Here is a 237,206-nt window from a genome sequence, read left to right on the forward strand (position 1 = left end):
TCCAGGTCGGCTTCATGTGCGCTCCACGGCAGGGGTCACGTGGTGTAGTGACGTCATCGGGTCTCTACTGCGCAGGCGTAGAACTACTGCGCTTGCGCAGTAGAGACCAGATGACGTCACTTACACCACGTGACCCGCGCCGGAAACCGACCTGGCGAGATCGGCTTCTTCATCGCTGGACGCCGGGAGAGAGAGGAGCTGCGGCGAGGGCACCGGTCGACTACCAGGAGCTGGAAGAAGCCCCAGGTAAGTGCAGTTTGTTTTTTATAGTCTGCGCGGATAATCCCTTTAACTCTGGAGGGGATAAGGCCCCTTGCTTGCTAAACCTCTCTCTTTAGGTGGGGAAAGGTTATCTTATCATCCTGGAGGAGTCTACATATCATGTCTTAAAACAGAACCAAAAGTAAAATATTTCACTGAAGTTGACACATAGCTTGCTATACGAGCAGCCAGTCTTGAACAGAATGTACAGTGCAGGAAAGTCCTGTCCTGCTAGTCATTTCACCCCCAGTCTGCTTCCCTAGTAAAATGATGATGATGATCAAAGATCCGAATCTTTTCAATGATCCGATTCGAATGATCCGAATCCTTGAAAAGATCCGGACTTACCATCTCTACTGTACAGCGCTCCGTATTATGTCGGCGCTATATATAAATAAACACGCACGTCCCTTAACTACTTAAGGACGATGGTAATTGAAAACTATACTGTTTTGATGCTGATGTGGATAAACTAAGGCGTCGGAGTTGGATGATTTTTGTACCGACTCCACAGCCCTGTACGTAGCACTGACATCAACTGCAGCACTTTACAGAGTACATAGTCATGTTACTCAGTCCTCAGAGGAGCTCATCTATTCCTGTCATAGTCTAATGTCCTCAATGAAGAGACGGCACCATCCAAGTAGTTTATAGCTCTTTTAACGTGTGGGCTGCAATAAAAATAATAATAAAAATTGCAGCCCACACATTAAGGAGCTATCAACTACTTGGGTGGTGCCGACTCTTCATTGAAGATATCGAGTGTACTCCTGAGGACACAGGTGTAGGAGTCATGGCACGCCAACTGAGTTCGTCTAGAGGGTGCTCCTTCAACCTATTCTGTATATAGTCTAATGTCTTACCATATTATCTCCTGCAGCACCTAATGCTAGGTACACACGATACAATTTTCTGTTAGATTTACCTGCCAGACTGATTTTTTTCCGATCTTAATTGCGATCGATTTTCTGTTTGATTTCCATTCACTTATATGGAAATCGATCGAAGATTGGACATATTGGAAAAAATTGATCTGGCAGGTAAATCTAACAGAAAATTGTATCATGTGTACCTAGCATAACACAGTACATAGTCATGTCACTGACTGTACTCCGAGGAGCTCTAATCCCGACCATAGTCAGTCCAATGTCCTACCATATAATTATTATGTATTTTATAGCACTGACATCTTGTGCAGCACTTTACAGAGTACATAGTCATGTCACTGACTGTCCTCAGAGGAGATCCCAATCTAATCTTACCACAGACATACTGTAATGCCCTACCATAGTATGTATTTATATAGCAGTGGCATCTTCTGCTACAGAGTACATAGATAGTCATGTCACCAAGTGTCTTCAGAGGAGCTCACACTCTAATCCCTGACCCTGCTGAACTACCTTTGTGCCAAATTGTAGATCCCCCAGCCCCGCTGGTACACAAGACAGGTTTCTGTAATCTATCATCTCGGGAACCAGCAGAGCTGTAATTTGGCTGTAAGCGAACCTTCATACAAACTACATCGAAGTTGGTCAAACACAATTGAATGTGTCTGTACCAGGCTTTAGTACACAGCAGAGGTATGACAGGTGTGTCAGTGTTGGTTGGCCGTGTACTATTTACACGTGATAAAGGAAATCTGAGCGGCCATGTGTCGTTCCCTGGTACGGCTGATCAGCCGCAAAGCATCTTCTCTACCAGCGCTGCAGGGAATGCTACTAGTACTTGGAAGCACCGCCTTAGCGTATAAGACGGGATATCATTTGCTCCCTGCGACGCATCACGTGAGCGACGCGATGACGTCATGGTTGGCAGGAAGTGGGGGGCTGTACGGTGGTCGTGCTTAGGTGATCGGTGCCATGTCTGGCTGTGGGGTGTCCAGCTTGTTTTCGGGGCCGGAAGTGCTGGAGGACCCGGCTCACGCCTCCTCTCTGCTGGCGCAGCTGAAGTCCTTCTACGACTCGCAGCTGCTGTGTGATGTGACCCTGCGTGTGTTTGGCGAGTCTGGCTTTGAGGAGCCTGAGAGCAGCCGGAGTTTTAGCTGTAACCGCAATGTGCTGTCTGCATCCTGCCCGTACTTCAGGAGCATGTTCACTGGAGGGCTGTATGAGAGCAAACAGCAGGAGGTCACCCTGCACGATGTCAGCCCAGAGTCCATGGCCCTCATTCTGGAATATTGCTACACAGGCAAAGTGACAGTGACAGAGGCCAATGTGCAGGGCCTCTATGCTGCTGCTGATATGCTACAGCTGGAGTATGTACGACAAGCGTGTGCAAACTACCTCGCCCGCCACCTGGATCTGCACAACTGCGCTAGCATTCTACGCTTTGCCGATGCCTTTGATCACCCTGAACTTAGGTTGAGCTCTCTGGCCTTTATGGCCCGCCATTTTGAGCAGCTGGCTCTTGTTGATGAACTTTGTGAACTCAGTGTTGCGCAGCTGAAAGCTGTGTTGTCCATGGACACCTTGGACGTTGTCAGTGAGCGAGTGGTGTGCAATGTGGCTTTGCGCTGGTTAGAAGACAATCCAAAGGAGATAGCAGATGCATGTCATGAGGTTTTGAGTTGTGTCCGCTGGCAACACTTTACAAATAAAGATCAAGTGTATCTTGAAGGCCTTAGATCCAAGCCATTTGTCCACAAATACTGTATGCACTTTTTAGACTCAGTACTACCGGGCAAAGATGACAAACATGCAGCATGTGCAATGCCTTGTCAAGAGACTAGTCCAGTCCGTAGAATTGGTATGCTGGCCAAAGAAATGGTCTTATTCTTTGGTCACCGTAAGGAACCTTTCTTGTGCTATGATCCTTATTCTGGTGACATTTATACAATACCTTCTCCACTTGCTAACTTGGCACAGGGCAAAGCAGTAACCTCATGCGCTGTATGTGTCTCATCAGAGAATGAGATATACTTGGCAACTCAATCTACAAAGCATCTGTGGGTTTATAGCCCAGTCCAGAACAGCTGGAAGCTCTTAGCTGAAAGACTGTTAAGCAGAGAAGGCATGGATGTGGCTTATCTTAATGGTTATGTTTATATTGTAGGTGGGCATGTCCCATCCACAAGTGCCAAGATCAAAGAGGTAGAGTGCTATAGTGTGCAGAGGAATGAGTGGTTGCTGGTTGCTCCAGTGCCTCATTCTTTTTATGCCTTTGAATTAGTGACATGTAAGGATCACCTATATGCTATCAGTAACAAAAGGATGCTGTGCTATGATCCTGCCTGCAACCAGTGGCTGAACTGTGCCTCCTTAAAGCGGCGTGATTTCCAGGAAGCCTGTGTCTTCAATGATGAAATCTACTGCATTTGTGATATTCCTATGATAAAGGCCTACAATCCAGCCAGAGGGGAATGGCGGCGAATCTGTCCAATACCTGCTGAAGGAAATACAAGCAATTACCAGATTGTAAGACATGATTCCAGACTCCTGCTTATTACCTCCACCATTGTTCAATGGAAGAAGAACCGCGTGACCGTACATGAGTATGATGTAACTAATGACCGTTGGATAAACATTGGTACCATGTTAGGTCTTCTACATTATGACACAGACTTTATCTCCCTTTCTGGCCGTGTCTATCCATCATGCTTGGAACCAGGGCAAAGCTTCATCACCGAGGAAGAGGACATACGTAGTGAATCCAGTACTGACTGGATGGATGGCTTCAGTGATCTGGATTCTGAATCGGACAGCCTAAGCTCTTTTTCAGAGGATGAGTGGTGATGAGTGGCAATAGCAAGCGCACAACAGATTTCTATTGATGACTGTTTCTAATCCTCAGGCTCTACAAATAGAAGAAGCAGTATTTCTTCTCGATCCTTATCAGAGGATCCTGCAAGTTGATAGGTTGTTTGAAAGATTGAAGAAAAAGCAGTGTCTCCGGGCTCAACCACAAACTTAGTATACCAGGGAGTCGACCAGTAGCACCCCGATCCACCAAGGGTGAGGGAAGCCAACACACGAAAAAAGGAAGTAACTGGGTCTCGACCTGGATTTTGCAATTATAGCTTTGGCTTTATTAGCACCATAGTAGCAGACAGCTACTATGCTACTATGGTGCTAATAAAGCCAAAGCTATAATTGCAAAATCCAGGTCGAGACCCAGTTACTTCCTTTTTTTGTGTGTTTGAAAGATTGACCCAGGAAGCACTACTTGAAATGTACCAGTTACTAGCAATGCTCACTATGCGTACCTACATCCTTGTGGCTACTTGTAATGGAAATTTAAATGCATTCAGGCTGCCCACAGCCAAGGGGAGGTTAACCAGGCACCGATGTGCTCCATTCACGTTCCACATCACTCCCATTGTTCCATCTTCCAGGTTGAAGAATGAAGCATGGGGAGATGTGGAATGCGAATCTAGCGCATCGGCACCTGAGTAACTTATCCTCCCCAGCAATGGGTAGCCTGAACTCATTTAAATTTCGATTACGAGGACATAGATACTCATAATGAGCAACGCTACCAGTTACCTTTGATATTCCCTATAAAGCCTTTTCAATGACTGACTTTTAATATGATTGATGTTGTACATCAGCCTCTGAGTGCCCTGTTTTTGTGTATATGTTTGTGTATCATTGAAAAAATATGACTCCTGATAGTGTCCCCCCCCCCCCCCCCCCCCCAAGAATAGGAAGATCTGAAAAAAAAAGAAAACCTTTTTTGTAGTATTGTTGAAATTCTGGTACAGTAATGTCTTTTAGGGGTCCCAAAATTTTGGATGTGATTACAATTTTTGCCTTTATTATTTGGATATTAATCGTGTTAAGTTTTATGTTCCAAGAAAACTTTGTTCCCAGGCCTGAAAATGTATAGCAATAAATATGAAGATCACGCTGATGCACATTTTATTAATCTGGCCATTTACAGCTGCCAACGCTAGACCCTATTTTTGTAACCTATACAATGTTTATGTAGTTAGATCATACAAACGTAAAATCATTTAAATAACAAAGTTGTCTGATTTTGGTTTATCGGTAATGGAGGGTATGGCCTAGTTATACTTTTATACATAGGTTGATCTGATTCGATATAGGAGTACATGGGTGCTGAGAGAATGCCTTTGCTCCTGTTATTACAAGCAGGAGGTGTGCAAAGCACTAACATGCTGCTAGTAGGCTCATTTAACTTGATAAATTGCTTAGTCATGTTTCAGTTGCACAAGGGAAGCCGTATTAGAAAATGTCCAATACTGCTTTCAACTATATGGAGTAAAGACTGCACCAAAATAAAAAAAGCTTTTCCTTAGCAACTCGTATCCCCTCTTAGCTTCTGCTCAAGTTGCCTTCACTGCATTTGTTAGCCGAAGAGGCATGAGTCCGCAACCCTGTGCTGTGTCCGCAACCCTGTAACCATGCTGCAACGGGTAATTGCTTGCATACTTGCAGTAAGAAGGAGAGCTGAGCAATGCACCACTCTGCATGATAGAGCCTAATCAGGTTTCAATAGTCAGACTATTGGTACATGAGCAGATCCTTGATTTAGAATTAAAGCAAACCTGAGCATGAATCGTATGTGTGGTACAAATATTGAATAGAACATAAGTAGCAAAGAAAAGTCTCTATTTTCAGTTATATAGCTTTTTTTTTTTTTTTCTTTAACATGTCGTCATTCTCATATATATGCAGTTTACAAACCACGCTCTCTATTTTAAATGATAAAATTGAGCAGAGCTAATGACTCTTTGAACTTTCCTGCAGTAAAACATTGTCTCAAGCTGTCTCTCATTGTTTCTTAGCTGTTTAAGTACTTCAAGAAACAGGACGATTGTCCTGTCCGAAGAGCTCAGAGAATCTCTTTTGAATAGATAACTGATAACTTTTTTTTTTTTGTTTAAGGCTTCCTGTACTGGAAAACAATACGAGACTCTTTTCTTTGCTACTAAAGTTCTATTTCTTAGCTGTACTACACATACAATTCATTATCTCATAAGTTTATTTTCGCTTCAGGTTTGGGTTAAATGATTAGAAAATGTATATATCGACATGGCCTCAGTTGAAAACCACGGTGACAAATCAGTGTTTTATTTGTCTGCTGCTCACAATTGATTGAGAATGACTGACTCACCCTGCTTTTTGATGAGAAAATTGTACAACCTTTTTGCAAATTGTGACATTGATAACACTTTGTGATACAGGATGAAATCTCAGCATATGATACAAATAAATACAACAGTATTGGACAGTAGTGTGCGTTACCTTATTAGACAGGTGTTTGGCCAGGGTATTTTGCAGGCGTTTTCTGACCTTGCTAGCCTGCCTTGTTCTCTGGTTGAGTGCTGGGTTTGCTAAGTGAGCTCTAACCTGGCTTTACATTGGTTACTGATGGCAGCCAGTGTTGTCCTTGCATTCCCATCAGAGATGGGAGGGAAGCAGGCAGCCAAGACACTAACTAATCACAACGCTTCATTGTTGCAGAAGGCCGATTTTTATTTTCAGGCCTATTCAATCTAATAAAATCGGTCCCTTTATTAAACCATCCATAGCCACCTTAACCACTTGCCGACCGCCCACTGCACATTGGCGGCGGCAAAGTGGCAGCCCCAGGACCACGTAACGCAGATTGGCGTCGGGTCCTGGGACACTGTGTTGCCGGGGATCGCGCGCTGGGATGCGCGCACATCCTCCGGCAATAGACTCCGCCCACCTGCGTCGTCAACCCGCCGGCTAATCGGAAGCGCCGGCGGGTTGTTAACCCGACGATCGCCGCATAGAAAGCGTATAATACGCTTTGTAATGTTTACAAAGTGTATTATACAGGCTGCCTCCTGCCCTGGTGGTCCCAGTGTCCGAGGGACCACCAGGGCAGGCTGCAGCCACCCTAGTCTGCACCCAAACACACTGATCTGCCCCCTGATTGCCCACCCCCCAGACCACTGTTTTCACCCAATCACCCCTCTAATCACCCATCAATCACTCCCTGTCACTATCTGTCAACACTGTTGTTTTTTTTTTTTGTCCCTAAACTGCCCCCTGGGGACTCCTGATCACCCCCACCCCTCAGATTCTCCCCAGACACCCCCCCCTGTGTACTGTATGCATTTATCCCCCCTGATCACCTGTCAATCACCCATCAATCAGCCCCTAACCCGCCCCTTGCGGGCAATCTGATCACACACCCACACCATCAGATTGCCTGCAGACCCGACATCAGATCACCTCCCAAGTGCACTGTTTACATCTGTTCTCTCCTCTAAACATCCACTAATTACCCATCAATCACCCCCTATCACCACCTGTCACTGTTACCCATCAGATTAGACCCTAATCTGCCCCTTGCGGGCACCCAATCACCCGTCCACATGCTCAGATTGCCCTTAGACCCCCCCTTATCAATTCGCCAGTGCATTATTTACATCTGTTCTTCCTTGAATAACCCACTGATCACCTGTCAATCATGTCCTGTCACTGCCACCCATCAATCAGCCCCTAACCTGCCCCTTGCGGGCAATCTGATCACCCACCCACACCATCAGATCGCCTGCAGACCCGACGTCAGATCACCTCCCAAGTGCATTGTTTACATCTGTTCTCTCCTCTACACACCCACTAATTACCCATCAATCACCACCTGTCACTGCGACCCATCAGATTAGACCCTTATCTGCCCCTAGGGCACTCAATCACCCGCCCACACCCTCAGAACGCCCTCAGACCCGAGCCCTGATCACCTCGCCAGTGCATTGCTTGCATCTATTCCCCCCACTAATCACACCTTGAGACACCCATCAATCACCTCCTGTCACCCCCTAGCACACCTACCCATCAGATCAGGCCCTAATTTGCCCCGTGTGGGCTCCTGATCACTCGGCCAAACCCTCAGACCCCCTTCCGATCACCTCCCCAGTGCATTGATTGCATCTATTTTCCCCTCTAACCACCCCCTGAGACACCCATCAATCACCTCCTGTCACCCCCCCCCTAGCACTCCTATCCATCAGATCAGGCCCAGTACAACCTGTCATCTAAAAGGTCACCCTGCATATGACCGGTTCCACAAAATTCGCCCCCTCATAGACCACCTGTCATCAAAATTTGCAGATGCTTATACCCCTGAACAGTCATTTTGAGACATTTGGTTTCCAGACTACTTACGGTTTTGGGCCCGTAAAATGCCAGGGCGGTATAGGAACCCCACAAGTGACCCCATTTTAGAAAAGACACCCCAAGGTAGGTGTATGAAGAGTTCATAGAAGATTTTATTTTATTGTTTTTTTTTTTTCACAAACTTTCGTTTTTCACTAACTTGTGACAAAAAATAAAATCTTCTATGAACTCCCCATACTACTAACGGAATACCTTGGGGTGTCTTCTTTCTAATATGGGGTCACTTGTGGGGTTCCTATACTGCCCTGGCATTTTAGGGGCCCTAAACCGTGATGAGTAGTCTAGAATCCAAATGCCTCAAAATGACCTGTGAATAGGACGTTAGGCCCCTTAGCGCACCTAGGTTGCAAAAAAGTGTCACACGTGGTTTCGCCGTACTCAGGAGAAGTAGTATAATGTGTTTTGGGGTGTATTTTTACACATACCCATGCTGGGTGGGAGAAATCTCTCTGTAAATGGACAATTGTGTGTAAATAAAATCTAAAATGTGTCATTTACAGAGATATTTCTCCCACCCAGCATGGGTATGTGTAAAAATACACCCCAAAACACATTATACTTTTTCTCCTGAGTACAGCGGTACCACATGTGTGGCACTTTTTTGCACACTACCTGCGCTAAGGGGCCCAAAGTCCAATGAGTACCTTTTAGGATTTCACAGGTCATTTTGCGACATTTGGTTTCAAGACTACTCCTCACGGTTTAGGGCCCCTAAAATGCCAGGGCAGTATAGGAACCCCACAAATGACCTCATTCTAGAAAGAAGACACCCCAAGGTATTCCGTTAGGAGTATGATGAGTTCATAGATTTTTTTTTGTCACAAGTTAGCGGAAAATGACACTTTGTGAAAAAAAAAAACAATTAAAATCAATTTCCGCTTAAAGAGAGTCTGAAGCGAGAATAAATCTCGCTTCAGACCTCATAAATAGCAGGGGCATGTGTGCCCCTGCTAAAACGCCGCTATAGCGCGGCTTAACGGGGGTCCCTTCACCCCCAAATCCCCCTCGATACACCGGGGGAGCGCTTCCTGGTTGGGGCAGGGCTAACCGCCGCAGCCCTGCCCCACGCGCGTCTGTCAGCGCGTATCTCCGCCTCTCCCCCGCCCCTCTCAGTCTTCCTTCACTGAGAGGGGCGGGGGAGAGGCGGCGATGCGCCGCTGACAGACGCGACTGGAGGCAGGGCTGCAGCCGTTAGCCCTGCCTCCAGGAAGAGACAGCCAGCGACCTTTTCACGACACACTTTTGCGGGGGGTGGGTTGGGGGTGAAGGGACCCCCGTTTAGCCGCGGGATAGCGGCGTTTTAGCAGGGGCACACGTGCCCCTGCTATTTATGAGCTCTGAAGCGAGATTTATTCTCGCTTCAGAGTCTCTTTAATTGTGACAAAAAAAAAATCTTCTATGAACTCCCCATACTACTACTAACGGAATACCTTGGGGTGTCTTCTTTCTAAAATGGGGTCATTTGTAGGGTTCCTATACTGCCCTGGCATTTTAGGGGCCCTAAACCGTGAGGAGTAGTCTTGAAACCAAATGTCGCAAAATGACCTGTGAAATCCTAAAAGGTACTCATTGGACTTTGGGCCCCTTAGCGCAGTTAGGGTGCAAAAAAGTGGCACACATGTGGTACCGCTTTACTCAGGAGAAGTAGTATGTGTTTTGGGGTGTATTTTTACACATACCGATGCTGGGTGGGAGAAATATCTCTGTAAATGGACAATTGTGTGTAAAAAAAAATCTAAAATGTGTCATTTACAGAGATATTTCTCCCACCCAGCATGGGTATGTGTAAAAATACACCCCAAAACACATTATACTACTTCTCCTGAGTACGGCAATACCACGTGTGGCACTTTTTTGCAGCCTAACTGCGCTAAGGGGCCCAAAGTCCAATGAGCACCTTTAGGCTTTACAGGGGTGCTTACAAATTAGCACCCCCCAAAATGCCAGCACAGTAAACACACCCCACAAATGACCCCATTTTGGAAAGTAGACCCTTCAAGGTATTCAGAGAGGAGCATAGTGAGTCCGTGGCAGATCTCATTTTTTTTTTGTCGCAAGCTAGAAGAAATGGAAACTTTTTTTTTTTTTTTGGTCACAGTGTCATTTTCCGCTAACTTGTGACAAAAAATAAAATCTTCTATGAACTCACCATGCCTCTCAGTGAATACTTTGGGATGTCTTCTTTCCAAAATGGGGTCATTTGGGGGGTATTTATAACATCCTGGAATTTTAGCACCTCATGAAACATGACAGATGGTCAGAAAAGTCAGAGATGCTTCAAAATGGGAAAATTCACTTTTGGCACCATAGTTTGTAAACGCTATAACTTTTACCCAAACCAATAAATATAGGCTGAATGGGGTTTTTTTTTATCAAAAACATGTTTGTCCGCATTTTTTTGTGCTGCATGTATACCGAAATTTTACTTTATTTGAAAAATGTCAGCACAGAAAGTAAAAAAACATATTTTTTTGACAAAATTCATTTCTTTTTTTGATGAATATATAATAAAAAGTAAAAATCGCAGCAGCAATCAAATAGCACCAAAAGAAAGCTGTATTACTGACAAGAAAAGGAGGTAAAATTCATTTAGATGGTAGGTTGTATGACCGAGCAATAAACCGTTAAAGCTGCAGTGGTCTGAATGGGAAAAAAAGGCTCTGGTCCTTAAGGGGTTTTATGACTGCAGTCCTTAAGTGGTAAACCACTTAAAGACAAGCAGGCGTATTAAAACGTCCTGCTGGAGTCTCTTAACGGCTCTAGGATGTTTTTATAAGTCAAGCAGCACTGTTACCGATGTGCACGCTCCCGCGCCTCCCGTGCACGTGAGATCAGTAAAAAAAAAAAACACACAATGGAAAAAATACACCTTTATTTCCAAATAATATATTGTCATCATATTTTTGTACTAGGGACATAATTCAAATCTTGTAATAACCAGGATAAATAGGCAGTTAAATGTGTGGGTTGTATGTACAGTAGCAGTGTTAATATTAAAGCTATAGGGGATGAAATTGGAGAAATAGTGCATTTTTTCCTTGTTTTTCCCTTTAAAATGCATAGAAAATAAAGTAATTACTGAAAATATCAACCCCAAAAAGACTAATTGGTAGTGAGAAAAACAAGATGTAGATCATTTAATTGTGATTAGTAGTGATTAAGCTATTGGCAAATGAAAGGGATGAGCATTGAGCACTGAAAGGTGAAAATTGCTCTTGTCCGTTAGGGTAAAAACGCCTTTGGGGGGAAGTGGTTAAAGAACTTCTAAGCCGTAATACTAAGGTGTTCCAGCAATCCCAAAATGGATTTTATGTATAATTGCCCATTATGTATTACTTTAAAGCTCCAATATCATAATACCTTGTACACACCCTTCAATTTCCCATCAGATTGAGGGGTTGAATCAATAATTTGATCCGAAAAATGATCGGAAATCAGATTGTATGTGTCCGAAAAAATTATCGATTCGACCCGTTGATCTGATGGGAAATTCCATGGTGTTTACCAGGCATAAAGAGAGCCTCCAATAGAGCACCTGTTCACATCTATACAAACACACTGCCAGGACCATTTCTGGCCATTATAATTACTCTAGATAGGAAAACACAGTATTTAGAGTCTCAAAATAAAAAAAACAAACTTCTACTGTAAAATGGAGTAAAACTAAATATTAACCTAGCACTCTCTTTGTCTTAGGAAGAGGGTGCTAGGTTAAGCAAGGCTCAATTCACAGCAGGGTGTAGCGGTGTGACGTAATGCACACACTGTTAAGCAGAATACCACTTTTCAATAGGATACCTATGTGGTGTTCACAGTGCGACCTCTGCAATCTAATGGTGTTTGGCATTGCCACTAACTGAATGCAGCGCATTACCACAAAACACATGCGTTGACAGTGCAACACACTTTTCATTGACTGCATGCTACACATAATGGGCTTGATTCACTAAACCGTGATAACTATCAGAGTAGCATAGCGAGCGCTACGAACTTATGCCTGCTAATTGGTAATGGCACTCGTCTTGCCCTAAGCCCCTGCGGGTTTGTAGTGCTCGCTATGCTACTCCTGATAAGGTGTGATATTTGAGTTTTCACGGTTTAGTCAATCAAGCCCAATGTGCGGTACGCCTTTTCCATTTATAGGGAACACAACACAAAACCCACTGTAAACGGAGCCTTAAAGGAATACTTAAGTCAAAAAAAAAAAATGACATTTACTCACCTGGGGCATCCCTCAGCACCCCGAAGCTGGATGGTGCCCTCGCAGCCCCGCTCCGATCGTCCTGTCCCCGCCGGCGGCTACTTCCGGTTCGGCGACAGCCGCCGACAGGCTGGGAACGCGGCTGATTTTCCGCGTTCCCAGCCGCTGCTATCACTCTCTATGCTGCTATAGCGTATATATATACGCTATAGCAGCATAGAGAGTGATAGCAGCGGCTATAGCAGCATAGAGAGTGATAGCAGCGGCTGGGAACGCGGAAAATCAGCCGCGTTCCCAGCCTGTCGGCGGCTGTCGCCGAACCGGAAGTAGCCGCCGGCGGGGACAGGACGATCGGAGCGGGGCTGCGAGGGCACCATCCAGCTTCGGGGTGCTGAGGGATGCCCCAGGTGAGTAAATGTCATTTTTTTTTTTTTGACTTAAGTATTCCTTTAAGGTGTGTACACACGTGTAATTATCGCCTGCAGGGATCGGGAGGGTAAAGTAAAGACGACACATCAGCTTTTGGCGGGCGAGGTGAGTGGGAAAACCGCACATTCTAGATTCTCGGCCAAGGTGGATAATATTGGCCACCACGGCCAAATTTAATCTAGCATGTTTAGGTAGCTTTAGACTGCCCTAGTCACGTCAGTCTGCGCAGTAGCCCAGACTGACATGACTGAGCCAATTACCGGGGCTGAACGGCAGACCACGGGAGGGGACGGCAAGGGACTCACATGTGCTTATGGAGCTGGAGGAAGCTCCGGCAGAGTATAAAATCTTTAGGATCCATCAGCTCTTTTTTCCTTTAACTTGGCTTGCCATATTATGTACCATTTATATCTGCCTAGACCTTTACGATAGTATTTGAGACATATCTGGCAATCCATACCTGCAAGGAATTTCGGCAAACTAATCTCATGACCTCCACATTTATAAAAAAAAAATATAGATTTTTTGAAGGCTCATCAAGAAGGAAAATGTAGTAGGAAAATATAAAAAATGTGGTGGAGAAATACCTCAGCTTTTAAAAAGAATGAACAGATGGTGTTGAAATACTTTATTTTAAAATCCACATTCATTTCGCACCAGCAACTTTCAGTGGCTCACTCTGTCCACCAATACAGTAATAATAATGCCATGTTTGCTCTGCACTTTTCCTTCCTTCCATATCCTGTGAGGTGCTTGAGCTCATTTTGCTAGTACAGTACAAAGAGTTTCTGTCACAAGTGTTCTATATGTACAGAGTATCATCTGTCATTTAATAACCTGTAAGGTTAATTTGTTAGAACAGGCATAGAAAGCGAGAGTAGTAGTGAAGAGTCTGAACTGGCTTGTCTCTTATCAATTGGCACTCTAGCGCTGTAGAATAGCGAGCAGGAAAGCCTCTTGTTGGCTGTCTCCAGCATATGTTCAGCGGTATGGTGTGCTGGAATTTAATCCGCAGTGATAGACAAAACTCAACATTTATCTTGACAGTCCGTATGGAAGTACTTGGCACATCACTATGGAGCAGATCTGCTCACCCAATTTATATGCCGCTTGTGCCTCCAGTAAGCAGCCCCCACCCCATATCCAGATGTGCTCAAAGTAAGCAGCCCCTACTCCACATCTGCTCAAAGTAAGCAGCCCCTACCGCATATCCAGCTGTGCTCCCAGTAAGCAGCCCCCACTCCACATCCGGAAATACTCCCAGTAAGCAACCCCCACCCCACATCCAGATGTGTTCCCAGTAAGCAGCCCTTACTCCAAATCCGGAAATACTCCCAGGAAGCAGCCCCCACCCCACATCCAGATGTGCTCCCAGGAAGCCACCCCACATCCAGATGTGCTCCCACTAAGCAGCCCCCACTCCACATCCAGATATGCTCCCAGTAAACAGCCCCTGCTCCACATCCAGGTGTGCTCCCACTAAGCAGCCCCCACCCCACATCCAGATGTTCTCCCAGTAAACAGCCCCCACTCGACATCCATATGCGCTCCCAGTAAGCAGCCCCTCCCTCCATAGCCAAATATGCGCCAAGTATGCAGCTTCCCTCCCCATAGCCAAATGTGCTCCCAGTAAGAAGCGTGGTAAACGGAACTTACTCAAAATGGGAAACTGTTAGCAGTGGGGTACCGCAGGGGTCAGTACTTGGTCCTTTTCTTTTCAATGTATTTATTAATGATCTAGTAGACAGACCACAGAGTACTGTAGCCATCTTTGCAGATGATACAAAATTATGCAGAATAATTATCAACACTAAGACTGATAGGACCATGACAACATGGCCATATGAGCAGGCACGTGGCAGATTAAATTTAATGTTGATAAATGTAAAATCATGCACCTTGGATGTACGAATGGTATGTCATCCTATAAAATAAATGGCATACATTTGGAAACATCATACTTGGAGAAGGACTTAGGAATACTGGTTGATAACAAGTTAGGTAATTGTATACAATGGCAATCAGCCATTAAAGCTAAAACAAATACAATTCTGGGATGCATAAAAAGGGAAATATCTTGGGATGCCAGTATACTTCTCCCTCTGTAAAAATCACTTGAAGCCACATCTGGAGTATGGAATACAGTTTTGGGCACCACACTATAGAAAGTACATTGACCTTCTGGAACAGGTACAAAGATGGGCAACTGAATTATTCAGAGGGATGAAAGATCTCACTTACCAAGAAAGGTTGGACAAACAGCTTATTTAGCTTGGAAAAAAAAGTGACTGAGAGGTGACCTGATTAACATGTATAAATACATCAGAGGGCAATACAAAAGCTTGGCAGATGACCTTTTTGTCCCTAGGGTTGTACGACGGACAAGGGGACATGATTTGTGGGTGGAGGAAAAAAGTTTTTGCTATCTATTTTGAAAGGGATCCTTCTCCGTGAGAGTGGTGAAAATCCGGAACACCTTACCTCAGAAAGTAGTTATGGCAAACTCTATGGGCTTGATTCACAAAGCCGTGCTAACTGATAGCACGCTGGTGAAAAGCCCATTATCCCGCCTAAACTCAGTTTAGGCGTGATAAAAAAAAAATTACGCGCGCAATGTCATTAAACCATATGCGACGTTTCGCGCGCACCAGTCTTTGCGCGCGAGTTTTTCCCTCAAAGAGGTGCTAACCTACTTAGTGCAATGCTTATAACGCCCAAAAGTCTTTAGGCGTGCTAACTAGGTTAGCACCGCTTTGTGAATCAAGCCCAATATCTGCATTTAAAGTGGGCTTGGATGCTTTCCTTGCATTAAAGGGCGTCCACGGCTATAATTATTAGGTGCTTTACGTCAAAAATCATGTGCGAACTAGGGCTTTAATGCAAATTAAAAGAATATCATACAGTACTCAGCTTTATTATGCTATAATTGAACTAACATGGTTTGAAGGTACATATGCCAAGGCTGCAGTTCAGGACTCTTTTACAAACCAACTGAAAGACCCATGCTTTCTGGTCTCTGGATGAGCAAGGACTGTGTGGAAGACGAGAAAAGCGATGGATGGGTGGCAAGTGGCAATGCAAACGCAGCAGTCAGTGTGAATGGCCCCAGCACATCAGCTCAGGTCCTGAGTGGATGTTTTTACCGCACCATTTACACATACGGTCTATTGTGAACCAAGCCTTGTGCAGAAGGCTGCCTGAACAGACATAAGGCTGTTGGCCTGGACTATCATGAAGGGGTTTTTTGGGCCATCAAAAGTTAATGCCAGTGCGCTCTTTTAGGCCTGTTTCACACGGACAGCTGGAGGTGGTGAATTCAATGCCTGTCAGCAGCTTTGGGCACTTACTAACACTTGGCATGGGCAGTGGACGGGCGTTGTATGGAGACACATCCAAGTGTGGCCACACTCGGGCATGATTTGATTTGGTTTCTTGCTGTTGAGTAACCACATTGCATGTCAAACGCTGCCAGTTGGCTGCTTTCACTAGCATCCAGAAGGGTCTTGATGGCCAGCAGATGGGAGGCTGAACTGCCCGACAAACGCACAGTTCAGCCTCCTGTGTGAAAGAGGCCTAAGCTTTGGGCTTCAGCCTCAAAATTAAATCTCTTGCGATCAATCTCCTTGTTTGCATTAATATGGAATGATGTGGGGAATTTCGGGCTAAATATATTTGCGGCTGAGCTGGTTGATTTTCTTTAGGCCTTCTTTGTTATTAATTGTTTTATGCACTGTGATTAGGAAGGGGAAAGCTGAGGGAAGCTCCACCCTTCTGCTGAGCTTCTGATGTCCCCAATGCAGGCAGCGTAGCTTGTCGGCCAGATCCTTCCTGCCAGCACGTTCCAGGGCATTTTGGAGAATCTTTGTCTTGTTCAGATCGTTCCAAGCTTTCTCATACCTGTAGTCATGAAAACAAGGGGTCAGTAAGTAAATAACAAATGTAACAATTAGACGTATGAATTCAGTGACAGAAATGGAACAGTGCAGCTTTCAATATGACTAAGATGAAATCCAACAACCTGTAACATGGAATTGCTTGTGGTAGACACTGCAGCTTTTAAATAGTACTTGTCCTGAACTGTTAATAAAATTGCAATATTAAAGTGGACCTGAACTCAGAACTTTCTCTCTGCTCTAAAAGATAAGCAACAGCATGATAACCCTTTTTTTTTTTAAACATGTTTATTAGAAACATGGGACAAAGTAGCAAGTCATCAGTCAGTCAATAAAATTAACAAAATACAAATCTGAATCTAGGTACAATCAAATATTACAATGAATTTCTGGGGAGTGATATCAATTACAGTACAGTGCAACCTTGGTTTGCAAGCATAATTCGTTCTGGAAACATGCTTGCAATCCAAAGCACTCTTATATCAAAGAAAATTTCTCTATAAGAATGAATGGAAACCCAGTTGATTCCTTCCACAATCTAAAAACAGTTATAGTAAAATAGTATAAAATAAACATGTAAACAAGACTTTCACTGTAACAGAATCATTGCCATCTGTTGGCTCGCCCCCTTTTTTGTGTGTGTGGCTTTAACAAGGAAGTTATCCAATGACCGTTACTTTTGAGGATTTCATGGAAATGTGACTTTGCACAGTCTCTACACTCAGATCAAGTACAATTAAACACAACCCTGCAGCGGCAAAGGGAGACAAGCTATTGGCTCAGTTGTGATGACGTGATGCATGTATACTTTTTTTTTTTTTTGCTTGTATATCAAGACATTTCTTGTATATCAAGTCAAAATTTCACAAAACATTTTGCTTGTATTGCAAAGTGCTCTTAAAATGTACCCGAGGTGTCATGTGACATGATGAGATAAACAGGTGTATATACAGTGCAAAACATAATAATGACCAGGCTGTTTTACTTTTTATTTTGCTGCCTGAAAGAGTTTATCTTCAGGCAAGCGACAGCTTTTGTCTTGTCAGTACCTTGTCAGGAATACTGTAAACCTCACCGATAAGCAAATTACAATTTATAAAAATTTCCTGCCAGAATATGACTTTTGAGGGCAGGGGAGAGAGAGAAAAAGGTCAATAGTTCATGTATTTAACTCTGGGACACTTTATAGCCTGCCACTGAGCAGAGACAATAAAACATTCAATCTACTTTGTAAATGTTAAAAATGTAAAATTTAAACCATGGGATATCGAAAAAAAAGACATTTTTATGAGTAGGAGGATAAATACAATTGATTATCTCGTCAATTTATTTTCACCTTGGGTTCACTTTAAACCAAGTTATTCTCAGTCCATGGTTTTACTGTATTTACATAGAGGTACAAAGTACCTAGCAAGCTCATAGTGAACCAGAACTCCTAGGCGTGCATCTCGGAGCTCACTCCAACCTGAATTATCGCAAATACTTTCTGTTTTAAGAAAGCAAACGTTTGTTTTCCACTGTATTTACATATGACCCATACAGTTGACCACAACAGGAGTGATATAATGTCTGGATATTACAATAAAGTAGCAATTCCAGTTGACTTGACTTGTCAATCCGATAACAGGAAGATTGGTATATGGATAAATAACAACACTGAAACCAAATGATACAAGGCTGATGTCCCCCACATATCAGTTCCACAAATGTCATTCCTCTACTCTCCAATACCTCATTAGACTACCGGTACAGATGTCTGAAGGGAATCCAGCCAGTTAGCCCATACCGCGAAGTATTTTGCAGCACATCCTCTCTGCATATACACCAGCTTATGAAAAGGTAGGACATTGTTAATCCGCTGTAGCCATTGCGTGATACAAGGAATAGTGGGAGCCATCCAGTAAAGGGCAATCAACTTTCCAGCCATAAACAAAGTCTCTTCAGTAATATTTTTTGAAATTTAGTTCCCAGTCCCTCTTCCAGGATGCCCAGGACACAAAGCTTAGCGTCTCTAGGCACCTGAATATCTATTAATTGTGATAGAAACCTGGCCACCTGAGTCCAGGAGGACAGTATTGGTATACACTCCCACATCACGTACCAAAAGGGGACATTCCAGAGACCACACTTGAAATAATTTGATAAATAGCGTCTATTAAATTTAGATAGGATCTGAGGGTAGAGGTAAGCTTGCTGTAGAATGTAACATTTAATAAGCTTATTTGCTGCAGGTGAAACCTGGGCAGGTGTTGCCATGGCATCCTCCCACTCTTCTTCATCTATATCAGCTATATGCACATTCCTCTTCTCTTTAATAAAGGGAAGCCGAGGTGAGAGGTATATGGAGGCTGCCATATTTATTTCCTTTTAAATAATACCAGTTGCCTGCCTGGCAGTCCTGATCCTGTGGCTCTGAAACTTTAAGCCATAGACCCTGAACAAGCATGCAGCAGATCGGATACTCTGGTTTTACTGGATTAGTCATATGCTTGTTCCTGGGTTTTGACTTAGACACTAGTTATGTCAAAAGATCATCAAGGCTGCCAGGCAATTGGCATTGTTTACAAGGAAATAAATATGGCAGCCTTCATATACCTCTTCAAGTTTGTCAGATAAAGGTGTCGATACACCACCTGCCCAACCTACATCTCTGATCTGGTCTACAGGCACATACCAGCCCGCCCCCTCCGATCCTCCAATGACCTGCGCCTAGTCGCACCACGCATAACTCAGTCACACGCACGATTGCAGGACTTCACCAGGGCCGCCCCTACTCTCTGGAACTCTCTCCCACCAGCCGTCAGACTCGCCCCCACCTTTAATTCCTTCAAACAAGCTCTCAAGACTCACCTCTTCACGCTCGCATACCCCCCTACACCAGCACCATAATATGTTCTGTTAGACCCCCTCTCAAAAGACGCACCTATTGTCTCCACCCCACCCTTTAGATTGTAAGCCTCCGGCAGGGCCCTCCTCCCTAACGTATCCAGCTTGATTATGCAATCTTACTCGCAACCACCCCTCTTGTAGACTCGAACAGTCTCTATTTTGACCTATGATACTGTATTGTTATCAAATCATTTGCATGATCTTGTTTTGTTGTGAGTTTCCGTATGTTCTACCTGTATGTTAACCCATTTATCTATTGTGCAGCGCTGCGTAAGATGTTGGCGCTTTATAAATACAATAAATAATAATAATACACCATGGATGAGAGAGGTATAAAGGGATGAGATAAGCCACTGCATGCCTTGAGCTCTAAGAACTCCAATAAAGGGGTGCTCAGAAAATTGTAACATAAGGTCGGGAAACTGAGCTCGGACACAGTGTCTTAATTGTAAATATCTATAAAAGAAGTGCTGGAGTACATCAAATTCCCTGAAGCGACCCTGAAAAACATGACCAAGTGTAATTACTCCTTTGTCCTTCCAAACATACACATCTGGGAATCAGTTGAGATGATCAAATAATTTATTGTGCCAGTCTACTGGACTGCAACAACCTTTCACATAATAAGCTTTAATGAAAAACATTTCTTTGTTACAGCTGATACAAATCTTGCAATAAATCTGCAGTTTGTCTACTTCCTGCATTCATGGATGCAGACATATTGTTAACATTCTGTGTTTACCTTTTCACTCAGCTGACGAAGCTCAGGGATCAAATTACAACTTGTGCTTTGTCACAGATGAGGGGGAATTAGATAGGCTAAACTCTCGCAATACATGCAGGATGCATTTCTTCATGCTTTCCTTCTGTCCTGTGCAAGAGTTCTGGTCCACTTTAAAGCAGAACTGAAGAATAAAAACAAACAAACAGTGTTTCACTTACCTGGGGCTTCGGCCAGCCCCTTGCAGCCTTCCTGTCCCGCGCCGGTCCTCCACAATCCTCCATTCTCCCGCCGCCAGCTAGTTTAGTTCCTGATGACTTGTAAGTTGCCGGCGACTGCGCCTGCGCAGCCCTGGCCACGCGTAGCTTTCTTCACGTTCCCATCTGCAAAAGCGTCCTGCGCTAAAAGTGAGACACTATTGCGGACGGGAATGCGAAGAAAGCTACGCTTGGCCAGGGCCGCACTGGCGCAGTTGCCGTCGACTTACAAGTCGGAGGTAACAAAATTAGCTGGCGGCAGAAGAACGGAGGATTGTAGAGGACCGGTGCAGGACAGGAAGGCTGCAAGAGGCTGGCAAAAGCCCCAGGTAAGTGAAACACTTTTTTTTTGTGCTTCAGTTCTGCTTTAAGTGTGTCCCTTTTTTAATTGGCTATACCTGAATATCCCAGAGTAGTTTTGAGCTCATCTGTACCAGGATCATTTATTGCACTCACTGAAAACCAGCACATTTCTGGTGCTGCGAACACGTGTATTTGAACTGGGCATGTATGAGTTCACAACCGTAAAATGAAGCGTTAGTGCATGGAGGAAAAAAGACATGCAGGAGCATTAAAGTGAACCCGAGGTGAAAATAAACTGATGAGATAAACAACTGTATTTATCTTCCTGCTCCCAAAAATGACCTTTTTTTAACTATCCCATGGTTTTCTTTTAAACGCTTACAAAGTCGGTTGAATGTTTTACTTTCTCCAATCAGTTACCGCCTATTACATGTCTCAGAGTTAGACAAAGGTAAATAGTTAATGTATTTTATCTCTCCCTGGGTCTCAGAAGTTGTATTCTGTTTACTATATTCCCAACAAGGCAGAAACTGTCACTTCCATGCCTAGAAATTAACTCTTTCAGGCAGCAAAATAAAACAAGTAAAATAGCCTAGTTATTAATATTTTGCACTGTGAATACACATTTATCTTATGTCTCATATCGCCTCGGGTACACTTTAAACAAAAACTGCTGTACACAAGTAGTGTGATATGCTGCATGACTCTAAATACAGCTTTCAAATACAGATCAGAGTAGCACCCTCAATTGTGTTCTCTTCTGTCCATGTTCCCAATCAAACATGGCTTCCATACTGAACAGCAGAAGGCGGGTCTACAACTGAACAAGCAGATGTACAGTAGACAGCTGATTCACTAGTTACCCACAGGGCCAGTTCTAGGCTTTTTGCTGCCTGAGGCAAACTTGTAAGAATGCCCCCCCCCATTTGGAATGATTGCACAGTGTGACAAACAACCTGCTCACCCTCAGCCACTCCATTCCTCCTCAGTCAGGACAGCAGTGCCACCTCCTCCCATCTGCTGTACAGATCAAATGAAACACTGCTGCTCTCCTGCCTCCCCCCTCCTCACTCACTGTCAGACTCCTCACACAGCATAACAAGCAGCCTTTCCCCTATAATGACCTCTTCACCTCGCTCTCCTCTCACTCTGACTGCATGCTGTTAGTGTAACCACAGTACAAACATGCTGCCCCTGTAATCTTTGCCACCTGATGCTAATGTTTCACCTTGCTTCATTAAGAACCGGCCCTGGTTACCCTTATGAATTATCTCTAACCTTTACCTCTCCTGACCACATTAAAGGGGCCCATACACTGAGCCGATTAGCGGCAAATCGATCGATCGCAAATCGATTGACCGATCGATTTGCAGCCGATTTCGATCGATTTCAATCGATCTGACATACTGGAAAATCTAGGTCGATCAATTGAGATTGCTTATCATTTTGCATTGGAGCTAATGGAAATCTGATGGCAAAAAAATGCCATCAGACCGATTTATCATACTGAAATCTATTGGAAATCTGTTCCTAGTAAAAAAATTTCCTAAACACGTCAGATAGATAAGAAATCTATCTGATGATCTATCTGCTGCTAATCTAACGAGTGCATGGCCACTTTAACGCTCAAAATTGTGATTAGTTGTTACATGTTGAAACTGAAAAAAGCCACTGAATACATCAAAGCCCCTGTGTCCAAGCTACCAGGTGCCATAGAAAACTGCTTCATGCAGTTACAGTGTGTTACCACAGGGAGCATTCTCCACCCATGGTTTGCATCTCATTTGGAAAGCTGGACATGTGGCCCTTATTTTGACAGACAAGAAAATATAATTTCTGCTTTATTAGATTTGACAGGGTGACCTGTGCAATGGTGTACTTGATGAAATCTACTGATGTTCTGTTCATGCATGGTATATGGACTTGTCACAGGAAAGCATGCCTGCATTGGAGAAGAGAGCACTGTATTACTGGGCAGTAATCAGTCACTTGGGTGCGCTAAGTGTGAAATGCCCATTAAGTTACAGGTAACCACTGATTAAAGCCGTTAGTACACACAACAAATAGTGTTTTTTGCTGGCTTGTTTAAAGACATCACATCTGTCTGGCTATTTCTCTTGTTGAATGTGTGAATGCTTTGCATCAACACTTTCTTCTCAAAAAAAGCTTGCTTGTAACATTGGCAGTAAGCATTCTTATCTATAAATGCAAGCTGCTCCTAGAGTAAGCTGCAACACACAGATAAACACAGAGAGGCTGTAATTACCAACACTCCAGCATCTTCTGTGCCTGGACCTTCTTTTCCATTGATGCTGTATGGAACTGACGAATCTCAGGCCTGCTGAAGCCAAGTTCTTGTGCCACTATTGTCCATTCAAACCCCAGCTGGTTCCCAAGATCCTTGATGGTCTTTAGGTTAATCACTGCATCCTGAAACATGAATTGAAAATTTCCAGAATACACAAAATATTTTTCTTCCTTTTTTTAAGTGATAATTATGTCTAGGAGAACTTATGGAGAAGCATGTGACCAGTTTGATCAGGTGATAGAGGCATTTTTCGGACTGTAAGATGCTCCAGACTATAAGACACACCTAGGTTTATAGGGCAAAGAGAAAATACTAAACTGGGTGCATCTATGGTGCTTGGGCTTCTTATGGACCTTTTTCTCCCCAAACTGTATCCTAGCTAGACATTACATTCCCAGCTACACTGACTACTCTCCCTGCTACCCTCACTAGACTCCCAGCTACACTCCCAGCTACACTGACTACACTACCATCTACACTGACTACACTCAGAGCTAACTACATGCTCTTACCAATCCAGCGACGTGCTCACAGTCCTCCGTCCATCTCCTTCATCCGTCTCAGCCGCTGTATACAGAAGATGCTGCCACTGTATACACTCGTCCTTCTTGACCACTTTAATACTTTCGGGTTCACTGGTGTCCTCTAGCTGCGCATGTCATGCGTATCCTGATGGCACAAGTGCTGGAGGACACCAGTGAGCCATGGAGGACGAGTCTATAAGCTGTGTCATCTTCTATGTACATCAGAGGCATCTTTATATAGCTAAGGAGAATGCCAGAAGAGATGGAGCTTGTGGGGGAGACACCTGGCCACAGCTACGGAATATAAGACGCACTGACTTTTTCCGAAAACTATGGTAATTCTCCTATTTGCTAGTTGTGATCATGTGCTAAAGCAGGATGTGATCACAGCTAATCAGAGCTTTGCAAATCTGTCAGTTGATCAAACAAATCATATGCTTCTCTGTAAGTTCTCCTACACATGACCATCACTACTCTTTATGTGAACTGCTGAGAAAATGAAGCCGGCTATACACTGTCCGATGCAGCCTACCGATAGATCCCTCTCAGATCATTATCTGAGCAGAGAGGGATCTACAGTATGTGATCAAACCCCTCCACACACTGCATAGATTTTCAATAGTTTTCAGCTTGGAAACTATTGAAAATCTGTGTGCACTGCCTGCTGAGGAGTGGTGAGAGGCAGCTCATCCATCCCTCTCATCATCACTCCTGGGTTTGTCAACTCATGGCTTTCTCTCAAGATAAAATACTAAAGCAGGTTTTTAATCATTTAAAGAGGAACTGTCGCAAAAATTTAAAACACATGCAAATAAGAAGTACATTACTTCCAGAGTAAAATGAGCCATACATTACTTCTCTCCTATGTTGCTGTCACTTACAGTGGGTAATAGAAATCTGACATTACCGACAGGGTTTGGGTTAGTCCAACTCTTCATGGGGGATTCTCAGCATGGCCTTTATTCTTTATAAAAACATTCCCTGAAAAAGATCTATATACTGTAAAGATGCTGGCCAGCCTCCCTGCTCGCTGCACACTTTTTGGGCAGTTGGACGGAGCAACTGCCATTCACTAAGTGCTTTTAAAAATAAAGAAAACTGAGAACCCACCATGAGAAGATGGGCTAGTCCAAAATCTGTGGGTAATGTCAGATTTCTACTACTTACTGTAAGTGACAGCAACATAGGAGAGAAGTAATTTATGGCTCATTTTACTCTGCTGAAATGTACTTCTTATTTATATATGTTTTACATATATTTTAAATTTTAAGATTTTTGTGACAGAGGCAGTGGCGTAGCTAAGGAGCTATGGGCCCCGGTGCAAGTTTTACATGGGGCCACCCCAGCACTCTATACATAACAATTGATATGGCGCACCAAAACCTGTCAAGGACAACCACAGTGACAGAGGTACAAAAAGGGGATGGGGAACAGTTTGTGATTATCATTATTCAAAGCATCTATAGAAGTGATTATTACCAGCACAGGACCAATAGAGAGCTTATTCTGTATAGAGGGTGGACCCTTTGGTGCTCTTTTGATTTTAAAATGGCTATACATTATAGGGGAGGTTATAACTATACATTACAGGAGGTTGTCTCTAGCAGCTCTGCTCTCTGGACATTCTGAATGCGTCTGATTGGCCGGGTGCTGGGAACAATCAGTAGGGGTTTCCTGTGGAACTCCTGCTTCTGGAAGTCCAGGGACAGCATCCGATGAGAACAGTGTTTGTTTTCTGGCTGAACCTTCACTTCTCCATGCTTCTGTAGCACAGTGCTGCCAGGCCTGAGTTAGCAGCCAGAGACCTGTACTGAGGACATTTTCTGATCTGTAACCACTTATTTTGTGAACCGTCTATCTGCTCCCAACCCATCTAGGGCAGGGTTGTAGCAATCAGTACAGCAACCATAGCGGTTGCTATGGGGCCCGCGGCAGCCCTACGTCACAGGGGGCCCGTGGCTCAGCATAGGACTTTTTTTTTAAATTATTATGATGCCGGTACGGTCCGGGCGCCCCTCTCCCCCGATAATTATAAAAGAGCCCCCCCCCCGACCCCCTCAGTCCCCCTCTTCTCTTAAAGTGGCTGCCTGGCTGGTGTGAGGAGGGGGACTACTTTTGGCCGGCGCGCATTGATACTCCCTGGCAGCCGGCCGACAATTACTCTAAAGTTCCGGCTTCCAGCCAGCCAGGGAGGAAGAAGGAGGAGTGACGTGGCGACGGCCTCACGGAGAGGGAGCGGACCACGGACTGGCTTGGCTGCCTCTGCCTCAGAGGCTCAGAGTGTGCTGCAGCGAGCGACTGGAGCCGGAGCATGCCCTGGACCCGAGGAGGAGTGGAGCAACCCGACCCATCACCCGACCCCACGCCAGGCAAGCTGCAGCAGGAATGTGTAAGTATGGCTGCTGTGGTCTGTGGACGGAGGTGCGAGGGGGCCGATGGGGGGGGGGGGGAATCTGCAGCCAATAAGATTGCATTTGTGAGGAAATCTGCTGCCAATAAGATTGCATTTGGGGGGAAATCTGCTGCCAATAAGATTGCATTTGTGGGGAAATCTGCTGCCAATAAGATTGCATTTGTGGGGAAATCTGCTGCCAATAAGATTGCATTTGGGGGGAAATCTGCTGCCAATAAGATTGCATTTGGGGGGAAATCTGCTGCCAATAAGATTGCATTTGTGGGGAAATCTGCTGCCAATAAGATTGCATTTGTGGGGAAATCTGCTGCCAATAAGATTGCATTTGTGGGGAAAGCTGCTGCCAATAAGATTGCATTTGGGGGGAAATCTGCTGCCAATAAGATTGCATTTGTGGGGAAATCTGCTGCCAATAAGATTGCATTTTGTGGGGAAATCTGCTGCCAATAAGATTGCATTTTGTGGGGAAATCTGCTGCCAATAAGATTGCATTTTGTGGTCGGCCGACCCTCCACCATGTGGTCTGGAAAAAAAAAACGGCCCTCCATGCCCGAGAAGTTGGACAGCACACTGCTAAGGTCTTGTATATTTGGCCCCACCCATGACCACGCTCACATGCTGTTGTGATCGTCTTCTTTTTTGGAAATCAAAATATGGTCATCCTAGGCTAACCCATATGCTGGGGGGCAGTGGCACCCATGTCTGGCTAACCTATATGCTGGGGGGGGGCAGTGGCACCCATGTCTGGCTAACCTATATGCTGGGGGGGGGGGCAGTGGCACCCATGTCTGGCTAACCTATATGCTGGGGGGAAGTGGCACCCATGTCTGGCTAATCTATATGCTGGGGGGGGGGGGGCTGTGGCACCCATGTCTGGCTAACCTATATGCTTCGTGTGGGGGGGGGGGGGGGGCATAAAAATGTTTTGCTATGGGGCCCAGTCATTTCTAGCTATGCCCCTGATCTAGGGTTTAACCTGGTGCATTTTTCACACTTTATTTCCAATTGCTGTAGCCCTTATGACTGCAGAGCATGCATAGTAAGCATGCCTCTCATGTAAAAGTAGAATTATGAATTCCCTCCAGTGCAGAGCTACCTTATCCAACCTATAGCATAGCTCCCAACTGTCCCTATTTTGGAGGGACTGTCCCTCTTTGGGAGCTCTGTCCCTCTTTCCTCCTCATTTGTCCCTCTTTCAGGACTTTGTCCCTCTTCCTATGTAAATATACATATTTCTCTACTAAAAATGTGTTTGACTCTAAACTATTTTCCCATCCTTTAAATTGATATATTACTAATTATAAAATGTTAATATGAAGGAAACTGAACCAGGATAGAAAGGACCAGTGTGGTTTGAATTATAAAACAACATATTTTTCTTATGAAACCTTTATGGTATGCGTGATTAGGGGTGTGGCAGTGGCATGACTTAAGTGTTCCTCTTTCTCATCTCAAAAAGTTGGGAGGTGTGCTATAGTACTATTTAACACTCTCATCCACCCTTCCACTAATGCATGTCATGTGACCCCTGTACATATCATGACTCTCAGTAGTGGGAGAGCAGATGGGAGAGTGACAATGCAGGAAATACTCTGCTATACAAACTGTACATGGTAGGGAGAGGTATGGCATGCTCCAGTATGCACTCTTCAATAGAGTGCTGCAGTCATAAACAGAATCTGTAGCTGTTTTAAAACAAACAAAAAATACTCACCTAAGGAGAGGGACGGCTCTGGGTCCTATAGAGACTTCCCGTTCCCCCTATGGTGCCCACATTCCAGCGCTGGACCCTCATAGGTCGGAGACTAATAACAGGGATCCAACACTAGAATTCAGATTCTCTTTGAAGAGACTCCGAAATCTCACAAAATACAGTTTTTTCTTTTAAAAACCTCTTTAACATCAATGCCCTAACTGAAACGCAGCATCCCTGCGGCTGAACACTAAATCACCCCAAACTTCCGGGGCGAAAATCCCCGACTTTCCTGGTCGTGTATTTTGCTGCCTGGGGAGACAGAGCTTTGGGCAGTAGCTCTGCCTCCATGCGCGTCAATCTGCGCTGATCGCCGCGCCGCCTCTCCCCCGCCCTTCTCAGTGAAAGAAAACCGAGAGGGGCGGGTGGAGGCGGCGATCCGCGCTGATGGACGCGTGTAGAGGCAGGGCTACTGCCCAAAGCTCTGCCTCTACACGAAAGCGCTCCCCGCAATGTGCCCCGGGGAGTTTGGGGTGATTTATTGAGTGTTCAGCTGCGGGGATGCAGCATTTCAGTTAGGGCATTGATGTTGAAGAGTTTTTTAAAGAAAAATGTGTATTTTGCGAGACTTCAGTCTCTCTTTATTTAACACTGCAAGGTGTGAAAGGCCACAAAGTTTTAATCTATATTTCAATTAAAGTTGATTGACAAACGCTAGTTTTTAATAGATTTTGATTATTTTTTTTCTAATCTAACAGTGTTTGCTACACTGTTCCGGTCAAAGGGCCCCTTTTTGGTTTTACCTAAGGCCCCAGTCGGTCTGAAACCTGCCCTATTCATGCTACATGTTACTTCAGGCATGCTTTAGGCCAGAAACCCACTAGGAGCGATTTCTAATCGCTAGTGATTTGAAAAAGCTCTTGCTAATGCAATGCTATGGGGATTTTTATGGGCCCCCGATTTCTTGGCAAACTACGACCTGAGGAGGGGAAGGCAAATAGAAATGTGTAATTCTTTAATGCCTGGTACACACCATGCAATTTCCTGTCAGACAGGTCAAATTGATTTTTCCAAAAAGTCCCATCTGTTTTCCAATAGTTTTACTGATCGATTTGGTATGGAAGTTATCGGAACATCAATCATAAATTATTGGAAATCAGATCAGACCTGTCGGAAATAATCAATTTGACCCATCTGTCTGACAGGAAATTCTATGGTGTGTACCAGGCATAAGAACTGCTTGAAAATTGAACATGACTGTTTGCTGTGGGAAGCATGTTTACTTGCTTGTTTTGGCTGAGCACATTGTTCCCCTACTCAACTCGCCCACTCAGTGCTGCACAACACATTGCTAGCCTGTACAGCACTTAGCCCCAAACTGTTGTCCGAGGGAATTAAGTGAATCTGAACTGATGTTAATTTTTTTTCTGAACTTACCTGGGGCTTCCTCCAGCCTCCCATAGTCCATGAGGTACATTTTTAACATCAGTTCGAGTTCACTTTAAGTTCTTAAAGCCTGCAGGCATGTGTGCATGTGTATGCAGTGGCTTAAAGTGTACCAGAGCTGTTCTAACTAAAACATTTATACATACCTGGGGCTTTCTCCAGCCCCATACGCATGGATCGCTCCCACACCGCCATCCTCAGTCTTCTCGCAGCTCCGATATGGGGTCCCCGCACCTCCGTCATGATGACAGCTGGCAATCTCACTATAGGTTACTGCGCCACCTGGAGGACGGAGGGAAAACTGCAGTGCTGGATCCCAGGGAGGAGTGAGTGCTGGGCTGCTGAACTCCCTAGCAGGGTGATTTTTTCCCAGGTTTTAGGATCTTAAACATGCAAAAAAATTGCACTGCTATTAGACCCTAAAATCTGTAAAGAATTATAACGCCAAGGGGGTTAACGTGGACCTGAACTCTTGCACCCTGTATGTATTTAAAGAGTTTAGCCTCTGTAATTCCCCCTCATTTGTGTCTAATCACTAGTTGTAATTTGACCTCCCCCTTGTGTCACATGACTGCCAATGGCAGATACGCCCATTTGAAAGTACAGGCTGTAAACAATATGTCTGCTTCCATGAATGAGGAAATAGAAACTATACAGATTTATTTTAGGATTTGTATCAGCTGTAACAAAGAAATGTTTTTTTGTTTAAGGCTGCTTTCACAGTGGGACGCTACAGGCGCACGTTAGTACAGCCTGTAACGCAGCCCACCGCACAGCAATAAAAAATGAATGGGCTGTTCACAGTGCCCACGTTGTGTTACAGTGTGTAACGCAGCAGGTAAAAACAAAGTGCTGCATGCTGTGCGTTATAAGCGGCTAAGCCGCGTTAGACTGTTTGCACATGCTCAGTGATGTTGGAGGAGGAGGTCTCCCCTCCTCCTCCTCGGCCAGGCAGGGGCGCCGCGAGGCATAAAGCGAACCAAGCGGTCGCTTGGGGCCTCAAGATCTTAGGGGCCTCGGCGGCTCCGTGACGTTGGCGTGACGTCACTTTTTCCCCGCAGCCCCGCGGGGCTGGCAGAGCAGAGCAGGGCTACGGAAAGATGGCCGCCGCCGAAGCCCTGCTCTGGAGACTATGTCTCCAGTACAGGGCTTTGGGTGGCCATCTTCCCGTAGCCCTGCATGAATCAGCGCGGGAGATTGGAGGAGGGAGCCAGGGAGGGAGCTCCGTGGGAACTGCGCGCCTGAGGAGCCGGCCGGGAGAGGAGACGGGGAGAGAAGACTTCTGCCAGTGCCAGCCTGCCAGGTGAGTAAATTATTTTCTTTTTGCAGCCCTAATTGCGATTGATTTCTGCTGAACTGTGCCCTAATTGCGTTTGATATCTGCTTAAAAATGTGGCCCTAATTGCGATTGATTTCTGCTGAACTGTGCCCTAATTGCGTTTGATATCTGCTGAAAATGTGGCCCTAATTGCGATTGATTTCTGCTGAACTGTGCCCTAATTGCGTTTGATATCTGCTGAAAATGTGGCCCTAATTGCGATTGATTTCTGCTGAACTGTGCCCTAATTGCGTTTGATATCTGCTGAAAATGTGGCCCTAATTGCGATTGATTTCTGCTGAACTGTGCCTTAATTGCGTTTGATATCTGCTGAAAATGTGGCCCTAATTGCGATTGATTTCTGCTGAACTGTGCCCTAATTGCGTTTGATATCTGCTGAAAATGTGGCCCTAATTGCGATTGATTTCTGCTGAACTGTGCCCTAATTGCGTTTGATATCTGCTGAAAATGTGGCCCTAATTGCGATTGATTTCTGCTGAACTGTGCCCTAATTGCGTTTGATATCTGCTGAAAATGTGGCCCTAATTGCGTTTGATTTCTGCTGAACTGTGCCCTAATTGCGTTTGATTTCTGCTGAAAATGTGGCCCTAATTGCGTTTGATTTCTGCTGAACTGTGCCCTAATTGCGATTGATTTCTGCTGAACTGTGCCCTAATTGCGTTTGATTTCTGCTGAAAATGTGCCCTAATTGCGTTTGATTTCGGCTGAAAATGTGCCCTAATTGCGTTTGATTTCTGCTGAAAATGTGCCCTAATTGCGTTTGATTTCTGCTGAAATGTGGCCCAAATTGCGTTTTTATTTTCTGGTGTCTAGGGTAACTGTTGCTGCATTTATTATTTAATGGTCATAGTTGGCTATATTTGCTGTGCTACGGTTAAGCTTCGCCCATACAATGTCATGGCCACGCCCATCTTTCGGCGCGCTACGCGCGCCTCAATCACCCCCACATCCATTTTTTCCCCGCAAACAGCCTCGCCCCAATCCGCCCTCCTGCTCCACCCACATGTCATGGCCACGCCCACTTATGCGGGATAACCACACCCATTTTTCGCCACGGCGCAGGATAGGGCCTCTTGCTACAGTCTGCTTGGGGCCACAAAAACCTTAGCTGCACCCCTGCGGCCAGGCACATGGCTAATTAATGTTCACAGCACGGTGTGACGTGCAGTGTTTACTTCCTGGAGCGCTGCTCTGTGCGGCGATTGGCTGGCAGGAACACTTGATGCCGCATGCGTCCAAGAGTACGCATCACGGCATCACAGGACGCATGAAGAGCCGCTTAACGCGGCTCAATGTAACGTTCAGCTTCAACCCCACTATGCGCTGCGTTAGGGGCATGTTATGCGACCTTAACGTGGCATCTAACGCAACGTCTTAGTGGGAAAGAAGCCTAAAGGTTATTATGCTGTTGTGTATATTTTAGAGCAGAGAGGAGTTCTGAGTTTAGGTCCACTTTAACAGACTACAGACAGCTGCTTTGCATTGGCAGCCCATTCCCTCTCTGCAGTCCTGAACTCTATAGCTGGCTTTCAGGCTGAAGCTGCCATGCAAAGAATTGCTTCATTTTGTGGATACTCCACTGGGGAACAGAAACAAGATTAAACATAAAGCTGATACATCTGGATGAAACGTAGAACACTCACCTCTTGGGCTTTGTTGGGCATGTTTATATTTCTAACACAGGGATACACACCAACTGTCTTCTTCAAACTTAAGCAGAAAAAAAATCAATAATATAACATTAATGATGACATTTTATACAGTTAAAACCTAAGTTTGAAGCTGAATTACAGATAAATATAAAGAACCATATTTAAGCCAAGTATGTGTGTTCACGGTATTCTGCAGTGCAAGCGTTCTCCTACTTACAAACAGGTTCTGTTCCAGGAGATTGTTTGTAAGCTGAATTTGTTTGTACGTGGAATCCTGTTTTAAACATGGTAAAACGTGGATAAACTATTTACTTTCGGACAACTATGGAATTTGACAGAACGTATAAACTGTTTTTTGGTTGTTTTCAATGTGCTTAAAAGTGTTCTAAACTACTTAAAACAGTTATATAATACTATAATAAATAATAATAATAATAATAAAATAACATAACAATAACCTCCTTGGCGGTAACCCCTAAAGTCGGGGCTGAAAACCGCACCTCATAGCGGTAATCCCGACCTACACGCTCGGGGTCGCCGTCAGAGGTTCTATGCAGAACAATGCTTACAGAGGGCATTTCAACTCACCTCCCGGGTATCCCGACGTCGGCCGCCATTTTTCTTCCTCTTCTCCGAGGCTCTGCATCCCCCTGGTAAGATCGCCGGCTGTCATCATGACGACAGTGGGCAATCTCACTATAGGGTTACAGCACCAACCGGAGGACGGAGGGAAAACTGCAGCACTGGAGCCCAGGGTGGTGAGTAAGTGCTGGGGCTGCTGCAGACTCTCTTCTGGTATGATTTTTTTGCTTGCTTTTAGGGTCTAATAGCACATGAAAAAATGGTACCACTTTTAGATACTAAAATCAAAAGGAATCATACCGCCAGGGAGGTTAAACAACATTTAACAAAAAAAAGTATTGTATATTTTATACATGAAGACAACTTTGTTAGTATCTCTGAAATGTTGCTCAGGTCATTTTTAAGTAGGGGGACTGTGTGTACAGTATGAAATAAACATGTCAGCCTTCATATCCCTCTCATTTCAGGTGTCCTTTAAGGCTAAAGGCCTGTACCCACCTCACGATTCTTCTGATGATTTTCCCAACGACCAGGGATTTTTTTGAGCGTTGAGTGGTGCGACTTTGCGCAAAGTACAGAAATCACTTGAAGTATGCCTGTCGTGTAACATCACGCATACCCGCTGGCCGGATGAATTGGGGAGCGATCGTCGTCAGGGAGACGTCGCTGGATCCACCCCCTGCATCACGAGGTGAGTACTTGGCTTTATAGCTGAAAAGTGAATTGGTGCGCTCCCCTAAAAACCTCCTCTAGAACCAGTGTTTTAGTTCGACCTGCTGCCTTCAGTTAGTGTCACATCAACCACCCTTACGGCATTAAAACAATAAAAATTGAATGCACTTCCGACCCGACACTATGCATAAATTACTGGTAGTTGAACAAAGAGTCTACTAAACATCACACATATTAAAATAAATTAAACCAATAAACAAAGTTCCTACTGAAAATTTCAGTAAGGAGTCTGCTGCTTTCCTCAAAGTTTCCACCAATCACAGGCCTCAAAAAGAAAAGGAGAAAGAAGTTCATAGCGTAGTCTGTATGCTACTCATGGGGGGGAGAAACCCTCCACCACAGCAGCTATTCACCATGATTCTTCGTTTGGGCACCTTGCGTAAGTGTGATCCTACCACCAGCAGGAATACCGCTCACCTGGTGTAGTTGCTGTCCTGCACACAGACAGTACCACAAACTTCAATTTGACCCCCTGGCAATACTGCTACGCTCTCATCTCACCGAACCTCACACATATGAAAGGGAAACCAAGGAGAAGATCCTCATTGCGCTAATATCTAGTGCAGCAACATACCACCACCACCACTTAGTTCACACCAGGGTTGCAACCTTCCTTTGTGTTATGGTTATAGGATCACCCCCTGTCCATCCCCACCACCTGTAGGGGTCACACTCACCTGATCATGTGCAAATTTGGACAGAGGCGCCAGGCAGGTTAAAATGATCTAAAAACAACTAAAAAGGAGGAGTACAGGTGGACTTACCTCCTGAAATGATGGACAATCAAGATTGTTCAAATCGCAAATAACAATTTATTTTGGCACTCCGCAACGCGTTTCGCAGGTATAACCCGCTTCATCAGGCAAGGAGTGCAAGCTCAAAAAGGTCCAATAGTGGCAATGCGCCTCTGTCCCTGTCCACCTGTACTCCTCCTTTTTAGTTGTTTTTAGATCATTTTAACCTGCCTGGCGCCTCTGTCCAAATTTGCACAGTATATAGTCCACCTTGGGTGGAGGGGACTGTCCCCTTCTTTCTATCTACAGAGAGCGACTTCTTAAACCTGAGTGGGGTCAGGTTCTAATACTCCCCACCTGCAGTTCAAGTGGTTGCCTATGTGGTAACCCGTGTTTGTGAGTATATCCACATCTGTTAATTATTTCGCCAACAATTGTTAGACTTACTGCACTATATTGGGCTCTCGGTTTTTCTTTTTGTTTCAAGTGCATCACCTGATCATGTGGCTGCCCCAAACATCTAGACAGTAACACAGCATGTAAGTGGTGACCAAGCCGGATTCCTATTCCTTATTGCATACACGTCTGGCTTTTCTGTAGACTAGAGGAAGCTTGCATGTGTAAAATCAACGATTTACTGAAAATATAAAAGCAAAGCAAAAGTGATCGTTTGGATGCAGAGGAGACCTCCTCTTTTACTTGATCGCTTTTAGCTCTGTTTGTGAGTCGATTTGCTTTTATATTTTCAATAAATGATTTTACACATGCTAGCTTCCTTTTACAGATTTGTTTTTTTAAAGCTCTGAAAAAATGTGTTGGGTCTCTACAATACGAAATTGTCAATCTACCACACACACACCATACAATCTTGCACAAAATTAATCAGAAATTTCCACCACTCCCAATCGAGAAAAATCGAACAAAACAAGAATACCAATCGGAATTTTCACTTGAATTTTTTTTAAAAAAAGCTTTAAATTTTTCTGTAGAAACGCTAATTTTTAGTGAATTGCTGTAAAATTGGATCTTTTTTTGTATCGTGTGTGGCCACCTTAAGAAACAGAATCGCGATCTGTTTCCACTACTACAATTTCTCCGCAATCAGAGAGTTGTACAGCATGATTGTTGTGCGGGAGAGAAATTATTTTTTGAATTGGCAAATTAGGGGAAAAAGCTGCATAGTGGCGCAATTGCTATGTGATTTTCCTGCGCTTCTATACTCAAGCGCACAAACAAAAATGCAACAGGCATGTACGATCAGGAAAAATCGCAAACGCAGCGCACTAATGGAAAAATTCCTGTGTGGTTTCTATCAGCTAAGTGACTACCTAGCATTTTGTGATCCAATAGCATTTGAAATTGCATCACAAAAATGCACTTAGTGGAAAATAGCCCTACCTATTTGCCATCCAAGATGCGATTACTATTCTGGCTTACCTCTTTGTTTGCCATTCAGGAAAAGCTGAGCAAATCTTGAACTGTTCTCGAACCGACAGGAACAGAAAAATGAGCCTGTTTAACATGAAGTTGCTAAGGTGTAACTACAACAAGAGCTGAGATTTATCCTGTTAAAAATTAAAGAAATGTAATTATCTATGGGTGTTCCTCATGACTGGAGATTACAGCCCACAAGACCTTTATTCACAATAACTGCAACCTTCAATGGTATTGGTCTAGTTCCTCAATGTCAAGATAACAAATTTAGTTTTACTGTAGAAGTGTATTGTGTTTTCCCTTTGTACAACATAATTATTCTGTAAATGTGAAATCCACTCAAATAATGAAAGTGGTGAAATACAAAGAGGTTTTCTGTTGGGACATTAAAATACGACAAGGTGTGGAGGAGCGGGTTCAATGCTGGAGAAACATGGTTAAAGCTTTAATTAGCAAAGAAGAGATGCGGATTCCGGGAACTCAGAAACAGGATTCATTCAAGCATGGTAATAAGGTTACAAAGAGTAAAAAGAGTCTGTGTCAACAGCTGTTTCGCGAGATCCCACGCCTCGTCAGGAAACTCAGACCTGCCCAATCCTTGCCCCCACCCACCTATATACCTAGTCTTAGGGGCGAGCCTATAGCCCTCAGGAAATGGTGAAACCATTAACCCATGTAAGGAAAGGCAGTACACACATACAATTGTATTCAGATAAAACCATACTATCTACAAAAAGCTGAAATTTCATTATGATAATTGAACCCCAGATTGCCCAAGGCATTAGTTTTAGATATCAGTAGTGCTTCCTTCTGGAACACTATTTCATCAATCGAACCTCCTCTGGCTAGACTTGAAATTTTAAGTAAACCTGCTACCTGCAGACAGTTTCCATCACCATTATGTGAAGAATTCACATGATCTATCATGCGGCGTGCTCCCATGCCATTTCCTATAGATCTTTTGTGCTGTAGAAATCGATCCCTGGGTGGCTGAGTGGTCTTCCCTATGTAGAATTTCCCACAGGGGCACCAAACGCAATACACCACACTCTTAGATCGACAATTCACTAGGGATGGCCCAGCCTTGGAGAACTCATGGAGAAGCACATGATCAGTTTGATCAGCTGGTAGATTTGTAAGGCTCTGATTTGCTGGTCATGATCATGTGTTAAACCAGGTCATCACAGCAAATCAGAGGCTTACAAATCTATCAGCTGATCAAGTGCTTCTCCATGAGATCTCCAAGGCTGGGCCATCTCTACAATTCAAACAGTCCCTAATCTGAATCTAATCTGCCCTAATCTGGTTAAAGCTGTAATTGCTTTTTACATCAGAGAAGTTTTTTGAACAATGTATATATATATATATATATATATATATATATATATATATATATATATATATATATATATATATATATATATATATATATATATATATATATATAGATTCAAGTCCAAGCTGGACTGGTGTTTCAGGCCTTTTTCATACTTACCGCATCAGGTTGCATGGTGGTACTTTCCCCTGCCACAGTGTAATGATCCACTCAGCTGGCTGCACAGGCAGACAGCTGTTTGACCATTCCTCAAGCCTGTGGGATGCAGGTCTCTGGATAATAGACCTGTCTTTGCTTTGCAAGCTTCAGACCTGCTCTGCTGCTGAGGAATTTGCATATACTGATTATGCAAATTGCCTGGTCGCCTCCCTTGGAGGCTTGCAGCATAAATACCATGTGATCCCACAATCCTTTGCTGGTCATCATGGTTTGTTACTGTTGAAACACTCCTGGAGTGTCAGCCTTGCTATTGTTTGCTAAAGATTATCTAAGAGTATTCCTGGGGACTGCATTAGGCATTCCTCTAGTACAGTCAGGTTGTATTATTTGTACTGCCTGTTCTGTATTCTGTTTGTCCTTGCGATTGCACTGTCGCCAGCGGTGGGCGATGGTGAATCGTTTGTTCCAGAACTTGGATCACACTTGCTCTGGCGGAAAGAGCAGTGGATCCTGCTAACTATGCTTCCCTACTTGGTTCACACTCGCTCTGACGGAAAGAGCAGTGGATCCTTCCTGTCCTGTCTCTGAACCTAGATCCCACTCGCTCTGGCGGAAGAGCGGTGGATCTTATTTGACCTATTCCTGTTTCTGTTCGTTTGTCTGTCTGGATCGCACTCGCTCTAGCGGTAGCAGCGGTGGTTCCTTTTGTACTCTGTCTGGGAGTGTAGGCCAGAGTTGCGGTTGCTGCTGGCTGCTCCTTCTCTCTGTCTTGTCTGATACGAACGCTTGCTGTAGGCTCGGTGAGGTAACCGTTAAGCAAGCGTTCGCCTTCTCTGTTTCGTGTTTGTGTGACCTTGGTTAGTTAGGGTGGCGTGCTTGTCTCTGTTGCGCTTATCTTGTGGAGCCTGCGCCGTAAACGCGTTCGCTGTTGCGAATCAGTGCGGTGTTCGCGTTTAGCTAGCGTTTGTTATTTTCCGGATCTTCTCATTGTTGTTTGCTGTGCCTTTGGTACTCTCGTGCTCTGTCTTGCTCAGTCTTGTGTCACTTCTGGCAATCGCTTCTCTCGCGATTGCGTTCCTACTTTGCTTCTGCTGTTGTGTGTTCACCGTCGCGGGTTGGCGACTGGATTGGTGCACACACATACTGTACATTCTGTCCCTGTGCTCATTCTCATTGGCAATTGCAGCTCTTGCGATTGCGTTCTCATTTGGTTTCCCTCGTACAATTCCTATCTGGCATCTGTGGCTGTGCAGAGGATCTGTTCCTCTGCACTCCACGACTCCATCTGCCGGCAGGAATTCCTCTCTACAGGTGCATTGCACTTTTTGCTGGGTTCTCTCAGATTATACGCTTGTGGAGAATTTCCACAGTTTCAGCGCGCATCCTGTGCGCTGGCCACGGAGAGAATTCCACAATCGTTACACACAGCTTGTCGCAGTGGCCATTAATGTCTATGAGACATGCCACAGTACCTGTGGTGGGATGCAAAGCAACAAAAGTGGTCTGAATGACACACAGGCTGCAGTGCATTACCGTACGGTGCATTACTCAATTAGAGTAAATGGCAATGTAAACAATCTTTATACTGTAGATGTTGGCAGTAGCGGTGTGCATATGCAGATCTGGGGAATTCTGGCATGTCACTGAGCGATTCCCCTGTTGGGGCAGTCTGATGCAGTGAACAAAAAGCATGTAATGGTAAGGCGCAATGTGCTTCGGTAAGCTGTTAATGCCATGTGCAAATCGCACCGCACAATATGTAAAAGGAGCCTCAAAGTTTCTTATGCAGATAGCATTTATAACAAATAGATGGAGTACAGATTATGCCACAGGCAGCTACCTCTCTTATAAAATCTCTATCTCACAAGATCAGGGTCACCCACTTCAGGCATCTATCCCATATCTTATTCTTACTGAACATACTTGTGTGCCCCCCATGTGCATACACTAATTTTTCCAGCTTAGATCTATGGAACTTGGGGCATTCCATAGCGTATGCTGCAGGTCTCCATGATAAAGCGGTTAACTTGGGTGCTGGCTTTGCCAAAGGCAGTGAGTTGAGCATAGGATAGTAGCTAATTGGCTATTAGTAGCTGCCACATTTCTTACATTAAGTACTAGTTGATTTGCTATTAGCAGCCAAACGGCTAGTAGTTGGTGATGGGGCGAGGAGGGAGGGTAATATTAGATTTCAGGAGGGGTTTAGGGTTAGGCACCAGGAAGGGTGGGATAGTATTAGGCATTAGGAGAGAGGGTTAGTGTGAAAATTGGTGATGGGTAAGTTAATAGGAAAATATCGGTAAGAACAGATTACTAATATTTTCATTATTGGCATAATTTAATGCCCAAAATTATTGTGACACATTTACTGAAACAAAAAGTACTTACCTTTTATAAACACCACCGATTCCCCTCTCCAAACCACACATTTTAATTGGAAACATTTTAAGCAAGGAAACCTGGGTTAGTCATTTAAATATTGTAGATTGATTACAGTTAGATTTCAGGAGGGGGTTAGCATTAAGCCATTAGGAGGACTAGTGTGAAAATGGGTGTCGGGTAAGACAATCTTATTATAAATGTGAAAGTTTGGATGTTTGTTATTCAATCACGCAACAATGGCTGAACGGATTTGAATGAAATTTGGCACACACACAGTACATTACCTGGAATAACATATAGGATTGTAAGGAGTCGTCAGGCCGTCACCGACAGCCCTGCCGCTGACTCACAACTGTTGCGGTCCCTGCCGCTGACTCACATGTGTGCAGGGTGGCAGGCAGAGGAAGCCTCTCAGTGCACGCTCCGCCTACGTAAACAGCTGATCAGCTGACACGCTAAGCTCCAATTGGTCAGGCCTTGTATTCGAACATGGTGAGCGATCCTGTCATGGCCCATGATAGCCTATGCTGGGCTTGTTGCTGAGATTGCGCTCAGACCAAGTGCTTGTCTTGCTGCAGCTTGTGTCTATCTCTTGACTAAGCTTCTTCCAGATTGCCTTACTGTTACCGACCCGGCTTGAAGGTGACCACGCTTCTCTATTGGATTATCTGTTACCGACCCCGGCTTGTTAAAGTATTGCATAAACGCTGCCTTGACTGACTCGACTGGCTTGATTGACCACACATCTGTCTAGCGATTATACTTCAGCCATTACCTGCTACCTTGCCATCATCTGGATTGCCTCAGCCTGTAGGCCTCAGGTGACTATTCAGTATACTGTGTTGCATTGCTCATTGCTGTTTGGTGATTGCTGTCTGCCAGGTTGTATGCTACATCTGCCTGTAAGGATATTGTAGTTTGTATTAGGCAGGAGCTTTCGCAGGCGTTAGGGCTGGGTTATAGGTCAGTCATATGGGCATACAGCCTGACTGATAGCAGGTGACCAGGCAAGCCTGACGAGGATACTTTTTATCCCCATAATCAAAAAGTGGGCAGAGACAAACACAAATTTCAGTGGGAAAATGTAAACTGCAGCCATTCTTACACTGTTTATGGTAGGGTTCTCAAACTTTGCACAGTTGGTCACTGGGTGGCTGAGATTAATATTCAGAAAAGTGGGTGGAACCTACAAAAGCCAATTACAATTCACCTATTGATTTTCAAGGGGAATATTTCATTGCTGCCATTCTTTTACTGTTAATGGCACAAGCCTCAAACCTGGTATAGTTGGTCATTTGGTGACTGGGGTTCAAATTCAGAAAAGGGGATGGAGCCACAAACAGCCAATAAGATTTGTTTCATTTCAATGCAAATTATTGATGTCAAAGACCACAAAGTCAACAAACTTGGTCATTGAGTAATTGTGGGATAGGGTTAAGATGCCCATACATTAGAACGACTATGGGCAGATTCAACCAAGATCTGATTAGAGATAAATGTGTCTCTAGTCGAATCTGCCCATACACTACAGGCCGATTCCCATCCAATTTCAGCATGAAATCATCAGGGAATCGGCTGAGCCGCCGCATCTGCCCCCTAAATGTATATATGTATGTAGTGTAGTGCAGTGCATTTATACATTAACTGTCCTGTAGCAGCTCGCCGGGTCCATCCATCCAGCCGGTAAGCCGCATACACGCTAGCGGCGTGACGTCAGACGCTATGTGCCTTCGTGACGTCAGACATAGCGCCACCGGCGTGTATGCGGAACCCAGCGAGATGGATGGAAACCACGTGGAGGCTGACACCGGACAGGTAATGTATAAATGGACTACACTACATACAATTTTACATTGCAGCGGCAGTGGCAGGGGTTTCGTCATCTCGTCGCTCGTTCGCAATTCGGCCGCCGTACCGCCGTGCATCCGACCAACCAACTTCGGCTTGAAATTTTCCGGCATGCGCGATCGACCGTACGGCCAATTTCTGCCCCGAAATTGGTCACTTTGTCGATCGGGCATGCACTTGGCAGCACCAATTTTCATCCAACTCGATTATAATAATCAAATTGGATAGTCGATTGGTTGGTTGGTCGGCTAGTGTATGGCCCCTTTTAGAAAAAGTGGGAGCAGCCAACACCAACCAAATACATCCTTGGGCAACGCCGGTCATCAGTGGGCAGAGACAAATACAAATTTCACTAGGAAAATGTAAACTGTTACTTTTCTTGCCCGTCGTAGGTAGCTTCAGCTGCCCCGTAGTACTAGGTATCCAGAAGTATCTTCAATATTAAGTAGCTTGAGATGGCCCTGACTGGAGGGAGATCTTGTCAGTGGAATGCAGTAAGCAGGGTAAGTAACTTCTCATTTACACTCTGCTGGGGGAGGGGGGTGCTTGGGGAGGGGAGTGAGCCACCTTTCCATCATCAGGCGCCTGTAGGCACGTGCCTACAGTGCCTTATGGTAAATCTGGCCCTGCTTATCACCATTCATTTGTAGTGCGGGCGTAACATGTCCGTTGTTAGGTAGCGCACAGCTTGCAATTCAAACAAGCGTAGTCCCTGCCTCATACATATTTTTGCATTGCAAATAGCTGAATAAAATGCAATTACATGTGTAAAAGCACCCAGTGTCCACAAAAAAGTTTAATTTTTTTTATGTAAATGTGGAAACATAATGAGCTCATTGATTGCCACGGGGGGTCAGGGCTAATGCTTTGCTACATTGCAGGGGAGGGGAAATAAACACATAGGGCCTGACCAAATTCACTTTTTCTGCTAGATAATATTTTTACATCTTATTAATAAAATGCCTTTTAAGCCACCAGCAAACAAGACAGCACTATTTCACCTACCTTTTGGTACTTTGTTGGTGCTAAAAAGTTATTTTAAACAAAAGATGAAAAATGATCTCCTAGGAGAAAACTTAGGAGAAAAGGTGAATTGGATCAGGCCCACAGAGCAAATGAGGCCTACGACAATAAAGCTTGCAAATACATTAAAATAGTTTCATTTTTTTTGATGACATAATTCTAGGTTCGTCACTCTGTCCTAGCAGCAGTGCTGTTGGGAGGGGATGATGCTGACTCCTTGCCAAACTGTCTGTTGGAACCAGGACTGCCTTTCCCATGATCCCTAGCATTGACCGTTACAAACTGACGGCTAATCAAACTGACAGCTAACGTATGTGGTGTTGCTAACCATCTGATAACAACAGAGAGGAAGGAAATACAGGAGTTAACGCGTGCTATCATCCCAACCCAGGTGGTATGGCCTTATATATAGTTTCAGCAAATTCTGCAAGAAAATACAATGGACAAGTCCACATACATCTTCATTTAGCTTTACAGTAGCTAGGTGACCCAGCAGGAAACGTCAGACAAGCTCCAAGCTCCTCTCCCTGCAATAAAGTGTGGCAAAATTGCCACTGATACAATCAAAACGCTCAACTAGTACATACATAGACCACTAATTTGCCCTCTGAAATATGTCATATTATCCACTCCACCAACCAAATAGGTTTAGTAAAGTTAAAGGACAACTGTAGTGCGAATAATATGAAAGCTGCCATATTTATTTCCTTTTAAACAATACCAGTTGCCTCGCTGTCCTGATCTATTTGGCTGCAGTAGTGTCTGAACAACACCAGAAATAAGTAGGCAGCTAATTTTGTCAGATCTGACAAGATTATCAGAAACACCTGATCTGCTGCATGCTTGTTCAGGGGCTATGGCTAAAGGTATCAGAGGCAGAGGATCAGCAGGATAGTCAGGCAACTGGCAATAAACATGGCAACCTCTATATACCTCTCCTTACAGTTGCCTTTTAACCTCCCTGACGTTATGATTATTTCCAGATTTAACGTCTAAAAGCCATACAATTTTTTCACAAGCTTTTAGACCCTAAAAACAAGAAAAGAAATATACCTCAGAGAGGTCTGCAGCAGCTCCTGCATGAAGCAAAGGCCTGGTGCACACCAGAGGAGTTTTTCTGAGCGTTTTAAATCTGCTGCTAATGTTATCCTATGTGTCTGTGCACACTGGAGCAATGAGGTTTTGTAAAAAAAAACCATAGCATTACATTGGGATGAGCTTTCAAAAGCTCTTCCCAATGTAAGGCTATGTTGTTTTTTTTACAAAACTTCATTGCTCCAGTGTGCACAGACACATAGGATAACATTAGCAGCAGATTTAAAAACTCAAAACGCTCAGAAAAACTCCTTTGGTGTGCACCAGGCCTCACTCAGGCACGGGATTACCACCCTGATCTGCGGCTTCCCCTCCCGAGCCTGACTCAGGATTACCGCTAAGGAGGGCCGCAGACAAGGGTCCTGACGTGCAATTTTTGAAATTACCAATTTCGTGGTAGATGTACGCATGTACTTGTTGGGCACTTTGATTTTAGCAGTGGCGAGTTTGCTGTGATTTATTGCAGCGTTCGGCAGTTGGAATAGCAGTTGTCTATAAGGTTTCCCAGTGGATCACCTTAACTAGACTAGCTCCATAATTAAAATTATATAATTACTGGGAAGTTCTAAAATTGCACCCCAGGACTTTCAGTTATTGGGCTTTGGGCACGGTGCTTGATTGGGCTACCGCCTCCGCTTGTGCAACTTTGCTAAACCTATTTAATGGGGATGTGGATACTAACGACTTATTTCGGAGGACAAATTCGTGGTCTGTGTATGTGTATACTATTGTGCACTTTGCTTTTAGCAGCAAGGAGTTTGCTATAATTTATTACAGGGACCAGCAGTTGTCTATGAGGTTTCTCAGTGGTTCACCACAACTAGACTGCTTTACACATATATGAGTACAACATGTCTTCTTTTATTTGCCTACAAACCCATTTTCCAGTACCATTTGCATTGATGTCCAGATACTTTATTGCTGTGACCTATGGGTGATATGGTGCAATGTAGGGTGTAAGAATGTGTTTCTCTCTTTTTTTCCAGCGGTGTCCTTTTGCTTACAGCGGAGGTGGTCAGACGTCTGTGGACCAGTAATTGAGAATGCCAATGCCAATCACCCTAGCTAGAGCACTTACTCTACTTAACACAAGAGTTTGCTTCGGATCAGGTAAGATACTACATACTGCAGAGGTGATGTAGGACTTGAGGGAGTAACCACAGTGATATCCAAGGCCATGAAGCTGAGTGAGGGCAGTCTATGGAATTGTTAACTCCATCTCCAGAGCTGATTGTGCCACTAATATCTCTATAGTATGTAAAGCCTGCTTATACATTTCTAAGCATCTATCATTTTACTACTTTTAAAAAATCAAAAGGCATTTCAAAGCACTGTGGAGAGAAAGGTTATGTGGTGCTGGTTTGGAGTTTTTGAGGAACCCACTAACCTGAAAACTATATGGAAGATTGTTCCTGTTAAAGGTCAAATACTTCTAGATATTGAGGCTACATTCACAGTGCTGCATTGCAGTGTAACTGCTGCATTGTAACACGGCTTACCACACTGCAATGCACTATCTCTGCGAAGTTCCCTGTGTGGTGGGTGCAATATACTGCCATGCAGCATCCCAACACACGGTATGCAGTGCGTTACTTCAAAAACGTGCGTATTAACGGTAGCAGTGCAGCATACTATTGACTTTATGCCACACAATGTGCAGATAACGTGCAGTGACACTTTCCCATTCCCACTGTTACAGGGAACACAATGCCCACTGTCAACCTAATATTAGTGTGAATGTTACACAAATGAGTTATCCCTAGAATTCATGTTTCTTTAGAGACTCAGTTTGTGGAATAGATATTTTGTAAATTGATGTAATGTCAAAAAAACTGTCATCCTCACGAAAGGCGTTTCCAAACTTAAAAAATATATATAGAATTGCAACAATAATCACTCTGTGCTATAATCAGTAACTTGTCATTTCCAATGTCTCTCTGTGGTTAGCCAATTTATCTTATTCCCCCCTCTCCTCCTCTAGTTGCACTACCATTTAGAGCGGACCTGTCTCTGGGTGTTCAAGGACAAAAGGTAAGTGTTGTAAATATCTGTGAGACCTGTATATAGGAACTACACACAATAGGGGACAATATACTAGTATGATCTGACATGCCTATTACCAGACTCTGGGCCATATGCAATTAACTTTTTCACCTGTGTTATCTCCTAGGAGATAATTTTCATTTTCTCTTTAAACTAACTTTTCAGCATTTTACAATTGAAAAAGTACCCAAATGTAGGTGAAATAGTACTATCAAATTCATATTGAGTATTTTCTTGCTTGCTGGTAGCTTAAAAGGCATTTTATGAAAAATTGTGAAAATATCACCCTGGAGAAAACTCAGGTGATAAAGGGAATTGCATATGGGCCTCTGTGTGGAGGCAGGGTTTACACTTGAGCAAATCCGCAGGGTTTTACTGCACAAAAACACATGTGGAATAGCATTTGCATAGCGTGAGCAGTAGATATTCTTATTCTGTACACCAGTTCCAAGAAAATGTACCACTGCCAGAACATTCATGAAGTCTAGGAGTCACAGATAATGGCTGCTTCTACAGATGATAAATCCCAGTGCTGGGATGCAGTCTGAAAGTACCTTTAAGGTGCCAGATCAACCAAGAGACAGATCTCTCTCTGATTGGAGAGAAATGTGTTGCCTGTCCATACACTGCAGGCCGATTCCTGGTCAATTTGATATTGAAATCAATCCGGCCTAGTGACGCCGCATCTGCCACGTGGTTGTCAGCGTATACGTGAGCACGTGTTATGTCACACTCGCATGTAAGAAGTTTTGGTTGAACAATTCTGGGCCTGCAGAATCACAGACCAAGTGTTGCCTAAATAATAAATGACTAACAACCAAAATGTTTTAAAAACAGTGCCATTTAGCATTCCTAAGTGACAATTATAAAAAGCAAAAACTGTCCAGGTTAAAATAATTCACATATAAGTCTATGAAATGCAGCACCAGGGCCCATGCCTCCTGACGTTGCGCCACTTGGCGTCATGGGTCAACCACCCTGGCCTGTCGAAGGTGCTCACACGCTCACAAGCAGAAGCGTGCCATATCATCAGATATGGAGACAAATACACTATCCATTAATTGTTCATGGCAAGAACACCCACTGCAGTATTGCAACAGACAAATCCCATATTTAGTAAAAACTGACTTTTTGAACAGGCCCATGGGAAAGCATGGTTCTGTTCTACATCTCCGTTCGTCTGCTGCTGCCCGTTCCAGAGAACAGTTTGACAGCAGACCCCCAATGAACCAACCCTGATGAGATTTTATCTGTGCAGATATGATTTATTACTGTATACTGCTACTTTCCAGGCCACTATCATAACTCAAGTTGGAAGTCTAATGGGAAGTAAGAAAATAGACCAAACCAAGAGTAAAGATAATAAGGAGAAATCTCAGAAGAAACCAGGTAGGTACACATTGACATCACATGCACTGCTGATGACTAGCATTAATTTATTTACTCCAGAGCCGTTTGTTTTTTCTCCTTAACATTTTGAATGAGCTGAATCCTTGCTTTGTGAAAAGGAGTTTTTCTATTATAGCCCTTCAGCCCTAAAAGGTGCTGCTGCATATTGTGGAAGTAACAGGTAAGGGCATGGCAGAAACCCTGTGTTAAAGTCAAGTATGAAGCCATTATGACTTATAGGAGCAGCCATGGTTGATGGTCCCATGAATTAATTCAGGGGCACTGTATGGTCATGATACTAACATTCTCTCTGAATCTACAGTGGTACTGCTATGAATTCACCCATATACCGTAGATCCCTGCACATAAACCAACCCAGGCATAAGTCCACCTCGCCACTTTTGCCATAAAATTATTACCGATTACCCAAACCCCCGCAGATGGAAGTAGAACTACCTCTCCTCACTCCACCTCTGGTCTCTGCGTCTCCCTGAACTGACCACAACAGCTTCAAGCTCAGTCATGTGGCGGCAGTGGCCAGTTCAGAAGTTGCCGAGCAGACGCTTGGATGCAAGCTGGAGCAGGACAGGTGGATATGCATTCATCAGCTCTTTGTATTTCACCCGTGGATAAGCCCACAAAAAGTCAGCACTAATATACAGTTATTTACTCTAGAAGACCATACAGTATATGTGAGAATGCAATGCATTGGGTGTTCTGTTATGGTTTGCTGCAACTCACAATTGCATCATGGCAGCTGCTTTCTGGTTCTTACTACTAGACATCTCCCATGTACAACAGCTCAGGACTTCTGATCACATAGTAGACGTGTAGCTGAGTTGCAGCAATGCTTTAAGCACAACTACAGTAAAGAAAAAAAAAAAATCCCCTCTACTCCAACAGATCAGTAAAACAAAAAAAAAATTGAGCTTGAAAAGATTAATAGTTCTACTTTCACTTTCCTCTGCAGGCATATATGTAGAAGCTTTCCAGAGGCGCCAATAGAATAAAAGTCACAAGCTTAAAACCGATGGGGCAGTGGTGAGCCTATCCCATCCATGCAGACAAAGCAAACAAAGGAAGGACTGTGGCATCAACAGTCAAACAACAATTTATTTATACTCCACAGTAAAAATAGGCAACGCGTTTCACGGGCTCAATCCCGCTTCATCAGGCCAATCAAAAAGGAGCATACAGCTTAACAGCATCAAAACCACACAGAGGCGCTCAGTGTGGTTTTGATGCTGTTAAGCTGTATGCTCCTTTTTGATTGGCCTGATGAAGCGGGATTGAGCCCGTGAAACGCGTTGCCTATTTTTACTGTGGAGTATAAATAAATTGTTGTTTGACTGTTGATGCCACAGTCCTTCCTTTGTTTGCTTTGTCTGCATGGATGCGATAGGCCCACCACTGCCCCATCGGTTTTAAGCTCGTTTAAGTGACTTTTATTCTATTGGCGCCTCTGGAAAGCTTCCACATATTGCTAAGTCCACCCTTGGTGGAGGGTTGTACCCATCTTCTTCCCATCTACAGAGAGTGATTTTTAATCCTGAGTGGGGTCAGGTTAATCTCCCCACCTGCCTTCACAGTGGTTGCCTAATGGTAACCCTGGTTTGTGAGTATTAAATTGTTATATTACTCATTATTAATTATCATCTATACAATATCACACTATTGGGCTCTTGGTGTCCCCCCTCCCTCTGCAGGCATATTAATCACTGGGCCAAATGCAATTCATTTTTTTCCTGAGTTTTCTTCTAGGTGATATTTTTAAACCATATCAATAAGATGCCTTTTAAACCACTAGCAAGTCATAAAATACTGGCCGCCCATAATAATTGGTGACCTCTTCCGTCCACGCCATCTGCCGCATACTGCTCATGCGCACAACTACCGATCATTACAGGCAGCCAGCGGGACACAGAGGAGGAGCGGGGCTGCGGCGAGGGACTGAAATGGCTGTTAGGGGCTGGAAGAAGCCCCAGGTGAGTAAACATAGATTTTATTCGTCGCCTCAGAAGTCCTTTAAATTAGGGCTTCTGAGTCTAAGAATAACCCTGTGGTTTTACAGCCGGAACTGAAAATTGTACTATGGTACGCGAGATGGCTTCTTCCAGTACTAGATACATGTATGTGTTTTTTTTGGGGGGGGGGGGGAAGAGATTAATTTTTACACAGATGTCATTACTTTGGACCAGAAGCTGGTAGGCCAACTATATAGTCAATAAGTAAGTAGTTTGTAGAGTGTAATGCAAGACTATAGTTATGAGTTTAAGCTAATCTTTTGGCATATTCTCTTTCCTTCAGCCTAAATGGGCTCAAAGCATGACATCATGGTCATCTGATCATGTGCATGTATAAAATTGAGTTGATAAATGTAGCAATATGCAACATGGCAAAACAAACATTTGGGGGAGGGGTCAAACCAGTATAGGTAGCTGAGGTGTCTCCCCAGTATTAAGTAGCCCCTTACTCCAGCATAGGTAGACATGAGTGCCCCCAGTATTAAGTACCCCCCGTATAGGTAGCCAATGTGCCTCCCAGTATTAAGTAGCCCTCATCCCCAGTATATTTAGCCAGGTGTGCCCAGCAGAGTCACAAGCAGAGCATAAATCAGGTTACTCACCGGCTCTCAGCGCCACTCTCCCTGCAGCTGCAAAACCAGAGTCCTCTCTATGGCCACAGCACTGGTGGTGGGTCACATGACACTGCTGTAGTCATGGAGATGGGATGCTGGATGCGCGGCTGAGAGTCGGTGGGTAACCTGCATTTATGCTCTGGTTATAATTCTGCATAGGGAGTGAGGAAGAATGGAGGCACTGAATTTGGCTCTGCATTGGTGGGCTGGGTGTGGTGGTGTGGTGTGCCTTGCTTAGCTCATGACTGTATTGGTGACTGGGATGGTCAAAATTCAGCTGCCGAGGCAGAGTTATTGCATTTGTAGGAGTGTGGGTACAGTAAACATATATACCATAACTAGTGCAGAAAAGAAAAAAATAATATCTGGCTATTACTATATTCTGCAGTGACAAGAAACAAACAAGGCCCTGCATCAAAAGGTGGCATAACTCCAAAACCAGGAGCTGCACCAAAAGGAGGTGGAACTCAAGGAAAGAAACACGGTGTTAAACCACAACAAAAAGATCCTGCATCTGTAAAGAAGGGCAAGAAATGACAAGCTGGTGATAACATAAGCTAAGATAGTGCAACCATAATAAACAGTGTGCATCTGAATACATTCAAGAGATCTTATTTCTTACCCATCTGTGGCATGTAGTGGATTCCCTACAATCAGTGACAATTCATTATCATATCAGAGTTCTAACACTGTATGACGATAGCCCTAAAAGGAGCACCACTGAAAGAGAATTAGGGCCTATTTCCACTACACACGGATTCTGGATGCAAATTTTTGTTCTGGATGCGAGTTTCCATTCAACACAAAGTTTTGGACATGATGCAGGGAAAATCTGGATGCTATGCTGCATTTTTTCGCATCCGTGGCAATCTAGACGTGATCTGGATGCCAATTGTGGCTAATATAATGTCAATGGAGCGGCATATATTCTCGTTATAAAACTCGGAAATTTGCATTTTTAAATGTGTATTTAACCAGCATGCACAGCGTCATTTCCTCTTGCCAATCTTCCTGCTTCACATGCGATGTTGCTAGGTAGTTTTCAAATCGCAATGTGAATTTTCGCATGAGAAAGGCGCATAAAAATGCATGCATGCGTGTTTCCGGATCCGATTTTCAATGCGTGTTAGTGGAAATAGGCCCTTAATGGATAAGTATGAATGGCTTGTTCTTCTCTGACTGGCTTTCTGTGGGCATCCTTCCGGGCTACAGTTCAATATGATTGTCCTCCTAATTAATTAGTCACACTGTAAAAAGGTGTATGATGGCTTTCATCTTTGAGTCATCTTTTGATCTCTACAAATTCCTATGGATATAGATTCCCGCATTTACTTCCGATCAATGGAATTCATTGATCGGTAGTAAATAATCTCCTGTGTGTATAAGCCATGCACAAGAAACAAGTAGCAAGATATGGTCATATGACTGTGACTAGCTAAATGGACACACAAATCAAGTCACCTGCCTCTCCATTGATTTTTTTTTTTTCCAGCAGAATTTCTCCTAGGAAAAGTGTTAATCTCTGAATGTAGAGAAGACAAAACATTCATTTTGTTGATGGGCGCTAAGACAGTTTTGTTCCTTAGTCAGCCTTGGTAGAGCTTTTTCCAGCAGTGCATTACACGATCTTCCACAACAATATGAAAACATCCACAGTATTGACTTATAGTTTCTGCAAGGGTCATAGCAGTGGAAATGACACCAGGACATGATTTCTGATGGAGCTGAATAGTGGCACAAGGCCAGTAAAGCCAGATGTTCAAAGTCATGCATTATGTTGCTTTGGTAGCAGAAATGTATAGGTGATAAAAAAAAAGCTATAGAAAAGCATTTATTCACATCAAGCTCACACATACACTCATTCAATCTAAAAATGGAAGTCCTTCAATAATCATTCAGTCTCTGGCGTATGTTGCGGGATTTCACATTTTCAAGTTTCCTCTTCTTAAATACAGAAACCCCTTGTACTGCGTCCCCAAGGGAGGTGATGGTCTTTTCCTTAAACTTCACCTTTGGCTCTTCTGGGAGATTTGCCGACGGGACTGGTGGATCGTCATACTCAACATTGGGGAGCTCCAAATCCACATTCTCACTGCAGGAAGACAATGTATGTCAGCAGAGCTCACAGATACGTAATCACCCAAGTGGTTTCTTGTATGTGAACTAATGCAAATGTCTATCCTGTGTGCTACAAGAAACAGAGTGCATGACACATTGGACCTTTTTACTAACACTTTCCGGAGCTAAAGATTACTGGAGAACATAAGTGGCAATGCAGGCCTGGCCTGGGCACTAGAACATGTCTCACATCAGATGAGTGCAAATTGTACAAATGCCAATTTTCTAATCTTACAGCAATGCACACTAAAAGGTCTGTGTGATGTGACCCAAGTGGGGTTGTTTTATCTCTTCCTACCTAATAGGCAATGTTTAATATACTCCGGCTTGCAGGATGATATCACTTATGTTTTCCCAAGCTGTGGAAAAAGCTCAATAAATCATTATCTATGTATGTATGTATGTATGTTCATTAACTGGTAATACTGTGCAAGCATCAAAGAGAAAGCATGTGAAATTTCAGTAACTGCATGTAGACCAAGTACACATTGCAGCCGGCATGCAAAACTTTAGTCAGTTCCTGAAAAACTACAAGGGTATCTCTGTAAAGCTGAGCATACCCTATAGGCACTATATATAGGTGGGGTGGGCCATGGCAACACAGTGGGGGTGGCCACAAAGCTCTGAACTTCAATAGAGAGGCTACAGATTTGTGACGCCAATTTCCCGGTGGACGGGTGATTTATATTTCCGTTCATTTGCCTAACCTACGTCATTGTTCTAAATGGGGAGGATTTATTGCCTTTATTTGTATGAGAAATTACACTTAAGGTACTCTTTAAGATTGTATATACACAGTGAAAATAGAACCATATAGTATTGCTGTTTCAAGTGTAAATAAATAATCCCCAATTGATCTTAATATACTAGTTCCGATACTATGTGGTGTTGTATTGCACAGTGCAATGGTATTTGTGGTTAAAGACATGAACATTTAAAATTGTACAAACACAGTGAAAATAGCAGGGCTGTGGAGTCGGCACAAAAATCCACCGACTCTGACTCCTCAGTTTAAGATTCCACCGACTCAGACTCCTCTAATTTGCATATTACAATCTTGTTGATTGAAAGTATGTAACATGAAATTCGTCTCTTAACTGCCAATGCTTAGGAATTTTAAAAGACAACTGAAGTGAGAAGGATATGGAGACTGCCATATTTATTCCCTTTACTCATAGACTAAAACTAGTCCTTGGTAAGAGTACTTGTACAAGGTACAGGCCGGAACAAAGAACATCTATCAGGCCCTAGGCCATGTAACTGTGGGTACATGTAAGAATGATGTGCAGGTACTCTGCAGGGGAATAAGGAGATTCTTCCTCTATTACACATTCTTCATGCACAATCTGAACCAGGTTTATGGGTGATAGACAACACCTCTGTGTTCAATGTGCACAACATTCTCAGTGGATTCCCTGCAGCTCTGTGGGGAGTGCACATGTAGAGTATAGTACTACTGTGTAACAAAGTAAACCGGAAACAGATAAAATGCAAATTTTATACATACATGGGGCTTTCTCCAGCCCCCTTCAGGCTAATCAGTCCCTCGCTGTCCTCCTCCGCCACCTGGATCTTCTGCTATGAGTCCAGGTACTTGAGCCAGTCTGGCGTAGTGCGCATGCACACACTCCGCCGCCGGGAGCGTACTACACCTGCACAGCACTATTGCGCAGGTGCAGAACACTCCTGGCTGTGGAAGCGGCATGCAGCCGGACTGCACTGACTGGCTGAATTACCAGGACTCATAGCAGAAGATCCAGGTGGTGGAGGTGGACAGCGAGGGACTGATTAGCCTGAAGGGGGCTGAAAGAAGCCCCAGGTATGTATAAAAAAAAAACTTTTCTTTCCAACTTCTCAGGTACCATTTAATTCGTAGTCACCAAACCAAATTTTAACAACATATCAAATTATTTGATTTCATGAGCAAATGTACATTTGCATAAATCAGAATCAACGCAGAATTATTTCCATCTCATTGACCATCTCTATTAGTGACACGGCTACACATCAGGCTTTATTCTTACAGCATAGACGTTATTTAGTATATATAAGAGATTCCTGTGTACACATCATATATACAGTTACAATCAGATATGTATATCTGACTTTAAAAATACGGGGACTGCTTTATTGAAGCAGCACAAGTAATTAATTTTGATTGGTTTATTTCATTTTTGTGGACTGAACACAGCTATTACTGTATGTATAAATTATTTATGATGACTATTATCTGAGAAATAGAACATTTTATCATATTTTCTATTTTAATTACACTTTAAATTCATTAGGAGTCGGAGCATTTTTTTCCCGACTCCAACTCCAGGCACCCAAATTTGCCCCGACTCCGACTCCACAGCCCTGGAAAATAGGATCGGATTTACAAATACATTTATAATGCCACCTTCCATTTATATTGGCCAGGCCATACTCAAGTCATACGTGACCAAGAAATCACCAGTAGTCTATGCCCAACTTGGAAAACAATGATAATTCCCTGCTCAAAAATACTGCTCAGGAAATATCAATAGTTTTACCACCTTACACCTCTTGCTATCAAATCAGCTCTTCATAAAATATTCGATCAAAAATCAATTCAAGAGGGTCCTAAATAGATTCAATGTTTTTATTGAATCCAATACTATTAAAAACATCTAATGTATGCCTAGCTTTCAGACCTCAAACTAAAACTCTAGGAAGTAAATGCATACAAAAAGCAAACAGCTGCTAATGAAAAGCTTAGTGGTGCCAGACTAAATCCAGACTTGGTGGTTTATTGCCACTTACTATGGATCTTTTTCTGGTTTTATTTCTTCCCATGCACTGTATGGAGTTGTGGTTCTTTGCCTCGGTTTGGAAGGCACTGGGGAAGGATCCTTTTTTTCAGTGTCCTGTTTTTTTTCAGTGTCTTCTTTAGTATCAGATTTTTCTTCATCATTTTCTTCCTTTTCATCCTTTTTACTCTAAAAGAAAAACCGGATGTAGTTATTGGCTGATATTGTACTAGTTATACCTGTAAACAACATATTTGTATTTAAGTAAACCTATGAGAAAATAAATAAGGGGGTGTATGTAATAAGCTGCATTCAAACAGGATTATGTGCGTAAAATAACATTTTATTTTCTTTCATGTTCTGGGAAGAAGTTTTTAAATGCCACGATTCTCTTTAGCTAAGAACTAATGGTGAATGTAGTCAGCCCAGTTACAATTTGAACTCGGAATTTAGGATATCTCCCCATCACCAGGGTCTGCTTTATGTTATGTTGAGGAAACTGTTGATCTTATTAATTTAGTCAGGATGCCTGGGAAAGCCTCCTGAAGTAACAGTGAGGCCCCATTCACACTTGAAGTGATTGAGTGATTTTTCAGCTGAAAAAAAAAAAATCACTGAACACTGCGGCGATTTTTCCGCGATCGCATTTAGAGCTTCTATAGCACTGAAACGCGATCGCCGGGAAATCGCCTGAAAATGGTGCAGGATTTTGGCCGATTTGCGACAATTAGCACAAATCGCCCAAGTGAGAATGGGCCTATAGGGTTTAATTACACTAGCTCTTTCAAAAGCAGTAGCGATTGGCCAAAATCGCAGGCAAAACGCTCAAGTGTGAATGGGGCCTTAAGGCATCTAATTACATGTATTTATGATTGCTAAGGAATGTTTCTCCTCTGTAAGGGCTGGTGCACACCAGAGCGTTTTTTTTAAAAACGCTAGCGATTTGAAAACTGCTTGGGTAATGTATTTCAATGGGATGGTGCACACCAGAGCGGTTCGTTTTTTCCACAAACACAAACTCGGGGGCTGCAGCATTTTTTTTAGATTTCTGAGGCTTTTATGCCTCAATGTCAAAGTATAGGAAAGTGGAAAACCGCTCTGAAAAACATTTGATCAGAGAAGTTTCCCAGGCGTTTTTGTTACAGTAGCTGTTCGGTAAAAACTTTAGTGTAACAATATATGAAATCTGCTACACAAAACGCTCCAAAAAATGCTAGGCATGTTTAGAAAACCTCTCTAAACATGCCTAGAAACGCTCTGAAATCTGCTTCAAAAACCTGTAGCATTTTGCGGATCTGCTAAGGTTTTTGGTGTGCACTGGCCCTATGTCAGTATATATAAGCTGTGTTTTTCACATTTTGTCAGGAACAAAGTCTGACGAAGGCTTATTATAAGCCGAAACCGCATTGTTTAATAATCTCTAAGTTAGCCAATAAATGGTATCATCCTGATTCAAAACTCCTTACTTTAAAGAGGAGATTTGCTAAATGATGAATCATGAGCAAAAGGGCCAATAGTAACCTTCCTTTGAGGATGATGGAATTAGTTTGGAAAGCATACATTGTAGCCCTCATTACCTCCCAATGATCCGAAAGCCTATAATTCAGGTACTATCCAACCAGTAAATAAACAGAAGCTCCTTCATATTGCGCTCCATCACTCCCATTAAAGCAAGTATCAGAATTCTAACTTTGAGCAGCTTTTCCTGTAGCACCACACTACATTGAGAAGCACCAAGCTAGTGGTGGCAGCAGTCAGATAGTCATTCCATCAGAACGGCTGAAATATTAGGTGATGCACGGCGCTAACCAAGTAAAAGATGGGTATCTGTCAGCTGATTGTTTACCTGCTCTAATGCCCATGAGATCGTGTAAGGTTGGCTAAACAGATCTGTGAGGCAGGAACTCAGAATCTAACAATCACCGTCATTTCCTCATAAGACAACTGTGTTGTAATAATTTTACCCGGAAGTGGATTTTAGGCCGTTTTGACGCTTTAGGTACTGTTGTTGCGCTCTCTGATTCAGACTCATCAGACTCTGCCTCAGCGGGCAACTCTTTCTCCGCATCTTCTTTATCAGATTCACTTTCTGAGTCTGGGGATTCTTTCTTATCATCACTAGGTGGCAGACTAGAAACAAAGTCTTCTGGCTTCTCCCACCTTGATTCTTTGTGAAGAAAATTCCTGTTAATAACTGCTTTACCAGTAATGGATATGATTAGATAGATAAAGCAGGCCTTACCTCCTGTTTCACTATTGTAGTAATAGGTGTAGCCCTCCTCAGAGACACCTTCCACCCACAAAGATTTTCCTGCTGGCTAAGAAACAACATATAATAGTTACAAATAGCACATATTAAGAACAAGTATTTACCGTTTTTCTGATATCTCCGTAGTATAATTTTCATACATTATAGTTTCTGATCGTTAAAGAAAATGGAATATTAGACAAAGGGACCTGGAGCAGATACAACACAGATCTTCATATGAAAAGTTCTACTGCATTTACATAACTAATCTAACTTTATCTGTCTGGTGTTTATGTTGTGAATGTTGTGACTGGTTTATGCTACCACTGCTCAGATATTTCTAGGCATGGCATTTGCATTTCTTTGGCAAGATATTTTGTGATTATTTTCTCTTCTCTGAAATTAAACTCCTGTCTCTTTAAAGCAAACCTGATCAGAAAAAAATATATATCAAAATAAACACACACATCATATTGCCTCCCAGAAATTCTACTTATAAACCTCTACTCTCCCGTGGTTCGGTTACTTCACTGTGTTCAATGGAATTCTCTGTACTCCTTTTTAAAATGGCAATCACCCTGTAACAACTTCTGGCTCAGCACTCCATTAACCAGTAAGATCGCCCACTTGGAAAACATGGACATTACCCTGCACATCAGTTTCCCTTTCAGTTATAAGTACCAGCAACTGCTATAGTGGAAAAGGGCCCTAAGGCTTTCAGTTCTGACTAAATCTAGTCATAACTACAAGGAATTGTTAAAAGAAAATGGTGAGCATCTGAGAGGAACTGATGGCTAGATACATCATGTGTTGGCTCACCCAAACTTGTGTGTGTGGCTTTAACAAGGAACTTGTCGGTTACTATTGCCTCCTTTCGAGGATTTCACAGAATTGTGTAGACCCTTCGCTCCGATTAAGTACAATCCTGCAGCGTCAAAGGGAGAAGACCCATCGGCTCCGTTATGATATGGCATCTGTTTGTGCCCGGCCTAGCCTCCGTGCTGCCGGTGTAGCCCCCGTTAATCCTAGTGAGAGTTCAAGGGTTCATACCCAGGACATTCCACGCACCCAGTTTGTGTGCTACTGCATGGCTGTGTGTAGCAACCACCAGGTATTTTAAACAGATTTACTGAAAAAAGTACAGCTGTGCAATGTAGAAAACGTTTTACACTGCTAAAAAAATGCATAATAGATGGCGAAACTAGGGTGTTAAAGTGTAAAAACAGCCAAAGTGTATGAATGGCCTCACACAGTTTGCAAATTTATCCACCCCAACCTCCTAAATGAATAGAAAAAAAGCATATCGGGGAAGGGGGTGTACCTCTGGTGTAAATAAAAATATGGCGTACGCCTATAATGTAGTCATAATGCTCCGGGACATTGTGTTACTAATAAAAGCCCTGCTTGAGCTGAGCTCTGGCGTGTAGCTCAGCCATGTAGCAGAAAAATCCCTCAGCCTTTTCTCCATCTCCAATTCTGGATAGAGAGAGAAAGCCGCAACCATTTTTTGCTCATTAGTATGTAACACAAAGTACTGGGGTATCATAACTGTACAGTATTAGCGTACCCCTTCATTTTGTATTTACACTGAAGGGGTGCTTTAACTTTGTAGTAAGAAAGATTTAGAGGCCACTATATTTCCTTTTAAAGTGAACCTGTACTGAGTAAAATTATTTCAAATGAATACACGATGCACCTGCAAATGAATATTACATACATATCTCGCCGTTGATTCCTCTCAGAAGCTCACCCTTTTCTTCTTATAATGATTCCTTCCAGTTCTGACAAGATTTTGTCAGAACTGAAATATTTCAGTTGCTGTCAGTTATACATCACTTACTGGCAATTATAACTGAAAGGACAACTGATAAGCAAGGTAATGTCCAGGTTTCTTTATGGCTCAAGTGAGTTGAGCAATGTGCAGTTTACAGTTTAGCAATGTGCTGACCAGGAAGCTGTTATGGTAATGGCAATTTTCAAAATGGAGGACAGAGAATACCATTGATCACAGTGGACATACAGGACGCAGGAGAGGAGAAAAAGATTCATAAGAAGAGTACATGGGAGGCAAGTATGATGTGTGCATGTTTATTTTGACTTTTATTTTTCAGTTCAGGTTTGCTTTAAACAAAGACAGTTGTATGTTTGTCCTGCTGATCTATTTCTATAGTACACTTCAAAGGGGGACAGGCTCACACAGGTGCCCACAGAACAGCCTGCCAAAGTGCCTGGGGGCCTCAGACATCAGGGTAGCTAGAAAAAAGTTTGAAAGCAGCACAAGGAAGGTGAGGAAGGTAGGAATGTATCACCATTCAGCTTTAAATGAGCAAGTGTGGTTTCCCATGATGCACCAATCCCTAATATGCAATTCCTCTCTCTCTGTTCCTGAAGCCAGGCACACATCCAGAACCGCTGGTGTACACTGAACCTATAGCGTATGCATTTTACAGAGCCACATCAACCCAACATGCAGACAGCTGTTTTAGGCTTTCTGGTCCTCTTCACTGCATGGCATGATAAGGCTCTATGAGATAGGGCTTGGACCAGTACTAGGGAATACCTAGACAGCTCATGGTGATCCAGAACCACTAGGAGAATATGAGAGAGTAAATAAAAATATACTTTAAAGAGGAGCTGTCAGCCATGCTATCTCAGGAAAAAACAAACACATATATAAGTAGATAAATACTTGCTCTACTTACATAACATATGTATTGCACTGTCCACGTTTTGATTTTAGTGATTTTTCTACAGAAAAAAAAAAAAAAATATATATATATATCCTTCTTAGCATTTCCCATTTTAAAGTGTGGCTATTTTGAAGCCAATCCTGATGTAATTTCCTCCCTTGCTCTGTCTGATTGTGCATGCATTGCCCGACCTCCACTATAACTATAGAAAGTGCATTGTCTCAGCATGATATATATTGGCCAGAGAGGAACAAAGGGAAGGGAAAACAGAAGGGAAAAAGGCTTCAGCCAATCAGGCTGCATTAATTAAGTCTGAGGGGAAGTAGAGAAGCAAAAAAGGACAACCCAGCATGCCCTGCAACATCCTTTTTGTGTACCAGATTTTCTGAGTAACAATTAAAGAGAACCAGAAATGTTGGAAAAAAACTTTTATACATACCTGGGGCTTCCTTCAGCTCCATAAGCCTGGATCACTCTCACACCGCTGTCCTCCACTGCCTCCATCCGCCGCTACCGGATCCCGTGCTTTCGGCCAGTCGATGCAAGCGCAGTGTGTCACTTCCGGCGGACGCGACCAATTGTACGCAAGAGCAGGGACTCCCTCCATATCCTTATGCATGCGCCTCCATACTACGCAGGCGCATGCGTAAGGATATGGAGGGAGACCCTATTCTTGCGTACAATTGGCCACGTCCACTGGAAGTGACGGGACCCGGTAGCGGCGATAGAGGCAGCGGAGGATGGCGGCGTGGGAGCGATCCAGGCTTATGGGGCTGGAGGAAGCCCCAGGTATGTATAAAAGCTTTTTCATTTTTTCAATACTGTTCGTCTCTGGTTCCCTTTAAGGGTCAGGTAAACTGGGGAATGATCATTTATCAACAAGAAAAGTAATAGTAATTTTAACTTTTGGATTGCCTGGTTAGCATCCTTATTACTGATTTACCAGATAAAAAAGAATTGATTTTTTTATTTTATGCCTGACAGTTCCACTTTAAAAGGGAAGTTATTTTTACACCTTCAGCAGTGTAAACAATAAGTAGCTTCTCTCCGGGGGGAACCCACCACTTACCTCTTCAGACTTGTCTGTATTGTCCTGGAATTCCTCTGGCTCCTCCCACTTGGATTCTAGCATACAAAAGATAGCGTTAAAGAAAAGCCTATTCAATTAGAAACTGATAAGCCCATACAGCATAATCATTCAGTACCTCCAGTCAGTAAATTGTAGTAGTACGGATATCCTTCTGGGGAAAATGATTTTGTCCACTGTTTCTTAGCATGGTGCTCTTCAAGGGCTTGTATTTCCTTCCTCTTCTGCTCATCACGGGCTCTTCTCTCTTCAATTGTTGGACCTACTGGGGCTACAGGAGCTAAAATAAAAAAGCGTGTGTTATGCATAGTATCATTTCACAGTTATATATTTTTTTTTTGGGTGGGGGACCTCTTAGTTCTGCTTAGAAGTAAATTACACAGGCAACAGAGCTCCAACAGTGACCCAGCTGGTGTAATATACTGTGCTACCCCTCTGGTAATGCTACTGCACAATGTGCAGTCCATGCTACCAACCAAATGTTATTTCACTCAATAGAGGCTCTACTCTTCTGACATTATCTCTCCTTGCTGAGGTGAGGAGCTGGATTATTACAAGATCACTTTGCCTCCTACACTTCATTATGGGTGTAGACTGAGAGCAGGCTGTAACTCTCCCCCTCTACATGAAGAGGACGTGGCTTAGACTCAGTTACTTCCTGTCTACACAAATCCAATTTAGATAGATAGATATAATATATCTATATATCTATATCTATCTATCTATCTATCTATCTATCTATCTATCTATCTATCTATCTATCTATCTATCTATCTATATATATATATATATATATATATATATCTATATCTCTATATATCTATCTATATATATATACATTATTCCAAACATTTTTTACAAATAAATAACTGCAAAGTGGGGTGTGCGTAATTATTCGGCCCCCTGAGTCAATACTTTGTAGAACCACCTTTTGCTGCAATTACAGCTGCCAGTCTTTTAGGGTATGTCTCTACCAGCTTTGCACATCTAGAGACTGAAATCCTTGCCCATTCTTCTTTGCAAAACAGCTCCAGCTCAGTCAGATTAGATGGACGGCGTTTGTGAACAGCAGTTTTCAGATCTTGCCACAGATTCTCGATTGGATTTAGATCTGGACTTTGACTGGGCCATTCTAACACATAGATATGTTTCGTTTTAAACCATTCCATTGTTGCCCTGGCTTTATGTTTAGGGTCATTGTCCTGCTGGAAGGTGAACCTCCGCCCCAGTCTCAAGTCTTTTGCAGTCTCCAAGAGGTTTTCTTCCAGGTTTGCCCTGTATTTGGCTCCATCCATCTTCCCATCAACTGACCATCTTCCCTGTCCCTGCTGAAGAGATGCACCCCCTGAGCATGATCCTGCCACCACCATATTTGACAGTGGGGGTGGTGTGTTCAGAGTAATGTGCAGTGTTATTTTACCATCACACATAGCGTTTTGCATTTTGGCCAAAAAGTTCAATTTTGGTCTCATCTGACCAGAGCACCTTCTTCCACATGGTTGCTGTGTCCCCCACATGGCTTGTGGCAAACTGCAAACGGGACTTCTTATGCTTTCTGTTAACAATGCCTTTCTTCTTGCCACTCTTCCATAAAGGCCAAATTTGTACAGTGCATGACTAATAGTTGTCCTATGGACAGAGTCTCCCACCTGAGCTGTAGATCTCTGCAGCTCATCCAGAGTCACCATGGGCCTCTTGACTGCATTTCTGATCAGCGCTCTCCTTGTTCGGCCTGTAAGTTTAGGTGGATGGCCTTGTCTTGGTAGGTTTACAGTTGTGCCATACTCCTTCCATTTCTGAATGATAGCTTGAACAGTGCTCCGTGGGATGTTCAAGGCTTTGGAAATCTTTTTATAGCCTAAGCCTGCTTTAAATTTCTCAATAACTTGATCCCTGACCTGTCTTGTGTGTTCTTTGAACTTCACGGTGTTGTTGCTCCCAATATTCTCTTAGACAACCTCTGAGGCCCTCACAGAGCAGCTGTATTTATACTGACATTAGATTACACACAGGTGCACTCTATTTAGTCATTAGCACTCATCAGGCAATGTCTATAGGCAACTGACTGCACTCAGATCAAAGGGGCCGAATAATTATGCACACACCACTTTGCAGTTATTTATTTGTAAAAAATGTTTGGAATCATGTATGATTTTCGGTCCACTTCTCATGTGTACACCACTTTGTGTTGATCTTTCATGTGGAATTCCAATAAAATTGATTCATGTTTGTGGCAGTAATATGACAAAATGTGGAAAACTTCAAGGGGGCTGAATACTTTTGCAACCCACTGTATACACACACACTATAATATATATATATATATATATATATATATATATATATATATATATATATATATATATATATATATATATATATATATATATATACATATATATATATATATATATATATACATACATATATACATACATATATATACATACACACATATATATACATACACACACATGCACATGTACATACATACACACACATTTATATATATATATATATATATATATATATATACACACACACACACACACACACACACACTTTAACTACCTAACGACCGCGTCACGCCAACGGGCGTGAACGCAGCAGCAGCCCCAGGACCGCTTAACACCGATTGGCATCAAGTCCTGGAGCTGCAGTTTAGCAGGGAACGCGCGCATGCATGTGCGATCGTTCTCTGCCGATTCTGCTAGCTGCGATGGCGGCTAGAAGGCCATTACTAAATGAAAGGGGAAAGAAATCCCCTTTGTTTACACCTGTACAGTGCTGCTATCTAGTGCAGCGCTGTACAAGGGACACTCGGCTGTCCCTCAGAGCGGCAGAGAATTGAAGCCCTCTCATAGGCTGATGCCTATGAGAGGCGGAGAAGAGGACGGATCGCTGTCCTAATCAAATCAGGACGAGGCGAGGGGGGTGAGAAGGAGAGGGAGGGAGGGAAAAATCAGGCACTGATAGTCTGCAAAAAACCTCAAAGGATCGCAGGAGCGATCAGACACCTCCAAAAGAATGTCATAAAAGGAGATATGATTAATTTGTGCGCTTCGTTCTAGGGCTGTGCAGCATGCTGACAAAGCTGCACAGCCCTGTGCTGTGAAAAATGGCCTGGTCATTAGGGGTGTGTTAGCCGATGGTCCTGAAGTGGTTAAGATAGTCAAATAGCACTCATTCAAATATTACCATTTTTTCACCTAACTGGATTCACAGTGAACTAGCCTAATCTTAGGTGAATGGATGATTCATGTGAATCTACAGCCTGTAACCTAGACAACTGATCTACACAGCTACGGGCAAATGGACTATTAGAATATATTACTAGCTGTTAAAATATAGTGACGGGCTGTTTCGGATGTCACTTGCTGTTGTAAATGGTCTCAATAAGCCTTTTGGTGAATCTGCTGGTCTGTGTGCTGTCGTGCCCCTGTTTGATTCACTTCCTCTTTGGTGTGTTCATTGAAACGCTTCCTATCGTGTCACACATGGCTGGATGGTACTCATGCCACGTGTTGTGTGGCATCGGGTCATGCAGCTCCAGGACACTGTCTCACCTGAAACTGGATGTCATGTGACCCAATTCATAAGAAATCCTGATCATTTGCACACGATACTCTCTTCTACCGGTACTGGGATTTGCATATAGATACATGAATTTGTTCATAGCATTGCAATTTCACTGGTGATGAGTGTATATCAGTGGTACCTGGTTGTGTGCCTTCAAGCCTCTTCAGATCTTCTTCATAGGCCTTTAGTGCAGCTTCTTCCATTGCGGCAAATTCCTTTGACATCTTTGCTTCTTCCTTGGCCTTTGCCATACTCTTCTGTTTGATCTGGAATAGAACAGCAAGAAAGCCACATAACTGCAGAAAAATTCACCAAGCTGCAATTCAAGTAGAAGGTATATCACAACTTTAACATTACTGGTATTTTCAAACTCATCAGTTACTGAAAACAGTGTATTACATGTGTATTAAGAAAACAGGGAGGAAATGTGACTAGCCATTGTACACATAGATATGACAGCAATTTGTAAATCTTCTCACCATTTTTTTCTCCAGAAGTGTCACAACAATGACCATAGGTGGCTGGAAGACTCTTGAAAAGTTTGCATCGTTATCAGGGGGGGAAACCGAGATTGCAGCTCTTACCTGGGTTATATACATCTATAAAAAGGGTTACTGAAAAGCTAGTGAAATGGTGCTTGTGTGATAGTGGTCACCTGCACAAATCCTCAGCAAGTACACTTTTAATAAATCCAGATCTGTCTACATCCAGGCAAAAAAATAACTGGGAATCTTAAAAATACATATCTTAACAGAAATCACTGAACAACTCACATTATAAAGACAGAAGAATAAATACAATATCACGCCTTAAGCACTTTACCTCACTGATTTTCTTGATGACATTTTCTTTGTGGTTTTTTCCCCTTTCATGAAACTCAATACTCTAAAAATGGAAAGAAATTCAGTGGTAATGAAAAAGTAAATAACATACAGAATACTTTGATAAAGTGGAAGCCGCCATATTTATTCCTTTTAAACAACACCAATTGCCTGCCAATCCTGCCGATCTTTTATGCTTCAGTAGTGTTTGAATCACACACCTGAAACAAGCATGCAGAAAATGCAGGAAAAATTAAAGGGAACACGAAGTGAGAGGGATATGGAGGCAGACATATTTATTTTACTTTAAACAATACCCGTTGCCTGGTTATCCTGCTGATCCTCTGCCTCTAATACTTTTAGCCATAGAACTGAAACAAGCATGCAGGTCCGATGTTTCTCAAAAAAAAAAAAAAAAAAATAAAGATTTTCTGCATGCTCGTTTCAGGTGTGTGATTTGCACAATTAAAAGGTCTTGTATAATGTATTGTGTACAATGCTACCAAGTAATATTAAAGACACCAGCAACACATACCGGTTTATTGTCTGCAATCCAACACTTGCAATAATTGCAGAATTTCTTAGGCTGAGATTTCCAATAGTCAGCCCTGAAAGTATATGAAACATTGGAACATGAAAAAAAAAATGCACAATCAGTCTTAAAATAAAGGTGAACTTAACCCAAAATTGAACAATAACTACAATAGCAAGCTCCTTCAGCATTTCACAACTTCCTTGAATTAAATTCAACTTTAACTTCAGTACCTCCTAAGCGGTATAATAACACTAGTTTTGAAAGTATTTTTTCTGATACTTAATCTAGCTCAATCACACACTGCTTAGAATTCCCAGCACTCTAACAAGCAAAAAAAAAAAAAAGTCACCTGGAAAAAAAAGGGTGTCTAATATAGCCTACTCTCACACAGAACCCACCCTCTTCTGATGCCAAACCCCAAGACCCTCCCCCACAGTGGTGCCTAGTCTTAACCCTTCAAGATTAGATTTCAGCAGAGACACTGATGTGTACTGCTACAAAATGTTGTGGTCAGAGACTGCATACTGCTACTGCTGCGGCATCCATACACTCCCCCAGGATCATTAAACCAAACAACATTTTTGATCAATGCTTGATAAATATTTTGATCATTTGGGAATGCTAAAAACACCTTCAGTCTAGTTAAGTATATATAGTACATACAGAGAGGATTTGCATTTTTTCCACACGTAAGTTGCATATACATACATATACACACACGCCGGGACTCGATCCCTCAGGTAACAATTTGGGGCTGAGAGTTGTACAGATGTGTTCTTAGCCTATTGCCTGGTGATACATTCTATAGTTATGGACACACACACACACACACACACACACACACACACACACACACACACACACACACACACACACACACCTTTGACACAACGATCTAGCACTCTGGATCTCTCAACAATGCATCGGGACCACCGTCCACATGCTAGATTCTCGGCAGTGATAGTCTTGACCAGCCTCCTTAGCCCACAACCCCATAGCATGTGTATGACATATAGATTGCTGCCTTTGTCAATAAGTGTTATTCACAACGTGATCCTGAACTTAAGCCTCGTACATACATTATTATAATTATTTATTGTATTTATAAAGCGCCAACATATTACACATATTACATGTACAACTTCTGTCGCTCGCCATGACCCGATCCCTCAGGTGACACGCAAGGCCGAGGCTGTACAGCTGTACGTGAGGGGGGGGGGGGGGTGATGGGCCGATGGAGCAGCATGAGAGTGACATCATGCGGTGGCCAGGGTGAGTGGGCAGAACAATGCTCTTGGCAGTTGTTCGTCCAAAGCGATCCACCAGGCTGCTCACTGGCTGAAAGAAGGTTGGGCGGATGCTGGACACAAACTGCATTATTGAAGAGGCGGACGTTAACAGCTACTCGAGCCAAATTTTACCTAGTGTGTGAAATTTCAGCTCCACATTAAAAATGATATGCACAGACTTCCGGTTCCAGCGCCTGTGAGGAAGACAGCTCAGTGAGGAGCTCCGCTCGCGGATCACTGTTCACCCGCTAAGCAGCGACCAAATGTGCCCGATTTTGCAGCTGGGAAGTGCAGAGATAGCACTCGACTTACTGGGGCCAGACTCCGAGGCATGGACCGTTACCTTTTCCGGTCGGAAGGGTAAAAATCAGAACCCTGAGAAATCCAAGATGGTGCCTAAGGCAAAAGAGCAGAGACAGATGTAGAGAAGAAAGGTATCTTTGGTCGCTTGAGCAAGTTGATCTGCCTGGCGCATCGCTTGTGTTGAGGACCAATGTTCACGTGCCAGCTTACCAGCTGAGGAAGTCGTTATCGATTGCCTCAGCCAACTGAAATCTAGTGTGTGTATGGGGCTTTAATACAAATATTGTAAGAACATCTTTGTATATAATTGATATTTCCAGCATGGTAAAAGCACACTGTTGTCCTCTTACCATGTCTGCTGGAAGCTAATGCATCGTACCCCTTGCTGTTGTAGCCCTTCCCTCATAACAGTATGCATCTGTACAGCACTCATTCCTGGCAGTGCTGCACACAGGATCACGCTCAATACTGATAGGTGACAGTACTGGTGTGAGTGTACATTGTCCAAAATGATTCTTTGTGTTCATACAAACTGCTTGGGCTTTCTGCTAAGCAGAAGGTTCTGCTTTATGGAGAGGGGAGGGGTGAGTCTTTAGAAAAAAAAATACTATTTTAATTTAAATTATATGGATTACCTTGAATGTAGAAAAATAAGGCATAAAAGTAAGCAAACTTACATGCTGGTGTCCTTGTTGTGAGTTTTCTAGGTAAGAAAAGAAAAGTCTTCAGAATACAAGTCATAGGAGGCTGAAAACACACATATATATATAATACCTGAGGCATTTGATATGGCAGAACACTTGTAGTTCATGTAAAATAGGTTAGCTACCGTATCTCCGTATCTCTGCTTCGCATAAACTTATCAATGCAAGTAAATATTTGAACTCTTTTATTCTGTGTAGAAGTTGTAATTATATATATTTACACAGGCGCAATAGTTGTATTTGTATAGTTTTGCCTAATACTAGGAACACACCATATGATTTTGTGTTATGCTGGGCATACGCGACTCGTTTTTCCCGCTCAATCGTTTTTCCGCTCGATTCCACAGTCAATTCTCTTATCTTCCGCTCGTTTTTCTTATCTTTTTCCATTCACTGCTATCTGGAATCGAGCGGCGAAGCGATCGGGCGGGAGATTGGACATGTTGGAAATTATCTTAATGGCTCAAAAACGAGCCGTGTATCCCCAGCATTAGATAGATGGTTGGATAGATAATTTCCATCATGTCCAATAGTTTATCTGACTAGAAGCAGTGATCTGCGAACTTGGCACTCCAGCTGTTAAAGAACTACAAGTCCCACAATGCATTTGCCTTTATGAATCATGACTGTGGCTGTCAGACTCCTGCAATGCATTGTGGGACTTGTAGTTCCTTAACAGTTGGAGAGCCAAGTTTGCAGATCACTGGACTAGAGCATATACTAGTGCACCGTGCTCCTTTGAAGGTCGGTTTCAACAGCTGCTGCACTAGAAATCATAATATGTTATACAGCACTGTGGGCAGCATGGTGGCATGGTAGTTAGCTCTCTCGCCTTGCAGCGCTACTATCTGCAAGACGTTTGTATGATCTCCCCATGTCTGTGTGGGTTTCCTCCGGGCACTCTGGTTTCCTCCCATATCCCCAAAAATACAGATACTTGGCAACCCCCTAAATAGTCCCTAGACTACAATTCATCCACTACACGATAGATACATACATAAATAAATACACATATAACTATGGTAGGGATTAGAATGTGAGCTCCTCCGAGGTACAATACTATATACTCGGTGCAGTTCTGCCAAAGAGGTCAGCGCTATATAAATACTAAATAATAATAATGTTGCCATTAATTGGACCAATAGCAATGCATACACTGTCTGGGTCAGTTTAGTGAATACACTCCCTATTATGAATCAAGCTTTAGAAAGAGAAAAAAGGTCCGTACACAAGCCTGATTGCAGGCAACGACGGGTCCGTCGTGTGGAGCAGTGCTTTTCAGCGTTCTAGCTTTGGGCGCAGCCAGCGCCGCCATAGACTGTAAGGGCCCTTTTCCACTAGCAATCGCTAGCGTTCACGATGAACGCTAGCGATTGCTGAATCGCAATTAGCGGCGATTCCCCGACGTTCGCGGCCGCGATTTTGCTATGCTATGCACTGCATAGCAAAATCGCGGCAAAAGTCGCTCCGCGGCGCGATCAAGTAAAAAACGAATCGCGGTAGTGGAAATTACCTACCGCGATTCCTATGTTAAAAAGCAAACCGTAGCGATTGTAAAATCGCTAGCGGTTTGCGTTTTTGCGATTCAGCCAGCGCAAACGCGCTGGTGGAAAAGGGCCCTAATGGGAATCAGTCTATAGCGGCGCTCAGTGAGGAAGGTCGGCTCCGTCAGAAGACGGAACCGAAGTTGCTTAAAAAACACAATAATTCGGCCTCCAGCAATCGCTGGAAGCCGAATTATTTCATTCCCCCACTATCCATGTCGGCCTAGAGGGGGAATAGTAATTAAAACGCCCCGGACTTGTGCAGAAGCAGGACCAGCCATTTAACAGCTGGATCCTGCGCCCAAGTCTACCAGCGCCGTATTTAAATGTACGCCTGTCGTCACCTCCCGCCGACAGTCTGTACACACACCGGACTGTCTGCTGAAAACTAGCCCTGCGGGAGGGGACGACGGACCCGTCGTTGCCTGCAGTCAGGCGTGTGTACGGACCTAAAGAAACAGCACCAGTACTTTTAGAAAAAGCTCCTCTTTCAGGATACAGAAGTGAATTCATATACTTGGTTCCACTACAGTTACCTCAGTGCTTCAGGACACTACTACTTCAGGATACAAGATCATGAAAACTCAGACAGTGCTGGTTCAATGAAAAATATTGCAACCTGTAATATTTTGCAACTTGACTGGACAGTGCCTAACTGCGCATGCGTGCCTTCTTTCACATTTTCCCAGCTCTCATTATTTGCAACTGCAGGTGTTTAGTTCCCTCCGGGGGGGGGGGGGGCAATTATTAGTTTCCCAAGGGGGAAGTGGGTTATTACTTCCCTCCGGGGAAGGGGGGTTATTAGTTGCCCACCAGGGGGGTTTTTAGTTGCCCACTAGAGGAGGGTTCTGTGTACAAATAGGGTTAGGTTGGGTTGCATTTTCTGATACAAATACATTGAAATCAATGGTTAGGTTGCACTTTCTATAAGTATAAGCTATAGGTATAAATTATTGCAACCAGTTGCAAAATATTATAAAGTTGAAAGAATTTCAGCCCTCAAGAGGCTGAAGAGGTAATAATGGGCTACGGTAGAGATGGTCAATGAAATGCATGCTAATAATTCCATCTTATATGCAACTTGTGTCCAGGGCTGGATTTCAGCCAAGGCCACATAGGCCATGGCCTAGGGCACCATAGGATCAAGGGCAGGTGGGCAGCAAGCTATACCAAGGGGAAGGGTCACCTAGCTATCTATACTCGAGGGAGTGGGGTCATCAGGCTATCTTTATGGAAGGGGAGGGGGGAGTCCTCTGGCTTCTTATACTAGAGGTAAGGGGGGTCATCAGGATACATATATCTGGCTACCTTTACTGGAGGGAAGAGTCAACAGGCTACCTATACTGGAGGGAGGGGGAAGTGTCATTTGGCTATCTATACTGAAGGGGACAGCTACTGACAGTGGCCTTGGGTGGTAAAGTGTACAAATCCGGCCCTGCTTGTGTCTAGCTTGGAATTGGAGCAATCAAAATCAGTATATGGTGCATACGATTGGCCAAGTTCCAGCTGCATACAATTTGCATGCAAGTTAGAATTATTAGCAATTCCCCTTCCCCAACAGCTCTGGACTAGATTATGAACAATTGTGATAATATAAGAACACAGTAAAGTGCTGAAATGTTACTGAATTGGCAGTAATGTGATGGCAGCAGTGGAAATACCTTATTGGTGTAGGTGTGTAGTATGAGCCGTGTATCACTGATCTTACAGCAACTCTTCCGGTATCCAATAAGCTCAGTTATCCAGACTACCTTCTAGTGACTGCACTGCACACTGCATGGAGAGCACTGATACTATACCACTCACACAGAAGACCTATTCCTCGCATTCTCTACTCACTCACCAGCGACCCTGATCACCGACACATTCCTACTTCACATCAACAAACATCCTGATCAACTACTCAGCAGAAGTACGGAAGCCGAGACGAGCATAGGAGGCAGTGATACGGCGGCTCACAAGCCTCAAACCGCGTTGGCTTTACGGCGCCTCCGCCTCCCGCCGCTTCTCCCCAGCCTGTGGGCGGGGAAAAGAAACTTGGCTGTAGAGTTGTCCAAACAAGTCTGCGGACTCGGAGACCCAAGCAGCTCTCACAGCGAGCGCTGTCACTCGATCCCGGGCAGTGAGGCAAGGCGGCGGCCCGGGACTGGTGCTGAGGTAAGTGGAATGCTGAGGGTGATCCGTGCTGTGCGGCATGGAGCTGTCACTGACCTCTCTGCGGACCGCTGTAGCCTCACTCTCCCCATAGGACTGTCTGTTCCCCTGCGTTATCTCTCCTCATCTTCAGCTCTCCACACTGGACCCTCAGCCTTTGCTGGATCCACACCATACAATTTTTTTGGCTGATTTACCCGCCCAATCGATTACTTCCAGCATGTCATGTGCGATCTAAGGATTGATCGATTTTCTGAGTGAATTCCATAGAAATTAACGGAAATTGCTCATAAAATCGATCGATCCTCAGATCGTACATGCTGGAAATAATCGATCGGGCAGGTAAATCAGCCAAAGAATTGAATGGTGTGGGTCCAGCAGTCCCCCTTAACTTCAGAGATTGGTAGCATGGGCAGCATTACAGGCAATACGTTCAGCAGCTTGTTTCCATAGCCCTCCCCCCCACCCCACTACATGAAAAGGAGCTGACCAGGAACCCCTTATTGCCTCCTTCTTATCTCACCTTTCTGTTATGGTGCCTATACATGGCACAATTTTTTTCATTTTTTTCGATTAGATAATTTTGTTTGATTACTCCGTTAGATTAAATATAAAGATTTTTCCAACATGTCCGATCGGATTGTTATTGAATACGGGATAATAGATTCTTTTTTTTTCTTGATCGAAAAAAATATCATTTTAAACTTTCATTTGATTTGGTCGAATAAAATGGAAAATTGAACGTTTTTATTGTAAAGTGTATGGGCACCTTTAGATCTCCCCCTCCAGCTCTTGTCCTCAGGGACACCCTCCCACTGCACCCCTACACCTTTCCCCATGGGACCCTTCAACGTTCTGTACTCCTTCACCTGTCTCCACATTTTTGTTGGTTGAATTGGTTATTTGTGGGGCATACATACCTGTTGCAAGGAAAACCTGATAGTAGAACATCAGTAATAATGCCAATATTCATATGCCTATCTGCAACCCTATTCTCATACTAACCCTCCTCTATCTTTACCTAACCCAAAACTTCCCCCACCTACTCCTGAACACACGTACAACTATTCCACCCAACTATCGTCCAAACTTGCTTTGTTGGACGATAGTTGGGCGTGCGAAACAACTATACGAGCGACTGATAAAAATTGCCCGACCCTACCGTTGGATCAACTCACATGAATGTCAGGCTGATATTATGCAGTTGGGCACGTGTGTTCAAGTAGCTTGAACAACTTGTACTTGTTTTGAATGGGGCCAGATCGTGCAGTCAGTCATTCCGCTTGCGTGCACAGTATGCAAATTAGTTGGTTGGTGCGCTGAAAATCGCTTGGTTGGTCATGTCGTGGAGTTGGTCGTGCACTTTGTTGGACTTGTGTACTAGCAACGACATTAATGAGGATCTATAAGAAAAATAGTTTGACTGCACACTAGAGCGAACCTGATCAGGCTAAAAAAGTGTCATGTAATTGATCATTAGACTTTTCAGATCTGATAAGCCCCTTGCTAAGCTCCAGATCAACCCCTGCTAATTCTGGTAATTGTAAAGCGAAAAAGATTGCTGTGGTAATGTGCTCATTTACACACAGGTTATCCAGATACACACTGAAGAAAGTATGTTTGGATAACCTAGACCATTACAATGTAAAATATGTACATATACAGTTGTATGGGTTATGCATTCACATTCGGCAACACAGTGCATGGAAAGGCACATAGTCAACGCACCCTCTGAGCTTGTGCACACACAATGTGTCCTGCTGTACCAGTACCAGTAAAAGTTGTCCTAGATTGTTTAATAAGCGTTGTTCCCTCAGTACAGATCTGCATTCTCTGTGAGGTTTCACATGACACGCTTGCTTGAGGTTCTTTCTTCGCAGTCTGGGATTTCCCTGGAAAATGTGTCCAGCTTTCCAGACTGTTGCTGGGAATAGCAGTCATGTTCACTAGTAGAGAGCATCATGTGACTGTGGGAGAGGTCCCAGTGTGGGCTGTGTTCTAATGGTAAATAGACATGTCAGGCGGAGATTGGCTGTCTTCATTGTGACCTGCCAGTTCCCAGCTATTACTCCACCACTGCTAAGCTTAGCTGCTTGAAGGGAGACCTTTATAACCAGTCCAGGAGGAATCGGAGAACATAAATGTGATCTTTCTAGTGTGTAAATACATATTTTCCTGCTGCTTACATTCTTGGCTTTAACTTCGACTTGCTGTGAAAATTTCAGCCTGGTATGTCTATCAGAACACTGTTGTAATTTCCTGAATTAGGGGTGTTTTTATGAAGTTGCCTTGCAGTGTGATAGCCATATAGTGGTTGCAGCTCATTACTGAGAGAGCTGAAGCTCTTTACTTTCACTCTAATACCTACGAGCCCTGACATTTTTATTTCCAGGTGCACTGCTATAAGTGTATTTATCTTAGTGACAGGAGTACAGGTATTGGGACTGGCAATGTAGACAGGAGGAGAGCAGGGTTGGAATTACAACTAAAGGGAGAAAAGGGCCAAGTGTACGTTTATGTATGCCGCCGGGAAGCTGGCCGTAGGGTGAGATGAATGACTGTTCACCCTGCTACCCGTCAAATCCCCGGCAGCATAAAATTCTATCCTACCCTCCGAGTCGTCACAACTCGGAGAGAGATGTAATTCTTGGTCTGGCCATCACCGGAGCCCCGAATTACCCTTACGTGCCCGGCACAGTATAATATTACTGCTATTGGGCACCTAGCTTCTACACTCAGTGCTGTGTGCCAAAACCATCTGCTTTGAGCAACAAGACTAGGACTGATACTCCTGGAAGGGTGACGGTAGGGACTGGTGCAGAGCAGAGGATGACAGTGGGAGCAGTACTGTGAGTAAGGAGGAAGGGGGGGGGGGCAGTTTGTGCTGTGGGAAGGGGACAGAATTGGGATTAGTGCTGCTGAATCCCCTCATTTCCTTGCTGAGTAACTGCACATCGCTCTTACAGTGGCCTCACACACAATACTATTTAACGTACAGTATTCTTTTCTTATTCAAGAATTATGATCTGTCTTTGATTGGTTTTAACTTTTAAAAAATCTCACCAATGTATCACACACGAGTTTGATTGCTCACCAGTTATGAAGAAAAAAAACAAAAAATGATTGTTGGCTAAAAATTGTGCGGTGATTGGCACTGTAGGGAGTAGGAAGACCTGTTTTGGGATTGACACTGAGGGAGTAAGAGGATCAGTTTGGGATTGGCACTGTAGGGAATAAAGGTGCGTACACACGCACTACTACATGCAACGAGGGGTCCACCAGACCCTCCCGCTGGGCGGTCTTTAGCCGACAGTATGCGCATGTGTACACGCTGTCGGCGGACTGATAAGGCTGTTTCTGAACGTTCAGAAACAGCCTTATCAGTCCGCCGACAGCGTGTACACATGCGCATACTGTCGGCTAAAGACCGCCCAGCGGGAGGGTCTGGCGGACCCCTCGTTGCATGTGGTAGTGCGTGTGTACGCACCTTTAGGAACCGTTTGGGATTGGCACTGTAGGGAGTAAGAGGATCAGTTTAGTATTGGCACTGTAGGGAGTAATGCTGGGAATACACGGTTCGTTTTTGAGGCAGATAGATAGTTAGATAGATAATTTCTGACATGTCCGATCGTTTTGCTGCTCGATTTCTGATAGAAGTAAATGGAAAAAGATAAGAAAAACTAGCGGAAGATAAGAGAATCGACTGCAGAATCTAGTGGCAAAAACGATAGAGTGGAGAATCGAGTAGCAGAAACGAACCGTGTATGCCCAGCATATGAGTATCAGTTTGGGATTGGCGCTGTAGGGAGTAAGAGGACCAGTTTGGGATTGGCAGTGTAGAGAGTTGGGGGGCCAGTTTGGGATTGGTAGTGTTGAGAGTAGGAGGGCCAGTTTGGGATTGGCACTGTAGAGAGTAGGAGGGCCAGTTTGGGATTGGCACTGTAGGGAGTAGGATGGCCAGTTTGGGATTGGCACTGTAGGGAGTAGGATGGCCAGTTTTGGATTGGCACTGTAGAGAGTAGGAGGGCCAGTTTGGGATTGGCACTGTAGGGAGTAGGATGGCCAGTTTGGGATTGGCACTGTAGGGAGTAGGATGGCCAGTTTTGGATTGGCACTGTAGGGAGTAGGAGAGCCAGTTTGGGATTGGCACTGTAGGGAGTAGGAGAGCCAGTTTGGGATTGGCACTGTAGAGGGTAGGAGGGCCAGTTTGGGATTGGCACTGTAGGGAGTAGGAGAGCCAGTTTGGGATTGGCACTGTAGGGAGTAGGAGAGCCAGTTTTGGATTGACACTGTAGGGAGTAGGAGGGCCAGTTTGGGGTTGGCACTGTAGGGAGTAGGAGAGCCAGTTTGGGATTGGCACTGTAGGGAGTAGGAGAGCCAGTTTGGGATTGGCACTGTAGGGAGTAGGAGAGCCAGTTTGGGATTGGCACTGTAGGGAGTAGGAGGGCCAGTTTGGGGTTGGCACTGTAGGGAGTAGGAGAGCCAGTTTGGGATTGGCACTGTAGAGGGTAGGAGGGCCAGTTTGGGATTGGCACTGTAGGGAGTAGGAGAGCCAGTTTGGGATTGGCACTGTAGGGAGTAGGAGGGCCAGTTTGGGATTGGCACTGTAGGGAGTAGGAGGGCCAGTTTGGGATTGGCACTGTAGGGAGTAGGAGGGCCAGTTTGGGATTGGCACTGTAGGGAGTAGGAGGGCCAGTTTGGGATTGGCACTGTAGGGAGTAGGAGGGCCAGTTTGGGATTGGCACTGTAGGGAGTAGGAGGGCCAGTTTGGGATTGGCACTGTAGAGAGTAGGATGGCCAGTTTGGGGTTGGCACTGTAGGGAGTAGGAGGGCAAGTTTGGGGTTGGCACTGTAGGGAGTAGGAGGGCAAGTTTGGGATTGGCACTGTAGGGAGTAGGATGGCCAGTTTGGGATTGGCACTGTAGGGAGTAGGATGGCCAGTTTGGGATTGGCACTGTAGAGAGTAGGAGGATAGGACAGCAACATAACTGCACCTGACACTGCCCGTTACATACTGCTTGTGTCCTCTGTATAGGTATATTAAATTAGCACAGTTTTGGTGTTTTGGAGTACACAGCTATGCTTCCTCTCTCAATGCTGCGTCATAATGTATGGTATTGGCGATCCATTTGCAATAAATACCATCTGTCATAATGATGTAGACATTTTTGTGTGTTCTAGCTGTTGATAAAATTATGAAAACCACAGAGCTTCAACAAAAATATAATGAAAAAATATAAAAAGATTTTTGAGTAGCAGATATACATTTTTTGATCGATTTCTCATAGAAGTGAATGTGTATTCCCAGCATTAAAGGTCAATAGATATAAATATTCCATCTGGCCAGAGATGGGTAGTAGAACAGTTACAAAATCTAAACCAGTTATTCGCCTTCTAATTATTTCATCCTAGTACACATTTTCTTGCTCTACCATTCTTATACTTCATGGTATTCGAGTACAAAAGAAAATATGAACTGACCATTCTTAACACTGCAGTTTAGTTTTGCACACATTTAATCATGTTATTGGATCAATTTGTTTCTCATACAGTCTCATACTGCCTGACAATAATTGGTTTATAAAAACAGAGGATTGCCCTTTTTGCATTCATAGATAATTTGTGGACTAACCAAAACAGTGCTGCTGTTTGCAACTATGGGAAAGCTGTATTTTTTTTTTTTTCAAGTAGTTTTTTAAATTTTATTTTATTTATCAGTATTTTAAAAGCATCCGGCTGGGCTGGGTAGATCACTAAGTATTGGTGTTTAGGCATACAATAAGAAATAGTCAGTGCAGTGTTTGTAGGCTCCACTACGCAGCTGTATGTTTAAAGTCCATAGGTCATCAGGGTGAATGGGGGTGGAGCAGAGTCACTCTGTACCACGCTGAACTGACTGCGATACTCAGATCTGCATTTAATATCATCACATTCTGTAAATCAGGTAATTGCAGTCCTTTCTGATTATTCTAATGATGTGTAATTATATGAGTGTTGAGCACAGCTCAGGGCAGGGTGTATGTGCTTGTGTGTAGGGGAAGATGAACAAGCCATTGCAGGTCTCTGCAGAGCTGTGTGACAGTATTGTAAATCAGGTGTCTCGGACATGAACTTATAAAAGTCAGTGGGATGACCTCCTATTATATGGGGGGGGGGGGGGGGGGGGTTACATTGTTGTAAATAGAGGTTAAGATGTCAACATACTTGTATGTAATTCAACTAGAAATTCTTTATTTGTTTTAATTCAGGGTTATGCCATCTTATTTTATATATCCCTTTCAAGGTTAAGTATTCTATAGAACAGCCATTGAAAAAGTAATCTGTGTTCTCTTTCTGAGGCATGTTTGCTTATATAGGCAAGCCAATTTTATTAGTGGACTCATAGACCTCAACATCAGAGCTGCCTATCTGTTTCCATAAAACTTGGATCAGTTAACTTTGTGCGCAAGAGATGACAATCGTAATTGGATAACACCATAGACCACAATGTTCATTTGTGGCTAAGGGGCATCAGGGGGTTACTTTAGGCGCAGGTCCTTGGCTTTGGTAAAGATAAGGAATTTGGCTACGCTGTAGCAGAGCTTGCACAGCGGCGGGGACAGTGTAACAAATGGTATTGAGTTTGGCATCGATGTAGCTGAATTTGCATAACACTGGGGGTAGTAGTGGGAGGGGGAAGTAACGGGTTCAGCGTAAGGGTTAGTGTTGGATAATATATTGCAAAGGAAAAATTAGCACCTGGCACTCAGGGCTGTGAAGTTGGTACAAAAATCATCCGACTCCGACTCTGACTCCTCAGTTTATGAAACCACTGACTCCAACTCAGACTCCAGGTACACAAAATGGCTCCGACTCCCTGACTTCGACTCCAACTCCACAGCCTTGCTGACACTACTTGGATGCAAAATCTATTATTGTAGACACATGATGTATACAGTGAAGTGTGGCATCAAATTCTACAAGTGAGCCCGACGGCTGTTTTATGCCACCAGGCGCTTCTTCCTAGGCTGTGTCCCTTTTTTAGTGTTGGGTAATAAGGTATCGGAAAGGAGGTTAGTGTTAAGTAGAGAAGAGGTTAGTGTGAAATGTGTAGAGGAGGGAGATTACGTTAGGTGTCCACAGGGGGGAGGTTAGTGTAAGGAGGGAATGGAGAGTGCAGAGATATTACCAATATTATATCTATTGGTATTCTCTCACGCCCAAATTAAGCAACAATGGTAACAAAAGTACAGTGCCAGTTCAGTCTGACGGGAGAAAAAGACTCAGAAAGTGACAGGACTCAGGGCCGCTTCACCACTGTCTCCTGGCACTTTGATGGACCAGACAGTGAACAAGAAATGCAAAGATGGGAAAGGTAGGAAGATATTCACCAATTCCAAAGTTCAATTGTACTGCTGCGCTCTCCACTCCTGTAAATAAAAAAACAGACTCCACGTAGGGCAATATTGTTCAGTCTTTTTGTTTACACTATTCCAACCCCTAGAAGTCACTCGTGTCTTGTGCTCCCCAGGTGATAAATCACATCTATCTCCCTCGTCCCTTCTCACTAGATGCTCACCAGATTATATCCACCTCAATTATCAGGTGGGTCTTAGGCATAGCATTATAACCATACTTTGTTATTCAAAAACTGGACTTTCTGCAGCGAACCCATTGACTGTTGATTGTACTAAGTGGTAACCAGTGTGTGAACTTTGGCGCAGTGTTTTATGATTTGATTCACCAATTCCAGTATACATTGTATCCTGTCATATCATTTGGTCTCCCCTAAGCTTCATAAATACGTATGAGGACTGTCGCCTATCGGAGATCAGTACTCAATCTCTCAGGATAAACCATCCCTTAGCCTAGAGAAGCCTTTCTCAAACTTTGTACTGTGGAGGAATCCTTCAATTGATTTTTGGATCTCAAAGAACCCCGACATTAGCAGAGGAATTTATTTTATAGTAGGTGTGGTCTTTAATTCTGTGTTTCTCCTTTACAGGGCACCCATTTTATGCCCTCCATTATTGTGCTCCCTACTGTAATTTCCTGTAACTCAGCTCAACTGTATTCACATTCTCAGTTAGGGTATCCCATGTGTATGTTCATAACTCAGCGTGGTGGTCACGTGTCGTGCACGTCACATGATAATACCAGTGATGAACAAAGTTGAGAATCATTCAGGATGGGCAGACATTGAGTAAAGAGGACACCGATGAGCCAGGGAGGTAGTTTTGAAAATTTTGCACCCTGCCAGCTGAGGCTGCAGTCACCAGAGGGGAAAAAGCCAGGGAACCCCTGCAAAGTCCTCAAGGAACCCGAAGTTCCAAGGGACCCTGGTTGAAAATGCTTGGCCTAGAGGACAAAGACGTGTGCAGTTGCTATTGAGGGAGGAGGAGGTACAAAGGGCAACACGCGATGCAGCAGTTTCTGGTGAGTTGGAAAACAATGCGCTCTGGTCATTTGGACATCGCTCATGATCCGCTTTGCTGGATATTTAGATGAAGTACACATGCTCGATTATCACTCAAGGTAGTTGGTCTTTATTCGCCTTCCCGGCTGAGTTTAACCCAGTGTATGTACCAGGGCTGTGGAGTCGATACAAAAATCATCCGACTCCAACTCCTGACTCCCGACTCCTCAGTTTATAAAACCTCCGACTCCAGGTACCCAAATTTGGTCCGACTCCTCGACTCCAACTCCGACTCCACAGCCCTAGTATGTACGTAGCTTTAGAATGGTTGGTTGATGTTCATTAACATAAGAAGGTTGGCAGATTCTGCCAAAAATGTGTGAGGCAGGTGATCATCTGTTTATGTACTGACTAAATTGTTGTAAATCACAGTGCATAGACCAGTTTTACGCTGTTAGTACAATTGCTAAAGTTATATACGACCATATTTCTGTCCCATCCAAACCAGCTGGAGAGATCATGTCCTATACACTTGCTTTGAAGTGTCCAAAAGCCAGCCTACACCACGTTAAAGTTTTTAATATATCTAGATTGTAAGCTCACGAGGCTTGCGACCTCCCCCAGTGTTTGTTTCTGCTGTACTTTATCATATGTACATCTATATTGGTGATGTCTCAAACCACACATCAACTATGTATGTACAGTATTTGTATTGCTGGATGTCCTGATTGTACAGCGTTTTAAACTTCTCATGTATCTATGTTCCCCCTTATTTGTTTGTACTATGTATAGCACTATAGAAAATGTCGGTGTTGTATAAATATAAAATAATAATGTACTGTATTTCATTGATATCTCTATAAGGAGTTAGTGGGGGAGCTGCCTCATCTCCTGCGCAAGCTGTTGTGATCAGAGTTACAAAGGTGACAAATTGCTGTCATGGTTTTGGCTTGTTGAGGGAGTAATGGGAATAAGCTGTGATAGGTTTGAGTGTTGTCTTCAGCAGTATTTCACTATGAAAACATTTTAGAGGATTCATGTTGCTCCTGAAAAGTACCATTACTGTGTGTATTTGTCAGTGTTTGTATGTGTTTAAGTAGTAAATACTGTATACTTCTGGTGAGTTAAGGTGGCCATACATCTGGCGATGATGGGCAGATTCGACCAAGAGTCAAAGCTCTCTCTGATTGAATCTGAGAGATCTGTCTGCTGCGCATACACCGCAGGCCAATTCCCAATCAATTTCCGCATGCAATGTTGTGGGAATCATCCTAATGTCGTGTCCCCCAAGTGTAAAATGTGCCCCTGTCGTACCAGTGCAGGAATACTTTACTTGTCAGTGTCCGCCACTCGCTCCGTCCTCTTCCGCACACACCCCACCTGGTTGCCGGTGTAATGTGGTCAAGTGTGATGTCACACATGTGCCCATGTTATGCCAGCAACCATATGGGGGCGTGTATGTGAGGAGGAGTGCGGAAACGGAGCCAGCTGCGGGCACAGACAGGTAAAGTATGCATGCAGGGGGGAGGCACATTTTACAATAGAGAGGGACCGCGCTGGGGGTTCCGTCGCATTTGTCGCCTGTCCCAACATCCAGGGCTGTGGAGTTGGTACAAAAATCATTCAACTCCAAGTCCTCAGTTTAAGAAACCACCGACTCGGAGTCCAGGTACCCGAATTTGTTCTGACTACTCGACTCCACAGCCCTGCCGACATCGCACGCCATTACCGTCACACACCCAATTCAGCACGTCGGTCTGACATTGTGCAGAATGTCCGATTTCATACATGCGACCAATTTCGGGCTGAAATTGGTCGCATCATCGATAGGGCATGCGCTTAGCGGCACTGATTTTCCTCTATTCGATTATAATAAGATTCGGATGGTCAATCAGTCTCCAGGTCACCTGACGTATGGCCATCTTTAGTGTATTTTTGGTAAGAATTGCTTACAGTAGAGCTGTGCAGGGGAGTCGCCCATCCCTCACCACTGTCAGTGCTGAATAGCGGTGCAGTGGGCATCCAGCACACATTTGTTTGCTCTCTGTCTTGTGATTCTCTGAGGTGTAGTCACTGCTTGCATCACAACGTTCCCAAGTCAAGGTCAGGAGATTGCAAAATAGTTTCACAAGAAGGCCTCCCATCTCAGGCTGAGATGTTGTTTGTGGGAGTTAGCCGAGATACAGCTGCTAATGAATGAGGCATTTCCAAGCGAAGTACAGATATTAGATCATTTTAGCCTGATATAAGAGCTCCCTTGTGAAGCCTGTTTGGGGGAGTAGTGATCTGCTGAGGTAGGATATTGATTGTTTGTTTTTTTCCTCAGCTGAGACTTCCTTGCTCTCCCCTCCCCTACATATAGAAGTGAAGCTGTAAATTCATGTTGATCGATAATAATGGTTGCATCATGTTTTGCACATCTGACAACTATTTGATGTGTGTATCAGGCATTCGTGAGTGTTTACATTGTTCCTTCTGAGCTGAAAAGAGCTGCCCTGAAAAAATGACACTAATTATATCAGCTAATAAATGGATTTATCTCTTAAACACTGCATTGAATAGTGAAACTGTGGTGAATAGCAGATGTTCTGGAAAGCATTCTTCTCCAGGAGAACCATGTCTAGTTGCTGCAATCCCCCACACATTGAATAACAAACCCATTCACTAGTGAAGATAATGCAGTTTGTCATTCATGCCACATGTACCTGCTTGATGCAGCTCATTACACTTGTGACTGTTTGCCTGATGCTTGTGCATTGTGGAGTCCTTCTCCCTGCACTCCTCACCTCCACTTGTTCTGAGTCAGCAGCAGGACATGCCTGCACAGCAAAAAGGGAAGACTGGTGCTCAGTATGTGTGTATTTAGTTACATATGTCATTATGAGGCGGTTCACACTGGCACTTTCTAGAAAACTGATGGCCATCGATCTGCTGCTGTTCCCGACCTATCCGGATTGATTGTTTTTGGACAAATAGGGATTCAGTAACTGATCGGACTGGCATGATTAATGTTTATGGCCAGCTTTTAATGTGACTACAAGTTATAGAGCTGTCCATACACATACACTAGTCAATGTGGCCAACAGATAGATCCCTCTCAGATCATAATCTGATAAGGGAGGTATCTACCTGATTGAATCCCTCCACACTGGATTTCAACAGATCCCCTCCTGGGCCATGCAGAGTTTAAAGTAAACCTGAGATAAGTTAAAGTAAGAAATTTGCACATCCCTGGGGCTTCCTCCAGCCCCCTTCTGGCTGATCGCCACCCTCCCTCGTCGCCTAGATCCTCTGCTATTGGTCCTGGTGATTCATGCCGGAGCAGTCTGGCACACGCATTCCCGTTGTGTTCCCGTGGCCAAGAGGCTGGGCCACACATGCGCAGCCGACTGCCTGAATTATTGGGACCTAAAGTGGAGGATCCAGGTGGCGGAGGAGGACGGCAGCAAAGGACTGATCAGCCTGAAGGGGGCTGGAGAAAGCCCCAGGGATGTATACAGTTCTTCCTTTAACTTGGGTTTACTTTAAGCAGCGGACCTTACACTCAACTGTGCGCTGGCATGTGTCTTCTCTACATTGCTGCTGGAGGCTTTTCTCTGTGTGTCCTCTACACGCGTAGCTGTGTCATGTGACAAGCGCAAGAGGCTGAACACAAGAGGCACCCTGGCACGTACCTTATGTGACCACTAGAGGCCTCTAGGAATTTGTCATGCAACACAGGCGCCCATGGAGAGACGACGCAGGGTGGTGCTCCCGACAGCTATAAAGAGAAGATATGGGAAGTGTACCGGCGGACAGATAGGTTTAAGTTCTGGTGCCTACACTGCACGTTGCTCATCTCGAATGTGCTACGGATGTGGTCCCAACCTACCATCTTTTCAGCAATATGTACCACGCAACGTGATCAAATTTTGACTGAAAATCGATAGGGCATTGTTTGCGGCACAGATATATAGCAGATGGAATCTTAGATATTGACAGAAATAATCAACCAGTGTATGGCCACTTTACGTCTGGAGAAGTTGATTCTGTTGCCAATTATGCAGGAGAACCGCCTGTATTCACTACAACAATGTTCTCTCTGTTGCTACTGCACATCTGTAGTTGGCTAACCGCTAATTTAGTAACCTTGCTGCAGTCCTTGATGGATTCTGATGTGACCCAAACTTTAGTAGACAAATACTTTCTTTTTTTCATGCATTATGAGTTTGCTGTACTGTTCTTTTTCTCCAGTGTACAAGTGAGGTCCGGTCACACTGTCTGCTGCCCTGCATTTTAACATTGTATACAGCAGCTCAAAATGTGCATGCAGAGAGTGCCCATGCCTTGTAATAGGCCCTTGCACACATGGCTGGTGCACTGTCCTTTGCTATGGTCATTTATACATAATTATTGTAAAAATAAGGGGTTTCACTACAATATCAGCCATACAGACCCCCCTGATCTGTTTGAGAAAAGGAATAGATTTCTCATGGGAAAGGGGGTATTACCTACTGATTGGGATGAAGTTAAATTCTTGGTTAAGGTTTCTCTTTAACATCTATTTCCTCAAAAACTAGAACGTCTTTTTGAAAAAAAAAATTCCTCGTTCCCAGTGTTTGCCCATTGTAAAATATTTTAAACCCCTGATTTGTATTCTGACATTTATCACATGGTGACATTTTTACTGCTGGCAAGTGATGTAGCTGCTGCTTGCTGTTTTGGCAGTTGGAAACAATTGTAAACAGCTATTTTCCACAATGCAACAGGGTTCACAGACAGGAAACTGCCAAGAGTAGGTACTCTAACTTTAAAGACGAACTCCCACAAAGAAATTTTGAGGAAAAAAGTAGCAAAGTTACTGCAGTAAAATGACAGATGATGTATTAACATGTATATAAGTGTATTTATTTTTATTTTATATATGTTCAGAGTGTGGGAAATATAAAAAAATATATGTGGCATCCCCCTTTCCCGAGAGACGAAGCTACTAAAAAAAAAAATAGGAAAAGAATTTTATACATACCTGGGGCTTCCTTCAGCCCCATAAGCCTGGATCGCTCCCACGCCGCCATCCTTCGCTGCCTCTATCGCCGGTACCGGATCCCGTCGCTTCCGCCGGACGCGACCAGTCTTCTGCATGCGCAGGGGCTCCCTCAGGCCCTTTCGACCGGCCGAAATGACAGGACCTGGTACCGGTGGACACAGGCAGCGGAGGACGGCGGCGTTGGAGCTATCCAGGCTGATGGGGCTGGAGGAAGCCCCAGGTATGTATAAAACTGATAGTTAGTTTGTCTCTGGGTCTTTTTAAATGGAGGGTCCACGGAGTTGGTTAAAAAAAAAAAATATTAATCCACTTACCTGGGGCTTCCTCCAGCCCGTGGCAGGCAGGACCCGCTCCGGAGGCTCCAGGTCTTCTCCGGTAGATCATCCGACCAGGCCGGCTTCCAGGTCGGGCTCTTGTGCGCTCCAACATGCACCTCACGCGGTCGCGCCGACGTCATCGGACATCCTCCAGGCTGTACTGCGCAGACGCAGTAGTTCTGCGCCTGCTCAGTACAGTCCGTAGGACGTCCGATGACGTCAGTGCGACCGCGTGAGACGCACGTTGGAGTGCAAGGAGAAGCCTGACCAGGAAGCCAGCCTGGCCAGGTCGGGTGAGCCACCGGAGAAGACCGGGAGCCTCCAGAGCGGCGTCGAGGGCACATCCTGCCTGCCACGGGCTGGGGGAAGCCCCAGGTAAGTGGATTAGTATTTTTTTTTTTTTTAACCAACTCCGTGGACCCTCCCTTTAACTCCTTGTCCCCCATAACCAGAATGTGGAGCCCTGGCTGCATGGGGCTTTGCACCCTGACTATACCAGCCCCCAGGAAAAGGTGGGGGTGACGACACCCGGGGGGGGGGGGGGGGGGCGTTTAGTTCATGGTAGCATCTGGGCGTCCCCGTTAAGAAGGGGACCCCCAGATACTGCCCTCCCCAGGAGAAATGAGTATAGAGGTACAGAGTAACCCTTACCCATTTCCAGAAAGAGATAAACGAAATAAAAATACAACAACAAAAAGTATTTTATTATTCTTAACCATAAATACTTACTACTTACCTGTAAAAAAAAAAAAAAAAAAAAAAAGGTTCCCATGCCAATATCCTCTCGTCACATCTTGATTGAAGATCTCCACCACACACCGCTGCTCCCCGCCACAGCTAGCTATACTTAATACAGCTAGAGGCTCCCTCCTGCAGCTTTCCGCTCTCCTCCCCGCCCACCGCACCTACTGCGCCCACTCACGCCGGCACCCAGGAGCACCCATAGGTGCTCCAGGGTGCCAGTGTGGGTGGGGAGGAGAGCGGGAGCCGTGCAGGAAGGAACCTCTAGTTGTACTAAGTATAGCTAGAGCCGATGGCATCTTTAAATTTTGGCTCCAAGGCTCCTCATTGGTCTATTAAGAGACCGTTAGGGATTAGGAGCCAAAACTTAAAGGGAACCTAAACTGAGAAGGGTATGGATTTTTCCTTCATACCAGTTGCCTGGCTCTCCTGCTGATCCTGTGTCTATAATACCTTTAGCCACCACCCCTCAACAAGCATGCAGATCAGGTGCTCTGACTGAAGTCAGACTGGATTAGCTGCATCCTTGTTTCAGGTGTGTGATTCAGCCTCTACTGCAGCCAAAGAGATCAGCAGGACTGATAAACAACTGATATTGTTTAACAGGAAACATCCATATCACTTTCAGTTAAGGTTCCATTTAAGGATGCTTTTTACTCTAGTTATACTTAGAATAGCTAGAGTTGCATGGGGAGCAGCGTATGTGGTGGCGGAGATCAAGATGTAACCAGAGGATATAGGCGTGGGAACTTTTTTTTTTTAATGTACAGGTAAGTATTTCTGGTTAATTAAGAATTTTTTTTTTTTGTGGCTATGCTTGTAATCTGGAAATGGGTAAGGACTACTCTGTACCTCTATACTAATTTCTCCTGAGGGGAGGGGCATCTGGGGGTCCTCCTCTTAAAGGGGACTCCCAGATGATACCATGAATTCCCCCCCCCCCCCCTCCTGAGGCATCGGAGGTGGGGAAGAGCCCCTTGTCCATGGATTGGACAGGGGAGAGGGGGAGAGGGGGAGGCTTGGCCACCCATCTCCCCCGGAGCACCCCCATACCATGGACCATGTGGGCTGGTATAGCTCAGGCTGCGAAGCCCTACGTGGCCGAGTCTCCACATTCTGGCTATCCCAGCCTGCATGGGGGGGACAAGGGGTTAAAGAGGCTCGGGCGGGAGGACCACACCATTTTATTTTTATTTCCTACACTCTCTCTGAACACTGAAACGGCAAAGGAGGACGCCGGGCGTACACAGGGGAAAGGAGTACACAGGAACAGAGCAAAGGAGGACAATTTCAGAAGAGGCAGGAACTTTTTCTCCCCACTTTTGCGGGAGAAAACGTGCATCTTATGGTCTGAAAAATACGGTAGGTTCATATAGTAGTAGTTTTTATTTAGAAATGGTCTGAAGTTCCTGAAAATACACTGAGCAAAAATATAAATGCAACACTTGGTTTTGCTCCCATTTTGCATGAGCTGAACTCAAAGATCTGAAACATTTTCTACATACACAAAAGACCCATTACTGTGAAATATTGTTCACAAATTTGTCTAAATCTGTTAGTGAGCACTTTTCCTTTGCCGAGATAATCCATCCCACCTCACGAGTGTGGCATATCAAGGTGCTGATTAGACAGCATGAATATTGCACAGGTGTCATGAAAAGTAAATAGAAGGCCTGACTTTGCTTGACCCCCTTTCAGTGTTTCTTTATCACCCTGTATAACATTTAAAGGAAACCAGAGCTGTTCTGAAGAACATTTTTATACATACCTTGGGTTTCCTCCAGCCCCATACGCACGCCTCACTTCAGCCAGTTGGAGCCAGTCTACGCAGGAGAAGTGCGCCCTCTACATATCTCCAGCAGCTGCTGGAGAGATGCGCAAACAGCACACTTCACTTACGTCAGACTGGCTCCGACTGACGGAAGTGCAGGGACCAGGTACCAAAGCTGTGGGAAGACTGAGGATGGCGGCGTGGGAGCGATCCGTGCGCATGGGGCTGGAGGAAGCTCAAGGTATGTATAAAAAGTTTTCTTTAGATCAGCTCTGGTACACTTTAAGTTCATAGTTAGTGGAGTTCAGGCCTTACTGAAGTGTTTGTTTGCTTGTGAGGTAAGAGGTTAGAACCTTATGGATTTTTTTGCTGTCCTGTCACCATCTGTTAAAATGTCCTCTGTATTCCACTCTCTGTATAAGTAAGTGTATGTATGTATGTTCATTCATTCATAGGATTTGGACAGGGCAAGGGGGACACCTGTAGGCAGGGAAGGACACAGGGTGATAGAAGGGAAAAGACTTGGAGACGGCACACCAATGGCTTGCAATATCAAATTGTATTGGAGTATACAGCAGTACTGCACGACATGTTTCTGGCGTTGCCCTTCCTCCTCGGACACCTAAGGAAGGGCAACGGCCGAAACATGTCGTGCTGTACTGCTGTATAATCCAATACAATTTGATATTGCAAGCCATTGGTGTGCCGTCTTCAAGTCTTTTCTGTTTCAAGTCGTTACAGGAGTGGTGTTCCTGTGGGAGCCTGGCACCAGCGGACCGGTAAAGCATCGGTTATAAAGAGAGAAGTGTGTGGTTCTTTGTTTGAAGGGTGATAGAAGGGACATGGATAGACACGGAAAGGGCAAAGGAGGACGCCTGGGGCATAGTCAGGGGAAAGGAGTACACAGGGACGGGGAAAAGTATGCTGCTTTGCAACTTTTCTTGTGCTATGCAAATTCAGATTATATTCCTTCCGGGTTTTTCTTTTTCTCCAGTCAGAAAACACAAACTGACCTTACACACAACAGATCGTAGCGGATTTGCAGCAGAATCGCGGTAATAGAAAATAGTAAGAAAAGAGCCCTAATAAGGGACACGGAAAGCAACAGAAAACCACAAAAGGTTCTAATCCCTTTACACGCACCGTTAAAAAATACAATCTCTTCTTTTTTTTTTTTGGCTTTTACCCTGTACCTAAATCCTCTATAATAAAACCCCTGTGTCCCTGCGTCACGCTGTCCCTGTGTAGCTGGGTCTGTGCCTTTCACTACTGCGCATGTGCGCAGCACGGACCCAGCCTCACAGACAGGACGGGGCCAGGGAGCCAGGTGGGCGTGTGAGCGGGCAGCCGGGTGTGCGGCGGGTGCGTGCGCATGCGCAGTAACAGAAGGCAGCGAGAAAACACAGACCTAGAGCCTGTTTTTAAGCAAGCTTGGGTCTGCTAGCAGTGTTTCTCAACATTTTATTGGTATGTACCCCTTTTAACACCCTGTACTGACGAAGTACCCCCTAGCATAGGAAACATTATCACAAGTACCCCTTGACAAATATATATTTAATCATAGTACATGATAATTGGTTCTAAACAATTTCCAAGCATTTAATATTGCTTTTAATTAGCTAAAGTACTAATTTGAAGTTGTTTATATCAGATTTGTAATTTTCTAAAACTTTAAATCTGTTATTCTTGGCTAAGTATATGAAGCACAAGTACCCCCTGGAACCATCAGAAGTACCCCCTGGGGTACGCGTACCACACGTTGAGAACCTAGGTGCTAGTGCATTATATTTACGTACTATAACATATTTTATTGTAAGGGGCTAATTCCAAGGTTTTTTTCTTCAGTTTGGTTCCATTTATATTGCAGGGGTTTTTGGCAAATGTTTCAGCGTTATTCATTACACCGAGCTTTTATCCAATAAGGAAGATAATCGTGTCAAAGTTTGCTTTCGGTTAGGGGCCTGGGTGTTTTCAAATGTGTAACTAAAGGCGCCCATACATGCACCAATTTTCCTCTTCATGCGGCAAAATGATTGTTCCCTGTCAGATCACAATCTAGTCAGAAAGGGATCAATTCCTTTCACACACAGCACATTGATTCAAAAATTGATCAGATTAAATTTTCCGTCCTATCCAATGGAGAGTTCTGTTTATTAGGCCAAAATTGAGTTTTATTGATTGGACATGATGAAGCTATAGTTTTCTGTCAGATTCAATCAGTGATTAAATCTATCTGGAATCAAACAGGATAATTGCTGCATGTATGGCCTGCTCAACCGTCCTGGCCCTGTGCAGCTTATTAACACAACACAGTGGGAGAAACTAGTCGTGCTTATAGTAACTATACTCCTAACAGAGAATGGAGTACTCTTGGTAAAGGTGTAAGCATTTGAGCTTACTGTGCTTTTTGAAAATTCTAAGATGGCTTTAAATTGAAGTGAAAACATTTTAATTTCAAAAAGGCCTGTGCAACACAGATCTATGTTTATGGCAGATTTTGTTTATGAAAATGGAATTTCCCTTTAAGTATTTGTCTCTTTAACACATCCTCCTCTTGGCTTGTGAGTTTTTTTTTCTTTAGCTTTATCTACCACAAGAAGGGAAGTGTCTGTTTCAACATCACTAAATGTCTGAAAATACCACTGTACCAAGGTAGAATTCTGCTGCATGCTTTTTTGCTCTAGGCTGGCTGCAAAGTGAATACCAGTGCAATGTCAGAATTTTTTTTTTTTTTTTTACATCCTATACTTTTTGGCATCCATGAGAGGGACAGGAAAATCTTTTTTTGCAGTAGAACCACAGATAGTAATGAAACCCTGACAGGTTCTAATCTTTTCATCTCTTGAGGAAATTTATTTTATGCCGTCTTTTACCATACCATGGTCATTTCCTGTGCTTTGTGATACCTGTGAGGGTTACAGGAGCTGTATGGAATTCACCCCAATGTGGACCCAGAGAATAGTTCAAACCTGGCTGAGATTTTGTCTTGCCATCCAAGTAAAAAAACTATGTAGTAACTAAAGGCACCCATACATGCACCAGATATATATATCGTTGAGATTGTGGCAACTAACCTCAGTAGTATTCATGTGTATAGGCGCTAGCAGTAGAGTATATCATTGGTTTGCAGTTACAAACTATTGAGCTCTTTGTGGAGAAATGCTTATGACTTTTTTGTTTGAGACAAATTTAGATTGGTAATCTATTGGTAATAATATTCAATTTGCTTTGTTCTTGATGAAATTACTTGCCAAGCCACACAAGAATTCTTGAAGGACAATCTTTTATTAGATTGTATCTGATGGAAATTTCCAACTTAAAGTGACACTTAAGTCAAAAAAAAAATGAGTTTTACTCACCTGGGGCTTCCAATAGCCCCCTGCAGCTGTCCGGTGCCCTCGCCGTCTCCCTCCGATCCTCCTGGCCCCGCCAGCAGCCACTTCCTGTTTCGGTGACAGGAGCTGACAGGCTGGGGACGCGAGTGATTCTTCGCGTTCCTGGCCACAATAGCGCCATCTATGCTACTATAGCATATATCATACACCATATAGCAGCATAGAGGGTGCTAATGTGTCTGGGAACGTGAAGAATCACTCGCGTCCCCAGCCTGTCAGCTCCTGTCACCGAAACAGGAAGTAGCTGCCGGCGGGGCCAGGAGGATCGGAGGGAGACGGCGAGGGCACCGGACAGCTGCAGGGGGCTATTGGAAGCCCTAGGTGAGTAAAACTCATTTTTTTTGTTTGACTCAAGTGTCCCTTTAATGGATCTTTTAAATTATCTATCTAAAGCTGGTCATACATTATTTTATTTTTTTCATTTTTGTTTAGTAAAGGACAACTGTTGGCTATAAAAAAAGGTTTAACTTACCTGGGGTTTCTACCAGCCTCTTGTGCCTGCGCCGGGTTAAAAAATGATCCCCCGGTCTCCCGCTGCAGCACACTTCCGTTTATTGCGACTTTAATGTTGCAGGCTCCTGCTCACATCGCTCCCGGCAAGGTGAGTGGGAGCAAGGAGGTGCGCGACCAGTGCCATTCAGGCGCAGTAGGCCGCAACATTAAAGTTGCAAAATATGGAAGTGAGCTGTAGCGGGGCACCGGAGGATAATTTTGTCCCCTCGCGTGCACAGGATGGCTGCGGTTAGCCAGTAGAAGCCCCCAGGTAAGTTAAAGTGACGACCAGAGGTTTATACCCCCCTAGTGACCAGGCAATTTTTACAATTCCGCACTTCACAACTTTAATGGTTTAGTGCTCTGTCATACAATGTAGCACCCAAATGAATTTTACCCCCTTTTTCTTCTCACAAATAGAGCACTCTTTTGGTGGTATTTGATTGCTAGCATTAGGCCCCTTCTGTATGGGAGGCTGAAGGGAGGGATTCACACCTGTCAGCTACTCCCTATAACAGTAGTGTGCTTGGTAGCGCCTGGCATGAGTGGTGGAAAGGTGGCCTCCCTTTGAGTCGCATCTAAGCATTCAAAGACAGTTCTGTATTTTTGCCACTGGGTAACGCCACCGTGGGGATTACAAATGCTTTTATTGCCGGCCACAGGCCCTCAAGGACAGCAGTCGGGAGGCTGAGCTGCCTGACAAGAGCGCAGTGCATCCGCCCATGGAAAAGAGCCCTTAAAAGGTAAACGGACTGTCGGTAATATGGCCTAAAAGTTTTAAAAATCGTCTCTTAGACAGGGCTCACACTTTTGCATGAGTTCTGCAAATGTGCGAAAACCCGTTCGCTGCAAGTCAATGGAGAATTGCACTTCTAAAATTCTCGTTTTCACATGCGTGAAAAAAAAACGCACATCGCATGCAAATTCTTATTGACTTTCATTAACTGTCCTGAGAAAACGCATACAAATGCGAATTTCAGCGTGAAAAAAACACATGCGAGAGGTTCAGTTGTCCGCAATAAGCGAGAACCCTGCCTGATTGAAATGTAAGAAAATAATAATTTTTGATATCTGCTTTTTATTATTGTAAAATGTGTTTACTTGTTCAGAAAATAGCAATAGTTTTGTTTTTCTTTTGTTTTGAACTTGTCAGATGTGTGTGATGCTGCCTGCCTGTGTGTGTGTGTGTGTGTGTGTGTGTGTTTTGCCACTGCGCACAGGTACCTGGCTTCCTCATGCACTTTGCTCTGTAAGTGGTTAAGGTGGGGCAGGGCGTTTCTCTTCCCATCCTGCATTGTGTGTGTGTGTGTGTGTGTTGTCCTACCTGCACATTTGCATGTTTGACCTGGCAGGATAATTGGGCCCCAAGCAACATGGGCGTTCCCTTCTTCACAAACACTCGGTTTCATGTATGACTCATAAGGCTGAGGCAGAGATACCACTTCCCTAATCGATCGTAGCCATTTTAACACTGCTGTCTTTTAATTCTATTTTCTCCTGAGTGAGTTGTGGAAAGTTTGTGTATTCAGGATACAAGGAATCCCAGGGGAATGGTAAGGCTGCGTCTCATGTTTGTTTTGTAAATGTAATAGCGCTGCACTGTCTATGGCTGCAGTGTTTCTGCTTGCTACATGCCTCTGTTGCAGTGTGATAAGTGCACGGCTGCTGTGATCTAGGCAAAGTGTTCTTCAATGTTATAGCTCCTAGTACCTCTGGTAAGGTAATCTCATGTACCCCATAACTGGGTGTAAATGCTTTTCAGCATTCACTGATGCTGCTAATGAACTAGAATTATTATTGAAGTTTTGTTTATAGGTGTGTGCAGCTATTGATGGGCATTTCATGCGCTCACACCTATGTTTTCTCTGGCCACCAGTGCTTATTATCATAGTAGAATAGATTGGAATAGCTGTTCATTTCCAGTAACACTTGTTTGCTTTATAAATGCTCAATCTGCCATGATGAAAAATACATAATATGTACTGAAGTGTAACAGCTATTGTAAGAAAAAAACACAGTATGATTTTTTTTTTTTTTGGTATATTATGGTTACTGTTCCTCAGTATCTGTCTTTTATATAATGAACATTTTAGAAATTTGCAGTGTCCGTCTGTCTTCCGAATCCCCACTCTTCCATTAGCACCATACACGCCAGCGTGTGATGTCCTATGCCATGCCAGCGGTGTGTATGCGGCTATGGAAGAGCGGCGGATTCAGAAGACAGACGGGCATCGCGACACTAGACAGGTAATGTATAAATGCACACATTACATACACATTTATACACACTCGGCTGATTCCTGAGAGATTTCATGCTGAAATTGATTGGGAATGGGCTGGGAAACTGCCTGCGGTGCATGGGTAGCCGACAGATCTCTTTCTAATCCTATTCGGTTAGAAAGAGATTTGGCTCTCGGTCCAATCTGCCCATCATTGCTAGATGCATGGCCACTTTTGGTGATGTAATTTATTAGATAATCGGCTTCAGTGTGGTTAATCGAAAGCGATCGACTAGTGGCCCACACACTACAGGCGAGATCTTGTTAGTGAGGGAGGAGCTTCCAACATCACATAGACTGCCACTGCTCAGCTCCCTGCCAAGATCCACTCTTTTTTTTCTTTTTTTGGCTGATGGGAGATTTTAAAAGCTTGAGAACATTTCTCTGAATGTGTCCATATACTGGTGAGTGCATGATTTCTCATGCACAACTTGCTACATGAACAGGAACTGAGCACGAACAGTTGGTAAAATCAAGCCTCAGTACAGTTCATGCAAGCTTGTATCTTATGGTCACATTCACTGTCTGACACGCTCTCCAGATAAGCCGAAGCACTAGAGATGAGTCTTTGTTGTGTCCATACTCAGCTGGGCTGAAGAGCAAGTGATTGAAAAACATCTCACTGTAGCTTCCACCTGTCTAATTAACCTTAACCAAAAGCAATAAGGCCACTTTCTCAAAGGAGGCTGAAGGCAGTGAATTCGCCGCCTGTCAGCGGCTCTTGTGTAGCTTGTTCCACTCAGGTGGCAGACAGACAGCCTCCTTATTATTGAATCGCATCTGAGCACAGTTGCAGCCTTACTTTTTGCAAAAGTATTCGGCCCCTTGAAGTTTCCCATATTTTGTCGTATTACTGCCACAAACATGAATCAATTTTATTGGAATTCCGCGTGATAGACCAATACAAAGTGGTGTACATATGAGAAGTGGAACGAAAATCATACATGATTCCAAACATTTAAAAAAAATTAAATAACTGCAAAGTGGGGGTGTGCATAATTATTCGGCCCCCTGAGTCAATACTTTGTAAATTACAGCTGCCAGTCTTTTAGGGTATGTCTCTACCAGCTTTGCACATCTAGAGACTGAAATCCTTGCCCATTCTTTTTTGCAAAACTGCTCCAGCTCAGTCAGATTAGATGGACAGCATTTGTGAACAGCAGTTTTCAGATTTTGCCACAGATTCTCGGTTGGATTTAGATCTGGACTTTGACTTGGCCATTCTAACAAATGGATATGTTTTGTTTTAAACCATTCCATTGTTTCCATGGCTTTATGTTCAGGGTTTTTGTCCTGCTGGAAGGTGAACCTCCGCCCCAGTCTCAAGTCTTTTGCAGACTCCAAGAGGTTTTCTTCCAAGATTGCCCTGTATTTGGCTCCATCCATCTTCCCATCAACTCTGACCAGCTTCCCTGTTTCTGCTGAAGAGAAGCACCCCCAGAGCATGATGCTGCCACCACCATATTTGACAGTGGGGATGGTGTATTCAGAGTGATGTGCAGTGTTAGTTCTCCTCCACATATAGCGTTTTGCATTTTGGCCAGAAAGTTCCATTTTGGTCTCATCTGACCGGAGCACCTTCTTCCACATGTTTGCTGTGTCCCCCGTATGGCTTGTGGCAAACTGCAAATGGGACTTATGCTCTTCTGTTAACAATGGCTTTCTTATTGCCACTCTTCCATAAAGTCCAACTTTGTACAGTGCACGACTAATAGTTATCCTATGGACAGATTCCCCCACCTTAACTGTAGATCTCTGCAGCTCGTCCAGAGTCACCATGGGCCTCTTGACTGCATTTCTGATCAGCACTCTCCTTGTTCGGCCTGTGAGTTTAGGTGAACGGCCTTGTCTTGGTAGGTTTACAGTTGTGCCATACTCCTTCCATTTCTGAATGATCGCTTGAACAGTGCACCGTGGGATGTTCAAGACTTTGGAAATCTTTTTGTAGCCTAAGGCCCCGTTCACATTACTAACGCTCAACGCATATGAACGTACGCCATCTGCGTTTGTATGCATTGCGTGGCTGATCCCATTCACTAAAAGTGAATGGGACAGCCGCGCGTTTTTGGAAAAATTGCGTAAAGCATGCGTTCCCAGACCACACTGGTCTGGAACGCATGCAGTGTGAACATCAGACAGTGCACTCTATGCATTGTCTGATGTCGTGCGTGTTGGCCTCCTGCACGCGTTAAAGAAACACGGATGGGAACACGTGCATTGTGAACGGGGCCTAAGCCTGCTTTAAATTTCTCAATAACTTTATCCCTGTCTGGTGTGTACCTTGGACTTCATGGTGTTGTTGCTCCCAATATTCTCTTAGGGCTGGAACCCACAAGGGCGATTTTGAGAGCGTTTTAGGAGCGTTACAGAACGCTAGCGTTTTGCCAAAACGCTCAGCTAATGTAATTGGATGGGGCAACTTCCACTGGAGCGTTTGTGATTCCTCAAATTGCAAACGCAGGACATGCAGCATTTTGCGAGCGTTAGTGCTTCAATGTAAAGTATATAAACGCTGGTGTAATCGCTCATCAAAACCTGCAGGGAGCGATTTTGCTAGCGTTTTAAAGTTAACACACACTGTAACAAAATTAAAATTAATTGAAAGGACCAATCAGACTTTAAAACGCTAACCGCTAATCGCTACACAATCGCTGACAAATTGATACACTTTGTAAAATCACTTCCTAAAACGCTCATGAAACCGCTGACAAACTGCTCATACAAAATGCTAGCGCTTGCGATTAGCGATAGCGTTTTGCAGTGGGTTCCAGGCCTTAGACAACCTCTGAGGCTGTCACAGAGCAGCTGTATTTGTACTGACATTAGATTACACACAGGTGCACTCTATATAGTCATTAGCACTCATCAGGCAATGTATATGGTCAACTGAGTGCACTCAGACCAAAGGGGGATGAATAATTACGTACACCCCTTTTTGCAGTTATTTATTTGTAAAAAATGTTTGGAATCGTGTATGATTTTCGTTCCACTTCTCACGTGTATACCACTTTGCATTGGTCTATCACATGGAATTCCAATAAAATTGATTCATGTTTGTGGCAGTAATGTGACAAAATGTGGAAAACTTCAAGGGGGCCGAATACTTTTGCAAACCACTGTAGATGCGATTACTTAGATGCGATATTACGGGCTTTTGTGCTGCCAGGTGTGACGCGTGGGAATGCAAATGCTGCTATTCGGCTGCATTAAATTGCAGAGAGGTGCGCAGTGCCACCAATGAGAGGGTAAAATGCCTGACAAGCGCACAGTTCAGCTGTCCATCTGGAAAGCCCTAGGCAGCTATGTAACGTTTAGTCCGTGCACAATTACTTAGAGACATGACAGTTGGTTATGTAAAGATGGTCAGTATCTTTCCTAAAGACTGATCATTGATGACCGGCCTGTCCAGCTTCGGGAGCAAGTATGGTACAGACGCATTGTGTGGCTATAACCATGCAGCCTGGTATGTGGAAAAAGAATGGGAGATGGCGAAAGAGCAAGTAGAACAATGCGCTCATCTGTTTAGCGATCCGTCATGACAGATCACTGAATGGCGCCTTGGGACAACTTTAGAGATGCTAGATTTCCACACAGGAGAATCACAAATTATTTTCTCTAATAATGAAAATATTGCTTTGTATGTGTTTTCAGTATGGAAAAAACAAATTATGAATTGTACTAAAATAAAAAAAGTTTTTGCTATTTTTAGATAATTAGCTAGACTTCCACCAAGTGTATGTTTTTCAAGCTATCAGCACTGAGTGATCACAGACATGGGAAGAAGTCACCAAGGCATTGGGGTCACCCCTCCCCCCCACCTTTCCTCCCCCTGCTCACCAGATATCCTCATGTATAGGTATATCAAACTGCTTAGCCTTGTCTTCCTTGTATCGATAGGCCCATGAATATGTTCAGTGCCTTAATCACCACTTGACAGACTCACTTAAACATCATCCAATACTCATCAGTCCATTTTTTTCCTCAAAACAAAACACTCCTCATGTGTAAAACCAGCGCGTTTTTAATCAATCAATAAAATGCATCCATAAAATCCTTCATAAGACAATGTCACACTGCATATTCACCGTCTCTGCAGAACGCGGTCTGGCCACGGTTGTGAATTCTGTCTTCGTTGTTGAAGTCCAGCGTGTCTCTCTTGGCAAAGTTGTAGGAATATCCATTTTATGGGTTAAATGTGATTGAGAAAACTCACATTGAGGCAAGGATCACAGTGGGACGTTGCATTGTGATGCAACATAAAAGTTGCAATGCAACATTACAACGCAAAGCAAAAAAGGAGGTAACGCACAGTAATGCTGCATTACCGTCGCATACAGTAGGTACAGTAAAGCATAAAGGCAGTGAAAAGTATGCTTTCCTGTACCCAGTAACGCCTGCATTAAGGGGTAACGCACTTCAGCAGTGTATTACCATAACGCTCCTCATTACCATGAGACTCCTAACGTCGCACTGTGAACGTCTCATAGGCTTATCATTGCAGTGCGGTAAGCTGCGTTATAAGACTTTATAACATAGCTTCACAACTCCCCACTGCGAACGTAGCCTCAACCTTCTCAAATCCAACTGGTGGGTTACTCAATCAACTTTGCCAATCGGCAAAGCGCTAAAGCAGTTAAACCCTATCAGGAGGTACTCACTGCAGCGTTGTGATTTTAACAAAATGGAAAACCTGCTCCCTGTACCATTTTATTAAAGCGATTTTTCTTAAAGGAATGTGCAAAAATGCACATTCCTTTAAAAATTGCTTTGAAAAATCTCAATCCCTAAGCGCTTAGTGATTCAATTTTGTAGTGTGAACTGGGCCTAAGGCCTAGTTCACTGTGCTCAGTTACGTTGCAGAATACTTTTGTTTGTCAACTCACTGCCCATACAATTCTGCGTTGTAACAAATCGTGTAATTCTGTTTTGCTGCATGCAGGCTTTTGTATTAAAGTCTATGTCCAGTCTCCATTGCAGTTCACACTCTTTATAACACATTGCAACTTGTGAGTTGTCCAACTGACCACTGTGAACCTAGCCTAACCACTGCATTCGAGTATAAATATAAATATATAGCAGTTTACAGGAAGCAGTTTTTTGATATACAAAAAAAATGCTTCAGAAAATAACTCTTTCACAACAGTTTCTAAAGCATAAATGCTGGCCCTAAACTGCTCTACTTTCATATTTGTGTACGGTATATGGTATGACTGAACCAGAGCTACTGACCAGTCAGCATTGGTTAAAGACAGGATGCTGAAGTCACCACAGGTGGCCTTGGGGACAGGATGATTGTAGATTGTATTACAGCATGCCCTCTTTAGACTGAGTGGCCAATGATTTAGAGACTCCCTCTAATAATGAGTTGGTCCACTTTAAGCTCTGACCACAGCCGATATTCTTGGCAACAAGATGCTCATACTGTTGCAGAGAAATGGTGACATAATTGCAGCTCTAAGTTGGGTCAGATTGGATGGTGGCATTTCCAAGCATTAAAATGATCTTTTGACTTCATCCCACAAATGCTCAATAGAATTGAGCTGACACCAATCTGAGGCCTGGAACCCACTACAAAACGATATCGCTAATCGCAATTGCTAGCGGTTTGTATGAGCGGTTTGCAAGCGATTTCATGAGCATTTTCAGTAGTGATTTTAAAAAGTGTATTCAATATGTCAGTGGTTGTGTAGCAATTAGCGTTTTTAATTCTGATTGGTCCTTTCAATTAATTTTAATTTTGTTACAGCGTGCAGTAACTCTAGCAAAATCGCTCTGTGCAGGTTTTGATGAGCAATTATGAGTGATTATGCCAGCGTATTCTGCATTTTGCGATTTGGTAATCGCAATTGCTCCAGTGGAATTTAGCCCATCCATTAACATCAGCTGAGCGTTTCGCTAGCGGTTTGAATCGCTCCCTATATGCTCAGAAAATCACTCTAGTGGGTTTGAGCCCTGAGACCGATTGAGCATGGTGGCAAGGGCCCACAACATTTTTCTGTTATCCCAAAAGCACTCTTGATGGTCTCCTGCTGCTAAAAAGCCCATCCTTTGTAAAGTCTGTCTTGTTGTGCATTGAGATATGCTTTGTGATGCACCTGCATTGAATTCAGCTGTAATTTGTTGTCGTTGCCTTTCTGTTGCTGCAGACTATGGGCTTGATTCACTAAACTATCATGTTCGCGCTAGGGTTTTTTGTGTAACGTTTTTCACGTGCAATCGCTATGTTTTCTCGTAAAATACACATTTGCGCATGAAAAATTCGCAATTGTGCACAAAAACGATACGCAGGTTATATCTTGCACAAAATGCTATTGCGACCATAATAGCAGTTATCACGGTTTAGAGACTCGAGCCCTATGTGTGCTACTTGCCTTTCACCTATCTCGTTCACCAGCCTTTTTCGACCAGAATAATCCTTATTGCTTGAACATTTTTCTTCAATCAACCTGGTCTCTAAAGTTAACACTCAACATACTGTTTGGCAATAAAATCCTAAGAGTCATCGTTTCAGAGTTGCTAGTATCAGCTCTTCTTGCATCGACTGTCATCCCTCATTCCAAGTCACTTCAGGGCTCGTTTCCACTTGCGTGGTTTCCGGGCCGAATCCGCAGAGTTTCCCCGCAGGCAAATCACGCGGGGAAACCCTGCCATAGGGAGTAATAGTGCCGCCGGTCGAATCGCTTGCGCTAGCAATTCGGCCGGCTTTTCAATCCGAAGTTGTGCAGGAGGCTGCGAATCCCATAGCCGTGCCGGCTGATGGGATTCGCTGAGTGCCCGCAGACCCGGAAGTGCCGCTGTGCGTCTCGCAGACGCGTGCGGCACAAGTGGAAATGGGCCCTAAATCTTTTCTTACTCATTTTGACATTAACTTCCATGATCACTATGTCATCTGGAGCTGAGCGTTCATTATATAAGCATCTCTGTATTGTTACGTCACTCTGTCACTGGCGGACTGGTTTACTTTTAATAAGAAGTGTCTCTAATTTTTTGGGCCACTTACTCATGGTAATGCATAAATGAGGGAAATAATATAGCCTACATCGGAGGCAGCCATTTTTATATGAAGCTGCGGGAGCAAGCCCTGGAAATAGTCGGTGAACTTGAAAATTACTAACTAGACTTTTGTTCACCATAGATGAGAATAAGGGGCAGAGGAGGTTTAAGTATTTCATCCTCTAGTGGATACTAGGACCTCCTAGGCTTCCTTAACCACATCAACTCATTTTTTTTCTCAAGGAAATTGGACATTTTTTTATTTTCCTACATTATAATTGAATTCCCCTGCTCTTCTTCTGACTGTGAACCAGCTAGGAACTTATGTTTTCTGCTATGGCAGTAATTCACCCACCTCCTTACTGGTCTAAAGCCTGGTACACACCATGCAATTTCCTGTCAGATAGATGGGTTGAATAGATAATTTCCGACAGGTCAGATCTTATTTCCGATCACAGTGTTCTCCCCAGAATTTTTTTTCCAGCCGGGTGGCATGAAAAAGTAGCCGGGTGGGTTGAGATGAAAATGCAGGGCAACTCTGCTTACAGCATAGGAGGAGGTGAGGAGGTGAGCCAATGACAGCCGGGTGGTCACCAAATCTAGCCGGGTGGAGCACCTGGCTAAAAAGAGCCTGGGGAAAACACTGGATAATTTTTCTGATCGATTTGCTTACAAGTGATCAGAAAATCGATCAGAAATCTGATTTGATCTGTCGGAGATTATCTATCGACCCATCTATCTGACAGGAAATTGCGTGGTGTGTTCCAGGCATTAGTCTATAGACAAGCAAGGGAATCTATCCTGCTGAGGGCCCAAGATATAAAGGTATAATGCTGGGCATACATGGGTCGACCCTGCAGCTCGATTAGCCGCCGGATTGACTCTCGCGCGTCCCCGCCGCCGTCCGGATTGATTCCTGCTCGTCCCCGCGGGCGCTTCCTTATCTTCCGCTCCACTCCCCGCTATTGTCCGCCTGCGGGGATCAAGCGGGGTATCGATCCGGCGGGTCATATCGGACCTGTCGGAAATTATCAGCTGCGAGCATCAGCGGCTCGATACACGGTACAGAAACGTACCGTGTGTCCCCAGCATAAGGAGGTGCTGAGTGGAGCGTTCAATGATTCTAGGTGTGTGTCTGTTAGGTGAGCACAAAGTTCTCATTGTTGTGAATGCTCTGTGTTGTTGTGAGCCCCATTGATATTGGCTACTAAGTAAGCAGAACACACACATACACAGGGCAACAGTACATATCCTTGAATGGCTGCTTCAGGCATGCATACATAACACAGGATGAACAGTACTACGATGTATAATGCAGAGACCGTAATCAAGAGGAGATGATCTAAAGCTACATGCACACGTTCAACAAGTGCACATTGTGCACATGACCTGACGAACCGCATGACCTGTATGTCCACACGTCCGGACAAACTACCAACTCATTTACATACTGTGCCTTGAAAGCAGAATGACAAAAAACAAGTACTAGTCGTTAAAACGTGTTGTACACATGCATCACCTGCACGATATCAGACTAACAGTCGTGTGAATAGATCTGACACTTGGATCGTTCGAAACGCCTGTTATCAGTCGCTCGTCAAGTCGTTTGCACGTACACATGCCTGGTTGTCATCCAACAGACTAAAGTCAGACCACAATCAGGCAGTATGTTTAGCGTGTGTACGGCCTGTGTCATAAGGCTGTCATAAGAAAGGATCACACAATCATCTGACGACTCCGTTTATTGAAACCACCGACTCTGACTCCAGGTACCCAAAAAATTGTTCCGACTCCACAGCCCTGTGAAGGTCGTTGGAGGACCGGAGGGGACGACCTGGTGTATACCTGTGAACAAGGTCCGAGATGTTGGAAAGGCAGGTTTTGTGCATATATATTTATAGGCCAGACATAGAATCTTGAAACGTATCCTAAATCGGCTAGGGAGCCATTGCAGGGATTTACAGAGGGGGATGTGGAAGCGGAGTGGTGAAAAGAATGGATGGGTCTTGCAACCGCCTTCATAGCTGATTGAAGGGGGAATGCGTTTTAAGGGGAGGCCAGACAGAAAGGCGTTTCAGTGATCAAGGCGGGAGAGGATGAGGGCATGGATGAGCAGCTTGGTAGTGTCCAGGATCAAGAAGGGAGGGATCTTAGTGGTATTACAGAGGTGGAAATTGCAGGCTCTGGCCGTGTTCTCCCCAGAAATTTTTTCCATCCGAGTGGCATGAAAAAGTACCCGGGTGGCATGAACAAGTACCCGGGTGGGGCGAGATGAGAGAATGCAGGGCTGGTGCTTCTATGAGCAACTCTGCTTACAGCATAGGAGGAGGTGAGCCAATGACAGCCGGGTGCTCACCAAAACTAGCCGGGTGCAGCACCCAGCTAAAAGAGCCTGGGGAGAACACTGGGTGATGTTTTGGATGTGGGTGATGAAGGAAAGGGCAACGGACCTGGGATGTAGGACAAGTGGCTGTGTTGTCGATTGTGAGGTGAAAATCTGGGAGGGGTGAAGCAGTGTGGGGTGGAAAGATCAGGAGTTCAGTTTTAGGTCTAGGTTTAGTGTCTAGGTTAAGCTTCAGGAGCCTAGCTGACATCCTAGAGGAAATAGGTAAGTCATGAGGAGACCTTGTCCATGGTGGTGGATGAGAGATCAGGGGTATGGTGTCCTCAGCATAAAGGTAGTATTTGATGCCCAGGGTAAACTCTCCCTCTAGTAGCCCTTTTTATCAGAGTACAAAACCTACTTGCAAGGATAAAGAAAAGAAAATGCATTTTGTTGCAGATTGTTTTCTTCGAGGCACAAAATAAATTTATTCTGAATCTAAATGATCTCTCACTAGTTACTAGCAGCAAAAAAAGCAGTCTTTCTCACAACCTTTCCAAGTACAGTGTGAGGCCTAGAGTGTATTCTCCAGGGGAAAGTGTAGTCATGTGAGTTTCTGTAGCTGCTATGCTGCATGACATCAGATGCAGATTACAATGATGCAATGGCCTTTATAGATTGTTACATACACATTATCAGCCCCTATGCTAAAAGTAGATAAAGATCCTGAGTGTGCCTGTGCTTAAGAAGTTCAGTTGTACTGAAGCAAAATGTAGTATTTATATTTTTATTTACTGTATTTGAATCTTTTTATTTTGCTCGTAACTGTTTAAAACAATCCTCTGTAGTTAGTATTTGCACAATTATCATTTAGTGTGGTTAATTGACATGATGAAGCGGATAGACCAGTGAAACAGCTGTTAGACTCAGCCCTAACTGTTTTTTGTACATGTATCTGTCCAGTAAATGCACTGGAAGCAGATGTCCTGGTGCCCAGCGCTTTTTGTCTCCTTACCACTGCTGCTGTTAATTAACATGCATGGGTGACAGCTTAACTTTTGGGCCTATTTCCACTTGGTGGTAAACTGTTTTGTTTTCCGTACGCAATTTCAGATACAGAATCACAGCCCATTGAAAATCAATAGGCTGCATCCGAACCACTTGTGGCCAAAAGTAATAATAGTGCCGCCTGCAGTTTTCTGCGGACTGCATCTGAATCCCTGCGCATGCAAGACACGGCTATAGTGCATGTTGGACGCACATGCGCTGTAAGCCCCGACTCCCAAAGTTACAGGGAGCCAGAGCAGATGATCGAGAAGGCAGAGGACAGTGGCGAGGGACTGATCTGGCTAATGGAGGCTGGAGGAAGCCCCGGGAATGTATGAATTCTTGCATTGATGTCATCTCAGGGTCACTTTTGACTAATAGAAGATGTATACATACCTGGGGCTTCCTCCAGCCCCCTCCGGACCAATCGCTCCCATGCCGTCTTCCTCCGCCTTCTCCCGTTATCAGCCCCGTAGGTTTGGCGAGTCGGCGCACTGCGCAGGTGCAGAACGCTCCCAGCCACGGGACCGAGACAGGGGGCCGCACTGCACATGTGCAGACTGGCCAGACTACTGGGCTGGTAATGGGAGAAGGTGGAGGATGGTGGCGTGGGAGCAATTTGTGAGGAGGGGGCTGGAGGAAGCCCCAGGTATATACTGTATAAAACTTTTATTATTAGTGGTCTCTGGTACACTTTAAGGATTGTTGATAATTTTGAGTCATGCCAGTTTGATGTATTGACTGATTACATTAAAGTATCTAGCATGTGTATGAGAATTTAGGCCTCATTCACACTTGATCGTTTTACTAGCGATTTCAGCAGCCTTTTCAGTCGCTGGAGAGCTCTAAAAGTGCTACTGCAATGCAGTGTGTATGGCAGGGTTCACACTTGGGAATCGCCAGTGATTTGCTGAAATCACAAAAGCGCTGCATGCAGCATTTTTAGCGATTTTTGCAATGATTTCAGTGCTGTAGAATTGCAAAACACAGTCACTCCAAAAGCGCTTTCCTGTACAGAGAAAAGTTGCTGAAAAATCGCTTTGCAAAAAGATGGGGATTTTGCTATCGGTTTGCAAACCCCAGTGTGAAGGAGTCCTTATATTTTATGCTTCAAAATACATATGTGTTCTTTAGCTTAGAAAGCTGAACTTAAAACTGTAAAAATAACCATATTTAAACTGTAAATAACAATAGGCCATTAATAGAAACAAATGTATTCTGTATGCCAGAATAGCATGTTCTGCAGTTTGGGAACACATCGGTTCTGTTGTAGATTGGTCATAAATTTCAAGGTCAGCCAGCAAGAATTCCATAAAAAAACATGAACAGTTAAAGGCTCAGATGAGGTCTAAAGTTAGCCTTTCCCTCAGACAAAATACTAATGTTGCTAAAAAAAAACTGCAATATCAGGTGACCTGAAAAGACACGCAAATGATATTGCCACTTTTAAAGTTGTCTCTTAAAACTTTACCTCTTAAAAGGCTTCTGGTGATTAATAAATAGTTTCAAAATGTGATATTTCACACTTTTTTTTTTTTTTTTTTTCTTATATGTGATCTTGCAGAAAATAATTACTTTGATAAAGTCTTTACAGGAGTGCTGCCGAATGCAGTAAATGTGACCTTGCACATGGATTATTTGGCTGATTTACCTAATTCAGACCTTGCCCACATGTAACTGGCTCATGCACTGGCAGATAATGACTGCTGTTGAATTAGAGATGAGTCTGATTGAGGAAATACTGAAGGTTTACATGTTTTTACCGAGCTTAGTTTTGAGCTCTCCTTTCCAAACATTCATCATTTTATTTTCTCAAGTGAAATCTAACATTTCTGCAGGTCTTTTACATTAATGTGTGCTGAAGAACAGTTCTCCAGTGAAAGTAAAGCTGACCATACATTAGACTATTTTACACGCCAATATATGGCAGATTTGATCACTGTGATTGAATCTGCTAGAAGTCGGTAACTCAAATGTTGCCTGATCGAATTCTGTCAGTCAGTCGTGCAGGATGGAAAACCTTTGCTCAGTCAGCAAGTCTGGAGCGTGTCACGAGCAATATTCAATTTGACGATGACCCACGGAGAGTAACCGCAGTACTCTCACCTGTCCTGCTGGTGCGGGTCCTCCCGCGTCTGATGGTTTACTTCATGACGTGGGTCTCCTCCTCCCTGTGTCCTTTTCACTTTCTGCTTATATGACACAAGTTGACAATCAAACACTAGAGATCCAGCTGCATACACGCCAGACCTCTAGGGTTTGAACTTCAGCTTGTGTCACATGACTGGTAGAGAAGAGGGCACGTGAAGGAGGAGACCTGCGGCATGAAGTAAACTTCCAGACACAGGAGGACATGTGTCAGCTGCACAGGTGAGAGCTCTGCTGCCAGCCAAGGGGAGCACAGATGAGAGGGTGGGTGGGGGGGGCACCTGGGCGGTGGTGGCCACACAGATTTTAAATTCTCTGTCAATTATTTGGGTGCCACCAAATATGAGAATTCATGAGAATTACATCTTTAGCAGCACTCGGTGACAAATTTGGGCGCCAACAATAGCTGAATCTTAAATTAGAAAAAAAGTTAATTTGGCCGCCAGCAATAGCCGATGTTTAAGAGCAATAAGTCAGTGCAGACAGGGACAGATTGGTCACAGTAAAGCCTCATACTAGGACTGCCGCACGGCTGGCTAGTGAGGTGTATGTTACTATGGAGAGGGGAGGAGGGATGTTGGAAATTGCATGTCGGCTCTTTAGACATTGTTCGGGGAGGCTTCTGTATGCACGCCAGATTCTTGCCTGAGGTGGTGTTTATCGGCTCTCTCGGCTGAGTGTAATGTAGCGCGTGTATGTAGCTTCAACTTGCTTGCTATTATGAAGTTTACTTAAAGTGGATCCGAGATGAACTTTTACTCATTGCATAATTGTGTTCCTTTGATAGAGTTTATACGGCATGTCTCAAGCCAAATACTTTTTTGTTTTTGTTTTAATACTCTAATTCCCAATAAACTAAACAAGCCACGCCCACAGCTTTTCAGAGTGCCTTGGCGTTTTCAGACAGTAGCAAGGGCTTACAGGAGCTCAGTCTGGGCAGGAGGAGGGGGAGGTGTTACTAGCCAGAGATTTCAGAGGCAGAGGGGAGGAGGGGAAATTAGGTTTTCACAGGCTGAGGGCTGGAGATGCAGATTAGCTTGTCTGTGTGTAATGTTTACAAACAGAACATTGCCGCTGTCATTATATCACAGGAAGAAATAATCATATTCTGTTGAAACTGTTTGCAGCTAAATTTGCTGTGTAAACTATCTAAACTTTAGATAAGATATATAGACAAGTTACTTGTTATAGTTTGTTTTTCATCTCGGATCCGCTTTAAAGCCTCTGACGAGGCTGTAGTCTGGTCAATAGAACTGTAAACCAGTACTGACAAAATGTATACAATACCTGATAAAAATGGGATTGACATCTGGCTACTTTGTATACATGCATATGTTCTGTTGTGGACAATAAGTTAGCATTCAATAAGCTAAGATGGTATCTAGCAAGGAGCCAGAGATTGTGTGCTTCAATTGACATCCATTACAGATAACTAAACCGACAATACCTTTTAGGTCCTATTTCCCAGGGCTGTGGAGTCAGTCGAGCTGTCTGAGTCGGAGAAATGTTGGGTACCTGGAGTTTCATAAACTGAGGAGTTGGGAGTGTGATGATTTTTGTACCAAATCCACAGCCCTGGTAACTATTAGGCTAAAGAGTCGAGGAGTCTGAGTTGGAGCCATTTTGGGTACCTGGAGTCGGAGTCGGTGGGTTCATCAACTTCGGAGTCGGATGATTTTTGCACAGACTCCATAGCCCTGCTATTTCCATTGGGTGCCGCATCCATTTCTGAATTGGATACGGCACCCCTTCTACTCTAGACGTGCTATGCATGGCTGTATGGATTCATATGTCACCCCTGCTGCTATAGACGTGCTATGCATGGCTATATGGATTCAGATACGGCACCCCTGCTGCTATATCCGTGCTATGCATGGCTATATGGATTCAGATACGGCACCCCTGCTGCTATATCCGTGCTATGCATGGCTATATGGATTCAGATACGGCACCCCTGCTGCTATAGCCGTGCTATGCATGGCTATAGGGAATCATATGGCACCCCTGCTGCTATATCCATGCTATGCATGGCTATATGGATTCAGATACGGCACCCCTGATGCTATGCATGGCTATATGGATTCAGATACGGCACCCCTGCTGCTATAGCCGTGCTATGCATGGCTATATGGATTCAGATACGGCACCCCTGCTGCTATAGCCGTGCTATGCATGGCTATATGGATTCAGATACGGCACCCCTGCTGCTATAGCCGTGCTGTACATAGCTATATGGATTCAGATACGGCACCCCTGCTGCTATAGCCGTGCTGAACATAGCTATATGGATTCAGATACGGCACCCCTGCTGCTATAGCCGTGCTGTACATAGCTATATGGATTCAGATGCTTGCTACAGAAAACTACAGCATGCCATCCAGAATTGCACCAATTGGAACTGCAAGCCTACTGTCTGACTAGGGAGCATTTTCCCCATCCCGCTCACATGCAGGAAAACATTGCGTATTATGACTAAGTAGAAATAGCCCTAAAAGCTCAGGATTGCATATTTAAAATGTTGTATATTGTAGAAAAAAAAAAAAAAAAGTCTAAGGCCTAATGAGGAGTGAGGGAGCCCTTTCCCTTCCCACACACTCTCTGGTGTGTTTCTGAAAACTAAAACTTAAATAAGAGTATTGAGGAATGGCTTCTTATTGCAAGCAGGGCAGGGCGATGAGAGCTACACAGGCTTTTATAAGGCTGCAGACCTGACCACAGTTTTTCTTTCTTAGCAGTTTGAGGAGGTGGGCTGGATGAGAAGATCGGTTTTGTCCTGGAAAAGGAACTTCTACTCTCCTGGCAATAAAGACCTACTGGATGCAGCCTAACGGAAGCCACACAGGTACCGGTACTTTCAATATATCTCTTGCATTACGTACAGACATATAGTGCACAAAACTTTGTTCATTGACCAGTGGCATAGCTAAGGAGCTGTGGGCCCTGATGCAAGTTTTACATTGGGGCCCCCAAGCACTGTATACATAACAATTGATACAGTGGACCAAAACCTGCCAATGCCACCTACAGTATCAGAGGTGCAAGAAGGTGATGGGGAACGGTTTGATTACCACTATTCAAAATATCTATAGAAGTGATTATTATGAGTACAGAACCAATAGAGGGCTAATACTGTAGTTGAGGGAGGGACCTTCAGGGCCCCGATGTGGTCGCAACCCCTGTTGCTATTCCCGTTATTGACAATTAGTGTAAATTTACTAAAATAAAATGGGAGACTGAGCTAGGGCTTTAAATACTGCAGCATTGTGTGAATGAAAGAAGTGAAAATCTAGTTTGCACTCCAGACCGTTCCATAACTGTTCAGTGATAAATTGATTGATTGTTTATGATGTGCCGGCATGCTGAGCAATCATTAGGCTGACAAAATAGTGGCTTGTACCAACATTTGTAAAGTGCTTTTCTCTTATAGGGCTCAAAGCACAGAAACCTGTCAGAAATCGGTATATAGGAAATATCTGCATGACCAAAAATACTAGACTGAACAGCTGGCCTTTACACTCTGGGTTTATATACATCTAGGGATGGTGCGGTCTTTTATACCCACATCGCTATTTTTCAAATAATTTTTCCTGTGACCGGTGATTTTTTTTCCCCCCCCAGCACAGCGAGCAATCCTTCTGCGATGCCCTGATGTGGGTACGTGTGCACGATTAAACAAACAACATTTGCTAGTTTAAGACAAAGTCACGGCAGTTCGGATCTTAAAGATCCCCTGACGACTTTTTCAAAAAGTGCTGCGATCCGTTGAACTCTTGTTTGTGCCCGTCGTGTGCCGCCATGTGCTCCCGCGGGTAGGAAGATGGATTGGGGACGCTCGTTTGTTTGATCGCATCGCTGAGTGTTCCCTGATTCTTCTACCTTTAGGGAGTTCCAAAGGGTAGGGGCGGCTTGACAGAAGGGTCTGGCTCCTAAGATTTTGAGTTGAATTCTGGGAGTGACCAAGTTTGTAGACACTGTTGATCTGCGGTTGAGGCAGGTGTGATGCAGTTTCAACAAATTCTTCATGTATCCGGGCCCCAAATTGTTTAGTGATTTGAATGTAAACCATCCAATCTCCCATCAGCTGGAAACAGACCAAAACTGATTGATGTTGATGTGTTGTTATATAGCATTGTGCAGCTATCTTTTTGAATGTTTGCTGATACTCTTCTGCTATTGTGGGTGGCTCATGTTTAGCTTACATTGTTACGATTTATCTTGTATTATCATGCACCAATACCCCTGCAGATTTATCACAGGAGATCTGGCTCCTTATTTTTGTGTATTTATGTGTTGGTGTATAGCTCTGAGTTAGAGCAACAAGGTTAGCGTTCGTCGTTGCATGTTAATGCTTGATGTTACCTTCCTGCTACAAGTGTGTAGAAAGATCATATAGTACAGAATTAGAATACAGGGATTTATGTTGCTGCTTTGATCTCTTGGGGATACATGCATTTATGCTTACCTGTTATCCTTTTCTTCTGTTGATGCTAGAACTGAAATACTGTTACTAATGCAGAAACCAAACCGGTGCCAGAGAGGCAGGAAATCTTTGTCACTTGTATTGCATATCTGTGTTTGTGCTTCCTGTCAGTTGAACCACTATCTACTGAACAGATGTTGCAAAGACAGTGCTCTTCATTGCAAAATACCCCACCATCCTACGCTGAAGTGATCTGCACAGATACTTGGCCTATGGTAAAGCTGTTACATGGGCGTAAATTGTTTTTTACTCATTTTTTGAGGGGGGAGGGGTTGAAGGCTATGCAGTTTTTTTTTTTGTTTTTTTTCTTAGCGCTGAGAATTAAATTGGTGTTATTTACACAGACAGCAGTTTGCAGCCCTGTCTCAGCCAGATAAACCAGTATTACGTCTCTTAAATATCGGAGAGCAGTTTGGTGATATTAGGGAGTGTGATTGTGCTTTCAGTTTGATATGTTACACAGAGAAGTCTTCACAACTTTGAAGGGGAGGATAGAAGGCTAGCAGTCCTTTGTATTTGTGCGCAGAGAAGTGGGCAGTTCCTGATGGACCACAACAGAGATGACCTACGTGAACACCAGTACAGTGTTCAAAGACAAATACTCATTCTTGGCTGCACTCCTAGTAATAATCCACCAATGCAATAATCAGTCTGCCAGAGCGCAGGCAGACCAGGCAAACTTAATATGTGTAGCTATGACCAGCACTCCGAACCACAGAAGATCTGATCAAACTTATATCAATCAGTAAAATTCAGAAAAGTAGCAGTTTGCATCGAGAAATATCATCCAATAGTAGAACCGCACACCAACGTGTGGATGCTGCTGCCGGACTCCCAGGCTGCTCAGTACAAGATTAGAAAGGAGGAGTCCGCACACAGACTTGAGGAACAACAAGTACCAGAATTTGTTGTCCCCTTATATACATATGCAACCAGATGTCAGACCTGCAAGGCCGATTCGGGACCTCTAAGGGGCCCCTTTATCAAGGCAGGGTGTTGGGTGTTTGTCACTCTGCTCCCTGCCTTGACAAAGGGGACCCTTAATGGCCCTGAAACGATCGTTGGCCTTGCAGGTCTGACATCTAGTTGCACATGTATATGATGGGACAATAAATTCTGGTACTTGTTGTTCCTCAAGTCTGTGTGCGGACTCCTCCTTTCTAATCCTGCATCGAGAAATAAACACGTCTATCCTCAAGCCAGTAAAAGTGCACTGGTTATTATTGGCTTGGGGATGGGCGTTTGTACATGCAGGGTGCATATCATTTTTAATGTGGAGCTGAACTTTCATAATCAAATTGTTTCCCAGATTTCCAATTCTCCTGTTAGGACTGTAAAAATAGAAGTGTTTACTGGCTGAAATGGAACTTTTATTGGAAGAGACATTAATGAGGGAATGCAAAATGCCTTTACATGTAAATGCGGTGCTCATTTTCCATTAGCTCACTTCGTTCCCAAAACGCAATCCCTGGCCTGAACGATTCTTAAGGTGGCCACTAACGGTCCAATTTCTAGCGAAAAATCGTTTGAGCAATCAGAAATTCTAATCGGACTAAAAATCGTTCACTACACCATCAACTAACCAATCATTGCTTCCTATCTATCACGACCACCAAGAAAATCCAAATTTTCGTTCGACGAAAATTCATTCGGGCGACATTTTTTTCACTCGTTCATAATCGATTGTGTCCACCAATGGAGATTATTTACAACCAATCCGATCAGAATTTCTGATCGCTCTAACGATTTTTCGCTAGAAATTGGACCGTTAGTGGCCAGCTTAAATGCGATCCTGCTCTGTTCCCGATGACTTCATGTCACTAACGAGGAATGTAGAAATTGCGAGTTGCAGGATCGCAATGCAGTGCAGCGGTAATTAACTTATGCTGGGATTACACCATACGTTTTTACCCCCGATAGATGGGTTCAATAGATAATTTCTGACATGTCTGATATTCCTTCCGATCGTTATTTGGCTCGATTTCTGATAGAAGCGAATGGAAAAAGATAAGAAAAACAAGCGGAAGATAAGAGACTCGATCGGAAAAAAAGATTGAGTGTAAAATCGAGCGGAAAAACGTATTGTGTGTACCCAGCATTATTTGTATGGTTTTGTGATGTGGGAGGAAACCAATACTAAAATGAAGAGAACGTACATACTCCATGCAGCTATTGTTTTGGCCCAGATTCAAGCTCAGATCCAGCACTGCCAGACAAGAGTGCTACACCACTGTGCTGCCACTAAAATCAGAGTAAGCATTTGGAGTTTTAGTAAAGTCTACTGTAAGCATGTATCCGTGGATACACTGTTTGTTATCAGGTTATTTTCACTCCAGATTTTCTTTCAGAAGCATAACTGAGGAAGGGTTCAATCACTGGTGTATAGGATACTTTGAATTCAGCTTGATGTAATTTGTCAATTTAACTGCAGTCGCTCCTAATACTGTTTGCAAAAGCTGTTATTTCTGTGGGCCATGCTTGCCAGAAATACAAAACATTGCATAAAGCAGGAGAAAATATTTACAAAAGAAAGTTCATAGCGTGTTGTGAATTAACAGCAAGATGTGTTGATGCGCAGAACCTAATCAGAAATCTTTCTGCGATGGTCCTGGCTGCAATAGCCTGATCGGGTTATTTTGGGTCACTGGACTAAACTGAGAGTAATGTGTCGTTCTAATCTTCATTTCATTTTTAATGTATTTCATCTGCATTGTCGTTTTGAGTTAGTAATTATAAAGGTGTTGTTCTGGCCACATAAGTTTCCGTTGCAATCATTTAATGCACTTTAGATCCAATAAGATTTAAACATAAAAATGTAATTTTGTATGGTGACAATTAAATAATTGTGATTGTTTTTGTCCAAATGTGATCATTTTATCAACTGGCAGAGCCTAAAACTTTTGATCATATTGCTTGAAATCAGTAGCTTTCAAATGATCATTTTTAGATTTTTTTTTGCTATTGTTTTCAAATTAGTACTTTAGGCAGTTTGTAGTGGAATCAATACGTGTACGGCCAGATAGATAGATGATATAGGGAATAAGCACAACACTTAGCATTGGTGCTGCTAAGGTTTTTGTGGCCCCAAGTGGCAAATAATTTGTGCCTCCCTCCCCCAAGAAAGTGGGATGGTGGAAAATGGGTGTGGTTATGACAGTGCAGGCAGAGCCAACTGCAATGTGGACGGAGCAAATTGCATGATGCTATCATGTCAATGTGGACCAAAAATCTCTGAGGAATGCCATTAAGAATTAAGGTAGTTCTGATGGTAAAAAAAAAGGTCATACTCAGTACTAGCAAGATGTAACTAATAAAGTGACTAGTGAAATACATGTAGTCCCTGGTTAACACCCCTTAACCTGAATCCATTCTTAAGTCTCAGCAGTGTCACCCCTGTTTAAATACTGTGTATTAAGGCATGTGCTCTCCTCTAATAATAGTGTGAGATATTTTATATCACACAGACAGCACTCCTTCCCCAAAGGTAAAGACTATTGTACAAAATAACAATCCTCTTATTGTTACGAATTGCTACAGCCCGTGTGGGATATCGTCTCCCCATATGATACAGTATACCTTGAACTTTATGCAGCGCTCACACACAATTATGATACTAAGTCCAACTGATCTTTCACCAGTCCAAGAACGTATTCAATACAATTGCAATCCGACAAATCTTCAAGTATATGACTAATCACAATTCAAATTGCGCTCACCGACATCCGTGGCTGATAAAATGACAAATCAGCAAATGGGCTTTATTGTGATAGCAAGTGTCACCCCTGTGCCTCCTTTGTCCCCCTCTGTTTCCCCTATGACTCTTTTGTCCCCCCCATTCCCCTCTGTGTCATCTCAGTTAACCCTGTGCCCCTTTTGTCCCCCTGTGTCACCTCTTATCTCCCTCTGTTTCACTTCTGGTCCCCCTGCTCTTACTCACATGCCCCAATCCAGCGCTGTATCTCACTGTTCTCTTGCAGCCGGCTTCGCGACCCGTTACCATGACATCATGAGAAGTGATGGCTGGAAGTAACCATGGTGACAGGATGCAAAGCTGGCAGCAGGAGAGTGGTGAGATTCTGTGTTGGATCAGGGCATGTAAGTTACAGGCGGCAGAAGGGGCCAGAGGGACACAGGGGCAGCCCACCAGGGACAATGAGGCCCCCTCTAAAGTCAGGTCCTAAGCAGGGGCTTGCCTTACATGTACCCTGGTGGCACCCCTAATACTCAGGCAGTAGCATTTTAAGACATTTAGTCCTTCTCCATATACCGGTACTTCTCAGTTCTGGTTTCTGTGACAAAACACAGTTGACTTTTACTATAAAAAGCCTAAATCTACATTCTGTAAGAAACTTGTATGGAGTTATCTGGCATTTGATTGCTACAGTAAGAAGGAAGAAGAAGGGAAACTAGAGAATAAAGAAGCAGAAGCAGATAAACTCTCACATAATTCTGCTGACTTTTATTGAGAGTTAAGAGGATAAGCCAGAGCAGCAAAAATCTTACAGATAAACTTTTAAACCTTTCCGGGTCCCCGTTCTGTCCAAGGTGATGTTTAATATTAGTCATTATATAGTGTGAACTATCTGAAAGTTCACTTGAGGTAATTGTTGTGGTCATTTAATTCTTGGTTCAGAAACCTTAAAGCAGAATACCAAACTAAACTTTTATTTCATTTTTGAATAGTTTACAAAAGGGTTCCAACCTCTTTTAGGCTTGTGCTTTGCTGCCTATGTTTCTAGTGGGGAGATTAGTTATTACTTCCTCTGGTAAGAGGAAATGAGCAAAACTTAATGATGGTAACCTGACATAATAAAACCTATTAGTTATTTCTTCTCCACACTACAAAAATAGTGTTAAAACAGTCAGTTGCCATGAGTGAGATTCACTCACTCCCGTCATGTCAGCAACAACAGGAGATAAAGATCTTTCATGGGGACACAGACAGCAAAACAAATCTAATAAGTGTGTATTTTTGAACTTCAGTATTGTGTTTAGTCTGTTTTGAAGTGAGGAAAAATTCCTCTATAAAGCAGACCTGAATTGGGCCCAAAGTAAAACTATAGAGAATTTGCACCCTATGCAGCCACCAGTCTTCAGTGCATTAACACTCCAGTAAAATGGGGCTATGGCGTACACTTTTTAGAACAGATACTCGTGGAGTCGGAGGCACCCGGAGTCGGAGTTGTAGTCTGAGTCGTTGATTTCATAAACTAAGGAGTCAGAGTTGGATGATTTTTGTACAAAATCCACAGCCCTGTTAAGTATTAGACTAAGGAGTCGGAGTCGAGGAGTCTGAGTCGGAGCCATTTTGGGTACCCGGAGTCGGAGTTGGAGTCGTGGTTTCATAAACTGAGGAGTCTGAGTTAGTCGGAAGATTTTTGTCCCAACTCCACAGCCCTGTTTTAAATGTGCACAGTCTAAAGCCACATATGTGTGTCTCTTTCAGTCTTGTTTTATTTGAGAATGAAGACGGCAGCCTCCATATTGCTCTCACTTCTGGTACCACTTAAAGTGAACCACAGACGAAGCACCCTCATGTATTTTACCATATATATCAATGGGAACATTAGAGAAAACCCCTACCCTGCTCTCGGTTTCATCCTTCACTGCTCAGCCTGCTTAACCACTTCGTCCACAGGTCAGTAGATATACGTCCTCTGGGACTTCATCTAAGCCACAGGTCAGTAGATATATGTCTTGTAGCAGAAGCAGTGCTGTGCAGGATTGGGCTTGCTCCTGTGCACATTTCTGGCACTATCTGATGCAGCACTAATTGGTGAATGGGAATATAAGTTTCCTGAGCTAATGAGATTGATTTTTACTATTAAAAATACTTGTATTTTCTTATTTCATAGTGAAAAATACACTCTGTAGCATTATTTCAGAATCAAATATCTTCACCATAAATTGTGACCGGAACATAATCTAAGTTTTGTGATAAGCAGTAAGAATATGTAAACAAAATTTGTGTTTTTTATCTACAGTAGCACTTTTTATTTTTAAACTGGAATTGGTAAAACTGAAAAATACATGTTTTTTCTATTTTTTTTCTGTTTTCCCATTAAAATTCATAGAAAACAAAATAGTTTGAGGGAAAAAATGGCATACAATAAAAGCCTAGTTTGTCTTGAAAAAAACAATATATATTTCATTTCTGTGTCATAAGTAGGGATAAAGTTATTTCTGATTAAATAGGGACATAGCTAAACTGTCAAAACTGCTCTGGTCAATAAGTACAAAACAAGGTCTGGATGCGAAGTGGTTAATCACCTTGCCGTTCCAATTGTGTCGGCAAGGGGGCGGCGCAGCACTTTATTTATTTATTTATTTTTTTAAATTCATGTAGCTAGCCTAGCGCTAGCTACATGATAGCCGCTGAGAAGCGGTATCCCCCTACCTATACCGATCGCTGCCAGCGCTCTCTGCAAACAGGAAATCCCGTTCAGAACAGGATTTCCTGCTGGGCTTCCCCCGTCGCCATGGCGACTGGGCGGGATGACGTCATGGACATCGGGATGTCAGAGGGAATCCCGATCCACCCCTCAGCGCTGCCTGGCACTGATTGGCCAGGCTGCGCAAGGGGTCTGGAGGGGGGGCGGCGCAGCGGGTAGCGGTGAATCAGCGGCGATCGAAATATGCACGCAGCTAGCAAAGTGCTAGCTGCGTGCAATAAATTTTTTTTGTGAAAATCGGCCCAGTGGGGCCTGAGAAATCCTCCTGCGCAGGTTACCCCAAGCTGAGCTCGGGATAACCGGCAAGGTGGTTAGCAGCCCTGATAAAATCCCCGACTGAGCATTCAGTCTGGCTTTGCTCAGGAATCTTTATAGCTGAGTCTGTCTGCTCTTATGTCTTTTCAAGCCCGAGCCTGCCCCCTTGTGGCTTTGCTATATTGACTCAGCTATAAAGATTCCTGAGCAAAGCCAGACTGAATGCTCAGTTGGGGATTTTATCAGGGCTGATAAGAATCAAGCTGAACAGTTAAAAATGAAACAGAGAGCAGGGTAGGTGTTTTCTCTAATGTTCTCACTGATATATATGGTGTAATATACATGAGGGTGCTTCGTCTCTGGTTCACTTTAAAGTGGATCTGAGATAAACTTTTACTCCTTGCATAATTGTGTTCCTTTCATATAGTTTATAGGGCATTCCTTAAGCCAAATACTTTTTTTGTTTTAATACTCTAATTCCCTATAAACTAAACAAACCTTGATCACAGCTTCTCCAGTGCCTTGGCACTCTGAGACAGATGTAGCAAGGGCTTATGGGAGCTCAGTCTGTGCAGGAGGAAGATGAGCTGTTACTAGCCAGAGATTTCGGAGGCAGAGGGGAGGAGGAGAGGAGAATTAAGTTTTCAGTAGGCTGAGGGCTGGAGATGCAAAGCAGATTGCCTATGTGTAATGTGACAAACAGATACTCATTGTATCACAGGAATAAATAATTATAAACTGTTGAAGCGGTTTGCAGCTAGATTTTCTGTGTAGACTATCTAAGCTTTAGATAAGATATATAGACAAGTTACTTGTTATAGTTAGTTTTTCATCTCGGATCCGCTTTAAACCAGCTCTCTTGACTTCTAAAAATGTTAGATGTTCAATGGGGGCGTTTGGTCGCATCTATATGGTTTTCTTATCTGCGTGTCACTTCTACTACATACCACTTTTACCTGACCACCTTCAAAGATGGTGTCTTACAGTGTCACTGTCACATTGACATGAATAGAGATTTCACAGAAGTGGTTGTGAAGCATAAAGACACAGTGGCCCATATGCAATTCAGTGTTCTCCCCAGGCTCTTTAGCCAGGTGCTCCACCCGGCTAGTTTTGGTGACCACCCGGCTGTCATCGGCTCTCCTCTTCCTATGCTGTAAGCAGAGTTGCGCACAAAGCATCGGCCCTGCATTCTCTCATATTGCCCCACCCGGCTACTTTTTCATGCCACCCGGCTGGAAGAAATTTCTGGGGAGAACACTGCAATTAACTTTTTCACCTGAGTTTTCTCATGGGTGATATTTTTTAAATTTGTCAATAAAATGCATTTTAAGCCACCAGAAAGCAAGAAAATACTCAAACTGATTGTGATAGTAATTGTTCATTTACTTTTTGGTACTTTCTTAGTTGAAAAGTCCTGGAAAGTTATTTTAATTTGAAGATGAAAAATTATCTCCTAGGAGAAAACTCAGGTGAAAAAGTGAATTGCATATGGCCCTGTGTTTTAATGCTGGAAAACCACCTCTGTGTAAACAGACTATAACTCAACAAGCTCATGCAATGTTATCTGACTCAGAACAGTGTGACTGATGAAAAAAAAACACTGTCCAGAACAACCAGGGTTCTTTTCTCACTTATGGTGATTTGCTTGTTTGCTTTGACTAAGTTTGCTGACACATGCACCATAACTGTTGGCCACAGTGATTGGGACTTGATACTTTAAATGACAGGTCTGACCATTAGATCAGATGCCTGATCTCTATGGGCTTGTTACTACTTGGCGATTGGCAGCGTTTCCCTGCATGCTAATTCCTTCATGGAAACACAGCAACAAAAAAAAGTCAGCAGTAAAGTATCGCATCACTTATGCAAATCCGCACAGCCATGCATTTCACAGTTAATTCGGATGCGTACTCGCATCGTCTGACACCTGTACATTGTGTCTAAATATTGGCATCATATATACATCATGTACAGTACAAAGAAACACATTCACCTACTATATAAAGTGTGTGTGTATTTCTTATTTTTCTTTTCTTTTCTCTCTCTCTCTTTCGCTTTCTCTCTCTCTCTTGCGCGCTCTCGCTCGCTTTCTTTCTTTCTTTCTTTCTTTCTTTCTTTCTTTCTTTCTTTCTTTCTTTCTTTCTTTCTTTCTTTCTTTCCATACCTGTTAGCTGCAAGTCTCTAAAGTAATCAGTAGAAATATTTTAAATTTACGTCTAACAAAACAATTTTTGGTTTACTGTTTTGAAAAATTTACATTGTTCGTCTTGATGCGCAAAATGGCTTATTGTGTCTGTGTGATTACTGGGTGACATGGCTGCTTCTTATTTTGTTAATAATCATGGAGGATTCTGCTTTGCTGACCTCTGACTCCAGTATATTTACCTTACATGTTAGGTAATCAACCGTGGCCAATGCAGATTTCCTTGTTATTTTTGTGTAATTAAGATCACTAGAAGTACTTTGATCTGTACCATTATGAAGAGAGGTGTAGTTAAATAGGAGTGCAAGCTTCAGCACAATGCACAGTTGTCCTGAGATTGTGCCATAGAAGTCTTTATTGCAAATCTTTTATACTTGTTAAAGTGTTTGAATATCTTATAGAAAAGTTGCCAGTGTTATTAGTCTAGCATTACATTTTAGGGTTTTTCTTTTTCACCCAAGATGTCTCCCAGGTGGCAGCATCAGTAACATGTCTGCCCATTCTGGAACTTATTGTAAACCACCAGTTTTCTGGACTCTGAAGTCAAAGAACATGCTCAAGTATAAAACCAGTTTCTGGACTCAGTATGGAAGCACAAAATATGTTTAGGTAGCTTCGTTTTCTGAACTCAGTATGGACGAAGGTTTAGGTAACCGTTGTTGTTTTCTGCAATCAGTGTGGACAATGGTTTAGTTTACGGTTTTCTGCAATCACTATGGACGATGGTTTAGGTAACCGGTGTTGTTTTCTGCAATCAGTATGGATGATGTTTTAGGTAACAGTTGTTGTCTTCTGCACTCAGTGTGGACGATGGTTTAGGTAACTGTTGTCTTCTGCACTCAGTATGGACGATGGTTTAGGTCAGCCTTTCTCAACCTTTTTACCCTGGAGGAACCCTGCAAATGTTTTTGATCTCAAGGAACCCCTGAATTTTTTTGCAGGTGGCTGTTTGTCACTACCCTCTATTACAGTGCCCTTCATTATAATGTTGCCTTATTCTAGTGCTTTTTATTAATGTGCTCATTATTATTCTGAATGTAATGCTTTTTACAGTAACCCCTATTATAGTGTACTCCCTATCATACTCCCAACCCCCCACGATAGGGAAAAATGGCAGGGAACCCCTGCAGAGTACTCAAGGAACCCTGCTGTTCCAGGGAACCCTGGTTAAGAAAGCCTGGTTTGGGTAACTGTAGTTGTTTTCTGCACTCAGTATGGACAATGGTTTAGGTAACAGTTTTCAGTAAAAAAAAAAATCTAAACACAACGCATAGAATTTAAGTGTAAAAGGGCCCATATTGGTACATTTTTGCTCACCAGGAATGGAAATATGCAAGGGCTAATCAGAATTGCCCAGGGTTGATCAGTTAACCAGCACATGATACATGCACACAGCTGCTGCTGAAATGATTAGCAGTTTGGAATTCTGGATAGCCTCTGCCCACTTCTGATTGCACGCCAATGGAAATTTATATATTGAAACAATTTATATAGTTTATTAACTATGCAATTAAAACACTTTAACTCCCTAAATCAAACACATTATAGCACATTCACATCAGTAAACTTCCCTTTCCTGTTCTGCGGAACCCTTTGCACTGTACTGAGGAATGGGGAACTATACAAACAGCAGCCATATTCATATGTCCTACTTCCTTTTCAGTCTGAACAAAAGAAGCTCTTATCCTCTGCAGGTCTGGTACCTGTCTAAAGGTTTTTTTTTTGTTGTTGTTGTTGTTTTTCAGAACATTTATAGGTAACTGTTTGCATTCTAGCAAAAAAAAACTTTTAGTTTTTTCTTTATTCCATTTTGACAATGCAGATATATCCGTGACAGGCTCAGGAACACAATAAGCATGTTGGTAGCAGAATGGGGGAGGGTGGTTGAGGTTTATCTATGTATAGAGTGCACCATACCATTAAGACAGACCTCGAGGACATTTTCCTGTGCAATACTTTTAATGACTTGAGTCTGCAGAATACAGGTCACCTGATGAGTCTCATTACAAAGACACACAAAGGCTGTCCTTTCTCTGGGAACTGTGTCATCCTGAGATCTGAGGGATGCAGGTGAAACTCCAGCTGTATGAGTGTTGTATCTATCTAACAACTGCATTCTTGTGTCATTTACTCACCGGTGGGCTCCTGGGTGGACAGATCAGTTTCTGATCATGAGAAAATGTACTGCATTATACATACTAATGCTTTGGTTTTTTTGGTATTTTTTTCTTTGCATGTATTGAATTTTGTTGTTGTCGTTGTTGTTATGATTTACTTTTAAGGTTTTTTTAAATTAAAATTTCGGTACTTATCCGTTAGCCGGGCGCATCCGGCAGGTGGCGCTAGGGTTGCCAGGTCGGCTGATGGAGAAAACCGGACAGGGGGTGGAGTTAGGGGCGGAGTCAGAAGCGCACTTTTATGTAGAGTGGGGCTAAGCAATGGGCTTTTTAAAAAATGTTTTTTACAGTATTTATATCGCACTGACATCTTCTGCAGCACATTACAGAGTACATAGCCATGTCACTAACTGTCCTCACCAGTACATGCACATAAGAGACCACTTTTCACCAGTAAATGCACATAATAAGAGACCGCTTTTCACCAGTAAATGCACATAATAAGAGACCGCTTTTCACCAGTAAATGCACATAATAAGAGACCGCTTTTCACCAGTAAATGCACATAATAAGAGACAGCTTTTCACCACTAAATGCACATAAGAGACATCTTTTCACCACTAAATGCACATAAGAGACATCTTTTCACCACTAAATGCACATAAGAGACATCTTTTCACCAGTAAATGCACATAAGAGACAGCTTTTCACCAGTAAATGCACATAAGAGACAGCTTTTCACCAGTAAATGCACATAAGAGACAGCTTTTCACCAGTAAATGCACATAATAAGAGACAGCTTTTCACCAGTAACTGCACATAATGACAAACAGCCAGTTGTCCCCAGTATATGTAGCCAGGGATATATGTGCCCAGTATATGTAGCCAGAGGTATATGTCCCCAGTATATGTAGGCAGGGGAATATGTCCCCAGTATATATAGCCAGCGGTATATGGGCTCAGTATATGTAGCCAGGGTGTATATGGGCCCAGTATATGTATCCAGGGTGTATATGGGCCCAGTATATGTAGCCAGGGTGTATATGGGCCCACTGTATGTAGCCAGGGTGTATATGGGCCCAGTATATGTAGCCAGGGTGTATATGGGCCCAGTATATTTAGCCAGGGTGTATATGGGCCCAGTATATGTAGCCAGGGTGTATATGGGCCCAGTATATGTAGCCAGGGTGTATATGGGCCCAGTATATGTAGCCAGGGTGTATATGGGCCCAGTATATGTAGCCAGGGTGTATATAGGCCCAGTATATGTAGCCAGGGTGTATATGGGCCCAGTATATGTAGGCAGGTGTCCCCCCCCCCCCCCCCCCCCAGGAGGGAAGCAGTCAGCGCAGAGAAGAGGGAGAGCGGTGAAGAAGGGGGCCATCTCCCCCCCCTTCGCTCACCTTAGGGTCCTCTCCCTCCCTCGCTGTCTCCTCCGATCGGTGTGTGCGGTGGCTGGCAGAGGGGCGGAACTTACCTTCCGTGTCTCCTCCGTCTGGTGACTGGTCTCGTCGCAGGCGCCGCGCGGGATGAGTTGCCACTACTCTGGTCTGATGCAGACCAGAGCAGCGGCTGCGGCACCAGAACTTCCGGCCGGCGCATGGAGCGACACGGAAGGTAAGTCCCGCCCGCTGCCAAGCGCCACCGCCAGTCAGCCACACACAGATCGGAGGAGACAGCGAGGGACGGAAAGCATCTAAGGTGAGAGAAGGGGGGGAGATGGCCCCCTTCTCCGCCGCTGCCCACCACTGCCCACCACTGCGCTGCTCTCCTCCTGCTACAGGCGGCTGTCAATACTGACAGCCGCCGGAAAAGGCATAAAACCGGACATCTTAATTGTCCGGTTTAGCATGCCTTTTTGCACCGGACACAGCGGCCAAAAACCGGACTGTCCGGTCTAAAACCGGACACCTGGCAACCCTAGGTGGCGCTAATTACTATTCCCCCTCCAGGCCGACATGGATAGTAGGGAAAGATGTAACTCTGGTGGAGTTTTGTCGCCACCTAGAGGATGCGCCCGGCTAACGGATAAGTACCAACATTTCTTTACAAGTGTGCATTTATACCAGATAAAGTTTGAGGGTTATTTTTTCCACTCCCGAAGTTTTGTGTCCCGATCGCTAGCGCATCGCAAAGTGCAATAGTCGTCCTGCTGTGTTTTGACTGCGATTCAGCTTCTGTAAATTATACAGGGGCACAGAAAAATCGCATAACAATCGCCCTGCTTTGCAATTTTTCCTGTAATTCTGCAATTCTCTGCTCACTTAACCCCGTTATTCCCTCCTCCCCCGCACAAATTGCTAAAGCAAAATGCACTGCAGTCATGCCGTACACACAACCAATCAATGCGAACGTAAATTTGAAGCATGATTGGTATCGCGTTTTTTTTGTAGTGGAAAAGAGCCCTGCATGTTTGTTTACATAAAAAGCATAGAGAAGTGGATGTTATTTCCAGGTGTTTAGCCTGTGCTCGCACTGCACTGGAGCCAGTATTTCCAGGTGTTTAGCCTGTGCTCGCACTGCACTGGAGCCAGTATTTCCAGGTGTTTAGCCTGTGCTCGCACTGCACTGGAACCAGTATTTCCAGGTGTTTAGCCTGTGCTCGCACTGCACTGGAGCCAGTATTTCCAGGTGTTTAGCCTGTACTCACGCTGCACTGGAGCCAGTATTTCCAGGTTTTAGCCTGTGCTCACGCTGCACTGGAGCCAGTATTTCCAGGTGTTTAGCCTGTGCTCACGCTGCACTGGAGCCAGTATTTCCAGGTGTTTAGCCTGTGCTCACACTGCACTGGAGCCAGTATTTCCAGGTGTTTAGCCTGTGCTCACGCTGCACTGGAGCCAGTATTTCCAGGTGTTTAGCCTGTACTCACGCTGCACTGGAGCCAGTATTTACAGGTGTTTAGCCTGTGCTCGCACTGCACTGGAGCCAGTATTTCCAGGTGTTTAGCCTGTACTCACACTGCACTGGAGCCGCTGCGTTCCAAGCAGCAATGGTGGCTTTTCTCATGACAACTGACAGAAGCATGGCCGTTCAGTGAATGCTGCAAATACCGTAGCGCTGTGTTTTTTTTAACTCTGCAGGATGGGCAGCGCATTTGCCAGCTCACAGTTTACTCTTATATTTTTATATGCCTGTTTTTTTTTTAAATAAAAATAAATCTGAGAGAAAATATGAACCCTGTTGAAAGTCTTAGTAAAATTAGTAAAACCTTGTTAGGAATCTAGCATGTATAGTACACCATACCTTACACCCCCTCCCCTCCCTCCCCCACAAATTGCATACATTTTCAGCATGTCGGATATGTAAGACATCCGAGGTGAAAATAAACAGTCACGCCCCTTGAGAAAGCCGGAAGCCGGCGAAACGTCGGGGAAGCTGCCCGCCTCGCATGGGACGCCACGCCGTCCCAACCTCCGCTCAGACACCCCAGTGAGGCCTACGCCATTGCCTCCTCCAGCCACACTACCCTCACAGGAGACTGGGTAAAGCATGGTCAGCAGTCTGGAACTCTAGAACAACCTGCCCAGACGTATGTTGCCTTAGGACACTTCCCAGGTACATGCCCTCTCATTCTGGAGCACCAGCATGCCATGCAGTCGTCACCCAGGAATTTGGTGAGATGAACTCTTCCATTAAATTGTGATGTCATGGCGAGATGTTGTGCCTTCCATGATTTATGCTATGAAGCACATGTGATGACGTGTAGATGACTGCTATATGCTACATTTCTGCCTGCCACGCTACCTTGAGGTTTGAACTGCTTGAACTGCTTGTTGCTTAATGCATGATCTCCGCAATCGCACATCTTGAGGGCTGTACTGCTTGTTTGTTTAGCAGCATGACTTTTGCTAAATCCCTGCCTAGGCCTGTACTGACATTTCTGGACTGTCCATGAACAACTTTTACCTAAACCTTCCGAGTTACCCAGGAGATGGACATAGCGGATGGTTTCTATATATGATCTAACATATCGTGGTAATCTTTCTAGACTAGAGTTAGATGCCGGCGTGTGTCTGGTTGTATGTGTGGTGATCTGAGCGGTGTGGTGTGACGGGGTGGCCATCCCATGTAATTTTTAAATATTACTTTTTAAAAAAGTCTGAACAATAAACGTTAATAGTCAACTAGGAAATTGTTTCCTTTGTTTTTTGGGGGCGCATGTCCTGCCATTTATTTTCTGTCACTGCCACAATTCTGAGTAATAGTGAAAATAAACTTATGAGAAAAACGTATCTATTCTCCTTCTCCAAAAAAATACTTTTTTTTTTAAGATATCCCAGTTTTATTTTACATTTAAATATAGTTTTTAAGTTTTTTTACAGTTTCATTGTTTCAATGAAGTATGCCAGAGCTCAAATCTATGAATTATTGACCTTTTTTTCACTTTACTGCTCTCAGAACACAATTACTACCAGGAAAGTGTTTTATGGCTGTAATTACTTATCAGTGAGGGTTATGCCATAGTCTGACCCAGTCCGACCTGGTCCCAACCCGAACAGAAACTGTCACTTGCAAACCTGATGTTTAACTCTTTCAGGCAGAGAAAGAAAAAAAGGAAGGCAGCCTACTCATTTGTGTGCTTGGCACTGTACATACACGTCTATCTCATCATGTCACTTCGGTTGTCCTTTAAATGACAGTGATGGTCAGGCACTTTTCCCAGCTTCTAACTTTAGCCACTAGAAGGTGCTCTATCCTGTACTATGCCATTCCCACCCTTCCTCCACATTGGACATGTTGCTACCTGTAGCCGGGCACCACATCTGTATACTGCTCATGCCCAAAAGTTTTTACCAACTTAGTAGTGTTTAGCGTTATAATAGGCAGATAAATGCATATAGGGGAGAACTTGCATGTATGAGCTAAGTGTGCACTGCTAAAGCTCTGGCAGCTATCATCATGCCTGCTGACGCATGGGAGTGGTTAGACAGATGTTGCTTAGCAACAGTTAGCAGCATTTGAAACTCATGGCTCACAGGACAGAGAATCGAGAGAGCAGGTATGGCCACAAAGTCTCGTGCTCAGCCTGATATACTACAGCACTATTTTCTCAGTATTGCTGTAGCAAAATATTGAGAAATCTGTAATGTAATGTTTTATGCATGTATGTTATACAGGCTTAGCAGAGCAAAGTGGCTGCAGCTGTTGCCTCCAATATTGGTCATGTGGTGTGATAAGCTTCAGATGCTGCTGGCTCTTTTTTTAAAAAAAAGTTGGGCTGTAAAACAGCAGCTGTAAAACTAACCATATAGTCTGTAAATGAACTGTATTTAAATTCATGTGGCCCTCTTCCTCTTGTAGTGTGTGTGCTTGGAGGAGGCCTACAATATGTGAGTGTAAGGTGGCATGGCGATTAGCTTGTTTTGCCTTGAAATACTGCAGTCCCTGGATCAAACCTTAGTCCAGACTTCTATGCATGGAGTTTGTATGTACTCCCCATGTTTGCATCGGTTTCATAGTTATTTTGGTTGAAAAAAGACATGCGTCCATCGAGTTCAACCAGAGAACAAAGTACACCAGCCTGCTCCCTCACATATCCCTGTTGATCCAGAGGAAGGCAAAAAAACCTCTGGGCACTTTTCCTTTTCAATCGCATCCTAGAAACAGACCGACATGTTAATCGGCTGCCCCAAAATTCTCAGTCACTGCCAAACACCTATGGAACGTGGGGCCTGATGCTCAAACCCACAGGTACGAATGGCAGCAGAGTACCGTGCATCACCATAGCAAGATTTGAGTTACTCATGTACCACGGGTCACGCTAATTGCACAACGTTACTGGTGTTGGTACCGGTAATATTGCCTAGTGCCGCGTGAGCACAGCAAATTACCGTACATCAGGCCCCCTGTGGCCTTATAACAATTAAAATGTGAATGTTGTGGATGGGCACACCCCAGTAATTCTGAGCTCCTAGACTACATGAGCTTAACTTGTGCTGTACATTAAACCAGACCCCACACACACACACACACACACACACACACACCTGCGGCTGACCTGTGCCCACGCCGGAACTCTCAAAGATCCTCCGGTCCCCCGCCACGGCTCTGTTTCTTCATCGCCGACTTACAAGTCGATGGCCACTGCGCCTGCGAGGCCCTGGCCGCGTGCATCCTCATTACCATATATACTCGTATATAAGCAGACACCCGACCCCCCTCCCCCCCCCCCCCCCCCCAATTTTACCTCAGAAATCAGGGAAAAATCATTGACTCGCATATAAGCCGAGGGTAGGAAATGCAGTGGCTCCTAAGTTTCAACAATCAAAGTAAGTGCCAATTACAGTAAATTACATTGCACACAGGCCAGCCTGAACATCACAGTGCTCACACAGTACAGTTCTCCTGCCTATGTGCATTGCCCAGCCAATGGGCATTCACTGTGATAGATGGATGAATAATCCAGCCATTCAGAAGCTGCAGCAAGCTGATCTGAACTCGGAACTTCATCTCAGCTCTAAAAGATATGCAACAACATAATAGGGTAAACTTTAAAGAAAAAATGTCTTTGTTACAGCTCATACAAATCCTGCAATAAATCTGCAGTGTTTCTACTTCCTGCTTTCATGGAAGAAGACATTGTTAACATCCTGTGCCTTTTTTAAATGGGCTTATCTGCCATGTCAGTCAGCTGGCACAGGTGAGAGATCAAATTACTACTTGTGGTTAGACACCGAGTGGACATTAGACAGGCTAAACTCTGTAAATACCTTAGGGTGCATTTCTTTCTGTTTTCCTTCGGTCCTGTGCAAGTGTTCATGTCCACTTTCAGCTCTGCCCCCTCCTCTTGACTGAGTGACCGGATGATGGAAGGGTGATGGAGCATCGCAGTATTGCAGCCAGCTTGTGCATGACGAGGTTCGGATGTCTGCCCTATAGAGGATCAGCTGCCTCGAGTCCCTCCGCATTTGTTCCTCCAGCCACATCCGCTTTATTGGCTGATGAACATAATGACTATCAGCGGGCGGCGGTGCAGGAGAGCATTACCGGTACTTTAATTCAATCTGGTGGAGGAGCTCTCCTCCAATCTAGATAGCTGAGAGAGAGGGAAGAAACGCTCCTCCAATCAGGAAGCAGGGGGCAGAGCTGAAGGAGCGCTCCTCCAATCAAAAGGCAGGAGGCAGAGTTGTGAGAGCGCTCTCCCTCCTGTGCCTTGATTGGAGGAGCGCTCCGTCCCTCTCTCTCAGCTATCCTGATTGGAGGAGTGCTCCTCCGCCGGCCTGAATTAAACTACCGGTAATGCTGTCCTGCACCGCTGCCCGCTGATAGACGTTGCGGCGTGCCGATAGGGCAGACATCCAAATCGTGCCATTCAAAGGCAGGCTGCAGCGCTCCATCATCCCCGCTCTGCTTGTCTGGTTACTCGGGGGCACAGAAACTGGTAAGACCAGACGCGGAGGCACAGAAACTGGTAAGACCAGACGCAAGCATGGCAGGCTGGCAGATTGACTCGCATGCAAGCCGAGACCCCCACTTTTGGGCCACTTTTTTGGGGTCAAAAATTCGGCTTGCGTGCGAGTATATACGGTAGATCATTTTGTTTGATTATTCTGTTAGATCGAATATAACGATTTTTCCAGCATGTCCGATCGGATTTTTATTGAAAAAAACTGGATAATCGTTCGTTTTTCTTACTAAAAATAAAATAAAATATTATTTTCCACTTTCACTCGATTCAATCCTTTTGGTGGAATAAACGGGAAAATCGAAAGTGTACCATGTATGGGCACCATTAGGGCTCGTTTCCATATGCACGCTTTTAGCCACGCTTATGGAAATGCAATCACAGGGACTTTAGTGAGTGAATAGACTGCACACTATGATGCTTCTACACATGTGCTGGGATTCACCACTGAATCGCAGAAAATGGTTGCACGCATTTTGGGGCGATTGCACCCGCGATCCCATTCATTATAATAACCTGCTCAGGGAATGACGTGATGCAACAGAGAGCCGCGCTGATGCACGACTCCCGCGTTGCATAATGGTATTGAGCCCTTACTGTTAAGGTGCATACACACCTTCAAATTCTGTTGTCCGCCAGGATGGGGATTCGATCCCTAGGGTGACCGGGGTCCTGATGATGTACAGACGTGTTGCTAGCCTCCTGTTGCTATGGAGGGCTGATGGCCCAGAGCACAACGAAGCAGTCAGGGTGAGTAGGAGAACAAGGCCATTGGTCTGCACTTGGCCCAGCTATACCGTCAGGCGGATTGCTTGTGGACCCATCATGGGTGATTGGAGGCCGGTCACTGTACACAAACTGGATTCTCTGCAGAGGTGGCTTTATGCATTACAAGGGAAGAATGTTTGTAGCTTTAATGTTGAAATCTGAATGCAGGAGACAAGGAAGCATTTTTTTCCCTATGAAAATAACCTGTTATGTTTAGGCGTTCGGGCAGAGAGGACAGGGTTAATTTAAGTATGAAGTCAACAGGTATAGGCGCATCCAGGTATGTGATCTGTTTGTTTTGCAAGGTGCTACAAATGCTCGCTCTGTGCAACCTGACACCTTGTAGGTCGGGCTAGCTTGCCTAGGAAAGCAGGCAGCAATGTAAGCGAACTGGAATTTCAGGTCTTGGTTGGTAATAGCAGCCGGCCCTCCCAGGGCTGAGACGGTCGATTGCTGTCAGTTCCAAACTGAAAATAGGAATAGGGGGCTGAAATGTTTTTGTAATCCCTGACCTGCCCGTAGCCAGCTTCAGCGTGAATTTTTCATAAGGTAAGAGAGCCGTTTCATCCCAGCAGCACTAAATGCATAGGCCAGATGACTGCATGGATGTGTCTGGTATGTGTGTACCGTTTCCCAGTGTATAATAGTCTGTGGTTTATCTGTACAACTGTTCATGTAAAATATGGCATGTTTATGGTTTTGGAAGGCTTCGGTTATCTGTGTCTGAAGAGACCGGAGTGTGCTTTCTGACATTTATTGCTGCTCACATTTTTGCATTTCTGACTGTTAGATGACCAGTGACAGAAGTTCATGTCCTATTGATAGGCTGTGTTTATAATTATGGATGAAGGGGACCCCTTAATATGCTTACTATGTGGTGTAGTTTATTGGCATTTACTGCTGCTAAAGCCTTGACATCTGAGCAGTAGTTCTTGACATGTGCATGTTAATTCATTTTATGAGGTGATCTGTCACTAGAAGAATACATTCATTGCTAGGTGACTGTGGAAAGATGTATGCTACTGTGTAGCTGTATAGCAACATCTCAGTATTCCTGTAAACTGGATGTGTTAAATTAAATGAATTAAATTTAAATGAATGAACCCTCATGCGTTCATTCACTTGAATAGAAAAGCCTATTTACTAAGACTACGTTTATACTGTATTCCTCTGTGTCAGCCTTTTACAATATTGTGCCCTTGTTTTTCGTGAACAAGGAGGAGAAACGAGGGTGAATGTGAGTTATGCAAAGCATTGTATAACTCCCAGCATGCAGCACAAGACAATTCTGATGGCTGTTTTCTAGGTTAGGTGGATACCTGTATTAGCCTGGTGGATACTCTCAGGAGATTTGATCTTTCCTACTACAATTCAGCACCGTCAGTTCCTTAGGGAGTATTTACAGAATAGCAAACTGTTGACAGGACTGCTGATTAGGGATGGGCAAAGCGATGCAAATACTGCGGAGTTGATGATTCTGCACATTTTTTTTTTTTTATGTAAATGTATGCATGGTGATCAGGGAAGTTGTCTAGGACACCTCCCATGTATGTGTCCTCAGCACTTGCTCCATCTAGTCTGTGTATCACATGATCAAGTGTAGGGGATGCATATGGAAGCCTCAGTTGCATCCTGCAGACTACCAGACATAAAGTGGACCTGAACTCAGAACTTCCTTTCTGCTCTAAAAGATACGCAACAGCATAATAACCTTTCAAGAAAAGCATTTCTTTGTTACAGCTGATACAATCCTGCAATAAATCTGCAGTGATTCTACTTCTTGATTTCATGGAAGCAGACATATTGTTAACATCCTGAGTATACCAATTAGCTTATCTGCATTATTTGCCTTGGCAGTCAGGTGACCCGGGAGAGATCAAATAACGTGAGATTAGACACAAATGAGGGGGAACTAGACAGGCTGCACTCTATACATGCAAGGTGCATTTGCAAGTTTTCCTTTTTGTCCTGTGCAAGAGTTCAAATTCACTTTAAAGGACAACTGTAGTGTGAGGAATATGGAGGTTGCCATAGTTATGTTGACTAGTATAGTAATGATTACTGTACAGATGTGCTGTTCATCTCTCTGCTGTTCTCAGCCATAGAGAGGAGGTGAGAAAGAACAGATGGCATCCAGCTACAGGAACTACTTTAACCTAACATCTTCCGTCTTGGAGGATTACTGAACAGTGGGCCGGTGATCTCACGGGAGGCCCAACGGAACTTTACACGTTTGTTCCCCAAATTCAACTCAAATGATTGTTTTGGGCCATGATATTCTAGTGTGTGTACATATCTTTATGCCCGCAAGCAGACAGAAGGTGAGATTAGCAAATCAAAGCTTACTCCAGCTGATGCATGTGAACAGCGGCAGTCAAGTTTTTCAGTGATTTGCTAGCTGCAGCTTCCACCTAAGCAAAACTAAGTAGTGTGTTAGCAGAATATTTTACTTTTTAGTACCTGCAGCTCTTTGTGAACCTGCTTTTTCAGCAGATGTCACCACCCAGTGCTGCCTATTAGAGAACACCTTGCCCCTTGCATCTGTGTAATGCACTGCAGTACACACTAAACATACATTCGCTGGATGCCTCAACACTTTCAAATTATGCTTATTTAATGTCTAATGAGCAGGTACATGACAAATGAAAGTACAAGGCTTCAAACATCAAACGCAAAGGCTGAAGTAATGCCTTTATATAGTACCGTCACATTTTGCTCAGCGCTTTACAGGGTTTATACTGAATAATTAACATCATAAACTGTCCCCACTAGGGCTCATACATTAATGTCCCTAACACAGGACAGACCCAGTTAACCAATTTGCATTATTCTTAAGGACAAGGAAACTGGAACAACTGCATACAGCTGGTGGACCTGATGTACCAACGCATCTCTGTTGGGATATAATATAGGATCTAGCACCTAGGTTCATAACACATGGTACATGTACAGGGGGTACTTTAGTAGGCCTCATGGGGTACTTGAGCTTGTCATAGTCAATCAGTTGTGTAAGTTGTTGGTCTGAAAATCAATGAATAACTCTATGCAACTTAACATGAATACATCTTTATAATTAATTAAAACCATCAATGAATGTTTGAAAAACATTTATTCATAACTTTGACGTACTGCTAGCAAAATGTATGCCTCAAGGGGTACTTGAGATGTTACTCAAACCTTGGGGTACTTGTCTAACAGTCATTAATAAAGGGTTGCAGGTTGTAATAATTTCTGTACATTGAGACAGACCGGGAACTGTCACTTTAAATGCTTTATTGCCTCCTGTTGCCATGCAAGTATACAGTCATCATACAAATGATACGTCACATCTGCCATCCAACATTGATTTGGTCAAACCTTAGTGGATGGTGGTGCTGGAGTGCTGGGGATGATGGTGACCAGGGGAAAGGTGGATGGCACAACAGCCGTTTCACGCTGTACAGGACACACACACACACACACGTGAACAAGCGCCGGCTAGGCGCGGACAGGCCGTGCATGAGTTTCTGCCTGGAGCGTTGTGTGCACTACTGCGCAGGTGCAGAATGGTCTAGGTGACGTAAATGAGTCTACTGGCCAATACCAGGCGAAGAGAGAGGAAGAAGAGGACGGCGTGGGAGCGATCAGGCAGGATGGGGCTGGAAGAAGCCCCAGGTATGTATATATTATTCGGAATCGTTCCGCTGGTCCACTTTAAAGCGAACCTCCGGTGTCTATGACTATGACTTTCATGTTCTCTTGTAAAATGCACACTGTGCAGAGAGTCAAAACTCACTGCAATTCACATAGTGTGAATGAGCCCTTATGGCAGTTTAATGGCTTTGCAAAGACTGCTAAGGGATTGTGTCATCTTTGGGTGGGAGGTGCCTCATAGTGTGGCATGAGGGGTACCCTGCTTCTACCTGTGCCCCTGAGCCAGCCTTTCTCTGAGAGGAGAGGTGAAGAAGAGGAGAAGTAGTGCAGTGCCTGCCACAGTATGTTCCATTCCAGAGGTACCACAATAATTCCCTGCTGCTTAAAGCGGAACTGTAAAGCTAAAATAAAACCATTGTTTCACTTACCTGGGGCTTCCCCAAGCTCCCAGCAGCTGTCCTGTCCCGCGCGGCTCCTCTACGAGTCTCCGTACCCTCGCAGCCGCTCGGTCCCGTAGCTCGACTTGTAAGTCGATGCCAGCGCGGCTCTGGCCAAGAGTATCCTTTCTTCGCGTTCCCCTCTGCAATAGCGGGGAATGCGAAGAAAGGATACGCGTGGCCAGAGCCACGCAGACGCAGTGGCCTGGCAGCGAAAGTAGCTGGCAGCGGGCGAAAGGAGACTCATTGAGGAGCGGCGCGGGACAGGACAGCTGCTGGGGGCTTGGGGAAGCCCCAGGTAAGTGAAACAATGTTTTTATTTTAGATCTACAGTTCCGCTTTAAAGGAAACCTGAGACATAACATATAGTAGCTTTACACTTAACTTTAGTAATCGGGCTAAGTGGATTCAAGCTTCAAACTCTTGCACTGAAAGGCAAGAATGGTAACCACTTTCTCTTTATGTCATGACGCCCAATATATACAGGAAGTACTGTAACTGTGTCACTTGCCAGGTTAAGCAGTGAGTTATAGGTTTGTGAGGCTTCATAATGGCATGAACAGAATTCCAGATCTTTTGGAAGGAAACATAGTTAACTTTCATTACATGGATGTATTTACAAGACCTATTAAGCCCAATGATGTGAGGTAGACAAACACTTAATATCTAGCAGGCATTTCCAGGCTGAAACTTGTAGGACACCATATGTGTGGTGTTCAGTTGTGCAATATACTATAGCTCCTTAGAGGAATTGAAAAACATCTAGCTGCTATAATGCTGACTATGCAGAATCTTCACTTGCATGTGCTAATTCAGTAATGGCTGATTCATCCCATTCCCTGTGTTTGGGTCTAGTAATTGGTTACTTGGGTGTCAATCCTTGCTTGAGTAGATAGGAATGCTGCCCATGACCAGGAAGTGTTGGGTACCTGCAGAAACAGTGCGAGACATCAGACATCAAGGCTGGATAGATCTCAGGAGCCTAGTGGCCAATCGGCTGGCATTCTGCCTTTGAGGTTTTCCTCCTCTTGCTGTTAGTGAAGCTTTTACTTCAAAATTTCCTGCGGCTCTTGGACTGGATGGACTGCACTTGTTTGCGATTCATTTAGTGATCCACTATGGTGGCTTACTAAATCGTATTTTGTACACTCAAGACAACCCAAAACAATTGTGATGACTTTGGCCAGGGTCACACTTGGCGGAATTGCATGAGTTTTCCCCATAGCACTTAGCAGAATTGCATGCTTTTCCCACTAAGTGTGACCCTGGCCTGAGTATTATCCGCTTTAGGGTTCTTTCACACTGGATATGTTGCAGTGCAGTAAAATGTACAATAATGTACAATATAATCACATTGCATCACACGATGCAGTTATGTTGCAACGCTAAGGGCCCATTCACACTTAAAAGCGCAAAGCGCTACAATTTTGCGCGTGTGGTTTTTTTTTACTTTCTGCGATTCAACATGGAAAAATCACTGGACTAATTTACGTTCTTGGAGCGATTACGAATTAGCGCTTCTATATATGCTAATTGCGATCGCTCCCAAAACGCACAAAAATGCTGCAGGTAATGCGTTTGGTGATTGCCGCAAATCGGCGGCAATCGCGGCAGTGAGCTCACTGCCATTAGGTTCCTATTGCGCTAGCGCTTTAAAAAGCTACAGCGCTTCGGCGATTAGCGGGAAGCGCCCACTAATCACCCTAGTGAGAATGGGCCCTACTTTCACATTGGCAAGTTAGCAGTGCAATGAATTCTGCCAAAATTACGTGCAGCGTCCTGTGTTACTGGGCGACATGTGCTAATGGTGTCAGCATGCGTCTATGGACTGGATGCTCCAATAGATGTGTCACATTGCAATGGTCATGTACGTTGCGACTTTTCAACATCGCTGATGTACTTTGCTGCCATGTAATAACATTGCATGTTAAATGTTGACATGCGCAGCATTACAGACTGCATGTAATTGCAGCAGGAAGACACACTTGGCCAGCAGCTGGGAGGTTGAACTGCCCAACAAGTCTTCTCAACATTAGTTTGATACAGAGTTATATCATTTATTTATTTATTGTATTTTTAAAGCGCCAACATATTACGCAGCGCTGGACATTAGTGAAGTCTACAGACAATATTTAGGGGGGATATACAGTAATAAGACAATACAGGGATACATGCAAACCAGATCACGCGGCACAGTTTGAGTACAAGGTAATGCTCAGTCACTGGATGGAGCATGGAGATTAGTTAAGTCTAGTTCACTCAGATCCATAGGTTGGGTGTTCGGTGATGGAGATATATGAACAGGTAGGAGACATAAGGAGGTGGACCCTGCCCGAAGGCTTATGCTGGGCATACACGTCGGATATTATCAATCGAGTCATCAGCGGCTCGATTGATAACGAGGAAACTGACCGTGTATGCCCAGCATAACAATCTAGAGGAGGGCAGAGAAAGCCCATTTGAAATATACCACAATATCAGATAAAATAAGCTACCCTTATCAAATCAATAGTGTTTGTAATTGTATTTAAAGCTGAAATTTAAGGGGATTTCTGTGTTTAATAACTAGTACAAATTAAAAGCTGGATAGAATGTTATGGTGCTGATATATTCAGCCAATTATTTGCCTACAAAAGTTGTTTTATATGCAATCTGCAGAAAATGATTACATGTTTTGGGCAGTTCAGACATTCATTATACCCCCAGATGTGTTCTGGGTAGACTGGAAATTCAGTTCTGGTTTCTGACCAGTTGAAATGTCCAGATTCACCAAATCCTCTCAGTGTAAATTCTAGTGAGATCGTAGAGCCCAGACTCTGTGTGTATTGCCACTCACTGCTGCACAGAAAAGATTGGGCCAAACACTCAGGCTGTGATCCCACTTACACCAGATCACGTGTGGTCAGCGGGAGTGGACAGTGTCATTTCTGCTCCGATGGTCCGCTGTGGTCCAGCTGTATCTCAGGGCAGATGCGTTACCACTATAGCCTATATGGGGAATGCATCCGCCTGCCCAGGATTATTGTGGACGGCACAGAAGTCTGGCCTGCTTACGGCAGCAGATCCATTGCAGAGTGATAAGTGTGAATGGCTCCTATTTATGAAATCGGAGCAGTTCACTGTCAGTATAGCGATGAGCACAGAATGGACAAGAAATGTCTGTTGCCCTCTCAAGTGGGAACACCACAGAAAAGTCACAAGAAAACAAGCTCAGGAGCAAGTATGGGAAATAATACATGGTGTTTTCTTTAAAGAGTAAAGAAGTTGTACATGGAGTGTGCTACTGGAAATGGTTCTCCAGCAGGCAGAAACCAACTCTGCAGTGTGTGCAATGGTTCTATATACTGTACTTCATATAACTATTAATATAAGTATATTCTAATAATCTCTTCATCAGAGCCTATACATAATAGTTCTATGTTTACAGATGACTCTAAGCAAATGTTCTCAACAGAACAAAGGTTATAGCTATTTTTTTTTTTTTTGCAGTTACTGTGCAGGTTGCCTGTGTTTGCAGATACAATAAAGGGGGATGGGTGAGTCAAATTAGCCCTTGTCCTTACAGGCCTCACCTGTTTCTCCACTTGTCGCAGTGATAGCCTGCTTTGTTTGAAGGGTGGGTCACATGTAGGTATTGATTGAGCATTCTCAGGTTTCACTAACTGGTCCTGTAATGCTTTCCATATCTCTGAATCACAGGTGTAATCATAAAATTGCTTGTTTGGAAATATGACAGATATATACATTGTTTCTCGGCTTTTTGGATGGAATTGGAGCACTGCTTAGTTAGGCTTGAGACACATGAGAGAGACAGTACTTACTTTTGATTGATGAACAATCCAATCAAAGTAAAAACAAGGAACACCAAGAGCCCCAATAGTGTAATATGTACTGGTAAATAGTTACTAGATAGAGTAAATATTAATACTCACAAACCAGGGTTACCATTAGGCAACCACTGTAAAAGCAGTTGGGGAGATTTTCCTGACCCCACTCAGGAATAAGAAGTCACTCTCTGTAGATAAGAAAAAGGGGGTTCAACCCTCCACCCAGGGTGGACTCAATATTATGCAGGAGAACAGAGGCGCCAAAAGGATAAAAGGAAGCTAAATGAGCTTAAAAACCAAATTCTTGGTAAATAGAGGTAGTGGTGGACTTGCCTCCTCCAAGTAGACACACAACGACTGTAGTAAAGACAGTCAATATATTTTATTTATGAACTCCAAGTATGCAGCGAGTTTCACGGGTTTGATACCGCTTTATCAGGCAATAAGAACGGAGCAATAGCATATGTGGTCAGTAGAAGAGACAGAGGTACCTGGCTCTTCTACTGACCACATATGCTATTGCTCCGTTGTTATTGCCTGATGAAGCGGGATCAAACCTGCGAAACGTGTTGCATATTTGAAGTTCATAAATAAAATATATTGACTGTCTTTACTACAGTCGTTGTGTGTCTACTTGGAGGAGGCAAGTCCACCACTACCTCCTCTATTTACCAAGAATTTGGTTTTTGAAGCTCATTTAGCTTCCTTTTATCCTTTTGGCGCCTCTGTTCTGCATAATCCAATCAAAGTGATCGGATTGCCTGTTGATCAGCAGGGATTTCTCCAGCCTGACCAGTAGGAAGCGACCGATAAATGATTGATTTTACCAAACCTGGAGGAACTTGCCAGCTAAAGACTTGGTGGAGTAGTTATTGTATATTTGGGTATGGTATGGGGATTTGGTATTGCTATCCAATCAATCACTTGATAAATCAGTCAGAATGAGCGATTCCCTGAAAAGTTGGACAGAGATCTGCTTGTGTGTGTGAATGCCTTTGGTTGCAGAGAAAGTGACCTTTTTACATTTGTTGGATACTTTGCTCTTCAGTATCCCCTCACTGCTAGCATGGCTGCAAGATGCACTGCATGGCCAGTAACCTAATGTTTCAGCCTTTACATATGGAAAATGGGTATTTTCAGGCCAACCAATGTTTATTGCCTCGTCTTCAGCAGCAAATATTAAAGGACAACTGTAACGAGAGGGATATTGGAGGCTACCATATTTATTTCTGTTTATACAATACAAGTTGCCTGGCAGCCCTGCTGGTTTATCTGGCTCCATTAGTGTCTGATTTACACTAGAAACAAGCGTGCAGATAATCGTGGCAGATCTGACAATGTCAAAAGCCTGATATGCTGCATGCTTGTTCAGGGTCTGTGGCTAAAAATATTATGCTGGGAATACACAATGTGATTTTTCAGCAGATTCACTGTCCGATCGATTCACGATTGATTTTATGACCGTTTTTCTAATAGACTTCCATTCTCTTATTTGAGAAGAAAAAAAAAACGATTTTTCTTCAGTCAGAAAAAACAATCAAAAAGATCAGACCTGTTGGAAATGATCTATCGATCCATGTATCTGCCAAAAAATCTGATGGTGTATTCCCAGCATTAGTGGCAGAGGATCAGCAGGCTAGCCAGGCAACTGGTATTGTTTAAAAGGAAATTAATATGGCAGTCTCCATATCCCTCTTGTTACAGTTGTCCTTAAAGTAGTTCATCTTCCAGGCTGCCAGCCACAAGCACTGTTGGGGTGTAATTAAAATGCAGCTGAACTGCAGCATTTTGTTACACCACAAGTGTCAGAACGTCACACAGTGGTGTTACCCGGTGGCAGAAAGTCACAACATGTAGTGTCTGAGCACAGCCGATGTGACTCCATTTTGAGGGAGGGGAGTATTTTCACCACCAGTACTGCTCTCTCCCCACCCTCACAAATCTGAAGGAGGCACTAATTTGCCCACAAGTATTTACACTCCTGCCCCTCCGGTATTGCCCTAGGACCTGCCATGTCTGTGTATATATAATCAATCAACCAAAAGTACATGCAAACTTTATGCAGATTGAGTCATTGGCAGGAATTAAAGCCTGAGCCCTAGAACTATAAAGGCAAGTTCACTTGTGAAACCAATAGGCGATAAATTAACCAGTGACACATTCATCAGTCAAGTATATAGTGGAGATATGGCATTCAAATACATCTCACCCTCCAGATGTGAACTGTGGCACTACTACATAATTCATGAATACATGGCAACTGCTGGTGGCACCCACCCTTGTGGAATATCGGCATGCAGTTGCGTGTGTGGCAGATGACTGGTTTCCTGTATAGCTGAAACTACGTGGTAGCCACCTACTGTCACTAATGGGTCTTTCCTCGGCCTGAAATGGATTTCCAAATTCAGCTGAAGGTTGAGATGCTGAAACTTATTTTTTGTTGCATTGTGTACATTAAATTACACTTTGGACATGCGTTGCTTACATTTCCTCTCTTCTTGAGCACTGGTGCTGGAAGGATGGGGCAATATGTACAGTAAAAGTGCATACCTGTATTGATGACCAGGACATTTTCCTAAATTGCTCTAGTTAACTAGCAGGTGTCTTTTATGTTTTATTTAACTTAAATATTTGTGCTGCATAGAATATATGTGTTATACACACTAAAATGAAGGAAAGTAGTAACAGCCTTTGTCAAGTTGCTTTGTTAAAGAGGAGCTGTTAGGTATAGGGTCTCAGAGAAAATAAACACATATATCAGTAGCTAAAGATTGGCTGTACTTACAGTACATATGCATTTCACTGTCCACGTTTGGATTTCACAGAATTTGTATATAGTATATGCAGAGAATGATGCTCCTGACAGCTCATGGCAGGTTCCATGTTTGTGAAGCCAAATGTGTCGTCATGTCCTGCCTGCTTCTGATCACAGAACAGCTCATACTGAATAACACTAGTTTGCAGTGAATATTAATGAGCCATGTGGCTAGGAACAATAGCGGACTCCTGCAGTGTACGCTGCCCCGAGATTTATCTGTGCTGTGGCTGGACTGAGTTTTAGAAGCTGCTGAAACTTGATCCCGTCTTCTCCTTAGCAGCCGAGGGGAGGGCCCCAGAATGCTTTGCAGTATGTTATGCGGCTTGCGTCCAGCTTAGCTCTAAGCTTTGCTGATAAGCATACATCAAAGGTAAGAGAGATCTTTATCTTCAGTAATGTCTTTTTGGCTTCCTTCTAAACTGTTTAACACAGGAGACTAGAGGTTTAAATTAGCTTCTGCAGCCTGACAGTTACTCTTTAAATGATTTTGGAGAAAAAGTGAGGTGGTTATCAAGAGAGGCAAATAGGAAGAGAACTTGAACAGAGCAACCTGTCATAATTGATGATTTATTTCAGTAAAAATTTGATTGGTTGCTCTGGGCAATTTTGCTCCTCCTCCTTTTTTTCCCTGCCTTGATGATCATGCCCAATGTGCTCTCTGATGTGAGTTGCATGCTAATCTTGGATGTTTGAGCTTGACTTCTAAATAAACACTCAAGTTGAAAGTCGTTAATTTGTAACTGAACTGTGGTGCTCTTTAGAGGAGATTAATATAATGTATACCATTGTCTCATCTGTCCCAAGCAAGTATTACCTGCAGTGCCAGCAAGTGTCACATGTAGTGCCAGATTCCTCTTTTCAGCCTGGAACAGTGGGCTGGTTTGTATCTACAAAACTTGAAATCGTACAGTGTAAAAAATATGGCCTGGGAAACGCAAAATATTAGCATGTGATAAACATTACACTCCAATGCGCTATATTTTAAATGTACTTTTTTAACAATGCTTGTTGATTGGCCAGATGGGTTTTCCACTCAGGTGGTGCAGCACTCTTATATGCTGTGCAGTGGTTCCTGGTGAGTACATGGCAGGCAGGAGCAGTACAAGGTGGAAAGAAAAACTGTAAGATGTTGTTAGACTCAGAGTGCTTTGTGCAGTGTTTGGGTTTTGGCCACAAATGTTCACATTATTCACATCCAGTCATCAGTCATTCCGTCACTCCCTGCACTGCCAGGCTGCAGGTTCAATGTAAAGCTATGGAATTCCCCAGTATCTGATAAGGAGCCCTGTAACTGCTTGCTCACAACTGTGTGCTTTCCCAAGCATTTTGCCCATGTGTGAACTGTATTTACCCTGATCCATTACAGCAGAATTCCAGAGGAGAGAATCTTGTAAGGTGAAATTGGTGTACCTGTCTGATTTTAGTTTTTGGCTATTTGAGAGAAACCAGTAACCTACTGTAATCATTTAGTAAGATTGGTCTTTAGTCCTTGGCTTCCAGGCAACAGCTACCCCTTATGTTGACTAGGTGAAGAACAAATCACCATACAACATAGCCGTTCAGTCTGTAGCCCAGTTGATTTCGGCCGCTGCCAGTTTAGTAGTTATTTAAGTGTAAAAGACAATAGCTCTCCATGGTGAAATTCCAGATGCTCCATACTGTCACTAGGGAAAATAGGAATGCCATTCACTACACATTTCAGTCTTACAACATAATGTGCATGAATGCTGCCTGGGAAACCCTGTCCTGACATTGAAATCAAGTCCTCCTCCCATGGACTGAGTGGTGGATAATTGTTTAAACCTGCCGCGGGCAACAACTAGCCGTTACTCATTGTGTTTCCAATGCTTATCACAGCCAGGGTTTTACTTTGTTAGTAAACTTGGACATGTCATTTGGGGGAGAATTGAGTCCTACCCAGACTGGAGATTTGCCCATTGCCATCAGTAAATGCCGTTATGTTCTAGCACTGCATAGTCAGAATCAGACTCGGCTTTATTTGCCAAGTACGCTGAATGACGTATCCAGAATTGTATTTGGTACACATGGCATGGCAATTTTACATATACAGACATAGGATAGTTTACATGAGAATGATCGTGATACATGCCTAAGAAGCATACACTAAGACCGGGCATACAGACTAGAGCTACAGTAACTGGGGTAAGAGGCCAGTTCCACACGGTAAGAAAGATCGGGGAGGGTGACCCGGATAAATTGTCCAGGGGCAAGCTAGACCCGTCATGGTTGGCTCGAGTTCAGTAGGAGTACAGCCTGAGGTAAGCAGGTACTCCAGCGCCTGGTGGGTCTGGCAGAGATTGCTTTCAAACAGCAGCCCAATCCTCTGCACCTCGAGGACATAGGTGCAGCTTTTTGCTCGGAGAGGTGCAGCCTTAGTCTTGGAGGAGTGCAGCCATATGCTCGCAGGGGAGTGCAGCCGTGAGTTATGTAAAAATAAATAATAGTAACAATGCGCTCCTCACTGGTACTCCTAAAAAACTTTTTCCCTAAATCACTTACTGGATCGCTATCTGCATATAAGTGTGTGTTACACCTGGAACATAAGATTTATCAAATAAAGGCAGAGCGCTCAACAGACTCTATAAACAGATACAACTACAGTTCACAGCATGTATAGGGATTCTTCCCTTGTGCTCAGCCTAAAGCTGCGCCTCTTAAAGTTCATCAAAGTTCATCAGTTCATTTCTCCTCCATTGTGGCTCGTTTAACCAATAAATGTCCAGATCCTCTCAGAGTAATAAACCTATACGCTCACCAGATCATTCAGCCAATCCTCTCAGATCAGCAGTCAGCGCTTTTGGCCCTGCCAGCCAGCTTTCTGTGGGTGTCTCACCGACCTCCTCACGGATCCGTACATGTATAAATACAAATACAAGGCAGCAATAGTGTGATACCGTTTGAGCAATGTACTATATATTGTCACCAGTGCACCCCGCATCCAACAGTGACACCCAATGTGCCTCCACCACAGATATACAGGGCGCTCACCAGATATACGGGCCAACCCGCAACAGACCGGCAAATCAGCGTTTTTCTGTCACTCTAACTCCAGAGTTCAGTGAATAATCCCCTAGGGCTCAAAGACAATCGACCATAGCATAATCCCATCAGATTTAATAGTATAAAAATAGTAGTGCACTTACAAAAGTTCCGATAAAATTTGCGCATATAAAACAATCACAGGATCCTCCAGCGTCTTGTCAGCTCCTCAGGCTCCGCCCTACTAGTTTCGTCCTATGACTCATCAGCCCAGGGGACTTCAGCAGGGGTGTAGCTATATGCTCGCAGGGGTGCAGCCGCGAGATATGCTCGCAGGGGACTTCAGCCATATGCTCGCAGGGGAGTGCAGGTTTATGCTCGCAGATGTGCAGCACAGTTATGAATAAAGATATTTTCATGAGATTGCTTTTCTAAGTACAGTAGTCACAGTTATCTGTCACAGACTGGGATCGGTATTGTTTAAAAGGAAATAAATGACAGCCTCCATATACCTCTCACTTCAGTTGTCCTTTAAAGCTGCTGTTCGTCTGAAGATCCAAATGTTTTGATTTGTAAAGTTATCATCATTTAAATCTGAGTCTCTGTAATAATTTGAGTAGCATAGGTGCAGTAATGCCTCACCCACATGGCCAAAATTGTGATACTTGTAAGTGATGTCTTATAATCATGCCATATGGGTCCCTGGTTCGTATCCCAGCTAGGGCACTATCTGCAAAGAGTTTGTATGTTTTCTCCGTGTCTGCGTGGGTTTCCTCCAGGCACTCCGGTTTCCTCCCACACTCCAAAAAACATACAGATAAGTTAATTGGCTCCCCCTAAAAATTGGCCCTAGACTACAGTACTTACACTACATAATATAGACATATGGCAATGGTAGGGATTAGATTGTGAGCTCCTTTGAGGGACAGTTAGTGACAATATATATATATATATATATATATATATATATATATATATATATTATACTCTGTACAGCGCTGCGTAATATGTCGGCGCTATATAAATAATAATAATAAAAGAATAATATAAGATTAGGGCATTTTTTTTTATTTCTGGAAAATGTATGCTATATTCTTAGATTGTTCTTTTAAAACCTAAGGAAAGTGTACTAAATGCAGCGTGTCCACTCCACTCCTTGTGGAAGGGTTTGCGGGGATCTCTGTGCTGGAACAGTGAGGAGGAGGGTTATGGGGGAAGCCTTTGAAGGATGCAGAGGCTTCCCTCACCCGAGGTAACTACCCAAATATGGCTGTTTTTTCCATTAAGGGTTACTTTAAAGAGTAACTGTCAGGCTGCAAAAGCTAATTTAAACCTCTATTCTCCTGTGTTAAACAGTTTAGAAGGAAGCCAAAAAGGCAATACTGCAGTTAAAAATCTCTCTTACTTTAGATGTTTGCTGACAGCAAGGCTCCGTATTCCCAGGCTCCTAAGGAGGACGCAAGCCGAATAACAGATACTGCAAAGCATTCTGGGGCCCTCCCCTGGCTGCTAGTGAGGCTCAAGTTTCAACAGCATGTAACAGTCTAGCTCACAGCACTAATAAATCTCAGGCAGAGTACACTGCAGGAGTCCGCTATTGTTCCTAGCCACATGGCTAATTAATATTCACTGCACAGTAGTGTTATTCATTGCCAGCGTTTGTGAGAGTGGAATCATCAGGAAGCAGGCAGGACATGACGACACATTTGGCTTCATAGGAGACAGACAAACATGGAACCTGCCATGAGCTGTCAGGAGCATCATTCTCTGCAAATACTATATAAAAATTATGTGAAGTACAAACGTGGACAGTGAAATGCATATGTAATGTAAGTACAGCCAATCTTTAGCTACTGCTATATGTGTTTATTTTCTCTGAGACCTTATACCTAACAGCTCCTCTTTAACCACTTCACAACCACAATTTTTCCCCACAGTGATTTTTAATACTATATATCTAATTACAAGCCTTTATTTGCAAAATTAACAGTAATATACCCTTATATACATATATTAAAAAAAAGTCTATAAGGTAAAAAAAAAAAAATACAATGATCTATAAATTGTATGTGTGTGTGTGTGTTTGGGTGCATTTTACTTTTTGGCCACAAGATAGCACTACACTTATCTTCCGAGTACCGTAAAAAGTACTCGGAAGTAGTTAGTGTATCTGTTTACGTGAATGAAATGCCAGCGTCAGCGTGATATTATATATTATTTTTATTCATCGCAGGCACTGCGATCGGGTTTAGGAAGCTATTCCCAGTCCCCGATCACTGAGTGGCGGCATTACGTCAGAAACAAATGACAGCGGTGCGACGATCGTGGTAAACAATGCAGGTATGTGTATCTACGCCCCTGGTCGTGACGCTTTGGGCCAGGGGAGTTGTAAATACAGGACACAGTGATCGTGTAGGAGTTAAGTCGCATCTACACGCGTAGATGCGGCGGCAATGTTCCTTATCAATCGAGCCGCTGATGCGGCTCGATTGATAAGACCCGACAGATCTCCCCACCGCCAATTCCCTGCTCGCTCCCCGCAAGAGGACAGTGGCAGGGAATCGAGCGGAAGATAAGTGGGGACGAGCGGGGGATCGAATCCGGCGCACGCGCAGGGGAAACAGCGGGGACACGGAAGAGGCGATCCGGCGGCTAATCGAGCCGCCGGATCGGAGCCTCATCTACTCGTGTAGATGAGGCTTAAAAGAAACTCTGTATCCTGACTAATTTACTGCATTCTACTATATGTCTATACAGTGTCTCTACAGAGAAACCCACCCTGTGTGTATTTGGAGATAACAGGTCTAATTCTCTCTTATCTCCTAGTATTGAGCCACTATAATTTGAGCTTTCGCCGAGGTCTGCCATTCAGACAGGCTAATATGTAAACCCAGGAGGTTAATGCTTTAATGCTTACGTGAACTACAGCAATGGATGAATGACAACTGGCTGAAACTGAATGCAGACAAAACTGAAGACCTTCTGATCGGAGGGCAGCGCATGACAACAAAACAACTTAACCAGCTGAGCAGTCGAGACGAGCTCAGCTCGTCCAACACCGCCAGAGGCTACCGCTCAGGCTCTGCTGGGCCGAGTTTCACCAAATAAAAAGCAGCACACGCAGCCGGCACTTTGCCAGCCGCGTGTGCTGCCTGATCGCCGCTGCAGCGCGGCGATCCGCCGCGTGCAGCGGCGAAATAGGGTCCCCCCAGCCGCCCGAGCCCAGCGTAGCCGGAACAAACAGTTCCGGCCAGCGCTAAGGGCTGGATCGGAGGCGGCTGACGTCCATGACGTCACTCCGCTCGTCGCCATGGCGACGAGGTAAGCGAAACACGGAAGGCCGCTTATTGCGGCCTTCCGTGTTACTTCTGGCCGCCGGAGGCGATCGGAAGAACGCCTCCGGAGCGCCCTCTAGTGGGCTTTCATGCAGCCAACTTTCAGTTGGCTGCATGAAATAGTTTTTTTTTTAATTTAAAAAAAACCCTCCCGCAGCCACCCTGGCGATTTAATCAGAACGCCAGGGTGGTTAAAGTGGATCCGAGATAAACTTTTACTTATTGCATAATTGTGTCCCTTTTCTATAGTTTATAGGGCATTCTTCAAGCCAGATACTTTTTTGTTTTAATACTCTAATTCCCTATAAACTAAACAAGCCTCGCCCACAGCCCTCAGAGTGCCAAGGCATTTTCAGACAATAGCAAGGGCTTACAGGAGCTCAGTCTGGGCAGGAGGAGGGGGAGGTGTTACTAGCCATTGATTTCAAAGGTAGAGGGGAGGCGGGAGGAGGAGAGGGGGCTGAATTTACACACAAGAAAACTGATAGCATCTCCAGCCCTTATGCTGGATACACACGGTGCGTTCCCGCACTCGATTTCCCGCTCTATTGCCGGCCGCTCAATTATTTTCGACATGTCCGATTTCGTGTTTCGATGGATTGTTAGATCGATTCAGCATACTTTACATGAGAATCGACCTAACATCGAAACGTGATCGACAATGCTCGGAAATAATCGAGCGGCCGGGAATCTAGCGGGAAATCGAGTGCGGGAACGCACCGTGTGTATCCAGCATTAGCCTGTGACAATATGACAAAAAGAACATGGCTGCCCTCGTATCACAGAAATAATCATACACTATTTAAACTTTTGCAGCTAGATATGCTGTGTAAACTATCTAAACTTTAGATAAGATATATATAGACAAGTTACTTGTTATAGTTAGTTTTTCATCTCGGATCCGCTTTAACTTGCAGTCTTCACCACTGGGAGTAGGAGGCACGGATCTACACAGCTCTGATCATGTGCGTAGCCTGGGGGTTCTAGTTGATGGGGATTTAAACTTCAGAACTCACATCTCTGCTGTGGTGAAATCATCCTATTTTCACCTTAAAGTGGATCTGAGATGAACTTTTACTCATTGCATAATTGTGTTCCTTTCCTATTGTTTATAGGGCATTCCTCAAGCCAAATACTTTTTTTTTTTGTTTTTTTTTGTTAATACTCTAATTCCCTATAAACTAAACAAGTCTCGCCCACAGGTTTTCAGAGAGCCAAGGCACTTTCAGACAGTAGCAAGGGCTCATGGGAGCTCAGTCTGGGCAGGAGGAGGGGGAGGTATTACTAGCCAGAGATTTCAGAGGGGGGGGGATTAGGTTTTTTTTTTTTGCTCAAATGCAGATAATCCTGCCTCTGTGTAATGTTTACAAACAACATGGCTGCTGTCATTGTATCACAGGAAGAAATAATCATATTCTATCAAAGCTGTTTGCAGCTAGATTTGCTGTGTAAACTATCTAAACTTAAGATATGATATATAGACAAGTTACTTGTTATAGTTAGTTGCTGAAGAGATAGAAAAAGGAGCGGGAGGACACCGGGAGCCCGATCTGGTGTATTATCGCAGATAAAAAAGGTAAGTATATAAAAGTATTGATATACTCACAAAGCCGGGTTGCACAACGCAACCAAGTAAACTCGCATGTGGGGAAGTACCGTCCCCACTCGGCCTTGTGGTTTCGCTTTATTGGTCGCAACTCCTTAGGAAAGAAACACCCGCCTGGGTGTTGACCCTCAAGCTGGAGGGAATAAAACAATGACAAGAGGTAGGAGGCGCCCTTGGGGTACTTTTAAAATAGTTAGTATACCACTGTGTTAGCGAAGCCCCTATAGGGGCATATATCTAATAAAACAAAAAACAAAAGGTATGGACGGATCCTACCTTATGAAGTGTTCACTCAGGGTATCGTAAAAAGAATACTTTAACCTATTTTGGTTCCTGGACATAGAAACTACGTCCAGAAACCATGTGCGCTACCGCGCGCTCCCGCGGCCGATCGCGCGCGTGCACGCGCTCTCCCGGCCGCAGATTCGGTAGCCATGGAATTAATGTATCGGGCTATGGTGCCCGATCACTGATTCCTCTCCCCTGCTGAAAAAGCGACAGCTTCTCTCGGAAGCTGTGCTTTTTCTGGCTGTTCCCTCCCCGATGCGTCACTCTAAGCGTGTGTTACGCTTAGAGTGACGTCATGTAAACAAACTCATGGCCGCCATCTTGTGGCCAAAAAGTAATACTACAACTGTATGTAAAAAAAAACCCTCCCACCCTCCCAAAACTACCCAAATAAAATGTTTACTATAAAAAAAAAAAAAAAAAATTACAATAAAAAAAAAAAAGTAAATATTTTCCTAAGGGTCTAAACTTTTTAAATATCGATGTAAAGATGAAATATTTCTATTTTTTTTTTATTTTAAACTTGTAAATCGTGATAGATGCAAAATGGAAAAAAATGCACCTTTTATTTCCAAATAAAATATTGTCGCCATACAGTGTGATAGGGACACAATTTTAACGGTGTAATAACCGGGACATATGGGCAAGTACAATACGTGAGTTTTAATTATGGAGGCATAAAGTGGCTCTTAGCAAAATGTACCCCCCAAAGAAAGCCTAATTGGTGGCGGAAAAAACAAGATATAGATCAGTTCATTGTGATAAGTAGTGATAAAGTTATAGGCTAATGAATGGGAGGTGAACATTTCTCACGTGAAAACGACGGAACCTAAATGGGTTAATATGGCACTTTTAAATTGACAACGCGTTTCGCGGTAACCACCGCTTCATCAGGTCGAGTAACGTGCCACAAAGGCGCCTGAGACCGGGGACTTCACCCTTTGTGGCACGTTACTTGACCTGATGAAGCGGTGGTTACCGCGAAACACGTTGTCAATTTAAAAGTGCCATATTAAAGTATTCTTTTTACGATACCCTGAGTGAACACTTCATAAGGTAGGATCCGTCCATACCTTTTGTTTTATTAGATATATGCCCCTATAGGGGCTTCTCTAACTCAGTGGTATACTATTTTAAAAGTACCCCAAGGGCGCCTCCTACCTCTTGTCACTTGTTATAGTTAGTTTTTCATCTCGGATCCGCTTAAAGAACATCGCAAAAATCAAGCACCTTATCCCCCCCAGAAGATCTACAAACTTTAGTTCATGCCTTCATTACCTCCCGACTGGACTACTGCAATGCTCTCTACACTGGCCTTCCAAAAAAGGACTTGTACCGCCTACAGCTGATACATAATACTGCTGCCAGACTGCTAACCAACCAACCCCGTCACTGCCATATAACGCCAGTCCTGCACTCCCTTCACTGGCTACCTATAGAATGGAGGGTCCTATTCAGTGATTTAAATGTCAGTAAGCCGATCTTGAATAATCTGGACCCTGGATACATGAAAGAAATGTTGCAGCTGCGTAGCAATCCCCGCGTTCTCAGATCCACAGGTTCTAATAATCTAGTCATACCCAGAGTCCACTTGGAAACTGTTGGACCCAGAGCCTTCTGTCATGCTGCTCCTACGTTTTGGAACTCATTACCTCAACAGATCAGGACAGCTTCATCTCTAGACGTGTTTAAATCCAGACTGAAAACCCACCTGTTCAGTTTGGCATTTGCAGAAATATAACTTTTGTTGTGTGAATACTTCATCCTACTACCAATTACTGAATCTGAGAGAGCCTAAGCGCTTTGAGTTCTATGGGAGAAAAGCGCAATATAAATGTTATTGTATTGTATTATTGTATTCTGTGCTCCTAATTCCCCCCCCCCCCTCCTCATCTGTGACTAATCCCCACTGTAATTTGATATCTCGGTTGCATCAGCTCAGGAATCTCATCTGCCTTGGCAGAACAGCTAATTTGTTTAGTACTGAATGTTAACCCTATGTCTGCTTCCATGAAAGCAGGAAGTAGACGAACTGAAGATTATTGCAGGATTTGTATCAGCTGTAACAAATAAATGCTTTTCTTTTAAAGTTATGCTGTTGCTTATCTTTTAGAGCGGAGGGGGGAGTTCTGAGTTCAGGTTTGCGATAAAGTGAACCAGAGACTAAGCATCCTCCTCTATTTTACCATGTATATCAGTGGGAACATTAGACAGATAGGTAAACTTAAATAACCCCCGTGCTGAAATGAGAACAGGGGGAGCGAGCTGGATAAAATTAGTCTTCTATATGTAGAGGATGTGTTGGGTGATGGAAGTCGGTGCTGCTCTGTGTGGTTCACTTGCAGTGGCAGAGAAATCTATAAAGGACATGGGGTAGGGGAAAAAACACAAAAAGAGCGCACTCAGAAAACTGATGATAAAAGGGAGACCAGCTGGTCGTAGACAGATCTCACCTGATGTGGTGGCTGATATGCCCTTATGGGTATTATCAGCTTGCAGGCTTTTGTCCCTCTCAGACCAGGGACCAGGTCAGAAGCAGGCTCTTTGTCCAAAGGGATCCTGTGGCTTGAAGCAGGATATCAGGAGCAGCTGTCTGGTTTGTAGCAGTTGGTGTCCCTGCACTGGCTATAACACCAGAGCTGCAGGCACCTGTGGGCTGTATGAGACTCAATCCCTTAGCAGGGAGAGTCTCCTTCCTGAAAAGTTAGCAATCTACACACTGCTCTGTTCAGATACACCACAGCAGTGGCTGGGTGGTGAGCAGTAGCGCTGAAGTGGCTGAAAGAAAGCACAGGAGACCCGTGCTGGAAGTAACGGATTCTTTAATTAATGTAACAAATACAACTAGTTTCAGGAGGCCATTCCTCCCTTCTTCAGGCAAAAAGTGGGAACATTAGAGAAAACACCTACCCTGCTCTCTGCTTCATCCTTCACTGCTCAGCCTGCTTGTTAGCAGCCCTGATAAAATCCCAGACTGAGCATTCAGTCTGGCTTTGCTCAGGAATTATTATAGCTGCGTCTGTCTTCTCTGATGTATTTTCAAGCCCAAGCCGGCCCCCTTCTGGCTCTATCATGACTCGGCTATAAATATTCCTGAGCAAAGCCAGACTGAATGCTCAGTTGGGGATTTTATCAGGGCTGATGACAAGCAGGCTGAACAGTGAAGGATGAAGCAGAGAGCAGGGTAGGTGTTTTCTCTAATGTTCCCACTGATAGATATGGTAAAATACATGAGGGTACTCTGTCTCTGGTTCCCTTTAAGGCATCCTGAGGACTGTTTGGCTGCATATTGTATCCTTGCACTCTTCTTTACCAGCATCCTCTCCACCATGTACACCTCAGACAATGGTTCTTGTAGCAGCACCTTTCCATTTGTACATAGCAAGAAAATGAGCAGCGCTACTTAAAAACAGACTAGTGCCTACCTGCAAAAGAGTGCAAGCCCCACTTGTGGGGTCGAATACACACCGAGCATACACATGACCCGTCTACCACTAGAGGAGGATGTTGGTTTCCATTAACAGCTTGCATGCAACCTATTAAGTACTCGTCCCTCCCACTGCGAAGAAGTCAATCCTCCATGGGAGGGGCCTAACACTAACTAAATCCTAACCTATGTATATGCATAGCCTGGGTGCGGTTAATCAAATAAAATTGAAAATTGCGCAAAAGGTGGATCAGCACAACACCAGGCCGCCTCCGAATGGCCTCCATCAGAGATGCGCTGAGCCCCCCCAGGAACTACAAAAGCACCCCGAACCCAAACAGAAGCTCTGCATATACACCAAAAGCATGGCTGTTAAGTGGGAGCAGCTGACCAAAAACGAATTACATTAGTACATAGCAAGAAAATGAGCAGCGCTCGGTGTGTATTCGACCCCACAAGTGGGGCTTGCACTCTTTTGCAGGTAGGCACTAGTCTGTTTTTAAGTAGCGCTGCTCATTTTCTTGCTATGTACTAATGTAATTCGTTTTTGGTCAGCTGCTCCCACTTAACAGCCATGCTTTTGGTGTATATGCAGAGCTTCTGTTTGGGTTCAAGGTGCGTTTGTAGTTCCTGGGGGGGCTCAGCGCATCTCTGATGGAGGCCATTCGGAGGCGGCCTGGTGTTGCGCTGATCCACCTTTTGCGCACCTTTCCATTTGGATATTTTTTTTTCCTTAGCAAATCCATGTAAACTTCCACTGATGTCTATTGGTGTCTTTGACACATATTTGTAATCTGTTCTCTGTATATCAGGTCTGAATTGATCAGCGCTCATTAATTTTCTTGCTTCACACACCTCACTTGCCAGAGTTGCATGCAACAAGTCCCAGAGATGTATGCAATGCTGTCACACAGTATAGTGAGAAGAACTTCGCATATCCGTTCTGGTGTTAAGACCACTAGTTGACAAGAAGTGTATGAGGAATAAGTAGCAGGGTCCAAATATCTCCTCAGAGGTGCACTATTCAATATAACAGGATTATTGATCTGGGAGTAATTTGGGTTGTTTTTACATACAGTTTCTGTAAGATCATTCATCCCTGATGGTTATTAGACTGGCTGGGTTGGCTCAGTGCCACAAAGTTAAGAGTAAATACCTCTTCACAGAGAGGCTTATGTAGAGGCCTACTAGCACATTATGTGGAAGAGTAATTGCATAAGAAATGACTAATATAGATTAATGATGCCCGTGAGTTCACCCAGTGTGCCCTTCTGCAGGGAGTGGCTTCATGTCACAGAACTACACATATCGGCGTTATTGCTGGCAAGTTTTACTTCAGAAAAGTAATCTTCTTTATTGCTCATCATTATATCTAGATATTTGTAACAAAATATTTATTTTTGTTGAAAAAAAGTTATCATTTTAAGAGTATAGACCTCAAAATGTCCCAGCATAAAGCAATCTTTCTACATGTGTCTGTACATAGCAGTTTGCCTCATTTCAGTGGACGGGTCTAGTGACGGAAATTTCTTTTTTTTTTTTGTTTTTTTTTGGCTCTGTGGTATCAGTTGTTTTCAATTACCCATAGATACTCGGGACAGGCAGACTAGAATATTCCACATGATGAAAGTTCCCCACACTGATCTGATCTTAACCGCTGAATTAAAAGTTCAGCTTTAGGCTCCCTGCACACTGCAAATCCGTTTTCCGATTCCGATTCCGATTCCGTTTCCGATTCCGATTCCGTTTCCGATTTTCCTTGAATACATTCAACAGAAAAACGGATCAAAAAACGCAGCATGCAGTTAAGATTAAAAATCTGAATCGGAATCGGATGTAAAAACAGATTAAAAAGCGGAATCGGAATCTGAAATGCATGCAGTGTGCAAGAGGCCGTACAGAGAGATGTAAACAGCTATTTCCCAATAGTAAAGTGAACTCTGCTGAACTTTCAATGACACTCTTTAGAATAGATCAGTCTGTGGACTTTTTTTGTTTTTGGGCTTCATCAGCCTGAGCTGGCCTGTCCTGTGCCTTGATTCCTGGAGAGCTAAATATGCAAGAACAATATTATTGTTATAACCTATGTATACATTCGGTGATATTAGGGGCAAGCATATTGTCTAACCATAAGCATCCAAACTCAGTATTCACTCCTGAAGACAAATCTACTATGACAGTGATACTCCACAGTTTGCACTAGTGTATTCTCCTGACCTGGGAAGGCTTTCCACAAGGTGTGGGAATGTAATGTATTATTGGTTGGATTTATATAGCACCAACATATTACTCAGCGTGGGACAATAAATAAGGTTACAGACAATGATAATGGGGTGATGTACAACACAATACAGGCAAGATGCACAATGCCAGATCATACACTGGAGTATTAGTCCAAGTAATAGTAAACTAAAGTTCATGCTATTCTGTCAGCAGGATGCATGATCAGGCCTGATACACAAGGAGAGGGGCTCTGCCAAAGGCTTACAATCTAATGCAGCGTGTGATGATCCCACCTGCTCACAGGAACATTGGTGAGAATGGGGGAGTTATGTGGCAGCTCTCCTATTTAGGTTGCACATGTTCAATTGCTTTGGTTATCAAATTCCCCAATCGTATTGCGGCAAACCAAGGCTTTTATCCTTGTGATTCTGAAATAGAAAAATAGTTTTGCCTATTATTTCCAGGTAAGAAGCATGGTTTTCTCAAGAATAGTTTTATGTAGTATTTATTTAATATGTGGAAACACTGGACTGAACATTAGATGAAGGGCTAAAGCTTGTTAGCTGTTATATGGTTTCTTGATGTGTAGAGCTGGACCAGCCAACCCCAAAACAGACAATGGTACTGTCGATTAAGATCAAAAACAATTTATATGTAAATAAATTGTTTTTGACCTTAATCGACAGTACCATTGTCTGTTTTGGGGTTGGCTGGTCCACCACCACATCCCGAATATTTTAAACATTTTAGTGCATTTTATCCTACTGGCGCCTCTGTACAGCTCTACACATCAAAAATCCACCCTTGGTGGAAGGGTGATATACCCTCCTTTTTTCCTTCTATCCGCAGACAGCGACGTTTTAATCCTGAGTGGGGACAGGCTTGTTCTCCCCACCTGCCTCTACAGTGGTTGCCTTTGAGGTAACCCTGGTTTGTGAGTATAATACTTACACTATACATTAACTTCACTATTTCCAGTGCATACTACACCATATTGGGCTCTCGGTTTTTGTTTTATATGGTGTCTTGAGAATGTATTGGTCTCTGCAGTGATTTTTGATGCATGTGAAATGGTGACGAAGCTGACTTTTCTTGCACAGCCATCATCTCTGCCATTTCCCACTCTGTTTGTGGTGAGTTGTTTGCCTTTTTACATGGAATGTGGTTAATCCAGCCTGATCCAATGTAAGGTAACTACTATCTTGTGCCCTTTAGGAGGTGATTACATCTGTGCTGTTCAATGAAGCCAAATCATCCCAAACTGGTTGGGTTAGTGTAGCATGCTACATTTGATGTTCATTTTTAGCATTACAGGTGACTTTCAACATTTAGCTGACATTAGGTTGTTTTGGTCTAAACTGAAGCAATACATCTATTGAATACTGCATGAAATTGGGACTTTTTTTTATACTCTACCAATGTTTGGGCATAGCTGAAGCAGTTAGGCCGGGCCCACACTATAAGCATTTGCGATTGATTAGCGCTTGCTGAGCACTTGTTAAAAAATTTCTCCCATTCACTTTCATGAAAATCATGTTAAAAATTGCAGAAAAATGTATGCGATCGTGGTGATTTATATGCGATTTTCATGAAAGCGAATGGGAGCTATTTTTTTAACGTGCACAGCAAGCGTTAATGCAAAGGCTCACAAAAGCGCTTATAGTGTGGACCCAGCCTTACTGACCGCTATCACCCCCTTTTTTTCCCCCTAGAAGATCAGGTGATATTGCAGTCTGTCACAGTAGTGAAACTCCACTCAAAATTTGCTATATTGCTATAACCATGTTTCAGTGTTGCAGCCATGTTCTTTAATAAAACTGCCCCTCCCACAGCCAGCTATGAATTTCCAAAACAGCTGAATGCACAAACAGCACTTTTTTTTATAGCTTGAAGTCTGAATCATGAATAATTGACTACCAAAACCAGGGGGTCTTGTTGGATATTTTACAGGCCTTAGCTAAATGAGTGATTGACCACAACATGGACACTCCCTGTGTGACAGTTTGTACTAGGATCATCGTGGAAGGGATGGGCGATTGTCTGCTCTGCATCAAGGGAGGCAGTTTGAAATAACGTTTGACATTCCTCACAGTGTGCAGAGCTGGAGTCAATGCATTGCTTATTATTCAATAAAAGTGGATTTTCACATTGTTAGAGGAAATTATCAAGCTGCAGAAGATGTTGGTGCTATATAAATATACAACTACAGCAATAATAAGAAGACATACAGTAGGTTAGGGTTAGACATTGTGTAAAAGTGTAGTTGCGGGTAAATGACTGGGTTAGGCATTTGTTAGTGGGACAGGGTTTAAGGTTATGTGCAAGGATAAAGTTAGTTTAGCTATGAGGTAGGGAGAAAAGGTAGGATTAGTCTAGATTGGAGGGATCATGTGAGGGCAGAGGGACTCAGGATATATGGCTGCAACACTACACTGATATCCAGCTACCAACTTACTGGTGCTGAAATATTTGTGCCACAAACTAAAGCCCTGTACACATGCTAGATGAGGGCCGATAACGACTGTCTCTGCCGAGAATCAAGTGTGTGTACAGGGGCCCCGGGTACATCCTGATTCCTCCAGCGATCAGCCTGGCGGATCGATTCAGCAGAGCGCTGGCCAAGAGCATTGTTATTTCCAATCATCCCGCCTAGCTTTAATGGCTAAAACTCTAGAGGTACCCTCAGTATTAAGTAGCTAGTGGTGCCCTCAACTGAAGGTAGATCTCGTCAGTGGAATGCCAAGAGGAGGATGAGTAACCTCCTTATTTATGCTCTGCTCAGGGAAGGAGAGAGGGAGGCATTAGGGATGGGGAGGAAGCCGCCTTTCCATCATCAGGCCACTGTAGGCATGTGCCTACAGTGCCTTATGGTAAATTTGGCCCTGCAAACACGTGTTGCTTTTAGACAGCCACTGTTTACAACATGGAGAAAACTGTCTCCACTTGGATGAAAGTCCTCTTCCGGACTTGGGTCGCACTCTGATCAAAAAGGTCCACTGGAACCACTGGATATTGGTTGCAGGGATAATCCATAAGAGGGGGACTAGACTGTACATGGTGGAAAGAGGCGCCCCACTGTGCGTGTAAAACTACCAACTTTGGCGTTCATAAGAAAGTCTTACCTCAGTGTGGAGGTTTAAGAGTAATTTATTGGACACCAAAAACCAGCGACTGGGTTCTCAGGTTTCAACTGCTTCTTCAGGTTATTCACACAGTGTCTTTAATCTCCACAGTGTCTTTTGGTGTCCAATAATTTACTCTAAAACCTCTACCAGGGTTTCTCAAATCTGTCCTTGTGACTCCCCAACGGGGCATGTTTTGCAGGCAACCTTACCTATGCACAGGTGGGGTAATTGGTTTCTCAGCTACCTGGAATCCACTAAGCTGAGACACTAATTACCCCACCTGTGCATAGGTGAGGTTGCCTGCAAAACATGCACCGTTGGGGAGTCACGAGGACAGGTTTGAGAATCGCTGCTCTATACCAAGGTATAACTGTTCCTCCAAAATTGGTTGTTATACATTTGCACAGGGCACCTCTTCCCACCATTATAAATATACATTGAGGAGAGCAGTCTTTGCTCTGTTAGATAGAACAGCTAGGGTTCACTGGATGAGGGCGCACTCACTGGCTGGATCCCCATAATATTTGGGAGAGCTAGAACAGCTAGAGACGAGACTGGTATGAATGTCCCGAGACCTTTATTTTGTACAAAGAGGAAATAGTTTCAGCAAAGTCTATGCAGTTGTACTGAGCAGGCCACTCCAATGTAGCTTGGGGAACACTAGCTGTTTGTTGTTTAGGAATACTATTGTGGATTATGGATTCCCATCCCCTCTCTGAACAAGGCAGTGTGTGTAGCAGGAATCTGAATGGTTTCTATGAGAAGCAGATGAATAAGCCCCTAATATTACAGCCTGAAGTTGGCTAATTCCATGCAGATGTTTAAGATGATGAATTTACAAGAAATGTCAGGCTTGAAGAACGGCTCACAAATTATTTGCAGCCTAACCTATTGCAGGACTCTTATTTAACCTTTGAGGAAAATAAAACTTTCTCTATTATTGATAATTTTCTGTTGCTGCCACAGTTTACTCTGCTGCAGGGTTGACATGAGGGTGTGACTGGATTCTGTGCACTGAATGAAGGTCAGTTGTTTATACACCCGCCCACTTCTCAGCATACTGACTTCATTATTGAATCATCTCATAACTAGTAGAGGAATGATGGGTTAGATATTTCCAGAGAAAAGGGAGGCATGCACTCATTTCTTCTGAATTGTGCAATGCAGAAGCGCGTATGTGTCTGGATGAACATGCACACACATTCGGCGAAGCCAATTTAGCAAGAAACAGCTTTTCATTTTAAGAACAGCATCATCAGATGTGTGTAAAGCAACAGTGGAATTTCTGTTTGCTGAAAAAGTTGGTGGCTGTGCTGTCGCTCATTAGAATGACAGCACAAGCTATCACAGGCTGTGAGGCCACATTAACCAGGGAACTTGAGATGAGAGGTATATGGAGGCTGTCATATTTGTGTTCTTTTAATTTTGTCCTGCTCTTTGGCTGCAGTAGTGTTAGAATCACACACACCTGAAACAACCATGCAGCTAATCTTGCTAGAAACGTCTGATCTGCATGCTTGTTCAGGGTCTATGGCTAAAAGTGTTATGCCTGGTACACACCATGCAATTTCCTGTCAGATAGATGGGTCGAATCGATGATTTCCAACAGGTCCGATCTGATTTCCGTTTTTTTGTATAGAAGTGATTGGAAAATTGAACGATCGGAAATCAGATTGGATATAATCAATTTGACCTTTCGATCTCATTTGAAATTGCATGGTGTGTACCATGCATTATGCTAGGTACACACGATAAGATTTTTTGGCAGATTTCCTGCCAGATCGATTATTTTCAACATGTCTCATCTGTTTTCTGATCATTTTTCTGATTGATTTTCCGTTCACTTCTATGGAAAATTGATCAGAAATCAATCGTACATGTTGGATAATAATCGATCTGGCAGTAAATCTGCCTGAAAATCTCACCGTGTGTACTAGGCGTTAGAGACTGAGACCATATTATATCTGTTCAGACTGTACCAGAATTACCCCAGCATGGAAGCAGCAGTATGTTTGAAATTTTGGTGTTTTCAGAAAAATTGTGGCGTAAACCTTAGCGTTCATTTCTAGCCAGTCATAAGCCTGACATGTAATGTCTTTTGTAGATGCCTGTTTATCTTGGTGAATGCAGGCCTGTGTGCGGTGAGGTCATGGATATCTATGATCTCATTCCCAAGCCGTCTCTGATTCTCCATTAGTTCCTGCTGTCAAAGCGTCTGCTTACACACAGCTGGAGGGTGTGTGTCACTGAGATACTGCCTGATATTCTCCTCCCAGCCCCTTTCATTAGTGAGGTCTGCAGGAGATGGGCCTCCTCCAGGCCCTGAAAGCATGGAGTGCTGCAGATGACATGCTAGCCTGTGTTTGGAGCTGAAGCCTATTTACACTCCCATATCTGAGCGGTTTACATTTTGCTATAAAGTCAGCTAGCCATACATGTATAGATTTCCACCAAATGTTGCAAAGCTATCAGTTCTTCTCTGGTTGGAATCGATTCAAAGAGTGATCGATTCCTACCATACATAGCACATAGATTTTCAATAGATTCCAGCAGAGAATAAAAATGAGTCAATCTGCAGCATTGCCCAGTCTAGCACAGTGCAATGCTGTGGCCTATCGATAGACTACTGCCTCTGCCCTGCCCCAAGTCGACCTAGATGATCCACCTTATCCATTCGATAACTGTGATTGATTTTTTGGGTCAAAATCGATTGAAATTTGATCAATCGGACATTTATGGGGAACTGGTGCCTAGGAGATGAAATCAAATCTGCAAGGACCCAATGGGACAAATGATAAGCATTTGAGTACCTTAACACAAAACTGTTTGTTTTTGTTTTTTTGGTGGTGGTGGGGGCGTGGATATGGCAAGACAAAGTTATAACTGCTGCTGGGTTTGTATTCCTGGTTATGTCCCTGTGAGGATGTCCTTGGCTTCCTGTAGTGTAATAAAATCTAAACAGGGACATGGACAACAATTAAATGTTGTCCATAGACAGAGGATGAGTTGAGCTGTAGACTGTTTTTTTTTTTTTTTTTTTTAATTGTTGTTTTTGTCACTCCTTTCCTGTCCAAGTGACAGGTTTCACCAAAGACAGTGAGAAGAAATCTTTCCAGTTGGAAATGGTTTGCAATAACAAATACTCCTACTTTCTGAGGCCTGGAACCCATTACAAATTGCAAATCGCTAGCGTTTTTAATTAGTGTTTTGCGGTGCTTTTGTAAGCTTTTTGACAGCGATTGTGTAGTGATTAGTGATTTTAAATCTGATTGGTCCTTTCACTGTATAGTGATTTTATTTACAGTTTGCAATCACACTCAAATCGCTATGTGTAGCGATTAATGAGCGATTTGTCAACGCTTCAACAGTTTACATTGAAGCGCAAACATTTCCAAAATGCTGCATGTCCTGCGATTGCGATTTTGCTAATCGCTACTGTGGAATTTTGTTACATTTATTTACATTGGCTGAGCATTTAGGGAGCGATTTAAAGTGCTCCCTAAATGCTAAAAAAATTGCTCTAGTGGGTTCCAGCCCTAAAACTGCGAGCTCCATATCGTTTTTCATTTAGTTGTGCTTTAAATGTAAATGTCTCCTGTCTGTTTTACAGATATTACGTATTTGCTGCAGATTACTGCCCAATGCCTGTGCATGAAACTTCTGCTTTATCTTGGCTCTGGAGCCCGGGAGGTGGGGGGCTTTTTATGCTCAATGAAACCTGTAGCTTGTGAATGAACACTGGCTGCACAGGGGCACAAATAGTTAATAAATCTCTATGCAAAGGCATGAAGCCAACCTTAAATTTTAGCTATTCTTAATGGGAACCTGAAGCGAGGAAAATTTAAAATAAACACATGACGTAGCTGCAAATGAATATTACATACTATTCCTTTTGAGTCCTACCTGATCATGCACCTCCATTACTGTGCACCCATGCTATGCATCTGAGTGAACCTAACGTGCCTAATCTCCATGCTCCCATCCAGTGACTGACTAAGCATTACCTTGTACTCATACTGTGCTGTGTGATCTGGTTTTCTTGTATTCCTGTATTGTCGTATTGCTGTATGTCACTCCCAAATATTGTCTGTAACCTAAATAAATGTTCAGCGCTGCGTAATATGTTGGCGCTTTATAAATACAATACATAAATAAATAAATTAATACTACTCTCACCGTCGGTTCCTCTCAGAAGCTCACCATTTTCTTCTTACAGTGATCCCTTCCAGTTCTGCCAATATTTTGTCAGAACTGAAATATACCAGTTGCTGAAAGTTGTATATCAGCAGCTGTCAGTTATGACTGAATGTTCAAGGTAATGTCCATGTTTCCCTATGGCTCAAGTGGGTGCTATTACAATTTAACAGAGTGCTGACCAGGAAGCTGTTATGGGGTAATGGCCGTTTTTAAAATGGAGGAAGGAGAAACCCATTGATCTCAGTGGACAAACAGGACACCGGAGAGGAGAAAGAGATTGAGGAGTAAATTAAAAACAATGGTGCACAAGCCAGCCTGGGGCTCTGGGAACTCTCACTGCCCGGGGCCCCAGAACCAGCATGTAACACCATATGTGAGCGCAGTCAAGCCCTGGAGCTGCCACCCCCAGGAGCCTGTCCCCAACTGCTCTGAAACTTACCAAACACACAAAGGGAAATACTCACTTCCAAACAGTCCTCTGCTGCTTTATAAAGCCTGCAGGCTGCTTATAAGCCAATAAGAAGTGCACACACACACACACACACGTTACACCTAGTGTGCAGTGATTAATCAAGCAGAAGCTGAGCAGGTCAGCCAATCATTGGAGAGGGCTTCAGTTGCATATAGACAATGGCTATATGAACAGCAGGGGGCACCAGCGTGCAGGATATTCCCTCTCATCTGCCCCCCTCCTAACTAAACTGCATGGGAATCTACAATAAAATTAAAAACAATGGTGCACAAGCCAGCCTGGGGCCCCGGGAACTCTCACTGCCCGGGGCCCCAGAACCAGCATGTAACACCATATGTGAGCGCAGTCAAGTCCTGGAGCTGCCACCCCCAAGAGCCTGTCCCCAACTGCTCTGAAATTCCCAAACACACAAAGGGAAATACTCACTTCCAAACAGTCCTCTGCTGCTTTATAAAGCCTGCAGGCTGCTTATAAGCCAATAAGAAGTTTGGAAGTGAGTATTTCCCTTTGTGTGTTTGAGAGATTGAGGAGTAGACTACACAGGAGGTAAGTATGACCTGTGTATGGTTATTTTGACTTTTTATATTTTCAGTTCAGGTTCTCTTTAAGTTAGAGCATGAACATATGTGGTCATTTAATTCAAATCATACTTAATGGAGTTCTTTAAAGTCCATATGTGTACAGAAGAGAAATGGCTGTATGATCTGTAGCAGTAAGATCAGCTGATGGGTGATCTGGCATGTGACCATTTTCACCACGCTGTAGAGTTTCAGGCGATGTTCTGATTACAGAACTATACAGTATACATGTGACAGCATATGCATTGTCCTTGGCATGATATTGAATTTTACGTCAACAGTAGACTATCTAGTCCATGGATGAGCACATGTACAATAGATCGTTTCCTGAAGCTTTGCTGACTTGTGTAGCCCATTATTATTATTATTATTTATTGTATTTATAAAGCACCAACATCTTACGCAGCGCTGCACAATAGATAAATGGGTTAACATACAGGTAGAACATACGGAAACTCACAACAAAACAAGATCATGCAAATGATTTGATAACAATACAGTGTCATAGGTCAAAATAGAGACTGTTCGAGTCTACAAGAGGGGTGGTTGCGAGTAAGATTGCATAATCAAGCTGGATACGTTAGGGAGGAGGGCCCTGCCTCAGGCTTACAATCTAAAGGGTGGGGTGGAGACAATAGGTGCGTCTTTTGAGAGGGGGTCTAACAGAACATATTATGGTGCTGGTGTAGGGGGGTATGCGAGCGTGAAGAGGTGAGTCTTGAGAGCTTGTTTGAAGGAATTAAAGGTGGGGGCGAGTCTAACGGCTGGTGGGAGAGAGTTCCAGAGAGTAGGGGCGGCCCTGGTGAAGTCCTGCAATCGTGCGTGTGACTGAGTTATGCGTGGTGCGACTAGGCGCAGGTCATTGGAGGATCGGAGGGGGCGGGCTGGTATGTGCCTGTGGACCAGATCAGAGATGTAGGTTGGGCAGGTCTTGTGCACTGATTTGTAGGCAAAGCACAGGATTTTGAAATTGAGCCCATATTACTAAATCTCAGCAGAACTTAACCATGTTAACTCTGAGAGTTCATTTTCCCAATATAAAGACCTGGAAGTCCATCTGGATTTGCTGGGGAAAAAAATATCTACTCATTATTTGAATCGCATAGGATAAGGACTTCACACTTGTTTTAAAAAACATATCCATGGGTTACGTTTTTAAAGCTTTGCAGAAACGCAGGAAGTGGATCCTATGTTAAAAATAGGACCCGCTTCCACTCGTGCAGAAACAAGGATCGCACATGGATCCGTGTTGCACGGAAAGAAAACGTCACGGAGAGTCCAGATTTGACACTTTGTCACCGGACTGGACAGGAAAACGTGTCCAATGCAAGCCTATGAGAACGGATACAGTCTCACTTGGCTAGTCTCCGCATCACCCTTTTTCGTTGCATCCATGCCACCGCCGTGACCTAATACTCACGTGTTCTGCCGTCCATATCTGCCACTCTGCCCATTCTAAAGAGCCTGGTGCTTGGGAATTCTCCATTGAGCTGCAGCAGACCAATGGGAATCCTCAGCAACAGGGAGAATTCTCATTGGTTCATGTTGGACCAATGAGAATTCTCCCTTTTGCTGGGGAGACTTGGCCTGTTGCAGCCTATGGAGAGCCATGCTTCTGCTGGCCCCCAGGCTGCTGAAGAGGCTGAGTGGCGGCGGTGAGATTTTTTGCGCAAAGTGGATCCAGAATGGGCAGAACGCATCCGCCTGTTTCATTTCCGTTCTGCACCTGCACAAGTGTGGACCGAGCCTCCATCTGCACAATATTTTGGGCAAGTCAGGCAAAAGCAGTGCTGGAAATTCGGGAGCAACCGGCACTGCCATATAGCGGCACTTAGTAATTTGGACACCATCAAAAGATGGAGCCCAAATTACAATAAAAGCAGCATAATTCACCAGTCGGCTGGAATCGAATTACGTCTTACCCCAGTATCAATGGCGGCCTTCAAGGGCAATAGCAATTAACACCCTCGGGACTGTTTAAGGAGCAGGGTGAGACGTTTTTCTGCTTTATTGAATAAACGGCTCAGTGTAAGGATCAATGAGCAGGCAATTGAATTAATAAACCTGGGTGATCAATTCTTTGTAAAATAAGAAAGATAAATGAAAATTTCTCATGCACCATGCCAACAAGAATATATAATGAAACCATAAAGAAGAGAATTGGCTCTTGGGTGCATGAAAAATTATTAAATATAAGCTTTATTGTAAAATAGTAGAAAAAACACACATAAAGACTGTACAATAATACATAAACCCCCCTAAACAATTCTAAAATGTTAAACCTCCACCCAGCTGGGCATGTATACCACTGAATCGATACGGGGCTGCAGTCCCCCAAAAACCTCTTTAAATACTTAAAGGCAGTTCAATGTGATGGCTAAACAGCAAATTCATGCAACATGTATGGGTTGATGCATTGGCAAAAAATGAGCATGAAGTCACAGGGCCTGTGGTAATCATAAATAAGCAGCTGGTGATCTGATATCAAACATGGATCCAAGGTCTCCAATCATGTATTGCCAGATGAAATGTAGTGTCAGTTCATCATACCATGCAGGAAAATGAAGCAGAGATCCTTATTGTAATCATCTATTGCCAACAGCATCTTTCATATGGCCAGGAGGAACAGGTGATCAAATCCTCCAAATGCTGATATGGGCTGTGAGTCCCCCACTCGCAGGGACAGGCATAGATAGGTGAGTAGCAATGATATGAATGTAGCAAGGCAAAGCAAAGCCATACATGACCGGTCCATGCAGGAAAATTCTGGCCATGCAACTTATGCAAAGCAGGTCCAAGCAGTACAAATGCAAAGCAAAGCCATCAAGATCGCATAGTTACCAGTCCTTAAGTACTGCTGCCGTGTGGATAAATGAGAGGATAAGGTCCAGTGGAGATTCTTATGGCATGCCCAGCATGGTGAGGTAGCTGTCAGTGGTGCCTGACATGTTTCGCCGCACTAGCGGCCTTTTCAAAGGCGAGACAGCAGAGAAATGCCTGAAGACGCCATCCATGCGTCTTTTAAGCGTTGTAATGTCCGCCTCCCGCTCACGCCAACCCCCACCGCGTCATCGCGCACGCCCGTCCAAGCTACGGCGGGCGCGTGCGCAGTGTGTCACTGGAGCGCAAGAGCGCTCCAACATAGCAAGACCCGGATGTGCGCCCGCAACAAACGGGGATGCTCTTTGTGACCAATGCGCATGGCGAGGACCCGAGGGGAGGGGGCGGGAAGAGACGAACCACAACACCCAAATGCAGACCCCCTACAGAATTGCATATCATGTATTATATTAGCATACAAACATATCCAAAAATAGACAAATTGGCATAATCATATGAAAAACTAAAAATAAAAATGAATATAAATGTCAATCAGTGCAAGCCCTTTCACGTACGGGGCTGCCACCAATCGACATGCAAACCATCCATGAACCCCAAAGGGTTACCAACAAATAAGACTGGACTGGAAATCCGGCTCCCATTGTAAATAACCGGAAAGCGGGGCACGAATGCGCCCACATACGAGTATATGGGTCCACATGAGTACATAACCCCAATAAACTAATATGGCCAAAAAAAGTGCCAACAATAAGAAGAAATATAAGCGCAGCAGGGGGGAGAGGAGAGTCAAGATGTAAATATTGGGGAGGCAAAGGAAAGAACTTGGAAATCTATTTAGGTAAAAATACTCGATAATTAATACTATCATTTAACCCCTTATTTTCAGTAGCCTTTAGATCAAAGATCCAACGAGATTCGAGTTGTAGAAGCGATCTATCTAGATCACCCCCTCTTGGATGTAGGTGGACTCTATCAAGGCCTATAAATTTTATGAAACTGGAGTCACCTCTATGTTGCAAATGGATGTGTCTAGCAATCGGGGACCTGAAGTTGCAGCCCGCGATGTCGCCCACATGGTCTTTAATCCTTTCCTTAAATGCACGTGTCGTTCTGCCCACATAAAAACAACCACATCGGCAGTAGAGTAAATAAATTACACCAATGGTGTTACAATTGACAAAATGTTGCAAGAACCACCTTTTGCCATTGGGCAACACCACGGACTTGCCTATCTCCAGGTATCGACAATAGACACATCCTCCACAGCTGTAGGTGCCTGTTACTGAACAATGTTTACGGGGACCCCCCTTCCCCCAAAAATGGCTAGAGGTAAGTATATTCCGTAAGGTTTTACTACGTCTATATACGACCTGTGGTGTGGGGGGTAAGAACTGATTCAATTTAGTGTCATTTATTAGGACATGCCAATGACGACGGAGTGCATCTTCCACCTCACCTCTCTGGTCGTTAAACCGAGTGATCAATCGCAAAGGTTTCTGGCCATCCATCTCTTTATGGCCCTTCACCAATAATTCTGAACGTTTTGTTGATTTTGCCCGTTTATAGGCTTTTTTAAGCCAACGGTCCTTGTATCCCCTTTCCCTAAAACGGGAACGCAATAGTTTTGCCTCTTTTTCGAAGGCAATTTCATCCGTGCAGTTGCGGCGTAGCCTAAGATATTGACCCGTCGGAATTCCTCGGATCGTGTGTTCCGGATGTGCACTACTAGCATGCAAATATGAATTCGATGCTGTAGATTTCCGAAAAAGTTGAGTGGATATGTATCCCTCGTCATTGGCCAAAATTGTAAGGTCTAGAAAGGATATAGAATGTTTGTCATAATCCATGGTGAATCTTAAATTCCACTCATTTTGATTCAAAATATCAATGAATTATTTGAGCAAAGCTACACCCCCAGTCCAGAAAATGAGCACGTCGTCAATGTACCTGTGCCACGACACAATGTGGCACAGGTATATCACAAGGGCATCATTCCCAAAAAGATGTCGTTCCCAGTCCCCCAAGTACAGGTTAGCGAGCGACGGGGCGCAAGTTGTCCCCATCGCCGCTCCCTGCACCTGGAGGTAATGGGTCCCATCAAAGGTAAATACATTATTCTGTAAAATAAACATCAATAGATCAAGGACAGATTGATTGTGTGGACCTTCATTGATCTCTAGTTCAGACAAAAATTTACCTACTGATTCCACTCCCTTAACTTGGGGTATACTGGAATAGAGGGCCTCTACATCCAGGGTCACCATAAGAGCATTATGGGGTAGTTGCAGCCCCTCCAGCATTCCCAGAAGGTGCAACGTATCTCGTATATAGGACGGTAACCGAAAAACATGCGGCTGCAGATGCTTGTCCACAAAAACACTGATTTTTTCCGTAAGTGACCCATGAGTTTTTCTGCTTTACCCTGCGCCCAAATTTCCCAGCACCTTCATAACTTGTACGCATTTTGGGCACATCTGACACATCTTATGATGATCAAATGAGGAAGGGATTTTTCCCCAGCTATCGGATTGCTACCCCCGGTCTTTTTCTTGTAACTGGAGAGAACTGGAGAGGTCTGAGTACTGCTGAGGAGAAATAGATAGGGTTGAGAACAAGTTTGTTTTTGCACAGCTAATTGGGTTTCCTTTCCTCTATCCAACTGACTGCTGCCTAATTTGATTTTTTTTCCTGTTCATAATACTATTCATCACCGGCACGGAAGATAAATGGCAAAGAAATAAGCTACTTATGATAGGTTGAACTAGGCTGAGGGTCCTGATAAAGATCTCCTCTGTCAGTAATCTAGCCATGGCGCAGTGGCCCCCGATCCACCCATGGCATGTTGGTAAACAAGCTACCTGGCTTTAGGTTAGTAACCCATCTGTACAGCCTCAGCCTCACACTGTCGTCTGAGTGTGATTTCTTCCCTATCTCTCCTGGGTGACAGTCCTGGTATGTGTGTGCAAGGCTGCAGTAAGGCCAGTGAAAAGTTGAAGGTCAAACTAGAGGTGCAGCAATGCACTCTGGTAAATTATTGATATCTTTTGGGTATCAAGTTTTCCATCTTCCCCTTCTTGATGTTAGATCAGAACTGCAGCCTTTCTATATACTGCTCTACCAAGGCTCCTCTCCCAGTTGCTCTGCCTGTCATGCCAATGTTATAGACAATGGCAAATCCTGATACTGTAAATGTAAGTCCTGCTTAATTCTGCATAACGTATTAAAGTGAAGCAGAGACGAAGCACCCGCATGTATTTTTTTTTACCATATATATCAGTGGGAATATTAGAGGAAACACCTTCCCTGCTCTCTTACATCCTTCACTGCTCAACCTGCTTGTCATCAGCCCTGGTGAACTAGTGGTCCTCCTATCTTCATATAGCTTCCCTGGTGGTCTAGTGGTTATCAGTGCACCATTTAAATATTGCTTCCCTGGATGTCTTGTGATTCACCCACCCTCATCTTTGTATAGCTATGTAGTAGTCTAGTGGTCCCCTATCCCCTTATAGCTGCACTGTTGGTATGGGGCCCCATTCTCCATCCCTATATAGCTTCTCTGATAGTCTAGAGGCCCCCCTCCCAAACAGCTTCCCCGGTGGTAAAGTAGTATCCCCTCCTATATTCCCTATTTGCAGAGTACGGTGCATCGGTGTGTATAGTACACACACACACTTCCCGGGTGTTTTAGTGGTACACTCCCATCTACAGAATACCACAGGGGCCAAAAACAGGTTTACTATAACAGTTCTATTATATCAGGGTATACTATACCAGGCAATACTCCCATATACTTAAAATGGTGCTTGGCCAGGACATGGACACTTGGTTTACTATAACTGAATGTTTACTATATCGGAGTTTACTATAATGAGATTATACTGTATATGTAATCCTAACCACATTGAAAGCATTACTGCGCTGTTTGAGTACCTCATGCTGACCTTGTAAAGGAAAATGAGTTGAATGTGTCTTGTAATGAATATAGGAGATGTTGCGTATACTGAGCTGTTTGCTGTTAGCGTCATATTTGTATGGAGGACACATCTGTGCGTGGCCAACTTGCGCTCCCCCTCCTCTCCCTCCCTTTCCATCTCTGGCTATCGATCTCCAGAGCCTTGTCCTGAAAGTTGTTTCTTTCACAACAGCCATAGCAGGGGGATTCCAGTCATGCTCTTCTTCCTCAGTACAGCTGTTTCCATTCTGCACTTTTTTTCTCAGTGTGTCTGGGTGGGGTGGCTGTGGTGTGCAGATCTTTGCATGTTCGCGTTTGCCGTGACGTGGTCATTGCTGTTTCCTTCCTGTAGTTCACAAGCTTGTTCTTCTGATAAGAATATATTTACAGCACAGACAAGACCTGCAATTGTCAGGGGGGAGAAAGCAAGCAACTCAGCGTTTTGTGACCATTTTTATTAGCTTTCGGTGTGCGTGATGCGGAACAATTCTCTTGTTTATTAAACAATTATGAAGATTGTGTATGTGAGATACAAGCTACAAAGATCTATTTCTAATGTAAGCCTTAAAACCCAGCTGTCTGTCCTGCTTTCTGGAGATAAAAAGTGGTCATGTGAAGATTGTGTTCTGATGACTGTCATAGTACATCACCTTTATTAAACCTATTTTTCTGCATTACATGAAGTGACTAAGCTTGCTAACAATCTACGTTTGTGGCATCTTGCAGCTCCTGACTACTCCATGAAGAGAGCACTTTAAGAAAAGCCTTGGCCTTCGCCTGAAGGAGTGATAATTCCGGGAACCTGGAATGGTCTTGTAAGCTACAATAGCTGATCGAAGCACTCAGAGAAGCCCAGCCTGTGCCTTGTAAGAAGACATTGCGGTGAACCCTTCTTCTGATGAGGAGTTGAGGGAAGGGGTTGCGCTAGAATGGCCACCGCCGTACAACCCAACGAACTGGTCTTTGAGTTTGCAAGCAATGTCATGGAGGACGAGAATCAAGTAGGTGACTTCACTGGATGCTTTATGTAACATTTAAAATAACACAGCTGTAAAACTCAGGCCTACTTTGCCTCACAAACAGCTGTAAGAATTAACGGCAGCAGATGACTTCCTCTTTCCATCCCACTTCCTGGAACAATCTGCAAGTGATTATTACAGTCTAATCTAACATTTCTTGATCTAATCGAACACTTTGTGTTCATAGTAGGGTGTTGTACCGAGTTAGCCATCAGTAAAAGCAAGACATTTTGAATCAGGATCATACCATTGGCTAACTTAAAATAATAAAGGTGGCCACTAATGATCCAATCTTTTTCATCCAATTTTACCAAAACTATGTAGTATGAGGGTAAATTGGGTGAATACAATGAATGGATAATTTAGGGAGTTACCTTATATTACATAGAAATGGTAAGGTTGAATGAAAAAAATTGGATAATTAGTGGCCACCATTAGAGTAAGCAAGCTTTCGGCTGTATAGCCTTTGTTGGGCTTCAATCCTGTTTGCACACAAGATGTTGGAACAGACAACTATGTACATGCAACATCAAAAGGGGATACATAGCATTATGCTTTAAAAAAAAAAATGTACAGTATCCCTTTTGATGTTGCATGTATATAGTTGTCTGTTCCAATATATTGTGAGCAAACAGGATTGAAGCCTGACGAAGGCTATACAGCCAAAAGCTTGCTTACTCTTATTCTTTTAAGTTGGCCAATAAATGGTATCATCCTGATTCAAAACTTCTTGCTTTGTGTTTATATGAACTTCAGTTGGCTACGTCATTAGGTGGACAGACATGCTGCAGCATCCCTGAGGTCTTTTTATGGCAAAATGAGAGCCACGTGCAGAATTAATGACTGGGAAAACATTATAGCCCCTGTCATGTGATTAAGCATTGTCTGCAGGAAACCAGTAGATTGCAAGGTAATCTGATATCATGACTTTTAGTAACCCTAACTGAGCCACTGTATAATATTATGAAGGTGTTCCAGTAAAGTCAGGGTGCCCAGTAAAGTCATAAATAACCAGGACTACTAGAATTTTGTAGAGGGCCTAATGGAACCAAAACGTTCAATGCTAAAATGACTATGCTAAATGGTATTTTACCTTACAACAGATTGTAGTTGCAAATATGGAGCTTCACGAGAGCAAGAAGGTATTGCTATTTTTTTTAATTAGCATGTTTGTTGTGCTGACAATTTCCGCAGTGCTTTATAGTGTAGGCTTGTCATTAACGGTCCCCAGCGTCCCAAACTAGTTCCTGCCATAGTCATATGTCCATCATCCAATTTTGGGTGAGGCCAATTACTGTAACTTGTTAGTTAATTTTTGGGATGTAAGAGGAAAGAAGAGTGCCCATTCTCGAGCTCTCATGTAATGGCTGGAAGGCTGCATATTGCTGTAGTACAGACAAATCTGTAGGGCTTGTGTACGCAGGTGGTTCAGGTGCAATTGTATTACAGCAGCTTCATTGTGCTGCATTTAGCAGTAGAGGCACAATGCATGGGAATTTAAACACGTTTTATGTGCATTATATGTTCTTATATGTTGAGAATATGATTTTTGCACTTCAAGCATGCCTTGTCCTATGCTTAAACTGCATGTTACGTGCAGAAGCGTGTTTGGGTACTGATGGTCACTGAATGAGTAAGAGCAGATTTGGGATTGTGTGGAAGGCGGCACATATATTCAGAGAGTTGCTTTTGGGGAAGGAGGGGACTTGATAGATTATAGGAGAAGCCTTTCTGACTTACAGCTCCAGGTTACCCTCTGTATGCCTCACTCATCTCGCACAGGAGCCTCGGCTGGCAGCTGTACTCTTCACTCCAGCAATGCTTCCCAGCTGACTTCCCAGACTGCCCAGCTGTAATGTTTTTGACAGAGCAGCTACCAACTGGAGGAGAGAAATATGCTCGTCAGTCAGTCAGTCCGCACTGCAGATCCATTGGCATCACATGTGGCTGTGCACACAGTACATTTTCAGCAGAAATGGCTCTGAACGGCCACCTCTGCCAAAAACCTATTTAGCATGCATACTGGCCTTTAGATTGTAAAGAAAAGACGCGCGGTGGGGGTTAGATACTTGCCTTAATAGCTGGAAGCATTTGGATGGTCCAGAGGTTTCCTGGATTCTTGTCGAGGCCTTCATTTCAGCTCATTGTTCCGCTTAATCTGTCTGCACTCGGGGCAATGCATGATTTAGGCCCACGCAAGCACTTCGATCTACTGGGTATTGGCATGCCCAGTCCAGGTAATAATAAAAATCAGTATGGAAGGACAACTGCGCTGGAGCGGTGGGTTGTAGGAGCACCCGGGAAGTCTCCGGACCATCCACTACTGAGGTAAGGATCTAACTTTTATATCATGCTAATGCTATTGCTAATTAGAAAAAAAGATAAGGTGTGAATAATTAGTATTATTCTTCAGTTATAGAGCGCCATCACCCTCTGTAGTACTTTTTAAATAAATAAATGTGGCAATAGCTAACACCGGATACACACACTAGGAGAGGGAGCACCCATGAACAAAAGACGTGTGGTGTGCCAATGCCTCAAGTCATAGTACCATGTGACTTATAAGTAACAAAGTCCACAAAGGCTGGCACCACCATGTAAAATATAGCTCTTTATTCAAAAAATATGAAAAAATCATCCAGTAAAAAGGCCAGAGCTATATTTTACACGGTGGTGCCAGCCTTTGTGGACTTTGCTGCAATAGCTATCACAGACCGTTCCCCAACAACTCAGGAATTGGGGAGAAAACGCAAGCTGTGGTAGTGACTAAATGTCTGCAATCACGCACGACTGTCGCCCTTTAAAAATCATCACACCATTTTTATGGTGATGGATACTGTACAGCCATGCTGCTTGGCTATAGCTTAGAGGCGTGTGCTGTAAAGTGGGAGGAGAATGGGTAAGATTCAAGTGCCTTCTGAATGTTGGGATGAATGTGACAACCGTGCCCTCATTTGTTGGTGTTGTGCCAGAATTGTAAATAATGTCATGGGACTCGTGAACACACACTAGATCCTCAGCTGAGACCTCACAGAACGATTGTCTCAGCCAAGATTTATTCCAGCGTGTGTACAAGGCTTTATAGCTGTGTATTGTTGGTAGTGAGTTCCCGAGTCACTTTTTTGGGGAAAGCAGAACTTGGGAGAGAGTAAGAAAATCCCCCAGGTAAATAAACTCTTGTCTGAAAAGGTTTTGCTTTGAGTCATATGCTTTATTCAATGACTGAAAGCACCGTAGTATGCAACCAATCAAACCTTGTCCTCCCTTGCTCGGTTAGAAAAACAATTTGGGTTGTGAGCAACTGGGCATTGCTTTTTTATTAACAGATTCTGTAACCGTAATGTTTTACTACTGTAACTGCTGGTGTGTGTGTGTGTGTGTGTGTGTGTGTGCGTGCGTGCGTGCGTGCGTGCGTGCGTGCGTGCGTGCGTGCGCGCTCTCAGTATGTTGCACACTGCCTGATGAAGAGACCTGAGCATGAATATTTTCAGCTAGCCAGCTGTAATATGTACCATTTGTAGACACATTTTGATTGTGATTTTGTAACATCTGTAGTAAAAACTCTCTGGATAAGTTGTGTATTAGTGTAACTATTTCTTTTGTTAAATTGTAGTGCTGTATCGGATTGGCCCTGGGTGAGTCCTGGAGCCCCACTGTTTGTAATTTGGAATGGTAATGAGGCTATGTAGACTTTGTAGATGTTCTCAGAAGACTAGGCACCTCCCTCAGTTGTTTTTACAGTGCTAACAGATAAAGCAGTGACTGATCCTCCCCTTGACCAGGGGCAATATGTAATCTGTACCTGGAGACACACCCAAGACCCTGGCCGGCCTCAGCACACACCTACTGCTCAGAGCTGAGCCTTTGTTACAGTTACACAGTCACCACTCAGGTGATCAGCTGACGTCACTGATGAGTAGGCAGTTCTCAGTGCAGACTAATGATTCACAGATCTTGCTTGTGTGCAGTGTGAATAGCCAAGATTTCTTGCCATACAGTAGTTGACTTGCCTTGCCTGTCTTTGGAGCAGTGCATTGTAAATATTTCTGCCTTTGTTATCTGTGCAGTAAATGTTGTGTCACAGTGAAAACAAGTCACAAGATCCATGAGATTTGTTTTCATACTGTAGACAGTGTGACAGGGTCCTGCCTGTTTGTCAATTTTGCGGAAGTTTGCCTTAGTTTCCTTCAACATAGATAACATTCAGTGCATCATTAGTGAAAATGATGTGCAAACATCTACACTGTGAGCTGCTTGTTTACTAGTCATGTATTTGCCTATGTTTTTATGGGTGCATTGCTGTGCCAGATTCTGTTTTTCCTGCAGCTCATTCACATACATGGTGAGCTGTGTCTTTGCAGTTTAGTCCACTTGCCCCACACACATACAGACTTTACCATACTCGGCAACATTCATCTATTTCTGTGGGAGAATGGAGCTGTTGGTACATCAGGGGGAGAGCAGGCTGACAGAATGCAAAGGGCTGCATTGGTGGGAATACTGCCATGCATCTTGCTCACATTCTTCATATGTATGACAGGCATCTGCTATCATCTGTTCCACATTTATGCAATGTTGGGGCAGATTTATCAAAGTGTTTGTTTTTGTGAATTGGGCAGCCCCATAGGCATCAGTGCAAGTAGTTTCTAATAATGGTCCAAAGTGGAAGAACAAATATCCGGCACTATTTCCAGGCTTGATCTTCAATGAATTTTAATAAGTCACTATGACAACTCAGTCCATTATAGTACAATTCCACAATAGATTAGTTCACATACCTTATGTTGTCTCCGCCATGGGGCAATGTGGGAGCAGCGGTCTGCCTGACGACCGTTTTGCTTAAGAAGCTTCCTCTAAGGCTCCGTGCGTCAATTTTTTCTAAGTTTTCAAAGTTTCTAATAATGGCTATAGCAGGTAATTTGGGTATCAGAGACGCTGAAGTTGGGCTATAGTATAACCGGCCTCTGGCTAGCACCTGTGAATGCAGCAGTAGCACTGGAGATCAGGGCTGTAGAGTCAGTACAAAAATCCTCCGACTCCTCAGTTTAGGATTCCTCCAACTCCTCGACTCAGACTCCTCTAATTTGCATATTACAATCTTGTTGATTGAAAGTGTGTAACATGAAATTCATCTATTAACGCCAACGCTTAGGAATTTTAAAAGACAACTGAAGTGAGAAGGATATGTAGACTGCCATGTTTATTTATTTTAGTCATAGACTAAAACTAGTCCTTGGTAAGAGTACTTGTAGAAGGTACAGACAGGAACAAAGAATATCTATCAGGCCCTAGGCAATGTAACTGTGTGCACATGTAAGAATGATGTGCAAGTACTCTGCAGGGGAATGAGGGGATTCTTCCTCTATTACACATTCTTCATGTGCAATCTGAACCAGGTTACGGGTGATAAACAACATCTCTGTGTTTGATTTACACAACATTCTCCGTGGATTCCTTGCAGCTCTGTGGGGAGTGCATATGTAGAGTATAGTACTACTGTGTAACAAAGTAATCCTGAGACAGAGAAAATTAAAATGTTATACATACCTGGGGCTTCCCCCAGCCCCTTTCAGGCTAATCAGTCCCTCGCTGTCCTCCTCCACCACCTGGATCTTCTGCTCAGTTCCCACTATATGCGTTTTAACTGAAAGCTTTTTCACAATGCACTGATATGGGGAAAAAAAATGCAACGCAAACCAACACATACTAAAGCATAGCAACGCATTAAGTGTAAAAGGGCCGTAAGTGGTGGTGTTCTAATCTGTTGTCTTTACACAGCACCAATAGAGTTCACTTAGATCCTCAATCAACACTGATCTGGCTTTCTGTTGTGACTGAGTCTGTTTGATTTATACAGCTGTATCACCAAAGAGTCCAAACACTCATATTGTGTAATACCATTAAAAGCAATAAGGCACCACAGGAGATCATTAACTACATATGAAGTGCCACCACCAGGGACAAGCTTGGTACCCTCAATTGCTAAATCAACTGTCACACCATGCACCACATACATCTCATGCAGGCCTAAATTTAGTCTCTTTCACATTAAATTGGAGAAACCTGTGTCTGGTTTCATATTTCAATCAGATTATTAGTTGCAGACAGACAGACAGATCAAATTTTATGCTGTTATATTAGGCATGCAAATTGCAACATCTTAGACCACACATTCAGAGCGAGTGGTTGTTCCACATACAGGGCATTTGTTTATATGCATGGATTTCAAATAATATTAATAATCCTATCCTATAATAAGCCTAATATTTGTATATCGCTTTTCTCCTGTTGGACTCACAGCGCTCAAGAGCTGCAGCCACTGGGACGCGCTCAAGAGGCCACCCTGCAGTGTTAGGGAGTCTTGCCCAAGTACTTCTTATTGAATAGGTACTGAGCCTGGCCAGGATTCAAACCCTGGTCTCCCACATCAAAGGCAGAGCCCTTAACCAGTACACTATCCAGCCAATATGTAGGCAAACCTGATGTCTAAACACACCTCAAGTCATGCCTGTGTAATCATACAATTTGCAGCATCACACAACTCACACACAAGAAAGTAGGTGTCAGCATCCAGTCACATCTAATGGCTGCATGCATCGCACTCTTTCCACACACCCTACAAATTAAAGCTCACATATAATAACACCATTATAGTAAGGATACAGGTTACAATATCTTCTAGGCCAGGTAGTTTTTCCATGTAACTGGCAGACCTGCAAGGCTGTTGGTGTACAAGTCAGCCAGCCTACCTGCTGGGGCACATACAGTTGTGCCATCATTGGCGAGCATACACATGTCAACATCATACATATTTAGTGGTCAGACCTACAAGAGGACAAGACTATATGTGATGAGAGTTGGGCTATTCCATAGTCAATCTCTGGGTGGAGGTGAGACTGCAGAGGTAGCTCTGGAAATCTGTTACAATGTAGCCAAAATCCAGGTAGTGGTAGTGAATACAGTAGCGGAGTTTGGCTACTCTGTAGCCGGAGGGGGATGGATGCAGCATCTTCCACGGGTGGGGTAAGAAGGGGAATCGATATACCCGGCCTCTTATTGCATGCTGGATCATTATGCCATCACCTGTGGACACATGTACCAATGCTAAATTCTTAAAGTGGACCTGAACTCTTGCACAGGACAGAAGGAGAGAGCGTTTAGCCTGACTAATTCCCCCTCATCTGTGACTAATCACCAGTGTAATTTGATCTCTTCCCTGTGTCACCTGACTGCCATGGCAGATAAGGCAGATAAGTTACTTTGAAAGCACAGGATGTTAATATGTTTGCTTCCATTAAATCAGGAAGTAGAAACACTGCAGATTTATTGTAGGATTTGTATCAGCTGTAAAAAAAAAATGTTTTTTTTTTAAGGTTCTGATGCTGTTGTGTATCTTTAAGAACAAAGAGAAAGTTCTGAGTTCAGGTCCACTTTAAGGCCGCCTCTGCCGAAAGTCTAGTATGTGTAATCAGACTCTGTCCCCCAAGGGATTGAGGCTGGATCCCTGCCAGTCCTGACAACAGTCCTCGTATGTGTGTACCTTGCTTAGCAGTGTTCTGTGTGCTGTCTTCACTTATTTCATTCAGACAGTGTTGATAAATCTATCTCATTGTTTTACAATCTTTATGTCCATCATCAGAACGCATACAATGGTTCTAAACAGAGCTGATAAGATCTGTGGGTTCACATAAATGATGCTTTAAAGGCGAACTGTAGTGAAAGATATATGGAGGCTGCCATATTTATTTCCTTTTAAGCAATACCAGTTGCCTGGCAGCCCTGCTGGTCTATTTGATTGAAGAAGTGTCTGAATCACACCAGTAACAAGCATGCGGCTAATCTTGTCATATCTGTCAAAATTGTCAGAAACGCCTGATCTGCTTTATGCTTGTTCAGGGCCTATGGCTGAAAGTATTAGTGGCAGAGGATTAGCAGGATAGCCAGGCAACTGGTATTGCTTAAATGGAAACAAATATGGCAGCCTCCATATACCTCACTACAGTTCTCCTTTAAGGTGCGTACACGCACTACTACAAGGAACGACGGGTCCATCAGACCCTCCCGCGGGGGGGGGGGGGGGGGGGGGCGCGCGTTCCAGTGATAGTAGATTCTGCAGACTGTACACTCGCTCTACTATCGGCCCGTCGTTCCTTATAGTAGTTCGTGTGTACACACATTTATGCTGGGAATACAAGATGAGTTCTTTTCGGCAGATTTCCTGGCCAATCGTTTTTCCGTTCGACTCCCCTATCGATTTTCTGATCGGTTTTCTGAATGCTTTCCATTCACTTCTATGAAAAAATAATTCAGAAAATAATTCAAAATCAGATCGGACCTGCCGGAAATTATCTATCGAGCATTCTGTCTGCCGAAAAGACTCATGGTGTATTCCCGGCATTAAGCTTATTTGGCATACAGCACAAGATGACTTTAATGCTGGGAATACACATTACGTTTGTCGCCTTCGATTCTGTGCGCAATCTATTAGCCATTCGATTTTCTGTTCAATTCTCTTATATTCCACTCGTTTTTCTTATCTTTTTTTCCATTCACTTCTATGAGAAATCGAGCGGAAAAGAATTGAGCGGAACATCGGACATGTCGGGAATTTTACCATCGAAGGCATCTATTGGAGCAATTCTTCGCAAAAAACGTAACTTGTTCCCAGCATAACTGCCATGCTGAAATGAATCTTGTACTTTTTGGTTTTCTTACATGTGTTGCTGAGCTTTACAGCTGGTAATGTAGAGTCATTCCTGTTGTCAGGTCTGTGGATGCATACAGATACCCTGTACTAACATATAGCATATAATTTACCAGAACAATGTTCTGGCAGACCCTGTTGCTGTTTACTTGTGATTAGACAACACAACATTGCTGGCTAAATTGCATCTTAGGTTTGCCCAGCCGCGTGTGTTTTTGGCCCTTGTTAACATTCCACATACGCAGCACTATGAGGTCAGCATTGTCTTACTTTCCCCGGAACAGAGCCTGGTATCCTGGCCAAGGCAGTCATCTGTTTTCAACTTTGTGTGCTCTGTTTTACTATTGTCTGAAACTTGTGGCAGAGGTTCAGCCTTTCTTCGGTCACCTTTGCATAGGGGACTCTACCTGGGCTGGATTATTATTATTATTATTATTATTATTATTATTTAGTATTTATATAGCGCCAACATATTACGCAGCGCTGTACAGTGTGTGTGTGTATGTATATATATATATGTATATATATATATATATATATATATATATATATATATATATATATATATATATATATATATATATTTTGTCTTGTCACTAACTGTCCCTCAAAGGAGCTCACAATCTAATCCCTACCATTGCCATATGTCTATATTATGGTAGTGTAAGTACTGTAGTCTAGGGCCAATTTTTTTTTAGGGGGAGCCAATTAACTTATCTGTATGTTTTTGGAATGTGGGAGGAAACCGGAGTGCCTGGAGGAAACCCACGCTGACACGGAGAGAACATACAAACTCTTTGCAGATAGTGCCCTGGCTGGGATTCGAACCAGGGACCCAGCGCTGCAAGGCGAGAGAGCTAACCACTACGCCACCGTGCTGCCCAGCATTACAGTAGGTAGTAGAAATCTGACAGAACCGACAGGTTCCGGGCCAGTCCACCTCTTCATGGGGGATTCTCAGCATAACCTTCATTCTTTATAAAGACACTCCTTGAAAAGGATTTATACAAAGATGCCGGCCAGCCTCCCTGCTCACTGCACACTTCGTTGGTAGATAGATGGTGCAACTGCCATTCACTAAGTGCTTTTAAAAATAAATAAAACCCTGAGAATCTCCCATGAGAAGATAGGCTAGTCCAAAACCCGTCGGCCCTGTCAGACTTCCACTACCCACCGTAAGTGACAGCAACTTAGGAGAAAAGTAATTTACCTGGGCTGGATTGTCATTTTAAGAGTTACTTAGCGAATGTTTCTGAGCCGGTGGGTTTTTGCTTATCTAATATGTTAGAATTCAAACATCTATTATCCAACAATAAGAGGTATGAGCATTGAATTTAGTATAGAAGTTCTCAAACTTTTCCTGGTCGCAGCGCCCCTAGTACCTTGATATTTCCAAGCCACCTCTGGGTATGGGCAAAATGTGACATGGCCACACACAACTGGCATTTATCTTCTGGTGCCCTTCCATTATGTCTCAACTCTTCTGTGCCCCCAAAGCTATCTTTTTTTTAAAGAGGAGCTGTCAGCCATACTATCTCAGAAAAAAGCACCACATATATAAGTAGATAAATACTTTCTCTGCTTACATAACATATGTATTGCACTGTCCACATTTTGATTTTAGTGATTTTTCTACTGTAAAAAGAGAAAATCCTTCTTGGCATTTGTCATTTTTACTGTGGCTATTTTAACCACTTGCCGACCGCCCACAGCCCATGGGCGGCGGCAAAGTGGACGCCTAAAGGACCGCAATACGCCTTCAGGCGGCGCGTCCTTTAGGCATGCCGGGGGAGCGATCGCGTCATTGATGACGCGCGCTTCCCCCGGCAACTGGCTCCGCCCACCCGCCGTAACATCCCGCCGGCCATACGGAAGCGCCGGCGGGATGTTAACCCCGCGATCGCCGCTACAAAGTGTATAATACACTTTGTAAAGTATACAAAGTGTATTATACAGGCTGCCTCCTGCCCTGGTGATCCCAGTGTCGGAGGGACCACCAGGGCAGGCTGCAGCCACCCTAGTCTGCACCCAAACACACTGATCTGCCCCCCCCCGCCCACTGATCGCCCACAGCACCCCTCAGACCCCCCCCTGCCCACCCCCCAGACCCCTGTTTGCACCCAATCACCCCCCTAATAACCCATCAATCACTCCCTGTCACTATCTGTCAACGCTATTTTTTTTTTATCCCCCCCCCTGCCCCCTGCCCCCTCCTGATCACCCCCCCACCCCTCAGATTCTCCCCAGACCCCCCCCCCCCCCTGTGTACTGTATGCATCTATCTTTCCTGATAACCTGTCAATCACCCGTCAATCACCCATCAATCACCCATCAATCACCCCCTGTCACTGCCACCCAACAATCAGCCCCTAACCTGCCCCTTGCGGGCAATCTGATCACCCACCCACACCAATAGATCGCCCGCAGATCCGACATCAGATCACCTCCCAAATCCATTGTTTACATCTATTCTCTCCTCTAAACACCCACTAATTACCCATCAATCACCCATCAATCACCCCCTATCACCACCTGTCACTTTTACCTATCAGATCAGACCCTAATCTGCCCCTTGCGGGCACCCAATCACCCGCCAACACGCTCAGATTGCCCTCTGACCCCCCCTTATCAATTCGCCAGTGCATTAATTACATCTGTTCTTCCCTGTAATAACCCACTGATCACCTGTCAATCACCTGCCAATCACCTATCACCCATCAATCACCCCCTGTCACCCCCTGTCACTGCCACCCATCAATCAGCCCCTAACCTGCCCCTTGCGGGCAATCTGATCACCCACCCACACCATTAGATCGCCCGCAAACCCGCCGTCAGATTACCTCCCAAATGTATTGTTTACATCTGTTATCTTCTCTAAACACCCACTAATTACCCATCAATCACCCATCAATCACCCCCTATCACCACCTGTCACTGTTACCTATCAGATCAGACCCTAAGCTGCCCCTTGCGGGCACCCAATCACCCGCCCACACGCTCAGATTGCCCTCAGACCCCCCCCCCCCTTATCAATTCACCAGTGCATTAATTACATCTGTCCTTCCCTGTAATAACCCACTGATCACCTGTCAATCACCTGCCAATCACCTATCACCCATCAATCACCCCCTGTCACTGCCACCCAACAATCAGCCCCTAACCCGCCCTTGCGGGCAAACTGATCACCCACCCACACCAATAGATCGCCCGCAGATCCGACATCAGATCACCACCCAAGCGCAGTGTTTCCATCTATTCTCTCCTCTAAACACCCACTAATTACCCATCAATCACCCCCTATCACCACCTGTCACTGTTACCCATCAGATCAGACCCTAATCTGCCCCTTGCGGGCACCCAATCACCCGCCTACACGCTCAGATTGCCCTCAGACCCCCCTTATCAATTCGCCAGGGCATTATTTACATCTGTCCTTCCCTGTAATAACCCACTGATCACCTGTCAATCACCTATCAATCACCCATCAATCACCCCCTGTCACTGCCACCCATCAATCACCCGCTGTCACTGCCACCCATCAATCAGCCCCTAACCTGCCCCTTGCGGGCAATCTGATCACCCACCCACACCAATAGATCGCCCGCAGATCCGACGTCTGATCACCTCCCAAGTGCAGTGTTCACATCTGTTCTCTACCCTAAACACCCACTAATTACCCATCAATCACCCCCTGTCACTGCTACCTATCAGATTAGACCCCTATCTGCCCCTAGGGCACTCAATCACCCGCCCACACCCTCAGAATGCCCTCAGACCCCAGCCCTGATCACCTCGCCAGTGCATTGCTTGCATCTATTCCCCCCTCTAATCACACCTTGAGACACCCATCAATCACCTCCTGTCACCCCCTAGCACACCTACCCATCAGATCAGGCCCTAATTTGCCCCGTGTGGGCTCCTGATCACTCGGCCAAACCCTCAGATCCCCCTCAGACCCCCTTCCGATCACCTCCCCAGTGCATTGATTGCATCTATTTTCCCCTCTAACCACCCCCTGAGACACCCATCAATCACCTCCTGTCACCCCCCTAGCACTCCTATCCATCAGATCAGGCCCAATACAATCTTTTGATTTTTTTACACACAATTGTCCATTTACAGAGTTATTTCTCCCACCCAGCATGGCTATGTGTAAAAATACACCCCAAAACACATTGTACTACTTCTCCCGAGTACGGCGATACCACATGTGTGGCACTTTTTTGCACCCTAACTGCGCTAAAGGGCCCAAAGTCCAATGAGTACCTTTAGGATTTCACAGGTCATTTTGCGGAATTTGATTTCCAGACTACTCCTCACGGTTTAGGGCCCCTAAAATGCCAGGGCAGTATAGGAACCCCACAAATGACCCCATTTTAGAAAGAAGACACCTCAAGGTATTCCGTTAGGAGTATGGTGAGTTCATAGAAGATTTTATTTTTTGTCACAAGTTAGTGGAAAATGACACTTTGTGAAAAAAACAATAAAAATCAATTTTCCGCTAACTTTTGACAAAAAATAAAATCTTCTATGAACTCACCATACTCCTAACGGAATACCTTGGGGTGTCTTCTTTCTAAAATGGGGTCATTTGTGGGGTTCCTATACTGCCCTGGCATTTTAGGGGCCCTAAACCGTGAGAAGTAGTCTGGAAATCAAATTCCGCAAAATGACTTGTGAAATCCTAAAGGTACTCATTGGACTTTGGGCCCTTTAGCGCAGTTAGGGTGCAAAAAAGTGCCACACATGTGGTATTGCCGTACTCAAGAGAAGTAGTAGAATGTGTTTTGGGGTGTATTTTTACACATACCCATGCTGGGTGGGAGAAATAACTCTGTAAATGGACAATTGTGTGTAAAAAAAAAGAAAAAATTGTCATTTACAGAGATATTTCTCCCACCCAGCATGGGTATGTGTAAAAATACACCCCAAAACACATTCTACTACTTCTCTTGAGTACGGCAATACCACATGTGTGGCACTTTTTTGCAGCCTAACTGCGCTAAGGGGCCCAAAGTCCAATGAGCACCTTTAGGCTCTACAGGGTGCTTACAAATTAGCACCCCCCAAAATGCGAGGACAGTAAACACACCCCACAAATGACCCCATTTTGGAAAGTAGACACTTCAAGGTATTCAGAGAGGGGCATGGTGAGTCCGTGGCAGATTTCATTTTTTTTTGTCGCAAGTTAGAAGAAATGGATTCTTTTTTTTTTTCTTTTTTTTTGTCACAAAGTGTCATTTTCCCCTTACTTGTGACACAAAATAATATCTTCTATGAACTCACTATGCCTCTCAGTGAATACTTTGGGATGTCTTCTTTCCAAAATGGGGTCATTTGGGGGGTATTTTATACTATCCTGGAATTCTAGCCCCTCATGAAACATGACAGGTGGTCAGAAAAGTCATAGATGCTTGAAAATGGCAAAATTCACTTTTTGCACCATAGTTTGTAAACGCTATAACTTTTACCCAAACCAATAAATATACACTGAATGGTTTTTTTTTTTATTAAAAACATGTTTGTCCACATTTTTCGCGCTGCATGTATACAGAAATTTTACTTTATTTGAAAATTGTCAGCACAGAAAGTTAAAAAAATCATTTTTTTGCCAAAATTCATGTCTTTTTTGATGAATATAATAAAAAGTAAAAATCGCAGGAGCAATCAAATAGCACCAAAAGAAAGCTTTATTAGTGACAAGAAAAGGAGCCAAAATTCATTTAGGTGGTAGGTTGTATGAGCGAGCAATAAACCGTGAAAGCTGCAGTGGTCTGAATGGAAAAAAAGTGGCCGGTCCTTAAGGGGTAGAAAGACTGTGGTCCTCAAGTGGTTAAAGCCAATCCTGGTGTCATTTCTTCCCTTACTCTCCTCTGCCTGATTTGCCTGCCCTCCACTATAGAAATTGCATTGTCTGAGCATGAGACATATTGGCCAATCAGAGAGGAAAAGAAGTGTGGGAGGGGAAAACAGGAGGGAAAGAGGCTTCAGCCAATCAGGCTGCATTAATTAAGTCTGAGGGGAAGTAGAGAAGCAAAAAAGGACAACCCAGCATGCCCTACAACTTCTTTTTTGTGTACCAAATTTTATGTGTGCCAAATAAGTCAGGTAAACTGGGCAATGATCATTGATTAACAAGAAAAGTAATAGTGATTTTAACTTTTGGATTTCCTGGTTAGCATCATTACTTGTTTACCAGATAAAAGTAAAGAATTGATTTTTGATTTTATGCCCAACAGTTACACTTTAATTCAATAGTTTTTTATTGAGTTTTTCAAATTACAAAAGCATAACAAAGTACAATGAACATAGTTTAGGCCCCAAAGGCCACTGCTTACAGAGGGATATCAATGCATACAAAAAACGTCTGGCCTTGCCATCACACACGTAGCAAAACTGAAGGAAAACCTCTGATGCGGAGGAATCCTCAGTCGTGACAGTTAGCCTCTTGTCCCCCACTATAGTGGTTCCTACTCCATCGTATGGTTGTGGGTTGAGCTGTTATTGTAAAGCAGACCTGGACAACAGGATAACATCTGGCTTTTTTTACTTTAAAAAGGCTGTTGAAATATTTTTTCTGTAATTTCTATAGAAATGGTGATTGTGTGACATGTCTGATATTTTCCCTGAGGCTAATGCTAACAATATAGGGTTGGTTTGTCTCTGTGGGAGCAGCAGGGTACAGGCATGGAGAACATTGTACAGTTGCATTCGTTCATAGCCTGGGAACAATATCAGAAACAAATTACGGTATATAAAAATAAATATAAAGGAAATTATGTGATGCAAATATTTCTCCCACCCTCATAACTTCAGATCAGTAAATAAGTTTTACATTTCAGTAGTCCCTCTAGTAAGTTTTACATTTCAGTAGTCCCTCTAGTAGAGGCAAGTGCAGGTGACAAGGAGCTATTTGTGTCTTGTGGCCTGGAGTTTGTCTATACATAGATGAGCCACAAGACACCTGCATGTTTATCTTTGTTCCCCCCAATCTTACCTGTGCTTGTTGGCAGCCCCACAATTTCAAGCACAGACCGTATAAAGGCGCAGAACTCTCTGACTTGAGCACTATTGTTAGCAGCTGAGTTGCTCTCCCCAGTTTGTTTACAGTCAGTAAGGGAAGTGAGGCCTGTGCTCAGTTTGCACCTAGGATCTGGGGATTTCCTCAGGGTGGTTTTGAAATCTTATAAAGTACATGTAAGCACTTTATGGTATCCTCAGATAGACTCTATCTGTGACGGTCTAAAAATGATATTCTTTATTTGCATCTGACAATGCTGCTTTTGTTGCCAGTCTCCCTGCCACCTTATTATCATGCCCAGCAGTACTGCGCATGAATGGGGCACTGCTGAATGATGATACCTGCTCTGTCATACTTTCTACATGGGTATGTGGTTGGTATTGCTTATCTAATATTTAAAAACTTCACTTTCATGTGTTACTGTACATACAAAAGATTCTGCACACAATACAAATATGCATTTCTTGATATCTGTACACCAGGCTTTACTGATGAATGTTCTGTTGTCTTTTGAGAATCTGCTTTTGAACTTGACCAATTCCTCTCCCTTGCAGCTTGATGACCCTTCCATCTTTCCTGCTGTCATTGTGGAGCACATTCCAAATGGAGATTTGTTGCACTATTCCGGTTTAAGCTGTGTTGATGAACCAAATGACATGATTACTGAAAACTCCTTGGATGTAGCAGAGGAACAGATCATAGAAGATGATGACCTCACTCTCACAGGTATGAAGTATTTTATTCTATAGTAAATAGAACCCAGGAGGTATTGTATCTAGACCTGCCAATACTGGCTCAGTACTCTTTTGCAGTGAGTGCAGGCTGAGGTTCGGCTGTCTTCTCTCTGTTATATCTTAAGCATCGTCGGGTCCAACATGCCATATGGGGTTTGCTTTCTTTTTTGGGTGAAATGTGGTAAGGTCAAATGCTTTGAAGCATATTGCCTGAAAAATTATGTAAGTAACACACTATTTTAAATACCTTATCTTGACCTGGTTTGTTTAGGCCGGTTTTATACTTGTGGTGTGCGTCTACGGTGTGATGCCCCGCCCCCACCGCATTGCACAAAACCACAAACATAAGATCCTGCGGCAAAGTGCGCCAACAGGGGTCATATGCATTTCCCTTCTTTTCACTCTCGTTTATTTTTACTTACGTATGGGTACTTTTTCCAATTGCGAAAGTGATGCAAAGTTAATTTGTACAGAATTTGTAAAATCATCTCCTGGGAGAAACTCAGGAGAAAGTTTATTGGATATGGGCTCTTGAAATACTTGTGTTTAATTATTGCAGTCGTGCAGGAATGGCAGTTTACTAATAATCTTCCACATAACCAAAGTCTAATGTAAAGATCAACATGTAAGAAAAATAGGGGTTGTAGCCCATTTAAACATGTTACTGTAAATGTCCTTTACTACATTTGAAGTGCTTTACTGCCCTCTACTGGTTAAGATTCAATAAGCAGCAGATGGTAAACAGCTGTTTTATGTTTTTTCTTGACAAAATACAAAGCAGCCTACACATAAGTAAACTGTTGGTGATGCAGAAAAATGTGTAATTTCAGTTGAAGCGTCCTGCCATAACGGAGACGAGACAATGGAAACCATTGAAGCAGCAGAAGCACTTCTGAATATGGATTCTCCAGATGTGTTGTTGGATGAGAAGAAATTAGGTGAGATTTGGGCTTATTGTCTCATGTTGTAAGAAAACACATTCTCTGATCTCTTGAAGCACAGTCATATTTCCCAGCATAGAATAACATATCTAGTTACTTGGTACTTACAGCTACCTTCTCTTTCCATCTGTCCTATTGTTTAAAGAGGAACTTCAGCCTAAACAAACATACTGTCATTAAAAGTTACATTAGTTATGTTTATTAAAATAGATAGGTAATATAATCTCTTACCCACCCTGTTTTAAATGAACAGGCAAATGTTTGATTTCATGATGGCAGCCATCTTTTTGGTTGAAAGGAGGTGACGGAGCATGAGACACAGTTCCAACTGTCCTGTGTGCTGATCACCCATCCCAGTTGCTAGGCAACATGAATAACAACATAGGAAATCCCATCATGCTTTGCACAGCATCAGGGAAAAAACGCCCGGGCAGATTTCTTTGATGGGGCGGAACTTAGCTAAAAATGCAGCTAAAAATGAGACTTCGGTAAGAAAAACAATGTTCTGATGCTGTGGAACTGTTAAAGAAACGCCAAGCCTTTTCAGTTCTGTTGAGTAGATTTTTAGTCCGGAGGTCCACTTTAAGTACACGTGGTGATATTGCAGCCTAAAGCTTATGTCAGGTGGACAACAAATACCAGGCTTGCAGCAGCCTCCTGCTAGTGCTTTGCAATTAGCAATTAGTAAGTGTCACCCAAAGCATTGGTTAATGATCAATTCAGGTGACAGCTTCAAGAAAACCTATATAAAATGTTAATTTCCTTTGCTTGATTTCTACTTAAAAACAGGTTTTTGTAATCATGCTAGCCAGAGCTGCAGAATGTATGGTAACTGGGTCATACAGGGTGTGATATTGATCCTTGCACATGCATTACCTATGCCTTACACTCTTTTGGACTCTAATTACAGTAAAGTCCGCGGTATAAGGCACCAGGGAGGATCGCCTGGTGCCATATACAAGTGTTTTGCCAAAAAAACACAACCCCCTCCTCCCCACGTGCAACTTAAAATACTCCCCTGGAGCCATGTATAGACACTGGAAAGCCACTAGGAAGGACAGAGAGGTTAGAACAGTGTTTCCCCTTGACCCCTTGACAAATATATTTAATCGTAGTACATAATTGGTTCTAAACAATTTCCAAGCATTTACTATTGCTTTTAATTAGCTAAACTACTAATTTGGTGTTTAAATAAGATTATTTTTGTAAAACTGTAAATTTGTTATTCTTGGTTAAGTATATCAAACGCAAGTACCCCCTGGAAACATCAGAAGTACGCCCAGGGGTATGTGTACCGCACGCTGAGAACCTAGGGGTTAGAAGACTGCGCTGGACACTGAGTGCATTACAGTAGCAGTCTGTTGTTCAGGGCGTTCTCTAGTGTATCACACACTATGTTCATCTAATGCAAAGAAAATCTAGTATCAGCAATGCAGGCAAATTAAGGATGATGGAATGTGAGGAGACGCTGTAGTATGTAAGATCTAAAGCTTTGGGTCAATTTATCTCTCTAAAAAATAGCCAGTACAAGGTTTTGAACTTGGAAGGTTAATTGGGTTCTTATCTTATTATAGGATTTGCATGGAAAAGAGAATTAAAGGTTTTAGGTTTTTTTTTTGTTTTTTTTTAAGAAAAATACTGAAAATATCAATAAAAAAAATGCTTTCTTGCTTCAACATTTATTTATTGGACTATAACTTTGTCGACTGTATGACCTGCACTAGGCATCTAAGGACATCCAGAGTTTTATTTTACCACTGATTTCAAATCTTCCTTATCCCATTTGCAGTGCTGCATGTATTCTTTCTTCCTCAGATGATATCACCTAATGCATTTAATGCACCGTCTGTCCCATACAATTTTCATGCATCATGTTCCATTATTTCCAGTAAACAGAAAAATGAAGTAAATTTGCTTCTTTGGTTTATTGTTCTAATGCTACTTTAATTTTGCCATGTGTAGATAAAGCGCAAACTGGCATTGGAAAATGTTATAACCAGCTTCATTCCACTGTATACAGGACTAATGCGGGTCAGAACATGTTTAGAAAGCTGTACCTCATGTATGTACATTGTTCCAGAATACAGTGATATAAAGCAGGTTATGATGTTATTTATTTCCCCAAGTTCCGCTTTACACAAGGTAAGACCAGTCTGCCTTTTCACTGAGAGCATTATACTGCTGAGTCCTGACTTGCTTTGTGCATCTAGACTGCGCTCTGCTTACCACATATACACAATCTAGTTCTGCTTCACTATCATGTTGCTTTTGATTAGTCTTATTGGTATAATATTCCACTTGTAATGGTGAATTCTAACCATGTGACGCTGATTTTATTTTATCAGCTAACCTGTTTGGCAGCTCTGACGATGAGCTGCTAGTGACTCCCATTACTCATGTGTCTGTCACTGTTGATGGAATTCCAGAGGTTATGGAGATCCACCAGAACATGTATGCAGAGCCAGTAGACTGCCTGCTAGATGAACAGCCAAAGAAGAAGAAAGGTATAGGGGGATTAACCACACAAACATGAATGTACACTGTGTGCTTCTGGAACACTGAACACCGTTTCACTAACCATATTAACTGTTTCTCTCAAATGCTTTAGGGAGAAAGCCAAAGATGCCTCGACCAGAGTCGCCTACAACCACCCCAAACATATCTGTGAGGAAGAAAAGCAAAGATGGGAAAGGTATTGTAATAATTACACTATTGTAAAATACAGCCTTGTGCCTCTAAGAATGACGTTGCATACCTTGATAAATGGATGCTGCTGTTTTCAAACAAAATATTTTTACAGCAGTCTTGTCATTCCCTTTTAGTTGCATTGCATCTTCTTGTTTACGTTGAATGAACCCTGAGGTGTTAAATAGAAATTATACTTCTTGGGGTGTTTGGCTTTCTAATCTTGAGATTTCATTGATCCGCTTAATCAAATGAAATTTAAATACTAGGTGGAATTTGATGCGTTGAGACCACCTGTTTTCCTCTGTATGTCATAGAGATTCTAACTCTAAGATTTTCCCAATTTTAGTTTGCAGCTGGAGATTTTGTATGCAAATTTAGGCAACTTGAAAATGGACCAATGGAATCCTGCCAAGGTGGAATATGATTGGTCCATTTTCAAACTGCATACATTTGCATAATTCTGCACCAGCTCAGAATTATTTGCATCTTATTGACATCCCTGCTTTTTAACCAGTACAATAATTCCCTGTTCCTACCACAGTGGATGCCAATTTAGCTGGAAGGTGGGAGTGGGGGACCAGTGGCAGCCCGGTGTGGGAATGAAGGGTGTGCAGTACAGTATATCAACAGGGTGGCTGTGGGTAGTCCACCTTGGTAGAGGGGCCGACATAACTAGAGTGGGAAGTGAAGGGACTAAAGTGTGTATAATCAAGTCAACCATTTTACCTGTTCTGATAAAATGTATATTTCGGATATATGCAGTTAATAGAGATGTATTTTGCATGATGCATGGGAATACATTTATGCTTACATGCCTCCCTTATTTACAGGTAATACCATTTACCTTTGGGAATTTTTGCTTGCTTTGCTCCAAGACAAGGCCACGTGTCCAAAGTATATCAAATGGACTCAAAGAGAGAAGGGGATCTTCAAGCTGGTAGATTCCAAGGCTGTTTCCAAGCTGTGGGGGAAGCACAAGAATAAGCCTGACATGAACTATGAAACCATGGGCAGAGCACTCAGGTAAACTGACTGCAAATGCAATGATTACTTGTGATGATGAGACAGCATGTGCCCTATAGAAACCATACAGCTAATATATACAATATAAAAGTAAACCTGATGTATAATGTACCTATACAAATACGTGTCACTGTAGAGATTCATACATGAAGTTTGTGTCTGTAGAACTGCTTCCCTTCTAGCAGCCAAGTCATTGCTTCCCTTTACAGGTGGATGCCAGCCCCAGTATTACAAATATGGGGAACTGATTACCCAAGAGAAAAACATATTCAGACTTCATTCATGAAGCTGAGTTTAAGGAACTGATATATTACTTCTCAACACATCTGACGATGCAGAGTCGAGTTTTATCTCCCTGTCTGTTTATGCTGTCTAGAGTTACACATTTTATTATACCTGCATGTAAGGTCCTAACACTCTAATATAGTTATGCTGTATAAAATTGTGCAACGACCATTACATCAACAATTTGTCTCCTTACACAGGTATCATGCACATCCAGCTTTGGTGTGTAGATAAACAGTATCAAGTGCCTTCACAATGTAATGTGTAAGATCTAACTAGCTAAGAAAATCCCAATATATACACCATGCAATGCCAGTCAGCTTGTATACAGTCCTGGTGTAGTAAGTATATGGATGCTCTGCTGTCCTGACATTACCAATCCCGCGAGGTGGGGGACCTCACGGGATTGGTAATGTCAGGACAGCAGAGCAGCATATCCCATATGCTGCAGCTGCATGAGCATGGCCCAAAAATCACAGTGCAGTGTTTAATATGACTCTTATTTTAATTTTTTTTTAACTGCACTCTACTGGAGCTCTGTCCTTCCCTGTCTGTGCAGGCAGCCTCCCCTGTCTGCTTCCAGCTGCTGCCTACATTTATACTGCCTTCTTTCGGGTGCTGTCTTCTGGGTGCTGGTAGGGGAAGATCACTTGACTGCTGTCTTCCACTGCTGGAGTTCTCATCAAAGGCTAAGAATTGTGTATCTGTAATTGAAACACGAGTGCCTTACATAGTGTATATACATTTTATTACAATAGCTAAACCTCAACAAATAGCACTTACAGCGGTGTCTTTTTATTTTCTTAGCACATGTTTTGGGCTGTCCTAGCCCTTCCTCAACTTAAAACTGGATAAAATGCAACAAGATAACAATCCAAAGTCAGTTGGGCTGTTTTTACTGCATAATCTCTTGACTTGCATTTGGATAATTTTCACAAGTAGTCAGAATGTTTGAAGGAGATCCATTTTAAAATATTCAGTTTTTTTTTTTTTTTTAGTGATGACCCAAAACAGTTTAACATTCTGTAATTGGATCTTTCTTTTTTGTTGTAGGTACTATTACCAAAGAGGTATTCTAGCTAAGGTGGAAGGACAGCGGCTTGTCTATCAGTTTAAGGAAATGCCAAAGGATCTTGTATATATTGATGAGGAGGACTCCAGCCCTGCAGAATACTCAGGAAGTTTGTCCTCCGATCTACCTTTGCATTCTCCACTTTCTACTCCAAATCGTAATCAAACAAAAACATCTAAAGGGGCCCCAAACACTGGATCAAGAAGCAGCTCAACAACTGTTGTAAAATCACCAAAAACTTCAAAAGTGAAAGAACTAGCGGAGCCTTGCCAACCTCAGATGGCCCTGCTCCCATCAGATATGTTGCGGACAGTGTCTCCTACTCAGACATCTCAGCCACACCCAACCCAACTTTATCGGACTGTCCATTTAATGTCTGGACAAGTTGTTCCTGACCAAGCATTAACTTGCACTGTTCAGAATGACACACTTTCTACTGCACAAACAGTCAGGTGAGTCTTAAAAATATTGTCAATGGACAGGCTATACTAAACAGAACTGACACACAGTGTTGATGTTGATCATACAGTAGTAAGGAACCACATTCCGCTTGGTCATTTATTTGAAGGTGTTCATATTTTGTATCGTCAGTGGTTCGGGGCAGAAAATGATTAGGATTAAAACTAAACCTGTCCTCTTAAATTACTTTACTGCATATAAAAACAATTTTAAAATAATAATGTATTATTATAGTAACACATTAGAAGTGTTACTGTGTGGTTGCTGTGTGGAAGGAAAGTAGAGCAGATTTATCTAAAGCACTGCAGGGCAAATTTCTGCAAAGCTCATGCAAAACAGTTGAAAAATTGAACCAAACTGAATTCTTCATCAGAACATCTGCTCCTGTTTTGCACTAGTTTTGATTTTAATTCCCTTGCACTGGCTTTGATAAATCTGTGACACGCTCTCAATACAAAGGTAATAATATTATTCATTGATTTATTTAAGTTTATTGTGGATATGTAACTTTACTGCCAAACTTTGTATGCAAACAAAAGACCCGAAGGTGCTTACACGTGTACAGATATTGGGATTGAGCCTTAATACCTCAGATGTCTGTTTGGTGTTGAGTGCCGTACAGACGCATAGTGAGGTTTTATGTTTGCAATGCATTCTGTATCTGGGTGTGTGTGTGTGATGGCATGGTGCGCAACAGAGCTGCTTCCAGTGGGAGGGTTAACCACTCTGCGACAGCCTAACGCTGATCGGCAGCTGCAGAGTGGCTTCCTTGTTCCTCCGTCACGCCAATAGGTGTCATCTCGCAAGGAGCAAGATTAGACGGAGCGAGCGCCCGTCACTAAGCACAGGGATCATCCTGCCAGTGACTGATTAGCACTGGCAGGCTGGTTTATTTTTTTGCATGGGGAAATATATTTATATAGTGCTGACCTCTAATGCAGTGCTGCACAGAGTATTGCCTTGTCACTATAGCACATGCCTATGTATGTAATTAGTAGTGCATGTTTCTTAGTGTAGGGCCAATTGGGGGGGGGGGGGGGAGGGAGGGAGAGAGAAAAAATGCTTTTTTAATATAAAAAAAAAAAAACCCTAACAATCTCAGCAGCAATCAGAGACCACCAAAAGAAAGCTCTATTAGTGGGAATAAAAGGGGGTAAAATTCATTTGGGTGCTGCGTTGTATGGCCGAGCAATAAACTGTTAAAGTTGTGAAGTGCAGAATTGTAAAAAATGGCCTGGTCACTAGGGGGGTATAAACCTCTGGTCCTCAATTAGTTAAGAAATGTTAAAGCTGCGTAGCAATCCCTGCAATTTCAGATCCACAGGTTCTAATAATCTTGTCAAACCCAGAGTCCACCGGGAAACTTCTGTCATGCTGCTCCTACGTTTTGGAACTCATTACCTCAGCAGATCAGGACAGCTCCATCTCTGGACATGTTTAAATCCAGACTGAAAACCCACCTGTTCAGTTTGGCATTTGCAGAAATATAATTTTTGTTGTGTGAATACTTCCTCCTACTACCAACTACTGAATCTGAGATGGCCTAAGCGCTTTGAGTCCTATGGGAGGAAAGCGCTATAGAAATGGTATTGTATATGAAGGGTAATCATTTGTTTGGCCCAGATGATTCATCCGGCACTCCAAGTCTCTCAGCAATACATTAGGCCAGCTGTACACATGCTAGGTTCTCGGCAGAGTTGCCTGCCTTGACCGAGAACAACTTAGCGTGTATACTGGCCATTACAACAGTAGGCCCTAGTTACCAGTCTTTCAAATCTGTGTACTTTTATCCTTGTTATGTCAGACTTGTTTATTCCAATAGTAAAGTGATACACTCTTCTACTCACAAACATTACCAGGATGTTATACTGGCATTGATTTAAAACAACTGCTGTGTGTTTGGACAGTCATATTTCATATTTTGCAAGTTAAAAATATTTTTATTTTATAGTGATTATAAAAAAAGGTATTAAAAGCCCTATACATTTTCTCTAATGTAGATAATAATCAGTACGTATGAGAGTTAAAATAACTACTTCCAGTGCCCCTCTCTGCATTTTCTGTTAATGTTGCTGACATCTACCCCTTCTGATTAGTGTTCCAAGTAAAACAAAATCTAAAGGCCAAGATTCCAGTGGATGAAAAATGCTTTCTGGGAGGGGAGGAGTGATCCAGTTGCAACTTACCACTCCTTCCAGTCAGGAAGTGGGCGAGGATAGTGGAACTGCCACTCAGACACGTCCTGATGCATCAAAACAAGGGGCTGTTTCAGTCTAGAGGATACAGGAGGCTAGGAAACAAAAATCTGCTATTTCCCAGATTTTTACTGGGTTTTAACTTTAACTTGGACCACTAGTTGGGACCCAGTACTACAAAAAAAAATCATAATAATCCTGGAGAGAGTCTTAGAGAATGAATCATCACATAACAAAGGTTTTTTTATATAGAGTCCTGTGCAATTTGATTTCACTTCTTAATATGATGCTTTGTGTTGATTGTACTGGTTTGCTGATTTGCCCCACTCAGTTAAAGAGTAAGTGTAGTTTTACCAAAGCAAATTATTTCCTTCTCCTGAATCATCACTGGTCACAAGAGTATTAACTTGGGTAAGGTGATTGGACAATACCCTGGGGTTTTCTGCTCACAAGCTTTATTAAAGTAATGCCACAGTTGGTCACTACCTATCTAACAGTAAGGCTATAAACTAAATAAATAGATATCTAGTATAAGTGCTCTAACTAAAGCTAGGGTTACATGCAATTTTGGGGTGGATAGGACACTGTGCTTCGAAGAGTTTAAAGAAGTCACAGATGCCATCTTCACACCTGCGCCTGGACAAATAAGGGCAGCTAGAAGGGGAGAGGGAAACATGACACCTCCTAAACCAGGAGACACTGCAAAATAGAAAAAAAAAATGGTGCTTGCTTTAACCACTTAACGACCGCCTAACGCCGATAGGCAGCGGCAGGTCGTAAGTGGTTTTACATGGAAACGGCCGTTCCATGTCCGTTCATGGAGGGTGTCTCCGTGAACAGCCTGCGAGCCTCCGATCGCGGCTCGCAGGCGAAATGTAAACACGCGGGGAAGAAATCCCCTGTGTTTACATCCTACGGCGCTGCTGTTGCAGCGGCGCCGTAAAGGAGATCGGCGATCCCCGGCCTCTGATTGGCCGGGGATCGCCGGCATCTGATAGGCTGAAGCCTATCAGAGGCGGTACAGGACGGATCGCCGTCCTGTACCGCTCACACAGAGGAGGAAAACTGTAAGGAGAGGGAGGGGGAATAGCTCTGCGGAGGGAGGCTTTGAGGAGCCCCCCCGCTACCCACAAACAGGCGGCGGCGATCAGACCTCCCCAGCAGGACATCCCCCTAGTGGGGAAAAAAGGGGGAAGTCTGATCGCCCTGCCTTTTACACGATCTGTGCTGTGGGCTGCAGAGCCCACGCAGCACAGATAACAGAAAAATCACGCGTTCCTGAAGTGGTTAATACCACTGCAGCACTGCATGTTCTCACTAACTACACTCTGCTGACTTACTAAGTTTCTGTGTTTGGGTAGACTTCCTGGTTTGGAAGCCCAGCTGTTTTCAGTCATGGTTTTCTCAGCAGACTGAGATACAGAGAAAAAAAAATACTATCTCCATGTTTTCACCAAATAAATGAAACCTTCTCATAAACTGTTAAATCCTTGCTAGAGGTGACTTCAGGTATGCAAGCAGTGCTGGGTGTGTTTTGCAAATATGGGCAGCCCCACAGTCTCGGGTTCACGTCCCAGCTGTGACCCGATGTGTGTGGAGTTTGTTTTCCCCCCATGTTTTAGTGTGTTTTCTGTGGGCACTCTGGTTTCTTACTGCATCTCAAAAACATAAATTGATGCCAAATTTGCCGTAGACCAGGCATGCGCAAACTTGGCCCTCCAGCTGTTGAGGAACTACAAGTCCCACAATGCTTTACAGGAGTCTGACAGCCACAGTTATGACTCATAAAGGCAAATGCATTGTGGGATTTGTAGTTTCTTAACAGCTGGAGGGCCAAGTTTGCCCATGCATGCCTTAGACTATAGTAGGTACTATGATAAGGATTTGATTGTAAGTGACATGACTATGTACTCCATAAAGCTCTGCAGAAGAGGTCAGTACCATATAAATGATAGTAGAGTTATATGTTAGCATGCCACAATGAATGTGTGTGTACAGTATATAAAGCTGGTATAGTGGGTTCCCGGTTATCTGGAACTCCACAAACCAGCAGTCTCAACCAACTAGCACAAATCGTCGGGAGTACTCACAGTGGTGAAGGCCAACTTTTTATGCGGTTTACGGGCTCTGCTGTGCCTAAAGGCTCCCCCAAGGTTAATCTACTTTAAATGATTGTATTTTTAACATTTAATACAGAGTTCATGGTATGTATATATTTTTGACTAATAATAATTATGTTGCTTTTTCAGTGCCGTTCTTTTGTTACAGATCAACTTGGAAATGCCTATATAAGGGGACACTAATCAGTAAATTGCAACTTTTGGATAAATTTGCAGCCGGCACAGTAACCTCCTCTTTCTAGAGCAGCTGGATAAGTGTTCTGGATAAGGGCTGCGTCTGACACAGGAGACCAGGGTTCAAATCTTGTCTCTTCCTGTTCAGTAAGCCAGCATCTATTTAGTAACGCTGCTACTGCTTACTGAGCGTACCCTGATGGCTGCAGCACTGGCGCTTCATGTCTACCAGGAGAAAAGCACAATATAAATACTCTGGGGGACATTTATCAAGAGAGTCTGAGACAAAATATTAGTAGGTTTTTAGAAATCCATGCAGAACTGTCTAAGAAATCACTAAATAGTGCAGATTCCTTCTTAAAGGAATTATCAGGCAAAAAAAAAAAAAAAAAAAAACCTCTCACTTACCTGGGGCTTCTACCAGCCCCATGCAGCCATCCTATGCCCTTGTAGTCACTCACTGCTGCTCCAGTCCCCTGCCGCCAGCCAGTTTCAGGCCGCATTGCTTAAATTTTTTAGTATTCCCGCTGGTGCAGGAACATTAACGCCTTCATTTTGTAGCATCAGTGATGCAACGCTAACAAATTTTCGCGTTGCAATGCTAAAATTTGTTAGTGTTACACCGCTAACGCTAAAAAATGTATGTTTTAATGTTCCTGTACCAGTGGGAATGCTAAAAAATGTAAGCAATGCGGCCTGCCGACCCCGAGGTCGGCAAAAACAAAACTAGCTGGCGGCAGGGGACTGGAGCAGCAGTGAGTGACTACGAGGGCACAGGATGGCTGCATGGGGCTGGTAGAAGCCCCAGGTAAGTGAAACTAACTTTGTTTTTTTTTGCCTGACAATTCCTTTAAACTGTAAGGAATAGGAGGAGTTAGGAAGGTCTCTCAGGCAGTGCAGTGTGTGAGGGAAATTACTGTTGCTGAGGCAACCAACATATCTGCTGTCAGCAGGCTCTGAGTGAGCGGGGAGGAACCCTTCACAAATCATGTGTAGCCTGCACTGCTGCACTATCTGGAGAACTGCTATGAAACACTTCTTAATCTAAGTAGTAGTAATACTACTTAATCTAAGTAGCACTTCTTAATCTAAGTAGTGTAGTGCAGCTCTCGAAATCCACATTAAACTGCCACTATTACGTAGGATTTGAGAAGCTTCTTGCTATCATGCAAAACAGTTCCTCTGCTGGTTGAAGCAGTTTTGTGCCTTGTCTTGTCAGAGACACAATAGGTCAACACACTGACCAGTACCAAAGTTGAAAGTGGATGTGAGCGGGGGCGATGACTGTAATGAAAGTCTCTGCTTTGATGTAAAAGGACCTGAAGTTTCATGGCCCCAGGGAAACTCTGTAGCAATAGGCACCCCTAGCTGCCAACACAGCACACATCATAACAGATACTATCTAGAATCATTATGATTTATCTGAGATACAGGAAGCTACAAAGCTGAAATAGAAAATACTGGTGTGACCTTGCCAATCAGTGTGGTACAACTGCCAGACAGAATTTAAGAAAAAGAATTAAATCGCTGCCTTGCATATCTTATCTATCAGAGCTGCTATTTTACATAATGAAGTGATGTGTATCCTCCTCCCTCCCAGGTACCAGTATTTTATGGTAGAGCTCTGCTCATGGCTCCTCTGTGCGTCTAGATGACATAGCTCCCATCCACTGGTAGTCCTGGAAAGAGAAAATTAAGAATAGCAAAAAATGACTAATCAAGGATCATAACTCTTAACCATTCTACGGAATGCATTGTAATTGTTGCTGTGGCTGTTACTCTTGAAAAGATTTACTGTGAGGAAGTGGTGGAAATTTTCAGAGTTGGTGACACAGGAGAGTATTCAGGCACACCATAACTGAGGCTGACATTTATTTCCTTTAACTTAGGGTGCATACACACATCAGACCATAGTCTTTGGAAAATGAAAGATCACAGACCAATTTTACCCCCTTCCATGTAGTATGAGAGCCATACTCTACACAGTCTATTCTATGGAGCTGAACTCCCCAACAGACAGAAATCTTTGCAAGATGCTGCACACAAACATGCTGTAGACATTCAAAAGATCTGTTCCTGCAAAAGATCCGTTCCTGCAAAATGTATTCATAGTCTATGATATCTGCAGATTCTCATACACACCTTGTTTAACAGACATTCATCTGCAGATCTTTTGTGCCTGTACAGCATCTGTGTGTGCAGCATCTTGCAAAGATTTTTTTTCTGATGTGGAGTTCAGCTCCATAGAAAAGACTGTGAAGGTGTGGCTCTCATACTACATGAAGGGTGGTAAGATTGGTCCGTGATCTTTCATTTTCCAAAGACTATAGTCTGATGTGTGTATGAGCCTTTACCTAGGATTTCCGTTCAAACAATGCAGATTGCCTGGCTGTCCTACTGATCCTCTGTCTCTACTACCCTTAGCCATATACCCAGAACGAGCATTCGGATCAGGTGTTTCTGTCTGAAGTCTGACTGGATTAACCACATGCTTGTTTCAGATGTGTGATTCATATACTACTGTAGCTAAAGAGATCAGCAGGGTTGCCAGGCAACTGGTATTGTTTAAAAGGAAATAAATATGGCAACTTCCATATTCCTCTCAGTTCAGGTGTATTTTAACAATGCACAACTAAAAACACAGTTTTCCTTGCAAATATCCTTTAAAGACTTGAGTCTAAGATAGTTAAAAGGGCATCAGGTACAGCAAGGCTCTACGGCCATTTGTGTCTGTTTATTAAAAAAAAAAAAAAAAAAGAATTTACTTTACTTTTGGTATTTACTTTTGGTATCATCTTGTCTTTTCAAAGAACAATTCCACATGAAAATGCCTTTATTTCCATAATGATAATCTGCTGGAAATTGTTACTGGCACCAGAACTCAGAGATGGAAGGCTTTTAGAAATGAATACAAATCTTATGTCTTTCATCTTTTTATTGTTTCAGGACTATCCAGTCTCCTGGTCAAGTACCGGTAGTGGTGTCTCCTGGCAATCAGCAACTGCACACTGTAACACTCCAGACAGTCCCTCTTACCACAGTGATAACAAGCACAGATCCATCAGCTGCTGCAGGTTCACAGAAATTCTTCCTTCAAGCCATTCCATCGGCCCAGCCAATGGCCGTACTCAAGGAAAACATGGTGCTACAACCTCAAAAAAATGGCTCCCCTCCACCATCCATTGTCCTGAGCTCCAGCCAAGTTCAGCAGGTCCTTAATGGGAATGTGCAGAGCCTGTGCAATGGAACAGTCAGTATGCCTTCATCTCCAGTCTTCACTGCATCCACTCCAGTTATGTCCTTTACTACCAGCACTTCACCATTGGTCAACCAAACTCCAGGCACTGTCATCACATCAGTGATCAAATCGCCAGAACCCAAACAAACTTTTATCCAGGTGACCAATAACCAAGATTTTCAGGAAGGCACATCTGAAATTTCTGAGCAAACTGAGCAAAAATTCCAGCCTTCATGTGTGCTACTGGTAACCAACGCCAATGGATTCACGCCTCAAGTGGAAATTAAACAGGAACATGATCCGTGGGAATTTGACTCTAATTGATAAAAGAGAAACCCCCCTATATTTAATATTTTCCAAATGTGATGGGCTCTTCCTCACAATAATAAATATATATATATATATATATATATATATATATATATATATATATATATATATATATATATATAATTTTTTTTTTTTTTTTTTCAAAGTACATTTTCTTCTACAGCAACTCCCCTCTCCCTTTTTTTCATCTTGAGTCCCTTGCAGTAAAACTTCTAATTTTGTGTTCAGTTGGATTTGATTTGAAGCTTTTTGTTGTACATTTTCTGAAATCGTAATCAGGAAAATTTAATGAGATTTCCATTGGTTTTTGGGACCTCAGTGAAAGAATGTGCCTTTCATGCTATGAAGACTCAATTTCTGCAAATATTTTTCTATACGAACCTTGACAATCAAAAACTGTGTCCATATAAGCTGTGCTATCTGTACATTTTATTTTATTAATCTGTATCAAGACAAACCAAACAGCCTGGCTTTTTCTTTTCTTGCTTTACTTTCCATCTGTATCATACTACTGATACATGACTACTTACAGGCCAGCATATCAAAGTGGAAACCAAGCCTTTTTTGTGGTTATTTTTAAAATGTGAGCATGTTAAAGTGCCTGTCAAGAGATAACCTGATACTCGCCAGAAAGATTGTGTCTGGTCCTTGTACTTTGCAAGTGTCTTCTTCCTGTATTGCTATGGTGTGTTAAGCAAGAACTCCACAGAAAAGATGAGTGGGTAGTAGACCCAGCAGTCAAAGCCAATGCTCTTCCATTCCCCATAAGACCTGTTACTAGAAGAAGCAGGATGTGGTGGACATCTTGGAAGATGTCTCTGGAAAATTTTGCAATGATGCCAGAGGGGTAGAGACCTGCAAAGTAAAGGAGGAGGAAAAGGTACCAGCAGGGTGGTGGTAGAGTGGGCTTTTTCCCACCCACAGGTTACTACCCATGTCTGGAGTTATTTGGGAAGGGTTTGAATCTCTGTCATACGTTTGCTGCTGTCTGCTCTTAGTAATGATCTAGCAGTTGACTGAAACCTTCATTCCTCATTCGGAGTACGTTTTCTGCATCTTCCTTTGGGGAACCCACCACTGTAGCGATCAACCCCCTTGTGGACTCCTCAGAGGAATAGAGGGAGGACGCACTTCGTATCTGTAGAAGTGAAAACCTGACCGGTCCTAACTCTTCCTAGTTCCATACAAAACTGAAAAACAGTAGTTAGAATTCCATCTATAAGCACAATATGATGTTGCTTATGTTCATATTTTTTTGCACTTGTTCTAAAGGCATTTACCCCTGTTCTGTTCTTTGTAGCATTGAATCTTTAGCAATAACTGCTGTGCCTTTTGTTTAATCCATATATACCTTGCATTTTCTAGGGCTTGTGAAAGTAATGGTATGGAGGATTTTTATTTGTAAATATTGTATATTTACCTACAGTTTTGAAGAAAATGGCTAAAACATCAGCTTAATAAAGCTGTCTGTGACTTCAGATATATTCCAACCAAACAAAATCAATTTTTATAGACTGAACAGATCACTATATGTTTAGAATACAAAGTTATACTTTATGTATTGATAGAGATTGTATTTGTATTTAAAAAAAAAGAAAAGATTTAAACTGTTGAAATATCTTCAGCCTGTTTTTGTATTTTAATTGGTTTATTAAAAAAAATAAATGCTGTAAACATAAAGATTTTTTTTCTTAAGTGTTTCAGAACTGGTTTTGTATTTCTTTTCTAACATATACTTAAAAAAAAAAAACTCCAGCTAGGTTCACAGTGGGACGTTATGGTCACACGTTATAAAGTCTTATAATGCTGCTCACCGCATTGCAATGATAAGCCTATGATGTTCACAGTGCAGCGTTAGCATTGTGGTGTAACGTTGCATTATGGTAACGCACTGCTGCAGTGCATTACCTCTAAACTCACGTTACCAGATACAGGGAAGCATACTTTTCATTGCCTGTTTGTTTCACTATACCTACTGTATGCAACGTTAACATGGCGGTAATGTGTATTACGATTTTTTTTTGCTGTTGTAATTTTGTGTTGTGCCATAAATGACATACCACAACTTAACGTCCCACTGTGAACTTAGCCTTATGGATATCCTGTCTAGAGTAAAACCGCCAACCACCCTCCAGATTCAAACACACCTCCATATGTTACCGTTTTTCCCCAAAAATAAAACCCGGTCTTATATTTTTTTTCCCCCCACAAAAACGTGCTTGGGCTTATTTTTGGGGAGGACTTATAATTTGGGGGGTAGATGCTATGTTAATGTATGGGGAGGTGTCCAGTCTCTTACCGCACCTCCCTTGTGGCTGCGTGACCCTCCATTTGTGTATAATCTTTCCGGTATCCTAGCTGGTCAGCACTGTGACCCATCTTCTCACAGGATTGTGACCGCGCTCTCCTTTTGTCATAATCAATGTGTTCCAGGGGCGCATCAGTGTGGTCATGGAGCTGATCCAGCATACAGTAAGTGTGTGAGCAGGTTAAAGGGCAAATGGCGCTGACCGTCTTAAATAAGATACTAGAGCCATTATAGGGAATGGAGGGGGATGCAGCTACAAGGGAGGTGCAGTAAGAGACTGTAAACCTCCCCATACACTAACATAGCGTCCCCTTTAGCTAGGGCTTATATTCAGGGGAGGTCTTATTTTAGAGGAAACATGGTATCTGACTGTAAAAAATGAAATTTGATTCATGTGTTTTGAAATTACTAGCTCAGCAAGTCCTACCTAAATCATTGTGGGTAAACAAGTGATGTGAGTGGTACACATCTGAAGAGAATTGGAGGAACGGGGAGATAGGGATTGGGGAGTACCCTAATTAGGGAGGTTAGGAATAGGGAGTACCTCCGGAAGAGATGTATGAAGGGGAGGTATGGTGGGTGGATTCTTATGCCTGGCAGAGCAGTCTGAATTTAATTCTGAGGGAGACGGGGAGCCAGTGCCTTAGGGCCTGAGCCCACTAACGTGTGCGCAGTTGTGTCCGCTTCTGTCCACTTTTCAGCATCTGTAACATTGATGTGTTGCTGAAAAGTGGACACAACTGCGCACAACTGTGTTAGTGGGCTCAGGCCCTAATGGTTGCGTTTCTATGTCATTGGCCCATATTCAATTCACTGTTTCTCATAAATTTTCCCCTAGGAGATCATTTTCATTTTCTGTTTAACCACTTGCCGACCGCGCACTCATACCGCGCGTCGGCAAAGTGGCAGCTGCAGGACCAGCGACGCAGTTCTGCGTCGCCGGCTGCAGGCTAATTAATCAGGAAGCAGCTGCTCGCGCGAGCGGCTGCTTCCTGTCAATTCACGGCGGGGGGCTCCGTGAATAGCCTGCGGGCCGCCGATCGTGGCTCGCAGGCTAAATGTAAACACAAGCGGAAATAATCTGCTTTGTTTACATTCGTACAACGCTGCTAACAGTAGCAGCGTTGTGCCAGATCAGCGATCCCTGGCCAATCAGCGGCCAGGGATCGCTGTCACATGACAGGCAGGAGCCTGTTAGAGGCTGCACAGGACAGATCCGTTCCTGTGCAGCCTCGGATCTCCGGGGGAGGGATGAGAGGGAGGGGGGGAATTTCGCCGTGGAGGGGGGCTTTGAGGTGCCCCCCCCCGCAACACCCAGGCAGGCAGGAGCGATCAGACCACCCCCCCAGCACATCATCCCCCCAGTGGGGAAAAAAAGGGGGCGATCTGGTCGCTCTGCCTGCACCCTGATCTGTGCTGGGGGCTGCACAGCCCACCCAGCACAGATCAGCTAAAACAGCGCTGGTCCTTAACCACCCTGGCGTTCTATTGAGATCGCCAGGGCGGCTGCGGGAGGGTTTTTTTTTTAATTAAAAAAAAAACTATTTCATGCAGCCAACTGAAAGTTGGCTGCATGAAAGCCCACTAGAGGGCGCTCCGGAGGCGTTCTTCTGATCGCCTCCGGCAAGCATAAGTAACAAGGAAGGCTGCAATGAGCAGCCTTCCTTGTTTGGCTTTCCTCGTCGCCATGACGACAAGCGGAGTGACGTCATGGACGTCAGCCGACGTCCGATCCAGCCCTCCGATCCAGCCCTTAGCAATAGTTCCGGCTGCGCAGGGCTCGGGCGGCTGGGGGGACCCTCTTTCGCCGCTCAGGCAGCATACGCGGCTGGCAAAGTGCCGGCTGCGTGTGCTGCTTTTTATTTTATCCAAATCGGCCCAGCAGGGCCTGAGCGGCACCCTCTGGCGGTAATGGACGAGCTGAGCTCGTCCATACCGCTAAGGTGGTTAAGGGGGGGGGGGGGGGTAAAGGGTGGGTCCTCAAGTGGTTAAAATAACTTTTTAGCACTATAGGTGAAAAAATACTGTCAAAATTATTCTGAGTATTTTCATTCTTGCTGGTGGCTTAAAGAGCATTTTACTGATAAGATGTGAAAATATCACGTAGGAGAAACATTGAATTTCATATGGCCGACTGGATCAGAGAGCCTTTTTACTTGGATTTTTCTCCAAATTCCATTTAATTTGGTTTTCATATTTTTCCCAACATTATCTTTTATTCTCATTTCTCCCATGACCCTCCCTTTTGTGGAGCATCCTAGATAAAATTAACCCATGAACGGCTTCCCTCCATCTCAGCTGTTACCTTTTATACGGTTACCATTAGCTTCTTTGTTGTATGAACCGCTGACACTTTTTTTTCCTCTAATACAAATATTTTATTGAATGATGCTGCAAACAGTCCAACATTTCAAAACGACCAGTGTCTACTTATCAAGCATAAGTTCAGTAAGGGATCCTAGCTCCATGCACTCGCTTGGCTGCTGCACCACTACATCTGTGCACACCACCATTGAGCGAGTTTTCATATATAAATGCTGACTTCTGTGTTTCCTGACAGTGACAACGTTTGAGCACCTGAACCAAAACCTGAGGCTTTTACCATGCTGGTGAGCACAAATACCTCTGTCATACAGCCTGTGCATGCACTGTCTCTGTGGCACCTTAGGCATGTGTGTACACACCCAGGGCCAGTTCTAGACTTTTTGCTGCCTGAGGCAAACTTGTGAGGATGCCTCCCCCCCCCCCCCACCCCCCCCCACAGATTTGGAATGATTTGATAGCACTCCAAAATGTTCACCCTCAGTATATGAAGGTAAGTAGCCAGGTATAGTTGCCCCCAGTATAGGGAGTTTGCTTGCCCCAGTATAGGTATATAGGTAGTTAGTATAGTTGCCCTTGGTATAGGTAATTTGTATAGTTGCCCACAGTATAGGTAGTATAGTTGCCCCCAGTATAGGTAGGTTGTATAGTTGCCCCAGTATAGGTTAGCGAAATAGGTTCACCTGGCCCCCCTTTCTCCCTGGCTGGTGCTTACCTTTTTGAAGCAAGAAGATATATATACTTCTGGCATATGTGCTACCAGGAACCACGGCAGGTTACGGGGATCTGAGGTCTACAAGCAGGACAGGTGAGCCTGTCCTGCTGCAGGAGGTGGCCGACTGAAACCAGCGGTGGCTGGGAGTGCGGGTGCAGGGCGGCCTGACGCTGCGTCAGCTGGTGTCATGGGCGGGGATGGCCCTGCACACAGCTTGATTACTGCTAACACTCTGCATGCGCAGGGATATTGCTGTTGCTGAGGTAACCAATACATCTATTGTATTACATCAATGCCCAGCATTGGAAGGGTTAAGCACAGAACAGCTTCACAGGTCACCTGGCATCGGGGAGGAGCACCTCACAAATCATGTCACGGCTGTTGTAGAAGTGCTATTAAGCAATTCTTAATCTGCGGCAGTTTATTGATGGGTTTGCACTTTTCTTAACCATTCCTGCCGCTGGGACGTGAGCTTCACATCCACAGCAGCAGCTGCTTCAGCTGCAGACACGCGCTATTCATGTCCCTGCAGTTTGGGGTGCTGTGCGGGCGGATGCCCACAGTCACGATGTTGCCGGAAGCAGGGGGGATTTGACTGCAGGGGACAAAAGTCCCCTGAGCCAATCCGTTCTCATCCGTTCTCATTTGTTCAAAAACAGTGTTTATTCTTAAATAAAGCCGCCGCTCTTCCTCCTGCCGCTGATTTCTGCTGCCAATCGTTCGATTTATGAATGGGAACACAGTTCCCATTCATTAATCTCCCCGCAGGCCACCATGATCGCAAGCTTGCATCACTTCCCTAGTTACAATGTAGCAACCTATTGCGTACTTATTGTACGCTAATAGGAAGCGCTCAATGGGGACATCTTGGGGTCAAATAGTAAAATTACACCTACTGTGTTTAGTGAATAAAAATTAAGGAAAAAAAGGGCATATTATTATTCATTTATGGGCTAAAAATTAGTGATGGATGTAAAACTGAAAAAATGCACCTTTATTTCCAAATAATATATTGTCACCATACTAGGGGTATAATTTTAACGTTGCAATACCCGGGACAAATGGACACATAAAATAGGTGGATTTTAATTACAGTAGCATGTATTATTTTAAAACTATAATGGCCGAAAACTGAGAAATTATTTTTTTCCATTTTTTTCTTCTTCTTATTCCCGATGGAAGGGAGAAGCGCTTCTCGTCCATAAGGTATAAAAAAATACCCATGGGCTGAAATGGTTAACTGTAGTGCAGCTCTTGAAATCTATGCTAAACTGCCACTATTAAATAGAATTTAAAAAGTTTCTTATTATCATGCAGAACTATTCCCCCTGCTGGTTAAAACTGTTTAAGAAGGAAAAAAAACTGACGGTAATGCTTTGATAAATCTGGCCCTGTGTGCTTTTTATCGTCAGTGTGTGGCCGCCGTGTTTGTGATTCAGGGCCTGAGCCCACTGATGCAGTTGTGTCCACTTTTCAGTTAGGCTACATTTCCACTGTAGCGTAGGCTGACCAGGCGTCCTCTTTTGCCCGGACAGGTCCACTTTTTATGACCTGTCCGGGCCGTCCTCCCGGATTTTTTACATGTCCGGGGTGACTGAACACAGAGGGAGCCGAGCTGCTTTGTTCAGTGTGTGAGTCAGGCACAGACTGGCCAGGGGAGAAGGGGGGCAATCTCCCCCCAGGCAGCCTTTTATTCAGTGATTTAGGGCAGGTCTGGTGTATTCAGGTTTGTTGTGGTAAGGTAATGTGAAACACAAGGCTAGCTGATAAAAGTGCAATTAGAGGGCAGGCAAGCTTGTAAATATACACAGCATGATGCAGAGCTTGCCTGGAGGCTCCCTGGGCAAATATCTGTCTAGTCTCTCCCCATTGTTATGACTGCATGTGTGGATAAGGGGTTAAAAAAGTTGAAAAGTTTTTGACAGTCCCTAGACTCCAGGAGGGCTGCTTTCTGACTTGTGTGAGAGACTGGCAGAGCCTCCTGTATTTCTGCACTTCATCATAAACGCCTTTGTTAGCTTGAATTAACCCCAAAGTGTTCAGTTAAATCACTGAGATATCCAGCTTTCATTATGGGCAAATGAATGGCAAAACGTTCAGTACAGCATGTTTAACTTGTCTTTTCTCAGCAGTTACAGTTTTAGGTTGAACAGAAGACATACTGCCATCCAGTTCAGCCAGAATACTAAATCATTGTGCTTAACTAGCATGGTTTTTAAAGTCTTCTCTGGAGTTCTCACCATGATTGTCATTTGTCACCTGCCTGTGTGATTTTATTGCATTTTGTGGGGAAATCTTCTGCGAATCTGATTGCATTTTGTGGTCGGTTGGGCGGCCGGCCCTTCACCACCATGTGATTTGGGGGAAAAAAATGGCCCTCCATGCCCGCGAAGTTGGACAGCACACTGCTAAGGTCTTGTATATTTGGCCCCACCCATGACCACGCCCACATGCTGTTGTGATTGTCCTCTTTTTTTGGAAATCAAAATATGGTCACCCTACTGTAGCGTGCCATTTTTGCCTGCAAAAGATCGTATAAGATTTTTCTGATTGGTGAAAATTTGTATGTAAAGTTTTTGTATGCGAAAATTCACATTAGTTAAATATAACATAATCCGCCTAGTAACAGCTTAGTCATGACTGCTGACAACTTCCTGTAACCATGGAGCTAATGCAAATTTTCGGGCAAATAACGTGAAAATTTGCTTTGCCTATAGAAAGCATTGTACGTGAATCGTACGCGATGTTCGGAAAAAAATTATACAGGGCCTCAGATATTTTTCACGCGTACGAAAAATCGCTTTGCATGGAAGCAGCCCCATTCACTACCATCAGTTGCAAAATCAATGCAAATTTTCTGAGAGAAAAATCTGACACAAAAAGCACAAGTGAAAACCAGGCCTTACGCATTAGAGGACAGAAGCGGACACAACTGTGTCAGTGGGCTCAGGCCCTCAATGATTGCTACTAAAATAAAGTGACTACACCTCTCCCATGTTTGTAAATATTTTATTATATCTTTTCATGCAACACTGAAGATATGCAGCTTGTATAACAGCGTGAATTTGCTGTCCCAGAAAAATAACTCATAGCCATTAATATCTAAACCACTGGAACTAACTAGGAGCAGCAATGAGTGTTGTGTGTTTGATAAAACTATTTGTTTTGCTTTTTTAATACGGAAAAGGAATGAAGCGGCAGCACACCACTGGCTTTGCTATAGCAAGCGCATATTATGACACAGCAATACAATACATGTTGCGGGCTATCCTGGTCTTTTGTCAGGTGTACAATGAAAATGCCATCACAGTTCACACTGTAGTGTGTTCCCTGTAGAGATGGTGAAGTCTGGATCTTTTCAATGATTCGAATCGGATCATAGAAAAGATCCGGATCTAAGATTCGAATCATTTTACTAAAGAAGCAGGCTGGGGGTGAAATGACTAGCAGGACAGGACTTTCCCTGCAGGGGACAGAGAAGGGGAGGGGGTGGACGAAGAGGGGAGAGCAGAAATGTTTTTTGCACACATTACCCACATGTTGCAATCATATGCTTTAAATATAGTTCACCTATATAGTCATCTGTATACTTTGAATGCAAACGTCTCACAGTGAAAGAAAGCCTTCCCCAATGTGTCCTTTTCTCACCTGGAACACGCATCATACATTTTGGGAGAAGTTAAGTGCAGCTGTTTAGAGCAGAGTGCAGGAGGATGATGTTGCACTGCAATCACAGTGCCTGCCCTGTCATTCCAGTCCAGCACGCTGTCTGCAAAGTTACTGAGCTGTGCTTTTGAGCCAAAAGTTTCCCATTTGTTTACTATGCACAACTACGGAACAGCCAGCCTAAAATGAGCAGCACATTACAGCCAGTACATGTGCTCTACACCTATCTGGCAGTGGCACCCATGTCCCCTCTCATCTACCTGTCCCTGCAAGGGTGGCTCCCCTCCAACGGAGCGATCCATCTCTGCTCTGCTTCCAGGACCCCCCTGCCCGCTGAGAGGGGGCGTGTTGCTCCTGGCTACACCCCCTTTGTGAACCGAATCGTTCATTTTGATTATCCGGATGATTCGACTCACAAAAGAGATTCGGATCAAAGATCCGAATCGTTCATGATCCGGACAGCACTAGAGGGTGTGGCTCAAATACACAAAAATGAGATGAACACATAAATATCCATATCAAAGTTAATTTGAGAAAGCAGTGTGTAACCATTGCTACGCCGATGACACACAGCTATACCTGTCCTTCCAACCTGGTGGAACAGACCCTACTCCAAAAATAAACTCTTGCTTAGCTGAGCTACAGGCATGGATGAATGATAACTGTTTGAAACTGAATGCTGACAAAACTGAGGTCCTTTTTGTCCAAAGCCAGCGCTCGCCATCAAAACAGCTCTATCCTAAAGCAACACCAATCAGGATTGGGAATTCAGACATAAACAGCTCCAACCTTGTGCGCAGCCTTGGCGTACTAATCGATGGGGAATTGAGTTTCAGAAACCAAATTTCATCTGTAGTTAAATCTTCCTACTTTCATCTTAAGAACATTGTAAAGATTAAACATCTGATTCCCCCAGAGGTTCTTCCAACCCTAGTTCACGCCTTTATCACATCACTGGACTACTGCAATGCCCTTTATGCTGGCCTCCCCAAAAAGGACCTGCGTCGCCTGCAATTAGTGCAGAATGCTGCTGCCAGATTACTAACAAACCAGCCTCGCCACTGTCAACACCAATCCTTCGCTCACTGCACTGGCTACCAGTAGAATGGAGAATACTCTTCAAGATTGGACTGCTGACATTCAAATCCCTGCACAATCTGGGCCCTGGATACATGAAGGACTTGCTGAAGCTGCACCACACCTCTCACAACCTCAGCTCAGCAAGTTCTATAAACTTAGTCACTCCCAGAGTGCACCTCAAATAATCTGGAGACAGAGCCTTCTGTCATGCTGCACCTACTCTTTGGAACTCCCTGCCACACCCAGTAAAGACAGCACCATCCCTGGAGCTATTCAAATCCAGACTGAAAAGCCACCTGTTTAGCCTGGCATTTCCGGACTTATAAAATTCTTCCTCTGTACCATGATGGTCTGAGCCATGCTTATGCGCTTTGAGTCCTACGGGAGAAAAGCGCTTTACAAATGTTGTTTGTTGTTATAAACTGGATGCATTACATTGTGTTATTAGGGGATGAGTGGAGCCATGAGGGTGGAAATTTTGATTGATGGCCTGAGCTGTTAAGGGGGCCCATACACTGGCTGATTTCAGCGATTGATCGATTCTATGGCATTGATCGATCGGAAATCGATTCTATCTATCGATCGATTTGCGGCCGATTTCTAACCGGATGGAAAATCTAGGTCAATCTGCTGCTGGCAGCAGATCGCTGGTCCATATAGTTGCATTGGGTCTAATGGTCCAATAATGCATTTAGATCGATTTCCAATAGGTTTCAGAATGAAATCTGTTCCTAGTGTGTGGCACACATCAGATAGATTCCTGTCAGATTCTACTTGACAGGCATCTGACAGAAATCTATCTGATGGTTGAATTTACTGCAAATCTAGAAGTGTATGGCCACCTTTACTTGCTAAGGCTTTGTTCGCATTATCTAAGGATGTGCATTTGCGTTGCTCTCCGATCCGGTCTGTTGCTGTGCTGATCCTATTCACTGATAATGAATGGTCAGCACTGTGTTATCACAACATACTGCCACACAGTGCATAAATGAGACTCTCAGACAGAGCTACTTATGCACTTCTGATGTCTTTGCTCATTACATACTATGCAGGTAAGAAAACTAGAAAACTGGCACCACCCAGATGTATATTATTGCTCTTTAATCAAACATCACAGCTCATAAGGCCTTACGTGCTGTGATGTTTGATTAAAGAGCAATAATATACAGTACATCTGAATGGTGCCAGTCTTTTACTTTCTTGGATGTTATGATTAGAGTGCTGGTTGGTCGCAATTAGAAGCGCAGGCAGGACGGCAGAATTATGGGTAAATAACCCCTTATCAGGACAGTTTCTAGGCTAAATAGCTTGCAGGGCGATGGTATAAAAATCTCTCCCCCTCCTTCTTTCCCCGACTTGAGCACGCTGTTGTGGTAGACAGAGGTGCGCCCCAGCATGAGGGTCTTGGGTAGCCAGATGTACCTCTCACCCCTACCCCAATAGAGGTAGCCAGATGACCCCTGCAGTATAAGTAGAGATATGTCCCCTTAGTATAGGCAGCTAGTTGCGCTCCTCCCCCTACATTACATTATAAAAAAAAAGACACACAAACATCCCCCCCCCCCCCACCATATGTCAGATACACACACACCATTATTATTTAATAATTAATATTTATATAGAACTGACGTCTTCCAAAGTGCTGTACATGTATATTGTCTTGTCACTAAATGTCCCTCAGAGGAGCTCACAATCTAATCCCTACCATAGTACTAGTAGGATTAGCACTAGTAGAATTATATTACCCATTGCAGTCTAGGGCCAATTTAGGGGGAAGGCAATTCACTTATCTGTATGATTTTGGGGTGTCGAGTGTCTGGCGGAAACCCAAGCAAACAGGGAGAACATGCAAATTCTGTGCTGAAAGTGCTGGGATTCAATTAAAACTTGTGACAACATTAAGAGGAGAGGTACCTACGCACACGCACACACACACACGCAAAATAACACACAAATTCACTGACGCACACACTGCACACACACTGTTCGCAAACACTCGCACACACAACCAAGCAGGGACATAAACTGAAGCAAAACACACACACACGCACGCAGGGACATGGACTGAAGCAAAATAACACACACACTCACTGACACACACACACACACACAACCAAGCAGAGACATGAACTGAAGCAAAATACACACACACACACACATGCAGGGACATCGACTGAAGCAAAATACCACACACTCACTGACGCACACACTGCACACACTCACTGACACACACTGTACACAAACACTCACACACAACCAAGCAGGTACATGAACTGAAGCAAAATACACACACACACATGCAGGGCCATGGACTGAAGCAAAATAACACACACTCACTGACGTACACACAGCACACACTCACTGTCACTGACACACACAAAAGCAAGCGGGGACATGAACTGAAGCAAAATACACATACACACACTGAAGCAAAATACATTCACACACATAAAAACACACATATCATTCACACAACACAGAAAGAGACAGCAGGTCGGATGGGTATAGATAGGAACATTGCTGCAGATTTTCACACATTCTTCAAATGCCCAAGATCTGACCTCTGTGGCTGCAACTAAGGCCTGGTGCACACCGAGCAGTTTTTGAAGCATTCCGCAAAACTCTTCCGCCTTCTCCCCAGAATTTTTTTCCAGCCGGGTGGCATGAAAAAGTAGCCGGGTGGGGAAGTAAGGTCACATTGAGTGGAGAAGGAGGGTCACGCTGGGGGGGGGGGGGAGGGTGTGTGTGTGGAGGATCACAAAAAGTGTCAGGTAGGGTACTTCGATCACCCTGGGTAATACTAGGTGTGGAAGAAAATTGCGTCGAGTGCTACTGGATGTGGAGATAATACCACTGATAGCTATCAGGTGGGGAGGGAGATCTCACCCTTGGTGCAGGTGTTGTGGGTGAGGGGTTCATACTAGATGCCTCATACTGTGTTGCTAGTGGATTGAGGGTACATGACTGGCTGCTGCTAATGGACAGGGAACCATCTCCCTTTGGGTTATATGGAGGGGGGGGGGTCTCGCACCGTGTGATGCTGATGGGGAGGTGCTGGTGGGCAAGGGAATCAGACTATGGGAGAAGGGAAAGTAAAATATACACAAACACACCCGACACGCATAGGCAGAACAGACCCATCAGAGTCCAGGAGAGATTCATGTATGAAGAATTGCAGTCTGGAGACACAGGACTTTCCCCGTCACAAGCACACATATAGAACGACAAGAGAGCTATGTGCTTCCACAGCCACTGGCTCTCAGTTATGTCTGCAGTTTACATTGCGGCTGACTCCAGACAGCATTCCATCTCTCACCGTGACCTGCCCAGGATCCTCCTGCTATAAATCACAGCCCACCACACTTCTCCATCCCGCTGTCAGCTCCCCTATGACTCCAGCACGTGTTTCTCCCGTGCTATGAATCACAGACCACCGCACTGCTCCGTCCGCTTTATACGCTGAACTTCGTGCACATAAATTAACATGTTCAGCCGGTGAATGATTGTGCTCTGCCTGCCTCTACTCTCTGCCCAGCACATCCCTGCAGAGCTTACACTAAAAGTAACAGACAGTCATGAGCCTCTGAGTCTGCAGTAATAGTCGGCAGCTAGCTAGCGCAATGGTCACACCTCTTACCATGCGTTGAGCCAATCAGTGCAGGATCTCGCCGGGAAGCACGAGATCTCATGCGCAGAGGGGGAAAAGCACATCCTGACAGCCGGGCACTTGTCAGTGAAGAGTGCGGCTAGCGGTGATTTCATCAGCCGGGCGGTAACTTATCTTACCCGGGCGCTCCGCCCGGCTGATTGATCCTGGGGAGAACACTGGGGCTGGTGCACACCGGCGGTTTGCGGTTTTTAGCAAACCACAAACGTGGGTCCTGCAGCACTTTTGCGGTTTGCAGAAGCGTTTCTGCCTCAATGTAAAGTATAGGAAAAGCTCAAACCGCTCTGGAAACTGCCAGATCAGAGCAGTTTTCCAGGCGTTTTTGTCACAGAAGCTGTTCAGTAACAGCTTTTACTGTAACAATATTTGTAATCTGCTACACAAAAACGCTCCCAAAACCTTAAGCATGTTTAAAAACGTCTCTAAACATGCCTACAATCGCTCTGAAATCTGCTCCAAAAACCTCTAGCGTTTTGAGGATCTTGTAGCGGTTTTGGTGTGCACTGGGCCTAAATCTCTCTTGCTCTCCCAGCGCTTCTTTGCCTCTACTGCACGGACTCATAGACTTCTCCTGCAAACACAGATAGTACTCGTCTGTCTGCAGGTCTTTGATCTTCACCCCCATCAAGCCCAGCGGAACTCCCACACGCAGAGATGGACGAAGCTATGGGACAATTGAGGGGCAGACTGCTGCGGACAAAGGAAGACAATTAGAGCTCCCTGAGCCCAGAATAAAGGTGGGTTGTGCTGCGCCCAGCTCCAGCCCTGCGCCCCGTGCAGTTGCCCGTTTTGCACGGCTGTAGAAACGGGCCTGCCCCATATCATCCAGCCACACAGCTTTGGTAATTAAGGCTCATTTTAATTACGAATTACTTGTGAGCCCATGCGTGCTCACGATACGTTTTTGCGTTCCGTAGATAATTTCCGTCATGTCCGATAATACTTTCGATAGTTTTACCACTTGATTTCTCATAGAAGTGAATGGAAATTAATAAGAAAAGATAAGAGAATCGAACGGAAAAACAAATCGAAAATCGGCTGAACGGAAAATCGACCGTAAAAAATGCATCGTGTGTACCTAACATAGGACTGGCTGCAGCATGGACTTTGCCTACTAACTGCCGGCCACTCACTCTAATACCACGAGAGACGCTCAATAAGACGCAAATAATTCTAGCTCTTATGTACATTTTAATGCAGATAGGGTAAAGCTTGGAAATGACCCAGTGGAAATGAACAGGAAGTGCATTTGATTGGCCAGTTCCAAGCTGCATATAATTTAGCAACGTGGATTTTTTTTTTGTATCTTACTGACCGTCTCAAAATACTGCATCTACACGTAGTACCGATTTCTCCATGCTTTACTCACCCAGCTGAGGTGACATACATCACGTTATTACAGAAGTCTCATTTTCAGAGCTGCATTAGCTGGCACACATCACTGGGTGACCAGTTCTGTGTGGAAAATGTAGCCATGGCTGTTCCTCTGTGAAAGGACAAAGCAGTTACAGCGGCAATCTAGCCAAAGCCTTTTCCAGGGTTGAGCTTACCTAGTACCCACATCCTATTTTGATTGGAGTATGACTGGCCAATTTTACTGCTGCCATGCCGTAGGAGGGTCCACAGATTTGGAATACTATGACGTGTAGATCAGTGCTGGTCGTAATGGAAAAATCTACGCTTACGGATCATTACGCGTAATTTTACGGCATTACGCAATTACGGTTACGGCGTAGGAAATTATCTACGGTACATCACTGTAATTACGCGTAAACTTACGCAGTTACGCGTAAGGATACCGTAATGTAGGCGCTTACACTACGATGTTACGCGTAGTGCTGTAATACCCATTAATGCGTATTTTTTTACGCATACGGACGATATGTACGCAATAGCCGTCAATGTGACAGTTATTGCGTACATATCATTCGTATGCGTCAAAACGTACGCTTATACTGAAGGGCGGGAGAAGATACTATTGGTTGCTTAGGATGTTGACTGATTGGCTATTCTTAGAAAAGGGGAGTTTTTATGTTAGTAATTACACGTAAAATTACGCGTAAGTGTTCGTAAAATTACGCATACCTAGCAATTACGGTAGACAGTGTAATTACGATACCACTCTACTGCTTTCGCGTAAATAATTACGCGTAAGACCGTAATTTACGCGTAGCGCTTACGCGTAAATTTACATTGAATTACGATGCGTAATTACGCTCATGCGTAATTTCGGCCCAGCACTGGTGTAGATAAGCTCTCATACTGCATGGAGGTGGTAAAAGTGGTCAGTGATTGGCAGGGGAGGACTGGCCAGGGGGGAAGAGTGGAGATTTCCCCCTAGGCTGCCTCTCATTTAATGATTTAGGGCTGGTGCATTCATGTTTTTGTATAAGGCAATGTAAACCACTAGGCTAGATGAGGGAAATAAACGCCCAATTACAGAGCAATTAGAGGGTGGGCAAGCTGGTAATATACACAGCATGATGCAGAGCAGAGGCTTGCCTGCAGGGTCCGTGGGAAAAAAAATCTCCCCAAAAAAATCTATCTGGTCTCTCACCATTGTTAAATTTACTGCACGGCTACATAATGTATTGTCTAGGTTGAAAAGTATTCAACAGTCCCTAGACTCCAGGAGGGCTGCTGGCAGACGGTCCCTAGACTCTAGAAGGGCTGCTTGCAGGACCTGTGTGAGAGATTGGTAGGGACAGGAGTCATGTTACAGGCAAGTAGCCTGTGTGTGATGTGGCTGCAATACAGATAACCCATGTTACTCAATACAGATAATACATGCAACTCAAAATGTATTATGTGCCCCCTGGTGCTAGTGCATTTATACTTTACCTGTCACGCTGTCCCTAGAGTGTCCTTGCTGTATTTCCCACGTGACCACTGGCATATAGCACGTGTGTGATGTAATTTGGGCTGGGGCTGCTGTGAAAACGGGCCTCTAGTTTGTGTTTTCCCCCCAGGCCAAAAAGTCCCAGTCCTCCCCTGGTGATTGGCCAATCAAAATTGAATATGTGTACCAGGCTTTAGACACAAGGTGGGAACCTGTCATGATTTCTTGCTGTCTGGATTTTGATTAAAGAGAGAGTTTTTCTCAAGGGGGCATCTCTCCAAAAGGAACACAATAGCTAAAACCCTGTGGATACAGTATACCTTTCCTTCTCTTCACTAAACCAAAAAACGGAAAATGTGTTTGATGGAGCTGCATACTCTGCCCTGTATAGTGTATATGTATACTGCTATGGAATTGTATTAATTATTGATTTATTTTTACCTTTACCTACATCATTACAGAACAAATATTAACCACCTGTTTTTATTTGTTTTACAGTACAAGAATCAATGCTTTACACTGTTATATCTAAGGGTGTTTAATGAGATACAAATAATTCTGGGTTGATGCAACATTTTGTGGTAGTTCTATTCATATTTATGGAGCTTGAAAGTGCACTGCTTCAGCTTTTTAAATGGTGAATTTTAAGCTGCATAAATTTAAATAGAATAAGCATACTTATTTGTTTCCTATTGACCAATCCTATTTATACCTCGATGATCCCTGTCAGCAAAATTGTAAGACCGAACTAATAATTTGACACGTCTGACATCTTGTGGAAGAATAGAGAAATGCAGACTTGAATGGATGCACTATTTCTCAATGATGATTTTCTTACCGTATTTCTCTGTAAGATAGAGGCAGATGCTAAGGAAAACGGCTACCTGTGCTTGTGAAACAATGAAAAAGACCATCATGCAATCTTGGCTTGGCCACATAAGCGGTAATATAATGGCACACCTAAAAGATTAATTCATATTTGCTAAATCTGTTTTGAAAACAGTAGACAGAAAATAATCCAGTCAATATGCACTACACTCCCCCCCCCAAAAAAAATAAATAAATAAATAAATACAAAAAAATGATCTGCTGTTAGGTGGTATAGTTTCCAACATTCACCAGTGTCATTTCAGAAAAAAGCCTAAGGGGTCATGAAAACTGGGGCACCCTGGGATTACTGGAAAGCTGAGACACATTGTGGCAGGGAAAGGAAGGCTGAGACACACTTAGGGACTTTGGAAAGTTAGTACAGATCTGCAAAATACGATAGGGAAGCAATGGATACCTAGGACTTATAGCGAGAACAAGCAAGTGCCAAGCAGCTTGATTTGGTGCTCGATGAAGGTGTTCCAGGCATTTAAATGGGGTGCCAAGCCAATCACAGCACTAGGAAATAGTGTGTGTGCGTAGTGTATGTGGGGGGGTGTACTGTCCTGGACTTTATGGTTATTCTGTGGAAACAAAGTTAAGCTACATACACACATGAGATAAAAGCCTTTGGAAAATGAAAGGTCAAAGACCAATTTTAGCACCTCCATGTAGTATTACAGCATGTTGGCTGATGGTGTAATGGTTAAGGGCTCTGCCTCTGACACAGGAGACCAGGGTTCGAATCTCGGCTCTGCCTGTTCAGTAAGCCAGCACTAATTCAGTAGGAGACCTTTGGCAAGTCTCCCTTACACTGCTACTGCCAATAGAGCGCGCCCTAGTGGCTGCTGCTCTGGCGCTTTGAGTCCGCAAGGAGAAAAGCGCAATATAAATGTTATTTGTCTTGTCTTGTCTTGTCTATTACAGCATACCTACACAGTCTATTCTTAAACTAAGTACACCCATCAGATAGAAATCTTTTAATTCTGAGGCCCCGTTTCCACTAGTGCACTGTGATTTATTTGCGGAAAACACATAAATGAATTTGCATGCGGATGCGGAAGCAAATTTTCATTTGAATTCGCATGTGTTTTCGTGTATTTTTGTAAGTATGCGATTTTAACTATGTCAGTGCCTGTGTGCTTTTACATTGATTGTACACAAAAACGTATGCGAATTTGCATGGAAAATCGCATAGCGAAAATGCAATGCGAATTCCTATTAAATACATTACATGCGAATCGCAAGCAGTGTGTGCGTTGTGCGAATTCTGATGGCTCATCATCACTGCAGTCGGGCGGTGATAGGCAGGGCGGGCGGCTGGCAACGTGACTCTTCAGGTCACTTCCGGATTCTGGGGCCGCCGTCATGATGTGACATGTAACATCACGCCAAACATTCAGATAACTGTGACATCATGTTTGATAGAAAAATAAGCATAAAATCATGAAATCACTTGAAAATGAGGCCTAGAGCCCTGCAGGGCTGCAGGGACAATGTGACTGCTGCTGGCACAATGAGTGAAGGGGGGGGGGGGGGGGAGCTGCATGGACAATATGCTGATGCTGCTGGCACATTGGGGGGCTGCAGCAACATTATGGTTATGCTGCTGGCACAATGGGGTGCTCAGAGATAATATGCTGCTGCCAGCACAATGGGGTGCTCAGAGATAATATGCTGCTGCCAGCACAATTAAGTGCTCAGAGATAATATGCGGCTGCCAGCACAATGGGGGAGGGCGGGTGGAGGGACACAATGCTGGTGCTGCACAATGAGTGAGGGGCTGCAGGGATAACATGCTGCTGGTACAGTAAAGGTCCGTACACATGCCTGATCAAAGGCAACAATGGGTCCGTCGTCACCTCCTGCTGGGCGTGTTTTTAGAAGACAGTACAGCATGTGTACAGTCTGTCAGTGGACTGATAAGGTTGTTTCTGAGCGATCCGCCGGGTGGATCGCTCAGAAACAGCCTTATCAGTCCACCGACAGACTGTACACATGCTGTACTGTCTGCTAAAAACACGCCCAGCAGGAGGTGACGACGGACCCATTGTTGCCTTTGATCAGGCATGTGTATGGACCTTAAGGTTGCTGCAGGGACAATATCCCAAAGGTTATTATGCTGTTGTGTACTTTAAGAGCAGGGAGGACATTCTGAGTCCAGGTCCACTTTATTAAAGGTTATTATGCTATTGTGTATCTTTTAGGGCCCGTTTCCACTATCGCGAATCTGCATGCGTTTCCTGCATGCAGATTCGCACAGCCAATACAAGTGGATGTGCCTGTTTCCACTTGTCAGTTTTCCTGAGCGTTTTTCTGTGCAGGATTTTTCTGCACGGCAGAGCCCTCAGAATTCGCCTGCGTGTGGAATGCATGCGAATCGCCGCTAATGTATTTAATAGGGAAATCGCCTGCGGCTTTGGCATGCGAATTTTCATGCGAATTCGCATGCGAATTCGCATGGAAATCAATGGAAAAATACCGGCACTGCCATGGTTAAATTCGCATATAGCGTCATCCATGCGAATTTTCATGCGAATTCGCACGAAAATTCGCATACAGCCGCATGAGAAATTCGCATCCGCATGCGAATTTTAACCGCGGCGATTCGCACCGCACAAGTGGAAACGGGCCCATAGAGCAGAGGGGATGTTCTGAATTCAAGTCCGCTTTAACTCACCCCTCCATAGCTGCCTCTTCTCCTCCTCCCCTCAGAGTGTTTCCACTCTGGCTCCCTCCTCGCTGATTTTCTCTGCCTCCGCTCATAGTAGTTAGTGCAGAGCTACGAAAAAATGGCTGACCATGTCCGCAAATGCGGATGTCGGAGGCCATTTTCTTGCAGCCTTGCTCTAATAGACTGAGCTGGGGACACAGCTGATGTGACGAACTGGGAGGAGGCAGAGCGGGGTGAACTGCGGATGTGTCGCGGCACACCGCTTGGGAACCACTGCCCTAGGTGATATTTTATTTTTCACATGATAAATAAAATGCCTTTCAAGCCAACAACAAGCTAGAAAATACCTGGGATAATTTTGACAGTACTTTTTCACCTACATTTTGTTTTGTTTTTTAACAGAACAGGAGATGGAAAATTATCTCCTAGGAGAAAACATAGGAGAAAGTTAATTGTATTGGCCCTCTCTGTCTCTCCAGTCTACACATTGCTCTTATTGATCATTCACTACTGGTCTAGGCAGGAGCACTGTACAAGTACTCTGCTCAGTAAGGATAGTCCATGAGATGCAAATAATTCCAAATTGATGCAGGAGTATACAAAGAAATGAATGGGTGACATTTAAAAAAAATGCTCCAAAGTATGCTGCAGAAATAGTGCTGCCCTCCCAATCAATAGCTGATGCTTTCTTACCCAAATCTTTACCTTTTCTTGAATAGATCATCAGGGATATATGTATGGCTTATTTTGTGGCACTGAAACCCCTCCCACAGTGTGATGTCAGGACAGGGCCTTGAGAGTTTCCTTTCTGTGAACCTCTTTGCATTGTGGGAAATAAAGTCTGTTTCCAACTGCCAGGCAAGCAGTATCTTCCTCTGTGTATAGAACTGTCAGTAACGAACATTCTGTACAGATCACCTGGCAGAACTAAAGGTGTCACCACCTGTGATAATTTTCAGAAAGCAAATCGGGGAGAGGAAAGATTTTACAACGGGCAAACACAGACTAAATAATTTATAATAATAATCTATAAAAAAAAATTATCCACTACATTTTTACTACAAACTTGCTGGAAATTCATCATCGTTGCTCCCCCGTAGTAACATTGACTTTCATACAGGGCTGGATTTACCGTAAGGCACTGTAGGCTTGTGCCTACAGACGCCTAATGTAGGAGAGGCGGCTCCCCTACCCCCAAATGGCCCCCTACCTATTGTGGGTGCTACAGGACCAGGCTCTTTTTCCCTGATCTGTGCTGCGTGGGGGATGTCCTGCTGGGGGGGTCTGATCGCCGCCGCTCTCTGGGGGGGGGGGGGGGGGAGGGCTCCTCAAAGCCCCCCTCCGCAGTGATTTTCCGCCTCCCTCTCTTTCCCTCCCTCTCCCTCTGGCTATGGGCGGCACAGGACGGAGATCCGTCCTGCACCGCCTCTAGTAGGCTTTCGCCTATCAGAGGCCGGGGATCGCTGATCTCCTTTATGGCGCTCCTTTATCGGCGTTAGGCGGTCGTTAAGTGGTTAATACTGGGGTGGGTTCATATCTGACTCCATATAATTGGGGGCTGGGGGGTTTATCTACTGCCTAGATCAGTGATCTGCAAGCTTGGCTCTCCAGCTGTTAAGGAACTATAAGTCCCACAATGCACTGCTGGAGTCTGACAGCCACAGTCATGATTCATAAAGGCAAACGCATTGTGGGACTTGTAGTTCTTTAGCAGCTGGAGAGTTAAATTTGCAGATCGCTGGCCTAGATTAATGGGATTACCAAATACTCATGATAATCTGGCTACCTAGTCAGGAGAGGAGGGTTGCCTACAGGGCCGGGCCGAGGCATAGGCTGGAGAGGCTCCAGCCTCAGGGCGCAGTGTAGGAGGGGGCGCACAATTCATTCAGCTGCCATTCTTAATTGTGTTTGAAGCAGAAAGAAATAAGAACAAGGGATACATAGCAGTGACTGCAAGCCAGATATCTAGATATTAAGGCGTTGGGGAGGTTGTGGGCCCTGTGGCCCTCTTAGTCTAATAGCAATCAGTGTGTGACGGCTGGGGTGGGAGGGTTGGAGGGGCGCACTTTGGTGTCTCAGCCTTGGGTGCTGGAGGACCTTGTCCCGCCTCTGGTTGCCTACCTAATATGGGGGTGTGGCCTTAGTTGGCAGTGAAGGGCAGAAGGCAGCACCACTCATCTAAGACAGTTATACCATACAGCATTGGTATGTGCACATAGGGATTAGTGATGGTCTATGGAAGGTAATCATTTTGAGTATATGTACAGGAGAGGTGAGGTTAGTGTTGGGCACAGCACAGGATAGGAGGAGGTTACAGGAGAGGTGATGTGTTAGGCATGGGAGAGAAGTGGGGTTAGTGTAGGGCACAGGAGAGGGGGATGTTAGTGTTAGGCACAGGAGAGGGGAATGTTAGTGTTAGGCACAGGAGAGGGGAATGTTAGTGTTAGGCACAGGAGAGGGGGATGTTCGTGTTAGGCACAGGGGAGGGGATGTTAGTGTTAGGCACAGGGGAGGAGGATGTCAGTGTTAGGCACAGGAGAGGGGGATGTCAGTGTTAGGCACAGGAGAGGGAGATGTTAGTGTTAGGCACGGGAGAGGGGGGTGTTAGTGTTAGGCACAGGAGAGGGGGTGTTAGTGTTAGGCACAGGAGAGGGGAATGTTAGTGTTAGGCACAGGAGAGGGGGATGTTAGTGTTAGGCACGGGAGAGGGGTGTGTGTTAGGCACAGGAGAGGGGGGGGGGGGGTGTTAGGCACAGGCGAGGGGGGTGTTGGTGTTAGGCACAGGAGAGGGGTGTGTGTTAGGCACAGGAGAGGGGGGGGGGGGGGGTGTTAGGCACAGGCGAGGGGGGTGTTAGTGTTAGGCACAGGAGAGGGGGGTGTTAGTGTTAGGCACAGAAGAGGGGTGGGTGTTAGGCACAGGAGAGGGGTATGTCAGTGTAAGGCACAGGAGAGGGGGATGTCCATGTTAGGCACGGGAGAGGGGGATGTTAGTGTTAGGCACAGGCGACGGGGATGTTAGTGTTAGGCACAGGAGGGGGGGGGGGGGGTGTTAGGCACAGGAGAGGGGGATGTTAGTAGTGTAAGGCACGGGAGAGGGGGATGTTAGTGTAAGGCACAGGAGAGGGTAATCTTAGTGTTAGGGACAGGAGAGGGGGATGTTAGTGTTGGCCACAGGAGAGGAGTGACGTTAGTGTTAGGCAATGGAGAGGAGGGGGTTTAGGCAAAGGAGAGGTGGTAGGATGGTGGCACAGGGGGAAGGTTAGTGGGGAGGTTCGTCTTTGTACAGAGGAGAAAGGAGGTTAGTGCACCCGTCAGGCTCAGTTCTAATTTATGCTGCAATTAACATGTGGCTTGAAACTGAGCCAAATTAATATCGCACGCTGCAGCAGAGTTTGATCGGATCGTGCTGCTTTTACAAAGTGGGTCATGGCGAGCTTTAGCATGCTCGTATTCCTCCTCGCCAGTGGAGGTCGCTGCCGGGCACTGCACAGTCACTCTACGCCCTGGTTGCCTTGCTGACAAGTGTAGCAAGTGACCGGCCAATCCAGAAGTTTCCTGTGCAGCGCGGCGGCTGGGAGTGCAGAGAGCGGGTAAGAGGGGCGCTGATGTTCTGTGCGGGGGGAGGGTGGCGGCTCTTCTCTGCTTACCGAGGAGGACCAGCTGGCAGCGGGACTCACTGACTGGACTCTGCATAAACATGACAGGGTTGGTATAGTTGTGTTGAAAGACGTTGCTGGTTCCTTCTCTGTCATGCTTGTCCAGTGGCTTTGCTGCAGAGCGATAGAGACATGCATAGAAGTTGCACCTCTGCTGTCTCACAATAGTGAGGAAATTGGATAAGCAGATCCCATGGAAGCATGTAACTAGCTTCTTGTCACTTGGGATCTGTACAGACGAGACGTCTGACTTCGCTGGGCAAAAATGGCCAGTGACATGTTTAGGTCTGCCAGTGACAGGACACGCGTGTTTAGGTCTGCCAGTGACAGGACATGCGTGTTTAGGTCTGCCAGTGACAGGACATGCGTGTTTAGGTCTGCCAGTGACAGGACATGCGTGTTTAGGTCTGCCAGTGACAGGACATGCGTGTTTAGGTCTGCCAGTGACAGGACATGCGTGTTTAGGTCTGCCAGTGACAGGACACGCGTGTTCCGGTCAGCCAGTGACAGCACACGCGTGTTCCGGTCAGCCAGTGACAGCACACGCGTGTTCCGGTCAGCCAGTGACAGCACACGCGTGTTCCGGTCAGCCAGTGACAGCACACGCGTGTTCCGGTCAGCCAGTGACAGCACACGCGTGTTCCGGTCAGCCAGTGACAGCACACGCGTGTTCCGGTCAGCCAGTGACAGCACACGCGTGTTCCGGTCAGCCAGTGACAGCACACGCGTGTTCCGGTCAGCCAGTGACAGCACACGCGTGTTCCGGTCAGCCAGTGACAGCACACGCGTGTTCCGGTCAGCCAGTGACAGCACACGCGTGTTCCGGTCAGCCAGTGACGGCACACGCGTGTTCCGGTCAGCTAGTGACGGCGCATGCGTGTTCAGATCAGCCAGCAACAGCGTGTGCATGTTCAGGCCAGCCTGTGACAGCACATGCGTGTTCAGGTCAGCTAGCGACAGCACATGTGTGTTCAGGTCAGCCAGCGACCTGAACTGTGCATGTTTGTGACTGCGTGTATGTGCAGGCAAGCCAGCGACAGACCAGTGTATGCTCAGGCCAGCCAGTGTCAGCGCTTGCATGTTCAGGCCAGCCAGTGACAGCATCTGCATGGTCAGGTCAGCCGGTGACAGCGCGGGCATGGTCAGGTCAGCCGGTGACAGCGCGGGCATGGTCAGGTCAGCCGGTGACAGCGTGGGCATGGTCAGGTCAGCCGGTGACAGCGCGGGCATGGTCAGGTCAGCCGGTGACAGCACGCGCATGGTCAGGACAGCCGGTGACAGCACGCGCATAGTCAGGACAGCCGGTGACAGCAGATTGTCAGAGGCCAGTGAAGTGGCTTCTGCTCTGTGGAGGAGAAAGAGCAGGAGGCTACCTGCCTCGACCTGAAACACCCAGATATAAAGTGGCTGAATACTTTTGCCATGTCCAGTTGCCTTTGTCAGAAATCGCTACTTGCTTCGTCTTGCATGAAATTAGTTGGTGACATTAAGGGTAGGAACACACTAGGCAGAATAACATATGCGTTTTTCACTATGTGCTAGGGGGAAAACTCATGCGATTCTGCCTAGTATGTTCCTCCCCTATATATGTGATCAAGTAGCCTTTTCCAATACAATGGGATGAAGTATAGGAGTAATTCGGTCTTCCCTCCATAAACGGACAAACCATATAAGTAAAAGTTTTTAATGATGCACAAAAAAGCCAACGCGTTTCACGGGTACTTTCCCGCTTCCCCAGATCAATAACAAAGTGCCTAAGTCTGTAGCAGTCACAGCTGTGGGAGCCTCCTTTTTTTTTTCCAGTACAAACATTTTCGGTCATGTTTACATTATGGGCAATGCATAACGCCTGTTCTGTAGTGTGGGCATAATGCAATGCACACGTGCCACTTTATAACGTGCACACCACTATCCATAGCATGAAGTTGAAGTTTGCTATGTTAATGTGTTTAGCAATGAAAACAACTGTAAACATACTGTGGAAAGTGTTTGGTAAACTCGGTCTGTTGTTACAACATAGAGATATGAACATTCCCATACAGTTGTACAGCAGCATATGTGATATTCTGGGGGTTTTAACTCATTGATAGAGCAGGTCAGCAGCATCAAGGGTCACAACACACCAGCCAGTGAGTCTTTTTAGGGTAAAAATAAAGCAATCCAGCTTTGTCAGTCAAACAGTGTCCATAAACAGCAACAAAATAAACCACTCTGGGCATTCAGTAATCACACTGCAGGCACAGCACAAAAATATACAGCCGCCTTCAGCTACACTGGCTTTTCAGTGACACCCTGCCACAAGCCTAATGGCAGTCCTGGTGCCACTCACCTTTTTCCAGGCTTCTCCTGGTATACCAGTACTGGAGTCCAACTCCCCTCCAGCACTTCCGCATCAGCAGCTTCCCTGCTACAGGCCTGGCAGCCCTCTCGGCTACACAGCCTTTCTGGAGCCTACTTGCTCCACATACAGCCCACTGCATTCTGGGTGATGCAGCCATTTATGCAAATAACACGTGCGTTTATTAACCCCCTCTCTGCCAGACTCAGGCCTGGACTTGGAGGAGAGGCGTATAAGGCCCACCCTTCTCCCAATACACGCAAGCCCTGGATCCCATACTAATATGCAGGAAAGCGTTGTTTCAAATGTGCAACAACTGACAACATCCAGGACCTAAAACGAGCAGACATCTGCTCTGACCATCACACATGAATAATGTCAGCATGACCAGGGTTTAGGGGGTTGTTCCCATATATTTCCCAAGTACACCTAACTAGGGAACACTGGCAGAAAAGGCGTTTAATTCAATTTTATTTGATTAGCCGCACCCAGGCTATGCATATACATAGGTTAGGATTTAGTTAGTGTTAGGCCCCTCCCATGGAGAATTGACTTCTTCGCAGTGGGAGGGACGAGTACTTAACCACCCTGGCGTTCTGATTAAATCGCCAGGGTGGCTGCGGGAGGGTTTTTTTTTAAATAAAAAAAAACTATTTCATGCAGCCAACTGAAAGTTGGCTGCATGAAAGCCCACTAGAGGGCGCTCCGGAGGCGATCTTCCGATCGCCTCCGGCGCCCAGAATAAACAAGGAAGGCCGCAATGAGCGGCCTTCCTTGTTTCGCTTATATCGTCGCCATAGCGACGAGCGGAGTGACGTCATCGACGTCAGCCGACGTCCTGACGTCAGCCGCCTCCGATCCAGCCCTTAGCGCTGGCCGGAACTTTTTGTTCCGGCTACGCTGGGCTCAGGCGGCTAGGGGGGCCCTCTTTCGCCGCTGCTCGCGGCGAATCGCCGCAGAGCGGCGGCGATCAGGCAGCACATGCGGCTGGCAAAGTGCCGGCTGCGTGTGCTGCTTTTTATTTCGTTAAAATCGGCCCAGCAGGGCCTGAGCGGCAGCCGCTGGCGGTGTTGGACGAGCTGAGCTCGTCCAGACCGCTCAGCTGGTTAATAGGTTGCATGCAAGCTGTTAATGGAAACCAATATCCTCCTCTAGTGGTAGACAGGTCATGTGTATGCTCGGTGTGTATTCGACCCCACAAGTGGGGCTTGCACTCTTTTGCAGGTAGGCACTAGTCTGTTTTTAAGTAGCGCTGCTCATTTCCTTGCTATGTACTAATGTAATTCGTTTTTGGTCAGCTGCTCCCACTTAACAGCCATGCTTTTGGTGTATATGCAGAGCTTCTGTTTGGGTTCAAGGTGCGTTTGTAGTTCCTGGGGGGGCTCAGCGCATCTCTGATGGAGGCCATTCGGAGGCAGCCTGGTGTTGCGCTGATCCACCTTTTGCGCAATTTTCAATTTTATTTGATTAGCCGCACCCAGGCTATGCATATACATAGGTTAGGATTTAGTTAGTGTTAGGCCCCTCCCATGGAGGATTGACTTCTTCGCAGTGGGAGGGACGAGTACTTAATAGGTTGCATGCAAGCTGTTAATGGAAACCAACATCCTCCTCTAGTGGTAGACAGGTCATGTGTATGCTCGGTGTGTATTCGACCCCACAAGTGGGGCTTGCACTCTTTTGCAGGTAGGCACTAGTCTGTTTTTAAGTAGCGCTGCTCATTTCCTTGCTATGTACTAATGTAATTAGTTTTTGGTCAGCTGCTCCCACTTAACAGCCATGCTTTTGGTGTATATGCAGAGCTTCTGTTTGGGTTCAAGGTGCGTTTGTAGTTCCTGGGGGGGCTTAGCGCATCTCTGATGGAGGCCATTCGGAGGCGGCCTGGTGTTGCGCTGATCCACCTTTTGCGCAGAAAAGGCGTTTATACTCGCCTACCTAGTGAGTGTCCCTTTGGTCCGTGCTGCTCATTTTCATCTATCTATAGCTTTCTCCTTGTATGCTGCTGATATGGAGACTACCATATTTATTTCTTTTCAAACAATGTCAGTTGCCTGGCAGCCTTGTTGATCTTCTGGCATAAGTAGTGTCTGAGTCAAAACTCTGGAACAAGCATATGGCATCAGTGTTCTCCCCAGAAATTTTTTCCAGCCGGGTGGTATGAAAAAGCAGCCAGGTGGGGAAGGTTATGCTGAGTGCCACTAGGTGGGAAATCGCGTGCTCCATTCCCCCTCCCCCCCCACACTATTAAATTGACAGACTAGGCTGGGTCTTGTTGTAGTGGGATCTCTTAAAGAGACTCTGAAGCGAGAATAAATCTTGCTTCAGAGCTCATAGTTAGCAGGGGCATGTGTGCCCCTGCTAAACCGCCGCTATTGCGCCGCTAAACGGGGGTCCCTGCTAACTATGAGCTCTGAAGCGAGATTTATTCTCGCTTCAGACTCTCTTTAAAGGGATACTTAACTGAAGAAAAATTAGGGTAGTTACTTGCCTGGGGATTCTTCTAGCCCCCTAAAGTCCTACTGCTGCCCTCACCTCCATTCCACTCTGCTCTGTTACTTAGCCTCACACCTCCTCGATCATGCTCCTGCGGCCAGGAGTGCTTTGCCCATGCGCAGTAGCAATTTTTAGTAACTGCGCAGATGCAGAATGCTACCGGTCACGGGAATATGATGGAGGAGGCGAGTGACACTTGGCTGCGCATGCAGCGCTCAGAGAGGAACACAGCGGTGTGAAATGACTGCAAGGGAGAAGAACAACTTAAGGGGCTGGAAGAAGCCCCAGGTAAGTAACTGGCCATTTTCCTTTAACAAGTTAAAGTGTCCTTTAAAATTCTAACTACCTTTCTGCTGATTTAACATTGAAACTAGCAGCTTTTCCCATATACATGGGTGGTCCCAGTGTGGAAATGAGGATTTTTGGGCTATAGCATGATATTGATAAGCAGGCAGCTTATCAATATCATGCTATAGCCCCAGATATCCCCTCTTACACCACCCATGTACATAGGAAACATGGGGGGAAAAAAATCTTGGTAGTTTCACTTTCAAATCTGCAGATTGAACCTGGCTGCTGGTTGTAATGTGACACTGTCAGTCACACGGGATATTGCTGGCTATATGGCTGTAAAGGGGCCTGGGTGTCTCTCACTAATCACTCTGTGCCTCCCCCCCACAAGCTGCAGCTCCCTCTCACCAGTGACACTCACCTCTGGCATTAATCAGGGCCCGGGGAAGGCAGTGACAGGACAAGATAATCATGGTGGTAAGAGGGTTAAGGCAGCATCATAAAGTTCTGGCTGGCGGGGGATGAGTTGGAGGCCCCCCTCCTCCATTAGAAGCCAGCGAGACTCGCACATACACAAACACGCTGCGGCTGGCAGCAGGACCAGTATAGGGAGAGCAGGAGAGTGTCTGGCAAAACATTCTACAAAGAACACAGCTGTGCGTTATCTCCAGCTTATATGAGCTGCGAGTACTGGGAGAGGATGAGGAGGACAGCGTCTGGCTGTACATTCCGAGAGCCGCGCTTCCTCTCTCTTCAGCTCAACTGAGCTGCGTGTCTGACGTCCCTGCATTCCCCGCCCCTCCACAAAACACACAACTGCTGGGAGCTGAGGAGGAGGGCGGAGATAGCCTCCCTGAGTGACAGCGGCTGGCTGCAATGATACAGCCACCGCTGCTCACTAATGAGCCGCACAGAACGGGATAACTTTACCCGGGCACTCGGGGGAGATCAGCCGGGCGGCCCGCCCAGGTAAATGGCTCTGGGGAGAACACTGGGCATATCCATTTAGAAATACACAATTGTTTGAAAAAACTGCGCTGATAATAAAATACGGGGTTTCACTGGTGGTGCGCTGCTCTACATACACATAAATCTCAATATTTAACCAATAGCTGCGCACTTGGATACTGCAAAACAAGTGTCTCTCTTTCTCATGCAAGACAGTCCTACAAGACAAGTAGTGTGGGGTTCTTCCTAAATGACCTCCGGGTTGCAGTGACCAATTCTTGCGGTAAATCACCTCCACCACACCCCACGCAGTGGGAACTCACCGCATACAAGTGACCCTCTGTTAGATGGGTTTCCAGCGCTTATGGGGTCATCTGGCAGCCCCCTGCCATTCAAGGATTCTCCTCCACAAAGATCACTGTAGCGACTCATCAGAAGTATGCTTGCGTCTCTCTCTTGCGATTGTCTTGTCGCCAGCGGCGGTCGACAGGAAATCGTTCTTTCTGTCTGGGAGTGTAGGTCAGATCTGCGGTTGCTACTGGCTGCTCCATCTGTCTGTCTTGTCTGGTACGAACGCTTGCTGTAGGCTCGGTGAGGTAACCGTTTAGCAAGCGTTCGCGTTCTCTATTTCGTGTTTGTGTTACATTGGTTAGTTAGGGTGGCACGCTTATCACTGGGCGCCTAACGCGCGGTGATCGTGCCTTAAACGCGTTCGCTGTTGCGAATGAGTGCGGTGTTTGCGTTTAGCTAGCGTTTGTTATTTTCCTTGATGTTCTGATTGTTCTTGCTTGCTGTGCCTTTTGCTACTCTCGTGTTCTGTCCTGCTCGGTCTTGTCTGTTGGCAATCGCCAGTCTTGCGATTGCGTTCGTACTTTGTTTCTGCTGATGTGTGTTCACCGTTGCTGGGTGGTGACTAGATTGGTGGGCACACATTCATTCTGTCTCTATGCTCTTTCTTTATACTTGTGCTCTGTCTAGTTTGGTCTTGTGTCACTATTGGCAATCGCTACACTTGCGATTGCGTTCCCACTTCGTTTCCGTTGTGTGTTCACCGTCACTGGGTGGCGACTAGATTGGTGGACACACATACATTCTGTCTCTGTGTTCTCTCTCTTTAAGGGCGATCTTGCCCTACATTACTTCTACTCGTACAATTCCCATCTGGCGTCTGTGGCAGTGCAGAGGCTGTGTTCATCTGCACTCCACAGTTCCATATGCCGGTGGGAATCTCCCTCTACAGGTGCATAGCACCATAGCTGGGTTCTCTCTATTACACGCTTGTGGAGGATTTCCGTAGTGTCAGCGCGCGTCCTGTGCGCTGACCACGGAAATAATTCCCCAATAGTTACAGAGCTGTAGCTCTTCCCCCATTCGTGTCGATCTCCCGCGGATCTCCGCCTCCTCCTACCCCTCTCAGTCTTCTTTCACTGAGAAGGGCAGGAGGAGGCGGAGATCTGCAGGAGATTGATGCGAATGAAGACAGAGCTGCAGCTCAAAGCTCTGCTTTCCGGGCAGCAAAATCCACGTCTTTGAAAGTCGAGGATTTTTGCCCCGGTATTTGGGGGGGGGGATTAAAGCCTCGTTTTGCCACTGGATAGCGGCGTTTCAGCTAAGCCATTAATTATTAAGAAGACTGCCTAAAAAAAGTGGCATTTTAGGCGGTTTCAGACTCGGCTGTCAACTGCAAGATGGGCACCAAGTCCCATCCCTTCCAACACTTGCATGAATGGGAATTCAGCTACCCAAAGCCAATGCGTTGGTCAGAATCTGCAGATTGGACAGCCTCAGAGTGTCACCCATTCAAGCATTGGATTGGCTGTTTGCGAGTTAGAAAAGTTTTTATTAACAAACTTCATGTACTAAACAACATGTTTAATCTCCCCAATCATTAGAGAATGTAGCAAAGCATGGTTCACCGTTATGATGATCCATTTACAAAGGTAAATAATCAAGCAACAAAATTGTTTACCTTTTTAAATGGTTCATCATCGGAATAGTGTATCATTGTTTACTGCATTATTTAATGATTTGGGGGATTAAACACATTGGTGTATGTGTGTAGATTGTTACCAGAAGTGCTAGAATTTGTGGCTGAATTTGTCAATAACCTTTTTTCTTTCTTCACAGCAGTACTTGCATTGACTTAATACTCGGGCACAATGACAGAAACTGCAGTGTCTTCAGCTACACAGTGAGTAGATTTGCTTAATTACTATCAGTCTTTATCAGTTGGGCATTGCTTTTGACTATTAGAGATTTGATATGATCTTGTGTAGAACTGTAAACCATATGAAGACATTTCCGCAAATTATATCTTCGTGAAACCGGACATGAGCCAGTGTTTTGGGACACTGAAGTCCCTTCTTCAGGGGAAATGAGTCTGTTAACTTTTCTTTTTTGTATGGTCAATCTTGATCCTTTACTTGACCTCATGTGCTCTGCGTTATTTTCCCAAAAAGGAATCTTATTACATGTACATTGCACAGCATATACAATGAAGTCAGTTCTACAAGTAACGAGGGAGTTAAATTTCAAACAAATTCCCTTATCTGAAAGGATTGCCTTTTACTTATCATATGGCAATGTGAGCATAATCCTTACGGCTGGTGCCCCTTGTATCTAGAAGAGGCCAGCCAAGTATCCTCTTTCAAACTCGCTCTGTACCATATCATTACTAACTCAGAACTCCGTGCACTGCTGCATACTGACCAAAGCTGCTAGCCAGAGTTCAGCTATATGACAGCTGACCTCCACTATAGCCGCAAATTACATTGCGGGCTATGGCCACACCTAACACCCCCAATCAGATTGTGCGTCCACATTACCTGATTCATATGTAAAGATGTTTTTGAAAACTAGGCTGCTTTTTATAAGGGTGTGACTTTTTGTGTGTGTGTCTCTCTCTCTGTGATTGAGTGAGTGAGTGTGTGTCTGTCGGTGTAGTGTGCATGTTTCTCTGTGTGTGTATGTGTGTGAGCCCTGGTACTGTGGGAGCAATATCAATTGAGGGATACTTGGAAGCCCATCAGCCAGCTCTGGGGCCCTGGGCAATTGCCCAGTTTGCCCCTATGGAACCACTTTGCACCTATGGAAGCAACAACCCCTGTATTTCCCTGTCCTTTCTCACCCGGCTAATTTTTCATTCCTCCCAGCTGGAAAAAAATTCTGGGGTGAACACTGCTATCAAGTGTAAAATCAAGATATGTACATTGTACAAGTCTAGCAGTGAAGGGCAAGAATATGTAACAAACAGAGCTTTGATATGCCTAGCCAAATTAAAGCACATATTGAAATGGTTACAAAAAAAAAGAGCGTTTAGCCTCTTTGTTTGTACTGTGCCCATTCAATGACGTTGCTCAGTATAGCTCTAATGACTAAGAATGTGGGCTGGGAGCATTGCTTCACAATCTAGATCCTTTTTCTGGGACTTTTTTTATTCATGTTTGAAGTGTCCCCGAGCCAAAGCTCAGGTACAAAATTAGATACTTAACTAAAGAGAGGGGAGCCTCAGGATCCTATTGAGTCTTCCCTCTGTGGTCTGATGTCCCCCATTGCTGAGTGTGGCCCCTTGGAGGATTAGTGACAAGGCATTGTACACTGCGCATGTGCGGCCGTGCTCGTACGGCCACTTCATGGCCGCGCTCCTAAAAGGAGCAGCGCAGCCTCGACCTAAAGAGGAGCCACGCTCAGCGATGGGGGACATCGGAACACCGAGGGAAGCCTGAGTAGGATCCTGAGGCTTTCCTCTCTTCAGGTAAATATCTGATTTTGAAGCTCGGGAACACTTTAAGCTTGAGGCCACTCTGGAGAGTAGGCCTGCACGATTTATCGTTTTTAGACCGAAATCGCGATCACGGAAACGCCGATTCCGTGATCGCGAACGTGGCGATTACTCAAAATTCCCCCCCCCCTGCTGTGCAGCAGTGTACCATTTCAGGCCGGCAGTCTATCTCCCGCTTGCCGCTCCGTACCGGCGACTTAGCGGCTCTCACTATCTCCTTCCTTGTGGCCACCTCCACGTCATCACCCTCCGCCTTGCCTAGCACGTCATTGGCTGGGAGGGCAGGCGGCTGCTGCAGGCTCACTCTCTCTTTCGCTCCGCCCAGCCTAATACCTCATCAGCTGGGTGGACGGCAAACTCCCCCACAGGCTCTCGCTCTGTTTCCCTCCGCCTAGCCTAGCACGTCATCAGCTGGGCGGGCGGTGTAGTGTCAGAATGGGCAGCCCCGCAGATTGGGCAGCCCCGCATGCGCAGTAGGAGCCTGCAACCCATTAAATTGTACAGCCACGTAAAACGTCATAAATATCTCCGCTTCCGCACTACGTACACTCCCGAAATTTTCAGGGGAGGGAGGGGACCCCCAGATCTAGCTCTGTGCCGAATTGCAGCCCCCGGGCCCCGCTAGTTCCCGAGATAGGTTTGCTGCAATCAGTCTCAGGAACCAGCGGGGCACGGGGGCTGCAATTCGGCACAGAGCTAGATCTGGGGGTCCCCTCCGTCCCCTGAAAATTTTGGGAGTGTACGTGGTGCGGAAGCGGAGATATTTCAGGTAAATAATGTCTAACTTCCCACTGAGCATGCGTAATACTCAGTGAGGAAGGCTGCTTCCGGGCTGCCCATTCTGACATTACAGCGGCAGTACTGTCAGGCAAGAGTTCGTACATCAGTCAGATCACGCTGACACCCTGTATGTACCTCATCCACTCTGTGTGTATGCAAGATGATGTGTGCTCAGCAGTGTGGGCACTGTGCACTTGCGCTGAGATGACTGTGAGCTGGACTTTGTGATTAAAAAAAAAAAAAATAAAATATATGTGTGTGTGTGTGTGTGTGTGTGTGTGTGTGTGTGTGTGTGTGTGTGTGTGTGTGTGTGTATATATATATGTGTGTGTATGTATATATATATGTGTGTGTATGTATATATATGTGTATGTGTATGTATATATATGTGTATGTGTATGTATATATATGTGTATGTGTATGTATACATATATGTGTGTGTGTGTGTGTGTGTGTGTGTGTGTGTGTGTGTGTGTGTGTGTATATATATATGTGTGTGTGTGTGTGTGTGTGTATATATATATATATATATGTGTGTGTGTGTGTGTATGTATATATATATATGTGTGTGTGTATATATATATATATATATATATGTGTGTGTGTATATATATATATATATATATATGTGTGTGTGTATATATATAATATATATATGTGTGTGTGTATATATATATATTATATGTGTGTGTGTATATATATATATATATATGTGTGGTGTATGTATA

At 44.0% G+C, this 237,206-nt stretch overlaps 5 protein-coding genes across 14 annotated transcripts in view; 3 read left to right on the plus strand and 2 right to left on the minus strand.

Moving 5' to 3' along the window:
- Window positions 1-2,067: 2,067 nt before the first annotated feature.
- Window positions 2,068-4,266, plus strand: KBTBD7 (kelch repeat and BTB domain containing 7). Its single transcript, XM_068267806.1, has one exon. The coding sequence runs from the start codon at window positions 2,121-2,123 to the stop codon at window positions 3,990-3,992; it is 1,872 nt and encodes a 623-aa protein (XP_068123907.1). The 5' UTR covers window positions 2,068-2,120; the 3' UTR covers window positions 3,993-4,266.
- Window positions 4,267-15,604: 11,338 nt separating this feature from the next.
- LOC137545972 (uncharacterized) lies at window positions 15,605-43,143 on the minus strand. 2 transcript variants are annotated; one of them, XM_068267815.1, is made up of 5 exons: window positions 42,846-43,143; window positions 35,929-36,003; window positions 32,435-32,501; window positions 23,335-23,498; window positions 15,605-16,902 (listed from the first exon to the last, which is right to left on the minus strand). In XM_068267815.1, exons 1-5 carry the CDS (start codon window positions 43,052-43,054, stop codon window positions 16,668-16,670), a joined length of 750 nt encoding a protein of 249 aa, XP_068123916.1. In that variant the 5' UTR covers window positions 43,055-43,143; the 3' UTR covers window positions 15,605-16,667. The 2 variants fall into 2 exon arrangements, with proteins under 2 accessions (XP_068123916.1, XP_068123917.1); XM_068267816.1 differs by having other exon boundaries at window positions 35,929-36,056; window positions 42,656-42,932.
- Window positions 43,144-51,656: 8,513 nt separating this feature from the next.
- On the minus strand, window positions 51,657-71,463 carry WBP4 (WW domain binding protein 4). 2 transcript variants are annotated; one of them, XM_068267813.1, is made up of 11 exons: window positions 71,371-71,463; window positions 67,957-67,982; window positions 65,688-65,760; window positions 65,154-65,216; window positions 64,471-64,597; window positions 60,871-61,032; window positions 60,735-60,790; window positions 56,970-57,045; window positions 56,692-56,894; window positions 54,741-54,916; window positions 51,657-51,930 (listed from the first exon to the last, which is right to left on the minus strand). In XM_068267813.1, coding segments are annotated over exons 2-11 (1,146 nt in total). In that variant the 5' UTR covers window positions 67,959-67,982; window positions 71,371-71,463; the 3' UTR covers window positions 51,657-51,722. The 2 variants fall into 2 exon arrangements, with proteins under 2 accessions (XP_068123914.1, XP_068123913.1); XM_068267812.1 differs by having other exon boundaries at window positions 71,189-71,461.
- A 78-nt stretch (window positions 71,464-71,541) lies between these two features.
- On the plus strand, window positions 71,542-202,134 carry ELF1 (E74 like ETS transcription factor 1). Of its 5 annotated transcripts, XM_068267810.1 has the most exons (11): window positions 71,542-71,684; window positions 109,341-109,450; window positions 146,240-146,346; window positions 170,777-171,051; window positions 187,349-187,520; window positions 188,359-188,466; window positions 190,815-190,973; window positions 191,078-191,161; window positions 191,988-192,180; window positions 193,519-193,989; window positions 201,432-202,134. In XM_068267810.1, exons 4-11 carry the CDS (start codon window positions 170,980-170,982, stop codon window positions 202,045-202,047), a joined length of 1,875 nt encoding a protein of 624 aa, XP_068123911.1. In that variant the 5' UTR covers window positions 71,542-71,684; window positions 109,341-109,450; window positions 146,240-146,346; window positions 170,777-170,979; the 3' UTR covers window positions 202,048-202,134. The 5 variants fall into 5 exon arrangements, with proteins under 5 accessions (XP_068123911.1, XP_068123908.1, XP_068123910.1 ...); XM_068267807.1 differs by lacking the exon at window positions 146,240-146,346; XM_068267809.1 differs by lacking the exon at window positions 146,240-146,346 and having other exon boundaries at window positions 109,344-109,450.
- A 23,587-nt stretch (window positions 202,135-225,721) lies between these two features.
- The window catches only part of SUGT1 (SGT1 homolog, MIS12 kinetochore complex assembly cochaperone), a 175,180-nt gene continuing 163,695 nt past the window's right edge, over window positions 225,722-237,206 (plus strand). Inside the window, exons 1-2 of one of the 4 annotated variants that reach the window (XM_068267817.1) lie at window positions 225,722-225,781; window positions 234,045-234,108. In XM_068267817.1, coding sequence (XP_068123918.1) covers window positions 234,077-234,108 — 32 coding nt within the window. In that variant the 5' untranslated portion in view covers window positions 225,722-225,781; window positions 234,045-234,076. The other 3 variants (XM_068267819.1, XM_068267818.1, XM_068267820.1) reach the window with 3 other exon arrangements.

The sequence above is a fragment of the Hyperolius riggenbachi genome, chromosome 2 (genome assembly GCF_040937935.1).
Source record: "Hyperolius riggenbachi isolate aHypRig1 chromosome 2, aHypRig1.pri, whole genome shotgun sequence".
Lineage (NCBI taxonomy): Eukaryota > Metazoa > Chordata > Amphibia > Anura > Hyperoliidae > Hyperolius > Hyperolius riggenbachi.

Excerpts from the sequence above, each read along its gene's own strand:
- KBTBD7 (XM_068267806.1), top strand. The coding sequence starts at position 2,121 with ATGTCTGGCTGTGGGGTGTCCAGCTTGTTTTCGGGGCCGGAAGTGCTG.
- LOC137545972 (XM_068267815.1), bottom strand. The coding sequence starts at position 43,054 with ATGATAGCACGCGTTAACTCCTGTATTTCCTTCCTCTCTGTTGTTATC. Across the intron at positions 23,499-32,434 it reads TGCCCAACAAAGCCCAAGAG|GATGCAGTGATTAACCTAAA; the intron begins GTGAGTGTTCTA and ends TTCATGTTTCAG. Across the intron at positions 16,903-23,334 it reads CAGAAGATGCTGGAGTGTTG|GTATGAGAAAGCTTGGAACG; the intron begins GTAATTACAGCC and ends TCATGACTACAG.
- WBP4 (XM_068267813.1), bottom strand. Across the intron at positions 61,033-64,470 it reads GCTTGAAGGCACACAACCAG|CTCCTGTAGCCCCAGTAGGT; the intron begins GTACCACTGATA and ends TTTTTATTTTAG. Across the intron at positions 51,931-54,740 it reads AAACCAGAAAAAGATCCATA|TGAGAATGTGGATTTGGAGC; the intron begins GTAAGTGGCAAT and ends GTCTTCCTGCAG.
- ELF1 (XM_068267810.1), top strand. The coding sequence starts at position 170,980 with ATGGCCACCGCCGTACAACCCAACGAACTGGTCTTTGAGTTTGCAAGC. Across the intron at positions 188,467-190,814 it reads GTTGGATGAGAAGAAATTAG|CTAACCTGTTTGGCAGCTCT; the intron begins GTGAGATTTGGG and ends TTATTTTATCAG. Across the intron at positions 192,181-193,518 it reads ACCATGGGCAGAGCACTCAG|GTACTATTACCAAAGAGGTA; the intron begins GTAAACTGACTG and ends TTTTTGTTGTAG.